The 261,524-nt window shown below is 44.1% G+C and overlaps 1 protein-coding gene and 1 long non-coding RNA gene across 5 annotated transcripts; one reads left to right on the forward strand and one right to left on the reverse strand.

The window, feature by feature from the left end:
* Nucleotides 1-41,038: 41,038 nt before the first annotated feature.
* Nucleotides 41,039-232,867, forward strand: IGDCC3 (immunoglobulin superfamily DCC subclass member 3). Of its 4 annotated transcripts, XR_008892402.1 has the most exons (15): nucleotides 41,039-41,314; nucleotides 100,214-100,519; nucleotides 190,291-190,435; nucleotides 192,747-192,877; nucleotides 192,965-193,102; nucleotides 195,411-195,569; nucleotides 203,576-203,741; nucleotides 213,532-213,779; nucleotides 219,555-219,719; nucleotides 224,529-224,717; nucleotides 226,456-226,560; nucleotides 227,528-227,666; nucleotides 228,496-228,694; nucleotides 230,178-231,715; nucleotides 231,826-232,867. XR_008892402.1 is itself a non-coding variant. In XM_056571730.1 (14 exons), the coding sequence occupies exons 1-14, from the start codon at nucleotides 41,251-41,253 to the stop codon at nucleotides 230,301-230,303; spliced, it is 2,280 nt and encodes a 759-aa protein (XP_056427705.1). In that variant the 5' UTR covers nucleotides 41,039-41,250; the 3' UTR covers nucleotides 230,304-231,737. The 4 variants fall into 4 exon arrangements, 3 of the variants coding, with proteins under 3 accessions (XP_056427705.1, XP_056427706.1, XP_056427707.1); XM_056571730.1 differs by lacking the exon at nucleotides 231,826-232,867 and having other exon boundaries at nucleotides 230,178-231,737; XM_056571731.1 differs by lacking the exon at nucleotides 231,826-232,867 and having other exon boundaries at nucleotides 227,555-227,666; nucleotides 230,178-231,737.
* On the reverse strand, nucleotides 96,868-145,198 carry LOC130368292 (uncharacterized). The gene is made up of 3 exons (XR_008892403.1): nucleotides 145,082-145,198; nucleotides 136,510-136,654; nucleotides 96,868-98,434 (listed from the first exon to the last, which is right to left on the reverse strand). It is a non-coding gene; the product is annotated as an uncharacterized LOC130368292 (long non-coding RNA).
* Nucleotides 232,868-261,524: the final 28,657 nt, after the last annotated feature.

Raw genomic sequence — 261,524 nt, forward strand, 5'->3', positions numbered from 1 at the left:
GGCTGACGACGAAGGGAGTCATCCGCTATGTGCGAGGAGCCACACACGTATCAATGGTGTGGCGGCCGCATACGGCGCATAGTAATGTGTGCATGCGCTCAAGGTATAATTGGACTTTGGTGTCCTGGGTTATTTACCAATACGGGCGCATGCACGATTACTCAGGAGTCTCACAATATGCGTGGCAAGTGACTTAGGTGGCACGCATCATGTGACAGAGACCAGTCCTGTGCGTGCGCTGGCAATAGAGCGCTGACTCAATGACTGATCAGAGTGGAAGCGCTCCGTGAACCAGAAGCATGGACAACAGGGCAAACACATGGGACGTGCCGCATCTCACGCACCTGTCAGGTATTTAGTTAATTATACATCCACCTGTATATAAAAGAGGCATTAAGTATGATATTCACAACACCCCTGAGGAAGTCGCTTGCGACAAAACGTGTGGGGACTGTGCCCCCGATCCTGCCTCTTCCATCTGCATCACTGGCTCCTGTTTGGTTTGCTATACTTAAATATTGATCCATGTAGTTGCATTTTTGTCTAGATTGTGTTCTGACTGGTTTGTACTGTTATTATATACACGCTATGATCTTTAAATATTATTGTATACTATAGGATGGGGTCATATCTCAGGAGTGGGGGTTCATGGCCCTGCTCTGAGATTGTGTTGTGGCTCTTAGTGAGCATTTTAAATGTTTTTAAATGTAATGTGACCATCATTTATGTTGTGTTTGATAAGGAATAAAATCATGTGATACAATGATCCCCCAACCTACGATTGCCCTGACATACGGTAATTTCAACATACGATGGCTGTCCCATCATCCAATAGGAGTAGCGTGCGTAGCAACGTGATGACGTTGATGGAGAGTGGCGATCCAGGGCAATGGTGACGGTCCTGAGCAGCGAGGACACCCCGGGGATGTGATGACAGCTACGATCCTGGCCAGCGGTGACGGTTCGGAGCAGCGAGGACACCCCGGGGACGCGATGACAGCGACGATCCAGGGCAGCGGTGATGGTCCGGAGCCGCGGGGGCACGTGAGTATTACTTTCTATATTATTATTGCACGGATCCCTCAACATACGATGGATTCAAGTAATGATGGTTCATTTGGAACAAATTACCATCGTATGTTGAGGGATCACTGTATAATTGTTAACATAGGGGTGTGCACTCTATGTTCAGTAGTTGCTTTTCTAGGGGATAATTTAACCACAATTTCTATGACAAAGCCAAAAAATTGAAAAACAAAACCCTGCAATTTTGGGTTTTATTTCCATGTAGTTAATGGCTAAAATGACACAATGGTCCTCATTTACTAAGTTCAAATTGACTAGTTTTTGTCAGGATATTCCAAGATTTTTTGGCACATAGTGGCCCTGATTTACTAAGAGTGGAGTGTAGTTTTCTTTGTGTTTTTTTTCCCCCCAACAGATATTTTTACTCAGTATTTACTAAGGTTTCCCAACATTTTGCAGTTTTCCCTACATTTTGCTGTTTTTTACACAGGCTTTGATCTGTGGGGTTTTCCTCAGCTCAAATCCACCACATTTTCTGTGGAAACCTTATTAAATACGGTGGGATTTTTTTTAAATGTCGGAGACACGCCCCCTTTCCAATGGCCCTGCCCCCTTTTCGGGTTTTCTCAGTAAAATGGAGAGTTGGCCGGGTTTTTTTGACAGAGAATTTTGCTGAAATGGTTTTGGAGTGGCATGTCACATTTAGGAAGCCCCCATGGTGCCAGAAAGGCAAAAAAAAAAAAAAAAAAAAAGGAGTACAGTGAGCCTTAACACGTCACAGGTGTTAGACAAGTTTTTGTTAAAGTTGGAGGTGAACATAAAATTTTTTTATTTTTGTTACACTAAAATGCTGGTGTTACCCCAAATTTTTCATTTTCACAAGGGGTGATAGGAGAAAAAGTCCCCCAAACTTTGTAGATCAATTTCTCTCGAGTAAGGAAATACCCCATATGTTGACATAAAGTGCTCTGTGGGCGCACTACAGGTCTCAGAATAGAAGGAGCGCCATTGGGCTTTTGGACAGAACATTCAGCTGAAATTGAAGTCGGGGCCATGTGCGTTTACAAAGCCCCCATGAAGCCAGAACAGTGGAACGCCACACTTGACACCATTTTGGAAACTACACCCCTCAAGGAACGTAACACTGAACATAAAACTGAAAATTTTTATTTTTTTACACTAAAATGCTGGTGTTACCCTAAATTTTTTATTTTCATAAGGGGTAATTGGAAATATTGGGTTACAGATTTTGGACGGCTTTTTCTCCTGAGTATGGAAACACCCCGTATGTGGATGTAACATGCTGTGCAGGTGCACAACAGAGCATAGGAGTGAGACTGCACTGAGTACAGGCCTAAATTGGTGATTTGCACTGCAATGGAGGTTCTTATAGAAAATCTAAAAAGAAACCCTGGCCAGTGACCTCAATTTTGAAACTTTGCCCTTCAATGAATGTAGCAATTGTTGCAGTGAGCATTTAGACCCCACATGTGTTAGGAACAATGGGCTGTGAAAATGAAAAATCTGATTTTTTACACTAAAATGCTGGGGTTACCACATTTTTTTATTTTCACTAGGGGTAATGGGAGAAATGGGGTTACAAATTTTGGAGGGCTTTTTCTCTTGACTATAGAAATACATCCACATATGGGGTAACGTGCTGGTGCACAACAAGGCTCAGAAGTCAGAGAGGTCAATTTGCATTTGAGCGATACAGATGTGGAGTCTGGGTTGGCCGGCAGGGCTAGCCAGATGTCCGGTGAAATCCGACTTGGAAGCTAGGTTGGCAAATGCCCGAGGTAGTCACAGATGCGGTGAGATGTTTTAAAGACTTTATTTCAGGTGCAGAACAACGCGTTTCGAGGGGGCACCCCTCTTCGTCAGGTTCATGAAGAACCTGACGAAGAGGGGTGCTCCATCGAAATGCGTTGTTCTGCACCTGAAATAAAGCCTTTAAAACATCTCACCGCATCTGTGACTACCTCGGGCGTGTGCTAATCTAGCCACCGAGTCGTATTTCACCGGACATCAGGCAGGGCAACCCAGACTCCACATCTGTATCGCTTCTATACCGCTTGCTAAGCGGGACCGACGGCCGGCTGCCTCCTGACATTTACATTCAAAGCGCGCATCAGTGTTGTGCCTGCTTGCACAACAAAATAAGGTGAGCATCCTTTGAATTCTTCTCAAAAAATCCTAATCTTGATATACTACACCATCAGAGCACTGTCTCTGTGCTTTTTCTCCCTGCTCCCCTAAGTTTGCATTTGAGGCCTATGACATATCAGTAGCTTACAGTTATATACATTCAGAGGAAAACACAAAACACCCACATGTGACCCTCTTACGGAAAGTACTCCCACTGAGGAAGGTGTATAGGGGGGAGAGGACATTTGGAACAGACAGGTATTTCATTAATTTATTTTCCAGGAATGGATGAAGTGTAGTTTGTGAAAAATGAAAATTGCAATTTTTATACTGATATGCCAATTATTAGGCATGAGCGAATCGAATCTGATGAATCCGAATTTGTTACGGATTTCATGAAAAATTCGATTAGTTACAAATCTTAATATCGCCACAATTCGTTAAAACAAATCACTTTATTAAACTCTATTTAGTGCGGTCCAGGCTCCAGGGCATCTAAAATGACGGCTCCACATGTGAGGACATGGGGCAAGGAACTCTTGGAAGGTGGGTAGGCGGTATGCAGCATGCAGCCTATCAGTAGCCAGCCATCCCTGTGATGTCACAGCCCTATATAATCGGCAGCCATTGCTTCAGCCTGCCATTTCAGCGTTTTATTGCACAGAGAGCGTTTTATTGCAGAGAGAGAGAGAGAGCAGTGTGTATATTCCACTGAGGTTTTTCATGCAAAAATGCAGATACAAACGCCCATTTTGCCGCACGGCGTTTTTTGTGTTAAAAAAAAGCAGCGGTCTGATGTTAGCTGCAAGTCAATAGTGAACTGCAAAATGGTGTTTTTTATTTTGCTGTTTTTTTTATCCTTTGGGCATTTTTCAGTTCTTTTGGGCTCAGAGGCTGGTTTTAAAAAATGTCCTTATATTCAGAGTATGGCGTTTTTTTGGGGAAAATCTCCCATAAATCCTCCCATAAAAGTCTATGAGAGTGAAAAAACGCCAAGAAAAACACCATGTGGGTTTTAACTTTGGCATTTTTGCAGGCGGTTTTTATTCATGCAATTTTGACTTTAGCGATCCAAAAAAGTGATGGAGATACCTTTTTTTGTAAAATTTTGTAGGGTGCCATAAAATAAAATAACAAATAAGATACAGTAGTGATGGAAAAAAATTGCATTTAACGAAATTTATATTTTTGAGAACAAAATTTTTATAAATTTTTAAACAGGGATCAATTTATGTGGGTGAGCAGTCAACTAAAAATGTAGCTAGCAATATAAAAAAATTAGAAAGGGGCCATTTAATTATAAAAATTATATATTTTTATAATTAATTTTGTAAAACTTTTAATTAGTAATGCATTTTAATTATGTGTATAATAAAATGTGTGTGTTTTTTTTCCTTTTTTTTTTATTTTTTTTAAAAACATTTTTTAGGTAGTACAACTACTCCCAGCATAGAACAGACTGTTCCATGATGGGAGTAGTAGTACCTGTACTCATAGACAGATCGCAGCCGGTGTAACTTCTGATACCCGCTACGATCCTCTGGTATAAGCTATAGAAGCGGGGGTCGCACTTGTCTGGTCCCATGCCCGAACTAGACTCCATTGCGATGGGAAGTTTTCTTCACTTCACAGATTCATATTTCCCGCTGAGCGCTGTGATTGGTCGGATGGTGTTGGCCACTCACAGCTCTCAGCAGCATATATGAATCAGTGATTTGAAGAGAACCTCACATCACAGTGGAGTATAGTGCAGACAGGGGACCAGACAAGTACGGCTGCCTCCCACTTCTATAGATTATACCAGAGGATCGCAGCGGGTGTCAGGAGTGACACCCTTTTTGATCTGACCTTAACTCCAGTTACTACTACTCCCAACATGGAGCACACTCTGCTCCATGTTGCGAGCTGTAGTACATGCATTAATAGACAGATCGCAACAGGTGTCAGAAGTGACACTCGAGCCATCTGTCTATTAGTACAGGTACTACAACTCCCAGCATGGAGCAGAGTGTGCTCCATGTTGGGAGCAGTAGTACCTGCAGTAAGGGACAGATCGCAGCAAGTGTCACTCTTGACACCTGTTGCGAACGTCCTGATGTGTATTTTGGGACTCCACTGTGCTCATGCCTACAGAGCCAGGAGAACAGCTGATGCTGAGCAGTAGATATAGTCGTATATCTACTGCCCAGCAAGAACTTACAGTGAACCTGCAATGGAATAGAATCCATTACTAAGCTGGGGCTTAGCGTTATCCCCCAAAACAGCTAGCGCTAACCCCCAATTATTACCCCGGTACCCAGCACCACAGGGGTGCCGGGAAGAGCTGGTACCAACAGGCTTGAAGCATAAAAAATGGTGCTCCTGGGCCTAGGTGGTAACAGGCTGGCATTTTTATTCTTAGCCAGATACCAACCAAACAGCAACAGCCTGACATTACCAGGGTGGGCGAGGACCATTGTTACTGGCCCTCCCCAGCCTAAATAACACCAGCCTGTTACAGCCTAAGCACAGGAGTGCCATATTTGACGCTCCGGGTCTGTTGGCACCGGCTCTTCCCGTCAGCCCTGGGGTACCGGGGAAAAAATTGGGGGTTAGCGCTATCTGCTTTTGGTGCTAATGACAAGCCCTGGCTTTGTAATGTATTCCGTCAATAAGACGGCTTCCACTACTAAGCCTGAAAATTCAATACAAATTTTTAAAAATGACACATTGGAAAAAATATTTTATTTAAAAAAAAAATCCAGTTCATCCGCAGTAGTCCTCCAAATCCACTGCATACACGGATCTGAAACAAGAAGAAAAAAGAAACACAAAAAATTGTTTAGGACATTTTTGGCGCTCTCCACTGGGAAGTAATTAAACAAAACTACCCTTTGGGTAGTAAGGGGTCAATAACCAAAAAGACACTAAACCCCAGGGCCAAAGCCCGGGGTAAAAAAACCCTATTGCTTACCCCTAAAAATTAACTTTTATTCAATACAAGTAAAAAGTCCCAAAACTGAAAAATGTTAAAACTGATACAAGGTGTACCTAGTACTTATAGTATCAAAATAAAGAAAATAGTATCCACTATTTCTCCAGAAAAGTAGCCCTGCAGTGGTTAATCATGTGAAAGGTAACACACTGGTATCGCTTAAAAGCAAAACACTATTGCCGCCTCTACATGTTTCACCGCCTCCGCGGCTTTTTCAAGAGGCAATGGTGGCAATAGCAGCTGCCAAAATGGCAGAGGGGGTATTTATAAACCATGCTCCCCTTTGTCATCAATGTGCGTCCAGGTTCTCTCCAATGGAGTTGTCTTTTACATCTGTTATTATCCAGGTCACCAATAGAGTCTATCCCACACTTAAACCCACCTGTGTGTGTACCCTACTCACCAATCACTTCGTGTTCAGGAGTCCGTCATGACCGCGTCACATCTCGTCATCCGGCGGTGCCGTGTTTACTCCCTCCATCATATCGTTGCGCCGCGCATGTCTAATGCCGGCTTTCACGGTCTTAGTCGGTGCCGACGCTATCCAATCTATTACGCATGCATTAGAAATCCGCGCATGCGCTAGCACTTAGAAAAACTCAGACGTCTAGGCTACTACATTGCCTGATATATAGGGAGAATTTATGTAGTGCAGCCTAAGTAATATTTTACAATTAGTGATGATGTCTATAAGGCAATGATCAGCATCACTATAGTGATAGTCCATAATGTCAGAAGTATGCACAATGTATCAGGCAATAATGACAATGCACTGAAAATAATAATCTGTTATGACATAATAGGTAACAATATCTACCTGAGTCTAATGCAACCTACATTGTCAGAAGCTGATGGTATACCACTTGACTCATTATTGTTCGTCACTATATGTGGCTAGCACGCAATACTGTATGTGGGTAACAAAAATGATAAAGAAATATATATATCTCCCACCACCCTAAAAACAAATTAGCATACTTAGGTGCACAAGAAGCCCCCATAGCAGTGCCCTGTGTTTGGTGATAGAAAGTGCCGTTAAAAAGGAAATAATTATGTGTGAGAATAAATTCCAAAAGTGAAAGAAGAAATCTATTGTGACCGTGGAAAAGTGTGCTCTTGGTACTAAGATATCGAGAGACAGCTTTAAGTCCCAACTGGTGCCGAATATTACTGTAGAGGCTTTCAATAACCAGACTTGTTAAAATAGTGGTGTCTGTCACTGTGATATCTGTCAGTTTGAGGACAGTGTCTTTAGTGTCACGCTAATAAGAGGGAAGTGTGGTGACAAAAGGTGAAAGAACGTGATCCAGATAAAGACTACCACCCTGTGTCAAACAATCATTTCCTGAGACGATAGGTCTACCCCTAATAGGGGTGGTGGACTTGTGCATCTTAGGGAGTGCATAAAAAGTGGCCATGGTCGGACGGGGATTAAACCTAAATTTAAATTCATCTTCGGAGATGTAACCGTCTTCTTTTGCAGAAGACAGGAGGTTTTTGTATTCTTGTAAATAGACCGGAATCGGGTCTGATGTCAACTTCTCATATTTAGTGGGTCTGACAGTAGCGCCATCACCATACGGATGTATTCTTGCTTGTCCATAACGACCACATTGTCGCCCTTGTCACTGGGCTTAATGACAATGTCATCATTATTTCTCAGGGTAGTCAGGGCCAATTGCTCATGTTTCTCCAAGTTGGAATAAATTCTGCCCCTATCAGGGCGAATTCTACTGATCTCTTCGGTGACAATATCCACAAAGATATGAATATTTGGATATTGAGAGAAGCAGGGAGTCATCTTAGATTTGGGTTTTAATTCGGTGAAAGGTGCTTCAAAGCGAGGGTCATCTCCCTCACTTTCCATTAGAAGCTCATGTAGGGCATGTCTTACCGTCTCATCTTGTTGTAATTGTATTCTAGAGTCACACTCTCTTTGTTTATGCCATTTATGCAGTGCGAGTTTACGTGCAAATAGGTTTACATCCTTCACCCAGGTGAAGTGATCAAACCTCGGCACCGGTGTGAAGGACAGACCCTTACTTAACAGATCTCTCTCTTCCTCATTAAGCTTATACTTAGAGATGTTAAAAATTTGACGTGTGTCATTAACGCTCTGTGCGCTACTGCCCTCCACATGAACAGTGGCAGTAGTTAAAAGAGCGTTAGAGGTGGAAAGAGCAAAATAAGTGTCCCTAAACCATCCCAGGCTAAACTACCTCCTCTGCAGCATACCACTGCACCATTCAGAGGCGCTCCACAAAACTATATAAGACGCCCTACTCCTGTGAATGGTGGATTTCAGGTGGCAAATGCACAGAGTGGTCCTTTTGGCTCACAAGGGACAAACATGTCCCATTTTGGTACCTCTTCTACTTTACCCTCTTTCTCGGGAGTCACGTCGGGGTTGAGCAATCAGATGACATCGGCAACAGGACAGATGGGCAATGTGCAGCAGACAGGCACGCGTGTAGGTACTATGCACACTCAGGGCAATAAAGTGACATCCATGTCTCAGATGCCCCTCTCACAGATGAATATTGTACCAACATCCTCTTTTTTAGGGACACTCCTTTCGCTCTTTCCACCTCCAACGCTCTTTTAACTACTGCCACTGTTCATGTGGAGGGCAGTTAATGACACACTTCAGAGCGTAAATGACACACTTCAAATTTTTAACACCTCTAAGTATATGCTTAATGAGGCAGAGAGAGATCTGTTAAGTAAGGGTCTGTCCTTCACACTAGTGCCGAGGTTTGATCACTTCACGTGGGTGAAGGACGTAAACCTATTTGCACGTAAACTCGCACTGCATAAATGGCATAAACAAAGAGAGTGTGACTCTAGAATACAATTACAACAAGATGAGACAGTAAAACATGCCCTACATGAGCTTCTAATGGAAAGCGAGGGAGATGACCCTCGCTTTGAAGCACCTTTCACTGATTTAAAACCCAAATCTAAGATGACTCCCTGCTTCTCTCAATATCCAAATATTCAAATCTTTGTGGATATTGTCACCGAAGAGATCAGTAGAATTCGCCCTGATAGGGGCAGAATTTATTCCAACTTGGAGAAAGATGAGCAATTGGCCCTGACTACCCTGAGCAATAATGATGACATTGTCATTAAGCCCAGTGACAAGGGCGGCAATGTGGTCGTTATGGACAAGCAAGAATACATCCGTATGGTGATGGCGCTACTGTCAGACCCACTAAATATGAGAAGTTGACATCAGACCCGATTGCGGTCTATTTACAAGAATACAAAAACCTCCTGTCTTCTGCAAAAGAAGACGGTTACATCTCCGAAGATTAATTTAAATTTAGGTTTAATCCCCGTCCGACCATAGCCACTTTTTATGCACTCCCTAAGATGCACAAGTCCACCACCCCTATTAGGGGTAGACCTATTGTCTCAGGGAATGATTGTTTGACACAGGGTGGTAGTCTTTATCTGGATCACGTTCTTTCACCTTTTTCACCACACTTCCCTCTTATTTGTGTGACACTAAAGACACTGTCCTCAAATTGACAGATATCACAGTGACAGACACCACTATTTTAACAAGTCTGGATATTGAAAGCCTCTACAGTAATATTCGGCACCAGTTGGGACTTAAAGCTGTCTCTCGATATCTTAATACCAAGAGCACACTCTTCCATGGTCACAATAGATTTATTCTTTCACTTTTGGAATTTATTCTCACACATAATTATTTCCTTTTTAACGGCACCTTCTATCACCAAACACAGGGCACTGCAATGGGGGCTTCTTGTGCACCTAATTATGCTAATTAGTTTTTAGGGTGGTGGGAGAGCACATTTGTTTTTTCTGATGATTTGATTTTGTACACAGAGCACATTTTATTTTTTGGACGATATATAGATGACGTCCTCATATTGTGGGACGGGTCACCAAAGCTTTTTCAGGAATTCACCACCATATTGAATGACAACGACATCGGTATGTCTTTTACCTCGGAGATTGGAGGGAGAAGCATTAACTTCCTGGATCTGACAATCTATATCGATGACCGGAACCATATTCAGATGGACATTTACCGTAAGCCCACTTCCACCAATTCCCTCCTGCACTGGGATAGCCGGCACCCGGGGTCTCTTAAATAGAGTATCCCGGTTGGTCAGTATCTCAGGGCCAGGAGGAATTGTTCCGAGGAGAGCAGCTTCCAGAAAGAAAGCGTGAACTTATTCAACAGGTTTAGACAGAGGGGCTATCCCCGTAAACATCTCAAACAAGCTTATCACAGAGCATGCCATTCGGAAAGAAATAACCTACTAACGGTCTCTAGGCTGGTTGACTCATCTAAAAAAGTTAGGTGTATTGGCACCTATGATGGCCATACTGACCAAGTGATGTCCGTTCTCAGACGTCATTGGCATTTATTAGCAAGAGATACTGACCTTTTACCTGTTATAGGTACCACCCCGAGTATAACATTCCGCAGGGGACCTAGCCTCAAGGACCAGTTGGTACATAGTCACTTCAAGAGCACGAAAGGAGGGGGGAGCTGGCTTAAAAATAAGACAGTGGGCACCTATCCTTGTGGAAATTGCAGTTTCTGCTGGTATATACATAAAACCAAAGAAATCGTGAATCCGGTGGATAACCATATATACCAATTCAGACAGTTTATCAACTGCGGATCACACAATGTCATATATGTTGCCCAGTGTACCTGCCCCAAGATGTATGTGGAGAAAACAACTCAGGAGCTGCGGAGAAGAATCTCACAACATCTGAGTAATATTAGAACGGCAAAGGATACGCCATTGGCGAGACATATGTTGGCAATCCATAATGGTCGGTTGGAGGAGCTTAAGTTTGTCAGGCTGTGTCAACTACAACAAGGACCGAGGAAAGGAAACATTGATACTCGCCTACTACAAGAGGGGGCGAGATGGATTTGGCAACTGCATAGTCAATCACCAAGGGGTTTGAATGAAGGCTTCTCTTTTGCAGCCTTTTTATGATATGCCTTCATTTTAATTCTTGATTAATTGCATAATTTTTCCCAAGGATATATTTTTTCATTATTTGGCAGCTGCTATTATGGGACTCCAGGTCACGTATATATATATATATTTTTATAATTTTTGTTACCCACATACAGTATTGCGGGCTAGCCACATATAGTGACGAACAATAATGAGTTAAGTGGTATACCATCAGCTTCTGACAATGTAGGTAGCATTAGACTCAGGTAGATATTGTTACCTATTATGTCATAACAGATTATTATTTTCAGTGCATTGTCATTATTGCCTGATACATTGTGTATACTTCTGACATTATGGACTATCACTATAGTGATGCTGATCATTGCCTTATAGACATCATCACTAATTGTAAAATATTACTTAGGTTGCACTACATAAATTCTCCCTATACATCAGGCAATGTAGTAGCCTAGACGTCTGTGTTTTTCTAAGTGCTAGCGCATGCGCAGATTTCTAACGCATGCGTAATAGATTGGATAGCATCGGCACAGACTAAGACCGTGAAAGCCGGCATTAGACATGCGCGGCGCAACGATATGATGGAGGGAGTAAACACGGGCACCGCCGGATGATGAGATGTGACGCGGTCATGAATACGAAGTGATTGGTGAGTAGGTTACTCACACAGGTGGGTTTAAGTGTGGGATAGACTCTATTGGTGACCTGGATAATAACAGATGTAAAAGACAACTTCATTGGAGAGAACCTGGACGCACATTGATGACAAAGGGGAGGGTGGTTTATAAATACTCCCTCCGCCATTTTGGCAGCTGCCATTGCCACCATTGCCTCTTGAAAAAGCCGCGGAGGCGGCGAAACATGTAGAGGCGGCAATAGTGTTTTGCTTTTAAGCGATACCAGTGTGTTACCTTTCACATGATTAACCACTGCAGGGCTACTTTTCTGGAGAAATGGTGGATACTATTCTCTTTATTTTGATACTATAAGCACTAGGTACACCTGGTATTAGTTTTAACATTTATCAGTTTTGGGACTTTTTACTTGTATCGAATAAAAGTTAATTTTTAGGGGTAAGCAATAGAGGTTTTTTACCCCGGGCTTTGGCCCTGGGGTTTAGTGTCTTTTTCTCCACTGGGAAGAGCACCCATAATGCATTGTCTTCCCAAACAGAGAGCATCCAATTGTTGCAAAACTACAACTCCCAGCATGCCCAGACAGCCTTTGGATGTCATGGCTGTCTGGGCATGCTGGGAGTTGTAGTTTAGCAACAGCTGGAGTCTCCCTGTCTGGGAGAACACTGTCAGAAGGGCCTGTTCACAGTATACAAAACGGACAATGTGAACAGAGCATCACATCCTTACCAGCCTGACTCCCGTCTGTAGCTCCACCCCTAATGATGTCATCACTAGGGGTGGAGCTACATGGACCTTGTCTTCTGTATACACTATATACAGCTATCTATAGATAACTGTATATACGGTATACCGCCCAAAGCGGCTATAGGAGCAGGATGTCCTGTCTACTATATAACCAGGGGAGGTGAGTAGTGATGCTATAGCACTCTGTGGAGCGGGTGCTCAGCATCTGACCCACAAAGTGGTACCCTGAAGACAGAGAAAAAAATGCCACAGTGTACAAATTTGGCTGCTTCCACACACCAGGAAAAACACCAGAAAAAACGCCAGCGTTTTTGCTGGTGGGAGAAAACCTCTGTGAAATCCTGGGCTTACAGCAGCGATTCACCACAAGCCCAAATCACTGCAGAAAAGCACTAACGGGGAAGGGAGAGAGAGAGAGAAAGTACACTTTTGGGTGTACTACACAGCGACTCTGTACTGCTGCACTGGGGTGTACAACAACTATGAAACTAATAGGGGCCAGTTAGGGTTGGCAGTGCACTAAAAGCCATAGTCACCTGCTTTTAGTGCCTAATACAGGATGTGTAGCGGAGCATATTGTCCTCTCATGAGTGTAACCGATGCGTACATAGGTCGTGTACGATTTTATTTCCTGTCAAACTAATTTTGGCCTAGTTGTTGGGAAAGGCCAGCCAAAGCTACACACTTGTTTTTGTAGCCTAATACAGTTTGTTTCAGCCAGCCAAGGCTCCACCACCTCAGCTGAAGGAAGCTGTGTGTCATACCCATCTTCTATCGCTCCAGATGCTCCTGATCCTTCTACAGAGTCAGTCATTCCGCCAGCAATCCGTCAGCTAAGCCATGTCCAAGAGACAGTAGTATGCGCCCACCCATCCAACGGTGCAGAAGCTGAATGTGCTCCTGTATAAGTTGCTGGTGCTGCAGTCCCTCCCTTTTCAAGTGGTGGACTGTGCATTTTTCAGAGAACAGATGGCTTGTGCCGAGCCGAGGTGGAGAGTCCTGTCACGATGCCGGCTGGCAGGTAGTGGATCCTCTGTGCCAGAGAGGGATTGGCGTGGACCGTGCTAGTGGATCGGTTCTAAGTCACTACTGGTTTTCACCAGAGCCCGCCGCAAAGCGGGATGGTCTTGCTGCGGCGGTAATGACCAGGTCGTATCCACTAGCAACGGCTCAACCTCTCTGGCTGCTGAAGATAGGCGCGGTACAAGGGAGTAGACAGAAGCAAGGTCGGACGTAGCAGAAGGTCGGGGCAGGCAGCAAGGATCGTAGTCAGGGAGGATAGCAGAAGTTCTGGTACACAGGCTTTAGACACACAATACGCTTTCACTAGGCACAAGGGCAACAAGATCCGGCAAGGGAGTGCAAGGGAGGAGAACAGATATAGTCTGGGAGCAGATGGAAGCCAATTAAGCTAATTGGGCCAGGCACCAATCATTGGTGCACTGGCCCTTTAAGTCTCAGGGAGCTGGCGCGCGCGCGCCCTAGAGAGCGGAGCCGCGCGCGCCAGCAGATGACAGCAGGGGACGGGAACGGGTAAGTGACCTGGGATGCGATTCGCGAGCGGGCGCGTCCCGCTGTGCGAATCGCATCCCCAACGGCCATGACAGAGCAGCGCTCCCGGTCAGCGGGACTGACCGGGGAGCTGCAGGGAGAAAGACGCCGTGAGCGCTCCGGGGAGGAGCGGGGGCCCGGAGCGCTAGGCGTAACAGTACCCCCCCCTTAGGTCTCCCCTTCTCTTTGTCCGGTAACTGCCTCCCCTGGGATGAGGACACCGGGAAAGGATGGAGGGATTCCTCAACGGCAGGCAGAACAGCAGGAGTAGGAATGGGGAGAGAGGGCAGAGGGCGAGACCTGGCACGGGGCAGTGTGACACCAGGACGAGGGCCATGAGGGGACACAGAGGCTTGCCTGATGGGACTGGGAGGGGGGGAGAGGCATTTCCTGTGGCAGGCAGAGTCCTTAATGACCTTAGGGGGACCGGATACAGGAGGAACCACAGGGTCACGGCAGGGAGTACTGGGAACCGGTTGAAGGCAGTCCTTGGAACAAGAGGGACCCCAACTCTTGATCTCCCCAGTGGACCAGTCCAGGGTTGGGGAATGGTGTAGAAGCCAGGGTAGTCCAAGGAGAATTTCGGAAGTGCAATTGGGAAGGACCAAAAATTCGATTTTCTCCTGATGAGGTCCGATGCACATTAGGAGGGGCTGCGTGCGGAAACGCACGGTGCAATCCAACCTGGCTCCGTTGACCGCGGAAATGTGGAGTGGCTTGACAAGACGGGTCACCGGAATGCGGAATTTATTCACTAAGGACTCCCGAACAAAATTCCCAGAGGCACCAGAGTCCAGGCAGGCCACGGCTGAGAGTGAAGAGCTGGCTGAAGTAGAAATCCGCACGGGTACCGTGAGACGTGGAGGAGCAGACTTGGAACCAAGAGACGCCACACCCACGTGAGCTGGGTGCGTGCGTGCGTTTCCCAGGCGTGGAGGACGGATAGGGCAATCCACCAAGAAATGCTCCGTGCTGGCACAGTACAGACAAAGATTCTCTTCCTTACGGCGATTCCTCTCTTCCAGGGTCAGGCGAGACCGATCCACTTGCATGGCCTCCTCGGCGGGAGGCCTAGGCGCAGATTGCAATGGAGACTGTGGGAGAGGTGTCCAGAGATCTAAGTCTTTTTCCTGGCGGAGCTCTTGATGCCTCTCAGAAAAACGCATGTCAATGCGAGTGGCTAGATGAATGAGTTCATGCAGGTTAGCAGGAGTCTCTCGTGCGGCCAGAACATCTTTAATGTTGCTGGATAGGCCTTTTTTAAAGGTCGCGCAGAGAGCCTCATTATTCCAGGAAAGTTCAGAAGCAAGGGTACGGAATTGTATGGCGTACTCGCCAACGGAGGAATTACCCTGGACCAGGTTCAGCAGGGCAGTCTCAGCAGAAGAGGCTCGGGCAGGTTCCTCAAAGACACTTCGAATTTCCGAGAAGAAGGAGTGTACAGAGGCAGTGACGGGGTCATTGCGGTCCCAGAGCGGTGTGGCCCATGACAGGGCTTTTCCAGACAGAAGGCTGACTACGAAAGCCACCTTAGACCTTTCAGTAGGAAACTGGTCCGACATCATCTCCATGTGCAGGGAACATTGCGAAAGAAAGCCACGGCAAAACTTAGAGTCCCCATTAAATTTGTCCGGCAAGGACAGGCGGAGGCTAGGAGTGGCCACTCGCTGCGGAAGGGGTGCAGGAGCTGGCGGAGGAGATGATTGCTGCTGAAGTTGCGACTGAAGTTGGTGCACAATGGTGGACATTTCCGACAGCTGGTGGGTTAGATGGGCGATCTGTCGGGATTGCTGGGCGATCACCGTGGTGATATCCGAGATATAAGGCAGAGGGACCTCAGCGGGATCCATGGCCGGATCTACTGTCACGATGCCGGCTGGCAGGTAGTGGATCCTCTGTGCCAGAGAGGGATTGGCGTGGACCGTGCTAGTGGATCGGTTCTAAGTCACTACTGGTTTTCACCAGAGCCCGCCGCAAAGCGGGATGGTCTTGCTGCGGCGGTAGTGACCAGGTCGTATCCACTAGCAACGGCTCAACCTCTCTGGCTGCTGAAGATAGGCGCGGTACAAGGGAGTAGACAGAAGCAAGGTCGGACGTAGCAGAAGGTCGGGGCAGGCAGCAAGGATCGTAGTCAGGGAGGATAGCAGAAGTTCTGGTACACAGGCTTTAGACACACAATACGCTTTCACTAGGCACAAGGGCAACAAGATCCGGCAAGGGAGTGCAAGGGAGGAGAACAGATATAGTCTGGGAGCAGATGGAAGCCAATTAAGCTAATTGGGCCAGGCACCAATCATTGGTGCACTGGCCCTTTAAGTCTCAGGGAGCTGGCGCGCGCGCGCCCTAGAGAGCGGAGCCGCGCGCGCCAGCAGATGACAGCAGGGGACGGGAACGGGTAAGTGACCTGGGATGCGATTCGCGAGCGGGCGCGTCCCGCTGTGCGAATCGCATCCCCAACGGCCATGACAGAGCAGCGCTCCCGGTCAGCGGGACTGACCGGGGAGCTGCAGGGAGAAAGACGCCGTGAGCGCTCCGGGGAGGAGCGGGGGCCCGGAGCGCTAGGCGTAACAAGTCCCAAGCCGTCATTTCTTTGTGAAAAAGGCAGTACCTGCCCTGCACAATTATGTGGAACAGAAGGTGGGCCAGTCCTTGAGCATGTCGATGTGTACCAAACTGCATGGCAGCGCCAACGTGTGGAGCTGTAACTACAGTCAGGGACAATACATTTCCTTTACAGCCGACTGGGTGAATGTAGTTCCAGCACAGCCACAACAGCAACTTGGACAGGTCACATCGCTTCCGCCTCCACGGTCTCAGGCTGTTGGTCCTGCGACAGCATGCTACATCCTCCACCGTGTCCTCAGCCTCCATTGCACGAACAAGTCTCAGTGCCCCTCCAGCATACCATGTGTGCAGGGCACGGCAGTGTCACACTGTTCTTCACATGGATGGCTTTGGCAAACGGAATCACACAGGGGAGGAACTACTAAAAGTGATTTGTCAAGAAATTGAATCATGGCTTACTCCACAAAAACTGGAAATGGGAACCATGGTGACTGACAACGGGAAGAACATCTTGTCTGCGCTGCCTCAAGGAAGCCTGAGCCATACGCCCTGCATGGCACACGTGTTTAATCTGGTTGTCAAGCAGTTCCTGAAAGACATCCTAACAATGGGAAGGAAACTTTGCATGCACTTCAGCCACTTGTACACCGCAATGCGCACTCTCCTTTAGCTGCAGTGTCAGAATGGCATCACCCAACATAGTCTGATATGCGACGTTTCCACCCGTTGGAATTCCACCCTTCATATGTTGGACCGACTGTACGAACAGAGAAATGCCATTACCGATTTCTTGATGATCCAAGCGGATAGAGGGACTCCCCTGTGTAACTTCAATGTCAACCAATGGCAGCTCATACGTGACACCTGCCGTTTGCTCAGGCCCTTTGAGGAAGCCACATTATTAATCAGTCACCAGGATAACGGGATGAACGACATCATTCCACTGCTTCATTTCCTACAACAGATGGTGGAAACGATGGCTGGTCAGGGCACTGGAGATGTGGCGCCTACATCTCTCGGCCACATGAGCACTGTGGGGGCTGAACTGGAGAAGGAGTAGGGGGGGGAGGGGCACAGTGGAGCACAAGAAAGGTTTTGCAAAACGGGCAGTTTTTATAGTCTTCTGACAGGAGAGGAGGAGAAGGAGCAGCCAAAGAAGCTAGAGGGTTTTGAGGAAGGCAAGACAGAGGACTCAGACACACTGTGGCAGTATGAAGTGGAGATGGAGGCAGGGAGTCCCTCTGAGTCACTTGCACAAATCACTTGCACAAACTCCTCAGCCAAAAACACCCTGCAGGCCATTTCTCTACTTTTATGAGGGGGGAGTGTGTATGCATAGAAAACTTTTTATTGAAGTGTGTGTGGCATTTTTTTTTTTTTTTTTTTTTTACTTTTACCTAACAAACCCACTAACTAAAAAAAAAAATTAAGCTAAATTAAAATGTAAAATAAAGTTTTGTAAAAAATAATGAACTTGTACTTCTAGCACAAAAAGCCCTGTGCCAAAAAAAAAGAGCGGATACTTAATCAGTGGTGTGCGTCACTGATCAGCGCTCGGCAGCAGCAGGGGGTGCAGAAGTCAGTTGAGGGTCCATCCACTCAGCCCAGAACAGTGGCTGCTGGCACGAACACAGACCCCCACAAACTAAACCCAAAAATTAAATATAAAAAATCAGGGCAGGCCACACACAGGGGTACAATCTGTCCCCATAGCATAAACCTGCTTGTAACACTCACGTTTCTGAAGACAGGAACCCTGGTGGATGTGAATCCGCTGGACCTGTGTGGCAGATGACTCGGACCGTACCAGGGAGTGGAGTCTAAGGTGCCGCTGGTTTTCACCAAAGCCCGGTGCAAAGCGGGATGGACTTGCTGCGGCAGGCGGCTACCCCTGGCATGGCTCGACCACACAGGCGGCTGAGGAGATGCGAGGCACAGGAGGGATAAGGCAACTCTTAGTCTGGATAGCAGAAGGTCAGTGCAGGTGGCACAGTAGCGTAGTCAAAGCAAAGCAGGAGTTCATTAGGCAGGCGGCAGAGGAGCAAGCTCAAATCACAAGAGCAAGAGATCTGATACACGGCAAGGCAATACAGAGGAATGCTTTCACAAGGCAACAGGTGGATTACACTAATGAGCTTACTGGCCCTTTAAATCTTAAAGCTCCGGCGCGCGCGTCCTTGGGGACGGGGCCACGCGTCAGAGCAGAGAGGCAGAGACAGGAGAAACACCCGGAGAGTGACGGACTGGGGCTCGCATGTGGGCGCGTCCCGTGATGCGAGTCCCAGCCCCGTCGGCAGCAGAAGGTAAGGGGACCATGCGCTCATGGCCAACGTGACAGTACCTCCCCCTTTGGTCTCCCCCTCCTTTTACTAGAGAGAAAACTCCTGAGAAGGTCACGGTCCAGGATATTCTCCTCAGGCTCCCAAGATCTCTCCTCAGGACCGTTACCCTCCCAGTCACCCAAAAAAATTGTTTACCTCTCACAGTTTTTGCAGCAAGAATCTGTTTAACTTTGTAGACGTCAGATGAGCCGGAGCCAGGTGTGGGGACAAGATTCTTCTGAGAGAACCGGTTTATGACAAGAGGCTTGAAGGGAGAGACGTGGAAGGAATTGGGAATACGTAACGTAGCAGGTAGGCAGAGTTTGTAGAAGACAGAATTGATCTTTTGTAGAATCTGGAAGGGACCAAGGTAGAGGGGACCGAGCTTGTAATAGGGGATATTGAAGCGGATGAACTTGGATGAAAGCCACACCATGTCACCAGGAGAGAAGGACAGAGGAGGTCTTCTACCTTTATCCGCTTGTGCCTTCATGCGTGAAGAAGCCTGGGACAACGACTGTCGGGTCTATTGCAAGATAGTGGAGAAGTCACGGACCAGCTCATCAACAGCAGGCACACCGGAGGAGACTGGGAGAGGAAGATGGAGTTGGTAGACAACAAAAAAGGGGGACGACCTCATGGACTCGGAATCCTTATGATTATATGAGAATTCAGCCCAGGGGAGAAGGTCAACCCAATCATCTTGGCTAGCTGAAACAAAATGCCGAAGACAAGTCTCAAGGATTTCATTAACCCTCTCCACCTGACTGAGGGTGGTAGGCCGAGGAGAAGTCCAGATTGATGTCCAGACAGTTATGAAGGGCTCACCAGAACTTAGAGACAAACTGCACACCTCGATCTGAAACGATATGCTGAAGAAGACCATGTAAACGAAAGACATGAAACAAGAAGTACTTCGTCAGCTGCGGGGCAGAAGGAAGACCTGGTAGAGGAATGAAATGAGCCATCTTAGAAAAACGATCTACAACGACCCAGATGACAGTGTTATTATGAGAAGGCGGCAAATCGGTGATGAAATCCATGGCGATATAGGACCAGGGAGTCTCTGGAATGGGTAAAGGCTGTAAGAGTCCTGCAGGTCTTTGTCTAGGAGTTTTGTCCCAGCACGTTACACAGAACCGAACAAAATCAGAAACATCACGTTCAAGATGGGGCCACCAGTAGTGCCAGGAAATAAGAAGTAGTCTTGAGTATTCCAGGATGTCCTGCTGTCAAGGAAGAATTACCCCATTTCAGGACCTTGTGTCTCAATTTGGCGGGCACAAAGGATTTTCCCGGAGTAACTTGCTGAATCTCGTTAGGAGCGGCAGGAATCAAACGGTCAGTAGGAATAATATGCCTAGGCGTGGAGTCCAAACCAATGACGTCAGAGGACCTGGAGAGAGCATCAGCCCTGATGTTCTTGTCTGCTGGACGGAAGTGAATGAAGAAGTTGAACCTAGAAAAGAACAGTGACTACCTTGCCTGGCAGGGGTTCAAACGCTGAGCAGACTGAAGGTATAGAAGATTCTTATGATCGGAGTAGATGCTGACCGGATGAGAAGAACCTTCCAATAAGTGTCGCCATTCCTCCAACGCTAGCTTGATAGCGAGGAGTTCACGATCTCCAATGGAGTAATTCCTCTCAGCAGGAGAGAATGTCTTGGAGAAGAACCCACAAGTTACACTCTTGCCCTTGGCGTTTTTCAGAGTGAGAACAGCACCTGCTCTAATAAATGAGGCATCAACCTCCAAAGCAAAGGGCCTCTCCGGATCAGGTCTTGTAAGCACGGAAGCAGAGGGAAACGCAGATTTTAAACGGGACAAGGCCTCTTCAGCCTCTTGAGGCCAAGATTTAGGATTAGATGCCTTTTTAGTAAGAGCCACAATAGGAGAAACCAAGGAAGAAAAATGTGGGATAAACTGACGATAATAGTTAGCGAATCCCAGAAAGCATTGAATAGCACGGAAGCCTGACGGACGAGGCCAATCCAATACTGCAGACAACTTATCTGGATCCATCTGCAGGCCCTGATGAGAGACAATGTAGCCAAGAAACGGAAGACTAGATTTCTCGAACAGGCATTTCTCCAGTTTGGCGTAGAGATGATTCTCCCGAAGCCACTGAAGAATAGTGTTGCTCGCGAATATTCACAATTCGAATATTATTCGCGAATATCGCATATTCACGAATTCGCGAATTTCGCGAATATAGCGCTATACATTCGTAATTACGAATATTCGTTTTTTTTTTTTTCTTCACAGTACACATCACAGTGATCACCCCTCTCTGCTTCCAGCTTGTGTGGTGTAAAGAAGGCTCTAATACTACTGTGTGAGACTGTCGGACGGATATTCGCATATGCGAAAATTAGCATATGCGAATCTTCGCGTATACTAATTTTTAATATGTTAATTTTCGCATATGTTAATTTTCGCATACGCGAATGTTCGCATATGCGAAAATAAAACGAGCATATTATGAATATGCGAATATTCGCGAATATATGACGAATATTCGTCCATATATTCGCGAATATTCGCGAATTCGAATATGGCCTATGCCGCTCAACACTACTGAAGAACCAGACGAACATGAGTACGATACTTCTCTAGGTTGGAAGAAAAGATCAGGATGTCATCTAGGTATACAACGACACAGGTGTAGAGAAGATCACAGAAGATGTCATTGATGAACTCTTGGAAAACGGCTGGAGCATTGCAGAGAGCAAAAGGCATTACAAGATATTCAAAATGTCCGTCATGAGTATTGAAGGACGTTTTCCATTCATCTTCCTTGCGGATACGAATGAGGTTATACGCACCGTGTAAGTCCAACTTGCAAAAGACCTTGGCACCATGTAGACAGTCAAAAAGTTCTGAGATAAGAGGTAGAGGGTAACGGTTCTTGACAGTGATTTTGTTAAGTCCTCTGTATTCAATGGATTTACGGAGTTAGCCATCCTTCATCCCTACAAAGAAGAGACCTGCTAAAGCAGGAGAAGAAGACTTATGGATAAATCCCTTTTGGAGATTCTCCTTGATATACTCAGCCATGGCTTTGTTCTCAGGAACTGATAGAGGATATATCCTCCCACAAGGAGGAGTGGTAGCAGGCAGAAGATCAATAGGGCAGTCATAAGGACGATGTGTAGGCAGAAACTCAGCCTGCTTCTTGCAGAAAACGTCAGAGAAATCTTGGTAAGGTGGCGGCAGGCCAGGTAAAGAAGGAAGACGAGAAACAACTTTACGCAGAACAGGTTGGAGGCAAAAATTTTGACAGGATTGTCCCCAGCAAATTATTTCTCCAGTTCTCCATCTCCAATCCAGTTGCGGGGAATGGCGTTGCAGCCAAGGAAGGACAAGAAGAATCTCAGAAGTACAGTGTGGCAGAACATAGAATTCAATCTTTTCTTTATGCGATACTCCCCCTTGCATGACAAGAGATTCAGTACGGAAGTGAACCTTACAGTCCAGATTTAGTCCATTAACAGAGGAGATGAACTAGGGCTTGGTAAGCCGAGTAAGGGGAAGAATTTACTTGTGGACTAAAGCCGCATCAATAAAGTCACCTGCTGATCCAGAATCCAAAAATGCTGTAGCGCTGAAGGAAGACTAGGCTTAAGCCTTGTACAGGAATAATTAAGCGTGGAAATGTAGTATTCACACCCAGGGACACCTCTCCCGCGTACCCTAGGTGCGGGCGAACTGTACAGTCCTTGAGAAAGTGCTCCGGGCTAGCACAATACAAACACAAATTCTCATTGCATCATCTTGACCTCTCCTGTTGCGTAAGACGAGAACAATCTCCTTGTATAACCTCTTCGGGAAGAGGCGCAAGAAACTGAAGAGGTGGACATTGAAACAAGGGTGTCAGGGGGCAGGTTCCCTCTCTAAGTGCAATTCCTCCTGTCTCTCGGTAAAACGAACATCAGTGCGTGTGGCCAAGTGGATAAGTTCTGCCAAAGAAGATGGAGGATCACACGCGGCAAGGGCATCTTTAATCCTGCTTGACAGTACTTTTTTGAATGTGGCACACAAGGCCTCATCATTCCAGGCAAGTTCAGAGGCTAGAATGAGGAATTGAATCGTGTTGTAACCAACGGTAGAATTCCCTTGACAGAGGTTCGGCAACGCCGTCTCAGCTGAAGAGGCACATGCGGGTTCCTCAAAGACACTGGGAAATTCTGCCAAGAATGCCGACAAATTGGAGGATACTGGATCACCATTGTCCCAAAGGGTAGTAGCCCAAGCCAGGGCTTTTTTCCGGACAGTAAACTAATGACAAAGGCCACATTACTACGATCCGTCTGAAACAGTTCAGACATGAACTCCAAGTGCGTGGAGCATTGTGTAACAAAGCCTCTGCATGACTTGGAATCCCCATCATACTTGGAAGGCAAAGGCAGGCACAGCTAGGAGCCAGAAGACATTGCAGGAGCTGGAGGTGGGAGTGGGCCAGATCGTGGTATCTGCTGCTGTTGCAAGGCCAAAAGCTGTTGCATCATGGCTGAAAGTTGAGAAAATTGCTGCGCCTGTCAGGCCAACCTCTGTGACTGACGTACCACAACGGAGGGAAAATCCGCGACTCTGGGCAGGGGTACCTTAGCGGGCCGTTTCTGAAGACAGGAACCCTGGTGGATGTGGATCCGCTGGACCTGTGTGGCTGATGACTCAGACCATACCAGGGAACGGAGTCTAAGGTGCCACTGGTTTTCACCAGAGCCCTCCGCAAAGCGGGATGGACTTGCTGCGGCAGGCAACTTCCAGGTCGCTACCCCTGGCACGGCTCGACCACACAGGCAGCTGAGGAGATGCGAGGCACAGGAGGGATAAGGCAACTCGTAGTCTGGATAGCAGAAGGTCAGGGCATGCGGCACAGGAGCGTAGTCAAAGCGAAGCAGGAGTTCAGTAGGCAGGCGGCAGAGGAGCAAGGTCAGGTCACAAGAGCAAGAGATCTGATACATGGCAAGGCAATACAGAGGAACACTATCTCAAAGGCACAAGGCAACAAAGATCTGGCGGAGGGTGGAGGAATTTATAAATGAGCCACAGGTGGATTACACTAATGAGCGTACTGGCCCTTTAAATCTTAAAGCTCCAGCGCGCGCAGAGGCAGGAGAAACACCCGGAGAGTGACGAACTGGGGCTCGCATGCGGCCGCATCTTGCGATGCGAGTCCCAGCTCCGTTGGCAGCAGAAGGTAAGGGGACCATGCGCTCACTGCCACCGTGTGTGACTGGAGCGCATAACGTGACACTGTTGCTTGTGGCATGGACCGCAAACTTCCCAAAAAAAGGTGCTAAAGAAAGAAAAAAAATGCTTTAATCCCTGAAAAAGCACTTGCACCCCAAAACAACACTGATCAGCGGTGGGGTGGGCGATTCGCTAAGAGTGGCCGGACGCTCGAGATTTCTGCCCCTCGATTTCTAACATGGTGGAGCGGGAGCTGTCAGCTCCCGCTCCACCATTCGCTCATTACTTTACCTTTCTCGCCGCTGGGATGTTTACCTTTCTCGCCGCGATGACGTCCCCTGTCATGTGCTCTTCACATATAATGCCTCCTGTGCTGTGCCCCTCACATATAATGCCCCCATCATCATCATGTGCCCTTCAGATATAATGCTCCTGTCATGTGCCCCTCACATATGATGCCCTGTGGGGCAGGACAGGGGGCATTATATGTGAGGGGCACATCACAGGGGGCATTATATGTTGGGGGCACAGGACAGGGGGCCCCTGTGAGGCAGGACAGGGGGCAGTATATGGGAGGGGCACATCACAGGGGGCATTATATGTTAGGGGCACAGGACAGGGGGCAGTATATGTGAGGGGCACATGATGATAGCATTATATGAGGGACACAGCACAGGGGGCATTAAATGTTAGGGGAGCATGATGGGGGCATTATATGTAAGGGGCACAGCACAGGGGGCATTATATGTAAGGGGCACAGCACAGGGGGCATTATGTGTCGATGTCGTGTCGACCAGTGCATGATAATAGTGCCCATCCCGAGACTAGACTCTGGATCTGACCCTGGCTGCGACTGGTATTTTTTTCTGGCATTTTCTCCCTAATGTTCCAGTGGAAATCCTTGACACATTATGACTTGTACAAAGTAATGAAAAAAAAATACAGGGGAGAAAATTCCAACGAAAAACACCTATACTGAAACCCAATCCCTCACAAGAAAGCTACAAAAACTGTATCTTGAGTGCAAAAAAAAAGTGCATGAGGGAAAATTGTTTCTGGGGTTTTCTACAGGTTAAAAAAAACCTGCCAAATTAAGGTTCTATAGAGTCACAGCCTAAAATTGCAACCCCCCCCCCCCCACACAATGTAAAGTAGCTGTTACGCCGAGCGCGCCGGGTCCCTGCTCCTCCCCGGAGCGCTCGCGGCGTTCCTCTCTCTGCAGCGCCCCGGTCAGACCCGCTGACCGGGAGCGCTGCACTGACTCTGCCGGCGGGGATGTGATTCGCATAGAGGGACGCGCCCGCTCGCGAATCGCATCCCAAGTCACTCACCTGTCCTGATCCCCGGCTGTCACGTCCTGACGTGCGCGGCTAAGCTCCTTAGGGCGCACGCGCGCCAGCTCTCTAAGATTTAAAGGGCCAGTGCACCAATGATTGGTGCCTGGCCCAATCAGTCTAATTAGACTCCACCTGCTCCCTGTCTATTTAACCTCACTTCCCCCTCACTTCCTTGCCGGATCTTGTTGCCTTTGTGCCAGAGAAAGCGTTACAGTGTTTGCCTTACCAGTGTACCTGACCTCTTGCTATTGCTATTGACTACGAACCTTGCCGCCTGCCCCGACATTCTGCTACGTCTGACCTTGCCTCTGCCTAGTCCTTCTGTCCCATGCCTTCTCAGCAGTCAGCGAGGTTGAGCCGTTGCCGGTGGATATGACCTGGTTGCTACCGCCGCAGCAAGACCATCCCGCTTTGCGGCGGGCTCTGGTGAATACCAGTAGCAACCCTAGAACCGGTCCACCGACACGGTCCTCGCCAATCCCTCGCTGACACAGAGGATCCACATCCAGCTAGCTGAATCATAACAGTAGCCATTATGTGGTGTTGAGTTAGGGTAATGTGCAATTAACCTTTTCGTGACACCAGGGCACAGTTAACCTAAACACCATCCGAGGTTGAGCCAGCTTCTCCTGGGCCAGGCAAGGGGCAATGACTGGCTTGTATGACTGCTTTAGACTGACTTGGATCCCCAAGACTTTACACCCTGTTCCAAATTATTATGCAAATTATATTTAAGTGTCAAAAACATTAAATATTTAGTTGTTTAGCTCATGGATGGCATTGTGTCTCAGGGCTCTTTTGATCACTGAAAACAATCTCGGACACCTTTGATAATTAGATTGCCAGGTGAGCCCAATTTAAGGAAAACTACTAAAGGTGGGTGTTCCACATTATTAAGCAGAGCACCATTTTCAAGCAATATGGGGAAGGAAAAGGATCTCTTTGCTGTTGAAAAGAGTCAAATAGTTCAATGCCTTGGATGAGATATGAAAACATTAGATATTTCACAAAAACCTAAGTGTGATCATTGCACTGTTAAGAGATTTGTGGCTGATTCAGAGCACAAAAAGGTTTGTGCAGATGAAGGAAAATTGAGGAAGATTTCTGCCAGATCCATGCATTGGATCAAGAGAGCAGCTGCTAAAATACCATTACATAGCAGCAAACAGATATTTGAAGCTGCTGGTGCGTCTGGAGTCCCACAGACTTCAAGGTGTAGAGTCCTCCAGAGTCTTGCAACTGTGCATAAACTTTCTATTTGAAAAATACATGAAGACTATTTTTTAAACAGTCCTATTCATTGATGAGTGCCGTGCAACCCTGCATGGTCCAGATGGATGGAGTAGTGGATGGTTGGTGTACGGCCACCCTGTTCCAACAAGGCTGCAATATCAGCAAGGCGGTGGTGGAGTCATGTTTTGGGACAGAATTATGGGAAGAGAGGTGTAAAGATGACTTCTTCGAAGTATGTGGAGTTTCTGACTGACCACTTTCTTCCCTGGTACAGAAGGAAGAACTATGCTTTCCGTGATAAAATCATCTTCATGCGTGACATTGCACCATCTCATGCTGCAAAGAATACCTCTGCATCAATGGCTGCTATGGGGATAAAAGGAGAGAAAGTTATGGTATGGCCTCCATCCTCCCCTGACCTCAATCCTATTGAGAACCTTTGGAGCATCCTCAAGCAAAAGATCTATGAGGGTGGGAGGCAGTTTACATCCAAACTTACTGGGGGAGATTTATCAAAACCTGTGCAGAGGAAAAGTTGACCAGTTGCCCATAGCAACCAGATTGCTTCTTTTAATTTTCAGAGGCCTTTTCAAAAATGAAAGATGCGATCTGATTGGTTGCTATGGGCAACTGGTCAACTTTTCCTCTGCACAGGTTTTGATAAATCTCCCCCACTGTTCGTAATAATTTGGAACGGTGCATTGTAAGTTTTTTATGTTTAAAAAAAATACTGTTATCATTAGGAGGTTTGTTCAATAAAATTTGAATTGTACTCTTAATAGTTGATAACATGAGCATTATGATGACTGTTATTTACAACAATTATTTAGGTAAATGCAAAAAATATAATTTGCATAATAATTTGAAACAGGGTGTAGTGCTTACCACTAGTCTTTGACGTTGACTTGGGTGCAGGGGATTTGCTTTAAAAGATGCGTGGTTGCAAGATTAGACTTGAGGCCTCCTCAGAACACCTCACACTCTCTTTCAGACTTCTCCAAACTGTACCTCAGCTAAGACTGAACTCTGAACTCCTAACACACTATATAAGGAGCAGATTTGGAGGATTCCCATTGGGCTGACAAGTCACATGGTTCACCTTATGCACACTCCCCTAACAGGTTGTTAACAGGCTTTAACCTCTTAAGGACGTAGGGTGTACCTGTATGTCCTACACCCGGTCTCGGTGTTTAAAACAGGTTCACACCGGGTCGGTCCCGGCTGCTATTCCTAGCCGGGACTCTGGGCTAACAGCGCGCGGCAGGTGCCGCGTGCTGTTAGCCCAGAGTCCCGGCTATGAATAGCAGCCGGGACCGACCCGTTATGATGCGGAGTCACGGTGTGCAATCAAAGTTGACCGCCGCGTCTGAAAGTGAAAGTAAACGTTTCCCAGCAGTTCAGTCGGGATGATTGGGACATCGCGATAAAATCGCGATGTTCCGATCAGCTAGGACATGAGCGGAGGTCCCCTTACCTGTCTCCGCCGCGTCCGATCTGGGTTTGATTGCTCCAAGCCTGAGCTACAGGCTTGAGCAATCGAGCCCTTATCTCGCTGATCCCTGCAAAGCTATGGCTTTGCAGGGATCAGCATAAGAGATCAGTGTATGGGAGCTATAGCACTGCAAAAAAAAGTGAAAAAAAAAAAAGTTAACAAAGGTAATTTAACCCCTTCCCTAATAAAAGTTTGAATCCACCCCCCCCCCCTTTTCCCATAAAAAAAAACCTGTGTAAATAAAAATAAACATATGTGGTATCGCTGCATGCGGAAATGTCCGAACTGGACTGGTGGATACGACCTGGTTGCTACCGCCGCAGCAAGACCATCCCGCTTTGCGGCGGGCTCTGGTGAATACCAGTAGCAACCCTAGAACCGGTCCACCGACACGGTCCTCGCCAATCCCTCGCTGACACAGAGGATCCACATCCAGCTAGCCGAATCATAACAGTAGCCATTATGTGGTGTTGAGTTAGGGTAATGTGCAATTAACCTTTTCGTGACACCAGGGCACAGTTAACCTAAACACCATCCGAGGTTGAGCCAGCTTCTCCTGGGCCAGGCAAGGGGCAATGACTGGCTTGTATGACTGCTTTAGACTGACTTGGATCCTCAAGACTTTACACCCTGTTCCAAATTATTATGCAAATTATATTTAAGTGTCAAAAACATTAAATATTTAGTTGTTTAGCTCATGGATGGCATTGTGTCTCAGGGCTCTTTTGATCACTGAAAACAATCTCGGACACCTTTGATAATTAGATTGCCAGGTGAGCCCAATTTAAGGAAAACTACTAAAGGTGGGTGTTCCACATTATTAAGCAGAGCACCATTTTCAAGCAATATGGGGAAGGAAAAGGATCTCTTTGCTGTTGAAAAGAGTCAAATAGTTCAATGCCTTGGATGAGATATGAAAACATTAGATATTTCACAAAAACCTAAGTGTGATCATTGCACTGTTAAGAGATTTGTGGCTGATTCAGAGCACAAAAAGGTTTGTGCAGATGAAGGAAAATTGAGGAAGATTTCTGCCAGATCCATGCATTGGATCAAGAGAGCAGCTGCTAAAATACCATTACATAGCAGCAAACAGATATTTGAAGCTGCTGGTGCGTCTGGAGTCCCACAGACTTCAAGGTGTAGAGTCCTCCAGAGTCTTGCAACTGTGCATAAACTTTCTATTTGAAAAATACATGAAGACTATTTTTTAAACAGTCCTATTCATTGATGAGTGCCGTGCAACCCTGCATGGTCCAGATGGATGGAGTAGTGGATGGTTGGTGTACGGCCACCCTGTTCCAACAAGGCTGCAATATCAGCAAGGCGGTGGTGGAGTCATGTTTTGGGACAGAATTATGGGAAGAGAGGTGTAAAGATGACTTCTTCGAAGTATGTGGAGTTTCTGACTGACCACTTTCTTCCCTGGTACAGAAGGAAGAACTATGCTTTCCGTGATAAAATCATCTTCATGCGTGACAATGCACCATCTCATGCTGCAAAGAATACCTCTGCATCAATGGCTGCTATGAGGATAAAAGGAAAGAAAGTCATGTGTGGCCTCCATCCTCCCCTGACCTCAATCCTATTGAGAACCTTTGGAGCATCCTCAAGCAAAAGATCTATGAGGGTGGGAGGCAGTTTACATCCAAACTTACTGGGGGAGATTTATCAAAACCTGTGCAGAGGAAAAGTTGACCAGTTGCCCATAGCAACCAGATTGCTTCTTTTAATTTTCAGAGGCCTTTTCAAAAATGAAAGATGCGATCTGATTGGTTGCTATGGGCAACTGGTCAACTTTTCCTCTGCACAGGTTTTGATAAATCTCCCCCACTGTTCGTAATAATTTGGAACGGTGCATTGTAAGTTTTTTATGTTTAAAAAAAATACTGTTATCATTAGGAGGTTTGTTCAATAAAATTTGAATTGTACTCTTAATAGTTGATAACATGAGCATTATGATGACTGTTATTTACAACAATTATTTAGGTAAATGCGAAAAATATAATTTGCATAATAATTTGAAACAGGGTGTAGTGCTTACTACTAGTCTTTGACGTTGACTTGGGTGCAGGGGATTTGCTTTAAAAGATGCGTGGTTGCAAGATTAGACTTGAGGCCTCCTCAGAACACCTCACACTCTCTCTCAGACTTCTCCAAACTGTACCTCAGCTAAGACTGAACTCTGAACTCCTAACACACTATATAAGGAGCAGATTTGGAGGATTCCCATTGGGCTGACAAGTCACATGGTTCACCTTATGCACACTCCCCTAACAGGTTGTTAACAGGCTTTAACCTCTTAAGGACGTAGGGTGTACCTGTATGTCCTACACCCGGTCTCGGTGTTTAAAACAGGTTCACACCGGGTCGGTCCCGGCTGCTATTCCTAGCCGGGACTCTGGGCTAACAGCGCGCGGCAGGTGCCGCGTGCTGTTAGCCCAGAGTCCCGGCTATGAATAGCAGCCGGGACCGACCCGTTATGATGCGGAGTCACGGTGTGCAATCAAAGTTGACCGCCGCGTCTGAAAGTGAAAGTAAACGTTTCCCAGCAGTTCAGTCGGGATGATTGGGACATCGCGATAAAATCGCGATGTCCCGATCAGCTAGGACATGAGCGGAGGTCCCCTTACCTGTCTCCGCCACGTCCGATCTGGGTTTGATTGCTCCAAGCCTGAGCTACAGGCTTGAGCAATCGAGCCCTTATCTCGCTGATCCCTGCAAAGCTATGGCTTTGCAGGGATCAGCATAAGAGATCAGTGTATGGGAGCTATAGCACTGCAAAAAAAAGTGAAAAAAAAAAAGTTAACAAAGGTAATTTAACCCCTTCCCTAATAAAAGTTTGAATCCACCCCCCCCTTTTCCCATAAAAAAAAACCTGTGTAAATAAAAATAAACATATGTGGTATCGCTGCATGCGGAAATGTCCGAACTATAAAAATATATCATTAATTAAATTGCATGGTCAATGGTGTACGCGCAAAAAAAATTCCCCAAAAAGTCCAAAATAGCGTATTTTTGGTCACTTTTTATATCCTGAAAAAATTAATAAAAAGCGATTAAAAAGTCCGATCAATACAAATATGGTACTGATAAAAACTTCAGAACATGGCGAAAAAAATGAGTCCTCATACCGGCCCGTACACGGAAAAATAAAAAAGTTATAGGGGTTAGAAGATGAAAATTTTTAACATATACATTTTCCTGCATGTAGTTATGATTTTTTTCCGAAGTACGACAATATCAAACCTATATAAGTAGGGTATCATTTTAACCGTATGGACCTACAGAGTAAAGATAAGGTGTTATGTTTACAAAAAAATGCACTGCGTAGAAACGGAAGCCCCCAAAAGTTACAAAATTCCATTTGTTCTTCAATTTTGTCGCACAATGAATTTTTTTTCCATTTCACTGTGGATTTTTGGGTAAAATGACTAATGTCACTACAAATTAGGATTGGTGGCGCAAAAAATACGCCATCATATGGAATTTTATGTGCAAAATTGAAAGCGTTATGATTTTTAGAAGGTGATGAGGAAAAAATGAAAATGCAAAAACGGAAAAACCCTGCGTCCTTAAGGGGTACATAGAACATATAGCAACAGGTACATAGAAAATACCAATACATTAACCATAGCATAACATTGCATTATATTGAGTCCTGAATAGTGTGGACCCAAGACGGACACTGAAGGCAACATCTACTACACAGGATGGGCAGAATACTATATTCTTTACTGGGTCATCACACTTATAGGATAATTGAATATCCAAAACCTGAGAAGTAAACAGGGATTTTAACATGTGCCAAATGACGCTGCAACATGGCCCATTACTGAATACTCGGAACAAGTTGAAAGAACTTGTTTTACCTGTAGAAGCCATACACTCAAAAACTGTATCACAAAACATGCCAACACGGGGTTGCCTAGAGGGTGCCATAAAACACATGTAAAACTACTCAAATAGTATACAGTGAAACCTATTTGAGATGACCACCCAAAACTGCACAGAAATTGATCTTCTAAGATCTGGGTTCGAGGTGGAATACTGTATTTAGTAATTTGGTATTAAATAAATTTGCACAGCTTTGTGTAAAAATGAATAAGAATGTATTACATACCCTGCTATTAACAATGAGGGTTGTAGACTGTCAGACATAATAGTATGCAATGTTTTTTTTTAAAATACTTTTTATACTTTTTTGTATTATATATCTGAAGTTGCATGCAATGTGGGTTAATAATCACAATGCATTTTTTTGCCGGCAGAAAATAGGCCAAGAGTAACACATGTCATATAAATAAATGACAACAAATGAAGTAACAGTGGTTTTAGTGACGTGAAGGTTGCCTGCCTGCATCCAGAGACTACATCTCTATGCACAAGTGAACATCAAGCTGACAGCGGCAGCAATGCCCTAACTGCAACTCACAATACATATCTCACTGATGAATATTTCATAGCATCCCAGGCCCGGTCCTCCTGGGGTCCGCCGTTCCGTACATTAAGGGTGTGGCCACATAACAGAAAGGGGGTTATTGCACAGAACATATGGAAGGAGGAGGCTTGTTATTATGGACTACACACGAAAGGTTAAGGATATTTGCATCATCCATCAGTTATTTGATAGCTCTGTAACTGTATGAGAAAAGGCTGCTGGTTCTTTTCAGTTAATCCCTGCCGTCCTATCAAACCCCTGTCAGGGAAAGAGTTAATGCCCTTTGTATTATTTACCACCGATTAATTTCTATGGGAACTGATCTCCTTTAGTTTTCCCTGGAAAGCTTTAATGCAACAAGCATTAACCCAACTGGGGGTGGTAGAGTTATAGCTAGCTCCTTTTGCACCTGAGGCAAGACCAGAAAATGTCCCCCTTCCCCGCCAAAAAGTGTGTGTGTGTGTAGTGTATATATATATATATATATATATATATATATATATATATACACATATGCATTTTAGCTTAGGGGTATTTTGAGAAAAATTGACAAAGAAATTATGTTAGAATTGTTTCAGTAACATAAGATTCTAGAAGCTACGGTGAAGGGCAAAGCCACAAAGGGTGAGGGGGCCAAATATTAATCATAGTTGGGAATAATAGGGTATATTCTGAAAAGAAAATTTTTATATATAAAAGTTAACATAGGTAAGACAATGTCCCATGAGAAAAACCATGTACCATGTAACATATCATCACCATGCATATTACCATTATACTGTTACTGACCAAATCCAGTATACTGAGACCAATATTACTAATAATACCAGTATACAAGGAGGAATATTATCACCATACATATTACCATCATACTGTTACTGACCAAATTCTGTTTACTGAGACTAATAGTACTAATAATACCAGTATACGTATGTATATAACTTTTTTATATATAATCTGCTAGTAACTGTAGACACTATGGACATGTTTGGTCATTTAAAATTTTTGGCTTTTGGCTGATCTTCAGAATAGGCCATAAGTCCGGCACCCGCTGCTGATCACACATTTGAACAGGTTGCATTCAAATAATGTGGCTACGCTGCAGCACCTTGCACCACTACTAATAGTAGGCAATGCAGGTACAAGCACAGGGAAACAATAAAAAGGGCTGCAGTGCTGGCAAGAGTATTGTATCATCTTCTTACAGACTACGGCCAATCTAATATTGATGGCCTATTCTAGGGATAGGCCATACATTTAAACAAACTGAAACCCCTTTTAAAGTGGTACTCTGTCGATAGGCATCTTATCCCCTATTAGAAGTATAGGGTATATGAAGTCTGATCGCAAGGGTCCCGCCGCTGGGACCTGTGCGTTCTCCACGCAGCATCCGGTATTCAGAACGAACACTGGGTTCCGGCGGCAGTAGCTGTGATATCACGCCAAGCCCCCTCATGACATCATGCCATTCCTCCTCCATGCATGCCTATAGAAGGAGGTGTGACAGCCTTCTGGGACCTCTGAGACCCCGGGGATAAGATGCCTAGTGGTGGAGTACCCCTTTAACCAGTGCACTGAATAAATGAAAAGTGGAGAAAGTCTCGCTACAAAGTTTCTCCAGTCTCTGGAGGGCAATTTTTACTAAAATCCTGTTCCTCGTCTAGACAGAGGAGAGAAATAGCTTAGCAAGGACCTTTCTGCTTACAGTCAACTCTTTGTGGGCTTCCAGCTGGAGTTAGTGGTACATTACAAACAAGTATCCAATATGCCCTTAAAACCATTAGTAAAGTATTTCAAGTATCTATAACACAGTAAACCAACTTGTATAGGCCATTTACAGTAGAGCATAACCTAATTGGTCTAGCAACACCAAAAGTGTGTAAGAAATCTTTAGACACTCTTAATTATTATAACTGCTTACAGAGCAACTACCAAGGGAACTGTGACCAAACATTTATCCTAACAAACTGTAACTTTGCAACCCTGTACCATGAACAGAGTGTATTGCCTAGAATTTGCACAATGAATTTCGGGAAAAGAATACCCCTGTTTGCAAGTTACTAATGTCGCTGAACTGTCTCAGTTGGACATACAACATCATGGGTATACCCCAAGACACCTCACTTTGGTATACTTTGGGGTCAAAGGGCTTCCTAAATTATGCTTGAACCCCCCCCCCCCCACCCCATTGCAAAAGTTGCAGGGGCTCACACAGGGACTCTCCAGGCTAGCAAGACCTACCGATTTAACCAGTGGGATTAACACCCACAGCTGGCCTTGACTATTTATTCCTCATAATTTTGGGCACCACAATTAACACACCTTAAAGGGGTACTCCAGTGGAAAACAATTTTTTTACAAATTTGTAAATTACTCTGCTGACACCTCTGTCCATGTCAGGAACTGTCCAGAGCAGGAACAATTCCCCATAGCAAACCTCTCCTGCTCTTGGCAGTTCCTGACATGAACAGAGGTGTCAGCAGAGAGCACTGTGGTCAGACAGAAAAGAAATTCAAAAAGGAAAGAACTTTCTCTGTATTATACAGCAGCTGATAAGTACTGGAAGGATTAAGATTTTTTTTATAGAAGTAATTTACAAATCTGTTTAACTTTCTGGCACCAGTTGATTTAAAAAATAAAATAAAAAATCTCATCTCTGTAGCATTGTAATCTGTAGCTACAATTTAATGCCCATATCTTCCGTTATTATTATCAGCAATTATAACATATTTTGCGGTAATGTACAGATTGTAATCACTTATATCAGTCCCTATTACAAGCAATAATAGTCACCTTAACATGATTCTTAGAATGTGGAAGGAAACCACAGCACCTGGAGGAAACCTATGTAAGCACAGGGAGAGTAACCTTCATGCTGATGGGCTCCTCTCTGATATGGGTTCCAGCTATTATAACCTTTTAGTTCCTGTGCCTGGTGCGCGTCCCCTTTTGGGTAAGTCCACATGGGGCAGGATTACAGCAGATTTAACCTGCGGATGACAAATCCATAGCAGATTACAGTACCGAGTAAATGAAATATAAGACCAAGCAATAAAATGTCACAGAAGAATATTGCTAAAACATAACTTGTACTTATGTATATTTAGAACAGTCATAATGTGCATCCACATAACACAACCGTCTTAGGGTAAAAAATTTATACAACTACTACTACCACTATAGATTGTATAAATTCTTGCAAAACATGGGGCTATGCAGAGTGCTAAGATAATTCCTCACAATAGAAAGAACCTCAATCACAAACTGACATCGACCCTAGATGGGTCACTTATGGTTACTGCTACCAGACGTTGAGATGATGATATGGACCATCATCTCATTCATGCCAGTTTGTGATGGAGATGTATTGTACTCTTTTTCTGGAAGTATCATAACATGTATGTGTATTTTGTGAGACAACTGTCTATGGATGGTAGACTGGCATATATAGGAACTTTGTATATATATATGAAGATATGTTGGTCTGAGGGTGCATTCACACCACCTTTTCTTCATATGATCACCAGATCCGGCTGGGCAATGTTAAAACCGGGCAGTCCCGTATCCCAGCAGGACCCGACCCAAATGTCATTCATTTGAATGAGCCGATCGGAGTCAGATAGTGACTCCGGTCGGCTTGTTTTTGCCCATATCTGGTTTTGTGGCCGGACTGAAAAGCATAGCTTACCACGGATTTCAGCCTAGCCACAAAACCAGATATGGGGCAAAAATGAGCCGACCGGAGTCAGACTCAATTAAATGAAAAAGATGCGTGCCGGTTCTGGCTGGGATATGGGAAGCGTTTTGACATTTCCCAGCAGGATCCGGTGACCATATGAAGAAAATGTGGTGTGAATGCACCCTAACCTCTGAAAAGACTCTTGCTTTGAGCACCCCTAGTTAGGAATTATCTTTGCACTTAGCACAGTTCCATGTTTTTTGGAGTTCCGAGAATTTATGTGTTGGATAATTTGTTTTCTATTTTCACCACAGATGTCACTCTTCAGTGTAACAGTGGTAAAAGCCACTGTGAATCAGCAGCAAAATCCATATGTTACAGGTGTGGACCTAACTTTTATATGTTTTATCAAGCCCCTTCTCTACTAATTGTGACATTTCGCTTGACCCCTGATCATTTGCCTCCAGTATCAAATAGCAGTCACTTGGCCATGCAATATCCTTTAAATGGGTATTCCAGGAATATTTTTTTATTTGACTATGCTACAAGGGCTGTAAAGTTAGTGTAGTTCATAATATAGTGTCTTTACAATATAGTGTCTTTACCTGTGTGTGACGGTTTTCTCACAATTCTTATGTGATTATTGCCCCAAAATTTATTTTTAACAGTATCCAAAATTACTCATGTCTTGGAATTTTCAATGGGTGGAGTGGTTGATGTGTGCGAGGAAGGAAAGTGATCTCAAACTTTCAAGCATGGAACTTTGGGATGTGTAGTTTAGAGAACAAAATCTAACAAAAAATACCTAGTTCTGTCAGGTAAGTACTAAAATCACCTTATGGTGGATAATCCCTTTAATAATCTGTCAGCTCTAGATAATGCTGAGGCTCAAATGTCAAAGAAGTTGTGCCGGTCTGCAGCATGCACGCCTTCTCTCTGCCCCACCCTTCCCTGCTTTGAGTGATTGACATGCATGGCTCAGTGCTGGAAGATGAGCCCTGAACATCAATCAATCATGGCAGGGAGAGGATTGGAGGGAAAAAAGGTTTGCATGCTGATCGGACACTGAGCATGTTTAAGCTAACAGATTCCCTTTAAGCTTTACTGTACTGTCTCTATCTTAGCTGTCCCATTTTATTAGATAATATACAATACATATCTGACAACATAAAAAACACTTTTATGACCACAATTTCCATTTATGCTTTTTTATACTGATCTTTCTTACTTTATTCCTCTGAAACAAGGGTATAAATACCACAGAGACCAACAAATCCAGCGACTAGAATGGGTCCAGGTTGGATTAGTCCTAACATCTTTGCTGTTGGGTTCTGAACACAAGGCCAGAAATTCCATCCATAGACTGCATTGTTAGCAGAAAAGTTGTTAGGGGATTATCTCAAGGGTCATGCAAAAGGAAAGACAAAAATTAAGCCTTTCTATCCATGATAGAAAAACATGGTACTTTTAAGGAGAATTCTTCCTTAGGGTCAACATACTATGACCAACATTACTATGCATGATGTGCCAGAATTCTGGCTTCACATGTGCCAGGACTGTGCTGCACAGCAACTAAAGCCCCAAAAAAAGTGGAAAAATGCACTTAGCTAAACAAGGGGTGTGACCGCTTGGTAAAGGAGTATGTCATGGATGAAAAGGGGGATCAAATTTGGGCACATTACCTTTGCTTGAAGTAAATCGACTAATGGTTGGTATAAACTAAAAATTGACAGTGCAAATGCAGACTAGGCAGTCTACAGATGCACTAGATTTATAAATCAGCCTGAGCCACAGTGAGAAATCTGGCACATTTATAGTCTATTTGTCTATGTTTGCACAGTCTAGAATTAGTCTGTTTTAGTAAATCCTCATTTATGACATTTCTGCATACTAGAGCAACTGCTAGAATAACCACCAAGCTATTTTCCCCACTTTGTTAATTTTGATCCTCTACATCTTCTAGGTCACCTCTGATTTCCACACATCCATATTGCTTTGGTCATTACATTGTTATCTTTAGCTATCTTCTGTTATTCTAATGGACAAAGGAAAGGGAATATGGTAAAGGTGGCAGATAATATTCATTTTACTAACTGCGCTATGTCTGCTTATCTAGCTTTATCCCAGCCTATTTTGATGTTCATCACCGTTCAGTCATCACTCAATGTACATACAGTCCAATGTAGAGGGCGCCCGGCTCTGCAACTACACAGCTAAAATGATGCACTAGGCTAATTCGGCACAAAGACTATCCCGGTGCTCACATATAAAAGTCCAGTATATACACCATGTGAAGGTATGTAAAGATGAAGCACTCACCAGGTCTTGATATGTATCGCCAGCTCTTTATTTCATATCAGCATACAGCGATCTTGATCATACAGGGAGAGAGGACAGGTGGAATGGGGTGGGGGAAGAGAATGGGAGACAGTCCGCTATCGCGCTTGAGCACTTCGTCAGGCCCCTCCTATTAGCATTTCTATAGTCTCTACTATGTTTACAATTCCCTTACACTAGGGGTATGTTCACACATCACCTAAACATTCCACAGTATAAATAGCTAAAAGAATCTGCCCTAAAAATCTGCATTCAGATTTTTAGGTTTTGCAGAATTCATTTTTTCAGGTGTGTGGACTGAACTGTGGATTGATCCTGCAGATTTTGCTGCAAAGTTTATTTTTCAAATTGGAGTGTTTATTGTTTCTTTCTCTTCTTCATCACCAAATCTGCAATGAAATCTGCAACCAAGAGTCCGCAACAATGGATTTGACCATTAACTTGATGTTTCGAACCTGTGGCAGATTTCGTCTATTGGGAGTGACATTGTACTGTACTTTGTTGAGGGATTTTGGTGCAGAACAAGTACACAATGGCCCTCATTTACTAAAGTCCAACCGACTCTTTTTCTCGGTTATTGTGCCTAAATTTTAGCCGCGACGTCTGTGCGACTAATATTGCAACCAAATTTTTGTCGCACAGCCGACATTTTAGAAAACACTCGGAGTGTTTTTTTTCACTCTGAAATGGGCGTGTTTTATGCAAAAATGGGCGTTTTACGGACAAAAAACAAAAAATACTCGGAGTACTTCCAAAATTACTTGAGAAAAGTGTGAGTTTGCCTCACACAATAACCGACAACCAAGAGGCCGAGTGAAATTCCAAAAATGGAGTAATTTCTAACAAAGGACTGTTTGCCATTGTGTTTTTTGTGAAAGTAACTTGTTTTATAACCTGAAAACATGATTGTTTATATATTTTTTTTCTATTTAACACATTTGCAATATTAGGTTTAAATCAATTTAACACCCAAGCTAATAAACAAGAATAATTGTGGTAATGTTTGAAAAATTATAACACATAAATACTTTTGATTCATAGAAACATTTTTAAACAAACAAGTCTAAACCATTTTGACTCACACAACTAATTTCTTTAGCTCGGAGTTTGTGCGACACAATTGACTAGTGCGACACAAAAATCCGTGCGACAGAAAAATAACCCAGATGTGCGACAGAATGGTAAATAAGCCTGAAAAAAAAGACAAGTGATTTTGAAATCACTCCAGAATAAACACTCCACTCTTAGTAAATCAGGGCCAATATGTAAATATAGCTGTATAGTGGCGACATTAAAAGTAACTTGTATTGAAGATACATTTGCCAGCTCTACACATCTATGGTGTTAGGACACCCATGTCTATTCACCATGTCTATTTGCCAAAGACATATGGTTCCGTTGTTCTACATTTTTAATTTTTTTTATTCGGCTTATTGCTGTTGCTTCCCAACCAACGATACAAAGTGCATTTTGTCACTAAGCAGGTGCAATGAACATGTCACATACTGTAGTGTCTGGAAGTTGTTACAAACTTTATCATGTAGCATTGACTAAGACAAGTGGAACCTATCGTGTGTGTTTGGAATATTCATTCAACTGTTTAAACAACAAGATTTACATTTCTTTTGACAAATGTTTCAAATTCAAAATTTAGACATTTCTCAGAAGTATTGGAAGATGTTGCACATACAGAATACTTTTCCATAGTATCACATTCCTCTAGCTTGGACACTTTGTAGCTTTGGTGGTATCCTTGGATATTTTCGGTTTCTGAACTCTCAGGCACTTTGCTTATAATACATCACCAGTCCTGCTGTCTTATATGGTTAATATTTGTCTTTTAATGTACACGTGACTTTTTCCACTCTCCTTTCTTTTACTTTTCTTTACAGTGTATTGAAGCATTTATGCAGGAGCCATTTCATCCTCTGCCCTGCTCCTGTCAGAGCACATCCATCTATCACGCCAAAGGTACAATTTCTTTGTCTTATACGAAGAGCTTAGAATTTACGCTTTCTCTCGATTCTTTCAATAAATATAAGCTATCTGTAAAATATTATCTATAAAGCCTATATAGCACATACAACAATGCAGCCTGGCATCTTAGAATTTCCTGGCACACTCCTGTAGAGAGGAGAGAAATAACAGAGATGACATGACAAGGTTCGGGGGGAAAGGGGGGATCTTTGCTACCTCCCCTAAAATCCACACGCCCCTAGTTCAAAAGCATGGGGATCACTTGCTTAAAAAGTCCACTGCCAGAAAACACTAGCTGGCTCTTTTGTTCCCCAGAAAGGGCCTCAAGAGAACTGTAGTGAGAGGGAGGAGGTAAGGGGGGGGGGGGGCCTGGGAGCTGCTGGTTCAGTGCACACACACACTCACACACTCATGCGGATGGTCTGTAGGAGCAAAGGGGATGCTGACAATTTTTTTAATGCATGTGCAAAATGGTGCAAACATGCCCCAATTGTCCCAGTGAGGAGTGACTGAGACTCGCTGTCTGGCTGGATTGCTTTCTCTCCAGACTGCTTTTGCTTGCTGCCTTTTGGCTGATTTTTTATTTTTTTTGGGACCCTGCAAAGTGATACTATGGCTTGTGGAGACTGCCTGTGGTGCTATGGATTGTCACTATTCCTGATCATAACCATCTCTGGTGAGTACATGAATTACTAACTACACTAGCATCTTGAGGTATAACTGTTCCTAAAGTCACATGGTGGCCAATGCTGCAGCCAAACAATATTGAGCACCTGAACCCAAGAGCTTACGATAAACCTGCATGGCAAATATAGCAGAGATGCACGTGGGACCTCCTGACACTGATCATTGCCTTTCATTGTATGGGAATCCTGCCCAGACTACCGCTTGTCTATTATTGTCTTGTTCGTTCACAAGTTCCATCTCACACACCCAAATCTATCCTAGGTATTGTATTGTACCAGTCCCCATACTGAGTAGCCATGGACCTCTCAACCACATTGCTCTGCAGCATCTTGCAGTGAAAGACCCCCACCCCCCTAAAAAGACTTTGAGAGCCTTGGTGTCCTGTTGCCATGACAACCTCATCATAACATCTCTTTGTAGTGCTAGTGGATGGGCAGAGCATTGTCTACCATCCGGGTGTGTAACACTGTCTAGTACTAGAGCACATGGCTGTGTCAACAAGTCTCCCAGCAGCAAGGAATTGTGCCAAATGGCAATAAATAATGGGAAAAGGGATGTACAGCGGGCTGCATGGCATGCTTCATGTTCACCCAAAAAATAATAACAACAATGTATTAACCCGCACCGTGCAACAATGCTAACAAGTGTAGTTCATGAAAACACCAACAATAATATCATCCTGTTTGTATCATTGGCTGCGGATAATGAGCCCCCTGGGGTCCGTTCCCATTGATCTTTCTGCTCGTAAATGTGCATGGTTCCTCTTTGTACAGATAAGGATCTGGGTGCAGTGCATGTCAGCTCCCTGCCTGATGATGACATGGGGGACAGACATATATATAGGCTGCTCTCCTCTATGTGGACCATGCCAGGCATGTTTAATCCATTCTGCTAAGAAATGCAGAGCTTCTTTTGTGTGAGAGCAAAGAGTATTATAATCCCATATAATTAGGATTATCATGGATTTATTCATTCACTTCTACTCGGCAAAGACACTCGGCTAAAATAGTCTAATGAATATGATTATTACTAGAGACAATTGAGTATCAATTATTCCTTGTAAGCCCATGCATACGACGGTGTGTTCATTCAGAAATGTGACATAAACCCACAGAGGGGATGGATCGTCATACATTCTGGTTACTACTATCACATAAGAGCACTCAGTAAACATTGAATCGGGAGCAATAAAAAAAAATGTTATTAAAAATAAGTTATATGTCTCGGAATTACTAAGTGTTAGAAATAAATAAAACTTACTAAATGTAAAAGTAGGGACTTTTTAATACAACGGCATCATTTCACAGAGTGAGTTTTGGCAGGTTTGGAGTTAAAGTTGCTGTGAATTAAACATCTGGGTATTCATTTTTAATATTATTATTATTATAATTTTTTTTTATAATTGGCTAAAACAAGCAGAGGTGTATTGGATTTAGGAACAAATGTCAGATCCACCCTGTCTGCTGCCCTTAGTGGACATGCAGGGTATTACAACAGCACAAAAGCGTTACTCTACTGTTGACACACCTGCAACAGGGGACTACTGTCTTAAAATTATACTGTAGTAGATTAGATAGTAGATGATGGATATACCTATATATAGTTTATGAAAAATAAGTATTTTACTAGGTTTATAAAAAGAAAGCTTACTTACTAACATGGAATACTTGATAAATCATTATTAAGTTCATATAGGAGTCTTTTTACATACACACACACATATATATATATATATATATATATATATATATATATATATATATATATATATATATATTTTGCATTATGAGCAGTTTCCTCCTAAAATCTTATTGCAGTTTCTCCCTTGACAGGTAAGGGCATGTTCACATAGCATTATATTTGCTGGCATATTTTATTTTCACATGCATTTTCGTTTATAATGCTCATTTCTGTGAATTGTGGACAAAATGTGCAGGTAAAATAAAATACACCAGCAAATGTAATGCTTTGTGAACATACTGTTACCTGGCTATATTCCTTGCTTCTTTCCTGAAGGTGTGGTGCAAACCATGGGGACAGCCTGTCTCTTTCATTTATGGAATGCAAACTGCATATGCCTGAATTTTGCAGTGATCTCCATGATATTGTGATATAAGGGAATTGCTGATCATCAAGTTGCTTCATATAATACAAAGTGGTGGAGCCTTTATTTGAAGTGATTATACTGAATTAGAAAAACATGTCTGTCTTCTTCCAAAAAACAAAGCCACAACTGTCTACAGGTTATGAGTTGTTTTGCCGCTCAGCTCAATTGCAATAAATGGGGTTAAGCTGCAATACCACACACAACATGTGGACAGTTGTGGGGCTGGTTTTTAGAAGAAGGCAGCAATGTGATTCTAATCCTGAACAACCCCTTTAAAGGGGTACTCCGGCGAAAAACATCTTATCCCCTATCCAAAGGACAGGGATAAGATGTCTGATTGCAGGGGTCCTGCTGCTGGGGACCCCTGCGATCTCCGGGCTGGCAGCGGCTTGTAGCTTCCGTGTTCGTGATGTCACGCCACGCCCCCTCCATTCACGTCTATGGGAGGGGACGTGGCAGCTAGTACGTAGCCATCACGCCTCCTACCATAGACATGAATGGAGGGGGCATGGCGGCTGTAGTCACCAGTCATTCGACATGGAGCGGAGTTTGCACCGGAGATCGCAGGAGTCCCCAGCGGCAGGACCCCCGCGATCATGCATTTTATCCCCTATCCTTTGGATAGGGGATAAGATGTTTTTTGCCAGAGTACCCCTTTAAATCAAGAAAAGGACAGATATGATGTCTGATCGCCGGGGTCCCACCACTGGCAGTCTGGGGGGTCTGGGGGGTCCCACCACTCTCCAGGCTGGCAGCAGAGGTAAAACACGTAAGATTGGAGCTTCTGTGTTCATGACATCACACCACGCCCCCTCCATTCATGTCCATGGCAGGAGGCGTGATGGCTACGTACTAGCTGCCACACCCCCTCCCATAGACATGAATGGAGGGGGCATGGCGGCTGTAGTCACCAGTCACCCGGCACGGAGCGTAGTTCGTGCCGGATATCACAGGGGTCCCCAGCGGCGGGACCCCCACGATAGGGGATAAGATGTTTTTCACCAGAGTACCCCTTTAAGTCAAGAAAAAGACAGGTTCCCACATTAACGGTGATCAAGTACAGTTGCCATTCAGATTGGTTGCAACGGATCTAAAACCATTGAGTGTTTTATGATCTGGTGCATCCATCTGGAGGGTAAATATGCCGGATGGTCCATAGCTCCGATTTCATGTCCCATTTCAGCTCATGGGGCATCAAATGGAACACAGGATACAAGAGATCCAGCTTGTTACATCTAGCGCTCTCACCTGGTTGGGCTCCTCATTGGCGCACTATATATATGCAGAGCTCAAGAGGTTAGGGTACAGTGCAGATCTTTTCTCAGACCTCACTAGACCAATTGAATGAATATATATATATATATATATATATATATATATATATATATATAGTCAGGTTTCTCAACCTTTTCCAGTTCATGGGCCACTTTCAAGTGCAACAGAAAACAATAACTAACTTTGGTACCAAGTCCTAATGTGGCAACCTCCCTGTTGACAGCCATATGGAGGGGCCCAAGAGCCTTATGTTGGGGGTACTGGTTGGGAGACTGTACTTCAGGTGGTGTCACAACAATAGTATAAGGCTTTCAGGTTAAGTTGAAAGTGACAAATCCTGATCATGTTCAATTGTATTATTTCCTGGGGGACAACCTTTTACGATGACTGCCAACTGTTCACCAAAGTGACACAATCTGACAGTACTGCCAAAGCAAACCAGCAGGCATGGCCCGAAAAGTGTTGGCAGCATACACAATGTGGTAACCATATAAATAACTGCAGTATTTGTGTAGACAAAGACTGCTCCCTGTGACTTCTGCTGCAGATGCAGATAATTCAGCTTTGCACAACCAACCAAGCTCAGAGGCGGATGCTGTAGATCTCAGAGTATTCAACCTCTCTTCACATGGTTTTTGGTCCATTTTGATCTGATTTATAGAAACTAATATTATGACTGATCCTATTCATTTTTATTGGATCTGAATTGGTTTAAGTGCTTCAGGAAACCAATTGTCATTTGTTGAGACCAAAAATATGTCTGTCTGAGGCAGTGGTTCCCAACCAGTGTGCCTCCAGCTGCTGCAAAACTACAACTCCCAGCATGCCCGGACAGCCTTTAGCTGTCCGGGCATGCTGGGAGTTGTAGTTTTGCAACAGCTGGAGGCACACTGATTGGGAAACACTGGTGTGAGGTATACAGAACAGTGCACCATACATTAGAACTGAAACAAAAAAACAGATGCAACAGATTACAACTATCCATCACATCCACCAGATGACAACTAGTGACTAACTCACGTATATACATTGCTACATTTCTACAAAACATGTTGAAAAAATTAAGAAATTTGGCATGATATTTTTTTGAAATCCGCCCTGATCCAAATAATATAGCAAACACAATAGACTTTAGCCTAACCAGTTCAAATTCTGAACGTCCGGAAAGAAAAAGCTGCAAATACGCTGTAATTCCTAAAATCCTACATACAATTACTTGTAATTAATCTTCACCCCATAACACAATGAAATCAGGTGTCCGACAAGTAGATACTGTAGGGGTATCTGACATTTGGGCTTTAATATTAAACGACTACAACATTCAATAGACCTTTCCAAAAGGATCCATTAGAATAGAAGACATTGGAAGATGCTTAACAGTTCCAAATCCTATTTGGTCTCTAAAGAGGGAGGGACATGCAAGATGGGTGATGATGATGGATTATCTAGTGACCCACCCTAGTTTTGGGTCATTGAGGGCGCAGGCAATTTCTCAGTGATGAAGTCACCCATATAGTCCCAGCCTTAGGGTATTTGGGTTGAGTGTGGGAATGTGTTGGCTTTCGGTTTGTATGGAGAATGAGAATTCTCAGAATACAATGGGGCGTGTGGTGCCTTTCGGGACATTACGAGAGAATGACGGCAGAAAATGTTGGCCTTCAAATTGAATTCGGAGACATTCGGAGACACTCCTGGACATTAATGGGGTACTCCCGTGGAAAACTTTTCTGGTGCCAGAAAGTTAAACAGATTTGTAAATTACTTCTATTAAAAAAATCTTAATCCTTACACTTCTTTTTAGGGGCTGTATACTACAGAGGAAATGCTTTACTTTTTAGATTTCTCTGATGTCACGACCACAGTGCTCTCTGCTGACCTCTGCTGTCCATTTTAGGAACTGTCCAGAGCAACATAAGTTTGCTATGGGGATTTTCTCCTGCTCTGGACAGTTCCTAAAATGGACAGCAGAGGTCAGCAGAGAGCACTGTGGTCGTGACATCAGAGAAATCTAAAAAGTAAAGAATTTCCTCTGTAGTATATAGACTCTAAAAAGTACTGGAAGGATTAAGATTTTTTAATAGAAGTCATTTAGAAATCTGTTTAACTTTCTGGCACCAGTTGATAAAAAAAAAAAAAAAAAAAAGTTTTCCACAGGAGTACCCCTTTAATTCCAGTGCTGGGGATGTGAGAGTGAGAGAGGGAAGTCATTCTAAGAACAGCTTATCTGTATCCCACATTCCCACCTCTCATTAAATAAGCATTAACTTTGTATGAAAGTTAAACTGGTCATTTAACAATGAGTTTATTGCCTGCCTATGACTATTACTTTAATCTGATCACACGTCCAGACCACAGGCAACTTTTCCTTAGAAATATAGTCTGCTGTCAACTCCAGACCTTTATCTATGACCAATCTCCGCTACTACATACATAAGTCAACTAAAGCCTTCTTCAGTCTGTTGCTTGGTGGTGTAATATGCAGAGCTTAGTCCCCATTCACACTACAGTCATCATCCTGCTTTTTTACTGCCATTATTTTACAATAACAGATGAATAAAAAATGGATGCAATAACTGGTAATAACAGATGATAACTGGTGACCATCATCATGTCATGAAATCTGGGGGCAATAACCTGCACACAGCCTGTGTACTGTGTGCAGGTGGTGGGTATAGCAATGTTTTTCCCTAATATTTTCAGGCTTTCATGACCCCAAAAAATGCTTTTGATCAAAGCCACTGACAGTCGGATAGACGTGGCGTGAGGTAAGCGATGCCCCGCCGCCACCACGCCGACACCCTTTATGTCAGCGCTGGGACGCTGTGTGATTGACACACAGGTCCCAGCACAAGCGCCCTTCAGCTCCCCTTTTTTGGCTGGTTATTATACTCGTGCCAGTTATCTTCTATCTTCTCTCTGGTGGAGACGCGCAAACAGAACATTTCCCGATACTAGGGGCAGAGAGGAAGCGCGCCCTCTGCACCTAGCACTGTGATGCCGCACTGAAGAGGAAGACAGCGGCGAGAGCGAGCGCTTGCCTGGATGACACGCTGCGGCATGCACATTAGATGAGCTAAAGGGCGCATGCGCTGGGACCTGTGTGTCAATCACATAGCAGTCCCAGTACTGACATACAGGGGGTGGGCGTGGCAGCGGCGGGGCATCGCGTACCTCGCGGCACGCCTATCCGACCGTCAGTGGCTTTGATCAAAAGCATTTTTTGTGGTCATGAAAGCCTGCAAATATTAGGGAAAAACATTGCTATACACACCACCTGCACACAGTACAAAGGCTGTGTGCCGGTTATTGCACCCAGATTGCATGACAGTTGCTCTTTAATGTTTTTTTTTTCTTAAAAAACCTGATGTTGTCCATCCGTTAACATCCATTATCATTCGTTATTACCAGTTACGTCCGTTTTTTTTTAATTAGGTTTTTAACCCTTTTTTTGGAAAGCTGTAACGGATGCTAAAAAACCTGACAATAACTGATGATAACGGATGTTTTTTTGATAACCCAGTTCCCATAGACTTCAATGTTAAATTTTAATATCCGGGTTTTCACCATTGCACCATCTTTTGTGCCGGCAAAAATAACTAACATTTGTAAAAACAGACATGCCTGATGCAAAAGGATGTTCAAAAAATCCCATTGACATGCATGGGATTTTTTGACGGACGTTTTCAGGACTTTTTGCTGGGATTAATAACGGAGGTTTTTTTTTACAGGATGATACCTGTAGTGTGAAAGGGGCCTTATGATGTCTACTGAACCCTGAAAGAAATCCTTACATAAAAAAGGGTTCAGTAACCAAGCATGCTTAGCACTGACACTGTAAAGAATATACTGTAGCTGTAAACCAATAATAGTCATATTGTCTGCTGCTGCTGCAAGGGGTGTTAGCCCCTTATGGATGTCCTCCATGTGTCAGAGGAGCGGCATATAAATAATAGTCTGTCGCTCTCACCAGCGGCCTTAGCTGATGATTTTAACGCAGTTCACATTAGCAAGTGTGAGCACTGTGAACCCATTTACCATCCACGATGTATAGGGAGTTTGCATGTGTAAATTAATAGAAATAGGCAAAGGATTTCTGTTTGAATTGGTGTTAATGAATTCTGATCTATATGGAGAGTCAGACTGACAGCATAGTTTATTAGGGTAATGGGATATATTATTGCTCATTTAAAATTCTGTTTGCTACTTTTAACAACCCGATTCATATCATTGAAAAACCAGGGAATTAGGCATTGGGTAATGGGGTATAAGCATGTCAAGGTTGGTTACCATTACCAATATATATATGTAGGTACCTAGAGCACGACCATCAACTAAGCATATATAAAATGATACCAACCCTGTGTACTCCTCAGAATTATCCTTATTAATGCTGGTGAGACTCAAAAAGACATCTTGGTTCCTTTTAGGTCCTCGTCTCTTAATGTTGCTTTCCTTCTTCGCTTGAAAGACCTACAGATTAATGGACCCTAATGACCTGGGTGGACATCATTGCCCAGGAAGACCAATCTTCTGTCTTACCGTGAAATAGACTTGAGTCACCTGACAGCTCAGGTCTAGAAGGTTACTGTGTGATTAATGCACAGGATAATGCTGCTTGTTTTCTGTCTTCATGTGTTAATACCAGTGAAGCACAACAAGTTCAGGACTACAACAGTACACAATCCCAAAGCTACACAGCTCTTACTCTATATGTTCTCACATTACCTCACTGAGGGAAAAGGTCGTGTGAGAGCTGCTTTCATACCCTTTCTTCCCAGAATTCCTAGCGAAACATCAATGGCCTATAAGTCTCCACACGTCTTCATGACACTCTCCTTGAGGGTCTTTTCACATGGACGAATTTCCGCTTGCGGAATTCCACCTCAAATAAAGCTTATAGACTTCTATGGGATTCCGCACTCCCATTCACACTTCTGAATTTCCGTTTGCGGAATTCCGCAATCGGAAATTCAGAAGTGTGAATGGGAGTGCGGAATCCTATAGAAGTCTATGGGCTTTAATTTGAGGTGGAATTCCGCAAGGGGAAATTCTGCCATGTGAATAGACCCTTATAGGAATGCTAGACAAAAAATCTATGGTATTGTTTACACCCCACAGCAGGTGAGTATAATTAATCGTCTTCCCAGCAAATTATAGAAAAGGGAGGCATATAACACCCATAGGAAGTGCTATTAAAAAGTAACTTTTATTGGTATCATATAAAAACCACCAAAAATAACTAAGTGACCCAGATAAAATCGTATTAACTCTGAATGTATCAATAGTATATGCCCAACGTGTTTCTACTGCCTTTAGCAGCTTCCTCAGGGGACAGTGTTGACACAGACACTAGTCTCCTATTATCAAGATGCAAATATAGGATCAATAGAAAGTGGTATGCAACACTTATGGCAAAGGCTGTTACGCCGAGCGCTCCGGGTTCCCGCTCCTCCCCGGAGCGCTCGCTTCACCTCCTCCGCTGCAGCGCTCCGGTCACGTCCTCTGACCCGGGGCGCTGCGATCCTGCTGCTAGCCGGGATGCGATTCGCGATGCGGGTAGCGCCCGCTCGCGATGCGCACCCCGGCTCCCCTACCTGACTCGCTCCCCGTCTGTTCTGTCCCGGCGCGCGCGGCCCCGCTCCCTAGGGCGCGCGCGCGCCGGGTCTCTGCGATTTAAAGGGCCACTGCGCCGCTGATTGGCGCAGTGGTTCCAATTAGGGTTATCACCTGTGCACTCCCTATATTACCTCACTTCCCTTGCACTCCCTTGCCGGATCTTGTTGCCTTAGTGCCAGTGAAAGCGTTCCTTGTGTGTCCCTTGCCAGTGTTTCCAGACCTTCTGCCGTTGCCCCTGACTACGATCCTTGCTGCCTGCCCCGACCTTCTGCTACGTCCGACCTTGCTTCTGCCTACTCCCTTGTACCGCGCCTATCTTCAGCAGCCAGAGAGGTGAGCCGTTGCTAGTGGATACGACCTGGTCACTACCGCCGCAGCAAGACCATCCCGCTTTGCGGCGGGCTCTGGTGAAAACCAGTAGTGGCTTAGAACCGGTCCACTAGCACGGTCCACGCCAATCCCTCTCTGGCACAGAGGGTCCACTACCTGCCAGCCGGCATCGTGACAGTAGATCCGGCCATGGATCCCGCTGAAGTTCCTCTGCCAGTTGTCGCTGACCTCACCACGGTGGTCGCCCAGCAGTCACAACAGATTGCGCAACAAGGCCAACAGCTGTCTCAACTGACCGTTATGCTACAACAGTTGCTACCACAGCTTCAGCAGTCATCTCCTCCGCCAGCTCCTGCACCTCCTCCGCAGCGAGTGGCCGCTCCTGGGATACGCTTATCCTTGCCGGATAAATTTGATGGGGACTCTAAGTTTTGCCGTGGCTTCCTTTCCCAATGTTCCCTGCATCTGGAGATGATGTCGGACCTGTTTCCCACTGAAAGGTCTAAGGTGGCTTTCGTAGTCAGTCTTCTGTCCGGAAAAGCCCTGTCATGGGCCACACCGCTCTGGGACCGCAATGACCCCGTCACTGCCTCTGTACACTCCTTCTTCTCGGAAATCCGAAGTGTCTTTGAGGAACCTGCCCGAGCCTCTTCTGCTGAGACTGCCCTGTTGAACCTGGTCCAGGGTAATTCTTCCGTTGGCGAGTATGCCGTACAATTCCGTACACTTGCTTCAGAATTGTCCTGGAATAATGAGGCCCTCTGCGCGACCTTCAAAAAAGGCCTATCCAGCAACATTAAAGATGTTCTGGCCGCACGAGAAATTCCTGCTAATCTACATGAACTTATTCACCTAGCCACTCGCATTGACATGCGTTTTTCTGAAAGGCGTCAGGAACTCCGCCAAGATATGGACTCTGTTCGCACGAGGCGTTTCGTCTCCTCGGCTCCTCTCTCCTCTGGTCCCCTGCAATCTGTTCCTGTGCCTCCCGCCGTGGAGGCTATGCAGGTCGACCGGTCTCGCCTGACACCTCAAGAGAGGACACGACGCCGTATGGAGAACCTCTGCCTGTACTGTGCTAGTACCGAACACTTCCTGAGGGATTGTCCTATCCGTCCTCCCCGCCTGGAAAGACGTACGCTGACTCCGCACAAAAGTGAGACAGTCCTTGATGTCTACTCTGCTTCTCCACGTCTTACTGTGCCTGTGCGGATGTCTGCTTCTGCCTTCTCCTTCTCTACAGTGGCCTTCTTGGACTCTGGTTCTGCAGGAAATTTTATTTTGGCCTCTCTCGTCAACAGGTTCAGCATCCCAGTGACCAGTCTCGCCAGACCCCTCTACATCAATTGTGTAAATAATGAAAGATTGGACTGTACCATACGTTTCCGCACGGAGCCCCTTCTTATGAGCATCGGATCTCATCATGAGAGGATTGAACTTTTGGTCCTCCCCAATTGCACCTCGGAGATTCTCCTTGGACTTCCCTGGCTTCAACTTCATTCCCCAACCCTGGATTGGTCCACTGGGGAGATCAAGAGTTGGGGGTCCTCTTGTTCCAAGAACTGTCTAAAACCGGTTCCCAGTAACCCTTGCCGTAACTCTGTGGTTCCTCCAGTAACCGGTCTCCCTAAGGCCTATATGGACTTCGCGGATGTTTTCTGCAAAAAACAAGCTGAGACTCTACCTCCTCACAGGCCTTATGATTGCCCTATCGACCTCCTCCCGGGTACTACTCCACCCCGGGGCAGAATTTATCCTCTCTCTGCCCCAGAGACTCTTGCCATGTCCGAATACGTCCAGGAGAATCTAAAAAAGGGCTTTATCCGTAAATCCTCCTCTCCTGCCGGAGCCGGATTTTTCTTTGTCTCCAAAAAAGATGGCTCCCTACGTCCTTGCATTGACTACCGCGGTCTTAATAAAATCACGGTTAAGAACCGCTACCCCTTACCCCTCATCTCTGAACTCTTTGATCGCCTCCAAGGTGCCCACATCTTCACTAAATTGGACTTAAGAGGCGCCTATAACCTCATCCGCATCAGAGAGGGGGACGAGTGGAAAACGGCATTTAACACCAGAGATGGACACTTTGAGTATCTGGTCATGCCCTTTGGACTGTGCAATGCCCCTGCCGTCTTCCAAGACTTTGTCAATGAAATTTTTCGTGATCTATTATACTCCTGTGTTGTGGTATATCTGGACGATATCCTAATTTTTTCTGCCAATCTAGAAGAACACCGCCAGCATGTCCGTATGGTTCTTCAGAGACTTCGTGACAACCAACTCTATGCCAAAATTGAGAAATGTCTGTTTGAATGCCAATCTCTTCCTTTTCTAGGATATTTGGTCTCTGGCCAGGGACTACAGATGGATCCAGACAAACTCTCTGCCGTCTTAAATTGGCCACGCCCCTCCGGACTCCGTGCTATCCAACGCTTTTTGGGGTTCGCCAATTATTACAGGCAATTTATTCCACATTTTTCTACCATTGTGGCTCCTATCGTGGCCTTAACCAAAAAAAATGCTGATCCCAAGTCCTGGCCTCCTCAAGCAGAAGACTCCTTTAAACAACTCAAGTCTGCCTTTTCTTCGGCTCCCGTGCTCTCCAGACCTGACCCTTCCAAACCCTTCCTATTGGAGGTTGATGCCTCCTCAGTAGGAGCTGGAGCTGTTCTTCTACAAAAAAATCCTTCCGGGCATGCTGTCACTTGTGGTTTTTTCTCTAGGACCTTCTCTCCAGCGGAGAGGAACTACTCCATCGGGGATCGAGAGCTTCTAGCCATTAAATTAGCACTTGAGGAATGGAGGCATCTGCTGGAGGGATCAAGATTTCCTGTTATTATCTACACCGACCACAAGAACCTCTCCTACCTCCAGTCGGCCCAACGGCTGAATCCTCGCCAGGCCCGGTGGTCTCTGTTCTTTGCCCGATTTAACTTTGAGATTCACTTTCGTCCTGCCGATAAGAACATTAGAGCCGATGCTCTCTCTCGTTCCTCGGATGCCTCAGAAGTTGATCTCCCTCCGCAACACATCATTCCACCTGACTGCCTGATCTCCACTTCTCCTGCCTCCATCAGGCAGACTCCTCCAGGAAAGACCTTTGTTTCTCCACGCCAACGCCTCGGAATCCTCAAATGGGGTCACTCCTCCCATCTCGCAGGTCATGCGGGCATCAAGAAATCTGTGCAACTCATCTCCCGCTTCTATTGGTGGCCGACTCTGGAGACGGATGTTGGGGACTTTGTGCGAGCCTGCACTATCTGTGCCCGGGATAAGACTCCTCGCCAGAAGCCCGCTGGTTTTCTTCATCCTCTGCCTGTCCCCGAACAGCCTTGGTCGCTGATTGGTATGGATTTTATTACTGATTTACCCCCTTCCCGTGGCAACACTGTTATTTGGGTGGTCGTTGATCGATTCTCCAAAATGGCACATTTCATTCCTCTTCCTGGTCTTCCTTCTGCGCCTCAGTTGGCTAAACAATTTTTTGTACACATTTTTCGTCTTCACGGGTTGCCTACGCAGATTGTCTCGGATAGAGGGGTCCAATTCGTGTCTAAATTCTGGAGAGCTCTCTGTAAACAACTCAAGATTAAATTAAATTTTTCCTCTGCATATCATCCCCAGTCCAATGGACAAGTAGAAAGAATTAACCAGATCCTGGGTGATTATTTGCGACATTTTGTTTCCTCCCGCCAGGATGACTGGGCAGATCTCCTTCCATGGGCCGAATTCTCGTATAACTTCAGGGTCTCTGAATCTTCCTCCAAATCCCCATTTTTCGTGGTGTACGGCCGTCACCCTCTTCCCCCCCTCCCTACCCCCTTGCCCTCTGGTCTGCCCGCTGTGGATGAAATTTCTCGTGACCTTTCCATTATATGGAGAGAGACCCAAAATTCTCTCTTACAGGCTTCTTCACGCATGAAGAGGTTCGCGGATAAGAAAAGAAGAGCTCCCCCCGTTTTTTCCCCTGGAGACAAGGTATGGCTCTCCGCTAAATATGTCCGCTTCCGTGTCCCTAGCTACAAGTTGGGACCACGCTATCTTGGTCCTTTCAAAATTTTGTGTCAAATTAATCCTGTCTCTTATAAACTTCTTCTTCCTCCTTCTCTTCGTATCCCTAATGCCTTTCACGTCTCTCTTCTCAAACCACTCATCCTCAACCGTTTTTCTCCCAAATCTGTTCCTCCCACTCCTGTTTCCGGCTCCTCGGACGTCTTCTCGGTCAAGGAGATTTTGGCTGCCAAAAAGGTCAGAGGGAAAAATTTTTTTCTAGTAGACTGGGAGGGTTGTGGTCCTGAAGAGAGATCCTGGGAACCTGAGGACAACATCCTTGACAAAAGTCTGCTCCTCAGGTTCTCAGGCTCCAAGAAGAGGGGGAGACCCAAGGGGGGGGGTACTGTTACGCCGAGCGCTCCGGGTTCCCGCTCCTCCCCGGAGCGCTCGCTTCACCTCCTCCGCTGCAGCGCTCCGGTCACGTCCTCTGACCCGGGGCGCTGCGATCCTGCTGCTAGCCGGGATGCGATTCGCGATGCGGGTAGCGCCCGCTCGCGATGCGCACCCCGGCTCCCCTACCTGACTCGCTCCCCGTCTGTTCTGTCCCGGGTCTCTGCGATTTAAAGGGCCACTGCGCCGCTGATTGGCGCAGTGGTTCCAATTAGGGTTATCACCTGTGCACTCCCTATATTACCTCACTTCCCTTGCACTCCCTTGCCGGATCTTGTTGCCTTAGTGCCAGTGAAAGCGTTCCTTGTGTGTCCCTTGCCAGTGTTTCCAGACCTTCTGCCGTTGCCCCTGACTACGATCCTTGCTGCCTGCCCCGACCTTCTGCTACGTCCGACCTTGCTTCTGCCTACTCCCTTGTACCGCGCCTATCTTCAGCAGCCAGAGAGGTGAGCCGTTGCTAGTGGATACGACCTGGTCACTACCGCCGCAGCAAGACCATCCCGCTTTGCGGCGGGCTCTGGTGAAAACCAGTAGTGGCTTAGAACCGGTCCACTAGCACGGTCCACGCCAATCCCTCTCTGGCACAGAGGGTCCACTACCTGCCAGCCGGCATCGTGACAAAGGCACTACTCAAATTGGCTGTATTATTGCGGCCACTATATACAGTTAAACAGATTGCCCCACATTGTGCAATGTACATAAGAATGTATAATAATACTTAGCGGACTGATCAACTTTCCCCGTGGAACAACTTTAGTCCTGGGGAAAACGTTTAAGATGTCCGCATGCCTAGCCCTGGTGTGTGCCTGAGCGCTACCCACAATGGTGGGGAGCCACGCTGCTGGCAACTGGCGCTCCATAAGAATACTGTAGTGGAATATAGGAATACTGTAGTGGAATATAACCTATCCCCTATGCGCAGGGAGTTTGACCGCTGGGACCCCTTGCGGTCTCCTGTACGGAGCTGCGGTAGTCCGGAGGAAGGGGGCGTTTCCATAGAGATACATGCAGGGGGCATTTCTGCCACGGCTTCCTGCTGGGGACGGCACTGCGCTTCTTGTGGACTGCCTCAGCCCCATACAGGAGATTGCACGGGGTCCCAGCGGTCGGACCCCCGCAATCTATAACTTATCCCCTTAGTTATATTCCAATACAGTACTCCCTTAAGGAAAAACATTTACCCTTTAATCCTAGCTCCTACTCATGCACTTATTTGCACGTCTTTTTTTTGCTATTTTATCCTAAGCCTTACTGCCACTAGGGGAAATCTGGTCACATGCCTCCAATTGTAAGACAGAATTGCTGCTCAAGTGCCAGCACAATGCCACAATGCCCAAGAATGAACCAGCCCCCTTTTACTGCAAGCCAGAATGCCTCCAATGTCAACCTGAACCTTACCAGTCAGAAAACAACCCCTGAAATCCAATGTACTGTTAGAATGCCCTGTTTTTCCTTCCACAACACCCATTAATAGCCAGGAAACCTCCCCCCATCATCTGCAGCCACTGGTCCTAGTGAAACTATTCATACAGTTTCTCTGTTTAGCTATAACTTACTGCAATTGCTACAAGCGTTTGGCCAAAATTAGAAGTGGATCCTAAAGAGATGTATAAGCAATCTTAGTATTGGTTAAAATAAAAACCGCATGCACTGACTGTACCAGATGGGGAGGTGCTATCCTAGAGTAAACTACCCAAATATATGACATGCCTTAACTTTTGTTTTTATTTTCTGTCAATATAACCATATGTTGTTTTTTTTTTCCATCTCACCATTTTACATACTATATAATGTATGCAGTTTAATGAAAACTAAACATATTGCTTTTTGTTCATAGTTTTTTGGGTGGTGTGAGGTAAAAATGGCACATTAATGTTATTTTGTGGGTTAGTATGATTGTACTATTATAATTTTTGATAAAGGAGTACTTTTTTTTTAATCAACTGGTGCCAGAAATTGATACAGATTTGTAAATTTCTTCTATTTCAAAAATACTTTTTAGCTGCTGTATGCTCCAAAGGAAGTTGTGTAGTTCTTTTCAGTATGACCACAAAGCTCTTTGCTGACACCTCTGTCCATGTCTGTTCATGTCTCTGGCCAATATTAGAAATGGATCCTAAAGAGATGTATAAGCAATCTTAAAATAAAAACCACATACACTGACAGTTGGTGCGGTGCTATCCTAGTGTATACTACCCAAATATATGACATGCTTTATTAAAGTCTATGGACAAGTTGATGTATACTATACATCAGAACATTTTTCCTTCATATGAACCGATCATATACCACTGTCATGGGGTAAAAGAGAAGCTCTTCTGAAAATTGTTGCAATTCATCGATATCTCAGTTACTGTTTCCTTCCTGTCATCTTAAACCAGTCTGCCCATTCTCTTCTCAGAATAGGGGGTTTTCTGAAATAAAACTAAGAGTGTATAGATGCTCTTCAATTGTGCCTCGTTCTTTGTAACCTTTTTATGCAAAAGATCGGTAGTTCTTCATCTTCACCTATCTGGCACAGTCAATCAATGCATGAAGCCTTCTCTATGCACTAGAGAATATATATTGAATCCCATTTAGGACCTAAAGTATAGGAAGAATACCCATTAAACCCTACAAGATGTCTCCTAATGCCCTATACTATAGCCTTTTAGCAACATATGCTTAGGGCCTGTAGGCTAGGCTAAAGCTGTGAAACACAACCCCAGAGCAGCAATGTGACAAGTATTTATGGGGTTTATATTCATCTAGATCTCCAGCCTGGGCCACGTGAGTTTTTTCTATATCCCAGGCATGATGCACTCTGTAATGATAGCATAGAAAAATGTACATAGTCATGTCACTGTACAATCGAGAGAGAGGAAGGAAGGCGCCTCATGTGCGGAATCAGCAGGTCTTGTTAGTGGGGGACGGTAATTCCCAGGCCGCTTCCCAAAGTTGGTTGTGCGCCCACACACAACAAGGTAAGGTGTAGAATGAATGTAAGTAAAGGTCCACTGCAGCCCTCCTGGGTAGAAGTGGAATCAAAACAGGATGACCGTGGGTTCAGGAGTTAGTCCGGCGCAGGGAGGAACCATCAGGGAGCCAGATAAAATCAATGGATTTATTAATTGCAACGCGTTTCGCTGCGCATGCGCAGCGAAACGCGTTGCATTTAATAAATCCATTGATTTTATCTGGCTCCCTGATGGTTCCTCTCTGCGCCAGACTAACTCCTGAACCCACGGTCACCCTGTTTTGATGTCACTGTACAGGGATAATCCACTCAACAGATGGTCACAATAGTGGGACATTGCACATATGTAGTATCATAGTACACGGAGAATGTACACATGATGTCACAGTAAATCTATCCTCCATTTATCTATAAAACATCAGAGAATCATTTGTCTGGTTTTACCATTCAAGTAACTTCATGCAGTAGTTCTAAATGAAGAAATATAATCTATATTGCCACAGTGAACTCATATTGTATCTACGAACTGCTGAGTAATGGGTTTTTATTATGTGAAGAGTCAAATGACTTTATTCATTGCTTTATCTTGCAGAATACAGTTGAGAGGTTTCTATTTTTCTACAATGGGAACAGAGGGAAAATTCATGAATACTGTTGAGATAATCTGTAGCTCTAGTATGTAAGAGGAGAGGGTGTCCCTCATAGTTCTCCCCTGTGGTAATTGTTTGTAGTCCCCTTTATGTTTTTTTTACTGTGTCTCAGTTGCCTGCAGTGCATTGCGATTGGGCACCCGCCTGCAAGCTACTGTACCTACACCTGCTTATATATATATATATATATATATATATATATATAAATATATATATATAGACCTCTCCTCAGTGACATTTCTTTAGCTACAAAATTGTCCACCCAGAAAATGAAGGACAAGGACAATTTTGTTCTCAGAATTGGTGGCAGTCCCTAACGACCCTAACGCATAGCTTGTTATCCCCTATCCTATAAATTGGGAATAACAAGCTGAGATGGAAATACCCCTTCAAGATTAAGGGGGGGGGCTATATAATTGCTTTATCACTGTTTTTGTGGTGTTTATTTATTTGTTGCACAATTTGTCTCAGTTGCTGTTTAGAGACTTTTCATTACGACTTTTGCTTTGGAAGCTTTTTCCAAAGTCGTGTAGTTATGTCATAGTCTGGTCAACTTTCCGCAGTGATCAGGAATTTATCATAGCCATGTGTCCACAATTTGTCGCAAAGCTACACGAGCCCTGACCCAAAAAGTCGCACAAAAAGCAGGAGGCACCATACAAAGTGGAGTACTGAAGTGACAATGAGTACCAGCACCATATTTATGACATGCCCTGCACATCTTAATAAATTCTGCACACCTACACAGTTTCTACCGCACAAATTAAATGGGGAAAAAGACGTGCTCGGATCTGATTTAAGGTTGCAGTCAGGTAGCCTTTGGCCATTAACATTGTATTGGCATTGTATAGCAGGAGAAAAATTTGTGCTTGCGACGTCTTTTTTCTCCTGCTATATTCCGACGGAATAACGGGAGTGATAATGGACGTTAGAGGAATCCCATTCACGTGAATGGGATCCTCTGTGCCTGTTATGACTCCCGATAGGCTCTATTATAATAATGGATGTTAAAGGGGAACTCCGGTGGAAAACTTTTTTTTTTTTTAAATCAACTGGTGCCAGAAAGTTAAACAGATTTGTAAATGACTTCTATTAAAAAAATCTTAAACCTTCCAGGGCTTATTAGCTGCTGAATACTACAGAGGACATTCTTTTCTTTTTGGAACACAGAGCTCTCTGCTGACATCAGGAGCACAGTGCTCTCTGCTGACATCTCTGTCCATTTTAAGAACTGTCCAGAGTAGGAGAAAATCCCCATAGCAAACATGTGCTGCTCTGGACAGTTCCTAAAATGGACAGAGAAGTCAGCAGAGAGCACTGTGCTCGTGTTGTCAGCAGAGAGCTCTGTGTTCCAAAAAGAAAGAAATGTCCTCTGTAGTATTCAGCAGCTAATACCTACTGAAAGGATTAAGATTTTTTAATATAAGTAATTTACAAATCTGTTTACCTTTCTGGCACCAGTTGAGTTAAAAAAAATAAATAAATAGAAAAGTTTTTAATGGCACTAAAAGTGAAAAAAATTAAAAAGAGCCCGTAAAGGAACCTCTAGTGTAGTGTGAAAGTAGCTTTAGTCGTAATACAGGGACATAGCTAAGGGAGGAGGACATTTGTTTGGGAGAAGGGGGTCAGGAGGTGTGCCATCATACTTCAGGTATTTAGAGACAAAGGAAAACCTAGCTATAAATGTGTCACAATGTTCTGATCACCAAATATTTAGCATTGTATGAGAGTTAGTATTCAAATCTCGATCGGATACTTTTGCATGTGGTATGCACATTAAAAGTATCTAAACTTTGCCATACTAATGTTGCAAGTGCAACCCTGAACCAGCTTCGGCTGTATACACATAGAGGGAAATGTACACCTGCAAACAAATGTGAACACAGGACAGGGGTCCTCATATAATGCTTGTGTGAAATCAAAGGGCTATTGGGAGGGCCGAGAGGATTTTCCCCAGTGGGCCCCCAGTATAATGACCCCTTCTCGTATCGCAGTCAATGTCACTAGGGACTTACTTCCTCTCTCTAATTTCCTGCCCAGGCTTTTTTCTTGCTGGCTTTGTGTCCCTCTGTCCTTTACATATAAAGAACAGAATGTCATCCTATAATGGCCACCGATCCTCAGAGTGGAAACATATGCATATTAGTTAGGGGTGAAGAAGAGACATTTGTGGGTTTGAGCCTACACCTCTAAATCTCCAGGTTATATCAGAGCACCGGGAAATAATCCCTATCCCTTCAACCTGTGCAGGGCCCCTCTCACCAGTCACTGACAAAATCATCAACTAATGGAGAGGGGAACCAAATGAATTCTATTCTGCCAGAGACAGATAGGTGGTATGGGGACCACTCAAGTTATAGGGCCTCCTGCTCTTATAGCTGCATGATCTAGTATTAGCATTAAAGGAGTAGTCCAGCATTAGAAAACGTATCCCCTATTTTCCAATACCGGAGTACTCCTTTTAGAGACCCTTTTGTACACAGCCTACCCCCCCCCCCCACTAGTTTTATACAAGTGTACTATAGGCTCCTTTTTGCACTCTTTTATGACCTCAGGTTCAACTTCTTTCTTAGTCTCTATATTCTGAGAGCTATAACTTTTGTTTTTATTTTCTGTCAATATAACCATATGTTGGGTTTTTCCATCTCACCATTTTACATACTATATAATGTCTAAAAAAAACAACAACAACAACTGTATTTTAAGAATTGTGGGTTGCAATGAAAGCTAAAAATATTGCTTTTTGTTCATAGTTTTTTTGGGTGATGTGAGGTAAAAATGGCACGTTCATGTTATTTTGTGGGTTAGTATGATTGTAGCATTATAATTTTTGTTAAAGAGGTACTTTTTTTTTTTTAACTCAACTGGTGCCAGAAATGTATATAGATTTGTAAATTTCTTCTATTTCAAAAATACTTTTTAGGTGCTGTATGCTCCAAAGGAAGTTGTGTAGTTCTTTCCAGAATGACCAAAGTGCTCTCTTCTGACACCTCTGTCCATTTCAGGAACTGTCCAAAGCAGTAGAGGTTTGCTATGGGGATTTGCTTCTGCTCTGGACAGTTCCTGACACTGACAGAGGTGGCAGCAAAAAGCACTGTGGTCAGTTTGGAACTACACAACTTCCTCTGTAGTATACAGCAGCTTAAAAGTACTGGAAGTATTAACATTTTTTAAGTAGAAGTAATTTACAAATCTGTGTAACTTTCTGGCACCAGTTGATTTAATTTTTTTTTCTTCCTCCGGAGTACCCCTTTTAATGTTTTAGTACTTTTCCAAAATAAAAAAAACCTTCAAATAAAATGTCTTTGTGTTGCCATGATATTGTTGCCTTATACAATGTAATGTATTACAGTGTATTGTCTCAGATCATATTATCCTTTTATGTACTGCACACAGCTGAAATTTCGCTTGGATTCTGATGCAGATTTTCCCATAGTTTTCAATGGGGATCCACACCATAGTTTATACAGTGCAGATTTTTTCCAATGGGAATTTGCAATTCACATACAAGAAAACAAAGACGTGTCTATTCAAGTCTTCACATGGATTCCATGCAGATACCAGGTAGAAATTGTGCCATGTAGTCAAAACACTGATGATCCTGCAGAAAATTGTGCTAATTCAGGTCCAAATTCATGGCATAAACTGTGGCATACTGTGCAAACTGAAAATCAGCAACAGAAATCTAAGGATTTTTGCTGCAGATAGAAAATGGATTATTGTACTTGTATTTCGTGCCATCCACACCTACTACTACTAGGAGCACTAAGATGGCAGACCTCTGGGCCTATATTAAAGGGGTTATCCAGAAAAAAATTTTTTTTATATATCAACTGGCTCCAGAAAGTTAAGCAGATTTGTAAATCACTTCAATTAAAAAATGTTAATCCTTCCAATAATTATCAGCTGCTGAAGTTGAGATGTTCTTTTCTGTCTGACAACAGTGCTCTCTGCTGACATCTCTGTCGGTCTTGGGAACTGCAGAGAGTAGAATAGGTTTGCTATGGGGATTTGCTTCTACCCTGGACAGTTCCCGAGACACATGTCATCAGAGAGCACTTAGACAGAAAAGAACAACTCAACTTCAGCAGCTCATAAGTACTAAAAGGAATAAGATTTTTTAATAGAAGTAATTTACAAATCTGTTTACCTTTCTAGAGCCAGTTAATATATATAAAAAAGTTTTTTCCTGGATAACCCCTTTAAGCCTTCATTTGCCGTTGACCTCTGGATCATATCATAGATGGGATGGTGACAGAGGGAGCTTACTGTCACTCTTTAAAGTGTACCTGTCATTATCAAAAACTTAGCAAATAACATTATATGTATATTTGTAATATCCATTGGTTAAAAAATTTGTTTATTTTTGTCCATGCAGCTATTGTCTGTGTGTCTCTGTGAAGAGACCAAATACAGGAAGTGAGGGTGGACAAGCAGGGCTCTGTGCACCGAGGACAAGCAGGCTCTGTACACTGAGGACAAGCAGAGCTCTGTCCCCTGAGGACAAGCAGGGCTCTGTACACTGAGGACAAGCAGGGCACTGTACACTGAGGACAAGCAGGCTCTGTACACTGAGGACAAGCAGGGCACTGTACACTGAGGACAAGCAGGGCTCTGTACATTGAGGACAAGCAGGACTCTGTACACTGAGGACAAGCAGGGCTCTGTACACTGAGGACAAGCAGGGCTCTGTGCACTGAGGACTAGCAGGGCTCTGTGCACTGAGGACTAGCAGGACTCTGTACTCTGAGGACAAGCAGGGCTCTGCACACTGAAGAAAAGCAGGGCTCTGTACACTGAGGACAACCAGGGCTCTGTACACTGAGGACAAGCAGGGCTCTGTACACTGAGGACAAGTAGGGCTCTGTACACTGAGGACAAGCAGGGCTCTGAACACTGAGGACAAGCAGGGCTCTGTACACTGAGGACAAGTAGGGCTCTGTACACTGAGGACAAGCAGGGCTCTGTGCAGTGAGGACAAGCAGGGTTCTGTACACTGAGGACAAGCAGGGCACTGTACACTGAGGACAAGCAGGGCTCTGTACATTGAGGACAAGCAGGACTCTGTACACTGAGGACAAGCAGGGCTCTGTACACTGAGGACAAGCAGGGCTCTGTGCACTGAGGACTAGCAGGGCTCTGTGCACTGAGGACTAGCAGGACTCTGTACTCTGAGGACAAGCAGGGCTCTGCACACTGAAGACAAGCAGGGCTCTGTACACTGAGGACAACCAGGGCTCTGTACACTGAGGACAAGCAGGGCTCTGTACACTGAGGACAAGTAGGGCTCTGTACACTGAGGACAAGCAGGGCTCTGAACACTGAGGACAAGCAGGGCTCTGTACACTGAGGACAAGTAGGGCTCTGTACACTGAGGACAAGCAGGGCTCTGTGCAGTGAGGACAAGCAGGGTTCTGTACACTGAGGACAAGCAGGGCTCTGTACACTGAGGACAAGCAGGGCTCTGTACACTGAGGACAAGCAGGGCTCTGTACACTGAAGACAAACAGGGCTCTGTACACTGAGGACAGGCAGGGCTCTGTGCAGTGAGGACAAGCAGGGTTCTGTACACTGAGGACAAGCAGGGCTCTGTACATTGAGGACAAGCAGGACTCTGTACACTGAGGACAAGCAGGGCTCTGTACACTGAGGACAAGCAGGGCTCTGTGCACTGAGGACTAGCAGGGCTCTGTGCACTGAGGACTAGCAGGACTCTGTACTCTGAGGACAAGCAGGGCTCTGCACACTGAAGACAAGCAGGGCTCTGTACACTGAGGACAACCAGGGCTCTGTACACTGAGGACAAGCAGGGCTCTGTACACTGAGGACAAGTAGGGCTCTGTACACTGAGGACAAGCAGGGCTCTGAACACTGAGGACAAGCAGGGCTCTGTACACTGAGGACAAGTAGGGCTCAGTACACTGAGGACAAGCAGGGCTCTGTGCAGTGAGGACAAGCAGGGTTCTGTACACTGAGGACAAGCAGGGCTCTGTACACTGAGGACAAGCAGGGCTCTGTACACTGAGGACAAGCAGGGCTCTGTACACTGAGGACAAACAGGGCTCTGTACACTGAGGACAGGCAGGGCTCTGTGCAGTGAGGACAAGCAGGGTTCTGTACACTGAGGACAAGCAGGGCTCTGTACACTGAGGACAAGCAGGGCTCTGTACACTGAGGACAAGCAGGGCTCTGTACATTGAGGACAAGCAGGGCTCTGTACACGGAGGACAAGCAGGGCACTGTGGCTTGTGACACCCCCCCCCCAGCACACACAGCAGAATGATTGACAAGCCAGGAGCCTGCACAGAGCCCTGCTTGTCCTGCCCTCACTTCCTGTATGGGGTCTCCTCACAGAGACACACCGGCAATAGCTGCAGAGACAGGATTTTTCGCCCAAAAATATGCACATTTTTAACCAATGTATATTACAAATATACATATAATGGTACACTAAAGTTTTTGTTAAAGACAGATACACTTTAAGTACATAGATGCTGTAGTCACTATTGATGGTCACAGTTATTGAGGAAACACAGGAGCAGGATCCCAAAGTAACTGAAAGAGGTTTTCTGAACTTTTTTAAAGAAAGTTACCCAGTAACCACTGGAGGTGTGACTCTGCTTGTTCACATTCTCGTTATCCGAAATCAAGCCATAGTCATGGTGAACTTGGACATCCAAGATATTAGGGGAAACTTACTATGAAAGGTGTTTTATATCCTCGTGTTCATAGAAAGAATGTGGAAGTAAAGTGCTCCAAATGTATGTTTTAATGCACAAAAGCAATTCTATGAGCATTTGTAGATTAGAACCCTAATTTATGACAATTTCTGGTGTAAATTCTGGTAAATATGTTGGTCAGCATGACGCCACGCTGCCTCCAACTAATCTGCAGCCACTGCACATGTTTTTTTTTAAATTGCATGAGAAAAATGTGGAATGGCAAAAAGTGGGACATTTACGTACAAATAAGGCTTGTACTAAATGTTGTGACTTTTTTTAAAGTTTTGGACAGATTGAAAGATCTGGGTCATTGTGTTATCTTTGGTTGACACCAGACATTGGAAAGTTACCTTTGGCAACGTTGCCGTCATGTCACCTCCCTAGTTTTTCCGCACATACTGGGAAAGCTCCTGTTACATGCCCCCTGGCATATATACAGTATCTAGGCACAAGTTCTGCCAGGTCCTCACCATTCAAACCCCCAAAGGAGACTGTTGTTTGCTCGAGGAGAAGTCTTGTTAACTGAAGTCGACAGGGTTAACTACAGTGAAAAAAATCAGAATTTTTTGTTTCCGCTGGAGCTGTGGTTTCAGCATTGATTTCCCTTCTGCGTGGTCTTAAACGCCCCATGTCAAATCCATTCATCTTTCTTCGTAATGCATTTTATTTTATTCTCATTATAATTGCCACTTCTCTTCTCAATAACCATTTAAAAGATCTGAGATATGGCTGCTCGTAGCTCGCTTTTGTCTCTCTGCATTGTGCCGCACATATTCACTGGAGCGGGCAGCGGAGACAAGGATGCAGTAGAAAGCTGTAGTTTTTGCTGATGTGTTGTGGCTAAAACTGGATGATGTGCGTATTGCTGGAGGCAACTTGAAGATTAGGAAGGTTGGAGACTTCTGACAATGCTAGAATGTCTAGATTTTTTCAGATAGGTGTATTTATTCTTTTTACTTTGTAGATCTCGTTGCTGTACTAGATCATTTTTTATGTTAGTTTAATACACTGCTCAAAAAAAATAAAGGGAACACTTAAACAACACAATGTAACTCCAAGTCAATCACACTTCTGTGAAATCACACTGTCCACTCAGGAAGAAACACTTAAACAACACAATGTAACTCCAAGTCAATGACACTTCTGTGAAATCACACTGTCCACTCAGGAAGCAACACTGATTGGCAATCAATTTCACATGCTGTCGTGCAAATGGTACAGACAACAGGTGGAAATTATAGGCAATTAACAAGACACTCCAATAAAGGAGTGGTTCTGCAGGTGGTGACCACAGACCACTTCTCAGTTCTTATGCTTCCTGATGTTTTGGTCACTTTTAAATGCTGGCGGTGCTTTAATTCTAGTGGTAGCATGAGACGGAGTCTACAACCCACACAAGTGGCTCAGGTAGTGCAGCTCATCCAGGATGGCACCTCAATGCAAGCTGTGGCAAGAAAGTTTGCTGTGTCTGTCAGCGTAGTGTCCAGAGCATAGAGGCACTACCAGGAGACAGGCTAGTACATCAGGAGACGTGGAGGAGGCCATAGGAGGGCAACAATCCAGCTGCAGGACTGCTACCTCAGCCTTTGTGCAAGGAGGAGCAGGAGGAGCACTGCCAGAGCCCTACAATATAAACTCCAGCAGGCCACAAATGTGCATGTGTCCACTCAAACGGTCAGAAACAGGCTCCATGAGGGTGGTATGAGAGCACGACATCCACAGGTGGGGGTTATGCTTACAGCTCAACACCGTGCAGGATGTTTGGCATTTGCTAGAAAATACCAAGATTGGCAAATTCGCCACTGGCGCCCTGTGCACTTCACAGATGAAAGCAGGTTCACACTGAGCACATGTGACAGATGTGACAGAGTCTGAAGATGCCGTGGAGAATGTTCTGCTACCTGTAACATCCTCCAGCATGACCGGTTTGGCGGTGGGTCAGTAATGGTGTGGGGTGGCATTTCTTTGGGGGGCTGCACAGCCCTCCATGTGCTTGCCAGAGGTAGCCTGACTGCCATTAGGTACCGAGATGAGATCTTCACACCCCTTGTGAGACCATATGCTGGTGCGCTTGGCCCTGGGTTCCTCCTAATGCAAGACAATACTAGACCTCATGTGGCTGGAGTGTGTCAGCAGTTCCTGCAAGAGGAAGGCATTGAGGCTATGGACTGGCCTGCCCGTTCTCCAGACCTGAATCCAATTGATCACATCTGGGACATCATGTCCCGCTCCTCCACCAACGCCACGTTGCACCATAGACTGTCCAGGAGTTGGCGGATGCTTTATTCTAGGCCTGGGAGGACATCCCTCAGGAGACCATCCGCCACCTCATCAGGAGCATGCCCAGGCATTGTAGGGAGGTCATACGGGCACGTGGAGGCCACACACACTACTGAGCCTCATTTTCACTTGTTTAAGGACATTACATCAAAGTTTGATGAGCCTGTAGTGTGGTTTTCCACTTTGATTTTGAGTGTGACTCCATATCCAGACCTCCATGGGTTGATAAATTTGATTTCCATTGATAATTTTTGTGTGATTTTGTTGTCAGCACATTCAGCTATGTAAAGATGAAAATATTTCATACGATTAAAGTTCCACGCAAAGAGATAGGTAGGATCGCACTCACCCGGGTCAGATGCCTCTTCTAGGAGATCCTCATGGACGCAGGTCACGGAGATCGGATCCTAGCCAGGGAGAGCAGCGACATGTGGGAGAGTATCAGACACCGGTCACGGACCGTATCACACCTTCCGGTGCTTCGTCAGGCCTGACGAAGCACCGGAAGGTGTGATACGGTCCATGGCCGGCGTCTGATACTCTCCCACATGTCGCTGCTCTCCCTGGCTAGGATCCGATCTCCGTGACCTGCGTCCATGAGGATCTCCTAGAAGAGGCATCTGACCCCGGTGGGTGCGATCCTACCTATCTCTTTGCGTGGAACTTTATATATTGCTGTAGCTCATGGCAACGCACCCCCGTTCATATCCTCAATTGTGAGTGTCTAGTTCAGACATAGCTTTTGTCTATTGTCATAGGACATCATCATCACCATATTTATAGCAGTGCCGACTTTGTTCTGTTTTTTGGCTTAGCAAAAATTTCATACGATTAGTTCATTTATTCAGATCTAGGATGTGCTATCTTAGTGTTCCCTTAGGGCATCTAAGTGATTTTTTGAACAATTTTTTAACAACACAGGTAGGGTTGGTGAGGGTAGGCATCTCTTTTTTGTCTTTTCCCTTGTTTGCTTTTACAGTACTTTTGCTATTTTTCATACAGAGAATAAGTCCATAGGTCACAATAGACCTTTGAGGACTTTATACATGTATATGTATTTATTGACATAGTTTTCCTCTGACAAAGCATCCTCTGTTACACATTAAACCTAACAGGTAGCATGTTTTCGTAGTTTTACTGCTGGACAGTAACAGTTTGTTGAGCTCTAATGTAAAAGTCTAAGGCCATTTTCACCTGTTATGTTGGTTTAAACACAGATTAAAGGGGTACTCTGCTGAAAAACATTTTTTTTAAATCAACTGATGCCAGAAAATTAAACAGATTTGTAAATTACTTCTATTTTTAATTCTTAATCCTTCCAGTACTTATCAGCTGCTGTATACTACAGAGGAAGTTATTTTCTTTTTGAATTTTCTTCCTTTCTGTCTGACCACAGTGCTCTCTACTGACACCTCTGTCCCTTTTAGGAATTGTCCAGAGTAGGAACAAATCCCCATAGCAAACCTCTCCTGCTCTGGACAATCCCTAACATGGACAGAGGTGTCAGCAGAGAGCACTGTGGTCAGACATAAAGGAAATTCAAAAAGAAAATAACTTCTTGAGGAGCATATATCAGCTGATAAGTACTGGAAGGATTAAGATTTTTAAATAGACGTAATCTACAAATCTGTTAAACTTTTTGGCACCAGTTGATTTAAATTTTTTTTTTCCCAGTGGAGTACCCCTTTAACCCGTTCAGGACCCATGACGTAACGGTACGTCCCGACACCCTGGGTCTTAAGGACCCATGACGTACAGTTACGTCATGGGCAGTTCCGATCGACGCTGTGCACCGGGCGGGGATCGGAGCGGGATGGCTGCTGAAATCATTCAGCAGGCATCCCGTGCAAATGCCCAGGGGGGTCATTAGACCCCCCCATGTCGGCGATCGCGACAAATCGCAAGTGAATTCACACTTGCGATTTGCGCGATTCCGGGTCATTACGGGTCTATAGTGACCAGGTGACCCGGAATGTAAGGGGGATCGCGGGTGTCTAAGACACCCAGGATCCCCCTGTAGCGATAGGAGTGAGGTGGCACGGGTGCCACCCCTCCTATCCCTGCTATTGGTGGTCTAGACGCGACCACCAATAGCAGATCGGGGGCGGGGGGGTTTACTTTCGTTTTCCCCGTCCTGCCCTCCCACAATAGGCGGGGCAGGACGGGGAAACGACGGGGACTGGCGCTGAAGATCCACTTACCGATTCGGGCGGGCGACGGAGGCTGCGGGCGACGGAGATCGGCGGGCGGCGATGACGTGCGGCTGGATCCGACGGAAGCCGGTGAGTTGCCTAGCAACATCTGGAGGGTACAGTTTGAGACCATTATACAGTAGTCTCTAACTGTAGCCCTCCAGATGTTGCAAAACTACAACTCCCAGCATGCCCAGACAGCTGTTTGGGCATGCTGGAATATGTAGTTTTGCAACAGCTGGAGGGCTACAGTTTGAGACCACCATATAGTGGTCCCTAAACTGTAGCCCTCCAGATCTTGCAAAACTGCAAATCCCAGCATGTCCTAACAGCAATCAGCTGTCTTGGCATGCTGGGAGTTGTAGTTGCGTACCTCCAGCTATTGCATAACTACTTCTCCCAGCATGCCCATCGGCGATCAGTATATGCTCGGAGTTGTAGTTTTGCAACAGCTGGGGGCACACTGGTTAGAAAATGCTGAGTTAGGTAACAGAACCTAACTGAAGGTTTTCCAACCAGTGTGCCTCCAGCTGTTGCAAAAGTACAACTCCCAGCATGCACGGTCTGTCAGTACATGCTGGGAGTTGTAGTTTTGAAACAGCTGGAGGTTTGCCCCCCCATGTGAACGTACAGGGTACATTCACACGGGCAGGCTTACAGTAAGTTTCCTTGCGGCAAATTTTTCGCCGCAGCTCAAACTCCTAGCGTGAAACTCACCGTAACCCGCCAGTGCGAATGTACCCTAAAAACACTACACTACACTAACACATAATAAAGAGTAAAACACTACATGTACACCCCTTACACTGTCCCCCCCAATAAAAATGAAAACCGTATTGTATGGCAGTGTTTCCAAAACGGAGCCTCCAGCTGTTGCAAAACAACAACTCCCAGCATTTCCGGACAGCCACTGACTGTCCAGGCATGCTGGGAATTTAGCAACAGCTGGAGGCACCCTGTTTGGGAATCACTGGCGTAGAATACCCCTATGTCCACCCCTATGCGATCCCTAATTTAGTCCTCAAATGCGCATGGCGCTCTCTCACTTTGGAGCCCTGTCGTGTTTCACGGAAACAGTTTAGGGCCACATATGGGGTATCTCCGAACTCGGGAGAAATTGCACTACAAATATTGGGGGGCTTTTTCTCCTTTTACCCCTTATGAAAATGAAAATTTGGGGCTACACCAGCTTGTTATTGTAAAAAAAAAAAAAATTATACTAACATGCTGGTGTTGCCCTATACTTTTTATTTTCACAAGCGTTAAAAGGAAAAAAAGACCCCCAAAATTTGTAACGCAATTTCTCCTGAGTACAGAAATACCCCATATGTGGGCGTAAAATGCTCTGTGGGCGCATAACAAGGCTCAGGAGTGAGAGCGCACCATGTACATTTGAGGCCTAAATTGGTGATTTGCACAGGGGTGGCTGATTTTACAGCGGTTCTGACATAAACCCAAAAATATAAATACCCACATGTGACCCCATTTTGGAAACTACACCCCTCACGGAATGTAATAAGGGGTACAGTGAGCATTTACGCCCCACAGGTGTCTGACAGATTTTTGGAAAAGTGGTCCGTGAAAATGAAAAATTTTATTTTTCATTTGCACAGCCCACTGTTCCAAAGATCTGTCAAATGCCAGTGGGGTGCAAATACTCACTGCACCCCTGATTAAATTCTGTGAGGGGTGTAGTTTCCAAAATAGGGTCACATGTGGGGGGGTCCACTGTTCTGGCACCACGGGGGGCTTTGTAAACGCACATGGCCCCTGACTTCCATTCCCAAAATTTTTTTCCCAAAAGCTCAATGGCGCTCCTTCTCTTCTGAGCATTGTAGTGCGCCAGCAGAGCACTTGACGTCCACACATGGGGTATTTCCATACTCAGAAGAGATGGGGTTTGTTACGCCGAGCGCTCCGGGTCCCCGCCCCTCCCCGGAGCGCTCGCTACACTCTCCCCACTGCAGCGCTCCGGTCAGATCCACTGACCCGGGGCGCTGCGATTCCGCTTCCAGCCGGGATGCGATTCGCGATGCGGGTAGCGCCCGCTCGCGATGCGCACCCCGGCTCCCGTACCTGACTCGCTCTCCCTCGCTCCTGTTCCGGCGCGCGCGGCCCCGCTCCCTAGGGCGCGCGCGCCGGGTCTTTGCGATTTAAAGGGCCACTGCGCCGCTGATTGGCGCAGTGATTCCAATTAGTGTGTTCACCTGTGCACTTCCCTATATCACCTCACTTCCCCTGCACTCCCTTGCCGGATCTTGTTGCCATCGTGCCAGTGAAAGCGTTTCCTTGTGTGTTCCTAGCCTGTGTTCCAGACCTCCTGCCGTTGCCCCTGACTACGATCCTTGCTGCCTGCCCCGACCTTCTGCTACGTCCGACCTTGCTTCTGTCTACTCCCTTGTACCGCGCCTATCTTCAGCAGTCAGAGAGGTTGAGCCGTTGCTAGTGGATACGACCTGGTCACTACCGCCGCAGCAAGTCCATCCCGCTTTGCGGCGGGCTCTGGTGAAAACCAGTAGTGACTTAGAACCGATCCACTAGCACGGTCCACGCCAATCCCTCTCTGGCACAGAGGATCCACTACCTGCCAGCCGGCATCGTGACAGTAGATCCGGCCATGGATCCCGCTGAAGTTCCTCTGCCAGTTGTCGCTGACCTCACCACGGTGGTCGCCCAGCAGTCACAACAGATAGCGCAACAAGGCCAACAGCTGTCTCAACTGACCGTTATGCTACAGCAGTTACTACCACAGCTTCAGCAATCATCTCCTCCGCCAGCTCCTGCACCTCCTCCGCAGCGAGTGGCCGCCTCTGGTCTACGCCTATCCTTGCCGGATAAATTTGATGGGGACTCTAAGTTTTGCCGTGGCTTTCTTTCCCAATGTTCCCTGCACCTGGAGATGATGTCGGACCAGTTTCCCACTGAAAGGTCTAAGGTGGCTTTCGTAGTCAGCCTTCTGTCTGGAAAAGCCCTGTCTTGGGCCACACCGCTCTGGGACCGCAATGACCCCGTCACTGCCTCTGTACACTCCTTCTTCTCGGAAATCCGGAGTGTCTTTGAGGAACCTGCCCGAGCCTCTTCTGCTGAGACTGCCCTGTTGAACCTGGTCCAGGGTAATTCTTCCGTTGGCGAGTATGCCGTACAATTCCGTACTCTTGCTTCAGAATTATCCTGGAATAATGAGGCCCTCTGCGCGACCTTTAAAAAAGGCCTATCCAGCAACATTAAAGATGTTCTGGCCGCACGAGAAATCCCTGCTAATCTACATGAACTCATTCACCTAGCCACTCGCATTGACATGCGTTTTTCCGAAAGGCGTCAGGAGCTCCGCCAAGATATGGACTCTGTTCGCACGAGGCGTTTCTTCTCCTCGGCTCCTCTCTCCTCTGGTCCCCTGCAATCCGTTCCTGTGCCTCCCGCCGTGGAGGCTATGCAGGTCGACCGGTCTCGCCTGACACCTCAAGAGAGGACACGACGCCGCATGGAGAATCTCTGCCTGTACTGTGCTAGTACCGAACACTTCCTGAGGGATTGTCCTATCCGTCCTCCCCGTCTGGAAAAACGTACGCTGACTCCGCACAAAGGTGAGACAGTCCTTGATGTCTACTCTGCTTCTCCACGTCTTACTGTGCCTGTGCGGATGTCTGCCTCTGCCTTCTCCTTCTCTACTATGGCCTTCTTGGACTCTGGATCTGCAGGAAATTTTATTTTGGCCTCTCTCGTCAACAGGTTCAACATCCCAGTGACCAGTCTCGCCAGACCCCTTTACATCAATTGTGTAAACAATGAAAGATTGGACTGTACCATACGTTTCCGCACGGAGCCCCTTCTAATGTGCATCGGATCTCATCACGAGAGGATTGAACTTTTGGTCCTCCCCAATTGCACTTCTGAAATTCTCCTTGGACTTCCCTGGCTTCAACTTCATTCCCCAACCCTGGATTGGTCCACTGGGGAGATCAAGAGTTGGGGGCCCTCTTGTTCCAAGGACTGTCTAAAACCGGTTCCCAGTAACCCTTGCCGTGACTCTGTGGTTCCTCCAGTAACCGGTCTCCCTAAGGCCTATATGGACTTTGCGGATGTTTTCTGCAAAAAACAAGCTGAGACTCTACCTCCTCACAGGCCTTATGATTGTCCTATCGACCTCCTCCCGGGCACTACTCCACCCCGGGGCAGAATTTATCCTCTGTCCGCCCCAGAGACTCTTGCCATGTCTGAATACGTCCAGGAAAATTTAAAAAAGGGCTTTATCCGTAAATCCTCCTCTCCTGCCGGAGCCGGATTTTTCTTTGTGTCCAAAAAAGATGGCTCCCTACGTCCTTGCATTGACTACCGCGGTCTTAATAAAATCACGGTTAAGAACCGCTACCCCCTACCCCTCATCTCTGAACTCTTTGATCGCCTCCAAGGTGCCCACATCTTTACTAAACTGGACTTAAGAGGTGCTTATAATCTCATCCGCATCAGAGAGGGGGATGAGTGGAAAACGGCATTTAACACCAGAGATGGACACTTTGAGTATCTGGTCATGCCCTTTGGCCTGTGCAACGCCCCTGCCGTCTTCCAAGACTTTGTTAATGAAATTTTTCGTGATCTTTTATACTCCTGTGTTGTTGTATATCTGGACGATATCCTAATTTTTTCTGCCAATCTAGAAGAACACCGCCAGCATGTCCGTATGGTTCTTCAGAGACTTCGTGACAATCAACTCTATGCCAAAATTGAGAAATGTCTGTTTGAATGCCAATCTCTTCCTTTTCTAGGATACTTGGTCTCTGGCCAGGGACTACAAATGGATCCAGACAAACTCTCTGCCGTCTTAGATTGGCCACGCCCCTCCGGACTCCGTGCTATCCAACGCTTTTTGGGGTTCGCCAATTATTACAGGCAATTTATTCCACATTTTTCTACCGTTGTGGCTCCTATCGTGGCTTTAACCAAAAAAAATGCCGATCCCAAGTCTTGGCCTCCTCAAGCGGAAGACGCCTTTAAACAACTCAAGTCTGCCTTTTCTTCGGCTCCCGTGCTCTCCAGACCTGACCCTTCCAAACCCTTCCTATTGGAGGTTGATGCCTCCTCAGTGGGAGCTGGAGCTGTTCTTCTACAAAAAAATTCTTCCGGGCATGCTGTCACTTGTGGTTTTTTTTCTAGGACCTTCTCTCCGGCGGAGAGGAACTACTCCATCGGGGATCGAGAGCTTCTAGCCATCAAATTAGCACTTGAGGAATGGAGGCATCTGCTGGAGGGATCAAGATTTCCAGTTATTATTTACACCGATCACAAGAACCTCTCCTACCTCCAGTCTGCCCAACGGCTGAATCCTCGCCAGGCCCGGTGGTCTCTGTTCTTTGCCCGATTTAATTTTGAAATTCACTTTCGGCCTGCCGATAAGAACATTAGGGCCGATGCTCTCTCTCGTTCCTCGGATGCCTCGGAAGTTGAACTCTCTCCGCAACACATCATTCCTCCTGACTGCCTGATTTCCACTTCTCCAGCCTCCATCAGGCAAACTCCTCCAGGAAAGACCTTCGTTTCTCCACGCCAACGCCTCGGAATCCTCAAATGGGGTCACTCCTCCCATCTCGCAGGTCATGTGGGCATCAAGAAATCTGTGCAACTCATCTCCCGCTTCTATTGGTGGCCGACTCTGGAGACGGATGTTGTGGACTTTGTGCGAGCCTGCACTATCTGTGCCCGGGATAAGACTCCTCGCCAGAAGCCCGCTGGTTTTCTTCATCCCCTGCCTGTCCCCGAACAGCCTTGGTCTCTGATTGGTATGGATTTTATTACTGATTTACCCCCTTCCCGTGGCAACACTGTTATTTGGGTGGTCGTTGATCGATTCTCCAAAATGGCACATTTCATCCCTCTTCCTGGTCTTCCTTCAGCGCCTCAGTTGGCTAAACAATTTTTTGTACACATTTTTCGTCTTCACGGGTTGCCTACGCAGATCGTCTCGGATAGAGGCGTCCAATTCGTGTCTAAATTCTGGAGGGCTCTCTGTAAACAACTCAAGATTAAATTAAATTTTTCTTCTGCATATCATCCCCAATCCAATGGACAAGTAGAAAGAATTAACCAGGTCTTGGGTGATTATTTACGACATTTTGTTTCCTCCCGCCAGGATGACTGGGCAGATCTCCTTCCATGGGCCGAATTCTCGTATAACTTCAGAGTCTCTGAATCTTCCTCCAAATCCCCATTTTTCGTGGTGTACGGCCGTCACCCTCTTCCCCCCCTCCCTACCCCCTTGCCCTCTGGTCTGCCCGCTGTGGATGAAATTTCTCGTGACCTTTCCATCATATGGAGAGAGACCCAAAATTCTCTCTTACAGGCTTCATCACGCATGAAGAAGTTCGCGGATAAGAAAAGAAGAGCTCCTCCCATTTTTTCCCCTGGAGACAAGGTATGGCTCTCCGCTAAATATGTCCGCTTCCGTGTCCCTAGCTACAAGTTGGGACCACGCTATCTTGGTCCTTTCAAAATTTTGTGTCAGATTAATCCTGTCTCTTACAAACTTCTTCTTCCTCCTTCTCTTCGTATCCCTAATGCCTTTCACGTTTCTCTTCTTAAACCACTCATCATCAACCGTTTCTCTCCCAAATCTGTTCCTCCCACTCCTGTTTCCGGCTCCTCGGACATCTTCTCCGTCAAAGAGATTCTAGCATCTAAAAAGGTCAGAGGGAAAACCTTTTTTTTAGTGGATTGGGAGGGTTGTGGTCCAGAAGAGAGATCCTGGGAACCTGAGGACAACATCCTAGACAAAAGTCTGCTCCTCAGGTTCTCAGGCTCTAAGAAGAGGGGGAGACCCAAGGGGGGGGGTACTGTTACGCCGAGCGCTCCGGGTCCCCGCCCCTCCCCGGAGCGCTCGCTACACTCTCCCCACTGCAGCGCTCCGGTCAGATCCACTGACCCGGGGCGCTGCGATTCCGCTTCCAGCCGGGATGCGATTCGCGATGCGGGTAGCGCCCGCTCGCGATGCGCACCCCGGCTCCCGTACCTGACTCGCTCTCCCTCGCTCCTGTTCCGGCGCGCGCGGCCCCGCTCCCTAGGGCGCGCGCGCCGGGTCTTTGCGATTTAAAGGGCCACTGCGCCGCTGATTGGCGCAGTGATTCCAATTAGTGTGTTCACCTGTGCACTTCCCTATATCACCTCACTTCCTCTGCACTCCCTTGCCGGATCTTGTTGCCATCGTGCCAGTGAAAGCGTTTCCTTGTGTGTTCCTAGCCTGTGTTCCAGACCTCCTGCCGTTGCCCCTGACTACGATCCTTGCTGCCTGCCCCGACCTTCTGCTACGTCCGACCTTGCTTCTGTCTACTCCCTTGTACCGCGCCTATCTTCAGCAGTCAGAGAGGTTGAGCCGTTGCTAGTGGATACGACCTGGTCACTACCGCCGCAGCAAGTCCATCCCGCTTTGCGGCGGGCTCTGGTGAAAACCAGTAGTGACTTAGAACCGATCCACTAGCACGGTCCACGCCAATCCCTCTCTGGCACAGAGGATCCACTACCTGCCAGCCGGCATCGTGACAGGGTTACAAATTTTGGGGGGTCTTTTCTGCTATTAACCCTTGCAAAAATGTGAAATTTGGGGGGAAGCGCACATTTTAGTGAAATTTTTTTTTTTTTCTTACATATGCAAAAGTCGTGAAACCCCCTGTGGGGTATTAAGGCTCACTTTATTCCTTGTTACGTTCCTCAAGGGGTCTAGTTTCCAAAATGGTATGCCATGTGGGGTTTTATTGCTGTTCTGGCACCATAGGGGCTTCCTAAATGCGACTTGCCCCCCGAGCAAAATTTGCTCTCAAAAAGCCAAATATGACTCCTTCTCTTCTGAGCATTGTAGTTCACCCGTAGTGCACTTCAGGTATACTTATGGGGTACCTCCATACTCAGAAGAGATGGGGTTACAAATTTTGGGAGGTATTTTCTGCTATTAACCCTTGCAAAAAAATGAAATTTGGGGGGAAACACACATTTTAGTGAAAAATATATATATTTTTTTTACATATGCAAAAGTCATGAAACACCTGTGGGGTATTAAGGCTCACTTTATTCCTTGTTACGTTCCTAAAGGGGTCTAGTTTCCAAAATGGTATGGCATGTGTTTTTTTTTTGCTGTTCTGGCACCATAGGGGCTTCCTAAAGGCAACATGCCCCCCAAAAACGGTTTCAGAAAAACGTACTCTCCAAAATCCCCTTGTCGCTCCTTCGCTTCTGAGCCCTCTACTGCGCCTGCCGAACAATTTACATAGACATATGAGGTATGTGCTTACTCGAGAGAAATTGGGCTACAAAGATAAGTATAAATTTGCTCCTTTTACCCCTTGTAAAAATTCAAGAACATGAGAGTGTAAAAAATGAAGATTGTGAATTTTCTCCTTCACTTTGCTGCTATTCCTGTGAAATACCTAAAGGGTTAAAACACTTACTGAATGTCATTTTGAATACTTTGGGGGGTGCAGTTTTTATAATGGGGTCATTTGTGGGGTATTTCTAATATGAAGACCCTTCAAATCCACTTCAAACCTGAACTGGTCCCTGAAAAATTGTGAGTTTGAAAATTTTGTGAAAAATTGGAAAATTGCTGCTGAACTTTGAAGCCCTCTGGTGTCTTCCAAAAGTAAAAACACATAAAGTAAAAAAAAAACATAAAGTAGACATATTGTATATGTGAATCAAAATTTTTTTTATTTGGAATATCCATTTTCCTTACAAGCAGAGAGCTTCAAAGTTAGAAAAATGCAAAATTTTCAAATTTTTCATCAAATTTTGGGATTTTTCACCAAGAAATGATGCAAGTCACCATAAAATTTTACCACTATGTTAAAGTAGAATATGTCACGAAAAAACAATCTCGGAATCAGAATGATAACTAAAAGCATTCCAGAGTTATTAATGTTTAAAGTGACAGTGGTCAGATGTTCAAAAAATGGGCGGGTCCTACAGTGAAAAATGGCTGGGTCCTTAAAGGGTTAAGCAACTAAATCTGGATATAATCCACTGCATTAGTAATGCATGTTGCAAAACCAAAACTTTTAACATTTCATGTCTTCGGCTGTCCGGGCATGCTGGAATTTGTATTTTTGCAACTGCTTGAGGCACACTGGTTGGGAAACACTGATTTAATGTGTATTGTGGTTTCCTGATTTTTGTCCTGAACCTTTTGTTCTTGGAGAGATAATCCGCTACCAGGAGTCTAGCAGTTTCTTGTTCCTCCCCCTCCATTGAAAACGCATGGGGGGGGGGGGGGGGGGGAATGGGGGTGGGGGTTTAGGATGTGTGGGAGTTGTACTGGTGAAACGGCTGGAGGTACACTGTATAGGTGAACTAAGGGCGGAAGTCAGCCCCCCCAGCAGGCATCAGTGACATTGCGCCTGCTGGGGAAGTCTCCCTGGTAAGTGAGCACACTACCAGGCTGACAAAAAGGCATTTTTAATCTAGTAAAAGAAAAATTTAAGGCGGGGGGGGGGGGGGGGGGGGGGTTAGGGATAGATGGGCAATAGGCAGGGACAGAAAAAAAAGGATGGTGGGAGTTACTCTTTGACCCTTGTGGAATGTAGATGTCCACTTGAGCAGTTCCTAAATACTTTGGAAAAACTCTGTAGGTTGGCTCTCAGCAGGACAAGGTTGTCTGGCCGGACAAGAGGTCCACAAAGCCACAGATTGCTAAGTGGCCCTTGAAATCCTTTATCCCCTCAGTCTTTTAAAGGGGATATCTAGGATTACAAAAAACAGATTGGATTTCTTCCAGATACGGCACCACTCTTGTCTTTCGGTTGTGTGTGGTATTGCAGCTCAGTTCCATTGAATTGGATGGATCCAAGTTGTAATATGATACAAAACCTGATGACAAGTGTGGGGCTGTTTAAGGAAGAAATAAGCTCTGTTTTTCTTATCCTGGATAACCCCTTTAAGCAAGTTCAGTAGAAAAAAGTAAGAAGTAAATCCTTCAGGTCAGGATAGAGTCTTTACACAGGATATGTGCAGCCCCCTGCCTAGTAGACTGTACTGGTACATGCGATCCTGGTAAGCTTTTATCTAACTCCAGTCAGTAAGATAAACAACAGAAACTATTACAAACTCTGAGACCCTCTTGGGACCATGCTATAAGCCACCGGGGCCTGGAGAAGCTAGCCTTATATAGAGAGCTAATTACAATAACCCTATCTATTTACTTGGAAATTCTGGAGGAGCCTAAGGAATTTCATAAGGTGGCAAATAGCAGTGTATATAAATGTGTATATGTATTTGTAAATGGGTTATAATTTCTTTTTACCATCTGCCATTACCTGTAACATACAAAGATTCAAGTTAAACAACTGTACCGTACATTTTACACACAGTAATATGAGGTCATCAAACCATAAGAAATAATTAGGTTGGGAACCATTGGTTGGCACAACAGCTACTTACTGTATGATTAACTTAAAGGGGTTATCCACCATAAGGTGATTTTAGTACATACCTGGCAGACAGTAATGGACATGCTTAGGAAGGATCTGAGCTTGTCATGAGGCTAAATGGCTATGTTGTGAGATTACAACATAACACTGTGGCTAGCTTTTTGTGAACTGGTATTTCCTGTTTGACTTTTCTTTTTTTGACTACAAATCCTACAATTCCATCTTCCTCCCTCCCACACATCAGCCACCCCACCCATTGAAACATAAATGAGCGGCCTCCATTCAAAAGACCTGTGGTTTTCAATCAGGGTGTCTTCAGCTGTTGCATTAGTTGCAGATTGATCTCTCTCCCACCAAGAGATCTCTCCACCCATTGAAGCAGACAGGCTCCCTGTCATCAGCTGACTAGTGAGTCAGGTCTCGGCCCGCATTGCAACCTGGGAAAAATCTGAGACAACAGTCATTTTGTATGCTGTTAAAAATAAATATTGGGGTGAAAATCACAGAAGAATTGTGAGAAAGCCGTCACACACAGGCACAGACACTATATTATGAACTACACTAACTTTACAGCCCCTATAGCATAGTCAACTAAAAAATATCCTGGAATACCCCTTTAAGATAAGTTCTGAGGCACCAAATTGTGGCAGAATACTGTATATCTTAAGTCATTAGAGAACTAGTTGTTATTGTATTTAGCCATATTCCTTAGAAACCATAAAGGCTCCTTAGTATATGATCCTATGGGTTGTTGGGTTGTTATGTGTTCACCCGAGCAGTACACACAGGACACTCATCTCTCCCTTGTTTGAGAAATGAACAGGATGATGTTTGGCCAATTAAACAATTCCTGGTCTGGAGGCAGCTAGTGCCATATTCCAAACTCCAAAGGCTTCTTAACCCATTAACAGTCAGATATGGTTCATCCAATATGTGTAATGTTACATGTACTGTATGCATGATGCCACTAGGGGAGATTATGTGAGTTATGCTGTGTGAAGTAGTCTTTGATGTTTATATCAAGTGGCAGGGGGCTGTACTAACCTAATTTTCCTCTGTGACCCCACAGCTTTGGTCAATTAAGCTGTTCATTATTTATGCAGGAATAACACTTCTGAATTTTTTTTTGTCACTGTCCCTTTAATTAGTGATTTTATAGCCACTTTACTAATTTAAGCAATCTTTAGGTGCTTCCTCAGCATGTGTACCCAAAATATCTAATGCAGACGTATGTACAGATGTATATGTTCTCTAGTTCTCAAATTTTCAGTCCAAAGTTATTGAAACTACTGTAGAGGATCTTCACAAGTTGGTTCACTATAGTGCAAGGTGCCAAATCTAGACTAATTTCCTTGCTCAGTGGTGGCTTTATATGACAACATAAAAATGCATTCAGGGAAGTCTTTCTGACATGGCAGATAGGCAGCACTGACCCGACCATAGGCTGATGAAGAAATCAGCGTAAGGTCAGGTTTACACAGTGTAAAATTTGCTGACGTATTAAATTTAATGCTTTTTCAGGCCATAATTGGAAAAAAAATTGTCAAATTTTTTCCCAATTACATTTTTCTCCTGATTACGACTGAAAAAGCACACGTAAATTTAAATAGGTTAGCAAATTTAAAGGTGTACTCCGCACCCCTAGACATCTTATCCCCTATCCAAAGGATAGGGCATAAGATGTCAGATCGCCGGGGTCCCGCTGCTGTGGGCCCCCGGGATCTCGGCTGCTGCACCCACCTGTACGGCTTCCACCTCACTCCGGCAACGCTGGAGGCTTCGGAGCCTGACCACAATGGCGGACAAGCGTGATGTCACGATTCTGCCCCATGTGACGTCACGCCCCGCCCCCTCAGTGCAAGTCTATGGGAGGTCCGTCACGCCCCCTCCCATAGACTTGCATTGAGGGGGCGGGGTGTGACATTACACGGGGCAGAGTTGTGACATCACGCTCGTCCGCCATTGTGGTCGGGCTCCGAAGCCTCCAGCGTTGCCGGAGTGAGGTGGAAGCCGTACAGGTGGGTGCAGCAGCCGAGATCCCGGGGGTCCCCAGCAGCGGGCCCCCGGCGATCTGACATCTTATCCCCTATCCTTTGGATAGGGGATAAGATGTCTAGGGGTGCGGAGTACCCCTTTAAGCTTCAAAGGCCTGGCCTTATTTAGAGAGGTCCTTGTTCAGCATTCACCTCTCTTATGAAGACAACGTTCTCCTTGCAGAGTCAGGAATTTTTTGTAGCCTAATATCCAGTAACAGTGACTTGATTGTAGACAAGGTTGTGCTTAGGTTACAACATGTGGTCTCTGTGTAGGTATGTCTAGCTATAGCAGGGGCTAGGAAATATATATTTTGCTGTCTGACTGGAATTCTACAGCATGGCTATGAGATGCAATAAATGGCTAGGAATATCATGTAACCAAAGCATTGCACTGTGCACAGCATTGTACAAAATGTAACCCTTTATACTATGCAAGACCTCAGTGAATGCAAAAATTAAGGTGCACTGTAGATAAATACATTTGTAAAACTCTTCAGTACCTATTAAAGTCATACTGGGATACTACATATTTGCAGTACCAACCACGCCCATGTCCTGGTCAGCCCTAGAATACTATTTCTTGAGATGATAACCCTGAGGTGACCATCCTAGATCTCTATGCTTTTGTTGAAACCCCATGGTAAGAGAGAAATGTCAGTAATATTTGCCATCTATACTTCTATATTTGCATTTTTGCAGCAGAAGAGTCCCCCCAGTATCTGTGTATGCAATGAAAAGGGCATGATAAAATATAAAAATGGATAGGCCCTTAATGCTATAGTCCAGGAAAACCCATTGAACATTTTCTCAAATTATGCTCAGGAAATGCTGTTTGCTGGATGGTTATGGTTTTATTGTTACTTGTTATATCACACACAAACAAGACCCAGTTGGGAGAATATTCAAAGACTTGTGTTATTAGGGCTCTTTATTTTGCACCTCTTTTGGTCTTTTGGAAATTTGGGGCAAATGGCAGAAATAGCACATCAATTAATACCGGGTATACTTGGTATTAGAATAAGCAAAATGGTTTGAATGGAGGAACGATTCGAAATAGCCTAAAATACCAGCACTGCATTCATGTAAATCCTTATTCCATAATATGTATCCAAATAAATGGCGGTGCACGGAAAAGATAAATAGGCAAAAAATACTGTGAATAACAAAACAAAAAAATTCTTCACTTACCGTGGTAATGTGATCTGGGATGTCTTTACTTGGAGATCCGGAGATAGCACGGGGGGGGGGGGGGGGGGGGGGGCGGCTCAGAGGCTACAACCATCAGAGGGAGGGAGTCCGGAAGAAGTGCACCTGTTGCCCGAAACTACCAGTTGTAGCCTCTGAGCCCCCCATGCTCTCCGGATCTCCAAGTAAAGAAATCCAATACCAGATCATATTGCCACGGTGAGTGCAGGATTTTTTTCTTTTGTTATTCACAGTGTAATTGGCATTAACTGCAACACTTTGTGCTCCAGAAAGTGGTGCAAAACCTTTAGCACAAAAAGCCTAACTACGCCCCAAAAAACGCCCCTTTTAAAAAAATTAGCTAACAGGACGCTAAATCAGGTACTAAATATCTGAATATGTGGTGCTAATAGTGTGTACCACATTTTAAACAAATGTGGTGCAGCTAAAGCAAAAAAAGTGGCGCAAAATTCTTTGAATATCCCCCGCAGTATTTTTTTTTTACTGAATAGGTAATAATTAGGGATGTCCCAATACCGATACTAGTATCGGTATCGGGAACGATACTCGGCATTTGCATGGTATCGGGGACTCGTTTAATGTCCAAGATACCATGTCTGATACCTGCTGCTGTACGGCCACTGTCCCGTTCTCCGCTGTTCCGTTCTCCGCTGTCCCGCTCTCCCGATCGCATTATGGCGTTCCATGGAGGAGCATGTGACATACATGTCACTCCTCCTCCCCTGCTCCCAGGGTAATGCTACGCAGGAAGCAGAGTGACGTGTATGTCACATGCTTCTCCATAGGGCGCAATGATGCAATCGGGAGAACGGGACAGCGGAGCGGCAACACCCGAGGACAGTGAGCTTTCTATAAGGGGGGGGGGCTGCTGTCTATAAGGGGGGGGCTGCTGTCTATAAGGGGGGACTGCTATCTATAAGGGGGGGCCTGCTGTCTATAAGGGGGGGCCTGCTGTCTATAAGGGGGGGGGCTGTCTATAGGGGGGGCCTGCTGTCTATAGGGGAGTCTTCTGTCTATAAAGGGGGGGGCTGGCCTGCTCCCTACTAGGGGGGACCCTGCTCCCTGTCTACAAGGAGAGGGCCCACTGTCTACAAGGGGGGGGGGGGCGGGCTGCTGTCTGTAAGGGGGACAAGAGGGAGCACTGTCTACAAGGGGGGGGCTGTTGTCTACAAGTGGGACACAGGGGGTGCTGTCTACAAGGGGGTCAAGAGGGGGTGCTGTCTACAAAGGGGGGCCCTGTCTACAAGGGGGGCTGTGGTCTACAGGGGTGGGGCTGTGGTCTACAGGGGGGCTGCTACTAATGTCTACAGCTATCTATACTACCTACAAGGGGATACTACCTACTATTAAAGACAATCTTACAGCAGAGTCACCTGCACTAACTTCAATTTATATGTAGATAGTGCAGGTGACCCAGATTCTACCACTGCTCACCATGTGATCGTCAGTGCAATCGCTCCAGAGACATCGGTCTCGCCGCCAATGCAAATTCCCTGTTCTGTCCAATGGAGAAGAGAAATCTTGGCTCATACTACAGCAGCCGCCTCCATTTCACACAACAAGAACTCACATATCAGCACGGTAAACAGCGCCAGAAACCGGGTCACCCTGCTGCCAGATTCCCTTTAAAATAAAAGTACTCGTACTTGGTATCGGCGAGTACTAGAATTAAAGTATCGGTACTCAAACTCGGTCTTAAAAAAATGGTATCGGGACATAATTATATATATATATATATATAGCACCATTAGATTCCGCAGTAATGGCATATTGTTATGATCGGTGGGGGTTCAAGTTCACCAGCACTCGTACAGAATGATTCCTCTACATTGCCATCCAGCCACAGAGGTAACTGCAGAACAGCTCCATTCATGTGAATAGATGCCAGTTCACTTTGTTCAGACATCATATCCCCACTGATCATAATCTGATGGCATATCCTAGTTATATGCCAACAGTTCATTAGAGGGGAATACCTGTAATGTGAGTGGCAACATGACATCCCCTTCTGATCACAGTTCTGAGAACTCTGGCAATGAGCCATTCTTCTGTCAGGAAATTGTGGCAATAATATATACTATAACATAAATGTAGTATTACATGGTCACCAATTAAAATATTTGAATACCCATTCCCTTTAGTGGGAGTTTTTTTTAATACTCCGAGGCTCTGAGCTCCAGTAATAGATTGTAGGTTCCCCACAATGCCATCCATAGGAGTATATTGACAGGACCTATGGATAGAGGGGGGCGATTAGGTTTAATGTTCATCCATTAGGTCCTGTTGTTGGTCACTGTTGACTGCAGCCATAGTACTTAGATACTGATGTGTATGGCAGGCAGCTGCATGCCTATTATCATTTAGTCTCTGTTTACACTCATAAAAGACCTGAAGGTTGAGGTTTTCAATCCTTGTTGAGGCACCCAATAAAAGTTATGTTTTAATTAACCTCTTAAGGACCAAGCATTTCTCTGTTTTTGCACTTTCGTTTTTTTCCTCCCTACCTTTTAAAAATCATGACCCTTTCAATTTTGCACCTAAAAAACCATATGAGGGCTTTTTTTTGTGCCACCAATTTTACTTTGTAGTGACATCATTAATTTTACCCAAAAATCTATGGCGAAACAAAAAAAAAAAAAATTAATCATTGTGTGACAAAATTGAAGAAAAAAAGCAATTTTGTAACTTTTGGGGGCTTCTGTTTCTACACAGTACATTTTTGGGTAAAAATGACACCTTATCATTGTTCTGTAGGTCCATGCGATTAAAATGATACATTACTTATATAGGTTTGATTTTCTGGAAAAAAATTATAACTACATGCACGAAAATTAATACGTTTAAAATTGTCATCTTCTGACCCCTATAACTTTTTTATTTTTCAATAATTGGGGCAGTATGATTTCTTGTGCTGTGATCTGAAGTTTTTATCGGTAAGATTTTTGTTTTGATCGGACTTTTTGATCGCTTTTTATTCATTATTTTATGGTATAAAAAGTGACCAAAATTACACAATTTTGGACTTTAGAAATTTTTTCCACATACACCATTGACCGTGCTCACAGATCGCATCACCTACTTTCGGCATCTACCGGAGTTAGGCCATTCCTGCACATGCCTCTGCAGCAATCCTGGATATCTGATGAAGATCCACTCACGGATCGAAACATCATGTAAATAATCTGTTGGATTGCTAAATTTGCGGAATAAACCTACACATACTTAAGTGCAAATGAGTGCCGAGTTTATTTCTACTACTAATTCATCATATTAGGTCATCAATGTGTGATAGGTGGGAGTCCAGCTTCCAGGATCCCCTAAATCAGTGTTTCCCAAGCGCGGTCCTCATGTCCCCCCAACAGGTCATGTTTTCAGGATTATCTTAGTCTTTCACAGGTAATATAACTGTGGTGATGCCCGATTCACTGACCATAATTATATCACCTGTGAAAGACTAAGGAAATCCAGAAAACTTGTGGGGGGTACTTGAGCACTGCACTTGGGAAACACTGGTCTAGACCATACATTGATGGTCTATGTCCACCTTTCAAAGCTAAAATAGAGATCACTATCCTTTATGCAGTACAACAGAAAGAAAAAGAAGATACACGATATAGCGCACACCCAATTCTGTATGGGTGATGTATAATCAAAAATAGTTTATTACAAATCTTCAAAAAACAATTCATAGCAGACAAGACACTTAAAACATCTAAAAGACACAAAGGCCACTGCACAACAGGGGGGGGGGGGGGGCAATATAGTGCTGGGAAAGCGAGGCTGAGGATAGCAGATGGAAGAGGTGCTCCTCTAGACCACACGCATTACGTTGCCCATCTGCAACTTCCTCAGGGGTGTTGTGACATGTCCCACATTATCTGCCTTATGATATATAATAATGCATAATCACTATGTACTCAAGAAGTGCCAATGTACCTCTTATATAGTTAGTGTAAACCACAAATCAAAATGTAATTTTTTTTATACTTAATATCTCCATACCACATAACAATGACCATATACCAAAGATATAGACAGCAACTCTATACACATCACCTTTAATCATCAGCACACATCTAAATATAATATTATTTTGTTATTATAGTGCATAGTGGTCCTCCCCCAATTAATTTGAGCCATACACCGAAGGCATGCATGCATGGGCCGCACCACGGACCACCAGGTACCTCCTCCTGATAATTATTTGTTTGATTAGATTGTATATATATATATATATATATATATATATATATATATATATAAGGCAGAGAATGTGGGACATGTCACAACACCCCTGAGGAAGTTGCAGATAGTTTATGTTCCATCTGCTGTCCTCAGCCTCGCTTCCCCAGCACTATATTGATTAGTAAAGTACAGGTTGTATGCTTACCATTACTTTGAGGGAAGTGTGTATATCATACCGTACCAATCATAGTTATATATGTAAGGCTATTGGGGTTAAATTTGAGGCAGCATTGCGCAAGTAGAAATTCTGCCGTTTGAATAGACACTTAGTCAGTGATTTCTAGTCAGACCGTCAATACATTATGAGATGACATGATAGTAATTTCTTAGTCAATGGCTCATGACTTGGTAGGTTGGTTGGTTGGTTTTTGAGCATCACTAGAGGGTTAATAGGTTTAAAAACAAAGAAACCGCAGGAAGGATGAAAGTCACTAATTTATTAAAACAGGTGGAGTGTCTGCGAGCCGCAGCTGGAAAAAATCAGAACGTTGGTGAGAAAAATCTTGGAATTCCATCCATGAATTATCTGTGTAACTCAATAACTTGCAACTGTGTGAGCTACTAGGAATCCTCCTGCTGACCAATATACCATGTACGGATGAAATCTCCTGCTTTTATTTAGAACTTCAACAGGATACAAAAAAGTACAAACTTCAACAGGATACAAAAAGTACAAACAAGAAACCTCTTAGAGGTTTCTTGTTTGTACTTTTTGTATCCTGTTGAAGTTCTAAATAAAAGCAAGAACTTTTAACCGTACACCGGGTGCTGGACATCACTTCTTTGTGTGGATTCTGCTCTTGGAGCCGGAGCAGTGCCGGCGGGTCTACTGCACAGGTGATTTGAGTGGCTGGAGTGTAGCTGTGAACAACGAGACATTGCCAGCTGACCAATATAGCGCTGTGGATGATGACAGGAAGCTCTGCAGGTCTACAGCCATAAGCTAAGTTTCTACTTGTTTTTTGTGTGCGTTTCTGCCATGGAGTTAAAGAAAACGTCAAAAGGATTAAAAAAAATGCCAAACTGAAAAACGCAAAGTGGAAAAATGATTTACAGCTAACATCTGGCCACAGTGTTTTTTCAATGAAAAAACGCCATGGGGCTGTTTTGGCGTTTTTTTTTTTGGGGGGGGGGGGGGGGGGGGGGGGCAAAAAAAACGCCAAAACAGCCCCATGGCGTTTTTTCATTGAAAAAACACTGTGGCCAGATGTTAGCTGTAAATCAATTAGCGAAATCCTTTTTCCACTTTGTGTTTTTCAGTTTGGCATTTTTTTCATCCTTTTGCCGTTTTTTTAACTCCATGGCGGTTTTGCTAAGTCGCAGCATGTTGAGCCTATGCCATTTTTTCCCCCCTGAAATCGTGGCGTTTTTCACCCATAGAAGTCTATGGGAGTAAAAAAATGGCAAGAAAAATTACACGTGGGTTTTAACTTTGGTGTTTTTGCAGGCAGTTTTTATATATATTTTTTTTGGATTTTAGCAATCCAAAAAAGATTATTTCTTTACTTTTTTTACATTTTTTTGGGTAGTACTACTACTCCCAGCATGGAACACACTGTTCCATGATGGGAGTAGTAGTTCCTGTACTAATAAACAGATCGCCCCGGGGTGTCACTTCTGACACTCGTTGCGATCCTCCTGTATAATGTATAGATGTGGCCGGCCGCTCTTCTATGGTCCCCTGCACTTCTGTATATGTATATATATATATATATATATATATATATACATATACACCTATTCATATTTCCCACAGACCATAGAAAAGCGACCAGCGGCATCTATACAATATACAGGAGGATCCCAGCGGGTGTCAGGAGTGACACCCGGGGCGATCTGTCAGTTAGTACAGGAACTACTACTCCCATCATGGAACAGTGCGTTCCATGCTGGGAGTAGTAGTACTACCTAAAAAATATAAAAAATTTCAAACACACTACATTTTGATCCCTGACTAATAATTAATTAAAATTTAGTTATAAAAAATATAAATTTCGTTAAATAAATTTTTTTGCCATCGCTACTACATTCTTTAAAAAAAAAAATGTAATTTTTTTTTATTTTGGTACCCAACAAATTTTGAACATACTTCAAAGGGGCCAAAAATGCAATTTCCTCTCAAAGGCAAAAAACACCAGAAAAAACGCAAGAAAAAACACCAAACACAGGTAAATCCTGTGGCGTTTTTTCTGGTGTTTTCTACTGGCATTTTTTTGGGCCACCATAAAACCAAGTGAAAACTTAGCCTTATACATTTTCACACTTGCATTGTGATAAGTGTTTTCTGAAACCATTATGACATGATAGGCCAGGTTAAGTAAAGTCAGATGACCTTAGCTTATTGGTTTTAATGTGCTTTCTTATTTTTTATCTTCCTGACATCCCTGTTACATATATATATATATATATATATATATGTGTACAGACCAAATATATATATATATATATATATATATATATATATATATAGATAGATAGATAGATATACTGTACAGACCAAAAGTTTGGACACACCTCATTCAAAGAGTTTTCTTTCTTTTCATGACTATGAAAATTGTAGATTCACACTGAAGGCATCACAACTATGAATTAACACATGTGGAATTATAGACATAACAAACAAGTGTGAAACAGCTGAAAATATGTCATATTCTAGGTTCTTCAAAGTAGCCACCTTTTGCCTTGATTACTGCTTGGCATTCTCTTGATGAGCTTATAGAGGTAGTCACCTGGAATGGTCTTCCAACAGACCATCCAGAGATGCTTAGCACTTGTTGGCCCTTTTGCCTTCATTGGGTTCAGGTCTGGTGACTGTGGAGGCCAGGTCATCTGGCGCAGCACCCCATCACTCTCCTTCTTGGTCAAATAGCCCTTACACAGCCTGGAGGTGTGTTTGGGGTCATTGTCCTGTTGAAAAATAAATGATGGTCCAACTAAACGCAAACCGGATGGAATAGCATGCCGCTGCAAGATGCTGTGGTAGCCATGCTGGTTCAGTATGCCTTCAATTTTGAATAAATCCCCAACAGTGTCACCAGCAAAGCACCCCCACACCATCACACCTCCTCCTCCACACCAGCACACCTCCTCCTCCATGCTTCACGGTGGGAACCATCCGTTCACCTTTTCTGCGTCGCACAAAGACACGGTGGTTGGAACCAAAGATCTCACATTTGTACTCATCAGACCAAAGCCCAGATTTCCACTGGTCTAATGTCCATTTCTTGTGTTCTTTAGCCCAAACAAGTCTCTTCTGCTTGTTGCCTGTCCTTAGCAGTGGTTTCCTAGCAGATATTCTACCATGAAGGCCTGATTCACACAGTCTCCTCTTAACAGTTGTTCTACAGATGTGTCTGCTGCTAGAACTCTGTGCGGCATTGACCTGGTCTCTAATCTGAGCTGCTGTTAACCTGCGATTTCTGAGGCGGGTGACTTATCCTCCACAGCAGAGGTGACTCTTGGTCTTCCTTTCCTGGGGCGGTCCGCATGTGAGCCAGTTTCTTTAGAACTCTTGATGGTTTTTGTGACTGTACTTGGGGACACTATCCACCTAGAATATTAAATATTTTCAGTTGTTTCTCACTTTTTTGTTATGTCTATAGTTCCACATGTGTTAGTTCATAGTTTTGATGCCTTCAGTGTGAACCTACAATTTTCATAGTCATGAAAATAAGGAAAACTATTTGAATGAGAAGGTGTGTCCAAACTTTTGGTCTGTACTGTGTATATATATATATATTATGTACACTGTGTCCCATCATAGAGCTGTTTATAAACAGAGATGTATCTAGCTCATAGAGTTATGAACATCTGTTATATTCCATTAAGAATTCCATCCCTCAACAGGGTTCTCTGTATTGGACAGTCCTCACTTGTTATACGGTCCCTTGACAATAAGCTCATTACAAAGTTTCCCTCCCCTGCTGGGACCTCCAGCGACTAACTGTTAACATTGTGGAAATACGGCTGTAAATTTTTAATGTCCATGCAGTCCACAACAGGAAAAATGAAGCATTATACAGCGTTCATTCAAGTCAGTGGCCCAGATTTACTTAAACTTATTTTTAGTAAGTGGAAATTCAGACAAGACTAACTATTAATGCGACAGATTAATGGAGCTGGCCCAGGGTGTTTATATATCTGCTGCATCATTAGACTGTCTAGTCTAAAGTTTAGACACATTGGCCATCATTCATCATTGTCTTTAGACTGTTTTTTGTGTCTAGAAAAGGCTCAAAAAAGGCACAAGCAGGATTTATTTGCACCTTTTTTTGCGCCTTTTGGCTTACACATTTCTGCTGATTTTGAGTTGCAATCCACTGATTTTGGCAATACACATGATATGGAAGGGTTTTATGAACTGCGACTTTTTTGAAAAAGGCACAAAAAAGGTGCAAAGCCGCTGAAAAGTCTCTAAAACTACACCAGCCCAGACTTAGCTTAGCTTTTTGGTGTATGTGGAGAGAGAAATTTCAGAAAATGTGACCTGCACAAAATGTTTTAAATGCTCTACGACCATTTAATAAATTTGGTGCTCCTACACATTACCAGCACACAAAAAAAAGGTGTAGACAAATGCTTCACTTATACCTACAATGATAAATGTAGGCCATTTACTCTGTAAGGGTGAAGACGTGTCTAAGAGGCCAAGGACATGTTTATACCCTCATAGTTCTCGACTAAGTCATTGGTTTCTGGCTTGGACTAGGAAAAACTGGCAGCTTACAAGTGTCCACTTACTAGTCCACTTAACTACACCCCCCAGCTGGGAATTTTAGCCAGTTTATAGAATTTTTTTTAGCCAGAAAATTGCATAAAAAACACGTTTTGCACAATTACCCCAAATGCAACATTTTGTCTCTATTTAGCAGTAGGTGCACCTCTATACTGAGGCAGGACCACCACATGTGTTTATACCCTAACCTTTTAAACTAAGTAAAACATTTACCTCACATAAGTGACCCCAATACACCGCACAAAAATATTACTATTGTGAGGTACATAAGGGTTACTACTGGGAGGCACAGGGAGTTACTAGTTTAGTACCTCCATGTATCTCATATAAGTAGTTCAATGCTTGTATTTAATAGTATGACTTACCTCTAAATGGTCTGGTGCATATCCTATGAGGTTGGCCTGAACTAGCACACAGTGGTCAGCCAGTCTAGCTCACATCCAAGAGAGAGAGACATGGGCAAGATGGGAACCCTCCATTCGAGCAGGAGGTTTTTGTCTACTGCATAAAACATAAATATACAATGGTATGGGAGGATTACAGAACCAAGACAGGTTATCAAGCGTGGGTTTATTTAGTTTGGAGAAAAGACATCTTAAGGGAGATTTGATCACAATATATAAATATATGAATGGACAGTACAGAGATCTTTCCAGTGATCTTATTATACCATGGTAAGGGGGTATCCTCTATATCTCGATGAAAGAAGGTTTCACCATAATCACAGACAGAGATTCTTTATTGTAAGAGCAGTGATACTATGGAAGGCTTTGTCATGTGCTGTTGTGATGTCTGACTCAATATACAAGTTCAAGGGGGGCCTGGATGTTTTCTGGAAAAATATAATATTACAGGTTAGGATACTCGATTTATGTGGATGGAATGTTTAATCAATTTATTTATTCAGATTGCCAAATTGGAGTTGGAAAGGAATTTTTCCTCAACCTTACAAACTATGTTACTATGAATGATCACTTACACTGACCACAGTATTAGAGACAACCATGTAGTAGTACCTCCTTTGGCCTTCATTAATTAATTGTTCTGCAAGGGGTCAAAAAGTGACCCCGGGAATTATAGGCCTGTCAGTTTCACCTCTGTAGTATGTAAATTGTTTGAGGGTTTTCTAAGAGATGCTATTTTGAAGTATTTTGATAAAAATAAATGTAGGACCCCATATCAGCATGGCTTTATGAGGGATCGGTCCTGTCAAACTAACCTGATCAGCTTTTATGAGGAGGTGAGCTCCAGGCTGGATCAGGGGCAATTGCTGGATGTCGTATATCTGGATTTTTCCAAAGCATCTGTTACGGTGCCACATAAAAGATTGGGGCATAAAATGAGAATGATTGGGCTGGGGGAGCATGTGTGTAAGTGGGTAAGTAACTGGCTCAGTGATAGGGTGGTTATTAACCCTTTAACGACGCAGGACGTATATTTACGTCCTGCGCCGGCTCCCGCGATATGAAGCGGGGTTGCACTGCGACCCCGAATCACATCGCGTCGGTCCCGGCGCTCATCAACGGCCGGGACCCGCGGCTAATACCACACATCGCCGATCGCGGCGATGTGCGGTATTAACCCTTTAGAAGCGGCGGTCAAAGCTGACCGCCGCTTTTAAAGCGAAAGTGAAAGTATCCCGGCTAGTCAGTCGGGCTGTTCGGGACCGCCGCGGTGAAATCGCGGCGTCCTGAACAGCTTGCAGGACACCGGGAGGGCCCTTACCTGCCTCCTCGGTGTCCGATCGACGAATGACTGCTCCGTGCCTGAGATCCAGGCAGGAGCAGTCAAGCGCCGATAACACTGATCACAGGCGTGTTAATACACGCCAGTGATCAGCATAGGAGATCAGTGTGTGCAGTGTTATAGGTCCCTATGGGAGCTATAACACTGCAAAAAAAAGTGTTAATAAAGGTCATTTAACCCCTTCCCTAATAAAAGTTTGAATCACCCCCCTTTTCCCATAGTGTAAATAAAAATAAACATATGTGGTATCGCCACATGTGTAAATGTCCGAACTATAAAAATATATCATTAATTAAACCGCACGGTCAATGGCGTACGCGCAAAATCCAAAGTCCAAAAAAGCGTATTTTGGTCACTTTTTATACCATTAAAAAATGAATAAAAAGTGATCAAAAAGTCCGATCAAAACAAAAATCGTACCGATAAAATATTCAGATCACGGCACAAAAAATGAGCCCTCATACTGCCCTGTACGTGGAAAAATAAAAAAGTTATAGGGGTCAGAAGAGGACATTTTTAAACGTATAAATTTTTCTGCATGTAGTTATGATTTTTTCCAGAAGTACGACAAAATCAAACCTATATAAGTAGGGTATCATTTTAACCGTATGGACCTACAGAATAATGATAAGATGTCATTTTTACCGAAATATGCACTGCGTAGAAATGGAAGCCCCCAAAATTTACAAAATGGCGTATTTTTTTTCGATTTTGTCGCACAATGATTTTTTTTTCCGTTTCGTCGTGAATTTTTGGGTAAAATGACTGATGTCACTGCAAAGTAGAATTGGTGACGCAAAAAAAAAAGCCATAATATGGATTTTTAGGAGGAAAATTGAAAGGGTTATGATTTTTAAAAGGTAAGGAGGAAAAAACGAAAGGGCAAAAACGGAAAAACCCTCAGTCCTTAAGGGGGTTAATGGTACTTATTCTGATTGGGTGACTGTTATAGTGGGGTACCACAGGGGTCAGTTTTGGGTCCTATTCTATTTAATATATTTATTAACGATCTTGTTGAGGGATTGTATAGTAAATTAGCAATCTTTGCAGATGATACTAAACTCTGTAAAGTGGTTAGCACAATAGATGACAGTGCACTGTATATAGTAGATAACACAATAGAGGAAAGCGCTCTGTTACAAATGGATCTGGATAGGTTGGAGGTTTGATCTGAGAAGTGGCAGATGAGGTTCAACATTGATAAATGTAAGATTTTGCACATGGGGAGGAAAAATCCGGGCTGGGATTATGTATTAAATGGGAAAATACTTGGGATGACTGACATGGAAAAGGACTTGGTTAACAGTAAATATAGCTGTAGCGACCAACGTTGGGCAGCTGCTGCCAAGGCTAATAAAATCATGGGGTGCATCAATAGGGGCATAGATGCCCATGACAAGGAAATAATTCTACCGCTGTACAAATCACTAGTCAGACCACACATAGAATACTGTGTACAGTACTGGGAACCAGTGTACAAGAAAGATATAGTGGAGCTCGAGAAGGTTCAAAGACAGGTAACCAGAGTAATAAGAGGAATGGGAGGACTACAGTATCCAGAAAGATTATCAGAATTCGGGTTATTTAGTTTAGAATTAAGATGACTCAGGGGTGACCTAATAACTGTGCATCAATATATCAGGGGGCAGTACATACATCTCTCCCATTACCTTTTTATACCAAGAATTGTATCTATAACAAGGGGCATCCTCTACGTTTAGAGAAAAGAAGGTTTCTACACCAGCACAGATGGGGATTCTTTACTGTAAAAAGTGAAACTGTGGAACTCTCTTCCGGAGGAAGTGGTCATGGTGAACTCAGTAAAAGAGTTCAAAAGGGGCCTGTATGCATTTCTGGAGAGTAATAACATTACAGGTTATGGATAAGAGATTTATAGAGACAGAATGTTGATCCAGGGATTTATGCTTATTGCCATATTGGAGTCGGGAAGGAATTTTTACCTCTAGTATGAGGGTTTTTTGCCTTCCTTTAGATCAACTCAGAAGGGACTCAATAGGGATATAGGTTGAACTTGATGGACTTTGGTCTTTTTTCAACCTTATAAACTATGTTAATATGTTGGATCTTAGTTCTAAAATGTATTAGTTGTTACAAGGTTGCAGTTTCAGCACAATATGTTATTGCCTTTATCCTGTACTGTATTTTCTTTGTATTTTTCAAAATGCTGCTCATAAATGAGTATGCTGTGAACTGTCTACTTTGCTGACATCTAGTGTTAGAAGTTGTAAGAAAGGTCCATTCAATATTAAAAACATTGCTATTTATACTTTATATGGTTTAACATGCTCGAGTGTGGGTGGATCCTACCTAGCTGAGCTTTCCTCTTAGCTAGAGGCTAGTGATCTGATCTAGACAGGTTGGTTATATGCAGTCTAGAGTAAGGAGGGGTGCAATTTCTCCTCTAAAGCAAGGTCGCAATCCTTGCCCATGACTGCATAAAGATAACTACTGGACTCCAATAAAGAACCTAAACACTCCAGTGATTCCCCTCAGTCATTTCTAAAGTCATACCAAGCTTTCTTAAGGAAGTTTTCTCTCTGTAAACAAAGTGATGTCTTAAATACCTGCATCCTGGAGTGGACACTGCAGCTTAAATTTCATGAGTACTCTGTCTTTATGTGTTTAACCCCCACTGGAAGTCAACAAATGAAGATCCCTTTAGTGGAGTATTTTAAAACAGTTTTTTCTTACATCATCTAGAGAAGGCTAGAGCAGTAAATAATCTTTATTACATCCCACAATTGCATTAATACACTATGGCCAGCAAGGGGTACCTACTCATATGTACTACTGAAATACTTTGTACAAGAGACTGTACTTTTAAACTGTACTGAAGACTGTTCCTTACTAAGTTTATTTCGGAAGAAAAATGCTCAGTAATTTAGTAACCTGTGTCTGGCTGCTAGGGCTGCACGATTAGGAAAAGTAAATTTAGTGATTTTGAAACACAGTTGCGATATAAGAAACAAATGGTGAAATCCCCCAATGTCAGGACACTGCTGCTAACAGTGATTGGCTGTATGGGAAGGCACTGCAACCAGCTGCTTTTCTCTGAAGAAGGAAATACAGAAGACACACTGGTCCCACAAGAAAAAGAATGGGATCTTCAGAAGACCCAAGGGGATCTGCACTGGTCCTTGGGTAATCAGGTTGCATACACAGCTGCATTGTACTGCTGAAAGTGTCCTTTTGCCATAAGGGATACTGTTGAAATGAAGGAATGAATTTGGCTGGCCATAATGCTTAGATAAGCCATACTGCCCAAATATTGTTTCACAGATATCTGAAGACCCAGTGTGTGCCAAGAAAATATGCCCCACATCATTACACCACTTCCACCGGCCTGAAGTGTTCACTCCCCGACAAGAAGGCTTCATTAATCCGTGCTGTTTAATCCAAATGCTGACCCTCCCATCAGCATGGTACAACATAAATCTAGATCCATCTGACTAGGAAATTTTTTTCCCACTTGTCTGTGATTTAACTCTTTTGCCCACTGGAGTCTTGCTGTTCTGTTTTCTTTAGACAGTATGGCACTCAAACTGGTTGTCTGCAGTTGTGTTCCTTCTAGCCAAGGAATGACTTGTGTGTTCCGACACGGTACTTGGAGCTCCATCTGTTCATCAGAACAATTCTTGACATCTTTCTCTGACCCCTTTTGTCCCTCTCGAGATGATTTGTTTACATCCATTGGATGGATATTTTTCCTCAATCACACTATACTTGATATACTCTTGGTACTTTTGACACTGTTGCACAAGGAAACCTCATACAGTTGGCAGTTTTTGATGACCATGCCCATGCTGCAATAACTCAATTGTCGCATCTATTGTGGATAAACACTGAAACTGATCCACAAAAAACTTGTTACACTCCAGGATTTCTATATAGGAAATTTTATAAAGTAGCCATTTGGTATAGTTCACAATACTGTAGGAACATAGAAGTACCCAGTACAGAAGCAGCATTAGATGCTAACAGAAGTTGAGAAATCACATACACTTGCAATAAGAATATATCTGTATATTGTTTGCTGGACTCAATAAGATCAATGCACAGCAGGACCAAGTCTTCCTGTAGTGTCTGTAAAGTCTAGTAGTAGTGTGGGTGGCACTCCATACATCTGTTGTTTTTAGATAAGACAGACTGCAAATGAGGAAAATGAGAAATTTGTTACAGAAAATCAACACTCACTCTGGTAGGGGAAGGGGTATTAAAAATGAGCAAAGTACCAATATTGGTCACAGTAAAGCGATTCTTCTCGAGAATCCTTGTATATTTCACTGGAAATATAGTCAATGGAAACTCCTAAATGTTAAACAATAAAGTTCAGCTTACCCGGCTCCACAAGTCTTGTATGCAGATCCTAATGGTGCACAGTCTATTCACTGAAAGGAGGGCAAAATGAATAACCTGAACAGTCCAGCTAACACTATGCTAACACATAAGAGACTGAGAAGCCTATATATTGTTGTCCGCTCAAAGTATGTAAGCAGATGAAGGCAATACTGCTTGTTCAAACAGTCCCTGGACAATAAGCAAGATAACATAGTACCTCCATGCTGAGACCCCCACGGATCAGCTGTTATCTATGGGGCAATGTGTTGTCAATCTTCCTGACAGGAGAATTCAGCATTACACAGTGCGTCAAGGGGGAGTGGCCGCGATGCGTGCGAGTATTGCAGCTCCGACAGGCACATCTAAAGGAACCCAGCAGTGGTCCCTTGGTGGCGGATCCGCAACGTAAAGTACACTGTGGATCCACTCGTCTGAACGTACCCTAAGGGAGTTTCACACACACAATGTTTTATTAATTGCTTTTCAGCCAATGGCAGTCGGGAATCCAGAAGGAAGAAGTATACCTTCTTCCTTCATATTTGTGTGGTGGCCCAGTACAGGATGGTGTTGCCCTGTACCTTTCCTGCCCTGTCCGGCAGTGTCCCTCAGTGTCCCCCTGTAGTTGTTTCCCCATTTGTACATATGTTTTGTATTATAAGATGTGTTATACCTTTAATAAAATGTACCATGTGATTGTTACCCAGGAGGTATCAGTGACCAGCTGACCACAAGGTGACCTATGGGCTCCCTGCTAGTCTCCCCCATATAAGCCCTGGGTGGAGATAGCTTCTCTCTCTTGTTGCTGAGGTCCAGTGCAGTCAAGCTGTCCCAGTGTGTGTGTCCAGAGCATTGGAGGCCTCAAACCCAGTCTGCAGCCACAGTCAAGTGCAAGTAAGCTAAAACTGCAATAATTGTCAGTCACCAGTCAAGTCGTCTGTCTTGTCAACGTGGCCTGCACTAAAATACCCAGTCCTACTACAAGTCCCAGTGAGCCTGCAAGGTCTCTGTGTAACTGGTCACCTCATTGGGCCCTGGCTGAACTGTATAGACTTTACCATCTGTCCACCCTAAGTAAAGCTACCGTTGTCCGTAACTTGGTGTCAGAGTCTGCGTAGCCCAGGATCCAGCAGTATACCTTCGGGTGATTCTGGGCTAAACCATGCCCTGGCGTCACAGATACAAGGGGTTAATACCATCTGCCCCTAGGGTAACATCTGCTCTGCACCACACACCCGCCATACCCCATTTGCAATTCCTTTTAAATTACCGTGTCATACAGTTTTTGTTGCAGTTTTGTAAGCTAAATGCAGGTCAGAATTCAGCAGAAGTCCTTAATATTCCCTTCTAGCTTTGGTTCAAACAAACTAGATGAAAAACTGCAGCATTAAAAAAATGACATAACAAAAATAATATGTTACATGCTTACAAATGCAAATGCTTAATAACATTTAATTAAAAAAACTAAAACAAAACATAAAAATGCTGAGTTTGACATTGGTTTTAAAATTGGATAGGTAACATAATGACATAGACCTTTGTAAACCACAGAATCCTGGTTAATTCCTGTTGTGTTTTGTTCACCCCCAGGTCTAGGTCACTCTGTTGAACTGGCATTTACAGAAGAGCCCATTGATGAAGTAGCAGTGCCAGGGCAGCCCCTGACTCTGCTGTGCTCTGCAGATGGTGTCCAGCCAATTACTATTATGTGGAGGAAGAATGGGGCTCCCCTGTGGAATGAGGCCAATGTGTTTCCACTTCCCAATAGCTCCCTCTATATCCCTTTCTTCCAAGTCCATAAGGAAGATGGGTCATCTGACCAGGGTGAATATGACTGCGTGGCCCAAAACCGTTTTGGCACTGTGGTGAGTCGCAAGGCAAGAGTGCAGGCAGCAGGTAAGTGATACTTGCTACCAATGTAAACAGACTTACTGTAATATACAGTGACAGATTGCTACTGAGCATTTGTATCTAAGCCTATCATGTGTGGTACTATTTTGGAGAACTGAAGAGCAGTGGCGGACTAAGAGTGGTCTGAGCCCCCGAGCATTCTACAAAAGTCCTACACTTAGATCCCATGACTGGCCATGGGTCCTATGTTTATCCCTGAAATATTGAAGTTACTAGGGATAATTTTTTTTTTATATACAAAGACTTCCCCAGGAGAGGGTAAGACAAGTGAATACTAGGAAACATTGACTTAAAGTGTACCTGTCGTTAACAAAAAACTTTTTATATAATGTAGATAATACCATTATATGTATATTTGTAATATACATTGGTTAAAAATGTTGTATATTTTTGGGTGAAAAAATTATGTCCCTAAAGCTATTGCCTGTGTGTCTCTATGAGGAGTTTGAATATAGGAAGTGAGAGCAGGACAAGCAGGGCTCTGTGCAGGCTCCTGGCTTGTAAATTATCCTGATGTGTGAACTGGAAGCATGTCACAGAGCCTCACTGCACAGAGCCCTGCTTGTCCTCAGTGTACAGAGCCCTGCTTGTCCTCAGTGTACAGAGTCCTGCTTGTCCTCAGTGTACAGAGCCCTGCTTGTCCTCAGTGTACAGAGCCCTGCTTGTCCTCAGTGTACAGAGCCCTGCTTGTCCTCAGTGTACAGAGCCCTGCTTGTCCTCAGTATACAGAGCCCTGCTTGTCCTCAGTGTACAGAGCCCTGCTTGTCCTCAGTGTACAGAGCCCTGCTTGTCCTCAGTGTACAGAGTCCTGCTTGTCCTCAGTGTACAGAGTCCTGCTTGTCCTCAGTGTACAGAGCCCTGCTTGTCCTCAGTGTACAGAGCCCTGCTTGTCCTCAGTGCACAGAAACCTGCTTGTCCTCAGTGCACAGAGCCCTGCTTGTCCTCAGTGCACAGAGCCCTGCTTGTCCTCAGTGTACAGAGCCCTGCTTGTCCTCAGTGTACAGAGCCCTGCTTGTCCTCAGTGCACAGAGCCCTGCTTGTCCTCACTGCACAGAGCCCTGCTTGTCCTCACTGCACAGAGCCCTGCTTGTCCTCACTGCACAGAGCCCTGCTTGTCATCAGTGTACAGAGCCCTGCTTGTCCACCCACACTTCCTGTATTTGGACTCCTCGTAGAGACACACATGCAATAGCTGCAGGGACAAAAATATACAAATTTTTTGTGTATATATATTTTTGTATATTACAATCATACATATAATAGTATTATCTACATAATATAAAAAGTTTTTGTTAATGACAAATACACTTTAAGGAAGCCATCTGGAGTAAGAAATTATTTTATGTTCCAAACACCCAAGCAAGATAACTTATTTACAGTATATAGACTCCCAGCAAGTTCGTTAGGAGTCTATATACTGTACATGTATGATCCTATTGTTACCTTGTTTAGTATGAGATGCTACGAGAGAGAAGGTATTGAAAAAAATCCTATACAGTATGTACCACTAATGAAAAATATAAAACATTATAGAAAATAATAAATGCAATAAATGTACAACTATTTTATCAGATCACTTTATAATACTATAACCTCTTACCTGAGGAATCACACATGTGCTGTTTTAGGTCGAATTTAGCTACTGAAAAAATGCCCCAAATTACTGTTGCAAGTGTGCCTGAATTCTGACCCAACATACATCAACAAAAACTGTCTCTTACACAACTTGCACGTAATTGTTATGAGTTTTAGACACTTTTTAGCTGGGCGGCCTCTGTTAATAGGGTGTAGATAAAATGGTGTACATGAGCACAATTCCGATTTGAAGCAAGTCAACTAATAGTGGGTCTAAATGTAGACTAGACAGTCTTCAGATACACTACCTTTATCAAATGGCCCCTGTAATACATTGTAATATATCTGGGCTAGTTGAACACTGTCCATCTCAGTTTTTTACTTTATAAGAATGAGACAGTTTTGGTAAATCTGTGCCTTTGTATCTGTGCTACATCTAGAAATACAGAACAGTACAGTACAATTTATGTTATTTTACAGTTATCATTATATTCTCTATGAATACACACAAATCATGAGTACAGCTTCAATTTTTTTAGGCTTAGTTCACACCACAACTAACTTTTCCATTGTTCTGCTCTGTCATAGAAGAAGAACAATGAAAATAATGGTCATGGACCTCCTGTATGGGGCCCAGCTACTCTACTGTCCATGGCATGCTCTGGCCCCCACCTTTGGACATAAGCTTCAGAGACAAAATATAGGAAGTGTGGGCGGACAAATAGGGCTCCGTGCACTGAGGTTCTGTGACATGCCCCTGGCTCACACAGCAGGCTAATTGACAAGCCAGGAGCCTGCACAGAGCCCTGCTTGTCCTGCCCTCACTTCCTGTAATTTTTCTGCACAGAGACACACAGGCAATAGTTGTAGGCACAAGACAGTACTTTTCATCCAAAAATATACACATATTTTAACCAATGTATATTCCAAATATACATATTATAGTATTATCTATATTATATAAAATGTTTTTGTAAATGACAGTGCCCATTTAAATTTGCAAAAAAATTTAAACATTCTAATTATGTGGTTTTGAGTGTAGAGTGATCTATTTTTTTAATCTGGGAAGGAAAATGACTGGTGACCTCAAATAGGAGACGGGCTGCAGGGTTAGAATAGGATATGGACCCAATAGATTATTTCAGAGCACACCTTCATGTTTGTCTATGGGTATGTCCACATGTGACAGATTCGTTGCAAAAATTTCTCTGACTGCTTCATAAATCTGAATGAGATTTGTAAACACTCTGTAAACAATCTGTACAAATGTATAGATTGGATATTCTACCATGTGTGAATAGAGTCACACTTTCTGTATTTTGTTTCGTATTTACTGCTCCATATTTTCCTACCCATTGAAGTCAATGGGTAGCAAAATATGCCGCTGATTTTGCTAGAATTGACTCCAATGGGTAGGAAAATATGCAGCAGCAAATACGGAGCAGAATATGACACGTTTGGCCCCACCCTCATGATGCAATATTAAAGGAATACTCCGGGAGACGTACGGGGCCCTTGGCTCTTTGCTGAAATAGCACGTTTCGACCACTGCCGAATGCAGCACTCCGGCTCTCCCATAGAGATGTATTGAGGGGGCATGTCGGCTGTTGCGTCATACGGTGGTCGGGCACGCCCCCTTGATGCTGACTACTGGTGCCCTGTACGGGAGACCGTGGGGGGTGGGGGGTAGGGGCCCAGCCCTTAGGATAGGGGATACGTTTTCTTATCCCGGAGTACTCCTTAAATGATTTTTTTTTAACTAATTAGATATCCGTGCTATTCTATTGAGCTGGATGCAGCAAAAACACATATGAAGGTATGCATCTTTTGTCCAAGTGGCATCTGTCATGTGTCGGATGTATACATCGGGGATTTCTTCTGATCTGCACTTTACATACATTACATAGTTGATCGCTTCTTTTATGGATGTGGTGGGCATTCTACCTAGCAAGCCCCTCTGCAGCTGCATAGGGATGGTACTGAATTACCATGTATTGGCCAATTAGAAAATGGGTTTATATAAGTATTACACATGTATATTATTTTATGCATAAAAATGTAAAGAAACAAACAGATAATGAAGGAAAACAAGCTGACCATGTGTCACTCTGACACTGAATACAATAAGGGACACATTACATGCATTAGTTATCATTATTTGTAATCCAGTGCTCCAGTAGTTACTTCCCATTATGCTGACATAGAGGAAGGCTGATCGGGTAACTAGGGGAGGTCAAGATGACACTATTAATCTGCCTCTCTAGTGGGAAAAGAAATGTCAAGGGCAGAAAACTGTCATTTATATTTGTAAAACAGAAGATTACTCCCCCACCCTCCCTTCCCTGGAGATCACCACAACGTGAATGTGGAAAAACCTTTGTTTTCTAAATGGTCTGAGATTAAGAGATCAAATAACTGGAATATGAGTTACTGTAATCTTAAATGTTATAGTCTAGTCTTGATTTTTAATATTATCATTAATTATCATTAATTATTATTATTAGTATTATTATTAATAATAATAATAATAATAATAGTGAGTTGCCACTTGTAAGATTACTTTTAGATGCTGAAACTGTAATGTACAGTAATTCTCATGCACACAACCACTTTCTAGTTTAGGTCAACCATTGAGTTGTAGACTGTAGGTAAATGACCCCCCCCCCTAGACTATGGAGCTTTAGTATTTCACTTGGCCCTACACCTGAACCAGACATTCCAGAGACTTGAGTCACGGGACTGCGCCCTCTCAGAGACAGCTATGCATTCTGTGCAGAGTCCGCATAAAGAATGAACGGGTTATCTTTTTCTGCGGAAATTGGAATTTCCGCACCGTAAACATCTGGCATGGAAATTCCTCAGAGTACACAGCACAGCAAAATCCTGTTGAATTCAATGGGACTCTGCTGCAGTGGAATTTCCATGCAGAATTCCGCTTGAAAATTCGGAAATGTGAACATCGTGTTTTTTTTTACCTAAAAAAATACCACAAAAGTCTGTGCTCCTATTTCACACTCCCAGATGCATTTTTTGTGGCATTTTTTCTCAAATAGTGGGTGTTTTCCCCCCTGTATTTTATGATGACAAGTCATGTGATTCTTTCATCATGTGAAAGAATCACCTGATCACATGGGGGGTTAATGCCAGAAAAAACGCTGATGCTAAACCCACATAGTGTTTTGTATGCCGTTTTTTTTTTTCTCACAGAGAGTTCTATGGAAGAGAAATCCCAAGAATTTGTCCAAAAAAAGATTGTTATAGTGACAACATGCTGGGATTTTAGAAAACTCCCACTGAGCCCAAAACTGCAGAAAAACGCCAAAGAGTAGTGAAAAAACGCCAAAGGAAAAAACACCAAGTGGGTTTGGCATTTTGTAAATCTCTATTGACTTTCAGCTAACATCTAGCCATTGCTTTTTTTGTACACCAAAATAACAAAGTGCCGCATTTGTGGCCTTTTTGCCAAAAATCGAAAAAAAAACCTGTGGATCATTCAACTTCACTGGGGAGGGATTATTTGCCCTGTGCAGCTGCCCAGGTTCACACCCCTCAGGCTGGAACTGGTTGTATGCAGCCATAATACAGTACCCAAAGCAGTTTATGGAGCCCTATTTCATAAGAAATAAAGACAAGACCCCCTGAAGACATGGCTGATGACACAAAACATGTTGAGGAGGCATAGTGGTTATTGATTTATATCAGCAGTAAACACTAATAAAAATGAAGTTTTATCATCCAAATATTTAAGATAGGGGGTGGTTTTGCACCTGGATATCCTGGGAGGTTTTCCTTCGGATATTTAAGGTTTGGTGTTTTTTGTATTCATGGTACCCCATCCCTCTCCTTAAAGGGGTTCTCCGGTGCTTACACATCTTATCCCCTTGCCTGATCGCAGGAGTCCCGCCGCTGGGGACCCCCGGGATCATGCACGCGGCACCCTGTTTGTAATCAGTCCCCGGAGCGTGTTCGCTCCGGGACTTATTACAGGCGACCACCGGGCTGACGGCATGTGACGTCATGCCTCCGCCCCGTGTGACGTCACGTTCTGCCCCACAATGCAAGCCTACGGGAGGGAGCGTGATAGCTGTCATGCCCCCTCCCGTAGGCTTGCATTGAGGGGTGGAGCGTGACGTCACACGGGGGCAGAGGCGTGACGTCACACGCCGACGGCCCTGTGGTCGCCTGTAATCAGACCCGGAGCAAACACGCTCCGGGGATTGATTACAAACGGGGTGTCGCGTGCAAGATCCCGGGGGTCCCCAGCGGCGGGACTCCCGTGATCAGGCATCTTATCCCCTATCCTTTGGATAGGGGAAAAGATGTGTAAGCACCGGAGAACCCCTTTAAGCATTATGTTTAGTTGCTATTTCATAAGAAGGCATGCTGTTTTGATTGTCACAGTGTGCCAAGCCACATCATAATACTATTATCCACTACACGCCATCCAACTAGTGGGTGGGGGGGATACTGCATTGCTGTCGCAGGCGAACGTAGTTTGATCCCGTTTTGTGTTCAGTTAGACAGGGGAAGACTTACAAAGCAAAATATGTCATTTTTTCCCCACTAGTCTATATATATAAAACTCAACGTGTGTGTATGTATGTATGTATGTGTGTATGTTCCACAAAAACTTTCAAACGGCTAAAGATATTAACATGAAACTTGTTACACATGTTACTTAACCCTTACTCACCTCCCATTTGCCAGGGGCGGGGCTTATGTTTAAAGTCCCATGCAAGTCACTGGGAAATATATGTTACTGCATAACTTCCAAACGGCTGGAGATATTTCGATAATACTTGGTCACATGTTACTTATATGTCCACTTAAAATATAGAATAGGTAATTTAACCCTTAACTACCCTCATTTGTGAGGGTCGGGGTTTCTGTTTATAGTCTCATGCAAATCAATGGGAAATGTATGTTCCCATATAATTTCCGTAAGGCTGGAGATATTTCAATACCTGGTACACATATTACAGGTCGGGATATGAGGACGAGATGGGAGGTCAGGATAGGAGGTCGGGATAGGAGGTCAGGTAGGAGGATGGGATATGAGGACAGCACATGAGGACGGGATAGGAGGTCTGGATAGGAGGTCGAGATATGAGGACGGGAAAGGGGGATGGGATAGGAGGACAGGATAGGAGGTAGGGATAGGAGGTCGGGATAGGAGGTTGAGATAGGAGGTCGAGAAAGGAGGGCGGGATTGGAGGTCGGGATAGGAGCTCGAGATTGGAGGACAGGATAGGAGGTGGGGATATGAGGACGGGAAAGGAGATCAGGATAGAAGGATGGGATAGGAGGACAGGATAGGAGGACAGGATAGGAGGTCGGGATAGGAGGTCGAGATAGGAGGTTGAGATAGGAGGTCGAGAAAAGAGGGAGGGATTGGAGGTCGGGATAGGAGGTCGAGATTGGAGGACGGGATAGGAGGTTGAGATAGGAGGATGGGATAGGAGGACGGGATAGGAGGTCGAGATAGGAGGTCGAGATAGGAGGTTGAGATATGAGGTCGAGAAAGGAGGGCGGGATTGGAGGTCAGGATAGGAGCCCGAGATTGGAGGACAGGATAGGAGGTGGGGATAGGAGGACGGGATAGGAGGATGGGATAGAAGGTCGAGATAGGAGGACGGGATAGGAGGACGAGATAGAAGGTTGAGATAGGAGGATGGGATAGGAGGACGGGATAGGAGGACGGATAGGAGGTCGGGATAGGAGGTCGGGATAGGAGGACAGGATAGGAGGATGGGATAGGAGGTTGGGACAGGAGGTCGAGATAGGAGGACGGGATAGGAGGTACGGGTCGGGATATGAGGACGGGATGGGAGGTCGGGATGGGAGGTCGGGATAGGAGGTCGAGATAGGAGGAAGGGATAGGAGGATGGGATAGGAGGACGGGATAGGAGGGCGGGATAGGAGGTCGAGATAGGAGGTCAAGATAGGAGGTTGAGATAGGAGGTCGAGAAAGGAGGGCGGGATTGGAGGTCAGGATAGGAGCCCGAGATTGGAGGACAGGATAGGAGGTGGGGATAGGAGGACGGGATAGGAGGATGGGATAGGAGGACGGGATAGGAGGACGAGATAGGAGGTTGAGATAGGAGGATGGGATAGGAGGACGGGATAGGAGGACGGATAGGAGGTCGGGATAGGAGGTCGGGATAGGAGGATGGGATAGGAGGTTGGGACAGGAGGTCGAGATAGGAGGACGGGATAGGAGGTACGGGTCGGGATAGGAGGACGGGATGGGAGGTCGGGATGGGAGGTCGGGATAGGAGGTCGAGATAGGAGGACGGGATAGGAGGATGGGATAGGAGGACGGGATAGGAGATCGGGATAGGAGATCGGGATAGGAGGTCAGGATAGGAGGTCGGGATAGGAGGACGGGATAGGAGGGTGGTATAGGAGGTCGGGACAGGAGGTCGAGATAGGAGGACGGGATAGGACATCAGGATGTGGGGTTGGGATATGACAACAATATATGAGGACGGGATATGAAGTCAAAAGCTTCCTCCTTTGTTTATTTTCCTCCCCAACAAGGATTAGGAAGGAAAACTGAGCAACGCCAGATACTCAGCTAGTTATAACTAAAATAGCATCTGAGACTTTTTATGCCTACTTGAACAGCTTATCAAAGTGTCTAGAAAAATGGAAGCTGGTGATAACACCTGGTGTCAAATGAAAGAAGTGCACTATTTTTTAAGCAAAGTATTGATGCATGGGTATGCTGGCTATCAGGTATTGGAAGTAGGGGAATGTGTCTAATGTGCCTAGTGACTTGAGCCAAATTGTTTTTGCCTCCTATGCTATTTTGATACATTTGGTGAAAATTTAGGTAAATGCATGTATTGTTCCACACATCTGAGAAATCTTTACCATTGTGTCTGTGGATGAGGAATGTACAGTCCTATGTTTTTTTTTTTTCTGATGTACAATCTAATGTACAGTCTTACAGAAGCTTTTCTATGACATTTATAGATTAACATGAAGAGTCAGTAGTTCTACAAACACATGCTGAGTAAATTGGCTGGAGATGAACTAGGGACACGGTTCCTCTTTCCTACTGCTTATTTGCATCCATGGGTTGGGGCACATCGAGCAGATTTAACCTGTCAGGGGCTTGAGCATGAGCTGCTGACATCAAATAATGGCACCATTTATATGCAGGATGAAATCTAAAAGGATTAGGACGAGACAAAGAGGATGCATGATTTTATGGGTCACCATGCAAGGCATTATTAGGCTTCCACAACAAAGGAATGTAATTACAGGCAAAGGGACCCAAGCCTCATGCTGGCACCCAGCTAAAAACATCCCGCCATTATCTGAGGCTGCTCATTAGGAAGGATTTTAAGGTGGCCTCTCAGTTATTTCTGCTTCTGAAGAAAAGTTCACAGAGGTGGGAATTCAGACAGGTCCTTTGTATGGGTGCCACTGTCTGTTGTGCCACTGGTATGTTGCAGAAGAAGATTCTCTGTTCGCTGTAGGAGATCAACACCAAAGCTTCCGATCAGTTTTCCTTTGCCAGTTTGGCACAAAGGTTAGAGTGCTGACTGCACAAATTCCAGAATATTGGTACTAGTCATTCAGACTCCGTATGTAACAATGGGATATACATACTATAGGCTAAGGGCCTATAGTGTAAAAATAAAGGACATTTGTGGAGCTTAAAGGGATATATCATGGGAAAAAACGTATCCTCTAGCCAAATGACAGTGGATTGCGGATGGTCTGACCGCTGGGAGTGGCACATCATGACCCTCGCATGACCGATGCATCATGACCCCCGCATGAAGCGGCAGCCAACATGCCCCCTCCACATATCTCTATGGGAGAGCCTTTCAGCTATCTTTTGGCTCTCCCACAGAGGTATATTCATGCAGGGGTCATGATGCGTTGTTCCCAGGGAGAGCCAGGGTCCCGTACAGGAGATTGCAGGGGTTCCCAGCTGTCAGACACTCCACAATCTTAAACTTATCACCTATCCTTTGGATAAAGGACATGTTTTTCTCCATGATACTTCTCCTTTACTGTCTCAGAATACTCACAATGTAACAAAAATATGAAACAGAAGACCTATTTTAAGTTTTGGAACCCTTTTTTTTAAGTCTTGAGAGTGTCCACATAAAGAATCATGGCTAATGGGAGTCACATTGTAAATAAACCAAATTTATAAAAGGCGCATCCTATTTTAAACCAATGACTGGCTTTCAAGTACACCAGCCATGATAGAGTGGTGTACGTCCAGTAAAAGAAGTTTATCCAACTTTAAGCCAAATATTACAATATTTTAAATTATTCATTTTTTTTTTTTTATAAAGAATATGGCTTTTCTGTCTTGTCCTATCATCCTGGCAGTTAGCTATAAAGCACATTACTTGCATTAACTATTTATTTAGAATTCCAGAGGACCATTCATTAAAGGAGAACTGTAGTTAAAAATTTTCCTTTATCGCTGTGCCCGGGCTGCAAAAACTAACTTTAACTTTTAACTCCCCTTCCGACGTTCCCCCGTTGTGCCGATATCGGCGTCCTGATCCTGGTCTTCTTCCTACTTCCTCGGGACGGTGAGACATAGTGTGCTCAGCATATCACCAACCATAGCGATCCCGCCTCGGCCAGCGATAGGCTGAGCGCACTGACATGTAAGGAGCCTGAGCCCCGCCTTCTTCCTGCTCCCAGGGTTCCTTACATGACAGTGTGCTCAGCCTATCAACGGCCGAGGCGGGACATCGCTGCGGCCAACGATACGCTGAGCGCAGTATGACTCACTGTCCCCAGGAAGCAGGAAGAGGACCAGCACCGAAGGACCGGGACCCAGATATCTGCGCAACGTGGGAACATCGAAAGGTCAGTTAAAGGGGTACTCGGTGGAAAACTATTTTTTTCAAAACAACTGGCTGCAGAAAGTTAAATAGGTTTGTAAATTACTTCTATTAAAAAATCGTAATCCTTCCAGTACTTGGAAGTATTTAGTCAGCCACCAACTGTGCAAGTTCTCCCTCTAAAAAGATGAGAGAGGCCTGTAATTTTCATCATAGGTATACCTCAACTAAGAGAGACATAATGAGAGAAAAAAAATCCATAAAATCACATTGTCTGATTTTTAAAGAATTTATTTGCAAATTATGGTGGAAAATAAGTATTTGGTAAATACCAAAAGTTCATCTCAATACTTTGCTATATACCCTTTGTTGGCAATGACAGAGGTCAAACGTTTTCTGTAAGTCTTCACATGGTTTTCACACACTGTTGCTGGTATTTTGTCCCATTCCTCCATGCAGATCTCCTCTAGAGCAGTGATGTTTTGGGGCTGTTGCTGGGCAACACAGACTTTCAACTCTCTCCAAAGGTTGTCTATTGGGTTGAGATCTGGAGACTGGCTAGACCACTCCAGGACCTCGAAATGCTTCTTACAAAGCCACTCATTCATTGCACAGGTGGTGTGTTTGGGATCATTGTCATGCTGAAAGACCCAGCCACATTTCATCTTCAATTCCCTTGCTGATGGAAGGAGGTTTTCACTCAAAATCTCACAATACATGGCCCCATTTATTCTTTCCTTTACACGGATCAGTCGTCCTGGTCCCTTTTCTGAAAAACAGCCCCAAAGCATGAGGTTTTCACCCCAATGCTTCACAGTAGGTATGGTGTTCTTTGGATGCAACTCAGCATTCTTTCTCCTCCAAACACGACAAGTTGAGTTTTCACCAAAAAGTTCTACTTATCGTGTGGTTCTGGGATTTTTGCCCACCATTCCTGTGTTCATTTTGACACCATGGGGGGAGATCTTGCGTGGAGCCCCAGATCGAGGGAGATTATCAGTGGTCTTGTATGTCTACCATTTTATAATAATTGCCCCCACACTTTATTTCTTCACACCAAGCTGCTTGCCTATTGCAGATTCAGTCTACCCAGCCTGGTGCAGGTCTAAAATTTTGTTTCTGGTGTCCTTTGACAGCTCTTTGGTCTTGGCCATAGTGGAGTTTGGAGTGTGACTGTTTGAGGTTGTGGACAGGTGTCTTTATACTGATAACAAGTTCAAACAGGTGCCATTAATACAGGTAACGAGTGGAGGACAGATGAGACTCTTAAAGAAGAAGTTACAGGTCTGTGAGAGCCAGAAATCTTGCTTGTTTGTGGGCGACCAAATTCTTATTTTCCACCATAATTTGCAAATAAATTCTTTAATAATCAGACAATGTGATTTTATGGATTTTTTTTTCTCATTATGTCTCTCATAGTTGAGGTATACCTATGATGAAAATTAAAGGCCTCTCTCATCTTTTTAAGTGGGAGAACTTGCACTATTGACTGACTAAATGCTTTTTTGCCCCACTGTATCAGCTGCTGTATACTACAGAGGAAGTTGAGCTGTTCTTTTCTGTGTGACCACAGTGCTCTCTGCTGTCACCTCTGTCCATGTTAGGAACTGTCCTGAGCAGGATAGGTTTTCTATGGGGATTTGCTCCTACTCTGGATAGTTCCTGACATGGACAGAGGTGACAATGGGTGTACAGGTATGCCGTAGGTATCAGGGACTTAGCACACCAGAATGCACCTGTACGCCCGGAGTCCTGCCGCGGCTATGACACGAGTGCAGGAGCTGCGCTCGCATCATAGCCCGTGGGTCCCGGCTGCTTTTAGCAGCCAGGGACCCATCGGTAATGGTGGATATCAGCGCTGATGTCCACCATTATCCCCTCAGATGCCCTGATCATTATTGATCAAGGCATCTGTGGCAGTTCTGGTGGCTGATCTGATTGCCCGCCGCACGGCCGCGGGGATCAGATCAGTTAAAATGGCAGCCAGGGGTCCCCTCACCTGCCTCCTGCTGCCATCATGGGGGTCTTCTTCTCTGGTCTGCAATCAAGCAGACCAGAGAAGTAGATCACAGATAACACAGATCAGTGCTATGCCTATGCCTATTCAATATATAGTCCCCTGTGGGGATTATAAAAGTGTTTAAAAAAAAAAGCCCGTCCCCCTTTAAAAAAAATAAAAAATCCCTTGTTTTTCTATAAAAAAAGTAAAAAAAATGTAAATAAACATTATGTTAATGACCTCGACGATGAATGCCGTAAACATTAAAAAAAATCTAAGTCCAAAAATATGGATTTTTATCAGAAAAAAAAGTATTTAAAAAAAAACATCAGAACTAGAATGGTACCAATAAAAACTACAGATCACAGCACAAAAACTAAGCCCTCATACATCCCCGTATACGGAAAAATAAAAAGTTATATAAAAACTATATTTAAAAAAAAGTGGGTGGAGCAATGCATTTACGGTTTCGGTTTTCAAGCACAGACTGAAGTCATTTGATATGAAATTTTTTTTTTCCACTGGAGTACTCCTTTAAAGTTAGTTTTTTTAGTTTTTGCAGTCCGGGCACAAAGTTAAAGGAAGATTTTTCAATACAGTTCTCTTTTAAGTAAAAAGCACTGAGAAACTGCAGCCAGTGTTGTCAAAAATAGTAACAAATGAGTAGAATTCTATGAGTAGAATTCCGCGCAATGAACTGTACCATTAGTGTGAATGAGTCTCTTGTGAGACCCGTTCACACTGCGGAATTTCAGCGGCAGACAATTCCGCCGCTGAAATTGTTCTGCGCAAAGAAAGGACATGTTCATTCTTTGCGAGGAATTCCGCGAGTACTGCATAGCCGTCAATAGAGACGGCGCAGTGCCCCGCGGTGATGACGGCCGGCTGATGGAATTTCCGCTCTCAGAATTACGCGGAGATTCCGCAGTGTGAACATATCCTTAGACTTCTTTATTGGATTGACCATCAACATCAGATTAGTAGGGCTCTGAATTGGCTCTGATGAAGAGACCTTGGTTTTTGCATGAACGCAGTGGGTCCTTCATTGTCCTGCAGTTAGACCCCCATCAATCTGATATTGATGGGAAATCGTAACAATAAATATCCTAGAAAAAAACCCCACTTCAGTGGTCTGAATCCTCCATTCTATCAGCTGTAAACTAAAAATTACAGTGTGATGATTCCTTATTACTGACTTATTATTAGAATTATATTTCAGTTCCATCACCTAATGAAAAGGTGAAATCTTATACTCTTCATATAAACATTTAAAAGCTATCTTAAAAACCAAGCTGGTGTGTGCCAACAAGTCTGTTTCGGCTCCTAAATAAGTAACCATGGCTAAGTCCTTAGATACAGCCATATGCATTGGGAGAAAAATTTTCCACTTGTAAGTCACTGGTGGGCAGTGGTTGGGAGGATATAGCCTTCCCAGGTTATAACTTTATAAGAGGATTATTAAATGTTCATAAGAATCTCAGAAGGGTTTCTAAACGTAGTAAGAGGATTATGGCACCTAGACAAACTCAGTCAATTCAGCCAGTTAGTGCACATACAAATGGAATACATAGGATGGATGGGTTCTAGATTTACAAGCGGCAGACTGCCTGGAGGTGTGTGCGTGTGCACATGTTGCTGCCCTATTTACAGATTTGGACTGTCACTTTTTAAAGGGCATGTGGCTGGCACATTTGAGTGCACATGTGACTAGCACTATTAGCTGCACGTGACTGGTATTGCTGTTTCTACGTCTATGTCCCTCTAAGTCCTTGTCAATGTCACAGGCTCTATCCAAAATACCAGACAAATTAGTGCAGGGTGCTTCGCTCTTTGATCCAGTGAAATGCTGGACACCATGTTGAAAGCCAACAGACCCCTTTAAGTAAATGGTGTCCTTCGAGTGTCATTGGAGTCCTGTATGCAACAGATTCACCAGCTTTTTGCATTGTGCTGCTCCAATGAGGAAGCAGAAGTGAGCTCACGCTTAGCTGATAACCCTGACCACTAAATATACTCTTCTTGATCTCCGTATCTGACACTTTTTATCCCATTCTATCATTTTCCCAAATCACTGCTAGACCATTCTTATTCTTAAATTTTTTTAAAAGTTAAAGCTGTACTGTGATTGGTTGCTTTGGACAGCAAAAAGTCAGCTTTTATTTGACATAGAATGATAAATCTTCTCAATAGGTGCCACATCATAGCAATTTTACAGTATACAACATTTTAAGATGCACCGAGGCTGTATGGAGTCCCTATGGTTTCATAGGATACAGTTATAGGCACCCTGTGTGCTGCAACATTATGCTTCTATATGGAATCATATTGTCACGATTCGGCTCACAGGTTGTGGATCCACTGTGTCAGCGAGGGATTGGCGTGGACCGTGCTGGTGGACCGGTTCTAAGAGGCTACTGGTGTTCACCAGAGCCCGCCGCAAAGCGGGATGGTCTTGCTGCGGCAGTAGCAACCAGGTCGTATCCACTAGCAACGGCTCAACCTCGCTGACTGCTGAGAAGGCGTGGGACAGAAGGACTAGGCAGAGGCAAGGTCAGACGTAGCAGAAGGTCGGGGCAGGCGGCAAGGTTCGTAGTCAAGATGGATAGCAGGAGTTCAGGTAACACAGGCTTGGACAACACAAAACGCTTTCACTGGCACAAGGCAACAAGATCCGGCAAGGGAGTGCAGGGGCAGTGAGCAGATATAGCCTGGGAGCAGATGGAAGCCAATTAAGCTAATTGGGCCAGGCACCAATCATTGGTGCACTGGCCCTTTAAGTCACAGAGAGCTGGCGCGCGCGCGCCCTAGAGAGCGGAGCCGCGCGCGCCAGCACATGACAGCAGGGGACCGGGACGGGTAAGTGACTTGGGATGCGATTCGCGAGCGGGCGCGTCCCGCTGTGCGAATCGCATCCCCGACGGCCATGTCAGTGCAGCGCTCCCGGTCAGCGGGACCGACCGGGGCGCTGCAGGGAGAGAGACGCCGTGAGCGCTCCGGGGGGGAGCGGGGACCCGGAGCGCTCGGCGTAACACATATATTCTCTTCTAGAGAGCCAAACTGGGACTGACAGACTATACTGACCAGCATGTATTTTTTGGGGATCTGTTGACGTTTCCATAGTTTTGAGAGAAAAGTGTAAATAGTAATAAACCCCCTAATAAACACTAAGGAGATGTCTTTGAGCCTATGTTGACAGTTCCATCATATTTGTCTGCAAAAATAGCACAACAGGCAATAATATTCATTCAATATTTAAGTCCTTAGGGTCTGTTGGGATCTTAATACGGATCCAGATACAGAGTTCTCTCATGTTATAGACAAAAGTAGCAAGAATTATGGAAACAGAACCTGTATGATAGAAAAAGATTTAAAAAAAATTTACAAAGAAAAGTCAAAGCCTTTTCCACCTTTAATGTGACCTATAACATGAACAATTCAATTGTGAAACAAACTGAGGGAAAAGAAAAAATAATAACACACTATAATCTAGTTGCATAAGTGTGCACATCCTCTTATAAATTGGGATGTGGCTGATTTCAGGATTAACCAATCACATTCAAACTCATGTGAAATACACACCTGCCATCGTTTAAAATGACTGAATAATCACAAATAAAGTTTAGCTGTTCTAGTAGGATTTTCCTGACCTTTGCAGATATCAGTCAGGAAAAGGGTACAATAAAATTTCCAGAGCATCAAATAAACCATGGAACACAGTAAAGACAATCATCAACAAGTGAAGAAAATGTGGCACCACAGAGAAATGATCAAGAACTAGATGTCCCTCCAAATGAATGAAAAGACAAGAAGAAAACTGGTCAATGAGTCTTCCATGAGGTCTGCAACATTTAAGGAACTGCAGGAATTTCTGGCAAGTACTGGCTGTGCGCTACATGTGACAACAATCTTGTGATTCCTTCATATGAATGGGCTATAGGGTAGCCCAGCTGAAGATTCAAAAACAAACATCAAGTCCCCAAAAAGCATGTGGGAAAACGTGTTATAGTCTGATGAAAAATAAGGTTAAATTTGTTGGCCATAATTCCAAAAGGTATGTTTGGCTCAAAAACAACACTGCACATCAACAAAAGAACACTAAAGACGAAGAGGAAGTTCACAACAATGACCCAAAGCACACATCCAAATACACAAAAGCATAGCTTCACCAGAAGAAGAGTAACATTTTGGAAAAGCCCAGTCACATCCCAGACTTTAATCCAATTGAACATCTGTGGGGTAATCTGGAGCGGGCTGTGCACGGGAGATGTCCTCACAATCTGAGGAGTGCTTTTGTATGAAAGAGTGGGCAAATATTGTCACGTCAAGATGTGCTAATAGACTCCTACCCAAAAAGACTGATAGCTGTTATAAAATCAAAAAGTGTTTCAGCATAGTATTAGTTTAAGGGTGTGCACACTTATGCAACCAGGTGTTTATCCCCCCCCTCAAAGATTTTAGTTTATTTTGCACTTACATTATTCACATCATAGGTCACATTAAAAGTGGAAAACGTCCTGACATTATTTATCTTTTTCTCATTCTTTAACATCACAAGAACCTGGCATTTAAAAAGGGCACGTAGCCTCTATATAAGCAACGTATAAGTTGGCTTCTCCAGGGAAGTTGTCCATACTTGACAATTATTATTACAGACCAACACAGCTCAAGGCAGCTACATTTTATTCATATCTATCTATCTATCTATCTATCTATCTATCTATCTAGAAAATCACAAATATAAAAAGTGGGAAAAGATCCCCTTCACCACAAAAATAGAAAATAATCTTCTTTGCCAACAAACTATTAATACAGCGGAAACACTGGTTGAGACTCAACTGCCTAAAGCATGTCCCATCCCCCAGTTCCCCCTTATGCCTTTAAGATTAATCGGCCCCCTTCTTTTCCTGTGCAGAGCCCCTTGTCCCTTTGAAGCAGGATTGTGCTCATAACTATGCCAGGACTTGCTCATTTGGAGTCTGAGCTTGTGACAACGCATTATGTTTTATGACAGAAGCAATATTTTGTGGCAAACTTGGTTTAACGCAATGGAAGGAGAATAATTATGTAATTGTGAGAAGTATGGCCAAGGTATTCTGTGTAAGTAGCTAATGAATCATTGGTAGTCAACTATTACCTTTATTACTCTGTACCTTAACCCCTTAAGGACTCAGACCATTTTCACCTTAAGGACCCTTTTTCTGCAATTCTGACCCTTGTCACTTTATACATTAATAACTCTGGGATGCTGTCTCGATGCCGGCTGGCAGGAGGTGGATCCTCTGTGCCAGAGAGGGATGGCGAGGACCGTGCTAGTGGACCGGTTCTAAGTCACTACTGGTTTTCACCAGAGCCCGCCGCAAAGCGGGATGGTCTTGCTGCGGCGGTAGTGACCAGGTCGTATCCACTAGCAACGGCTCACCTCTCTGGCTGCTGAAGATAGGCGCGGTACAAGGGAGTAGACAGAAGCAAGGTCGGACGTAGCAGAAGGTCGGGGCAGGCAGCAAGGATCGTAGTCAGGGGCAACGGCAGGAGGTCTGGAACACAGGCTAGGAACACACAAGGAAACGCTTTCACTGGCACGATGGCAACAAGATCCGGCAAGGAAGTGCAGGGGAAGTGAGGTGATATAGGGAAGTGCACAGGTGATCAGACTAATTGGAACCACTGCGCCAATCAGCGGCGCAGTGGCCCTTTAAATCGCAAAGACCCGGCGCGCGCGCGCCCTAAGGAGCGGGGCCGCGCGCGCCGGGACAGGACCGACGGGGAGCGAGTCAGGTACGGGAGCCGGGGTGCGCATCGCGAGCGGGCGCTACCCGCATCGCGAATCGCATCCCGGCTGGAGGCGGTATCGCAGCGCCCCGGGTCAGTGGATCTGACCGGAGCGCTGCAGTGAGGAGAGTGTAGCGAGCGCTCCGGGGAGGAGCGGGGACCCGGAGCGCTCGGCGTAACAGTACCCCCCCCCTTGGGTCTCCCCCTCTTCTTAGAGCCTGAGAACCTGAGGAGCAGACTTTTGTCTAGGATATTGTCCTCAGGTTCCCAGGATCTCTCTTCTGGACCACAACCCTCCCAATCCACTAAAAAAAAGGTTTTCCCTCTGACCTTTTTGGATGCCAGAATTTCTTTGACGGAGAAGATGTCCGAGGAGCCGGAAACAGGAGTGGGAGGAACAGATTTGGGAGAGAAACGGTTGATGATAAGTGGTTTAAGAAGAGAAACGTGAAAGGCATTAGGAATACGAAGAGAAGGAGGAAGAAGAAGTTTGTAAGAGACAGGATTAATCTGGCACAAAATTTTGAAAGGACCAAGATAGCGTGGTCCCAACTTGTAGCTAGGGACACGGAAGCGGACATATTTAGCGGAGAGCCATACCTTGTCTCCAGGGGAAAAAATGGGAGGAGCTCTTCTTTTCTTATCCGCAAACTTCTTCATGCGTGATGAAGCCTGTAAGAGAGAATTTTGGGTCTCTCTCCATATGATGGAAAGGTCACGAGAAATTTCATCCACAGCGGGCAGACCAGAGGGCAACGGGGTAGGGAGGGGGGGAAGAGGGTGACGGCCGTACACCACGAAAAATGGGGATTTGGAGGAAGATTCAGAGACTCTGAAGTTATACGAGAATTCGGCCCATGGAAGAAGATCTGCCCAGTCATCCTGGCGGGAGGAAACAAAATGTCGTAAATAATCACCCAAGACCTGGTTAACTCTTTCTACTTGTCCATTGGATTGAGGATGATATGCAGAAGAAAAATTTAATTTAATCTTGAGTTGTTTACAGAGAGCCCTCCAGAATTTAGACACGAATTGGACGCCTCTATCCGAGACGATCTGCGTAGGCAACCCGTGAAGACGAAAAATGTGTACAAAAAATAGTTTAGCCAACTGAGGCGCTGAAGGAAGACCAGGAAGAGGGATGAAATGTGCCATTTTGGAGAATCGATCAACGACCACCCAAATAACAGTGTTGCCACGGGAAGGGGGTAAATCAGTAATAAAATCCATACCAATCAGAGACCAAGGCTGTTCGGGGACAGGCAGAGGATGAAGAAAACCAGCGGGCTTCTGGCGAGGAGTCTTATCCCGGGCACAGATAGTGCAGGCTCGCACAAAGTCCACAACATCCGTCTCCAGAGTCGGCCACCAATAGAAGCGAGAGATGAGTTGCACAGATTTCTTGATGCCCGCATGACCTGCGAGATGGGAGGAGTGACCCCATTTGAGGATTCCGAGGCGTTGGCGTGGAGAAACAAAGGTCTTTCCTGGAGGAGTTTGCCTGATGGAGGCTGGAGAAGTGGAAATCAGGCAGTCAGGAGGAATGATGTGTTGCGGAGAGAGTTCAACTTCAGAAGCATCCGAGGAACGAGAGAGAGCATCGGCCCTAATGTTCTTATCGGCAGGCCGAAAGTGAATTTCAAAATTAAATCGGGCAAAGAACAGAGACCACCTGGCCTGGCGAGGATTCAGCCGTTGGGCAGACTGGAGGTAGGAGAGGTTCTTGTGATCGGTGTAAATAATAACTGGAAATCTTGATCCCTCCAGCAGATGCCTCCATTCCTCAAGTGCTAATTTAATGGCTAGAAGCTCTCGATCCCCGATGGAGTAGTTCCTCTCCGCCGGAGAGAAGGTCCTAGAAAAAAAACCACAAGTAACAGCATGCCCGGAAGAATTTTTTTGTAGAAGGACAGCTCCAGCTCCCACTGAGGAGGCATCAACCTCCAATAGGAAGGGTTTGGAAGGGTCAGGTCTGGAGAGCACGGGAGCCGAAGAAAAGGCAGACTTGAGCCGTTTAAAGGCGTCTTCCGCTTGAGGAGGCCAAGACTTGGGATCGGCATTTTGTTTGGTTAAAGCCACGATAGGAGCCACAACGGTAGAAAAATGTGGAATAAATTGCCTGTAATAATTGGCGAACCCCAAAAAGCGTTGAATAGCACGGAGTCCGGAGGGGCGTGGCCAATCTAAGACGGCAGAGAGTTTGTCTGGATCCATTTGTAGTCCCTGGCCAGAGACCAAGTATCCTAGGAAAGGAAGAGATTGGCATTCAAACAGACATTTCTCTATTTTGGCATAGAGTTGATTGTCACGAAGTCTCTGAAGAACCATACGGACATGCTGGCGGTGTTCTTCTAGATTGGCAGAAAAAATCAGGATATCGTCCAGATATACAACAACACAGGAGTATAAAAGATCACGAAAAATTTCATTAACAAAGTCTTGGAAGACGGCAGGGGCGTTGCACAGGCCAAAGGGCATGACCAGATACTCAAAGTGTCCATCTCTGGTGTTAAATGCCGTTTTCCACTCATCCCCCTCTCTGATGCGGATGAGATTATAAGCACCTCTTAAGTCCAGTTTGGTAAAGATGTGGGCACCTTGGAGGCGATCAAAGAGTTCAGAGATGAGGGGTAGGGGGTAGCGGTTCTTAACCGTGATTTTATTAAGACCGCGGTAGTCAATGCAAGGACGTAGGGAGCCATCTTTTTTGGACACAAAGAAAAATCCGGCTCCGGCAGGAGAGGAGGATTTACGGATAAAGCCCTTTTTTAAATTTTCCTGGACGTATTCAGACATGGCAAGAGTCTCTGGGGCGGATAGAGGATAAATTCTGCCCCGGGGTGGAGTAGTGCCCGGGAGGAGGTCGATAGGACAATCATAAGGCCTGTGAGGAGGTAGAGTCTCAGCTTGTTTTTTGCAAAAAACATCCGCAAAGTCCATATAGGCCTTAGGGAGACCGGTCACAGGAGGAACCACAGAGTCACGGCAAGGGTTACTGGGAACCGGTTTTAGGCAGTCCTTGGAACAAGAGGGCCCCCAACTCTTGATCTCCCCAGTGGACCAATCCAGGGTTGGGGAATGAAGTTGAAGCCAGGGAAGTCCAAGGAGAATTTCGGAAGTGCAATTGGGGAGGACCAAAAGTTCAATCCTCTCGTGGTGAGATCCGATGCACATTAGAAGGGGCTCCGTGCGGAAACGTATGGTACAGTCCAATCTTTCATTGTTTACACAATTGATGTAGAGGGGTCTGGCGAGACTGGTCACTGGGATGTTGAACCTGTTGACGAGAGAGGCCAAAATAAAATTTCCTGCAGATCCGGAGTCCAAGAAGGCCATAGTAGAGAAGGAGAAGGCAGAGGCAGACATCCGCACAGGCACAGTAAGACGTGGAGAAGCAGAGTAGACATCAAGGACTGTCTCACCTTTGTGCGGAGTCAGCGTACGTCTTTCCAGGCGGGGAGGACGGATAGGACAATCCTTCAGGAAGTGTTCGGTACTAGCACAGTACAGGCAGAGGTTCTCCATGCGGCGTCGTGTCCTCTCTTGAGGTGTCAGGCGAGACCGGTCGACCTGCATAGCCTCCACGGCGGGAGGCACAGGAACGGATTGCAGAGGACCAGAGGAGAGAGGAGCCGAGGAGAAGAAACGCCTCGTGCGAACAGAGTCCATATCCTGGCGGAGCTCCTGACGCCTTTCGGAAAAAACGCATGTCAATGCGAGTGGCTAGGTGAATGAGTTCATGTAGATTAGCAGGGATTTCTCGTGCGGCCAGAACATCTTTAATGTTGCTGGATAGGCCTTTTTTAAAGGTCGCGCAGAGGGCCTCATTATTCCAGGATAATTCTGAAGCAAGAGTATGGAATTGTACGGCATACTCGCCAACGGAAGAATTACCCTGGACCAGGTTCAACAGGGCAGTCTCAGCAGAAGAGGCTCGGGCAGGTTCCTCAAAGACACTTCGGATTTCCGAGAAGAAGGAGTGTACAGAGGCAGTGACGGGGTCATTGCGGTCCCAGAGCGGTGTGGCCCAAGACAGGGCTTTTCCAGACAGAAGGCTGACTACGAAAGCCACCTTAGACCTTTCAGTGGGAAACTGGTCCGACATCATCTCCAAGTGCAGGGAGCATTGGGAAAGAAAGCCACGGCAAAACTTAGAGTCCCCATCAAATTTATCCGGCAAGGATAGGCGTAAACCAGAAGCGGCCACTCGCTGCGGAGGAGGTGCAGGAGCTGGCGGAGGAGATGATTGCTGAAGCTGTGGTAGTAACTGCTGTAGCATAACGGTCAGTTGAGACAGCTGTTGGCCTTGTTGCGCTATCTGTTGTGACTGCTGGGCGACCACCGTGGTGAGGTCAGCGACAACTGGCAGAGGAACTTCAGCGGGATCCATGGCCGGATCTACTGTCACGATGCCGGCTGGCAGGAGGTGGATCCTCTGTGCCAGAGAGGGATGGCGAGGACCGTGCTAGTGGACCGGTTCTAAGTCACTACTGGTTTTCACCAGAGCCCGCCGCAAAGCGGGATGGTCTTGCTGCGGCGGTAGTGACCAGGTCATATCCACTAGCAACGGCTCACCTCTCTGGCTGCTGAAGATAGGCGCGGTACAAGGGAGTAGACAGAAGCAAGGTCGGACGTAGCAGAAGGTCGGGGCAGGCAGCAAGGATCGTAGTCAGGGGCAACGGCAGGAGGTCTGGAACACAGGCTAGGAACACACAAGGAAACGCTTTCACTGGCACGATGGCAACAAGATCCGGCAAGGAAGTGCAGGGGAAGTGAGGTGATATAGGGAAGTGCACAGGTGATCAGACTAATTGGAACCACTGCGCCAATCAGCGGCGCAGTGGCCCTTTAAATCGCAAAGACCCGGCGCGCGCGCGCCCTAAGGAGCGGGGCCGCGCGCGCCGGGACAGGACCGACGGGGAGCGAGTCAGGTACGGGAGCCGGGGTGCGCATCGCGAGCGGGCGCTACCCGCATCGCGAATCGCATCCCGGCTGGAGGCGGTATCGCAGCGCCCCGGGTCAGTGGATCTGACCGGAGCGCTGCAGTGAGGAGAGTGTAGCGAGCGCTCCGGGGAGGAGCGGGGACCCGGAGCGCTCGGCGTAACAGATGCTTTTACTTTTCATTCTGATTCTGAGATTCTTCAGGGACCAGTTAGGTTTGAAATGGATTTGAGGGTCCTTTCTGTGAGAAATACCCCATAAGTTACCCCATTCTAGAAACTGCACCCCTTAAAGTATTCAAAATGGCATTCAGATGGTTTGTTAACCCTTTAGGTGTTTCACAAGAATAGCAGCAAAGTGGAGGAGAAAAATCTAAATCTGTATTTTTTACACTAACATGTTCTTGTAGCCCCATTTTTTTTCATTAAAAGTGGTATAAGGGGAAAAGACCCCAAAATATGTAGCCCAATTTCTCTTGAGTATGGAAATACCTCATATGTTGACATAAAGTGTTCTGTGGGCTTACAACATGGCTATAGAGGGAAAGAGCAACTGTGGGATTTTGGAGAGCGAATTTTGCTGTCATGGTTTTTGGGGGCCATGTTGCATTTAGGAAGCCCCCATGATGCCAGAATAGCAAAATAAATAAATAAATAAATAACTAAACAACAACACGGCACACTATTTTGGAAAGTACACCCCTCAAGGAACATAACAAGGGGTATAGTGAGCCTCAACACCTCACAGGTGTTTGACGACCTTGCGTTGAAGTTGGACGATAAAAAGGAAAATTTTATTTTTAACACTAAATTGATGGTGTTTTTTTTATTTTCACAAGGGGAAATAGGAGAAAATGCCTCCCAAAATTTAAAACCCCATTTCTTATGAGTATGGAAATACCCCATATGTGGACGTTAAGTGCTCTGCTAGTGCACTACGATGCTCAGAAGAGAAAGATTTGGCTTTTTGAAAGCGAATTTTGCTGAAATGGTTTTTGGGGGGCATGTTGCATTTAGGAAGCCCCCATGGAGCCAGAACAGCAAAAAAACAAAAAAACAAAAAAACAAAAAAAAACGCACATGACACATTAATTGGGAAACTACACCCCTCAAGGAATGTAACAATTGGTATAGTGAACCTTAACATCTCACAGGTGTTTTACGGGTTTGCGTTGAACTTAGACGAGAAAATGAAACATTTGATTTTTAACACTAAAATTATGGTGTTACTAAACATTTTTCATTTTCACATGGTGTAATAGGATAAAATGGACCTCAAAATTTGAAGCCCGATTTTTCCTGATTAAGAAAACTCCCCATATGTGGACGTTAAGTGCTCTGCTGGCGCACTACAGGTCCCAGAACAGAAGGAGTGCCATTGGACTTTTGGAGAGAGAATTTTGCTGAAATTGAAGTCGGGGGCCATGTGCATTTACAAACCTCCCATGATGCCAGAACAGCAGAACCCCCCCCCCCCCCCCACATGGGAAACCATTTTGGAAACTACACCCCTCCAGGAATGTAACAAGGGTTACAGTGAGTACTTACACCTCACAGGTTTTTTTGAACAGTGGCCGTAAAAGTGAAAATTTTCATTTTTAACACTATATTGATAGTGTTACCCCAAATGTTTCATTTTGACATGGGGTAATAAAAGAAAAGGCCCCCAAAATTTGTAGTGCAATTTTGCCTGAGAAAGAAAATACCCCATATGTGGATGTAAGGTGCTCTGTGGGTGCACTGCAATGCTCAGAATAGAAGGAGCGCCATTGGGCTTTTGGAGTAAAAAGTTTGTTGGAATTGAAGTCGGGGGCCATGTGCCATGTTATAGTGAGTACTTACAACTCACAGGTTTTCTGAACAGTGGGCCGTAAAAGTTAAAAATTAGATTTTTAACACTGAATTGCTGGTATTAACCAAACTTTTTTTTAGTTTCACAAGTGGGAGGAGAAAAAAATCTCCACAAACTTTGAAGCCCAATTTCTCCAGAATAAGGATATACCCCAAATATCGCGGTAAAGCACTATGCGGATGCAAAACAGAACTTAGGAGTGAGACAGCACCGATGAGATTTGAGGCCTAAAGTGGTGATTTGCACTGCAATGGTTGAGGTTCTAATATAAAATCTTAAAAAAAAAAAAAGGCAAGTGACCACAATTTTGAAACTACACCGCTCAAGGAAGGTAACATGGGGTACAGTGAGTACTTACACCTCACAAGTTTTTTGAACAGTGGGCCGTAAATTGAAAAAAAATTTATTTTATTTTTTTTTTTACACTAAAATGCTGGGGTTACCAATTTTTAACATTTTCACAAGGGGTAATGGGGAGATATTGGGTTACAAATTTTGTAGGACTTTTTCTCCTGACTATGAAATTACATCCACATATGGGGTAATGTGCTGGGAGGGTGCACAGAAGTCATAGAGGTCTGTTTGCATTTCATGTGACCCCATTACAGAAAGTACCCCCCCCCAGGAATTGGTATAGGGGTAAGGAGGACATTTTGAACGCACGGGTGTTTCCTACATTTATTTTCCAGGAACGGATGAAGGGTAGTTTTTGAATATGGCAATTTTCAACCTATGCTCTGCTACATCTTTCTGGGAACATGTGACTCCGAATTGTTGCCTGAAAATACGACAGAGCTCATGAGCGAGAACTCTTCGTAGTTGAGGCTGATGTTTGTTATGAACCTAACAATGATATACATTCAGAGGAAAATACAAGAAAGGAACACCCACATGTGGGCCTATTACAATCAGTACACCCCCTAGGGAAGGTGTATAAGGGTGAAGTGGAGATTTGGAACAGACGGGTGTTCACTAAATTTATTTTCCAGGAATGGATGAAGTGCAGTATGGGGGAACCGAAAATTGCAATTTTATTACCGATATGCCAATTATTTTACCAGAATGATGACCCAGAGAATAGCCAAAAGTAAAGATGATGTCCACCCCAAACCGTATGCTCTGAATCATCATTCTTGGAATGTGATGTGTGTGGCCGACCCTATTCTGTTACCTCAAATGCGCACCCCGCTCAGGTGGGGAGAGAGCGCTGCGCATTTGAGGCAACTTGCAAACCCCCAATGCCGTTGACTCTGTATCCCATGACCCAATTTTTTTAGGAAAAAAAAGATATTATCAGGGGTATTGGGAAAGAAGTTTTTTTTTTTTTTTTTTTTTTTGGGGGGGGGGGGGGGGGGGGGGGGGTTGGTTTTAAAATCTGGAAGAAATGTACTTTGGACTGGTACATTGGAGTAGAATTCTGGGGAATTAAAATTAGGGAAGAGGATTAAAAATGTAGTGCTCCATGGAAGTGTGATACTCCCTGAAGGGATCTCCAATGCAGAGATTGGGGAAAGTGTCACACTGAGTCGGGGTGTCCTTCTGAATCCCCCTCCTGTGGCACACTCTGCATTTTTTCTTGATCTGAAGTTCCAGAGGTGTTCTGACCCACTCTTTGGTGGTCACCAAATTAGAACCTTTAGAATTTCCTTTTGGAACTGCAGGAATGTCGCTGTGGTGCCAGCATACTGGGACAGTACAAAAGAGTTGTACATGGCAACCTGTACCATGTAGACCGCAACTTTTTTGTACCATGTCCGTGTTTTCCGCATGGCATCATATGGCTTGATCAGAAAGAATACAATCAGGCTTGAGGACCGGTCCCACGGTACCTCGCAGAGGGACAGGGCTGCTGCCGTTACCATGAATTGTGGACAGCATAAGGACATCCCTCTTATCTTTATCCCTGACCAGCAACAAGTTTTCATAGGAAAAGGCACAGGACTCACCCCAGGGAATAGAAGCGTGTAGGGGATGGGGCGGAAGGCCTCTTTGATTCTTCCGGACTTTCCCACAAGCGAGCGTAGATCTGGCAGCGAGGGATGTGAAGAGAGGGATACTAGTATAAAGGTTATCCACGTAAAGGTGGTAACCTGTATCTAGCAATGGGTGCAAAAAGCCCCAAAGGATTTTCCCGCTAACACCCAGAGTGAGGGGACATTCTGGGGGTTCAATATGGGAATCTCGTCCCTCATACATCATAAACTTGCAAGTGTACCCTGAGGTACTCTCATAAAGTTTACACATCTTCACGCCATACCGCGCTCGCATGGTTGGGATGTATTGCCGGAAGCTGAGTCTCCCCTTAAAGCTGATTAGAGACTCATCAATAGCGACCTCCTGCCCAGGGAAATAGGCCTCTTAAAATTTGGCCCCAAAGTGGTTGATGACTGGCCTGATTTTATACAGGCAGTTATACGCAGGATCACATTGGGGAAAATGCCGCATTATCAGTATAATGAAAACATTTACGAATGGCCTTGAAACAGGGACTTATCATGACTATACTGTAGAGAGGGGTCTGGTAGAGGATGTCCCCGCTCTAGTACTGCCTGACAATGGGTTTTTAACTATGCTCATATGCAGCATGAGGCCCCAAAAGGTCCTCATTTTGGCTGCATTGACGGCATACCATCCATCTTTAAAGGGGTACTCCGGTGAAAACCTTTTTTCTTTTAATTCAACTGGTGGCAGAAAGTTAAACATATTTGTAAATTACTTCTATTAAAAAATATTAATCCTTCCTGTACTTATTAGCTCCTGAATACTACAGAGGAAATTCTTTTCTTTTTGGAATGCTCTCTGATGACATCACGAGCACAGTTCTCACTGCTGACGTTATTATAATAATAATAACGCTTTATTTATTGTTGTCCTTAGTGGAATTTGAACCCAAGTCCCCAGCACTGCAAGGCAGCAGTGCTAACCACTGAGCCACCATGTCAGCAGAGAGCACTGTGCTCTTGATGTCATCGTGATGTTCCAAAAAGAAAGGAATTTCCTCTGTAGCATTCAGCAGCTAATAAGTACTGGAAGGATTAAGATTTTTTAATAGAAGTAATTTACAAATATGTTTAACTTTCTGCCACCAGTTGATTTAAAAGAAAAAGGTTTTCACTGGAGTACCCCTTTAATATGGAAGGGAGGCCTGGCCACACGATTAATAATAAAAATAATCCTTACCTAAAGCTGTTCCTTATTGCAAAAAGTGCCAAATGACACAGAAATAGCGCTGAAGAATTTCTCTGATGGGGGAAGATGGCAGCATGTCCTACTCCCCAGCTCACAGATGTGTGGTGGGCAGAACATGCTTCTTCACCCTCCTCCCTCTCCCCATACTGCCGTGATTGGTGCAGTCACTACGACCACCCAATCAAGTTGTCCTGGTGGGTGGCAACACTGCCACCTCCCAGTACAGTATGGAGAGTGATTGGGGGTGTATATTACACCACTGGTTACTCTCCTTTTCTGTGTCATCGGTTCACGTGTGACCCGAATGACCCAGAATCGCTGCAAATCACCGGTTTGTATTTAGCGGTGACCTGCGGTCTCAGGACCCCCTTGGCGATGTGCCGGGATGCCTGTTGAATGATTTCAGCAGGCATTGCGGACTCGGTAACGGGGCGTACGGGTATGCCCTGCATCCTTAAGTGGTTAACGTAAAGGTTTAAAAGCCTATGGACAACTTTCCATTTGTTTCCTACATGCAAAACAATCAACTTTTTAAGTATGGTAGTCTTTATTTTAATTTCCTTCCATTTAGCTGCAATTCTGAGAAAGATAAGTCTGTCAAATGGGTTTTCCACTCTCTTACTGTTAGAGAAAGCAGCAGGGAGGGGGTTACACACCAGCTCATTGTTTGGAGACAAGGGCGAGAGTCCTTGGAGTACAGCCTACACAAACTGTATATAGAGAATAGAGCAGATACGAAGCAGTCAATAGGGAAAAATTATATAGTCGTATACAAGTGCAGAGAGAAATACAGCTTATGCTGGAAACTGCAGAATTTGTAAAATAGAAGTGTCAGGGACCGACCGGGGGACAGGGAGAGTGAGCCCTAAAATGACCCTAAAACGACTCTCCCTGCCTACTTGCCCATCCACCCTAACCGGTGGATCGACAATTGGGCGCCGGTCCTTCCCTGAACTAAAGTTCAGGGGCCTAATAAAAACCACATACTAACAAATAGTCGGTCACAAACCAGAAACATACAGGAACATATAACTCCATAGTATAGAAGTTCAGAGGGCACAGATCAGAGAGTTAGTACAGAGGGCACTATATCATCGGACATTAAAAGAGGACTCATTGGTCGTGAACAGAGGACACTATAGATAAGTGGTCATGAACAGAACTCCAAAGATCTTAATAAAGAACTAATAAACATATAGAGTTCAAAATACCAGACAGGAATATGGATAAGTCTGAACATACTCCAGAACAAAACAGGAATAAGATTAATCCCCTAGAAAAACCTCCAGTAGACACGGGAATAACAATACCCTCCGAGTCCCTAGGACAGGTAAACAGGATCTATCGCTAAACAGGAATAATCACAATCCCTCTGAACACCTCCAGTAGACACGGAGTCCCCATGGACAGGTAACAGGAATGCCAAGTTAAAACTCAGAAAAAACGGATACAATAGAATATAATTATAGAACACTGTTCACACTGAACACAAGATAGGATAAATCGCAATCCCTCAAAACACCTCAAGTAGACAAGGAGTCCCCATGGAATGGTAACAGGGATGCAACATAGGACACTGTTCACAGTGGACACACAAACTGGACATTCCACTCCACTAACGAAGTAGCCATTAATAATAAATCCAAATAGACTACTGGCCAGCGGAACACTCCACAGTGTGGTCAGAAGCTGACCCAGTAGGAAAACAGAAATATAAAACACAGAACTTCATATAAACGGATACAAGAGAAAACACAGTGTGAACAGACACATAGCAGAAAAGATATACAAATCCTAAAACTGACTATACAAACACAGATTAAAATCTACTGTAAGCATGCCACCTAACCATGGCTTTAACCAGACAATTCAAAGTGCATGCTAAGACAGAGATAGTAGATTAAAACTTCAAACAAAGAGTGTTTCACCAAGAGCTCCATGCAGCAAGTCCAGCATCTTAGCAAGTCAGGATATAATTAAGGCAATCACTAGCCCAGAGGCTAGACTGGGCTGACATTAAATAGACACACCCTATGAGCTATTGGTTAGCAAGCAAAAGGCTATTAACTATTCCCTGACCAGGGAACTTAAAACTGTTCACACACAACCAAACCAATAGCTGTGTGTAACATCTATTTATGCCCTAACTACTGTTTGCCCCTCTGTACCTTGTACCTAGGTGACAGTTGCACACCACACAGTTGTCTTCACACTTTTATATGTATAAAGGATTAACTCCCTTAACCCCTTCAGGACAGAGCCCATTTTGGCCTTAAGGACCGGAGCGTTTTTTGCACATCTGACCACTGTCACTTTAAACATTAATAACTCTGGAATGCTTTTAGTTATCATTCTGATTTCGAGATAGTTTTTTCGTGACATATTCTACTTTAACATAGTGGTAAATTTTTGTCGATACTTGCATCCTTTCTTGGTGAAAAATCCGTAAATTTGATGAAAAATGTGAAAATTTTGCATTTTTCTAATTTTGAAGCTCTCTGCTTGTAAGGAAAATGGATATTACGAATACATTTTTTTTTGTTCACATATACAATATGTCTACTTTATGTTTGCATCATAAAATTGACGTGTTTTTGCTTTTGGAAGACACCAGAGGGCTTCAACGGTCAGCAGCAATTTTCCAATTTTTCACAAAATTTTCAAACTCAGTATTTTTCAGGGACCAGTTCAGGTTTGAAGTGGGTTTGAAGGGTCTTCATATTAGAAATACCCCATAAATGACCCCATTATAAAAACTACACCCCCCAAAGTATTCAAAATGACATTCAGTCAGCGTTTTAACCCTTTAGGTGTTTCACACGAATAGCAGCAAAGTGAAGGAGAAAATTCACAATCTTCATTTTTTACACTCACATGTTCTTGTAGACCCAATTTTTGAATTTTTACAAGGGGTAAAAGGACAAAATTTTTACTTGTATTTGTAGCCCAATTTCTCTCGAGTAAGCACATACCTCATATGTCTATGTAAAATGTTCGGCGGGCGCAGTAGAGGGCTCAGAAGGGAAGGAGCGACAAGGGGATTTTGGAGAGTACGTTTTTCTGAAATGGTTTTTGGGGGGCATGTTACCTTTAGGAAGCCCTTATGGTGCCAGAACAGCAAAAAAAAAACACATGGCATACCATTTTGGAAACTAGACCCCTCGGGGAATGTAACATGGGATAAAGTGAACCTTAATACCCCACAGGTGTTTCACGACTTTTGCAAATGAAAAAAAAAAATAAAAAATTTTACCTAAAATGCTTGTTTTCCCAAAAAATTTTTATTTTTAAAAAGGGTAATAGCAGAAAATACCCCTAAAAATTTGAAGCCCAATTTCTCCCGATTCAGAAAACACCCCATATGGGGGTGAAAAGTGCTCTGTTGGCGCACTACAGGTCTCAGAAGAGAAGGAGTCACATTTGGCTTTTTGAACGCAAATTTTGCTCTGGGGGCATGCCGCATTTAGGAAGCCCCTATGGTGCCAGGATAGCAAAAAAAAAACACATGGCATACCATTTTGGAAACTAGACCCCTCGGGGAACGTAACAAGGGGTTAAGTGAACCTTTATACCCCACAGGTGTTTCACGACTTTTGCATATGTAAAAATTTTTTTTTTTTTTTTACCTAAAATGCTTGTTTTCCCAAAAATTTTACATTTTTAAAAAGGGTAAAAGCAGAAAATACCCCCCAAAATTTGTAACACAATTTCTCCCGAGTACGGCGATACCCCATATGTGACCCTAAACTGTTGCCTTGAAATACGACAGGGCTCCAAAGTGAGAGCGCCATGCGCATTTGAGGCCTAAATTAGGGATTGCATAGGGGTGGACATAGGGGTATTCTACGCCAGTGATTCCCAAACAGGGTGCCTCCAGCTGTTGCAAAACTCCCAGCATGCCTGGACAGTCAACGGCTGTCCGACAATACTGGGAGTTGTTTTGCAACAGCTGGAGGCTCCGTTCTGGAAACAGTGGCGTACCAGACGTTTTTCATTTTTATTGGGGAGGGGAGGGGGGCTGTGTAGGGGTATGTGTATATGTAGTGTTTTTTACTTTTTATTTTATTTTTTGTGTTAGTGTAGTGTAGTGTTTTTAGGGTACAGTCGCACGGGCGGGGGTTCACAGTAGTTTCTTGCTGGCAGTTTGAGCTGCAGCAGAAAGTTTGCGGCAGCTCAAACTTGCAGCCAGATACTTACTGTAATCCTCCGCCCATGTGAATGTACCCTGTACGTTCACATTGGGGGGGACATCCAGCTGTTGCAAAACTACAACTCCCAGCATGCCCGTTGGCTGTCGGTGACTGCTGAGAGTTGCAGTTTTGCAACAACTGTAGGCACACTGGTTATGTATCACTGAGTTTGTGACCTAACTCAGTGTTTCACAACCAGTGTGCCTCCAGCTGTTGCAAAACTACAACTCCCAGCATGTACGGTGCATGGTGTACGGTGACTGCTGAGAGTTGTAGTTTGCAACAGCTGGAGGCACACCGGTCGTGAAACACTGAGTTAGGTAAAGAAAAACTCTGAGTTTCACAACCAGTGTGCCTTCAGCTGTTGCAAAACTACAACTCTCAGCAGTCACCGACAGCCAACGGGCATGCTGGGAGTTGTAGTTATGCAACCAGCAGATGCACCACTACAACTCCCAGCATGCACTTTAGCTGTTTGTGCAAGCTGGGAGTTGTAGTTAGACAACAGCTGAAGGTACACTTTTCCATAGAAAGAATGTGCCTCCAGCTGTTGCAAAACCATAAGTCCCAGCATGCCCATAAGGGAATGCTGGGAGTTGTGGTGGTCTGCCTCCTGCTGTTGCATAACTACAGCTCCCAGCATGCCCTTTTTGCATGCTGGGAGCTGTTGCTAAGCAACAGCAGGAGGCTGTCACTCACCTCCAACGATCCAGACGCTGCAGGTCAGTCCCTCGTCGTCGCCGCCGCAGCTGCTCCTGGGGCCCCGATCCCAACAGGGGCGCCGGGGATCGGGGTCCCCAGCATCCGGGGTGCACGTCCCGCACCCGCTCACGTCCTCCAGAAGAGGGGCGGAGCGGGTGCGGGAGTGACACCCGCAGCAGGCGCCCTGATTGGTCGGCCGGTAATCCGGCCGACGAATCAGGGCGATCGTGAGGTGGCACCAGTGCCACCTCACCCCTGCAGGCTCTGGCTGTTCGGGGCCGTCAGAGACGGCCCCGAACAGCCAGTAATTCCGGGTCACCGGGTCACTGGAGACCCGATTGACCCGGAATCGCCGCAGATCGCTGGACTGAATTGTCCAGTGATCTGCGGCGATCGCCGACATGGGGGGGCATAATGACCCCCCTGGGCGATATGCCGGGATGCCTGCTGAACGATTTCAGCAGGCATCCGGCTCCGGTCCCCAACCGGCTAGCGGTGGGGACCGTAATTCCCACGGGCGTATGGATACGCCCTCGGTCCTTAAGGACTCGGGATTCAGGGCGTATCCATACGCCCTATGTCCTGAAGAGGTTAATATGGTGTAACCCAAGGATCTACATTTTATTTTTTTCACATAGTAAGGCTATGCCATTATAGATTGCTGCATGTTAAATACTGCATATGCTAAAATTGAATGTTCATTGCTTTTTATGAAAGACTGCAAATGACAATTTAAGGCATTGGTGATCTTTAGGATGTCTTAATTTTTACTCTGTACCTCTATTAACTTTTCATATTATGCAGTACTATTGTCAGGGAATCAGATGGAATCTTTTTTCTCAAGAATTCAACATGTTTCATGCACCAAAGAGGCAAGGACAGGCCATTTCAAAGTGAATAAACATTACGACAAGAACATCTTTAATGGTTTCCCCCTAATTATTAGAGACTTCCACATACCCCATCATTATCAAGGAATGCTTAGAAAAGATTGGGACCTGTTATTTCAATTTCTGGCAGAAAGTTCACAGAGGCGGAAATTTAGTCCAGTCCTTTGTACCGATGCCACAGAGGATGTGCCAGTGGAATGTGAACGAAGATGATCCTCTATTCACAGCAACAGCTCAACACCAAAGTTTCTAGACATGTTTCCATGTGCCAGCTTGGCATACAAAGAATGAATGCTGACTTACACATTCCAGAACTCTGCTGCCAGTTTTTCATGTCGGGAAGGAAGACACAATACCTCCAATAATTAATATGGGAATGTAATGTTTTTGAGGACTGTTTACACTTTAATTTCACCTATTACTGACTTAGCTATTTGCTTTAAAGAACAAATTCTTTAAATTCATACGAAAAACATGAACATGTTGAGGAAACCATCTACAGCAGTGTTTCTCAAGCGCGGTCCTCAAGTCCCCCCAACAGGTCATGTTTTTTGGATTCCCTTAGTCTTCCACAGGTGATATCATTTTGTTCAGTGAATCCTGCCTTGAGTACCGCTCTTGAGAAACATTGATCTACAGCTTTTTCTGATCTCTGTAGGTTAGGTTATAGTAGAACTAGTAGTCATCTTGCTACTGAGCCAAAAGGAAAAAATATAGAAACTTAGAGGACCACCCTCTTGACAAGTGCTTACACCAACTTATTTCTGGTGCCCCATTACCCAATGTCAGCTATCGTGATAATGGAAGATTCAGCAAACACAAGCTATTTATATTTCAACTTAGTCCACTGTGAAGGTGCAACTATTACATTGTGTGGTTCAGGATCTCTAAACCAATACCATCTGAGCACAATAAGAGAGGGTTGAGAATAGGGAGACTTTCTGCATATGTAGTAGACTTATCCAAAGTAAAATATTAATATGTAGAAGGCTACAATTTATTTTCAATAGGTGATGTGTCAAGTGCAGCTCTGAGGGAAAATACTTGACATCAGCAATATGAGAAAACGACAAATTACGAAAAATATAATTTTACAGGTTAACTTCTATTTTTAATATGAGCTTGATAAAGAAGGGAACTGGCATCTGGTTTATGCAGTGGTAAGGGTATGCTGGGAGTTGTTGTTATACTGATTATAACTGCAAGTGAAGTTACTACATCCCTGATGAGATACAGTTAGGCAGAATAAACAATTATATTAGTGTATATTGCCCCAACAGGTGTGGATCTGTTGTGACACATACCAGTTTGGCTTAAGGCCAAACTTAGAAGTGGAGTCTAAGTATTCCCCTGGTTTCACCCTTTATTCTGCTCCAGCATGGGGAAGCTTGACTGAGGGAAGATACCAGGTCGCTACTGCATGAGTGGTCCCAGTTAAGTGGCAACTAGCCAGGCAGGCTAGATTGCCCTGGTGCCAAGCACCAGGGATAGAGGCAGGAGGGGTGAGCTAACACTGTAGATAGTATAGCACAGCAAACAGAGTGTGAAATAGTAGAGCTCATTTAATGTTAGTAGCAAAGCTGAGTAGCTTGGAAGCAGCTAGAAGGTGTAAGCTAGCTCAGAATGCCGAGGCGTAGTCATCACTTTGAGTCAAACACAGGAGAATCAGCAAGGTACCGAGGGATCAGACAGCAGCAGGGTCATGAAAACAGGATCAAGTTAGGAACACAGGTTCACAGGAACAGACAGACACCTCTGCTGTGTATACAATGTTGTTCAGGCACCAGAGAACGAGTGGAGCAGGGTTGTATAGGTGGTGCCTGGAATTTGAGGAGGGCAGGAATCAGGGATGTGCACAAACCCTTAAAACAACAGTTCATGCATGAGTACAGCCCCTAGGGGATGTGCTATAAACTGTCGCTGAGGAGGAAGTCCGAAGTCTGCAGCAAGGAAGGAGATCCGAGAGTATAGCTCGGATGAGGTAAATAGCGGGACGCGCTGCACGTTGGTGTCCACCAACCACCGATGCTACATAGTGACTCACCGGTCTTGATGTCTTCTCTGTAGTCTTTCCTTGTCTTCTTCCTTTGGTCCAGACTGCCATGACAATTTCCAGCTACATCTTCCCACTGCAGAGTTTGATGCCCAGACATTATTTGCTCCTCACCTTGTCATCAGATGCTCATTCTCTATATGAAGAAAATAATTTTAACCCTGCCACACACTGAACCCTCTGAATATGACCCTACCACATACTATACCCTCTAAATATACCCCTGACACACAACTGTACCATCTGAATATAACCCTGACACACACTGTACCCTCTGGATACAAGGCTGCCTTACAATGTTCCCTCTAAATATATACCCTGCAACACACTGTACCCTCTGAGTATAACCCTGCCACAGGCTGTACTTCTTACCGTGTCACATACTGTAGCCCCTGAATATAACCTTGACACACACTGTGCCCCTTGAATACAACCCTACCTTGCACCCTACCCCATGTATATAACCCTGTTACCTACTGTACCCACTGAATATAACCCTGCCACACACTGTACCCCCTGAATTTAACCCTGCCACACACTATGCCCCTGAATATAACACTGCCACACAGTACCCTCTGAATAAAACCCTGCCAGATACTGTATCTCTGAATATAACCCTTTCACCCACTGCACCCCCTGATACTGTATCCCTGAACATAACCCTGCAACACATTGTATCCCCTGAGTATAACCCTGCCACACACTGTACCCTCTGAACATAACCCCGTCACATACTGCACCCCTGGATATAACCCTTCAACACACTTTGCCCTCCAAATGCAACCCTGCAACACACTGTATCCTCTAAATATAACCCTGCTACACACTGTATCCCTAAATATATCCCTGCCACACACTGTGCCCTCCGAATTTAACCCTGCCACACATTGTACACCTAAATATAACACTAACACTGTGCCCCATGAACAAGACCCTGCCAGACACTTTGCCCCTGGAAAATAACAGACACACACTGTGCCCCTAATTGAAAATGTGCCAGACACTGTGCCCTCTGCATATAACACTGACAGACACTATGCTTTATAAATATAACACTGCTATATGCTGTACCCTCTGAATAAAATACTGCTTTATACTCAAGCTCTGTGTATATAAGGAATTAATGGAAGCACAGTATATAAGCAATTAAAGGAGGAATGGAGGCACACTACATAGGGAATTTATGAAGGGACAGCATATAGGGAATAAATGGAGGCACAGTATATTCAGGAAAGAAGATATGTATTTTAGTTATATTCACTTAGGAAATAAGAGTTTACAAAGTGAATATATATATTTATAGTGGTCTTAACAAAGTCTTCAGCAAGAAACTTAACAATAACCAGCAGGCTATTCATCTGCTCTGTTACTTGAGTTCCACATTTGGGGTCTCTGTTCATAGGTCACATCCGTTCGGGTCCTGGTTCCTGAGCCCTCACTTTTAACTCCGTCCCTGTTGCCCAGGGTGGTGTGTGAGTTATGGCCTGCTCCACTGCCTGAGTTTGATTCTTTAATGCAGGTTTGCTTTTAGTACCTGACAAATGTCTTTTATCTCGGGCTGATCCAGTCACATGGAGCGGCACAGTCGACCTCTTAATCAGAAACAGAAATTATAGGCTTTCCATTGCCACTAAATAAATCATATCCCTGTTTTTTATTCCTTCTTAAGACAAACTGAACCAGTGGTAAAAGTCTCAATGGAAAGCACTGAGGTAATAAATTAGACAGGAACACAGATTTATACTATGGCTAAATTGCAAAAAAAAAAAAAAAAAACAACCACATTTTATGTAGGGTTTTGGTCCTTAAAGTTGAGTAGTTGGGATGGTGTGGACTAAAAACAAGTGCTTAGTATTCAAGAAATAATCTATGAATAATATTAGTGTCCTTTCTATGTGAAGTGTATGCACAGACGATGTGTAGAGGGAATGACAGGATGAGGTTTTACGAAATAATGTAGAAGGTCATGTAGTGATCAAAATAAAGGAGTCAGATTAGGGAGTATGCCTAAAAGTTGTGTTTTTTTTTTGCCCATGCCTACACCTATGGATGGTGAATGGTCATTTGACTGCACTGAGTGGTGGTTTTTAGAGAACTGGTGCAGCTTAAGAACAGTCTTGGACATGGGTGTAGGAGGTTTGGATTATGGAGAATGTTAGTCTTATATCATTGGCACAACATATAGCAAGAAGGGTGGTAGATGGATATGAGGTAGGAGATAAAGTAAGATGTGGCACTACGGAAAGCTCCGGATTACTTGGATTACTTGGATTCCAGCTGGATATTTTGGATAAAAAGTCATCTTTATTTAGAAAAATTAATTAAAATAGCAATATCCTCTAACTTAGAGATAAGTGAGGTTCTGGATCTGACATGTTTCAGTGAGAACACCTTAGTCATGGAACTCATGACTAAGGTGTACACACCGAAATACGTCATGAAGTTTTATCCAAGATATCCAGCTGGAAAGTTTATTTTTTTCTGCATGGTGCCTTACTGTCTAATGGTCCAGTGCAGTGAGTTTAACATAATGACTGCTGTATGGAAGAAATCCTGCTGACAGGAGTGATAGGATGTAATAAGAGATGGTGTTAACAGTAAGACTTGGCACATTAATGCACCTAGTTAACATGCTATGACTCTGTTTACTCTGGTACATCTGTACCTCAAGTCTATGCATACACAGAGGTAGCAGAGTTAACAGTGAGATTTAGCGACTCTCTATATTTACATGTCAGTTGAAGGCTTCGTTACAGATTCTGTCATTTGCGATGGAAATAATATCCCTGTATATGACAGTATTTTCTTTTCAATCATAATGACAGACACTGCAGTATAAACCAATAAATCCAATTATGTTTCAACCTGATCTTTTGGATGCTACCTATGCCTATCATCGATTGTGCACTATGTCATCCTTTCTATTGATAGCAGGAGCCATATCGGAGATGTGAACAAAGCCTATATTGGGCAGAAAAGTGAACAGTGGGTTCTTGAAGTTGCTGTCTTAGAAGCAGAAAAACCGAACAAACATAAAGATTTAAAGGGGTATTCCAGGATAGTTTTTTCTTCAGCTTTTAAGCTCATGATGCCAAGTTATAATTTGCTTTTATTACTTCCATGTTCCACTTTGTCCCATTTTAATGCAGAGGATCCACACTTTGAAGTACTGTGGGGCAAACCTTTTTATTTCACTGTTGTCTCTGACTTTTCCCAGCATCCCATACACCCACTGCAGCATAGCCACACACCCCGAAGACCATGTGACTTATGATGTGTTGTCTCTGGTTGCATTGAATTCTGGGAAATGTCAGAGACAACAGTAAAATTAAAATGCTTGCACTACAGAGCTTTTAGGTGTGGGTTCCGTGCATGAAAACAGGACAAATCATCGCACGAAGGTAATAGAAACATATTACACAGTATTAAAACTTAGCAATTCTGGAATACCTCTTTATGAGTCTTTAAAGGGGTACTCTCAAGGAAAACCCTTTTTTTTATTTTTTTTTAAACAACTGGTGCCAGAAAGTTAAACAGGTTTGTATATCACTTCTATTAAACAATCTTAATCCTTCCAGTACTTTTTAGGGGCTGTATACTAAAGAGAAATCCAAAAAAGAAATGCATTTCCTCTGATATCATGACCACAGTGCTCTCTGCTGACCTCTGCTGTCCATTTTAGGAACTGTCCAGAGAAGGAGAAAATCCCCATAGCAAACATATGCTGCTCTGGACAGTTCCTAAAATGGACAGCAGAGGTATGCAGAGAGCACTGTAGTCATGACATCAGAGGAAATGCATTTCTCTTTTGGATTTCTCTTTAGTATACAGCCCCTAAAATGTACCGGAAGGATTAAGATTTTTTAATAGATGTGATTTACAAATCTGTTTAACTTTCTGGCAGTTGATTTAAAAAAAAAAAAATTAAAAAAGGATTGCACGGGAGTACCCCTTTAATGGGGTACTCCAGTAAAATTAAACAGATTTGTAAATTACGTCAATTAAAAAATCTTAATCCTTCCAGTACTTATCAGCTGCTGTATACTACAGAGGAAGTTCTTTTCTTTTTTAATTTCCTTTCCGTCTGTCCACAGTGCTCTCTGCTAACACCTCTGTCCATGTCAGGAACTGTCCAGAGCAAGAGAGGTTTGGGGATTTCCTCCTACTCTGGACAGTTCCTAAAATGGACAGAGGTGTCAGCAGAGAGCACTGTGGTCAGGCAGAAAGGAAATTCAAAAATTAAAGAACTTCCTCTACAGTATACAGCAGCTGATAAGTACTGGAATCTGTTTAACTTTCTGGCACCAGTTGATTAAAAAAAAAAAAAAATGTTTTCCAGCAGAGAACCAAAATATAATGGCTAGATGACTATAGTCAATTTCCAAAATGGCAGGTCTCCTAGGGTGTTTTGCAGTGGTTAGTACCTACCAAAAGATCTGATGAAAGACAACTGGCCATCCCGACAACAGGATTGTGAATGTCTAAAGCTCCAGGGGCGGACATATCGCCTGTGCAGCCGGTTCAGCTGCACAGGGGCCCAGCGGGTGAGGGGGCCTGCCCTCACATGCTGGGCTGGTCCTACCATTGGACCCGGTGCACAAAAACCAGTCTTTCCCTGTCACTAAACTGCTACTTACATCTGCCTGTGGGGACTTCCTGGCGGAGGTGCACGCAGGGAGTGACATCATCTCAAGCGCCAGGATTCCGACATCCTGCGCGGCGCGTTCGGTAATGTCACTTATAGCGTGCACCTCTGCCAACAAGTTCTCGCAGACAAGGTAAGAGTCTGTAAGTGTGAGTGAGTGTGTTTGTTTGTTGGGGTGTGGCTATGCTACACTACCTAATGTGTGGGGAATCCATGCAATGCTACCTAATGTGGGGAATCTATGCTATGCTACCTAATGTGGGGAAACTATGCTACCTAATGTGAGGGAACTGTTGCCTACCTAATGCAGATTAATGTGAGTTGCAGTGCAATTTTATGGCATAGTACTTTTTTTTTGGGGGGGGGGGGGGGGATGAGGGGGGCCCAGGCACATTCTTTGCACAGAGGCCCTCTGCTGTCTTTGTCCACCCCTGTAAAGCTCAATGATGCAGGTGGGGAGCAAACACTAGCCTACCTGGACCGATTCAAGGGAAGACCTACTAGAGCACAAGTTGCTGAAAAAAAACCATGAATGCTGGACACATCTTGTGGAGCCATGCCTCTAGGGGCCAGAACTGTTATGTGACACAAGGGGGCCCTACATATTATTATAACTTACTTTATAGACTTAAACACACGTCTTTAGAGACAGACCATTGGCGTCCCATGTGTATTCTTTATGTAACGTATTAGATTTAATACACTGTAATTATTCTGCCAGGTAAAATGATTTTATTGCTCGCAAAGTAAAATTACTAATGCGGTTACTATAGATTTTTTATGTAATTTTATTTATGGGAATAATATTCTTAATTAATAAAGTGGTTGCATAGTAAACTAAAGTAAACCTGCCCCCCCCCCCCCCCCTCCGTAAGCTCCCTGCCCCCTCCTGGTTCCATTTTCCCCATCTCCCAACATCACAGTTAAGTTCATGGGTCACAGAGGTGAGAGGAATCGGTGACCTTGTATTAAGCTGGCAGGATGGCTGGCCCCTCTCATTGCCCCTGGGGAGAAGCTCTGCTAATGAAATGCAGAGGAGAAAAAACAACTCTACAAGCACTAGGAATAAAAGCATTCCTGGTTAACTCTTCACTACCTAAACACCCGCCAGCATATGGTACACCGTCTCTATTAAGACTTGACGGGTAAGGTGCTAATTGATCAGGGAGCAGCGGTACATGCCAAGAACACTATAATATTATTAAGATACACTTACGCCGATGAAATGACAACCTGACTACACCTAGGCATGCCCACATGTCACCGACTGGAGACTTTTTACTCAATAAAATACATGCACTTCTTTTATAAAAGGACTTCCAAACCATGCAACCAATTATAACCTTTATATGGGAACCATCCAGGTCTTTGCGTATACATTACAGTTGTCTTAATTCAGTGGTCCCAAACTGTGGCCCTCCAGATGTTGCAAAACTTCAACTCCCAGCATGCCCGGACAGCCGTTGGCTGTCCGGGCATGCTGGGAGTTGAAGTTTTGCAATATCTGGAGGGCCACAGTTTGAGACCACTGTTTTAATTACAGAGATACAGTACTTACAGTGTTATTAATGGCTTTTTATAAGGGCTTCTCATGGAGCACACTTCTATTCTGGTATATTAAAACTACAATTTTAAAGGATAAAATATAATATATATCCACCATAACGTGATTTTAGTACGAACCTGCCAGACAGTAATGGACATGCTTAGAAAGTATCCTCACTTGTCTTGGGGCTAAATGGCTATGTTGTGAGATCACCATAATGCTGAGACTATCTTTTTGTGAACTGGCTATTTGCTGTTTGAGTTTGTTCCCTCAAACTACAAGTCCCATGATTCCCAGTTTGTAAGTGTGAGGTCACTTTTCTTTCTTGCACACATTAGCCACCCCACACATTGAAACACACCTGTGATCCCTTCCATGCAATAGACCAGTGTTTTCTGACCAGGGTGCCTCCAGTTGTTGCAATACTACAATTCTTGAAGAATTATCTTCCTTCCACCCAGTGGTCGCTCCACCCTCTGAACACCTAACTAGTGATGTAATGTCTCGGGCTGCACTGCAACCTGGAAAAGCTGAGACAACACTTATTTTGTATGCTGTTAAAAAATACACATTGGAGCAAAAGTCACAGAAGAATTGCGAGACCACCATCAAACACAGGTACAGACACTATATTATGAACTACACTAACTTTACAGCCCCTGTAGCATAGTCAAATAAGAAAAAAAATCCCAGAATACCCCTTTAAGCTGAAGTTGTGATGGGCAATACAACAAGAAAATGACCCATAGAACACAGAATGAGCTAAAGAATTGTTGAAAAATGAAGTTTGTGTTTTGGAATGGCCAAATTGATCTTAACTCTATGGAAATGTTGTGTGTGACATGACCAGAAGAGGGATGGGTATGTAAAGCATCCCAGAAATATTAATGAGATTTGTGCAAAGAATGGTCTACAATTCCTCAACGATGTTGATGCATCGATGCAGGAAACATTTAATGCTGTTAAATATGGATCTACAGGGTATTAAATTCAAGAGCTTACTCCCTGCACTGTAGATGTTTACTTGGCATGCACAATACAAAACATTAACAATACAACTTTGTTTGTGTTTTACTATTTTGTTCACATTGTGTTTGTCTTTTCTTGTCATTATGACATAAGACATCCTTCAGATCACATTTTAATAATATTCAATGCAGAAATTCAGATAATTGAACTGAAAAGGGCTGGGCGCTTTGAGCGATCAGGGGGATAGAAGACCCCTGGAAATAAGTTGATCTCAGGACGTGGAGCTGATGGGATTCCCTGTAATTAACTGTAATCTGTGGGGGAACTTGGCAGCAAGTCTTCAGCTCAGTGCCACGCCAGGGGAAATAAAGCTTTACATAGTGCCCATTTCAATTAATAGACTGTCCATGGATGTGCTGGGCTCTCCAGAGACAGAGCTTCTCTCTGTTCTATCTAATACATGGACGACCCAAACATGAGGCTTTTCTCTATGAACTCAGAACGCCCATAAAGGGTTTATAAATATAGATTTCCTAAACCAGACACAGCCCCCATTTAATAATATGTTCCTTTTTGAACCATTTAGCTGTAATTTCTGGAAGAGCAGGTGGTTGCCTGTGGACGTGTATTGAGAATCAGCGGACAGTGAAATCTATCGTGCTTTCCCATCTGAATGCCTGCTTTTGGATTCTCTGTGTAATGGCACAGTCCATCACTAATCATTTAAGGGACATAGGGGGCTGTCTGCTTTTGTAAACATAGAAGTCCCATAGTGTCACTATTGTAAATAATTTTGTAAATTTGTAAATAATGCATACTTTCTAGAGATTCATAACAATGATTTCACATAGGACTCTAAAGTGATAGACATCTATACAATCATTGTACGTCCTGTTCCCTTAGGCCAGGTTCACACTGTAGAATCACCGGACAGAATTTCTGCCAGAGATCCTGCAGGCAGCTCTAGGACCACGCGGACTGCATTGCCGTCCCCATAAAAATGTACTGCTGCCTATGGGGACGGCAATGCAGTCTGCACGGTCCTAGCGCCGCCCATGGGATCTCTGGATGAAATTTTGTCAGGAGACTCCACAGTGTGAACCCAGCCTTAGGCTCTATTCACACGGCAGAATGTTTCCGCTTGCGGAATTCCACCTCAAATGAAAGCCCATAGACTTCTATGGGATTGTGCACTCCCATTCACACTTCTGAATTGACGCATGCGAAATTCCACTATTAGAATTCCGAAAGCGGAAATTCAGAAGTGTGAATGGAGTGAGGAAGCCCATAGAAGTCTATGGGCTTTAATTTGAGGTGGAATTCCGCAAGCGGAAATTCAGAAGTGTGAATGGGAGTACGGAATCCCATAGAAGTCTATAGGCTTTAATTTGAGGAAATTCTACCTTGTGAATAGACCCTTAATGTAGCTCTTGTTGGCTTTGCATTATAAAAAGGTTCCTACACATTGGGGGAGATTTATCAAAACCTGTGCAGAGGAAGAGTGGTCCAGTTGCCCATAGCGACCAATCAGATTGCTTCTTTCATTTTCCACAGGCCTCTTTAGAGGCCTGTGGAAAATGAAAGAAGCAATCTGATTGGTTGCTATGGGCAACTGCACCACTCTTCCTCTGCACAGGTTTTGAAAAACCTCCCCCATTGAATGTAAAGTAGAAATGTCCATGTTGTACGGGATGGAAGTGCAGCACCTTTGTAGCACTTGCTGCGGATACAAGTCAGAGCCGGCTCCCTTCATTTTCTCTGCTCTTACTGGCTGTAAAAACAAACTGTTTTACAAGGTTTTTAAATATTTTACTGGCTCATTTTCAGCCTCCATATCATAGCTGGATTCTTTTATAGGAGGTTATGAGCTGCTTTACTGGCTCCTGTGAGCATACTGAGGCCAGTAAAGGAACAATATAAATGTTATATAAGATTTATATCCTTGCCACAGTGCTAAAGCTGCCAGATTGTGAGGGGGAGGGGTGCCGGGGGTTATAGTATGCAGGACCTCCTCCTCAGTTCCTAATACAATGCAGCTATACAAATGGGTCTGCTCACTCCTAAACTTCATTATGAATGTATTTACTATTGCTTTTATTACCTTTTATATACCCACACACCCGTATATTAACACTTGTGACAACGATCACCTGTGGCAAAATATGTATTAATCGACTTCCTAAGAGTCTGGCAAGTTGAAGTGTGAAAGGTAAAGTCCCGTCTTTAAGTGCTCACATTCTGTATACATTTCTATCTAAAACATGGCAAAAAAAAAATATATAAAAAATACAGATGGATATAAATAGTTAAATAGCAGTTTAGTCTATTTGGATAATTGTGCACAGTTATAATAAAATGTTGCTATCAAATGTCCTGGCGTTATCGTTATGTCTGGAGGTCATGTTCAAGGAAGACATCATAGTAACATTTTTTGTTTTTGTTGTGGCTAAAATTAACATGAGAACATTTTATTTTACAGTTCCTTGTCCTTTCTTAAAGAGGGAGTCTGACACTTCCAAAATGCTGATAGCCCTAAATGTCTAGGGTGTAACCCCATCAGAAATGCTATTCTTTTAATCAAGTTTTTATTTTTAACATTTGTTTTTTTTAAGAATTATTTTTTTTTTCCCCCCTAAATTTCTATTTTACTAGCCATATTATACAGTAATCCTGAAATTGGCAGTTTTCATTCTGGCCACTAAGCCTAATAATAAACACCTTCTGTTCTGTATAGACAACTTTTCAGCAGTCTCCTATCGATCATAACAGGCAGGGTTACAGTGGAAGGTGGCACTAGAAGGCAAGATGGGATGGCTCGCCATGAAAATGCACCCAAGTCAGTAAGGCTCCCTTCAGTCTTTTATACTTTCACGGGGCTTGCTTTAAAGCATAACACTAAATGCAGAACATAAAGCTTAGGCAATATGGCTGCCTCCATAATAATATACAAAAAAATAATAATTAAGTTTCATAAAAACAAAACTGTGAAGAGCAGAGAGAAGAAAGACGGTCACACAGGAGCAGAGGTTCAGCATAATGTTTGACTGAGGGGGCAATTCCTGTAAGCATGGCATGTCATAGGAACCATAAGGAAGAGGACTGCAGCAGGGATCGGACACTCAGGAATATGGCAGCAACTTATCAAAAAAGATTCCCTGCCCAGAAAACTCAGTAGGGTCACACATACAGCAGCATTTGCAGTGTCATTTGCTGTGTGTTTTCTGCTGCAGATTTTCCTACCCATTGAAGTCAATGGGAAGAAAAATCACCAGCAGAAAATACACAGCAAAATATGCTGTAACTGACGTACGTGTGACCCTACCCTTAAGGGACATCTTCGGCACCAGTTCCCAACCTGGGGGGAGCAGCAGAGCATGAGGATAGCAGAGGAGAAGCGCGGGCACCCGGCTGCTGTGAGCAGTAACTTCCCTGAGCTTTGGTGCTCCACTGCTCCTCCAGACCGGGAAGCTATTTCTATGAGCCATAGCAGTAGGTCCCTAGACATAAGGAACAGGGAAGCACAGCAGCAGTATTGGGGCCAACAACTATATATATGGGTGCACTTTGGGGGCCTAATACTATATATGGGGGCAATATGGGGGCCTACAACTATATATGGGGGCACAGATGGGGCCTAGCTACAAATGGGGAGTTTGTAAAGAGATGGGCATTGTGCTGGAGAAAGGAGCCTAAAATGTTTGTTTGTCTGGTTCTTGGCCAGGATGAATCTTAATGGTGGTCTAGGCCAGATAATGAAAAAAAGGAAAAGTAAACAACTCTAATCAAAGAAGGTGTCATCTGTCAGTCGAGGACTGGGGATATAGGGGGAGGAGCAGAAGGCCTGGGGAGAGGATATTGAGTAAAGAAACTCATATACATTTTACTCAATTAATGAAAAAAATGTCTCTAATATGGGGGGTATAATTTTTGGGAATGGGCTGCCAATGGGTACTTAGGCTAAGTAAAGCTTGGGAACCACTTATCTAGGGGACACCTAGCTGACTGACTTCATTTAAAGGGTAAATGTTACGCCGAGCGCTCCGGGTCCCCGCTCCTCCCCGGAGCGCTCGCTTCTCTCTCGCTACCGCAGCGCTCCGGGCAGCTCCACTGACCCGGTGCGCTGCGATACCGTCTCCAGCCGGGATGCGATTCGCGATGCGGGTAGCGCCCGCTCGCGATGCGCATCCCGGCTCCCGTACCTGACTCGCTCTCCGTCTGTCCTGTCTCGGCGCGCGCGGCCCCGCTCCCTAGGGCGCGCGCGCGCCGGGTCTCTGCGATTTAAAGGGCCACTGCGCCGCTGATTGGCGCAGTGGTTCCAATTAGTGTGTTCACCTGTGCACTCCCTATTTATACCTCACTTCCCCTTCACTCCCTCGCCGGATCTTGTTGCCATTGTGCCAGTGAAAGCGTTTCCTTGTGTGTTCCTAGCCTGTGTTCCAGACCTCCTGCCGTTGCCCCCGACTACGATCCTTGCTGCCTGCCCCGACCTTCTGCTACGTCCGACCTTGCTTCTGTCTACTCCCTTGTACCGCGCCTATCTTCAGCAGTCAGAGAGGTTGAGCCGTTGCTAGTGGATACGACCTGGTCACTACCGCCGCAGCAAGACCATCCCGCTTTGCGGCGGGCTCTGGTGAAAACCAGTAGTGACTTAGAACCGATCCACTAGCACGGTCCACGCCAATCCCTCTCTGGCACAGAGGATCCACTACCTGCCAGCCGGCATCGTGACAGTAGATCCGGCCATGGATCCCGCTGAAGTTCCTCTGCCAGTTGTCGCCGACCTCACCACGGTGGTCGCCCAGCAGTCACAACAGATAGCGCAACAAGGCCAACAGCTGTCTCAACTGACCGTGATGCTACAGCAGCTACTACCACAGCTTCAGCAATCATCTCCTCCGCCAGCTCCTGCACCTCCTCCGCAGCGAGTGGCCGCTTCTGGTCTACGACTATCCTTGCCAGATAAATTTGATGGGGACTCTAAATTCTGCCGTGGCTTTCTTTCCCAATGTTCCCTGCACTTGGAGATGATGTCGGACCAGTTTCCTACTGAAAGGTCTAAGGTGGCTTTCGTAGTCAGCCTTCTGTCTGGAAAAGCTCTGTCATGGGCCACACCGCTCTGGGACCGCAATGACCCCGTCACTGCCTCTATACACTCCTTCTTCTCGGAAATTCGAAGTGTCTTTGAGGAACCTGCCCGAGCCTCTTCTGCTGAGACTGCCCTGTTGAACCTGGTCCAGGGTAATTCTTCCGTTGGCGAGTACGCCGTACAATTCCGTACTCTTGCTTCAGAATTATCCTGGAATAATGAGGCCCTCTGCGCGACCTTTAAAAAAGGCCTATCCAGCAACATTAAAGATGTTCTGGCCGCATGAGAAATCCCTGCTAACCTACATGAACTCATCCATCTTGCCACTCGCATTGACATGCGTTTTTCCGAAAGGCGTCAGGAGCTCCGCCAGGATATGGACTTTGTTCGCACAAGGCGTTTTTTCTCCCCGGCTCCTCTCTCCTCTGGTCCCCTGCAATCCGTTCCTGTGCCTCCCGCCGTGGAGGCTATGCAGGTCGACCGGTCTCGCCTGACACCTCAAGAGAGGACACGACGCCGCATGGAGAATCTCTGCCTGTACTGTGCCAGTACCGAACACTTCCTGAAGGATTGTCCTATCCGTCCTCCCCGCCTGGAAAGACGTACGCTGACTCCGCACAAAGGTGGGACAGTCCTTGATGTCTACTCTGCTTCTCCACGTCTTACTGTGCCTGTGCGGATATCTGCCTCTGCCTTCTCCTTCTCTACTATGGCCTTCTTGGATTCCGGATCTGCAGGAAATTTTATTTTGGCCTCTCTCGTCAACAGGTTCAACATCCCAGTGACCAGTCTCGCCAGACCCCTCTACATCAATTGTGTAAACAATGAAAGATTGGACTGTACCATACGTTTCCGCACGGAGCCCCTTCTAATGTGCATCGGACCTCATCACGAGAAGATTGAATTTTTGGTCCTCCCCAATTGCACTTCCGAAATCCTCCTTGGACTACCCTGGCTTCAACTCCATTCCCCAACCCTGGATTGGTCCACTGGGGAGATCAAGAGTTGGAGGCCCTCTTGTTTCAAGGACTGCCTAAAACCGGTTCCCAGTACCCCTTGCCGTGACTCTGTGGTTCCCCCTGTAACCGGTCTCCCTAAGGCCTATATGGACTTTGCGGATGTTTTTTGCAAAAAACAAGCTGAGACTCTACCTCCTCACAGGCCTTATGATTGTCCTATTGACCTCCTCCCGGGCACTACTCCACCCCGGGGCAGAATCTATCCTCTGTCCGCCCCAGAGACTCTTGCTATGTCGGAGTACATCCAGGAAAATTTAAAAAAAGGCTTTATCCGTAAATCCTCCTCTCCTGCCGGAGCCGGATTTTTCTTTGTGTCCAAAAAAGATGGCTCTCTACGTCCTTGCATTGACTACCGCGGTCTTAATAAAATCACGGTAAAGAACCGCTACCCCCTACCCCTCATCTCTGAACTCTTTGATCGCCTCCAAGGTGCCCACATCTTTACCAAACTGGACTTAAGAGGTGCTTATAATCTCATCCGCATCAGAGAGGGGGATGAATGGAAAACGGCATTTAACACTAGAGATGGACACTTTGAGTATCTGGTCATGCCCTTTGGCCTGTGCAACGCCCCTGCCGTCTTCCAAGACTTTGTTAATGAAATTTTTCGTGATCTCTTATACTCCTGTGTTGTTGTATATCTGGACGATATCCTGATTTTTTCTGCCAATCTAGAAGAACACCGCCAGCATGTCCGTATGGTTCTTCAGAGACTTCGTGACAATCAACTTTATGCCAAGATAGAGAAATGTCTGTTTGAATGCCAATCTCTTCCTTTCCTAGGATACTTGGTCTCTGGCCAGGGACTACAAATGGATCCAGACAAACTCTCTGCCGTCTTAGATTGGCCACGCCCCTCCGGACTCCGTGCTATCCAACGTTTTTTGGGGTTCGCCAATTATTACAGGCAATTTATTCCACATTTTTCTACCGTTGTGGCCCCTATCGTGGCTTTAACCAAAAAAAATGCCAATCCCAAGTCTTGGCCTCCTCAAGCGGAAGACGCCTTTAAACGGCTCAAGTCTGCCTTTTCTTCGGCTCCCGTGCTCTCCAGACCTGACCCATCTAAACCCTTCCTATTGGAGGTTGATGCCTCCTCTGTAGGAGCTGGAGCGGTCCTTCTACAAAAAAATTCTTCCGGGCATACTGTTACTTGTGGGTTTTTTTCTAGGACCTTTTCTCCGGCGGAGAGGAACTACTCCATCGGGGATCGAGAGCTTCTAGCCATTAAATTAGCACTTGAGGAATGGAGGCATCTGCTGGAGGGATCAAGATTTCCAGTTATTATTTACACCGATCACAAGAACCTCTCCTATCTCCAGTCTGCCCAACGGCTGAATCCTCGCCAGGCCAGGTGGTCTCTGTTCTTTGCCCGATTTAATTTTGAAATTCACTTTCGGCCTGCCGATAAGAACATTAGGGCCGATGCTCTCTCTCGTTCCTCGGATGCCTCGGAAGTTGAACTCTCTCCGCAACACATCATTCCTCCTGACTGCCTGATTTCCACTTCTCCAGCCTCCATCAGGCAAACTCCTCCAGGAAAGACCTTCGTCTCTCCACGCCAACGCCTCGGAATCCTCAAATGGGGTCACTCCTCCCATCTCGCAGGTCATGCAGGCATCAAGAAATCTGTGCAACTCATCTCTCGCTTCTATTGGTGGCCGACTCTGGAGACGGATGTCGTGGACTTTGTGCGAGCCTGCACTGTCTGTGCCCGGGATAAGACTCCTCGCCAGAAGCCCGCTGGTTTTCTTCATCCTCTGCCTGTCCCCGAACAGCCTTGGTCTCTGATTGGTATAGATTTTATTACAGACCTACCCCCATCCCGTGGCAACACTGTTGTTTGGGTGGTCGTTGATCGATTCTCCAAGATGGCACATTTCATCCCTCTTCCTGGTCTTCCTTCAGCGCCTCAGTTGGCTAAACAATTTTTTGTACACATTTTTCGTCTTCACGGGTTGCCCACACAGATAGTCTCGGATAGAGGCGTCCAATTCATGTCAAAATTCTGGAGGGCTCTCTGTAAACAACTCAAGATTAAATTAAACTTTTCTTCTGCATATCATCCTCAATCCAATGGACAAGTAGAAAGAATTAACCAGGTCTTGGGTGATTATTTACGACATTTTGTTTCCTCCCGCCAGGATGATTGGGCAGATCTTCTACCATGGGCCGAATTCTCGTATAACTTTAGAGTCTCTGAATCTTCCTCCAAATCCCCATTTTTCGTGGTGTACGGCCGTCACCCTCTTCCCCCCCTCCCTACTCCCTTGCCCTCTGGTTTGCCCGCTGTAGATGAAGTGACTCGTGATCTTTCCACCATATGGAAAGAGACCCAAGATTCTCTTTTACAGGCTTCATCTCGCATGAAAAAGTTTGCCGATAAGAAAAGAAGAGCTCCCCCCATTTTTGCTCCCGGAGACAAGGTATGGCTCTCCGCTAAATATGTCCGCTTTCGTGTCCCCAGTTACAAACTGGGTCCACGCTATCTCGGTCCTTTCAAAGTCTTGTGCCAAATTAATCCTGTCTCTTACAAACTTCTTCTTCCTCCTTCTCTCCGTATTCCTAATGCCTTTCATGTCTCTCTTCTTAAACCACTCATCATCAACCGTTTCTCTCCCAAATTAGTTTCTCCCACTCCTGTCTCCGGTTCTTCTGACGTCTTCTCAGTGAAAGAGATACTGGCCTCCAAGACGGTCAGAGGAAAAAGGTTCTTTTTGGTGGATTGGGAGGGCTGTGGACCTGAAGAGAGATCCTGGGAACCTGAGGACAACATCCTAGACAAAAGTCTGCTCCTCAGGTTCTCAGGCTCTAAGAAGAGGGGGAGACCCAAGGGGGGGGGGGTACTGTTACGCCGAGCGCTCCGGGTCCCCGCTCCTCCCCGGAGCGCTCGCTTCTCTCTCGCTACCGCAGCGCTCCGGGCAGCTCCACTGACCCGGTGCGCTGCGATACCGTCTCCAGCCGGGATGCGATTCGCGATGCGGGTAGCGCCCGCTCGCGATGCGCATCCCGGCTCCCGTACCTGACTCGCTCTCCGTCTGTCCTGTCCCGGCGCGCGCGGCCCCGCTCCCTAGGGCGCGCGCGCGCCGGGTCTCTGCGATTTAAAGGGCCACTGCGCCGCTGATTGGCGCAGTGGTTCCAATTAGTGTGTTCACCTGTGCACTCCCTATTTATACCTCACTTCCCCTTCACTCCCTCGCCGGATCTTGTTGCCATTGTGCCAGTGAAAGCGTTTCCTTGTGTGTTCCTAGCCTGTGTTCCAGACCTCCTGCCGTTGCCCCCGACTACGATCCTTGCTGCCTGCCCCGACCTTCTGCTACGTCCGACCTTGCTTCTGTCTACTCCCTTGTACCGCGCCTATCTTCAGCAGTCAGTGAGGTTGAGCCGTTGCTAGTGGATACGACCTGGTCACTACCGCCGCAGCAAGACCATCCCGCTTTGCGGCGGGCTCTGGTGAAAACCAGTAGTGACTTAGAACCGATCCACTAGCACGGTCCACGCCAATCCCTCTCTGGCACAGAGGATCCACTACCTGCCAGCCGGCATCGTGACAGTAAATAAACCTTTGGCCTATATACCTCTTTTTACAGTGTAGCGAGCCAATGTGGGCTGGAGACAGGCTGACTATAATGTTCCTCAATGGAACAAGAAGTCCACAAAATTGACTTCCCCCTTGATGACTGCTGTATCTCATATATGAGAACCTCCAGGAACATTAGATTACTGGAGGTCTAATATATGACTTGCTATCATTGATGCAGTATGTTTCATAAATGACCAAGTACTGATATTTAAACATATTTCCATCAACTTGAGAAAAAGCTGTCCTTCTCTCAAAATGTGTCCATACCTGCTCTGGCACCTGTAGAATTATCCGGCCCCAACAAGGTGTGGGACAAGCTAGCTTGGTGCCAATGGCAGGGCTTTCTGACTGTGCCCCACATCGACACCCTGCTAGTACCTAGCATACATATTTAAAATACCACTCCGTATTTCTCTTCACCTTCATCCCATCAACACACAGGCAGTTCTCAATGCAGAGGCGGCTTGCCATTCTAACATATTACACTCCATACCTCAGCTTAGACACAGCACCCACTTGGTTGTCAAAATAAATTTAAAGAAAAGATAATTGTCTTTGTGCTTAGGGTTCATTAAATTCATCCTCTCCTTAATAGCGCCCTTGGCAGTCACGTACTTAACCTAACCCATACCCTACCCCCTGGCAGTCATGTACTTAACCTAACACATGCTCTACCCCCTCTTCCATGGGCAACGTTAACATATACAATTTTATCTAGAAGCATCACAGAGATGAAAAGTAAGCAAGCCCAAAGGACATGCTTCCCCTCTCTTCTACAAGAAAAATAAAGGAGGAAAGCGCAAGGACTAGACTATTTACCCCGGATATGGAATGATGGTGGTTGATGTCAACACCAAAATGCAGTATACATGTTTATATTTTCCCTTACGTACAAACCTTTCCCCTTTCCACCTTTAACAAATTGGTGCAAACCATACAAGCCACAGAAAATGACAATATAATTTGCCACTGCCAAGACTTTCACTTCCAGGTATATCAGTAAGAAGGAGTCTATAGTGGTGCTCTGACTCCAGAGCAATTCCAAACATGCAGTACAGTAGAAATAAAGATTGTCGCCACTCACCACATCTTCTCAAGTACATCTGAGAAGGTGACAAGAAGGGGGGGGGGGGGGGGGAGAAGGCTACAGCAGCTGTTTTGCACTAGTGCTTCATCTGGCCTATCTCTGTTGTGGTTTGCTGAAACTCTTATACAGGTGGCATAATAAACAACCAATCACCATGATCACATAATATGGTGATTGACTATAGTGATTGGTTGTTTTTTATTCCATCTACATAAGAGTATCAGCAATCCAACAACAGCGATAAGGCCAGATGAAGCACTAGTCAGTGCAAAACATCTGCTGTAGCCCTGCTCTACCCCCCCACCCCTCAGATGTACTTGTGAGTGTGTGTTAATAAAGAAGATCTGTAATGAAGATATGGTGAGTGCCGACAATCTTTATTTCTACTGTACAGCAAACCATACAAGGACTATAAAAAGTCAGGTCTTTTGCTTTCCACTTTGTTACAGCTCACAAGACACTATATTTAGTATTAACCTTATCCATAGCTATCATTAAAGTGATGTTTCAGGGAATCTATTTTTTTCTTACCTACAGTGTTCTAAGTATAGATCGATCTACCACCCAAAATTTTGCAGGATGCAGTGAGTACCTTTTAGCTATTCAGAAGTGTGTTGCTTAAGAAGAGTGGAAATCGGTGCTCAATGGGGAGGAAAATAAGACAGTTTAGTTTTTTTGTCATACTATTCACACCCCTACCTTTTAGATATTCAGGAGGGTAATCACTGGGTAATTGCCACTGTAAAGGCCCTTGATTCTTCAACCAAACCTAATTAAAAACCAAAAAGTAATGTTTCCAATTTACAGCTAAATGGCATCCTATTTACATCTGTGACAGGTCCTTCCTTAAGTGCAAACCCTGTCCATTTTGTTGACAGGAGCGTTAAAGCCTTTATAATGAAATTGTAGATTCATCCATCAGGCATTTTATTTTACTCCCCCCCCCCCTTCATGACCATCCCATCCAAATCACTCTCAGGAGGGCATAAACTGGAGATGCAGAATTGTTTTTAACTCCTTCATAACCATTTTTCATTGTATTTTAAGAGTCATAATTTTTTGGATTTTTGTTGACATACTGGGAGCTTATGAGTAATAAGGAACCAACCACTGAAATATGCGATGGGGTGCAGCATTTATTCACTGTATGCCTAGTTTTTTTTTCACCTTGTGCACCATTTTTCATGTACCTTCATAGAAATTGTTCTTATACAGTGTGACATATTTTGGTGCTATTTATTTTACCTAACAAGGTCTGAGTATATTACAGTGTTTCCCAACCAGGGTTCCTCCAGCGGTTGTAAAACTGCAACTCCTAGCGTTGGCTTTCCGGGTATGCTGGGAGTTGTAGTTTTGCAACAGTTGGAGGCGTCCTGGTTGGGAAACACTGGTATATTATGACCATTGTCTACTATGTCTGGCCCGCGATTGCTGTCTGGTATTACAGATTTTATTTGTTATTATGAAATCTGTTCAATTAAGCTTTTGTATTTAGCTATACTTTTATTTTTTATACTTTATTACACATTTTTTAAATTTTTAAATAAAAAAAATATTAAAAATACTTTAATACTACAAGGGGACTTGACCAAGCGATTGAATCCTTATAAACTATACTGTCCTACTTATGTTGTGCTGTGAATTATGACTGTTTTTGACTTACGGGTAGCCTTACAGGTAGTCTTGCCTTTGGAAGGGCATGGAAGACCCAGGGACTGTAGTTAGGCTCCTATTTGCCATGACAAATCATTGTCACTCTGCAGTTGCATCACAGGGGCATTGATAGGCCTATAGAGGGAGCCCTTTCTCTCTGTAAACCACTAAGGTGCCACGCTCCCTGTTGATAGCTAAGCACCATGGATCAACCATGTATCACTTAAAGGGGATAAGTAGCTAATAATGGGGGGGGGGAGTCTGACCTCTGGGACCACCGCAATCTCCAAAACGGGACCTGGCTCTTAGTCAGGAGTGCGTGCTGCAGACGGCATGCACCCCATTCATTTCTATGGGAGTACCGAAGAGACCCTCAGATCCTGATATGATCCTACCATTGAACAAGATCCATGCGCCTTGCTTGATCCTGAGATTACTCTTGGAGGTGTTCGTTTGTTTAAGGTTACTACCTCAGGAGCGGCTGCTGGACCCTGGCTATCACACTTCTACCTACGGTTACCATTGTTGTGCATGGCTTAGTACAACCATCGCTGGTGAGCACCAGATCTTCTGGTTTTCAATATAATGTTGCCTTATCACACCATGGAGCACTTTCCTTTTTTCTAGTTCCTGATATGGACAGAGGTGTCAGCAGAGAGCAATGTGGTCAGACAGAAAGGAAATTCAAAAAGAAAACTTCCTGTGGACCATACAGCAGCTGATAAGTACTGGAAGGATTAAGATTTTTAACAGAAGTAATTTACAAATCTGTTTAACTTTCTGGCACCATTTGATTTAAAAAAAAAAAAATGAGTACCCCTTTAATCTGCCACTGTCTCTAATGACAAATCTACACTGGTCAGCATTGTGGCACATATGTGCCTTTTTATCAATGTTGCATAACAAGCCAACTGACCCCACACATTTTGGAGAGAGATTTGCCCAAATTAGAGTCTAATTAAAGGCTTGTTCAGTTAGATATAACAGTGTTTGCACACTCAGAGAATTACTGATTTGGGTGGCATAATGGAACACCCCCTGGCTAGTCTCTCCTGTCACAGTTCCCACAGGAGCTATTTTCAGCTCTTTCTCCCTAAACGAGCAGGAGTTGCTGGAAAGCGGCGGCGGTCATGTGGGAATCTGGCCTACTTTTTCATAGAAGGGAGGCAGCTTCAGCTGGGATTGTGCCAGTCAGTATTGGCATTAACCCTGTCACAACTCCCTGTGCAGCTGGGACAGCATACATATGAAGTCTTTAAGATGCCTTCTTTTAATCCAAGCTTCTGAGAATTTTCATGTAAAATGATTAGCTTATTAAACTATTGCATCTACTGATTCCCGGAATTAACATGTCAAGCTGCGTGTGCTTCTACATCGGCAATATGCTAATATCGGTAATATTTCAGGAAAAGTCATAATTCTTTTTAAAGATAGAAAAAAAAAACAGGGATATGCGCCCCTAGTGAAGGATGTTTATAGGTGAGATGAAGACAGGTTAAGTTGTAACACTCACCTATTTTCGTTGTGCTGAGAGCATCTATGATAGCCTTAGGTGATGTCTCAGGTCTGCAGCCAAGGTCCTCTGGAACAAAGGTGATGTCCCAGCAGTGTAAGTAACAAGAAAAAAGCAAAGTTGGGCCGTTGGTGGCGCTGGTCCTAATGGAAACAAAGCTCTGTAGACCCTACATCTTGCACACTGCCAGACAATGGGTCCAGTTCGGACCAGAAACGCGTTGCTTTCTGTGCTAATAAAACCACGTTTAGACACTGAGAAGGGTCTACAGAGCTTTCTTTCCATCAGGACCAGCACCACCAACGGCCCAACTTTGCTTTTTTCTTGTTACTTAATAATTCTTTTTAAGGATTTGCAATTAAAGTAAAAAGTTTTCAGAGTTCCTTTGATTTTACCTGTGCAAGTAGGATAGATATTCATGTATTAGCTTTTCCAATATGTATATTTGTGTTTGGATGCAGCTTTCATGTTGCAAGAGCCTATTTATTTAAATGTAGCTGGTCTCCTGGTCAGATGTCCCATGAAACAATCTCTAGGGGGAACAAAATCCAAACCAAAGAACAAAACAGTGGCACCGACACCAATAGCCCTCAGAACCACGAGATGGATATACTCACTTAGGCAGGAAACCAGATACTACCATACACGGCGGTGTTAGGACAATTAAACAAAAGTCAGGAAAACGAATACTGTAGAAAAGGACAGGCGTCCTGCACTCACCGTGTAAGATCTGGTCACTCAGCTCCCATCTCGGGCCGCTCCTCCGGTGGGGATCTCAAGACAGCGTGGGGCACTCAGAGGCAACTGCGAGCGGTTTCGCGCAATTCATTGCGTGAAACCGCTCGCAGTTGCCTCTGAACGTTCCAATAAGACTGGCTACTAGGGTCACCATCATGTCGGACAAAGTGCATTCATTGCGTGAAACCGCCGGCAGTCGCCTCTGAGCGCCCCAATAAGACTGGCTACTAGGGTCACCATCATGCCGGATGAAGCACATTCATTGCGTGAAACCGCCGGCAGTCACCTCCGAGCGCGCCAATAAGACTAGCTACTAGGGTCACCATCATGCCGGACGAAGCGCATTCATTGCGTGAAAACGCTGGCAGTCACCTCTGAGTGCCCCACGTTGTCTTGAGATCCCCTCCGGAGGAGCGGCCCAAGATGGGAGCCGAGTGACCAGATCTTACACGGTGAGTGCAGGATGCCTGTCCTTTTCTACAGTATTCACTCTCTAGGGGGAATTCATCAATTATGGTGGTGTTCTCTCTGTAAAAGTTTAAAACAGAAATGTCACAATGACATTGAGGTGTATGCAAAAAAATTATAAAATGTTGCATGGCACTTGATGAATGTGTCGCACGAGCAAATCACCTCAGCATGGCGTTAGTTTTGATGCTTTTGTATAGCTGGTGGGAATAAGTCTGAGTTAGCGTGTAGAAGTGGTCATCTGCGAAAAGTCGCACGGAAACGGGCTGCGACAATTGCTAAAAAAAATTAAGACTTAAAAAAAAAAAAAAACTGGGTAAACAGTTTGAGGAATTATCCCCTATATCCCCAAATCTGTTCTCAAAATATATCTATAATAATGCAGCTATAGTGCCCCATTCAAGTGACCTCATGAAAGTACTAGCTACAGTGTCCTATCATAACAATATCTACATCGCCCTATTAAATCCAGCCACAGTGCCCCCATGAGGGAACCACACAGTCTTTTTCCTTATAACCAAAGTATTATGCCCCCTCACAATACTCCCCCCCCTTAGCTCCCTTTGTGCTCATCAGACTTTATATAGCCCCCTCACAATAATAAGCCCCCTGTTGCCAGATAAAAAAAAACTAATACTCACCTCTGCCCCACTGCTTGCACACTGGGGGCTGATCTCTCTTTCTTGTAAGGCTGCCTGTGCTGGGAGGGTGAAGCCCTGGCTTTTACAGTCGCAGTCTGCGGCCTTCAAGAGAGAGCGATGCTGCTCTTAGTGCAGTATTGTGAGTATGCTAGATCTTCTTCTCCTGTAATAGTTGACAGGGGAAGAATATCCCGGGCTGCCACAGGATCACTGTATATACAGAAGACTAGCCTAATTTGAAGAAAGGCCCATGTGTCCCTTTGGCTTAAGGTCCTGGTTGCAACCCCTAGTGCTTTGCCACTGTCTGTAAGGTCATGTGCACATGCGCTTTCTGAGCTGCAGGCAATGTGGCAAGGCATTCCTGAAGCTCTTGCTGACTGTAATGACAATCAAGTCAATGGAAGTTAGTTTATAACCAGTGAGACCATGTAGCTTTTGACACTGAAACCATTGTGGTTTCCGCATTAAAAAACATACACTTATAAGCCATGTGACATTGCCCTTAGAAAGCCTTTTTAGAATAAGACCACTCCAGTTTTTGATGCATTTTTTAAGCCGTAAAGGGGTACTCCACCTCTAAACTGTCACACCGAGCGCTCCGGGTCCCGCTGCCTCCCCGGAGCGCTCACGGCATGCCTCTGCCTGCAGCACTCCGGTCGGCATTGCTGACCGTGAGCGCTGCTCCCTGGTACCCGGAGGGGACGCGATCTGGGGCATGGCTCGTGCCCGCCCTCGGATCGCGCCCCATCTCACTCACCTCTCGCCCCCGTCTGCTTCCTCCCGGCGCGTGCGGCCCCGCTCCCTAGGGCGCGCGCGCCGGTTTGCTTAAATTTAAAGGGCCAGTGCAACACTAATTGGTGCCTGGCCCAATCACTTCCAATCACTCCCTAACATATAAAAACCCACTTCCCCTTCCTCTCCTTGCCGGATCTTGTGCCCTGAGCAAGCGTTATAGTGTGTCCCAAGCCTGTGTATCCAGACCTTCTGCTGTTGCCCCTGACTATGAACCTCAGCTGCCAGAGAGGTCGAGTCGCTACTGGGGAACACGACCTGGTAGTTACTGCCGCAGCAAGTCCATCCTGCTTTGCGGCGGGCTCTGGTGAACACCAGTAACTGCTTAGAACCGATTCCCCAGTACGGCCCGTGTCATCGCCTCTCTGGCACAGAGGATCCACCTCCAGTGTCTTCACCAGCCGCTAGTCCGGACCCTGAAAATAGATCCGGCCATGGATCCCGCTGAGGTACCGCTGCCAAGCCTCGCTGATCTCACCTTCGTGGTTGCCCAGCAGTCCCAGCAGATTGCTTAACAAGGACAACAGCTGTCGCAGTTGACCGCCATGATACAACAGCTTCTGCCTCCACAGCCTCAACCGCTAGCTCGAGCATCTCCTCCTCTCCAAGCTGCTGCTTCTTCTGCTAGAGTCCGCCTGTCTCTCCCAGATAAGTTTGACGGGGACTCTAAAAAGTGCCGGGGATTCCTGTCCCAATGCTCCCTGCACTTAGAGATGTTGTCGGACCAATTCCCCACTGAACGGTCTAAGGTGGCGTTCGTCATCAGTTTACTTTCTGTGAAGGCCTTGGCCTGGGCCACGCCGCTTTGGGACCGCAACTATCCTGCCACTGCCTCCGTCCAGTCCTTCTTTTCTGAAGTCGGCAGTGTCTTTGAGGAACCTGCCCGTGCCTCATCCGTGGAAACTGCCTTACTGAACCTTGTCCAAGGAGGTTCAATGTGGATAAATGTAAAGTTATGCATCTGGGTACTAATAACCTGCATGCATCGTATGTCTTAGGGGGGATTAAACTGTCAGAGTCACTGGTAGAGAAGGATCTGGGTGTACTTGTAGATCACAGACTACAGAATAGCATGCAATGTCAGGCTGCTGCTTCCAAAGCCGGCAGGATATTGTCATGTATCAAAAGAGGCATGGACTCAAGGGACAGGGACATAATACTCCCCCTTTATAAATCATTGGTACGGCCTCACCTGGAATATGCTGTTCAGTTTTGGGCACCTGTCCATAAAAGGGACACTGCGGAGTTGGAAAGGGTGCAGAGACGCGCGACTAAACTAATATGGGGCATGGAACATCTTAGCTATGAGGAGCGATTAAAGGAGTTACAATTGTTTAGTCTTGAGAAGAGACGTTTAAGGGGGGATATGATAAACGTATATTAATGGCCCAAACAAAAAATATGGAGAAAAACTGTTCCAGGTTAAACCCTCCCAAAGGACGAGGGGGCACTCCCTCCGTCTGGAGAAGAAAAAGTTTAGTCTCAAGGGGCGACACGCCTTCTTTACCGTGAGGACTGTGAATTTATGGAACGGTCTACCTCCGGAACTGGTCACAGCTGGAACAATTTACAGCTTTAAAACAGGATTATATACATTCCTGGAACAAAATAACATTAATGCTTATGAAGAAATATAAAATCTCATCCCTTCCCAATATCGCGCCACACCCCTACCGCTTAATTCCCTGGTTGAACTTGATGGACATATGTCTTTTTTCGACCGTACTAACTATGTAACTATGACTCTACTGTGGGCGAATACGCCATACAATTCCGTACTTTGGCCTCTGAGTTGGCCTGGAACAATGAGGCTCTCTGTGCGACCTTTAAAAAAGGTTTATCCAGCCATATTAAGGATTGTCTGGCCGCACGAGAGATACCCTCCTCCCTTACTGAACTAATCCTCCTGGCTACCCGCATTGATATGCGCTACTGTTACGCCGAGCGCTCCGGGTCCCCGCTCCTCCCCGGAGCGCTCGCTACACTTCCCTCACTGCAGCGCCCCGGTCGGTTCCACGGACCCGGGGCGCTGCGTTACTACCTCCGGCCGGGATGCGATTCGCGATGCGGGTAGCGCCCGCTCGCGATGCGCACCCCGGCTCCCGTACCTTACTCGCTCCCCGTCAGTTCTGTCCCGGCGCGCGCGGCCCCGCTCCCTAGGGCGCGCGCGCGCCGGGTCTTTGCGATTTAAAGGGCCACTGCACCGCTGATTGGTGCAGTGGTTCCAATTAGTGTTTACACCTGTGCACTTCCCTATATCACCTCACTTCCCCTTCACTCCCTCGCCGGATCTTGTTGCCCTAGTGCCAGTGAAAGCGTTCCTTGTGTGTTCCTTGCCTGTGATTCCAGACCTTCTGCCGTTGCCCCTGACTACGATCCTTGCTGCCTGCCCCGACCTTCTGCTACGTCCGACCTTGCTTCTGTCTACTCCCTTGTACCGCGCCTATCTTCAGCAGCCAGAGAGGTTGAGCCGTTGCTAGGGGATACGACCTGGTCACTACCGCCGCAGCAAGACCATCCCGCTTTGCGGCGGGCTCTGGTGAAAACCAGTAGTGACTTAGAACCGATCCTCTAGCACGGTCCACGCCAATCCCTCTCTGGCACAGAGGATCCACTACCTGCCAGCCGGCATCGTGACAGTAGATCCGGCCATGGATCCCGCTGAAGTTCCTCTGCCAGTTGTCGCTGACCTCACCACGGTGGTCGCCCAGCAGTCACAACAGATTGCGCAACAAGGCCAACAGCTGTCTCAACTGACTGTTATGCTACAACAGTTACTACCACAGCTCCAGCAATCATCTCCTCCGCCAGCTCCTGTACCTCCTCCGCAGCGAGTGGCCGCTTCTGGAATACGACTATCCTTGCCGGATAAATTTGATGGGGACTCTAAGTTTTGCCGTGGCTTTCTTTCCCAATGTTCATTACACTTGGAGATGATGTCGGACCAGTTCCCCACTGAAAGGTCTAAGGTGGCTTTCGTAGTCAGCCTGCTGTCTGGAAAAGCCCTGGCTTGGGCCACACCGCTCTGGGACCGCAATGACCCCGTCACTGCCTCTGTACACTCCTTCTTCTCGGAAATTCGAAGTGTCTTTGAGGAACCTGCCCGAGCCTCTTCTGCTGAGACTGCCCTGTTGAACCTGGTCCAGGGTAATTCTTCCGTTGGCGAGTATGCCGTACAGTTCCGTACCCTTGCTTCAGAATTATCCTGGAATAATGAGGCACTCTGCGCGACCTTTAAAAAAGGCCTATCCAGCAACATTAAAGATGTTCTGGCCGCACGAGAAATCCCTGCTAACCTACATGAACTCATCCATCTTGCCACTCGCATTGACATGCGTTTTTCCGAACGGCGTCAGGAGCTCCGCCAGGATATGGACTCTGTTCGCACGAGGCGTTTCTTCTCCCCGGCTCCTCTCTCCTCTGGTCCCCTGCAATCTGTTCCTGTGCCCCCCGCCGTGGAGGCTATGCAGGTCGACCGGTCTCGCCTGACACCCCAAGAGAGGACACGACGCCGCATGGAGAATCTCTGCCTGTACTGTGCTAGTACCGAACACTTCCTGAAGGATTGTCCTATCCGTCCTCCCCGCCTGGAAAGACGTCCGCTGACTCCGCACAAAGGTGAGACAGTCCTTGATGTCTACTCTGCTTCTCCACGTCTTACTGTGCCTGTGCGGATGTCTGCCTCTGCCTTCTCCTTCTCTGCTGTGGCCTTCCTGGACTCTGGATCTGCAGGAAATTTCATCTTAGCCTCTCTCGTCAACAGGTTCAACATCCCGGTGACCAGTCTCGCCAGACCCCTCTACATCAATTGTGTAAACAATGAAAGATTGGACTGTACTATACGTTTCCGCACGGAGCCCCTTCTAATGTGCATCGGATCTCATCACGAGAGGATTGAACTGTTGGTCCTCCCCAATTGCACTTCTGAAATCCTTCTTGGACTTCCCTGGCTTCAACTCCATTCCCCAATCCTGGATTGGTCCACTGGGGAGATCAAGAGTTGGGGGCCCTCTTGTTCCAAGGACTGCTTAAAACCGGTTCCCAGTAAACCTTGCCGTGTCCCTGTGCTTCCTCATGTAACCGGTCTCCCTAAGGCCTATATGGACTTTGCGGACGTTTTTTGCAAAAAACAAGCTGAGACTCTACCTCCTCACAGGCCTTATGATTGTCCCATTGACCTCCTCCCGGGCACTACTCCACCCCGGGGCAGAATCTATCCTCTGTCCGTCCCAGAGACTCTTGCCATGTCTGAATACGTCCAAGAAAATTTAAAAAAGGGCTTTATCCGTAAATCCTCCTCTCCTGCCGGAGCCGGATTTTTCTTTGTGTCCAAAAAAGATGGCTCTCTACGTCCTTGCATTGACTACCGCGGTCTTAATAAAATCACGGTTAAGAACCGCTACCCCCTACCCCTCATCTCTGAACTCTTTGATCGTCTCCAAGGTGCCCATATTTTTACCAAACTGGACTTAAGAGGTGCTTATAATCTCATCCGCATCAGAGAGGGGGATGAATGGAAAACGGCATTTAACACCAGAGATGGACACTTTGAGTATCTGGTCATGCCCTTTGGTCTATGCAACGCCCCTGCCGTCTTCCAAGACTTTGTTAATGAAATTTTTCGTGATCTACTATACTCCTGTGTTGTTGTATATCTGGACGATATCCTGATTTTTTCTGCCAATCTTGAAGAACACCGCCAGCATGTCCGTATGGTTCTTCAGAGACTTCGTGATAATCAACTCTATGCCAAAATAGAGAAATGTCTGTTTGAATGCCAATCTCTTCCTTTTCTAGGATACTTGGTCTCTGGCCAGGGACTACAAATGGACCCAGATAAACTCTCTGCCGTCTTAGATTGGCCACGCCCCTCCGGACTCCGTGCCATCCAACGTTTTTTGGGGTTCGCCAATTATTACAGGCAATTTATTCCACATTTTTCTACCATTGTGGCTCCTATTGTGGCTTTAACAAAAAAAAATGCCGATCCCAAGTCTTGGCCTCCTCAAGCGGAAGACGCCTTTAAACGACTCAAGTCTGCCTTTTCTTCGGCTCCCGTGCTCTCCAGACCTGACCCATCTAAACCCTTCCTATTGGAGGTTGATGCCTCCTCAGTGGGAGCTGGAGCTGTCCTTCTACAAAAAAACTCTTCCGGGCATGCTGTTACTTGTGGTTTTTTTTCCAGGACCTTCTCTCCGGCGGAGAGGAACTACTCCATCGGGGATCGAGAGCTTCTAGCCATTAAATTAGCACTTGAGGAATGGAGGCATCTGCTGGAGGGATCAAGATTTCCAGTTATTATTTACACCGATCACAAGAACCTCTCCTACCTCCAGTCTGCCCAACGGCTGAATCCTCGTCAGGCCAGGTGGTCTCTGTTCTTTGCCCGATTTAATTTTGAAATTCACTTTCGGCCTGCTGATAAAAACATTAGGGCCGATGCTCTCTCTCGTTCCTCAGATGCCTCTGAAATTGAACTCTCTCCTCAACACATCATTCCTCCTGACTGCCTGATTTCCACTTCTCCAGCCTCCATCAGGCAAACTCCTCCAGGAAAGACCTTTGTTTCTCCACGCCAACGCCTTGGGATCCTCAAATGGGGTCACTCCTCCCATCTCGCAGGTCATGCGGGCATCAAGAAATCTGTGCAACTCATCTCTCGCTTCTATTGGTGGCCGACTCTAGAGACTGATGTGGTGGACTTTGTGCGAGCCTGCACTATCTGTGCCCGGGATAAGACTCCTCGCCAGAAGCCCGCTGGTTTTCTTCATCCTCTACCTGTCCCCGAACAACCTTGGTCTCTGATTGGTATGGATTTTATTACTGACTTACCCCCATCCCATGGCAACACTGTTATTTGGGTGGTCGTTGATCGATTCTCCAAAATGGCACATTTCATCCCTCTTCCTGGTCTTCCTTCAGCGCCTCAGTTGGCTAAACAATTTTTTGTACACATTTTTCGTCTTCACGGGTTGCCTACACAGATCGTCTCGGATAGAGGCGTCCAATTTGTGTCTAAATTCTGGAGGGCTCTCTGTAAACAACTCAAGATTAAATTAAATTTTTCTTCTGCATACCATCCTCAATCCAATGGACAAGTAGAGAGAATTAACCAGATCTTGGGTGACTATTTACGACATTTTGTTTCCTCCCGCCAGGATGACTGGGCAGATCTTCTACCTTGGGCCGAATTCTCGTATAATTTCAGAATCTCTGAATCTTCCTCCAAATCTCCGTTTTTCGTGGTGTACGGCCGTCACCCTCTTCCCCCCCTCCCTACCCCCTTGCCCTCTGGTCTGCCCGCTGTGGATGAAATTTCTCGTGATCTTTCCACCATATGGAAAGAGACCCAAAATTCTCTCTTACAGGCTTCTTCTCGCATGAAGAGATTCGCAGATAAGAAAAGAAGAGCTCCTCCCATTTTTTCCCCTGGAGACAAGGTATGGCTCTCCGCTAAATATGTCCGTTTCCGTGTCCCGAGCTATAAGTTGGGACCACGCTATCTTGGTCCTTTTAAAGTTTTGTGTCAAATTAATCCTGTCTCTTACAAACTTCTTCTTCCTCCTTCTCTTCGTATCCCTAATGCCTTTCACGTCTCTCTTCTTAAACCTCTCATCCTCAACCGTTTTTCTCCTAAATCTGTTCCTCCCACTCCTGTTTCCGGCTCCTCGGACATCTTCTCTGTCAAAGAGATTTTGGCCTCTAAAAAGGTCAGGGGAAGAACTTTTTTTTTAGTGGATTGGGAGGGTTGTGGTCCAGAAGAGAGGTCCTGGGAACCTGAGGACAATATCCTGGACAAAAGTCTGATCCTCAGGTTCTCAGGCCCCAAGAAGAGGGGGAGACCCAAGGGGGGGGGTACTGTTACGCCGAGCGCTCCGGGTCCCCGCTCCTCCCCGGAGCGCTCGCTACACTTCCCTCACTGCAGCGCCCCGGTCGGTTCCACGGACCCGGGGCGCTGCGTTACTACCTCCGGCCGGGATGCGATTCGCGATGCGGGTAGCGCCCGCTCGCGATGCGCACCCCGGCTCCCGTACCTTACTCGCTCCCCGTCAGTTCTGTCCCGGCGCGCGCGGCCCCGCTCCCTAGGGCGCGCGCGCGCCGGGTCTTTGCGATTTAAAGGGCCACTGCACCGCTGATTGGTGCAGTGGTTCCAATTAGTGTTTACACCTGTGCACTTCCCTATATCACCTCACTTCCCCTTCACTCCCTCGCCGGATCTTGTTGCCCTAGTGCCAGTGAAAGCGTTCCTTGTGTGTTCCTTGCCTGTGATTCCAGACCTTCTGCCGTTGCCCCTGACTACGATCCTTGCTGCCTGCCCCGACCTTCTGCTACGTCCGACCTTGCTTCTGTCTACTCCCTTGTACCGCGCCTATCTTCAGCAGCCAGAGAGGTTGAGCCGTTGCTAGGGGATACGACCTGGTCACTACCGCCGCAGCAAGACCATCCCGCTTTGCGGCGGGCTCTGGTGAAAACCAGTAGTGACTTAGAACCGATCCTCTAGCACGGTCCACGCCAATCCCTCTCTGGCACAGAGGATCCACTACCTGCCAGCCGGCATCGTGACAGCTACATTGAGAGACGTCAGGAGCTCCGCCAGGAGAAAGATGTCGTTCGCACCAGGCGATACCCACGCCTGGCTCCTCTCTTCCAGCATCCTTTGCAGTCAGTTTCTGTGCCTCCCGCTGAGGAGGCCATACAAGTGGACCGGTCTCGCCTGACCCAACAAGAGAGGACTCGACGGAGGAACGAGAACTTATGCCTATTCTGTGCGAGCTCTGAACATTTCCTAAAGGATTGTCCTCTTCGTCCTCAGCGTCAGGGAAACGCTCGCACCTAGTGAACGTGGGAGAGGCATCACTGGGTGTAAATTCCTCCTCTCCACGCCTGACTATTCCAGTGCGGATTTCTCCTGCTGATAAAGCCTCCTTCTCTGCGGAGGCATTCTTGGACTCTGGTTCAGCAGGAAACTTCATTAAAGCCTCCTTCATCAACCGGTTTAACATCCCTGTTATCCGTCTAGTCAAGCCCTTCTTCATTTCCTCAGTTAACGGAGAACAACTGAATTCCACCGTGCGTTACCGCACGGCCCCAGTACGCATGACCGTGGGGGTTCTCCATCAAGAGATGATTGAGTTCTTTGTCCTGCCTAACTGCACCTCTGACATCCTTCTTGGCTTACCCTGGCTCCAGCCGCATTCTACTACACTCGACTGGACCACAGGGGACATAAAATCTGGGGGCTCTTCCTGCCACACATGCTGCCTTAAGTCGCTACCCACCAGCCAAGTTTCCGTTGCTTCTCCTTTGCTCGGCCTTCCAAAGGCCTATCAAGACTTTTCTGACGTCTTTTGCAAGAAACAGGCAGAGGTCTTACCACCACATAGGCCCTACGACTGCCCTATTGACTTGCTCCCTGGGACCACGCCGCCCCGTGGCAGGATTTACCCTCTCTCCGCTCCAGAAACTGAGGCCATGACAGAGTATATTCAGGAGAATCTCAAAAAAGGTTTCATCAGGAAGTCTTCTCCTGCTGGAGCAGGATTCTTCTTTGCCAAGAAGGATGGGTCTCTACGCCCTTGTATTGACTACCGCGGCCTCAATAAGATCACTATAAAGAACCGCTACCCTCTGCCACTCATCTCGGAACTCTTTGACCGGCTGCGCGGAGCAAATATTTTTACTAAGCTTGACCTCAGGGGCGTGTATAATCTCATCAGAATTTGTGAAGGAGATGAGTGGAAAACCGCTTTTAACACCCGAGATGGTCACTTCGAATACTTAGTCATGCCATTCGGTCTTTGCAACGCCCCTGCAGTCTTCCAAGACTTTGTCAATGAGATCTTCCGGGACTTGTTGTATACTTGCGTGGTGGTCTATCTCGATGACATTCTAATCTTCTCCTCCAACCTAGAGGAACACCGCCTCCATGTTTGTCAAGTGCTCCAGCGCCTCCGTGTTAACCATCTCTACGCCAAAATTGAAAAATGCCTCTTTGAGCGTACCTGTCTTCCTTTCCTGGGATATCTGGTCTCAGGACAGGGTCTTCAAAGGACCCCGATAAGCTCTCCGCAGTCTTGGATTGGCCACGCCCCTCCGGACTTCGCTCTATCCAGCGCTTCCTCGGATTCGCTAATTGCTACCGTCAGTTTATCCCCCACTTCTCCACTATCGTGGCTCCCATTGTGGCTCTGACCAAGAAAGATGCAAATCCGAGATCCTGGCCTCCCCAAGCAGAAGAAGCTTTTACTTGCCTTAAGGCCGCCTTTGCCTCCGCACCAGTCTTGACTGGGCCTGATCCTCTGAAGCCATTCTTTCTTGAGGTGGACGCCTCTTCAGTAGGAGCCGGGGCGGTTCTTCTTCAGAAAAACGGCAAAGGAAAAAATGTCACGTTTTTTTCTCTAAAACATTTTCTCCTCCCGAAAAAAATTACGCTATTGGTGATCGAGAATTGCTGGCCATTAAAATGGCACTTGAGGAGTGGAGGCATCTCCTGGAAGGATCCCTCCACCCGATCACCATCTACACTGACCACAAAAATCTGTCATATCTACAGTCCGCCCAGTGCTTAAATCCTCGCCAGGCCAGGTGGTCATTGTTCTTCGCCCTCTTCAATTTCCAGATACATTTTTGTCCTGCAGACAAGAATGTCAGGGCGGATGCCCTATCTTGTTCCACTGATGCCACTGAGGCAGAAACCTCTCCCCAACACATCATTCCCCGAGTGTCTGATCTCTGCTGCTCCTGCTTCTCTGGCGCCAGTTCCTCCAGGAAAGACCTTTGTCCCCCCACGTCTTCGCCTCCGGACTCTCAAATGGGGTCACTCCTCCCACTTGGCGGGTCACGCTGGAATCAAGAAATCCACTCAGTTGATTGCCAGACACTATTGGTGGCCTTCCCTTGAAAAAGATGTGACTGACTTCATATGCTCCTGTACTGTTTGCGCACGTGATAAAACTCCTCGCCAGAGGCCCGCGGGTCTTCTTCTTCCTCTGCCAGTACCCGAACAGCCTTGGTCACACATAGCGATGGACTTCGTCACTGACCTTCCTGTATCCCATGGCAACACTGTCATTTGGGTGGTCGTTGATTGATTCTCCAAAATGGCCCATTTCGTTCCACTCCCTGGCCTCCCTTCTGCGCAACAATTGGCGAAGCAATTTTTTTTGCACATTTTTTGTTTCCACGGACTGCCTACGCATATCGTCTCCGATAGAGGCCTTCAATTCATCTCGAAATTCTGGAGAGCACTCTGCACCCAATTAAAGATTGAATTGAATTTTTCCTCCGCCTACCACCCGCAATCTAATGGACAAGGGGAGAGAATAAACCAGATCCTTGGTGACTACCTGCAACATTTTGTCTCCTCCCGTCAAGATGATTGGGTTGACCTGTTACCCTGGGCCAAATTCTCGTACAATTTCAAAGACTCTGAGTCATCCGCCAAGTCTCCCTTCTTTGTGGTGTACAGCCGTCACCTGCTTCCCCCCCTCCCCATCCCCACTTCATCTGGAGTTCCTGCAGTAGATGATTTGACCCGGGACTTTTCCTCTATTTGGAAGGAGACTCAAAAGTCGCTCTCGCTGGCCTCCTCTCGTATGAAGAAACATGAAGACAAGAAGAGAAGAATTCCTCCTGTCTTTGCCCCTGGTGACAAACGTGGAGGGATGTCACAAACACAAAAGCCCCAACGTTTCATGTTCAGTACGTCCGAGGTGCCGACCCGAGATTGTGGGAGGTCCCAGCGGCTGGATCCCCTGTGATCAGACATCTTATCCCCTATCCTTTGGATAGGGGATAAGATGTTTAGGGGCGGAGTACCCCTTTTAGCCTGAAGGGAATTCACAATGAATGTGAAATATAAGGAAGGAATCTATACTTCTGCTTCCTGTTGGATTATCTTCTGGTTTTGACACAAACAGCTACAATAAAGAATGAAGTGGTATTTAAAGGAGTTATCCACTATAAGGTGATTTTAGCACTTACCTGCCAAACAGTAATGGAAATGCTTAGGAAGGATCCGTGCTTGTCTTTGGGTTAAATGGCTATGTAGTGAGATTACCATTAGGCTTTCTTTTTGTGAAATGGCTTTTTCCTGTTGAATTCCATGCAAAAGACCGGTGCATTCTAATCAGGGTGCCTCCAGCTGTTGCAAATTCCCTGTGGTCGATCCAACCATTGAAGCAGAACAGGCTCCCTGCCATCACCTGACTAGTGAGGTAATGTCTCGGCCACACTGCATCATGGGAATACCTGACACAGGAGTCCTTTCGTATGCTGACCCAGAGCAAAGATCACATAAGAATGCAAGAGCAGCCATGAGAGAAAGGTACAGACACTATATTGTGAACTACACTAACTTTACAGCCCCTGTAGAATAGTCAAATAAAAAAATTCTTGGAATACCCCTTTAAAATAAATAAATAAATAAAAAAAACTTTGTGAAACCAACTTTATAGATAATAATATATGATAAACTGTATACTTTTCACTCAGTTTGAAAAACATAAATACTTGACCATCAGCATGACAACACATTGTTTTCTTCCACACTGTTTTAGCATATAATTAATCTATAGAAACTTATAGGTAAGTGTAAATTTTTGGATATGTTTTTGCTATCGAAAGTGCTAACGATCACCCTAGTGATTTATATCTTTCATATAAATTTGCTGTGATATATTTTTTTATCCAAAAAACATTAAGAAATAGCCATTCTGATGTAAAAGAAGCAGGCCCCCGATAATGATGCCCATCTGATCCGGCATCTGGTGCCGGATCATTTAGCGCCCCTTTAATTTCTTAATTGTCTGCTGCACATGTCAGGTATACACGGGGTAATGTGCAGCTACTTTATACTTTTCATCTTTTTGGCTGTATTAACAGCTGATGTTGACTGATTGCTGGCCCTTTACATGTTCCTGCAAACACTCATTCAGCCAATAAAAGGCCCTTAAATGGGTACTATCATTTAGAAAAGACATTAGAGACATATCAAAAGATTTGATTGGTCTGGGTCTGAATTAGTGTGTGCTCTTCTAGCTCTGTACCACATGACCAAGACAATGTCATAATTCAAGTCTATGGGAACATCTCAGCCTCAAAGACAGAGAGTGGGGAGAGAAGTGCTCAGCAGCGCTTCTCTCCCCACTTGTTGTAGTAATCCGTTGGTGTCTGAACACTCAGGACATGTAAAAAATATCTGTCCTTACTGCTGGTTTTGTTTTTCATTGTTTTTTATTTTGGTCCATCAACGCAGACGGCAGGCGCTCCATTTATTTTTATAGGAGCGCCAGAGATACCCAAGTACAGCACTAGAGTCTCCTATAGAGAATGAATAGGGTGGATACTGTCTGCAGTACGTGCTCCTCTCAAAGAGCTGGGGTCCTCTCCAGGAGAGCGGGGGGGGGGGGGGTTCAGATCCCCCATCATCATTGTTACGCCGAGCGCTCCGGGTCCCCGCTCCTCCCCGGAGCGCTCGCTTCTCTCTCGCTACCGCAGCGCTCCGGGCAGCTCCACTGACCCGGTGCGCTGCGATACCGTCTCCAGCCGGGATGCGATTCGCGATGCGGGTAGCGCCCGCTCGCGATGCGCATCCCGGCTCCCGTACCTGACTCGCTCTCCGTCTGTCCTGTCTCGGCGCGCGCGGCCCCGCTCCCTAGGGCGCGCGCGCGCCGGGTCTCTGCGATTTAAAGGGCCACTGCGCCGCTGATTGGCGCAGTGGTTCCAATTAGTGTGTTCACCTGTGCACTCCCTATTTATACCTCACTTCCCCTTCACTCCCTCGCCGGATCTTGTTGCCATTGTGCCAGTGAAAGCGTTTCCTTGTGTGTTCCTAGCCTGTGTTCCAGACCTCCTGCCGTTGCCCCTGACTACGATCCTTGCTGCCTGCCCCGACCTTCTGCTACGTCCGACCTTGCTTCTGTCTACTCCCTTGTACCGCGCCTATCTTCAGCAGTCAGAGAGGTTGAGCCGTTGCTAGTGGATACGACCTGGTCACTACCGCCGCAGCAAGACCATCCCGCTTTGCGGCGGGCTCTGGTGAAAACCAGTAGTGACTTAGAACCGATCCACTAGCACGGTCCACGCCAATCCCTCTCTGGCACAGAGGATCCACTACCTGCCAGCCGGCATCGTGACAGTAGATCCGGCCATGGATCCCGCTGAAGTTCCTCTGCCAGTTGTCGCCGACCTCACCACGGTGGTCGCCCAGCAGTCACAACAGATAGCGCAAAAAGGCCAACAGCTGTCTCAACTGACCGTGATGCTACAGCAGCTACTACCACAGCTTCAGCAATCATCTCCTCCGCCAGCTCCTGCACCTCCTCCGCAGCGAGTGGCCGCTTCTGGTCTACGACTATCCTTGCCGGATAAATTTGATGGGGACTCTAAATTCTGCCGTGGCTTTCTTTCCCAATGTTCCCTGCACTTGGAGATGATGTCGGACCAGTTTCCTACTGAAAGGTCTAAGGTGGCTTTCGTAGTCAGCCTTTTGTCTGGAAAAGCTCTGTCATGGGCCACACCGCTCTGGGACCGCAATGACCCCGTCACTGCCTCTATACACTCCTTCTTCTCGGAAATTCGAAGTGTCTTTGAGGAACCTGCCCGAGCCTCTTCTGCTGAGACTGCCCTGTTGAACCTGGTCCAGGGTAATTCTTCCGTTGGCGAGTACGCCGTACAATTCCGTACTCTTGCTTCAGAATTATCCTGGAATAATGAGGCCCTCTGCGCGACCTTTAAAAAAGGCCTATCCAGCAACATTAAAGATGTTCTGGCCGCACGAGAAATCCCTGCTAACCTACATGAACTCATCCATCTTGCCACTCGCATTGACATGCGTTTTTCCGAAAGGCGTCAGGAGCTCCGCCAGGATATGGACTTTGTTCGCACAAGGCGTTTTTTCTCCCCGGCTCCTCTCTCCTCTGGTCCCCTGCAATCCGTTCCTGTGCCTCCCGCCGTGGAGGCTATGCAGGTCGACCGGTCTCGCCTGACACCTCAAGAGAGGACACGACGCCGCATGGAGAATCTCTGCCTGTACTGTGCCAGTACCGAACACTTCCTGAAGGATTGTCCTATCCGTCCTCCCCGCCTGGAAAGACGTACGCTGACTCCGCACAAAAGTGAGACAGTCCTTGATGTCTACTCTGCTTCTCCACGTCTTACTGTGCCTGTGCGGATATCTGCCTCTGCCTTCTCCTTCTCTACTATGGCCTTCTTGGATTCCGGATCTGCAGGAAATTTTATTTTGGCCTCTCTCGTCAACAGGTTCAACATCCCAGTGACCAGTCTCGCCAGACCCCTCTACATCAATTGTGTAAACAATGAAAGATTGGACTGTACCATACGTCTCCGCACGGAGCCCCTTCTAATGTGCATCGGACCTCATCACGAGAAGATTGAATTTTTGGTCCTCCCCAATTGCACTTCCGAAATCCTCCTTGGACTACCCTGGCTTCAACTCCATTCCCCAACCCTGGATTGGTCCACTGGGGAGATCAAGGGTTGGGGGCCCTCTTGTTTCAAGGACTGCCTAAAACCGGTTCCCAGTACCCCTTGCCGTGACTCTGTGGTTCCCCCTGTAACCGGTCTCCCTAAGGCCTATATGGACTTTGCGGATGTTTTTTGCAAAAAACAAGCTGAGACTCTACCTCCTCACAGGCCTTATGATTGTCCTATTGACCTCCTCCCGGGCACTACTCCACCCCGGGGCAGAATCTATCCTCTGTCCGCCCCAGAGACTCTTGCTATGTCGGAGTACATCCAGGAAAATTTAAAAAAAGGCTTTATCCGTAAATCCTCCTCTCCTGCCGGAGCCGGATTTTTCTTTGTGTCCAAAAAAGATGGCTCTCTACGTCCTTGCATTGACTACCGCGGTCTTAATAAAATCACGGTAAAGAACCGCTACCCCCTACCCCTCATCTCTGAACTCTTTGATCGCCTCCAAGGTGCCCACATCTTTACCAAACTGGACTTAAGAGGTGCTTATAATCTCATCCGCATCAGAGAGGGGGATGAATGGAAAACGGCATTTAACACTAGAGATGGACACTTTGAGTATCTGGTCATGCCCTTTGGCCTGTGCAACGCCCCTGCCGTCTTCCAAGACTTTGTTAATGAAATTTTTCGTGATCTCTTATACTCCTGTGTTGTTGTATATCTGGACGATATCCTGATTTTTTCTGCCAATCTAGAAGAACACCGCCAGCATGTCCGTATGGTTCTTCAGAGACTTCGTGACAATCAACTTTATGCCAAGATAGAGAAATGTCTGTTTGAATGCCAATCTCTTCCTTTCCTAGGATACTTGGTCTCTGGCCAAGGACTACAAATGGATCCAGACAAACTCTCTGCCGTCTTAGATTGGCCACGCCCCTCCGGACTCCGTGCTATCCAACGTTTTTTGGGGTTCGCCAATTATTACAGGCAATTTATTCCACATTTTTCTACCGTTGTGGCCCCTATCGTGGCTTTAACCAAAAAAAATGCCAATCCCAAGTCTTGGCCTCCTCAAGCGGAAGACGCCTTTAAACGGCTCAAGTCTGCCTTTTCTTCGGCTCCTGTGCTCTCCAGACCTGACCCATCTAAACCCTTCCTATTGGAGGTTGATGCCTCCTCTGTAGGAGCTGGAGCGGTCCTTCTACAAAAAAATTCTTCCGGGCATGCTGTTACTTGTGGTTTTTTTTCTAGGACCTTCTCTCCGGCGGAGAGGAACTACTCCATCGGGGATCGAGAGCTTCTAGCCATTAAATTAGCACTTGAGGAATGGAGGCATCTGCTGGAGGGATCAAGATTTCCAGTTATTATTTACACCGATCACAAGAACCTCTCCTATCTCCAGTCTGCCCAACGGCTGAATCCTCGCCAGGCCAGGTGGTCTCTGTTCTTTGCCCGATTTAATTTTGAAATTCACTTTCGGCCTGCCGATAAGAACATTAGGGCCGATGCTCTCTCTCGTTCCTCGGATGCCTCGGAAGTTGAACTCTCTCCGCAACACATCATTCCTCCTGACTGCCTGATTTCCACTTCTCCAGCCTCCATCAGGCAAACTCCTCCAGGGAAGACCTTCGTCACTCCACGCCAACGCCTCGGAATCCTCAAATGGGGTCACTCCTCCCATCTCGCAGGCCATGCGGGCATCAAGAAATCTGTGCAACTCATCTCTCGCTTCTATTGGTGGCCGACTCTGGAGACGGATGTCGTGGACTTTGTGCGAGCCTGCACTGTCTGTGCCCGGGATAAGACTCCTCGCCAGAAGCCCGCTGGTTTTCTTCATCCTCTGCCTGTCCCCGAACAGCCTTGGTCTCTGATTGGTATGGATTTTATTACAGACCTACCCCCATCCCGTGGCAACACTGTTGTTTGGGTGGTTGTTGATCGATTCTCCAAGATGGCACATTTCATCCCTCTTCCTGGTCTTCCTTCAGCGCCTCAGTTGGCTAAACAATTTTATGTACACATTTTTCGTCTTCACGGGTTACCCACACAGATAGTCTCGGATAGAGGCGTCCAATTCGTGTCAAAATTCTGGAGGGCTCTCTGTAAACAACTCAAGATTAAATTAAACTTTTCTTCTGCATATCATCCTCAATCCAATGGACAAGTAGAAAGAATTAACCAGGTCTTGGGTGATTATTTACGACATTTTGTTTCCTCCCGCCAGGATGATTGGGCAGATCTTCTACCATGGGCCGAATTCTCGTATAACTTTAGAGTCTCTGAATCTTCCTCCAAATCCCCATTTTTCGTGGTGTACGGCCGTCACCCTCTTCCCCCCCTCCCTACTCCCTTGCCCTCTGGTTTGCCCGCTGTAGATGAAGTGACTCGTGATCTTTCCACCATATGGAAAGAGACCCAAGATTCTCTTTTACAGGCTTCATCTCGCATGAAAAAGTTTGCCGATAAGAAAAGAAGAGCTCCCCCCATTTTTGCTCCCGGAGACAAGGTATGGCTCTCCGCTAAATATGTCCGCTTTCGTGTCCCCAGTTACAAACTGGGTCCACGCTATCTTGGTCCTTTCAAAGTCTTGTGCCAAATTAATCCTGTCTCTTACAAACTTCTTCTTCCTCCTTCTCTCCGTATTCCTAATGCCTTTCATGTCTCTCTTCTTAAACCACTCATCATCAACCGTTTCTCTCCCAAATTAGTTTCTCCCACTCCTGTCTCCGGTTCTTCTGACGTCTTCTCAGTGAAAGAGATACTGGCCTCCAAGACGGTCAGAGGAAAAAGGTTCTTTTTAGTGGATTGGGAGGGCTGTGGACCTGAAGAGAGATCCTGGGAACCTGAGGACAACATCCTAGACAAAAGTCTGCTCCTCAGGTTCTCAGGCTCTAAGAAGAGGGGGAGACCCAAGGGGGGGGGGTACTGTTACGCCGAGCGCTCCGGGTCCCCGCTCCTCCCCGGAGCGCTCGCTTCTCTCTCGCTACCGCAGCGCTCCGGGCAGCTCCACTGACCCGGTGCGCTACGATACCGTCTCCAGCCGGGATGCGATTCGCGATGCGGGTAGCGCCCGCTCGCGATGCGCATCCCGGCTCCCGTACCTGACTCGCTCTCCGTCTGTCCTGTCCCGGCGCGCGCGGCCCCGCTCCCTAGGGGGCGCGCGCGCCGGGTCTCTGCGATTTAAAGGGCCACTGCGCCGCTGATTGGCGCAGTGGTTCCAATTAGTGTGTTCACCTGTGCACTCCCTATTTATACCTCACTTCCCCTTCACTCCCTCGCCGGATCTTGTTGCCATTGTGCCAGTGAAAGCGTTTCCTTGTGTGTTCCTAGCCTGTGTTCCAGACCTCCTGCCGTTGCCCCTGACTACGATCCTTGCTGCCTGCCCCGACCTTCTGCTACGTCCGACCTTGCTTCTGTCTACTCCCTTGTACCGCGCCTATCTTCAGCAGTCAGAGAGGTTGAGCCGTTGCTAGTGGATACGACCTGGTCACTACCGCCGCAGCAAGACCATCCCGCTTTGCGGCGGGCTCTGGTGAAAACCAGTAGTGACTTAGAACCGATCCACTAGCACGGTCCACGCCAATCCCTCTCTGGCACAGAGGATCCACTACCTGCCAGCCGGCATCGTGACAATCATGAGTTGTCTTTAACTGGGCAACCCCTTTTAATTAATAACATTAATGAAAAGAAAAGTTAAAAAGGAAATAAAATAGCTGGAGTGGGCAGAGCATATCTTTGCTGAAGTAGTGATTGATATCTTCCCAGGTAGCCGTCAAGGAGGGATCGGGAAGGAAGGTAAAAGACTCAGAAGAGTCAGTTCCTTTATTTCCTTTCTACAACACAGAATGGACCGGAAAGAAAGAGTTACTAGTTGGATGGAAGATTATTTTCATCTCATAAATGAATCAATGACTTGATTCGAGAACATGAAAATAGCATTTAGGAGCGATTGTTTAAATGTCTCTAATGCAGGGTTTATATAGGGATTCTACATAAATAATATTTCACTGGAAATCCTTTTTATGATTGATATAAGACTATAAGCCATATTTATTTTAAAATTCCAATTTAAAGTTATAAGCAGTGACAAATCTGCCAAGCCAGGGTAAATCTGACATTAGAAAATAATACCAGAGCGAATCTAGAAGGGGTTTAAAAGGGAACTGGTTAATAATTGTACTGAAAAGAGAGTTATACAGGAAAGTACACATTATACATTGAGTCTAGTGTCTATTCAGCAGGTTGATTAGTGTTGCCCTGATCTGTTGTGGCAATAAAGAGGTTAACCCCCTCCCCTGCTAATATCTACTGGGCAGAGGTTGCGAGTGGCACTGGTTCCTCGGGATTTTCTGCACAAGCTGCATTAATCCTGCTCCAGTGAAATGTAGGTCAAATCCCGAGGCTGCTTTCCAGTCATGCTGCAGACTCATCAGCTTGGCAGAACTGTCAGATAAGGCCCTGTAACTGGGCAGAGGTCTTAGTCCATCCGGTTGTCACTAGGGCAAAGATTGGTCTCTAAGCACTGGGTGAAATCTGCCCTTAAAGGAGAACTGTGGTGCAACACTTTTCACTTCCCCTGTTCCCTGGCTGCAAAAGCTAAAAAAAACTAACTTTAACTCACCTTCCTACGTTCCCCCGTTGCGCCAATATTGGCGCAACGGGGGAATGTAGGAAGGTGAGTTAAAGTTAGTTTTTTTAGTTTTTGCAGCCCGGGCACAGGGGAAGTCAAAAGTGTTGCGCCACAGTTCCCCTTTAAACCAGTCAAGGAAGTAGATTGTATGGCTTCATAGCTTCTATCAACATTAGATGTTTCATTTATTTAAAAGTTACACTAAAAAGTTATATACAATAATGACAAAAAGAATTTGCAAAGATATGTCCAAAATAGATATGTCCAAAATGGGCAAATTAGTTACAAAAATTTCTGTGAATGGAATAAGGTTGTTGTGGGACCACGTACAATGGTTTTTACAAGCCTCATTTAGATGTACAGATCACAGATATTTCTGCTTCAGATCTGCTGCATGTAAACATATCCTTTGACATTATGACTAGGAAATAGCATATGGGCCATAAGTTCAATTACCACAACACTTTATATGTTATTGTACTTGTGAATGAAAATTAAACTTCTCCAGTAGACCAGCTCTTTAAAAAGACCAGACCAGATTTTTTGAGGCAGATATTCAGTTTCATCATATATTAGGCAAAGACTAGGCTCACAGACTCTCTCTAAATCTGTACATCGATCACACTGCCATCCGAGTGGAGCAGACCATTAAAAAGCAGATATGAATGGACACAGTGCTCAGCTGAGCGCTTCTGCCCATTCATTTAAGTGATCATGGAGGGTCTCCAAACCTGGAGTTTTAATTTCTGTCTTTTTACAATCGTCATGAGTTTGATTTTAAAAAGTACCTGTCACCAAATAAACTTTTCTAAACTAACTCAGGCTATGTTCCCTAACTACTCCTATCACTCCTCCCACCCTTAAAAAAATTCAGAGCTTTGTACCTTTATTCTTGCTCACATAGGGCACTTCCCAGTAGGCATGATATTACTGAAGCCTGCTGGGGGACCACTTCTGCCCTCACATCATTGCAGTGCTGTGATAAATAGAAGACTTCAAGCTCTGTGCGTCTTTCAGTGTGGCTCTATGCATGTTTCAGTAAGGCTCTTTGCAGCTTTCAGTGAGGCTCTGCACAGCTGTTAATCAAGCTCAGTGCAGAGAAATGCTTCCTGAGTTTGGTCTCCGGCCAGGCTGGGAGGAGACCAAATTCACTGTATTAGTTGTGGCAGGAAAGAGAACAGAGCCACCTAGTGGCCGTTTTTTCTATTACATTTTAAACATATTTATGTTGATAACTTTAAATGCATGTAAATCGGAAAGTGTCTGCTAATTACACAAGGAACACTATATTAAAAGTTTTATTTGGTGACAGGTACTCTTTAACTATAGTCTATTGCTATAGTATTCAGATGTAGGAACACAAAACAGGATGGTGGGTTGCATTAGGCTGTAAAACTAGAGAATGGGCATACCTTACTACTGACCGCTATTTTCCAGTTCATATAAATATATTGCAGGTTTTCATAGTTCAGCTTGTATTGTCTAGCAGGATCAGCTATAACTATAACTAGAAAAGAGAGACCAAGTTTGAAGGAACTCCATTCTTAGTTAGGTGTGGGCCCAAAGGTAGGACTTGCATCTTTGTGAAACAGTACATTCAGCTTCACTTAAAAATAGTGTTGCTCGCGAATATTCGCAATTCGAATATTATTCGCGAATATCGCATATTCGCGAATTCGCGAATTTCGCGAATATAGCGCTATATATTCGTAATTACGAATATTCGTTTTTTTTTTTTGGTTTTTTTCTTCACAGTACACATCACAGTGATCACCTCTCTCTGCTTCCAGCTCGTGTGGTGTAAAGAAGACTCCAATACTACTGTGTTAGACTGGCGTGCGAAAATTCGCATATGCGAATATTAGCATATGCTAATTTTTCGCATATGCGAATTTTCACATATGTTAATTTTCGCATACGCGTATTTTCGCATGCGCGAAAATAAAACGAGAATATAACGAATATGCGAATATTCGCGAATATATGATGAATATTCGTCCGTATATTCGCGAATATTCGCGAATTCGAATATGGCCTATGCCGCTCAACACTACTTAAAAACTCTATCCTCCCTATGGGTATGTTTACACGACACTTGCAGTACAATCCCCTTGACTTATCCGTTGCTGTGTGCACAGCGGAAGATTCGCTATTAGTTGTGAACATTTGATGTGGATCTGAATGCCGCTGAAAGATTGAACATGTTCCATCTTCCGGTGGAATGTACCAGAGATATCGTTTGTCAATGGGATGGGGCTTATGTCTATGGCAAATTGGCGTGGACACAGGAGCTTATTCCAGATAAAGTCTGTATAATTTTCCTCTCTGAAGTTCCTCAGTGTAAACATATCCTAAAAAGATTTAATATGATAGCTACTGTAAATGAATGCTAATTTTATTTGGGTCATCTTAAAGGGGTACTCCACTTGGCCAGTGTTTAGAACATTTAGTTCTGAACGCTGTGTGCGTACTGTGGAGGTCGGCCAGGCCCCCTCGTGATGTCACGCCATGCCCCCTCAATGCAAGTCTATGGGAGGGGGCGTGGCGGCCGCCACGCACCCTCCCGTAGACTTGCATTGAGGGGCGTGGCATGACATCACAAGGGGGCGTGGCCGACCCCCGCAGTGCACACACAGCGTTTGGAACTAAATGTTCTAAACACTGGCCAAGTGGAGTACCCCTTTAAGGGAATGAGGTTGACATAGCTTCTTTTTTTTTTTTTTTTTTTTAAACATTGCAGTTTTTCATTCAGTTTTTTGAGCTAAAGCTAAAAGGAATGGAAATATAAAGCAAGGATTTAAACTTCTCCTTCCTGCTGGATCCACATCTAGCTTAATAAACAAAAATCTACATCAAAAACTGCGCTGTCCTTTTCCAAAAAATACTGGCACACCAGCCTACATGAATCCTGTCAGAACCTAAATAAATTCAAAGATGTTTTGGAGAAAAATGTCTAAAATAATAAAATGTGCTCATCCTATATCTTCTCGCTCACACTGTATACATGTAGCGCACCTGTCTACTGATGATTGGCTTCATATAAAAACTTATTTCTCTTCTATGACACTTCTATAGTTTCCTTTTTAATGACATCTGTTGTCACTACCAGCAATGTACCATAGAAAATACCTTATCTGCGACTACTTTGCACTGAATAATAACAATTCTGAAAAGAATATTTTGTCTATTGTCTTTTCACCTTTTGATCAATGTAAGCAGAGGTGCCAGGAGTAACATACTGCAAAACCAGATTATCACTTTAGTTAAATACCTGAGCGATAGAATATACCTCGAGGGTATGTTGAAGAGGCTAGCACATTGCCCCCCATCTGGTGCAGTGTGACAGTCAAGGGAGGTGATGCTGAGGGGAGCTCAGTGGGTGTAAATCACACACAAAGACACTAACACCTCTGGGGATGTGTGTGAGGGTGGCAATGAGCCGGCACTGAATGATGAAATACAAATAAGAGATCATAACAAGCTGAAATTATACGTAGCTAAATACAAACATACTTGTTCATATATAAAATCTTAATTTCAAGACTGTACATACAGTACCTTAGAAGAAGACCATGTGGATGTTACACGGCCCATGGAGAGACAGGGGGCCGCCCTAGTTGGTCACTTCCACTTACTGGATTGTAATAACTTATGCAGGACTCCCTTCTCCAGAAATAGTGGATCAAGAGGGTGGGGAATTGTTTTAGAGTCATTGAATGAAAGGCAAACAAGACCAGGTCCTACTGCTCTGGATGTTAAAACTTAACACCATAATGGGAGGATCATAATAAATCTTACAATGAGACGGTCCTCATATATGAGGTGCTTAATGGGGTACTCCCGTACACATCTTATCCCCTATCCAAAGGAAAGGGGATAAGATGTCTGATCACAGGGGTCCCGCTGCTGGGAACCCCCGTGATCTCTCCTGCAGCATCCCCTGTCATCTGGTGCACGGCCGCTCCCATAGACTTGCATTGAGGGTGCGGGTGGGACATCACAAGAGGGCAGGGCCATGACATCACAAGCCTCTGGCCCCTGCATTGCCAGTCATCAGGCGACGGGTGCTGCAGGAGAGATCGCGGGGGTTCCTTTGGATAGGAGATAAGATGTCTAGGGGCGGAGTACCTCTTTAAGGCTAATGCTATACTGAGAATTATTATTCCAGTGAATCTGGAGCTCTACAGTATCTCAGTAGTAAAAAAATAAGGACTGTCACTTTTGACATGTTGTAGAGACCTGTCAAAAGTTTTGATCGGTTAGGGTCTGAGTGTTCAGATCACAACCGATAGCTAGGACCAGCTGGGAGAAAAGCACACAAAGCGAGACAAATTACAATGTGAGTCTATGAGATTGTCTTGGTCAGCCACACTTTTCTTCCACCTTCTAATAATTAGTTGGACACTGACTGATTGAAACTTTTCTCTGGGACATGTTTTTTTTTTTTAAATGATAGGCACACTCAACTTGCAGTGTTACAAAAAGTCTCCATGTAGTCCTGGCCTGGGACTGGATCTTTACTTTGCAGCTTTTAGAAAACTGCCGCTAAAGTTTTTGAGTCAAAGCCATAGGTGTATTCAAAATGAATGGGAAAAAATATATAGAACATTTTTATAGGTCTCCTTTCTGATGGATCTAATTCATCAATTTCTTTAAAAAGGAAAAATGTAAATTTCCCATGGACCTACAGTATTCAGACCCTTTGCTATGACACTTGACATGCCACGGCCGACACACCTCCCCCATAGAGCTGTATGGGGTCGGGTCGTGGAGGGGGCGTACCATTGACCTCAGTGAGGTCGATGCTACGCGCAATAACCGCAGCACAGTGTGGCAATGCCGGGGTCCCCTTCGGGAGATAACGGGGGGTCCCAATGGTTGGACCCCACCCAATCAAACACTTATCCCCTATTCTGTAGATAGGGGATAAGTGTATTTAGGCTGCAGATGTCCTTTTAAAGAAAACAAATGAAAGCCACCTGGAGTAGCAAAAAAAAGGACTTGACTACTCCCAGATAGTGAGAAACAAGATTTTCTGGTCAAATGAAACTAAGTACTGACTAAAGGGTGTGAATAGTAAAGGGGTTTTCACTTTTAATGTATTTACAAAGATTTCTAATATTCTGAATAATGGGGGGAACCCTTTTTAAGCATAACAAAATGTGAAAAAAGTGATAAGGCCCAAAGACTTTCTGAATTGGAATTAGAGTGAGTAAACAATATAAAAACATATATGTGCTGTCCAAATCCTGAAGAGCATTATTTTTACTAATTGTATATGCGCCACTAAGAACAAGTAATGCACAATCATTTTTATATCTTGTCTTTAACATCACATATATGAATGTGGAATTGTAAACAAATGATGACCCTCCACAACTTCAGTTCCCATGATCAACTATAGAGTGAAGAAATATGGAATACATATATGTTGCTAAAGTCAGGAGATGAAGAGAATCTGACAGCTATTTCACCCGCACCCAATATACTAGGTTATAGTGTGGGTAAATAGCTGTGAAAGAAGAGTTGCTTACATCTCAACTACTTAATGATGCAGGGCGTACAGGTACAATCTTGTTCCCCAGGTTCATAAGGCACCTGTGCATACCTGTATGACCTGATGGTTAAGTGGCTTTGAAGCAAGCAGTAAGTCTCGGCTACTATCAGTAGCCAGACACTCACTGCTTATACCGGGCAGCAGCGATCCCACCGATCACACTGTATAATGCTATGCCATAGGCATAGCATTACACAGTGAGTGCAATTTAATTATTGGATATAAAAGTCCCCTATGGGGATTTAAAAAGTGTAAAAAAATATATTTCTATAATTATAAAAAAAACAACAACTCCCCAATCAAAAATAAAATGACCCTTATTTTCCCTTTAAAAAAAATAAAAATTCACATATTTGGTATTGCCACATGCATAAATGTTCAAACTATTAAAATATATTACCACCAAGAAAATTAAGAACGGAGCACTCACCCGGTTAATATCCTGAATATGCAGATGAACAACGATGGGGTGTGCGTCTTTGGCAGGGAGGCGGTAAATGGAACAGGGGGAGCTCAGACGCCGGCCAAGGACCGTATCATGCTTGACAAAGTGCAGTTTGGCGTGATACAGTCCCTGGCCAGTGTCTGAGCTCCCCACGTTCCATCTACCGCCTCCCTGCCGAAGACGCACACCCCATCATTGTTCAGCTGCATATTCAGGATATTAACCAGGTGAGTGCTTCGTTCTTCATTTTCTTGGTGGTAATTGCATTTGGAGTTCTCTTTATATTCGTGAAGCACCTCCCGCAACTCCTGGCCGGTAATAGTATGTTCCATTATCAGTAATCCATAGAATTTAGCAGTGTTTTGTCCATTGCCAATTCATCATTCTCCAGCTTTTTCTTAGTGTTATATATTAAAATATATTGTTTTTGATCCTGCCACCTAAATGGCGTAAACATAAGAAAATACTAAACACCTGATTTTTAATCACATCATATATCAGAATTTTTTTTATAAAAAGTGATCAAAAAGTCCCATCAAAACAATGGTACAGATAAAAACTACACAAAAAATGAGCCCTCATACATCCCTGTATGTGGAAAAATAAAAAAGGGGTCTGAAAGAGACAATTTTATGCATAACAATAAGTACAAGTAGTACAATAGTAAAAAAAAAAAAAAAAAAAAAAAAACTGTATAAATTGGGCATCATTTTAATTGCATAGATCTACAAAATAAACATAGAGTATCATTTTTAGCAAGTGCACTGTGTAAAAACCAAGGGGGGCATTTACTAACAGGCATCATTTAGCACATAACCGCTCTTTTTACAGCTATTCACCTGCACTATAACTAAGTATCTTAGGTTTAGTGGGGGGTAAAATAGCTGTTATATTCTCTTTAAGTTCCTATTAACGACCAAGAAATCACATCCATTGGTGCTATGTAAAATTAGAATTGTCATTTATCAGGAACCAGAAAATATGACCAATATCAATAGATTGACCAAGATGCCCCATTACACTCATGATTCTTCACATATCCCAATGAAAAAAAGGATTTTCAAGATATAACAAAACATTTGCCTGTTTGGGACATCTTTGTAATATAACTTCTGACCTCTACAGTAAAGTAAAAATAACTGGTTTCCATGGCAACTAGTCAGGTTGTTCCTTGTATTTCCGAAGAACATTCTTTTTGGAAGCAATGGACTCTGGAGACTATCCTAAATTGTATTTACATATATCTATACAGTACACAGTCAGCAGATTAGTACTCCAGAAAAACTATAGATCACTGCATGAGTGAAGAGCGATGTAGCAATTGTTTAATCAAACACATTCCGGGTCACAGAGCGACTGCTGAGCAAGTTCCCTGTAGCTCTGTGTGTCAGCTCGCGACTGCCAGCGGGAAATCCGCCGCTACAGATTTCCTGCCAGCAGTCCTGAGCAGACACGCAGAGCTACCTGGCCGCAGCAGGGAGTTCGCTCTGCAGTTGCTCTTTGACTGTTGGCAGCACATCCGCAAAGTCAAATACGTTGCAGATGCGCTGTGTGTGACCCTACCCTTAGGGTTTATTCACACATACAGTATCCTGTGCATATTTGATGTGCAGGATTTCAGACTACAGATGTGATCAGTCAATTAGTTAACACTGAAATCTGCGGCATAAAATCTGCAGCTGCAAATCTGAGCAGGATACTCTAATGTGAATAGACCCTTAAAGAGATAATTTACCTTTCAGAATCAATAAACAAATGAAAATGCTTTTTTGTGAAACCGACCAAAGATGACATGTATGTTCTGCTTTAAATATTTGCCCAGGTTTATCAAACATAGTTTGTTATGGAGCGATCAGATACTTTTTCCAGTTATTGGCGGAGATTTATCATTGTTCTGCTGTGCAAAGTCCTTTTTTTGTGTTTTTTTTTGTTTTGCAGTTTTTTTTGCTGTTGTGCACCAAATTTATCAAAAAGGCGCAACAGACTTTATGTGTCCCAAATTGGAATAACAGAGAGCTGTCGGATCTGTCTGCTAAGACACATGCACCAACCTTCAGACTAAATGCGGCTTTTTTTTTCTATTATAACTGTTTATTTATTAGTTTTTTAAAAGTAAAATAACATTCACATTTTCACATAAATGCAAAAAAATAGAGAAAATGAGAAAAGATATAAAAATGAAACAAAGCAAAATTATATAAGGGATACAAAAGTAAAACAGTGATCCCAGTACATGTCTCTACCTTATCTGGAGATAACTGTACAAGAAGGAGTGCAAAATTATAAATCATGTGTACGTAACTAGTCTTAATAAAGTAAGAAACTAGAGTGGAGGGAAACCCCATAATAACATATATTCCATAAACTGGAAAACAAACCTGTTACAGAGCTGCCTCCCTTGCAGCAGCCATTGTCACTGGGATTTTCACCACTCCCTGGTCTCAAAACTTGGGTCTCTCACTTTGCGCTCTCCAGTTTATTAGGTGAGTGACAATATAAGGCAATTTGGTTCATGGAGTAACCCAAATGCAGGAATACTCTCTCCAGCTGGTTGTTAGAAAATACAATGACAGCAGTGGTGCCTCCAGCTGTTGCCAAATGGAAAATCTAATACAGCATGAAAATACTAGCTTGTCTGGCATGTCTTAATTGTATGTACTAATCTGTCCAAATATATATATATATATATATATATATATATATATATATATATATAGTTGGACGCACAAGATCAAATACTTATCCCCTATCCTGGACTTCTGTATTGGTTATTTTTTCTTTAAACTTAATATATATATATATATATATATATATATATATATATATATATATATATATACATACAAACAATATGATATTGTTTATAAAAAAAATTCCTCTCATATTTCTTCCAACTTTGGGTATTGTTCTTATTTTAAATTGAATTTGTGGTGACCTTGTCCTATCCCTTGTGTTAATTCCCCTCAGCTAGAGTCCCTCCATCTCCACAGGGCTCTCCTGCAGGGCTGGCCTCTTGGTCGCCTCATATAATTGTATTTGCAGGTCTATTATTTAATGTATAGGTATAATAAATGTATAGGACCTTCCCAGGTCATGTGATCTACAGTTGTGAATGAACATATGCTTAAGGACCTTCCTGGGTCATGTGGTGTACCCAGAGTTTACTGGGTTCAGGATTTGCAGGTTTGCTGGCCAATGAGCTTAGTCCAGACCCCTATTATATAAAGGGCTGCAGTCTGTAAATTCTCTCTCTTGGTTACCTCAGGAGACACTGTTTAATTGTAAAGACTGTTGCATAAATGTTCAAGTAAAAGTTTCCAGTTATCTCATAAAATCTGCTGTGGACATTCCATTTATTATCCCTGCCGTTTGTGGGACGGTTGGCGGCAGGATCTTCAATGCTAAGGAAACCTCACCCTGGCGTCATGACAAGTAAGGGTTGATATCACCAGACCCTTCATTCACCATTGCAACACCCCAGACACCACAAATACAACCCACCCAAGTATGAAAACGATTAAATTTGCCTCCGGCTACGGAAAGTTTGATTTCACTGAATTTTGGTTTTGAATGGAAGCGGTTTGTATGTTTTACCTAGGGGTGATAACTCCCATGAATCCTTCTTCCTTGTATTTGTGTGATTATTCTAAAATATTTTGTAGTGTTCATAATGTGTTAAAGAATCTAAACGAAAAGGAAAAAGGTAGGAGCGCTCCTAGTGTAGCACAGATGATGTATGAGGAGTCACACAAGACAGTGTTGTGCTTACCGATATGTGTTGCGCTCAGGGCACAACACCTCTGCATGCATCATTCGTGGCAAGGGATGGCAGCCTCTCTGTCTTCCTGTCTGTGCGGATGCAACAGCGGTAACAAAATGTTACGATTACGAGAAAGAAAAATACTCCGGCTGAAGAAAAATGACGGATTCCAGGCACTAATCCCGAAGGAACAATAAAAGATCATTTATTCTGTATAAAATTCCATAAAAACAATGCATTTCTAACCCAGCTGGGTTCTTACTCAGGTATTGGAGGACTAACACAAACATTATACCAGTCTCCCCACTGGGTGGCCTGGACTTACCAAACCTAAAATATTGCCTAGCTGCCCAGTTTTACTAACCGAATGATAACCAATTCTTAAATGCCTTCTTTAGGCCTCTTCTCTCCTAACACCCTAATGTGGTTCCCCAACGTGGGTAATCATAAGCAATAAAGTGGGGGTACACTCCCTCAGTGTCTGGTGCACTCACAGTCATAACCTTAAAGGGGTACTCCGCCCCTAGACATCTTATCCCCTATCCGATCTCCCTGCTGCACCTGGCATTCGTTTAGATAATCGGGTGCCGTTCCGGAGGCTTGTGATGTCATGGTCACGCCCCGCTCGTGACATCACGGCCATGCCCTCTCAATGCAAGTCTATGGGTTGACTGGCTGACTTGCATTGAAGGGGCATGGCCGTGATGTCACGAGCGAGCCATCACCGTGACGTCACGAGCCTCCTCCCCACATCACCAGTCATCCAGCACGGAGCAAAGTTCGCTCCGTACATCGGATGTCTGGGGTGCCGCAGCTGAGATCCCAGGGGTCCCCAGCAGCGGGACATCCGCGATCAGACATCTTTGTATAGGGGATAAGATATCTAGGGGCGGAGTACCCCTTTAAACTGATATGAGACCCCTCTCCTCTCCATTTTGTATTTAATACCCACGATTTTCTCTGGCCAGTCACCAGTTGCCTTCAGTTTGTGAATTTATTGTTAAGGCTTAATGTTTTCTCAGAACTTTTGTAAGCTTGACTTGATTGTTGTCTAGTTTTTATAATTATCTTTTATTGCATCGATGAAACACATATTGTTATTAAATTGGGAACATCCATTCCAAAAATTACTTTTTAACTGTTTTTTCCTGTTTTTTTTTTTCAAGAAAATAAAGATGTCTACAAAATATTTGCTTTTCTTTCACAGCTATATCAGACTTTCACATCTTTCCCCATGATGCAACCTTAGAAGAGGGCGATGTGGCAAGGTTCCAATGTCAGATCCATGGTCTGCCAGAGCCAGATATTGTATGGGAGCGGAGTGGTGAAATAATTGATACAGAAAACCCAAGGTACATGTTTACCAAGAACGTAAAGGGTACCTGTGATTTGGTTAAAAAAAAAAGAATATTACTGAATTCTTACTATACTGTACTTATAATTCAGCCCTGACACCCAATTCACATGCCAGGCTATCTATGGTTATTGTCTCCTTTGCTTGGGGGAATTTCCAACAAATAGGACACATTCCAGTACTCTTTTGCTGGGCACTTCTGCCACTCTACTACCCATTTGGGGAATGATATAAATTTTAGCTAATAAAAATGCATGTAAACAATAATAAATAAAAAAAAACTTTTTATACACGATACTTTAAAAAAAAAAAAATTGCGTGTTGTTTGGAAGATAAACAGTATTGCAGCACTTTACCAGCCTTATCAGGGATCCCTGTGCAAAATGTGAGATGTAAGGGATTGATGTGAAGTCTGTGATAGGGTGGTCCCACATTGGGTTCATGCTGTATGTCACTGGTATCCATTGGTACCCTGCCATAAAAGGTGATCCCAATTTATGCTGTAACATACTGCAGTGGGCCCCTTTCCAAAGTCTCCAATGACTTAGTTCGGGCTGCTTTCTGCAGCAGGTATCGTGTATCCTTAAATGGGTACTCCAGTGGAAAAAAAAATTCATATCAACTGGTGCCAGAAAGTTAAACAGATTCGTAAATTACTTCTATTAAAAAATCTTAATCCTTCCAGTACTTATCTGCTGCTGTATGCTCAGGAGGAAGTGGTGTAGTTCTTTTCTGTTTGACCGCAGTGCTCTCTGCTGACACCTCTGTTCATGTCAGGAACTGTTCAGAGCAGAAGTTTGCTATGGGGATTTGTTCCTTCCCTGGACAGTTCCTTCCTGGCACAGACAAAGGTGTCAGCTGAGAGCACTGTGGTCAGACAGAAAAGAACTACACAAGTTCCTCTGGAGCATACAGCAGCTGACAAGTACTGGAAGGATTAAGGTTTTTAAATAGAAGTTATTTACAAATCTGTATAACTTTCTGGCACCAGTTGTTTTGAAAAAAATTGTTTTCTATCGGAGTACCCCTTTAAATGGTCACCAACTTTTTTTTTTATATGTTGTAGTACTTATATACTACAACATATCTGTAATATAGTTTAATTATTTTTTTATTTTATTAATATGGTGTAATTTACGTTTGAAAACCGGCCACTAGGGGTCTCCCTCCTAGTGGCTGGCTGCAGCCTGGCATGATGTCACGGCTGAAAAAGGACTGATGTGGCTGGGCATCGGTCCTTTTCATTCAGCCTGCGCTCGCTCCCTGCCTGTCAATCAGACAGGCAGGGAGCGAATGCTGAGAGCACATTGGCTCCCTGGCCTCACACACCGGCCCCGCCTCCCGGCATACGCCGCTGCTGCTGCCTCAGGAAGGACTCAGCACAGTACTTGGGTATGTCTGCTTGGGGTGGGGGTGGGTGGATTTTAGCGCCCGGGGTGGGGGGGTTTGCATAGTGCCGCGGCCATAACAAATATATTGCTGTCAGCGGGGCGGGCGGGGGTTAGCGCCGCGGCCACAGCGCTATGCAAAAACAAGTGTAATGCTTTCACCGGAGCGGGCGGGGGTTAGCGCCGCATGTATTGCTTTCAGCGGGGGGGGGTTAGTGGATGCCTCCAGTTGCTTCACCACTACAACTTCCAGCATGCCCTGACAGCCGATAGATGTCAGGACAAGCTGGTAGTTGTAGTGGTAAAACAGCTGGAGGCACCCTGTATAGGTGAACTAAGGGCGGAAGTGCCGGCCCCAGCAGGTATCAGTGACGTGGTGCCTGCTGGGGAAGTCTGCCTGGTAAGTGAGCACACTACCAGGCAGACAAAAAGGCATTTCTAAAATAGTAAAAAAAATATTTAAGGCAGGGAGGGAGTTAGGGAAAGATGGGCAATAGGCAGGGAAAGAAAAAAAAAAGGATGGTGGGAGCTACCCTTTAAATTTGCAAGCTGACTACGTTTGTGTCATTGAACTGAACGGGGCCCGCTGCAGTACTTCACAGTATACTTTAGCAACCCCTTTAACATCTACAATAGTAATGTACAGCGTAAATGCAGTGTGAACACGCCATTACTTCTTGCTGCTCTTTAAAGTAGAGAGTTTTCATAGAAGATTGACTGGATCCCCCTAACATCCTGCATTCTATCTCAGTCCAGCAATTGTTAGAGGCGCATTTGCCTAGGTGTCAGAGAGTAAAAGACAAACCAGGAGACAGACCTCCAGGATGCACTTTATAATGTCTTTTTATACCTATGTGTATCCACATATACACATAGATACTCAATATACATCTAGTTGTATTCTCTTCTTCTTATCCATAGATATACCTTGCTTCCCACTGGTGTCCTACAGATAACCGCACTCCAGGCCGATGATGCAGGAACGTTCCGTTGTGTGGCTTCCAATGCAGCTGGTGTTAAATACAGCCCTGAAGCTGTGCTAACAGTGACAGGTAATGCCCTGGAACATCCCCCGTACTAGTGATATATTGATATATAAGATGTTATGCTCTATGTAATTCTGCTATTATTTACTATAGGGCCTCACTACACTGGATATAAGGACCCAATGATCTTAGTTGGTCCAGAGAACCTCACAAAGACCATTCACCAGACAGCAATCCTTGAGTGTATGGCTACCGGAAATCCTCGGCCTATTGTGTCCTGGAGTCGGCTAGGTATGACTAACTGGCTTAATAGGAAATGTGCTGTAGTTCAGAGAGTAAACCTTATGGGGGAGATTTATTAAAACCTGTGCAGAGGAAAACATGCCCAGTTGCTCATAGCAACCAATCAGCTTGATTCTTTCATTTTAATGAAGGCCTGTGAAAAATTAAAGACGCAATCTGATTGGTTGCTATGGGCAACTGGGCAAGTTTTCCTCTGCACAGGTTTTGATAAATCTCCCCCTATATGTACAATAAAAAGATCTATTATTCTGATTCCTTGTGACAAGGGCTCAGAATACATGTCCAGTTATATGTTCACCTCTGGACATCTCACAGGGTTCAGTACATATACAGTGGTCCCTCAACATACAATGGTAATTCGTTCCAAACGACCCATCGTTTGTCAAATCCATGGTATGTTGAGGGATTCGTGCAATGTAAAGTATAGGAAGTTACACTCACCTGTCCCCGCCGTTCCGGACCACGTCCTCACCGCTCCCGATGCTGTCCCAGGGGCTCCCGATGCTGTACCGCTGCTCCGGTGTCTTCTTCGGGATCCTCCGGCTTCTTCCGCATCTTCTGCAGGGTCCTTTCTCGTGACGTTATTACGCTGCTGCGCGGGCACGGTGTGCGCACTGACGTAATAACGACGCCGGAAAACGAGGCCCGGACCCTGGAGAAGATACAGAAGACGCCGGAGGATCGTGAAGTGGACCCGGAGCAGCGGGGATATGTAAGTGAACCTGTCCGGGATGCTTAAACTGCTATCCGACAGCAGCTTAGGCATTTTGCGCTGGGTGGCGTGACCCTTTGGATAGGGGATAAGATGTATAAACCCGGAATACTCCTTTAGGGTACGTTCACATGCACAGATTTTTTAGCGGGTTTTCCGCTGCGTATTTGAAAGTGGGCGGGCTCTTCTCGGATGTCCGCAGCATATTTTCCACAGCAGAATGTACACTGCGGAAAATCCGCCGCAAGCCCCATTGAAGTCAGTAGGGACTGTGGCGGATTTTCCGCAGCGTAAATTCCGCCGCAGAAAATCTGCTGCGGACAGCAGAGAAGAGCCCGCCCACTTTCAAATCCGCAGCGGAAAACCCGCTAAAAAAATTTGGGCGTGTGAACGTACCCTGGATTTGCTGCTGCAGATTTCAATGTAAACTAAATGACTGAGCACAGCTTCTATTCGGCAGTTACAAATCCTGCGCATCAAATCGGCACAGGATCCTGTACATGTGAACGTCCCCCTAACACAATAAACCCCTAGAATACTACCCACTGACCAGATGTGGTGACTGGATCAGATTATATAGACAAGCAATAATTTTTGCTTAAAATTGCTAAATATGGCTTTTCTGAGCAGGTGATATAGTCTTTCTGTAAAGTGTACCCCCTGCCAAAATGACAGATCTTCTCTAGAATTCAAAGGAACATTAACAAGGTTAAACCACTCAAACATTTATGGCACGTTCACAGGATCAGCTATACATGTCTGGACAATTAGACAATTATGGAAAAACCCTTGTTTCCGACATTCAGCTGTTTTTACTCCTGACATGTCAATGTCTATACATTTACCAAGAGATTGTCAAGTATGTAATCATTTCATCATCATGTTCCCTGGGCTCTTCATCCTCTTATCATACACTATTTGATACTATTTGAAATACACATAGGGGGGATTTACTAAGACTTGTGTCTCACACGCTGGTCTTAAAGGGGTACTCCGCCACAAACATCTTGTCCCCTATCCAAAGGATAGGGAATAAGATATTAGATCGGGGCCTCCGCGATCTCCATGCCTGCAGCGGTGGTGTCAGGAATGCGAAAGCTTGCAGCTTCCACGTTTGTGATGTCACACCACGCCCCCTCCATTCAATTCTATGGGAGGAGGCGTGACGGCTAGCCTTCACGCCTCCTCCCATAGAAGTGAATGGAGGAGGTGTGGCGGCCGCATGGCCAGTCACTAGCCATGGTACCCCTTTAAGTAATGCTCTGCCAATGCCCTTACTGAAATGTGTCCCTTCATGTGACACCACACCCCCTTTACAAGATTTCTGCCCACTTGGCAGACTCGGTGTGAAGTGTCAAACAGTCGCAATTCTTTTTGCACAAAGCAGTCGTTTGCACAAAAGTTTTAGAACTTTTTGCCAGGTGCAGAGATGATAAATCCCATTCACAGACTATGTCTGGGTACTTTTAACACTTGGGAGTCTCTTGAACCTATGATCAAAGTTTGGGGGGGCAACACTGTTCCCGATTGCCACTGCTTAAAAACTGAACAAGTTTACATTTTATGGACTTGAATGTCTTTTAGATGGCCGTCCTATTGGTGTGGAAGGAATTCAAGTTTTAGGGACAGGAAATTTGATGATATCAGACCTGACCGTGCATCACTCTGGAGTCTATGTATGTGCTGCCAACAAACCAGGAACCAGGGTGCGCCGGACAGCACAGGGGAGGCTTGTTGTACAGGGTAAGTGAGAAGGTACCTGTCTTACTTACAAATAATTGGTCAGTTGACATTAACTTTATAACAGGTAGCCAGGTATTGTGGTGTCCCAGTACAGGACCTTGTCCTGTCCCTGTCCTAAGTCCCCTCAGTTAGAGTTCCTCCATTCTACAGGGCTCTCCTGCAGGGCTCACCCCTTGCTCACCTTGTATAAGGCATTGTAAGTGTATTGGGCATATTGTTAATTATGTATAAAATATGTATAAAGTTGTACAAATGTATAAAATGTATAGGACCTTCCTGGGTCATGTGATATTATCATGTGATGTACCCAGAGTTCTCTTGGTTCAGGACCTACAGGCTTTTCCACCAATGGGCTGTAGTCCAGCCTCCTTAGTATATAAGGGGCTGTAGTCTCTAAATTCTCTCTCTTTGGTTCCTGCTCATCATCCTGTACACTTCAGCAATACCAATTCAAGCACAATTGCAGCTAGGCCAAGGCCTAAGGAACCTGCAGCCACTACAAAACCGTGAGTTACCAAGCTCTATCTACAATTCCTGGTGACTACTATTCAACTCAAAGCATATAATTAGTAGCACAGTGGCCTGCATAAATCTCAAGACTACTAGTCCCAGCAAAGCCTGTGAGGTATCCTGCATCCCGGTTACCTCAAGAGAAACTGTATAACCGTAAAGACTGTTGCACAAGAAGTTAAGTAAATGTTCCAGTTATCTCATAAATCCTGCTGTGGACATTCCATTATTTATTTCCTGCCATTTTTGGGTCGGATGTTGAACGCAGGGCCTAACTCAGAAAACAACCGCATCCTGGCATCACGACAATTCAAGGGTTAATACCACCAGACCAGACCACCATTGCCTCACCCAGACACCACAGTATATGTGCACATAGGCTTGGATTTTAAAGAAGGTGCCACAGGCTTGGATTTTAACCCTTTAAGGACCCAGCCAATTTTCACTGTAGGACCCGGCCATTTTTTGCACATCTGACCACTGTCACTTTAAGCATTAATAACTCTGGAATGCTTTTACCTTTCATTCTGATTCCGAGATTGTTTTTTCGTGACATATTCTACTTTACGTTAGTGGTAAAATTTTGTCGATACTTGCATCATTTCTTGGTGAAAAATTCCAAAATTTGATGAAAAAATTGAAAATTTTGCATTTTTTTAACTTTGAAGCTCTCTGCTTATAAAGGAAAATTAATATTCCAAATAAATTATATATTGATTCACATATACAATATGTCTACTTTATGATTGCATCATAACGTTGACATGTTTTTACTTTTGGAAGACACCAGAGGGCTTCAAAGTTCAGCAGCAATTTTCCAATTTTTCACAAAATTTTCAAAATCTAAATTTTTCAGGGACCAGTTCCGTTTTGAAGTGGATTTGAAGGGCCTTCTTATTAGAAATACAAAGTATTCAAAATGACATTCAAAAGGTTTGTTAACTCTTTAGGTGTTTCACAGGAATAGCAGCAAATTGAAGGAGAAAATTAAAAATCTTCATTTTTTACACTGGCATGTTCTTGTAGACCCAGTTTTTGAATTTTTACAAGGCGTAAAAGGAGAGAAATCTTCCTAAAATGTGAAGCCCAATTTCTCTCGAGTAAGGAAATACCTCATATGTGTATGTCAAGTGTACGGCGGGTGCAGTAGAGGGCTCAGAAGGGAAGGAGCGACAATGGGATTTTGGAGAGTGAGTTTTTCTGAAATGGTTTTTGTGGGGCATGTCGCATTTAGGAATCCCCTATGGTGCCAGAACAGCAAAAAAAAAAAACACATGGCATACTATTTTAGAAACTACACCCCTCAAGGAACACATCAAGGGGTACAGTGAGCCTTAACACCCCACAGGTGTTTGACGACTTTTTGCTAAAGTCGGATGTGTAAATGAAAAAAAAATTTTTTTTAACTAAATTGCTGGTTTTCCCCCACATTTTATATTTTTACAAGGGGTAATAGGAGAAAATTACCCCCAAAATTTGTAACCCCATTTCTTCTGAGTATGGAAATACCCAATGTGTGGACATCAAGTGATCTGCTGGTGCACTACAATGCTCAGAAGAGAAGGAGCACCATTGAGCTTTTGAAGACAGAATTTGGTTGGAATAGAAGTCGGGGGCCATGTGCATTTACAAAGCCCCCCCGTGGTGCCAGAACAGTGGACCCCCCCACGTGACCCCATTTTGGAAACTACACCACCCACAGAATTTAATAAGGGGTGCAGTGAGTATTTACACCCCACTGGCGTTTGACAGATCTTTGGAACAGTGGGCTGTGCAAACAAAAAAATTACATTTTTCATTTTCACGGACCACTGTTCCAAAAATCTGTCAGACACCTGTGGGGCGTAAATGCTCACTGTACCCCTTATTACATTACGTGAGGGGTGTAGTTTCCAAAATTGGGTCATATGTGGGGGGTTCCATTGTTCTGGCTCTATGGGGGCTTTGTAAACACACGTAGCCTTCAATTCCGGACAAATTTTATCTTCAAAATCCCAATGGTGCTCCTTCTCTTCTGAGCATTGTAGTTCGCCCGCCGAGCACTTTACATCCACATATGGGGTATTTTCTTACTCAGAAAAAATGGGGTTGCAAATTTTGAGGGGCTTTTTTCCTATGTTTCCTTGTGAAAATGAAAAATTTTGGGTAACACCAGCATTTTTGTGAAAAACTTATTTTTTTTTCATTTTTCCATCCAAATTCATCAAACACCTGTGGGGTGTAAAGGCTCACTATACCCCTTATTACTTTCAGTGAGGGGTGTAGTTTCCAAAATGGGGTCACATGTGGGTATTTATTTTTGTGCGTTTATGTCAGAACCGCTGTAAAATCAGCCACCCCTGTGCAAATCACCAATTTAGGCCTCAAATGTACATAGTGCGCTCTCACTCTTGAGCCATGTTATGCGCCCGCAGAGCATTTTACGCCCACATATGGGGTATTTCTGTACTCGGGAGAAATTGCGTTACAAATTTTGGGGGTCTTTTTTTCCTTTTAACACTTGTGAAAATAAAAAGTAAAGGACAACACCAGCATGTTAGTGTAAAATTTTAATTTTTTTTACACTGACAGGCTGGTGTAGCCCCCAACTTTTCCTTTTCATAAGGGGTAAAAGGATAAAAAGCCCCCCAAAATTTGTAGTGCAATTGCTCACGATTACGGAAATACCCCATATATGGCCCTGAACTGTTTCCTTGAAATACGACAGGGCTCTGAAGTGAGAGAGCGCCATGCGCATTTGAGGACTAAATTAGGGATTGCATAGGGGTGGACATAGGGGTATTCTACGTCAGTGATTCCCAAACAGGGTGCCTCCAGCTGTTGCTAAACTCCCAGCATGCCTGGACAGTCAGTGGCTGTCCGGAAATGCTGGGAGTTGTTGTTTTGCAACAGCTGGAGGCTCCGTTTTGGAAACACTGCCGTACAATACATTTTTCATTTTTATTGGGGGAGGACAGTGTAAGGGGGTGTATATGTAGTGTTTTACCCTTTATTATGTGTTAGTGTAGTGTAGTGTTTTTAGGGTACAGTCACACTGGCGGGTTACAGTGAGCTTCCCGCTAGAAATTTGCGCTGCGGCGAAAAATTTGCCGCAGCTCATACTTGAAGCAGGAAACTTACTGTAAACCCGCCCGTGTGAATGTACCCTGTACGTTCACATGGGGGGGCAAACCTCCAGCTGTTTCAAAACTACAACTCCCAGTATGTAGTGACAGACCGTGCATGCTGGGAGTTGTAGTTTTGCAACAGCTGGAGGCACACTGGTTGGAAAACCTTCAGTTAGGTTCTGTTACCTAACTCAGTATTTCCAACCAGTGTGCCTCCAGCTGTTGCAAAACTACAACTCCCAGCATGTACTCATCGCCGAAGGGCATGCTGGGAGATCTAGTTATGCAACATCTGGAGGGATTGCAACTACAACTCCCAGCATGCCGAGACAGCTGTTTCGGCATGCTGGGATTTGCAGTTTTGCAACATCTGGAGGGCTACAGATAGAGACCACTGCACTGTGATCTCCAAACTGTGGACCTCCAGATGTTGCAAAACTACAAATTCCAGCATGCACAGACAGCAAACAGCTATGTGGGCATGCTGGGAGTTGTAGTTTTGCAAGATCTAGAGTGCTACAGTATAGAGATCACTGTGCAGTGGTCTCTAAACTGTAGACCTCCAGCTGTTGCAAAACTGCATCTCCCATCATGCCCAGCAGCTGTCTGAGCATGCTGGGAGTTGTAGTTTTGCAACATCTGGAGGGCTACAGTCTCAGACTGTAGCCCTCTAGATGTTGCTAGGCAACTTACCGGCTTCCGTCGGATCCAGGGAGCCGTCCTCTTCTGCTGCACGACCTCGCCGCCCGCGCCGATCACCGCCGCCGATCCGGTCCCGCAGCTTCCACCGACGGGTAAGTGGATCTTCGGCGTTCGGTCCTCGTCATTTCCCCGTCCTGCCCCGCCTATTGTGGGTGGGCAGAACGGGGAAAATGAAAGTAAACCCCCCCGCCCCTAATCTGCTATTGGTGGTCGCGTTTAGACCACCAATAGCAGAGATAGGAGGGGTGGCAACCCTGCCACCTCACTCCTATCGCTAGAGGGGGATCGTGGGTGTCTTAGACACCCGCGATCCCCCTTCTATTCCTGGTCACCGGGTCACCATAGACCCGAATGACCCGGAATCGGCGCAAATCGCAAGTGTGAATTCACTTGCGATTTGCGCCGATCGCCGACATGGGGGGGGTCTGATGACCCCCCTGGGCATTTGCACGGGGTGCCTGCTGATAGATATCAGCAGTCACCCCGGCCCGGTCCCCGCCCGGCACGTGGCGGGGACCGAAATTCCCACGGGCGTACAGGTACGCCCTGGGTCCTTAAGACCCAGGTACAGAAGGCGTATCCATACGCCCTAGGTCCTGTATGGGTTAAAGAAGGTGCATCAAAGGCATGAAAGGGCCTCCACATATCATGTTCCATTTACAATTTCTACATAGCAGAAAGCTCTATGCAGGCGCAAGGGCCCAGGTGCAACTTCTACCTCTGCACCCCTTTAGTCATGTCCCTGGTCAAAGTGGCTGAATAAGTCAACAAATATAGTTAACTTGCAAAAAATTTGTGTTTCACCCCACCCCCCACCAATTATACATTAGATCTGCATGCCACAAACCAAAATCTAGACCACATATGAGCTTGGGTAGCTTTTGGCTATACAGTACTCTAACTTCTGGTGTAAAGTATAGTAAATTTGTTGGGCTACAAAGGCCCCGCCCTTATCACTGATCCCCCACCCACTTTTAATTTGAAAACCTGCCAAGTGGTGCAAATATTTGTGTCTTTATTCCTGTAAAGCAGTTAATCAATTGACCCCACAGACTCTATTCTTTCCATGTGGTCACCAATATAGGAAAGCTTTACCAGCCCAGAATAAGTAGAAAACAAGACAAACAGAAAAATGTGTGAAATAAGGTTCAATCTATTTTACTGTGAAAGAGAATCATAGATCTCTGCGTCTGCAATATTATCTCTGTATTTATTACACAACATTCAGTATTTTTATAAATGGCTTGGCTACATGAACCCCACTGGTAATCTGTTTACCTATTCAATCCTGCATTTATGTGCGCGTTATTTAAAAAAGACAACGTCACTACTACGTATTCCTCTGGGTTACACATTAAGACATGTTTTTGTGTTTGTCTAAATGAAATATCTCACAAATTCTTAAGTGACCGATTCTGCGTTGTCTTTGTCTTGGTAGTAGGGGAGGTTGATCATGGTAGAGTGGTTACATTTGTATGTTCCACTGCTCTTTCCCCTTCCATTAAATTAGTAATGCTGCTAAGTAATGTAACGCAACAGATTGAAGTCCAGACGGGATTGCATCAGCAGTGACTGTGTTAATATATTGACCCTATTAAGTCCTTCTATGGAAGCCTCAGAATTTTCCCAGCAGCACTATTCCTTGCAGAAAGAAAGGAACAGGGCATGGACAAAGGGAGTAATCTGTGCATTCAGTCCCTGTATCCTCCCACTTCCCTACTCAGCATCTTTCTGTGATGCCTGCATTTAGCAAATAAAAGTTCCCATTTAAATTTTTCCAGTAAAGAGTGGTGCATGTTGATATGCTGAGTGCGCTAGTATTGTCTATTTAATAATAGGGTTGGGTAAGGCACCGTAACCACTAACTTCTTTATGTTTCATACTCCTTTTATTGTTGGCTCTTGTACTGACAAAGCCCCGCATTGCTCTGCAGCACACCCTCAGTGCTATCAATCTTATTCCCTGCGCTAGTTTATGCTTCCACGCTATTGTTTGGTGGGCTATCACCATTAAAATTAAGGGGTAGAAAGCTGCTGAGATCTGTCACACGCATGTATGTAAATGTTCCTGCAGGTTCCCAGAGCTGGAGATATGAGATGTCGAATAGTGATCATGGGACAGTCATTTTTTCTGGACTTCTTTTTAACAATCCGAATGAAGAACACTAGTCAGCCTCTCTTTACAGAAACAGCTGCTCACAGGGAACAATAGACTGTATTCAATTGCACAGCTAATGGAGATATGAGAAACGTTAGGTTCAATGAAGCACTGGGAAAAGATAAACACCGGTCCCATCACATTTGCACCCTAAAAGCTCATACGCAGACTGCAATTTTCTTAAAGATGTTTACTCAGAGGCAGAGATAGATTTTCGTTCACATGGGGCAAAGATTCAGTTCACTGCCCTAGTCCTACATGTGAATGCCCTGGCCAAGGCAGTGTGGCCTGTTGGTGCACTCAGGCCTCAGGGGTACATGCTCCAATAGCCCTCCGTCCCCACAGCTAAGCCCCTAGTTTCCCACAGTAAAACTATCACAGGTATTGTGAACAAAATAAATAAGTACAATAGGACGCACCTGTTACAATTCATTCACATTAGACAAATTACATATTTTTATATTTGGATAATCCTTTTTCACCTGTAATAAATATTTATTTTTCATTTATCACTGATTTTTTTTTATTTTTTTTTTAATACTTATACAGGGGAATTATTTATTTCTACTGCAGTGTTCTGCTGGAAGAATGAACAAATTGATTCTTCAGGTAGAATCTGCAAGCAAAGTCTTATTGTTTAAAAGGGAAACTGACACCACCTTTGCCCATATCATACCACTGCTTCTGCTATAAATGATACCATTGTTATACAGATGTACTGCACAATTGTATAGATTCCTTACACTATTAATGTGCTTGGTGCACTAGGGGCATTACTTTTGGGGCTGGACCAGCCTTTTTCTATATCCCACTGTACCCTCCATATCCTACTGAATACTATTTATGCATTGAATTGAACCCCCTCATCATAAAAAGGCAGTCCAATCTGCAGACACGTGTCTTAGAGGAAAATAAGATGAGCAGATTGAGATATAGTTTTATTGGAAAATGCTCAGTATAACTAGTAATTTATTCATGTACATTTTTTCTCAATTTATCATTAGTAGGACTGCACACTGGGCTCCTAAACCTAGACTGAGCAGAGACGTACGTGAATAAATGACGAATTATAAAGACTCTTTAAAGGGGTACTCCGCCCCTAGACATCTTATCCCCTATCCAAAGCTTAGGGGAAAAGATGTCAGATTGCGGGCGTCCCACCCTACTGTACCGGCATTTATTTAGAGCATTGGGTGCAGCACCAGAGGCTTGTGACGTCATGGGCAGCCCCACTCGTGCTGTCATGGCCACACCCCCTCAATGCAAGTCTATGGGAGGGGGTCTGATGGCCGTCACGCCCCCTCCCATAGACTTGCATTGAGGGGGCACGGCTGTGACATCACGAGTGGGGCGGGCCCATGGCGTCACTAGCCTCCGACACTGTACCCGACGCTCTAAACGAATGCCCTGTAAATAAAATGTTTTAGTCTATAAAGTCTTCTTTCCCTATTGTGTCATACTAAAAGTCTTACCACTAGATATACCATGACATTTTTATCGTCATTCATTTTTCTGCATTGTCCTTTTCAGCCCCTGCTGAGTTTGTCCAACATCCACAGTCCATTACCCGTCCTGTTGGCACTACAGCGATTTTTACATGTTTGGCCCAAGGGGAACCACCACCACAAATCACATGGCTGAAGAATGGACGAGAGCTGGAACCCAGAGGGCACATCAAGCTGAAAAACAATAACAGGTAAAAAGAAAAAACTATGTTAAATGGGCACTGTCAGATCCCAAAACTTTTTACATGTTGTTACTGATGAAAATTGAAGACCTTTTGTAAATTTTTTGGAATATTTAATAAAGAGAACGGCTCCAGAAAATCACATCATTAGGGGTTTACTTACTTACTGGGACACAAACCAGTTCTACAGTAGCATCAGGCTTGTCCCTGAGTCAAGGACAAGAGATGAGTCATGGACAAGGCTGGATGAGCAGACACACCAATCACCTCCCACCACAAGGGAGAGACAGGCCCCCTTTCCGAGAGGATTTCTAACACTGTGAGCAAATGAAAAGAGGGATTTTATAATAAATAAAGGTAATAGAGGCATAAATATTAGGTGTACATGGTCAGGATTAGGTACTGAGTAATATATAAATTTTTTTGTGGGATCTGATAGGTATGCTTTAAAGAAGTGCATCGGTCTAAGTCTTGGCCTCAGTTTGAAGGGCACTTTTTCTCTTTTTATTATTATAACAAAACTTACCGTATTTTTCGCCCTATAGGACGCACCGGCGTATAAGACGCACCAATTAATAGGTGCAATATCTAAAAAAATTAAGATTTTGAACCCAATAGTGGTCTTCAACCTGCGGACCTCCAGATGTTGCAAAACTACAACTTCCAGCATGCCCGGACAGCCGTTGGCTGTCCGGGCATGCTGGGAGTTGTAGTTTTGCAACATCTGGAAGTCCGCAGATTGAAGACCACTGCATAGGAGGTAATACTCACGTGTCCCCGCCGCTCCGGACCCATCACCGCTGCCCTGGATGTCGCTCCATCGCTGTCACCGTGTCCCCGTCTCTCCGGAACGTCTCTGCTGCCGGCCGGGTATCCTCGCTCTCCGTCGCCATCATCACGTCGTTACGCACGCCGACGCACGTACGCGAAGACGTGATGACGAGGAAGGAGAGCGCCGGCCATACAGGGGATCCCTAAACGGAGAAGACACGGAGGAGGCAGGTAAGGTCCCTCCCGGTGTCCTGTAAGTACTAACCCAGCTATTCAGTCGGGCTGTTCGGGACCGCCGTGGTGAAATCGAGGCAGTCCCGAACAGCCCGACTGAACAGCCGGGTTAGTGTCACTTTGCCTTCAGACGAGGCGGTCAGCTTTGATCGCCGCGTCTGAAGGGTTAATACAGGGCATCACCGCGATCGGGTCCCGGCCGTTGATGGCCGCAGGGACCGCCGCGATAGGGGTGTATTCGCCGTATAAGACGCACCGACTTTTCCCCCCCAGTTTTGGGGAAGAATAAGTGTGTCTTATACGGCGAAAAATACGGTAATTTTTCATCTATATTGCAACACCCATTCAATACGTATATATTAAACTAATGCATGGAATAACCATAACTTTACTCTAATGTATAAGAGAAAAGTCAGGACAATTTAAAAGGGGGTGCAGGATTAAGGAAAATGGTTAGATTATTTTCCCCAGGCACAGTGCAAGACTTGCTCATTGGTTGTGTCTGTTTTATGCCACCTTATGTAGGAGCAGAATATGAGATAGGGAAGGTGAGCACTATGGTTTACATATCATCTGTAGGCTTATATCATTTAGAGAGGGTTTCTGAGTTAAAAGCAGAGGGATAATTGCCAGGACTCCTAGGAGAGACAGAGTCTTGCTTACCGCACCCACATCTAGAGAATTACATATTTCCTTGTATGAGTTTGTGTACAGAGAAGGTTGTTAATAATCCTGTGTGGGTGGAGTAAGCAGGACTCTTAGGCTATGTTCAGATGGCAGAATGGCAGTGCAGAATTCCACATGAATATTCCATACATTCATTCTGCAGCAGCAGAGTCCCATTGATTTAAATGGGATTCTGCTGCTTTGTTCACATTGTAGAATTTCCACAGCAGCAACATCTGATCCTGATTCCAGTGTCACAAAAAAATTTGAACCTGTTCAATGTTTTTGTGGATTCCAATCGAAAATGCATTGTCGTCTATGAGACAGCGCATTTCCGAGCCGTCCTAGAGCCGGCATGTTCTGTCGGTGCTCCGCTGTCTATGGAATGTCCGAATGGACATGGACATTCCACCGCATGAACATAACCTTACTGTCTCTCCTACAGTCGTATCAGGATTTACTCTACTCTCCTCCTGGAGTCTGTGATAAAGGGTAGTAGATCCACCCGAAACGCATCCAGATGTCCATTTGATGTTTCCCCTGATGTGTTGTGTCTGCTGTTATCTGCAATAAAGCTGAACTTTCCGTATGCTGGACTTCCTCCATTTTTTCTTCAGTTTACTCTGCTCCTGCGCCAAATCACATAAACCTATATATCACACAGCTCAGTTTCTTTCCATCATATGCTACTCTAAATCTTGGTTGCAATAGCAGACATAGATTTGGGTCAACATTAGCACTGTTTCTGGAAAAATACTTCACTTTTATAATCTTATACAAACCTTTTAATGCAAAACAAGTATGAAGACTAAACAATAAAAGGGCCACTATGGTAATACTCTGGTTACTTTAAAATATAACTCACTTGCCAGCGATATTTAAAAAAAGTATGTAATATATTCAATTAGCCAAACAGGCTCCTATCATTATCATTTTATGTTCTGGAGTCCTCCGACATCTTCAGTATGCTAGATGTCCCTTGTTATGACTTAGCAGTCTCCACTTATTCCCTTGTAATGAACATGGCCTTAGTGTGTGTTGACGTCATTGCTCCTCCTTGTTTACTTCTGTCTTCAATCCATCACATTCCTATACATGGGAAGCAATGCCGCCAACACATGGCATTACTTACAATGTAAAGAGGAGGAGTCCTTGAGAGCTGAGTCTTTGATTGGCTTATTGCAAATGTTCTCTCAGGATTTAGCTGCGCTGCATTCTATGAAGTGAGGGTAAGTTTTCTAAGTTTTTCTTGAGTTGTCAAATGTCTCAGGACTCACGTCCGGTGATCAGCTGTTCCACCAAAAGTGCTTTACTGCACACGCACAACCTACACATTTCACAACTCACTACCTTTTCATTACCATGCATGTGTAAAAACAGAACTACACTTCCCTTGATACCCCCTGGTTGGCGCCATTACCAATGATGGCAAAATGTACAAATATGGCTCTAAAAAAAAACACTTTAATATGATGGGGACGTAGAATGCAAAGTCCTACAGTATGTAATGTTTTTTTTATTTTTTATGACGTGTCATTTACACTTTAGGCATAAGTATTTTCCATTATCACTGAATTCATTATCTGATGATCTCATCTGAATAGTGTCGATAGTTTGGGGTTATTTAGGACAAAGGTCACATGCACACAGCAGAGCCATGTGTAAGGCATCATGTGTGCCACCATATGGTGCCATATGACAGCCTTATTCTCCCCTTGAGGCAATGCTCCATAATATTGCATCCGGTGTATTCAATGTCACTTTTCAAAACCTCTTTATGCTTCTATATGAAATGCAAGGCGTTTGGAGGTACTGTAGGACCATAAGTCTATAGGTTGCATATTACATTACCGTTCCTCTTAGATCCCAAACAACCTGAGAATATGTGGACTCATTATTGCTGAACTTTAATTCTTGTAATTCTTGTATTCAGCTCACCAGGCTGAATTTAACTATAATCCCTGCAAAAACCAAATGACCACATGTATCACCCATATAAATCCAAGTTGTTACTTTGTGTCTACATATATTCATAGATTTAGATATTTGGGTTTACGTTCTGAACTGTGCACATTGACTGAACATTGGAATTTGTGTAGTTTCTAAACACTTTCACAGTTTCTAAACACAGTTGTATCATGATAGCTGAGACAGTCTTTCTATAGTAATCGAGAATTGCTATTATAGGATTTTTATAATCTTATGATCCCCTGGGAATTACTATCCTTGAACAGTGTGACCCCACTTAGGTTTGTCATCTTGCTTCTTGACGCTATAAGCTGCTCCAGTTTCAAGGGTCATACCCAGCCTGGGAGGTGGTTGTAATCCTGGACGATGGAAAAGGGTGGGGTGGGGGGCATGAGTATCCAGGAGACATCACTATGGCAACAAGTAACCAGGGCATGGAGCGGTATTGATCCCCCCCCCCCACCCCACCCTCACCATGGTAATTAAAGTCTTTCATTTCAATAGAAAGGGGCCTCCAGCCTGAAGGGTCCCTGACTTCAACTTTTAGATACTTAACCCCTTGACTGAATAATTTCAAAAGTCTATTGCTGATGATGAACAAACTGTTGGCACTGAGTCGGTTAAAACAAATGCCGCCCCAAGTAAAGTTTACTGAGGACAAGCGCAGTAAAGAAAAAACAGAAAAGAGATGTCATGTTTCCATTGTGTTTCTGTTCAGTGACCCAAGAAGTGAGAGGTCTGTAGCTTTTCCTATCACACACGGAAAAGGTTAACCAAGATTAATGAAAGGCTACCATACTTTTGCAATTTAATCGAGCAAAACCATTACCTAATACATAGGATAAATCCAGACAGATCATTGTAATGCTGATACAAAGGGGAGAACAAGCAGATGCAGTGTCTGGGTGCACAAAAGGACCTTAATGTTCTGTATAAAATGACATTATTAATTGACAACATGATGAGCGGCTGTCATTTGTAATCCCTATTACTTTACTGTATTTCTCAGGACCTGCCAGGACCTGCCAGCTCTATTTACCATTAGGCACCTGTGGGCCTGTGCCTAGGGCAGCCATGTTGTAGGGGGCAGCACTTTAGTGGGTAATAAAAAAAAATACCTGCAAAGTAGCTGCTGCCACCAGGCTGTGGTACAGGGGGAAAAAAATCAATGGCATGAAAAAATTCTGACGCTTGTGAATTGCCTAGGGCAGCATGAGATGTAGATATGGCCATGTCTGCGAATGCATTTACAACTGCTATAGGCTATGTTCATATCAGAAAAGTACATTATGTTTCTGGTATATGTCAGGATACTGCCCAAAAGGTATTTTGATGTATACCTATATGTACCTGTGCTGGGGCTATTGATTTTAATGGACAAAATGTAGTCTACTACTAAACAAATGACTAGTGTTCCAATGTAGAGTGGGTTCGGTCCAGTAAAGTCATAAAGCCAGTCATAGCATATATTGGTATATCTTTTTGCTGGTATCCTGATGTATACCAGTTTTGTGATGTGAACTTACCCCAACATGATCTGTGTGTGTGTAACTGGACAGTCAAATGTCTTGTTAACCTAGATATCCTTGAATTAAAGGATCAGACCATAGATCAATGTTTGAACAACAAGTAGTGAAATGTTTTTATACGCACATCACAATTTTATCCGGTGTCTTTAAAACAATACAATTTAACTCATAGAAGTATTTTTTGTGAACTTACAGGCATAGTTACTGATCACTGACTGTAGAGAATAAACCTTGTTAAGGCCACATAGTTATACCAGATAGTTAGATACCATGCATGTAGTAGGGCTGTATGGAGACACATAGGCCCAGATTTATCAATTTGCCTGAAGCCCAAACTGTCTGGATTTGTCCATAACAACCAATCACAGCTCAGCTTTTATATCTTAACAAGCTCTGGTGAAATGAAAGCTGAGCTGTGATTGGTTGCTGGGGCTAAACCAAAAAATTCTGGTTTCACGCATGTTCATAAAACTAGGCCACCAAATTCCCTTGAAACTGTACCATGTAGGGTGCCTCCAGATGGCACTCTATTATGTTTGTCTTCTGCCACAGAAGCAATGGTTCTAAGAAAGCATACCTTCGCAACATGGCATTGGCATCCAATGGAAAATGCTTTGACATGCTGTCATGGATGCAATATGACAGCTACATTACAGAGCCATAATACATAGTTATAGAATTGATAGGGATGAAAAAAAGACACAGGCCCATCAAGTCCAACCAATATATTGTAATAGGATCACCACTATAATGTCTTTTTTCTAAACTGAATGACCTTAACCCCTTAGGGACCTATTTTCACATTAAGGACAAATTTTCGTTTTTGCATTTTCACTTTTTCCTCCTTCCTTTCTAAAAATCATAACACTTTCAATTTTGCACCTACAGACCCATATAAGGGCTTGTTTTTTACTTTGCAATGACATCACTTATTTTAGAATATGACCTGCGGCGAAACCCCCAAAAAATTATTTGTGGGGTGGGGTGAAATAAAAAAACGCCATTTTGTAACTTTTGGGGGCTCCCATTTCTACGCAGTGCACCTTATCTTTATTCTGTAGGTCCATACGGTTACAAGGATACCCAATTTATATAGGTTTTATTTTATTTTAATACTTTGTAAACTACATGCACCAAAATTAGTTTAACCCCTTAAGGACCGAGGGTTTTTCCGTTTTTGCATTTTTGTTTTTTCCTCCTTGCCTTTAAAAAATCATAACTCTTTCAATTTTGCACCTAAAAATCCATATGATGGCTTGTTTTTTGCGGCACCAATTCTACTTTGTAATGATGTCAGTCATTTTGCCCAAAAATCTACGGCGAAATGGAAAAAAAAATCATTGTGAGACAAAATTGAAAAAAAAACCCCGCTGTTTTGTAACTTTTGGGGGCTTCCGTTTCTACATAGTAAATTTTTCGGTAAAAATGACTCCTTATCTTTATTCTGTAGGTCCATATGATTAAAATTATACTTATATAAGTTTGATTTTGTCGTACTTCTGGAAAAAATCATAACTACATGCAGGAAAATGAATACGTTTAAAATTGTCATCTTCTGACCCCTATAACTTTTTTATTTTTCTGCGTATGGGTCGGTATGAGGGCTCATTTTTTGCGCCGTGATCTGAAGTTTTTAGCGGCACAATTTTTGCGTTGATAGGACTTATTGATTTTTTCATGATATAAAAAGTGACCAAAAATGCACTATTTTGGACTTTGGAATTTTTTTGCGCGTACGCCATTGACCGTGCGGTTTAATTAACGATATATTTTTATAATTTGGACATTTCCGCACGCGGTGATACCATATATGTTTATTTTTATTTAGACTGTGGTTTTTTTTTTATGGGAAAAGGGGGGTGATTCAAACTTAGGGAAGGGGTTAAATGATATTTATTCACTTTTTTTTTGCAGTGTTATAGCTCCCATAGGGACCTATAACACTGCACATACTGATCTCTCATGCTGATCACTGGTTTCTCATAAGAAACCACTGATCGATGATTCTGCCGCTTGACTGCTCATGCCTGGATCTCAGGCACTGAGCAGTCATTCGGCGATCGGACAGCGAGGAGGCAGGTAGGGACCCTCCTGCTGTCCTGTAAGCTGTTCGGGATGCCGCGATTTCGCCGCGGCTATCCCGAACAGCCCACTGAGCTAACCGGCATACTTTCACTTTCACATTAGACGCGGCGTTCAACTTTGAACGCCGCGCCTAAAGGGTTAATAGCCGTGGCCCCGCGTTATAGATCGGAAGCGGACACATGACGTTCCAGTACGTCATGTGTCCTTAAGGAGTTAAAATTGGCATCTTATGACCCCTATAGCTTTTTAATTTTTCTGTGTATGGGGTGGTATGAAGGCTCATTTTTTGCACCGTCATCTGTAGTTTTTATAGGTACTATTTCTGTTTTGATGGGACTTTTTGATCGCTTTTTATTAATATTTTTATGGTATGTGTACGCCATCGACCGTGTGGTTTAACTAACCTAAAATGTTAATAGTTCAGACATTTACGCACGCGGCGGTACCACATGATTGTTTTTATTCTTTATTTCATTATTTTATTTAAAAAAATGGGAAAAGGGGGGGGGGGGTGATTGAAACTTTTAACTTTTTAACTTTTGTCGCAATAGTCCCGATCAGCTCCGCTGAGCCGCCGGCATTAGCCGTGAGTCCTGGCTGCCCGTAGAAACTGGGACCCACTGGGTTTAACCCGTTCTCTGCTGGTGAGAACGGTTTAAACTCGGTAAACGGGACCAGGACAGGTACGCCCTGAGTCCTTAAAGATCGGTGTTGCAGAGAGTATGAATACGCCCTGCGTCCCCAAAAGGTTAAAGGGGTATTTCAGGAAAAAACTTTTTTTTTTATATCAACTGGCTCCAGAAAGTGAAACAGATTTGTAAATTACTTCTATTAAAAAATCTTAATCCTTCCAATAATTATCAGCTGCTGAAGTTGAGTTGTTCTTTTCTGTCTGGCAACAGTGCTCTCTGCTGGCATCTCTGCTTGTCTCAGGAACTTCACAGAGTAGAAGAGGTTTGCTATGGGGATTTGCTTCTACTCTGGACAGTTCCAGAGACAGGCGTCATCAGAGAGCACTTAGACAGAAAAGAACAACTCAACTTCAGCAGCTTATAAATACTGAAAGGATTAAGATTTTTTTATAGAAGTAATTTACAAATATGTTTAACTTCTGGCACCAGTTGATTTAAAAAAAAAAAAAAATTTTCCTCAAGAGTATACCTTTAAGTTTGGTAGCCTGTCTCACAATGCATCAGACCTTATAAAATGTAAAACAAAAACTTTTTTCACTAGAAAAGGGGAGGTGGGGGGGGGGGGGGGGGGGGAAGAAGCACACGACCCCCACTCTGTGTCTATGCAAGCGAAACGGTCCTATAGACTTGCATGATGAGACCGTTGTTGCCACATGACAGAGCCAGAAGAGAATGCACTAAGTAGGCACTTCTCTTGACTTATCCTAGTGATCATCGGGGTCTGAACACCTGTCCTTTAAACCGGTGAAAACTTTTTTTTGTGTAAGAGAGGTTGTATGTTTTGTATTGATGGAACTGTTTTTATATACTTCAACTGATCAGAGGGAGTGTAACTGCATATATAGATTTTTAGTGGCTGCCATATTGGGGCAGTTACCATTATTATAGTTATGGGGGGGGGGGGGGGAGGGGGGTGCTGTGAAAAATCTGCAGCATTTTTGTCCCAGTGGCCTTACCCCAGTGTTTTCCAAACAGTTTGTCTCCATCTGTTGTAAAACTACAACTCTCAGCATGCTCGGATAGCTGAAGGCCTGTCTGTCTCCTACATAGGATTGACACTATTCCTTAAAGGGGTACTCTGGTGGATAACTTTTTTTTTAAATCAACTGGTGCCGGAAAGTTAAACAGATTTGTAAATTACTTCTATATAAAAAATCTTAATCCTTCCAGTACTTATTAGCTGCTGAATACTACAGAGTAACTTGTTTTCTTTTTGGAACACAGTGCTCTCTGCTGACATCACAAGCACAGTGCTCTCTGCTGACATCTCTGTCCATTTTAGGAACTGTCCAGAGCAGCATATGTTTGCTATAGGGATTTTCTCCTACTCTGGACAGCTCATAAAATGGACAGAGATGTCAGCAGAGAGAACTGTGGTCATGATGTCAGCAGAGAGCTCTGTGCTCCAAAAAGAAAATAATTGTAGTATTCAGCAACTAATAAGTACTGGAAGGATTAAGATTTTTTTAATAGAAGTAATTTACAAATCTGTTTAACTTTCTGGCACAAGTTTATAAAAAAAAAAAAAAAAAAAAAGGTTTCCACCGAAATGCCCCTTTAAAGGTAAATCAAGGCTTCCCTCTCATATTATATCCCTCTTTGGCTGTCTGGGCATGCTAGGAGTTGTAGTTTTGCAACAGCTGGAGACACGTTGTTTGTAAAACATTGCGGTACCCTTATACATATATTACTATTCTTATTTCTTACCCACTGATGTCTCCCCCCCCCCACCCCATTGTCCTTGTTTATAAAGTTTTTTAAATGTAATAGCATTCATTATTAGGAAACACTATTCATCATACACTAATTTTTATATTGTTTTAGTTTTATCAAACTTCCTCTTTATTTTCTTAGCTCTCTGACCATTTCTGGCATTAGTCAGGAGGATGAGGCTATATATCAGTGCATAGCACAGAACACTGCAGGTTCCAGCCAGGCTAGTGCTCGACTTTCTGTAATATGGGCAGAAGGACTACCGGGTGCACCGCAAGACATCACCGCCACCACTATATCATCGACTTCCATTCAGGTATCGTGGAAAGAGCCGCTAGAAAACACGCAAGAGATCATTGGATATGTGATCCACATCCGCAAAACTGAAGGTACCTACCACAAATTAAGTCACTGCTATTTATAATTTATAGTATAATGAATCTAATTTATAGTCATTTATATAGATTATTTGTTTACAATAAGGTTTGATTTGATTTGACAAAAATAGCAGAAAAAGGGGAATACAATAAACATATTGCGTTCGTATTAAAGGGAAACTTTGGTACACAACATCTTATCCCCTATGCACAGGATAGGGCATAAGTGTCTGATCGTGTGGGGGTCGGACCGCTGGGACCCCCGTAATCTCCTGTCCAGCATGTTCTTCTCTTGCTTGGAGGTCAACACAACTGCTTGGATCGGACACTTGTCCCCCGTCCTGTGGATAAGAGATAAACGGTTGTGTGCAGTGGTCCCTCAAGTTACAATATTAATCGGTTCCAGGACGACCATTGTATGTTGAAACAATTGTATGTTGAGACCAGAACTCTATGGAAACCTGGTAATTGGTTCTGAAGCCATCAAAAATTCATAGAAAATAGGAAATGGTGAGAATTAAAGAAAAATAAGTAGATAACTAATACAGATAAAGCAAGTCCTTCCATATAAAAGTAAGAAAGATCTGCTGGGAGCTGTAAATCACTGTCTATGTCAGTGTTTCCCAACCAGGGTGCCTCCAGCTGTTGCAAAACTACAACTCCCAGCATGCCCGGACAGCCGTTGGCTGTCCGGGCATGCTGGGAGTTGCAGTTTTGCAACAGCTGGAGGCACCCTGGTTGGGAAATAATGGTTTATGTAGAGGACAGGAGCTTCTTCAGGGTCCCATACAGTACACACAGTGTCCCAAATGGAGCCGCCCTTACTTGGTGTCCAAAGGAGCAGCTAACCCTGGCACAGGTAAGGAGTAGTACAGAACTTGTAGTTCCTCCCTGTACTGTAGGGGGCACTACCAGTCAGTGCATGTACTTCAGTAATAGAGGTGATTTACCAGTAAAATGCCAATTCTGATTGGTCAGTTCCTCCAGTTGTGACAGGTTTCACAGATCTGGACTGTCCGTATCATTGTATGTTGAGTCTGGTTTCAAGTTACAATGGTCCAGAAAAGACCATTGTATGTTGAAACTATTGTATGTTGAGGCCATTGTAAGTTGAGGGATGACTGTACTGGAGTTCCTTTTAAATAAGAAATCATAGAGTTCACTTATTGAGATTCTTTGGATGCTTTTGTCATGTATTATGTTTCCACTTGGATTTTCTTTCCTACCTACACAAAAAGTTATTGCAATGCATGAAGGCCCCATAAAAAAGGTCCATAATAAAGCACATTGCCAGGTTAAGGATTTACAACATGAAATCAGTTGTCTTACAAAGTACAGTAAGTGGCCTATAGCCAGAAAAGGTGTGAAGGTCCCTCATCCCAGTGGTGTTCATAGAAGAGAGAAGGCCCCATAGCAAAAGGCCATACAGACCTCCTATTATGGCATCTAATTTTTCCTCCAAGGAAAGAATTTTTTGGTTTTCATATTGGTCATTTCACCCATATTATAATTTGTTGACAATGCAGATAACTGGAAAGAAGAGTTCTGCATAGTTTTTACAGACGGCACTTCAGGACGGGACCCCCTGTCTCTAAGGTCCCCAAAGCAACCACATGATCTGCCACTATGGTTCAGACGCCCTTGCCTCATCTCCCTTATACATATTTATGCCTCTGATTTACATGTAATTGGAATAATCACCAAAACCATTAGGGTAATTTGCATTAAGCACATTCCATAAAATTGAGGACGAATTTAAGACATTATTTACAGATGGCCCAAATTGTATAACTTTACCGCAGCTGTAATTTGGGATAATACTAAGTTGTATTGTTTTGTGTTCTACTGAACTGTAAGCACCATCAGGACTTTGCTGCGCTATTACTATAATGAATTCCATTGCCTTTTATGCTCCTTTTTTTCTCATGCCTCATATAAATATTAGCAATACAAAGACAACACCAGTGCTCTTTCTCTTCGAGACACTACAATATACACCAAATGCATCCTGGTATTTATCGTAATTCCAATGTATACAATGAACATAAAGAATCCGCATCCTGGAGAATATAAATGTTTTATATAACTAATGGTCTGACTGGGTTTTCAATGGAAATGTATAAATTCAGCATTAAAGGAGTAGTCTCATGGATAAAACGTATCCCCTAATTGCGGGGGGGGGGGGGGATCCGAGCGCTGGGTCCCCCCGCAATCTCCTGTATGGAGCTTTGGCTCTCCCCTGAAGCAGCGCGTCACGACCCCACCACGGGGTCACCACACCCCCTCCAAAAATCTCTATGGAAGAGCCAATAGCCAAATGGAGGGTGCATGGTGGCCTCCTCTTCAGGGAGAGGTCGTGAAGAGCCACTCCAGGGGAGAGCCAGGGCTCCATACAGGAGATCAAGGGTGCCCCAGTGCTCGGACCCCACGCAATCTAAAACTTATCCAGAGGCGGACTGACAACACTCAGGGCCCCTGGACCATATACAGCTAGGGCTCCCTATGAGACTCCGCCCCTGGTCAGACCTCTGTCACGTCCCTATACCACCCAAATCCCTCCTCAAGCCCCACCCCTACACACACATAAAAAAAACTTATACAGTATATATAAAACATGTTAACGTAGGTAAGATAATTTTCCATGACCAATAATAACAGTGTACAAGGAGGAAATATATACCACTGCACAATAACTGGATGATACCGCCATACTGCACTGAATAAAACCACTATACACAGATCAGCATTCCCCCATAAAGTGCCCATATAGTGGTAGATACCAGCTGTACACAGGGTCTGTATACCATATGAGTGAATATATACAGGACCATATTGCAGTAGATACCAGCTGTACACAGGATCAGTATACCATATACAGTAAGTGATTATATACAGGACCATATAGAGGTAGATACCATCTGTACACAGGATATACAGTGGAGATCAAAAGTTTGGGCACCCCAGGTAAAAATTTGTATTAATGTGCATAAAGAAGCCAAGGAAAGATGGAAAATTCTCCAAAAGGCATCAAATTACAGATTAGACATTCTTATAATAGGTCAACAAAAGTTAGATTTTATTTCCGTCATTTACACTGTCAAAATAACAGAAAACAAAAAATGGCATCTGCAAAAGTTTGGGTACCCTGCAGAGTTAATATCTTGTACTGCCCCCTTTGGCAAGTATCACAGCTTGTAAACGCTTTTTGTAGCCAGCCAAGAGACGTTCAATTTTTGTTTGAGGTATCTTTGCCCATTCTTCCTTACAAAAGTCTTCCAGTTCTTGGAGATATCTGGGCTGTCTGTCACGCACTGCTCTTTTAAGGTCTATCCATAGATTTTTTATTATGTTGAGGTCAGGAGATTGTGAAGGCCATGGCAAAACCTTCAGTTTACGCCTCTTGATGTAATCCCCCATGGATTTCGAGGTGTGTTTAGGATCATTATCCATTTGTAGAGGCCATCCTCTCTTTAACTTCAGCTTTTTCACAGATGGCATCAAGTTAGCATCCAAAATGTGCATTTTTCCAGTGCCGTCCCATCCTCTTCCAAATCTCCCCATCTATAGGTCCCAAACTGTTATAATGCCCTCCTTGTTGTCAGGTGGTTAGGCACAAAGGTATGTGGGCCAGGTAGGTAGGCAGCCAGGTATGTGGGCCAGGTAGTTAGGCAGCCATGTATGTGGGTCAGGTGGTTAGGCAGCCAGGTATGTGGGCCATTTGGTTAGGCAGCCAGGTATGTGGGCCAGGTGGTTAGGCAGCCAGGTATGTGGGCCATTTGGTTAGGCAGCCAGGTATGTGGGCCAGGTGGTTAGGCAGCCAGGTATGTGGGTCAGGTGGTTAGGCAGCCAGGTATGTGGGTCAGGTGGTTAGGCAGCCAGGTATGTGGGTCAGGTGGTTAGGCAGCCAGGTATGTGGGCCATTTGGTTAGGCAGCCAGGTATGTGGGCCATTTGGTTAGGCAGCCAGGTATGTGGGTCAGGTGGTTAGGCAGCCAGGTATGTGGGCCATTTGGTTAGGCAGCCAGGTATGTGGGCCAAGTGGTTAGGCAGCCAGGTATGCGGGCCAAGTGGTTAGGCAGACAGGGTGTGGGCCAGGTGGTTAGGCAGCCAGGTATGTGGGCCAGGTGCTTAGGCAGCCAGGTATGTGGGCCATGTGGTCAGGCAGCCAGGTATGTGGGCCAGGTGGTTAGGCAGCCAGGTATGTGGATCAGGTGGTTAGGCAGCCAGGTATGTGGGCCATGTGGTTAGGCAGCCAGGTATGTGGGCTAGGTAGTTAGGCAGCCAGGTATGTAGGCCAAGTGGTTAGGCAGGTATGTGGGCCATTTGGTTAGGCAGCCAGGTATGTGGGTCAGGTGGTTAGGCAGCCAGGTATGTGGGCCATTTGGTTAGGCAGCCAGGTATGTGGGCCAAGTGGTTAGGCAGACAGGGTGTGGGCCAGGTGGTTAGGCAGCCAGGTATGTGGGCCAGGTGCTTAGGCAGCCAGGTATGTGGGCCATGTGGTCAGGCAGCCAGGTATGTGGGCCAGGTGGTTAGGCAGCCAGGTATGTGGATCAGGTGATTAGGCAGCCAGGTATGTGGGCCATGTGGTTAGGCAGCCAGGTATGTGGGCTACGTGGTTAGGCAGCCAGGTATGTGGGCCAAGTGGTTAGGCAGCCAGGTATGTGGGCCAAGTGGTTAGGCAGCCAGGGTGTGGGCCAGGTGGTTAGGCAGCCAGGTATTTGGGCCAAGTGGTTAGGCAGCCAGGTATGTGGACCAGGTGCTTAGGCAGCCATGCCTTTTACCATAACATGTACTGGAAAACTGAAAAAAATGAAGTGTAATTAAACAAACAACTATGCATTTTTGGTGTTTTTTTTTATCTTTTACACCATTTACCATGTGATAGATCAGTATAAATATAGGGATAGCCAAGTTAATCGATACATTTGGAACCCTATAACTTTTTCATAGGTGTGCTAATTTTTTGCGTCGTGGTCTGTTGTTTTTTTTAATATTGAGGTAGACCAGACTCTCTGATTTCTTCTTGTTTATTCCATTGTGGAATTTGATTAAAAAAAAAAAAAAAATTTTTTTCTGGCGTTCAACATGCAAGATCAGTATACTGTAAAAGTTCTGACATTTTCTCATGCGTTAATACCAATATGTTCATTTTGTTTGGTAATTAGACTTTTTATTTGAGGGGGGGGTCAATATATATTTTTTTCTGTACTGAATAGTACAGTCTGCTTACATTCAGTGGTATCTAGTAAAAACTGGGAACTTATAGGCGACAGATGCCACTGCATGCCTATACAATGGCATCTGTCACTGGCGTCTGTGACTTTTCTCATCATTTGCCAAATATAAGAAGCAATGAGAAAAGTGTGCATGGTTTCCAAGAAGATTTAGCTGTAGGAATTGAAAACCTTTACATGGTGAAAATGTTGGATGATTAATATATTTTACCTAAGGGCTCGTTCATATTGCCAATGGACTCTGCTATTCGGAGTTCCGTCGGCAATCTGGTAAAATTTCTCTGCTATATTCCCGTTAAATTACCGGATCACCAACGGACCCCATACAAGTGAATGGGGTTTGTTGGGATCTGGCAGTAGCCGTTTGAACCTGACACGTTTCATGGTCCGTTTGGCTCGGGAATAAAGGGCTGATAGGACCTAAAACAGGTCAGATGCAAAAAGGCAATGTATACCTAGCCTATCTCATCTTGTACAGTCCATTATACTATATTTTACGTTTGATAGTTTATATGAAGGAAGTATTATTTACCATACCTTTGCTTTATCCATAGACCCTGTCCAAATGGAGTACCAAGAAGCTGTGAGTAAGGATACTTTTCAGCAAACGTTGACAGATCTAGAACCATCAACCAGCTATGTCTTCTACATAAAAGCATATACTTCTAGAGGAGCAAGCAAAGCATCTGCTAGTGTGGTGCAAAGCACTCTGGGAGAAGGTATGAGGCAAACTTGTAAAAGTTGCATCACTGGTCAAGTATTTAACTGGATCTGCATCATATCCGTAGCTTAAAATATTGTTCACGGTCAAAAGTGGAAGAGTGGTGCATCACAGTAGACTAATGTCTGTTGTTTAGGATAGATATATTTGTTATGTGGCCTCATAAAATGTACTTTGTGAAGTAGGGCTGAATTTGACAGACAATTCCATAGTTGGTTGCCATTTTTAGCTGAAGATGGTCTGGGAATAACTCATTGGCCCTGATTTACTAAGAGTGGAGTGGAGTTTTCTTAGTGGGTTTTGTTTCCCTTCAGATATTTTTCCATGGTATTTTCTAAGGTTTCCTTACGTTTTGCACTCTTCCCTACATTATGCTTTTTTACAACTGCTCTGAGTTGGGGTTTTCTTGACCTCAAATCCACCACATTTTCTGTGGAAGCGTTAGTAAATATGTTGGGATTTTTCGAAAATTGTATGGTGACTGTATAGCGGTACAGTCACCATACCCAATAAGGTGGTGCGATGGATTTTGGTATCGAAGGAGTAAACCGGTGTGGAATGAGATGTTACATCTCTGAAGACTTTAGAAAACCCATCTGACCCTACCAGAGGTTGACAAAGGCACAGATTTGTTAATATACCCTTTCTAGGCTGATTTACCCCTTAGATAAGCAAGAAAATTCAGAATGAGTACAAAATAAGTCCTTCAGGCTAAATACTGTACACAGCACATTGTAGTCCTCTGGTAGCCTGCAGTGGCTCATGCGATTCTAGTAAGCTTATACAACTTTGCTCAGACTCCAATCAGTACAACAAATGGCAGCAAATCTTGCAGACTGTGAGAGCCACTTGAGACAATGGGATCTGGGAAGGCTAGACTTATAGGAATTTTATCTATAATAACTCTGCCTATTTACTGGAAATTTCTGGTGAATTCTGGAGAATAGCAGAGAATAACTAATAGTAATGCTGTTCCACAAAAGGTGGCAGCAGAGAGCAGAAAGTGTATGTGAATGGAAATAAATAGTAGTGTTGAGCGGCATAGGCCATATTCGAATTCGCGAATATTCGCGAATATATGGACGAATATTCGTCATATATTCGCGAATATTCGCATATTCGTTATATTCTCGTTTTATTTTCACGTGTGCGAAAATTCGCGTATGCGAAAATTAACATATGCGAATTTTCGCATATACGAAAATTGGCACATGCTAATTTTCGCATATGCGAATTTTCGCACGCCAGTCTCACACAGTAGTATTAGAGCCTTCTTTACACCACACAAGCTGGAAGCAGAGAGGGGTGATCACTGTGATGTGTACTGTGAAGAAAAAAAAACAAAAAAAAAAACGAATATTCGTAATTACGAATATACAGCGCTATATTCGCGAAATTCGCGAATTCGAGAATATGCGATATTCGCGAATAATATTCGAATTGCGAATATTCGCGAGCAACACTAATAAATAGTAATGAATATAAGTCAATGGGTTAACATCCTTAGTACCATCTGCAATTATTTGGTTAAAGTAAAAAATGCAATTTAACAGCTATACAATACTATTTTAATAAAGTACGATATGGCTAGGTCTTTCATCAAACCACACTTAATATATTGCACTGGGACACTGCAGTATGGGTAGCTAGGAGAGCTGTCACAGTGGGGAAGGGAGAATAGTCTGAAGGGAGTGCTGTGTTGAAGTCACCCATGATAATTTTGGGGCATCTTGTTGCAATAGCTTGTCTAATAGTTGTGAGCGAATTGTGGCTTGTTGGTTTCTTGAACCATACCAGGAATGTTTAAATCAAAACCTTTTTCAATAGATATCTGCCTTGATAGATATAGATATCTGCCAGTCCTCTCTTATATCTACAAAAGTGTCAAGCATTTCCTTAAAGAAAAGCTATGATTGGTTGTTAAGAATAAATCACTTGGGCACGGTCAGATCCAAAAACTTTTTGTATGTTGCTACTGATGAAAATTAAAAAAACTTTAGTAATATGGTTGTTTACATTTTTTGGAATATTTAATAAAGAAAATATATGAAAAAAGAACATGGCTCCTGAAAATCCCACCACTAGGGGTCCCCATACATACTGGGACGGCAACCAGTCCAGCTGCATCATGCTTGTCCATAAGTCATGGACAAGAGATGACTCATGGAAAAGGCTGCATGAGCAGACACACCAGTCACCTCCCATCACCACGCCCCTTTCCCCTGAGAGGATTTCTAACACTGTGAGCTAATATAAAGAGGTATTTTTTATAATAAATATAGGTGATAAAGGCATACAAATTAGATGTACATGGTCAGGATTAGGTACTGAGTAAGATATAATTTTTTTCTTTATTATGGGATCTGACAGCCACACTTTTTTGGGGCCTTTGCATTTTAGAATACGTGAATGGCTCATTTTATTTAATCATTTATATAACTAAAGTGCTAAATGTTATATGTTTTGTATATATTTGAACCTCTTAATAACGAAGAGCATACCTGTACGCCCTGTGCCCGCGATATAATGCGGGGTCACGGGCTGACCCTGTGTCATATCGGGTCGGTCTCGCGGCACCTAGTAACAGCCGGGACCGTGGCTAATACCAGACATCACCGATCGCGGTGATGTCCGGTATTAACCTCTTAGATTGATTACTCCAAGCCTGACATAGCATTGATCAGTGTATGCAATCAATGTATTGCATGTTATAGTCCCCTATGGGGGCTATAACAGTGTAAAAGAAAAGTTAATAAATGTGATTTAACCCTTTCCCTAATAAAAGTTTGAATCACCCCCCATTCCCATTTAAAAAAACTATGTAAATAAAAATAAATATAAACATATGTGGTATCGCCGCATGCATAAATGTGTGAACTATAAAAATATATTGTTAATTAAAGCACACGGTCAATGGCGTACACCTTAAAAAAATTCAAAATTCCAAAATAGCGTATTTTTGGTCACTTTTCATACCATAAGAAAATGTATTAAAATCTATCAAAAAGTCAGATCAAAACAACAATGGTACCGATAAAAACTTCAGATTACGGCACAAAAAATGAGCTATCACACATCCCTGTATGTGGAAAAATAAAAAAGTTATTAGGGTCATAAGAGGACATTTAAACATATTAAGTTTTGTCAAACCTATATAGGTAGGGTATAATTTTAATTGTATGGACCTACAGAATAAAAATAAGGTGTCATTTTTACTGCGTAGAAACGGAAGCCCCCAAAAGTTACAAAATGGCGTGTTTTTTTCCACTTTTGTCCCACAAATATTTTTTTTGGGGTTTCGCCATAGATTGTTTGATAAAATGACTGATATCATTACAGAATACAACTGGTGGTGTAAAAAACAAGCCATCATATGGGTTAGTAGGTGCAAAATTGAAAGGGTCATGATTTTTAAAAGGTAAGGAGGAAAAAACGAAAGTGCATAAATGGAAAAAGACTCCATCCTGAAGGGGTTAAACTGTATTGCTTTATCTATGTTTTTGGCTTATAATCATTGGCCTGCCATTTTTACAACATTTTTTGCCAGTTGTGGATTTTTATTGCATCTGACAAAGGACCAACATCCAGTAGGCCATATAGCTACTGTACTTAAAGGGGTACTCCAGTGGAAAAAAAACTTTTTTAAATCACATGGTGCCAGAAAGGTAAACAGATTTGTAGATTACTTCTATTAAAAAATCTTAATTCTTCCAGTACTTATCAGCTGGTGTATGCTCCACAGGAAGTTCTTTTTGAATTTATTTTCTGTCTGAAGAACAGGTCTCTCTGCTGACACCTCTGTCCATGACAGGAACTGTCTAGAGCAGGAAAGGTTTGCTATGGAGATGTGCTCTGGCTCTGGACAGTCCCTGACATGAACAGAGGTGTCAGCAGAGAGCACTGTGGTCAGACTGGAAAGAAATTCAAAAAGAAAAGAACTTTGTGTGGAGCATACAGCAACTGAAAAGTACTGGAAGGATTAAGATTTTTAAATAGAAGTAATGTACAAATCTGTTTCTTTCTTAACTTTCTGGCACCAGTTGATTTAAAATAAAAAATAAATTTCCACTGGAGTACCCCTTTAAGCAGATTTCATACTGTTTACATCAGTGCTTCTAAAACTGCTGGGTGTCCCCTAGTTGTTGGTGAGGCATAGCCGTGGAAGAAATTTTCACAAAAGTGACTATATAAGCTTTTTTTTTTCAGTAAAATCGGGACAGCACAATCTAATTGTCAGCTGTAGGATCTTGTAAGAATATATTGGACTATACTTACTTTGAGCAGTATGGTGTAATAATTATTTAAACTTCTGCTACTTCTTTTACGGTTTGCATATTTTTGAAAGGGGAGACATGGCCACTTTTTACTTTTATAGACCTATGTCACGTTGCAGACAGGAAAGTATCAAGGAGCTATGCTAGGTATAGCCTCACTAAATTTAGTAGCTACACTATATTCGGAATTAGCATGTGCCACTGAGGAATACGATGCATGTTACACTAAAGTTTGATACTGGTGTACTGCTTGGCAGCATGCCAATATCAGTAAATGTGACACAGTGAGTATAATAAAATAAATTGTCCTCTGAATTTTAATTTCACAAAATGAAGTCTAGAAAATTCATTTGTGACTGAGAATTATACTGAAGCCATCCTGCAGCCACTCTATCCTTATTCTAGATATTGTATCTATTTCCTAAATATACTCAAAAAATCTAACAACCTGACATTATTACCAATGTATGCAATTACTTTATTGCAGTAGACATTGAATGAGGTTACTAACTCTAGTGGTCTTATCTTTGCAGTACCAGCTGTGCCTTCTCTCTATATCAAGGTCCTGAACAGTACAGCCATACAGGCAGCCTGGGAGCCTTCAATAAAACTTGGCCAAAATGAAGGTTTTAAGCTCTATTACCGTAAGGTGCCTCTGCCACACTACACTGGGCCCATGCTGCTTCCGAGCAATGTTACAGCTTACAACATCTGCTGGCTTGGTAAGTATGGCACACAGTCATATGTACTTATTATAAGAAAGCAATATATGTATTGGCAAAAGAGAAGTGATGAATGAAAGGATGCACTCACCCAGAAACTTGATAATAGAATACTTCACTCAGAAGCCGGTACAACACATGGGTGGGTAGACGCAGAGGAGCGACCTCGCTTCAGAAGCCGGTACAACACATGGGTGGGTAGACGCAGAGGAGTGACCTAGCTTCAGAAGCCGATACAACACATGGGCGGGAAGACGCAGAGGAGCGACCTCGCTTCAGAAGCCGGTACAACACATGGGTGGGTAGACGCAGAGGAGCGACCTGGCTTCAGAAGCCGGTACAACACATGGGTGGGTAGACGCAGAGGAGTGACCTCGCTTCAGAAGCCGGTACAACAGATGGGCGGGTAGACGCAGAGGAGCGACCTCGCTTCAGAAGGCGGTACAACACATAGGCGGGTAGACGCAGAGGAGCGACCTCGCTTCAGAAGCCGGTACAACACATGGGCGGGTAGACGCAGAGGAGCGACCTCGCTTCAGAAGCCGGTACAACACATGGGCGGGTAGATGCAGAGGAGCGACCTCGCTTCAGAAGCCGGCACAACACATGGGCGTGTAGACGCAGAGGAGCGACCTCGCTTCAGAAACCAGTACAACACATGGGCGGGTAGACGCAGAGGAGCGACCTCGCTTCAGAAGGCGGTACAACACATGGGCGGGTAGACGCAGAGGAGCGACCTCGCTTCAGAAGGCGGTACAACACATAGGCGGGTAGACGCAGAGGAGTGACCTCGCTTCAGAAGCCAGTACAACACATGGGCGGGTAGACGCAGAGGAGCGACCTCGCTTCAGAAGCCGGTACAACACATGGGCGGGTAGATGCAGAGGAGCGACCTCGCTTCAGAAGCCGGCACAACACATGGGCGTGTAGACGCAGAGGAGCGACCTCGCAGCTGCGAGGTTGCTCCTCTGCGTCTACCCGCCCATGTGTTGTACCGGCTTCTGAATAAAGTATTCTACTATCAAGTTCCTGGGTGAGTGCATCCTTTCATTCATCACTTCTCTTTTGCCATATTTGTATTCGCTATTCACTGGAGTGCACCCCCGGACACCATACAGACTGTGTGACTGATACGGATTAATCTGGCAAGATCGGTCTGCTTGGGCAGCGGTGCCGGATTATATCTCTTGTACTTTCTACAATATATTTATTGGTCCTGGAAGTATATTATTATGTGACGCATAGCACAGAAAGGAACCTTGTGTAACACCTCTGTGTCCTATAATTATAGTGATGGGTGATAGAATTATACAGTGACACATAATAATGGTAATCAAACATGGAGCCAGGACATCCTCTCCATTAACACTGTCAAAATTAGACTGACATTTACAGCAATAACACCATCTTGTAAATGCCACTGCGGCAAAATGACTGCGAAATTTAATATAGCAGTCACTTAACAGCTGCCATTTATCAACGTGGACTGTTCCCTGAGGACAAGCATAATATATGAAAATGATAAAACAGTCCTCAAAAACAAAACATTTCTCAAATTCTGTAAAATAAAAATATGTTTTAAATAAGAGCCAAATTTTGTGCTTTGACACTTTCATCTAGGGGTCATACTTGGCGTAACATTTAACATGACAATACACACAATGGCACTAAAATGGTGATTTGGACAAACAAAAAAGTGGATTGTAAGGATTCTAATGTTATACTGTTTTGTATCTAGACCCCCTAGTAGTGTACGAGGTGAAGCTGCTGGCCTTCAATCAGCATGGAGATGGAAATTCCACAGTTCGGTTTGTGTCACTGAAAGAAGTGTCTCCCCGTGCTGGTATGTAGCTTCCAAATATTACAGTAGCTTTATATATAATTTATCAAAAAACTATACAAAAAATATAAATCTATACAGTGACCTACACCGAGAAAAAAAAAGCCCTGTTGTAGATGTCCTCCTAAAGTAGTGTTTGTTCTTGACCCTATAAAACCTCATATTGAGTGAAAGCCTTCTTTATTATCTTCTGTGGTGAGGATGGTCATTTGCCTTGTAAATTGAGAGGGTGTAGTTTAGGGTATGGGGTATTAATTTGGTTCTAACTGGAGCTAGACCATGAGCCAAGACAAACACTGTATAGTTCAAAATGTGCATTCACCGATGTTGGTAAAACATCCATGGCTTTGTTGTTACGTGTATATTTGGTTCTACATGAATGTATAAATCGTCCAAAAATCTAGTAAGTCATTAAAATGTATCCCACTTTATTTAATTCAACCTATTAAAACTATTATGTCAATGTTAATACCGGACATCAGCCCAATCGGCGATGTCAGGTATTAGCCATGGGTCCTGGCTGCTGATAGCAACACGGAACCTGTCGGGTATGAAGCGAGCTCAGCTCCTGAGCACGCTTCACATAACGGGAGCCGGCCACGAGCGTAAATATATGCTCATGGTCATTAAGGGGTTACCCTGGTGGAAACCTTTTTTTTTCCAATCAACTGGTGCAAGCAGTGCAGTGCACCAGTTGATTTGAATATTTTTTTTGCCACCAGAGTACCCCTTTAAGCCACATAGTGTGAAAGAATATGTAGAATTTGAGATTTTGGTACAAGAGACACTTCTACAGTGTCAGACTGGGACATGGTTTACATAAATATTTACCATCACCCTATATACATGGCGCTCTCTACTATTTCATGCCCACTTCTAATATCCATAGATATAAAAATATATCCACAGTTAGTTCCCACAGGCTTTTTAAGGCTTTCTATATACAGTAATCCCTTATTTCTGTACACAGTGCTAAATCCATCCTGCAATTGTGTAGGTGATGAACAGAGAGCGAAGTCATCTACAACCGGAATCATCATCGGAATACATATTGGCGTGACCTGTATCATTTTCTGTGTCCTCTTCCTCATGTTTGGATACCGTGGGAGGTAAGACAAAAACACATTGCTACCGTAAGAAAAAGGGGAAGTGTTGAGAGAAAATAGGACAATGAAATATATAATGGGGGCAGATTTACTAATACTGTCTGATACAAGTGTGGATTCTCCCGGCTTGTTTGGTGGAGGTCACAAGGACTTGTCAAAAGTGACAGTGCACAATGAATGTAAGACAGGTTTTTTATTCAGCTCCAAGAACAGTTTTGACAGAGAGAGAGGCCAAGCTCTGTGACGTACAGTTTTTAGGATTTGGAGCAGGATTTTTAAGCAAAAAGTAAATCCTGAGAGTCCTGCTTACTCCGCCCACCCAAAGTGAATGACAGATATTTATGTGCACACACTGATACAAGTAAAGCTGTACATAGGCAGGGTATGCACGACACTCGCTGTTTTTTTTTTTAGGAGTCTAAGGCTGCTTTTCTCTAAAAAAAAACTTTGTAGTTGGTTTTTCTTTTCTTTTTAAGCTTTTTGTGGTATATAAGCAGTTTAGTGTTTAAATTACTACATGTGAGTTAGGTGGAATAACATATGAACACATGACACAGAGGTGTCCACAGAGAGCACTGAGGTCAGACAGAAAAGAAATTCAAAAAGAAAAGAACTTCCTCTGTAGCATACGCAGCTGATAAGTACTTAAAGGATTCATATTTTTAAATAAAAGTAATTTACAAATCTGCATAACTCTGGCCCCAGTTGATTTAAAAAAATGTTTTCCACTGGAGTACCCCTTTAAATGTAATGTATAATGTAGCGTCAAAGGTTTTTACCACTTCAATGTAGAGTCAATACATATTGTGTGTTTCTGCTTGACTACTCCTAGGCTGATGAAGTGTAAGGCATCTCAAGACCAAATGTCAGATCCACAAGTTGCTGGTGGTGCTAATGGCCGAATTTCACACCGAAGTGCTCAAAATGGTGCTACACTGATGGACAGTAATGTTTCAGAACTGAAAGGCAAAGTCAGCGATCTCAATGAAATGGAGCGTCTATTTCCTCACTCATCACGTCATCGATCAGAGGTGAGACGCAATTAACATAGACAAATAGTTGAGCATTATAGGATACTTCATACATTATACCTTTCCACGGTCCCCGCAGGCCGCAATATATAAATGTATCCATAAAGAAAGATAAATAGTGACATACAATATCTAGATAGATAGAGCTGAGACTACATCAATAGCAGATTCAGCATCTAGATAAATAGTGCCATACAGTGGTGAGATGAATAGCACATACCATAACAAGCTAAATAGGGCCAAGTATACCTATAGATTTGTGCTAGTCACAGATCTCCTCATAACACCATGCCAGTCATATAATAGATGTTCCGAAACAGTGTGTCAGTCACAGATATTCCCATAACAGTGTTCCATGCACACATACCACCATAAAAGTGTGCCAGTTACAAATGCTCCCAGAGCAATGTGAATTACCCACAGATACACTTTAACATGCTTTGTGAACACCCTATTGGAAGTAAGGCTTCCACCCATCTGACTATTCATTAAAAAGTATAAATAGTCATCCAAATAGTAAAACCCCTATATCTCAGGAACCGGGGGTGAAGCAAGAAAGTAAAATCACTGTTGGAATCAGGGCACCCAATGTGCCGTACCAAGGCAAAAAAAAAAAAAGACAAAAACAATGTATGAGAAAAAACAATGACAATTACAAAAACAATGTATAAGAAAAAAATGGCAGAAAACAACTATATGTGAGCCTGCCTATCAATATTCTGCAACAGTCTGTTAAATGATGATAAAGGAATCATATAAATTCATATTTCTCTTTTCTCCATATTAGTCTGCTCCCTCACACTCTAATTTATGTAGGTTTTATTTTATTTTACAACTTTAAAAAATTATAACTGCATGAACCAAAATTAGTATGTGTAAAATTTTCACCTTCTGACCCCTATAACTTTTTTATTTTTCCGCACACGGGGATGTATGATGGCTCATTTTTGTTATAATGGGACTTTTTAATCGCTTTTTATAAATATTTTCAGGGTATACAAAGTGGCCAAAAATACGCTATTTTGGACTTTGTAATTTTTTAACGTGTACGCCATTGACCGTGCGGATTAATTAACATAATATTTTTAGAGTTCAGACATTTACGCATTCGACGATACCACATATGTTTATTTTAATTTTTGTTTACATTTTTTTTATTATGGGAAAAGGGGGTGATAGAAACTTTTATTAGGGAAGGGGTTAAATCAAATTTTTTCACTTTTTTTTAAATGTTTAGTTTTTTTTTTTTTTTTAGTTTTTTTTTTTTGTCTCCATATGGGATGGACTATTATTTGCAATCCTTGGCTTGCATACCATGTTCAATGCAAGAAAGTAAAATCACTGTTGGAATCAGGGTACCCAATGTGCTGTACCAAGGCAAAAAAAAAGACAAAAAGAGAAAAAAGACAATGTATGAGAAAAAACAATGACAATGATGATAAGGGAGTAATATAAATTCATGTCTCTCTTTTCTCCATATCAGTCTGCTCCCTCGCACTCTTTGGATGTTACTCTGGTGTCAGCCATCATTCCAGATGAAATCAGTTTTGCGGAAGAGGACCCCCCATTATCTCAGGCAATCAACCATCCACCTGCAGCCAATGACTGAGCCCTCTAACTTCCTCTAAAACTGAACTGAACCCCTTGCTGCTCCTTTCAGCTGTGTTGGGAGTTTTCTATACATCTCAGGTCTCCATGTTCCAAACCCTGTGATTCTCCTGTCCCCTTTTGATAGAGTTTTGTACTTTTTTATTATTATGTGAGAACGTTGGCACTTATAGACTGTTACTCTCCAGAGACTGTGGGCAGCCATCTTTTTTCACTCACAACACATGGAATTTGCCCTTTGGATGCCGGACTGATACATTTTATAGGGAAATTTACTCCATTCACATCACTACCCACTGACATTTTCTAACCTTCTGTTATTGTTATTATTATTATGCCAGATGATTGTTAAGGTGCTCAGGGCTATCCTGTGAAAGCCTGCTGCTCCGGTAGCCTGCTCGGAATTTTTTTTCATTAAGGTTTTGTTTTTATTTGTCTGCTGATGAGTCGATACAAACGGTATCGAGGAGTCTGTACAGAGGTCAATCTCCGAACCTACCTCAACCGGGATGAATGTTTTCAAATACGATGTTTCCTATTCTGTCTGTGATATTTGATTCACTCATGCATGACTACTGCAGACACAAGCTCCCTATGGATTACAATTTAGGGGTGTAATGTGTGCATTTTAGTGACAATATTGCACAATTCTAAGGAGTGGAGCCAGCTAAGGAGGATGTGTGGTACACAGAGATAAAACACGAGTAACATGTGGATTTACAGTTTTGTAGGACTAGCATCAAGTCACGTTTCCAAAACATTCCATTTCTCTAAAATGTGGAGGAAAAAGCACATTGAAGTAGATATAAAATCTGTGGGGAAAAACATTATTTTGTTTTTGTATACATTTTCCTACAGTTTGGTCCACAAAAACTGGTCTTGGGGACTTTTAGGCCATGTTCACACTACGGAATTCTCACTGAATTCCATGAGCGGAACTCCGCGGTGTGAATTTAACATTAGTGTGAATGGGTCTCCGCGAGACCCGTTCACACAGCGGAATTTCCGCGGCGGACAATTCCATTGTGCGGATTCCGCGAGCACTGCATAGCCGTCAATGGTGACGGCTCAATGCCCCGCGGCCCTAGCGCCGAAGCACCTTCGGCGGCAGCCACCAGGCGGAATCTCCGCTCGCGGAATTCAGCGAGCGGAGATTCCGTAGTGTGAACGCACCCTTATGCTACATATATATAATACTTTCACATCACATCCATATAGCAGCCTATATAGACACAGGTATGCAACCAAATACCTCATTAATTTGGAAAAGCTATAGAAACCCTTGTGACTTTCCCTCCAACCGCCGGTGCATTGGTCAAGTGGGTGGGGCTTAGCCAGTGGGGCGTGGATTTGTGTGAAGGGGCTGTGGGTGTCCTATTGCCCAGTAACCATGTTATGCCATCTAGAGCTGTGGTCTCCAACCTGCGGACCTCCAAATGTGGCAAAACTACAAATCCCAGCCTGCCCGGACAGCCAACGGCTGTCCGGGCATGCTGGGAGTTGTAGTTTTGCAACATCTGGAGGTCCGCAGGTTGAAGACCACTGATCTAGTGTGTACTACAAACCTATTTAGAATTGACAAAATGTTTCTTGAAGAACAAGAGGATTACACATGAGGTTTCTGTATATTTGTCCTACAGAAGTAGAGGAAGAGTGGTGCAGTTGCCCATAGCAACCAATCAGCTTTCTTTTTTCATTTTTAAAAAGGCCTGTGAAAAATGAAAGAAGCGATCTGATTGGTTGCTATGGGCAACTGCCCCACTCTTCCTCTACACAGGTTTTGATAAATCTCCCCCAATGGGAATTTGAATAAGTTTTTTCCACTTCAATTTTATGGTGCTTTTATAGTATTCTGTATTATTGTAGCATGCATCATATATACATATATAAGAACTATATTTAAAAAGAACATGCACAAACTACATCTATGGACCTAACAATAAATAAAATGTCAGGCAGTTTTTCATATTTATAGTGAAGTAACGAGCCCCACACATTCCTCCTTATATGGCTCCTCATACCTGATGTTGTTCTGAGGTAAATTTCCCTTTCTTTTATTATCTAGTCCAGCGTGATGCACTTCCAAACTTTGTACACAAACTTCTACCTCATTTTTTTTTATTTTAATTTTTTGTCTTTGTAGAATTTGAAATGTGGGCTTTTCCGGTTTTGTTCTGGAAGCGCGTGAGGCTTTCCGGAAGAAAACCATCCTTCGTGTGACTGTGACTTGGGTTATTACTTGTTCTTCTTTGTCTTTAGCACTGAGATAAAGGGGAAGTATTGCTGATATGAAAATAAGAAGTATGGAAGGAAATTGAAATCAGTAGACCTCAATTTGTTTAAAGGCGGATGCAAACTTAAAGGGTTACTCAACTGGAAAGAGATGGTAGTCTTCATACTTTGGTTGTAACAAGTGGTTATTTGATTTACTGCTGCCCATCATCTCAAACCAGTTTACCCATTCTCTTCTGATAGCAATAAGGCATTTTAATCCACACAATTTAAAGGGGTAGTCTGGTAAAAACTATTTTTTTTAAATCAACTGGTGCCAGAAAGTTATACAGATTTGTAAATTACTTCTATTCAAAAATCTTAATGCTTCCAGTACTTATCAGCTGTTATATGCTCCACATGAAGTTTTTTTCTTTTTGAATTTCCTTTCTGCCTGACCACAGTGCTCTCTGCGAACACCTCTGTCCATTTTAGGAACTGTGCAGAGCAGGAGAGGTTTTCTATGAGGATTTACTTGTACTCTGGACAGTTCCTAAAATGGACAGAGGTGTCAGCAGAGAGCACAGAGAGAAAATTCAAAAAGAAAAGAACTTCCTGTGGAGCATATAACAGCTGATAAGTACTGGAAGGATTACGATTTTTAAATAGACGCAATTTACAAATCTGTTTAACTTTCTGGCACCAGTTGATTAAAAAAAAAAATGGTTTCCAGTGCAGTACCCCTTTAATAGTTGGAGTTAACTTACAAAGAATGAAGGCAATGAAGATTAGCATTGGATGTAACATTTAATAGAAAATTAGTCATACTTGGAGGGTGCAAAGGGCTAGCTGGGGTGCTACTATGTGTCTAAACCCAATGACCCATGTATTGATCAATGTGCACACTCAGGCTGCCCATATACCTTAAACTAAAGATGGAAGAATGTGCCGACTTCAGCAGGTCCAGCTAACTATCTAAAGTGTATGTGGCCTCCTGATTCTCCCCTGACAGATTATGTTGGTGGATTGTTACCATCCGACCCTATTATTCTTGGCCATGCTGAACATTCATGTATTTATTTAAGGTGGAACAAATGGTCAGTCGACAGTTACGGAAAGTGGCCATCATAGCAGCATCAACCTACATATTCACTATACTAAATGTTTTCCCTGTATAAAACCTTTCATGAACCTAAACCCCAAAGGCTAATTTGGTTCGTAAACTATGCACTAAGCAGACAACCATAATAATAGAATAAAATAAGTCCCCATACATTATAAGAAAAAAAAAGTGGCTGCTGTCAATGGCTGTAATGACTTGCTTGTGCCAAATTAGGTTTTCCTAGCTACCTGTACGGATGAGGATTAAAAAATATATTTTGCAAGCTTTACTTTGTCGTTAGATGGGCCATACGTAAAAATATTATAGCTGAGCACATACGGACAATATATGGTACAAATAAATATCACATTTAGAAAGAAAAGGTGATTTCTTAGTCCACTAAATACACTTCAGACTGTTAGGCAATAGCCAAGGTACCATCAGACTTCCTAAATTGTTATATAGCTGCCAAGAGAGGGCATTGGTCCATTGACTGATTGAGGGCACCTCCATTAGAACCATTTCCTACTCTCGACAGATCTCAGATAAGTGCAGATAACAATTCTAAACATCAAGCAGGGAAAATGACTTGATGGCACACTTAACTGCTGAGAGGAGAATGGTAGTTACTCAGAGGGGGGCAAAATGACAAAATGAACTTATTTTTATGAAGAGGGAAGGACAATGATGTATGGCCAAAAAAAGTGGACAATCTTGCCTTTGTTAAATATCTCCTTTAAGCCTATCAAAAGTATTAGACCCCCTGGATGTGCAGGGGACTTTTTTTTTTTAGTTAATCCACTAAGTCTGTCTGATCCAAAAATATTTATTAAAAAGGGGGCATTTTAGAGGCAATACCCAGCTAGGAAGTTATCATTTGGAAGCCTTATCTATAATAAGCAATACTTCGTCTTAAAGGGGCACTCCGCTGCTCAGTGTTTGGAACAAACTGTTTCAAATGCTGGAGCCGGCGCTTGGAGCTTGTGACATGATAGCCCCGCCCCATCATGACATCACGCCCTGCCCTCTCAATGCAAGTCTATTGGAGGGGGCGTGACGGCTGTCACGCCCCCTCCCATAGACTTGCATTGAGAGGGCAGGGCATGAAGTCATGAGGGTCGGAGCTATGACATCACGAGCTCCCAGTGACGGCTCCAGCATTCGGAACAGTTCCAAACGCTGAGCAGCGGAGTACCCCTTTAAGGTTTTCGGTGCAAAGACAAAAAAGAGCATTCTCTTTCAGATCTGTCTATTTTACTTAGATAGGGGACAAGGCTGAAGATCCCATGATTTTGTATATGTTTTACTCTGAAGATTTTATTTTTTATTTTTTTGTGTAACTTACGGTGCTGCATCTCATTAGGTAGCAAAACGGGTTAAAAGGAACTGAATGATATGGTGACAGACTGGTTACTCATGTGGCAATACTTAATTATGGGCATCGAGGGGTTATTGTTATTTTGCTTTGACAGAGCTTTCATCGCTATGGTTAGGAATGCCTATTTTGCGCCGATATGTGCATGGGATATTCTCAGTTTGCATTTTGCATGTAACTACCCATAATGCTTGTCCGCAGTGTAATGTTTGTGTGACATAACTGCAGGTATGTGAGCCTCTACTATTCAAGTCAGTTCTCTTTCTACTGTTCCCAGTAAGTCGTAGAAAGTGTAAATATATATAATAAGTAGATGTTTGTGTTACGATAAAGACCTCCAATCTTCTAGTGTGTGCTATAAAGACAGCCAAGAGTAATCTTCCAGTAATGACACAATGATCTATCCTTGGCTTTTAATGTTCCTTGCAGGGTGGGTACTCATAGGGGAAGACTTTTACCACGGGCCCTAACAGTGTGTAGGGCTAAAAAGGTTATAGGCTTACACAGCCAATTTAACACACATATATATGGGTGTTTGTATATAGCAAGCAAGATCAACACATTACTGATGTGACACAACAAATATGGTACATAGAGTCTTCTATACTAGATCAATAGTCCACAGGGATAATGAGTCGGTATTGACAGCATCATGGAGATGGACCTATGATCTGTCTGGAACTTGTGGTTGTAATACGAACATAAAAATTAGTTGGTATAATGTTTTCTCGCCCACTATAGAACCAGAGGAACTGGTAGGCCTAACATTAGACACAGTTATGAGCTCCTACTCCTACAAAACCTTTAAAGGGGTACTCTGGTGCTTAGACATCTTATCCCCTATCCAAAGGATAGGGGATAAGATGCCTGATCGCGGGACCCCCGCGATCAGGCATCTTATCCCCTATCCTTTGGATAGGGGATAAGATGTCTAAGCGCTGGAGTACCCCTTTAAGGTCTTGCAAAAGGCTTCCTGACTTGGCAAGGGCTTTGGACCCAATCACTTGTCACTAGGGCCTATTAGATAAAGGATCTACTTGATTCATTATTAACCAGTTAAAAGCCATCAATGTTGTGTCCCGAATGTGTAATGATAACATAGATCACCATTCAGTAAAAAGCGGGCATACACATGATCTGGATAGATGGAGGGTGGGACCACAGAATCATTTTCTCTGGTAGTCCCAAGTCTAAGAATTGTCATATGTTATTCCTGAGCCATCCAACTTTTTGTTTAAGTTACATAAATGTGCAGCTTGCAGGATCACAGACAAAGTTTACAGTAAGTCACTAGGTGGCAGTACAAAAATGTGAACAATTTAGTGTGAAGGGACATTTATTATACAGAACATTTAGCATCTTGCATGGGCTGAATGATGCATTCTCTTAAAAATGTATACAAAAAAAAGGGTTGCACCTTAGATTTTGTTTTTCAAATGAGAAAGGGCATGCACACTGCTGGATTTAAAGGGGTACTCCGGTGGAAAACTTTTGTTTTTTTAAAATGAACAGTTGCCAGAAAGTTAAACAGATTTGTAATTTACTTCTATTTAAAAATTTTAATCCTTTCAGTACTTATTAGCAGCTGTATGCTACAGAGGAAATTCTATTCTGTTTTAATTTCCTTTTTGTCTTGACCACAGTGCACAAACTTCTGTACCCCAAGAAATCCAGAAAATACTTAAATAGTCCAATTTTGATTCCCTCAATTGAGAATTATTGAAAGTAATCACATAAAAAAAACTTTTTGCATACATGAGGCCCTGGTTCCTAAGTCTATTATATGGATCTAACCTGATTTTTATTTCTAGATGGCTTCTGTTTGGTTGGGCAACCTGTATGTGTTGACAACCAATGCATCTGAATGATGATACTTGTTCCTCCTGACGAGATTGCATTAGCTCAGGAGGGGAGAGCTCCTGGTCAAATTACCCATTTTACAGAATGGGTTAAACACTGTCTTGTTAGCTGTTAAATGATCAGTGATTGGCCAAGGAGGATGGTCATCTTATCTCGTGGCTTTCCTCACTAATGGGAAAACTGCACCACTGCCACTCAGTGTTGGGTGGTATTGATGGTTTAAAGGATGGTCATTTTTACTGGTGGGTGTTAGTGTAACCAGTGCAGAAAATGTGTATTCCATTTGGAGATATTACATGTTCAAGAGTAAGGATACTTTAACCGCTGGTGTGCCTTTTAAGTATTATCCCAGTGGAAAAATCCAAAATATATTAAAGCCAGCAACCATCTAGGAAACCTTAATCATTGATGTATTATTACATCAGGTAGTCAACCCTATATGACCTGAAAGTCACAGTTTTTTTTTCTAGCATGGTTTTAGGCATTGTGTTAGTTTTTTATTTTTATTTTCACCCTATGGCATTAATGCAGTGATCTCTAATGTATAAAAAGAAAAAAACACAAACTTCCTTTGTAGCTTATGACATATAAAATGTATACCCCAAATACCAATATACTTTAGGAGGCTCTTTACATTTATTAAGAAGGTAAAAATCTAGCATAATATGAATTAGTTAGCGTTTATAACTTGTGTAGATAAAGTTTATATTGAGCTGCAGATAAATGTGTTGACAATCACATGGAGGCTATGTACAGTTGTGCCACAATGCTCTATACATGACTGAAGCTCCTTGCTGGGTAGGTAGTTTGGCAATGAGAATCTCATGTCCTTATAGTAGTAATTCTTCGTCCTAGTTGGGCTTCCAATATTTGCTACTTTAGCAACTTTGGATGCCTAACACGTGGTCTTTATTATGAATTTTGGTGCAAGATGTCAATTTCCAGCAAATTTCTGACTCTAAACTGGAAATCCATTTACATAGTTTACTTTTGTATTCTCTACTGTATATATATATATATATATATATCTATATGCCGGTACACAATCCAGAATATGTCACTATGTAGTAACAAAAGAATTACTAAGAGGGCCAAAGAAGGGACAATGAGAACCATATGTGACCAACCTAATGTTCCATTCACTCCAGAGAGAAACCATCCTTACTAGATACTAATGGATGGCTACACACATAATATCATGTCTCTGGTAGCATCTTATCACCAACAGATTTTCTGTGGTGCTTTTTCTATTTACAGTACCTCCAGCGTCGGGAGCGCGTGATGTCATAGCCGCGCCCCCTTTTGATGTCACGTCCCGCCCCCTCAATGAAAGTCTATGGGAGGGAGCGTGAGCATGGACTTGCATTGAGGGGGCGGAATGTGACGTCATGAGGGGGCGGGGCTATGACATCACAAGCTCCCGTCACCGGCTGTAGCGTTTGGAACAGTTTGTTCCAAACACTGAGCAACAGAGTACCCCTTTAAGTGCTAAGGCCTGCTTAGACTTGGTTCACATTTCTTTTGGCCTCTACATCCGGCAGATTTGAAATGTTTTTTTATTTGTTTTGTTTTATTTGGACATTATACATTATGCAAGGGTCACAGCACAAGGTGCTATTATCTGCAGATGTGTTGGGTGGTGATATGCTATTTACAGCAGACATGGTGCAATAGGGATAATGCAAAAAGATGACTGCACCATACAAGGCAAGAAAAGACTAGAGAATGTTTCTTTCTGTTCTGTTCCTTGGCTTCTACATCAGCTTTGGGGACTCATCCCTTTTTCATTTATTGGGGTCCAGCTATGGATATGTATATAACATTTTAAAAAGAGGACGGAATGTGCTCAATGTAAATATGAACATGAACCACACAAAAGTGATGCATACAATAAAAGAAATCTTGATGTTCCATGACTCTTGTGACTTTTTTACATCTCCACCACGCCATTACGGTTTCAAGGGGGAATTAGGATTTTTTTTTTATCTTCTTAAAGGGGTATTCCAGGAAAAAAAAAATTATATCAACTGGCTCCAGAAAGTTAAACAGATTTGTAAATTACTTCTATTAAAAAATCTTAATCCTTTCAATAATTATCAGCTGCTGAAGTTGAGTTGTTGTTTTCTGTCTGGCAACAGTGCTCTCTGCTGACATCTCTGCTTGTCTCGGGAACTGCACAGAGTAGAAGAGGTTTGCTATGGGGATTTGCTTCTAAACTGGGCGGTTCATGAGACACGTGTCATCAGAGAGCACTTAGACAAAAAAGAACAACTCAACGTCAGCAGCTCATAAGTTCTGAAAGGATTAAGATTTTTTAATAGAAGTAATTTACAAATCTGTTTATCTTTCTGGAGCCAGTTGATATATAAAAAAAAATTTTTTCCTGGATAACCCCTTTAAATACTCATGCTGATGCCCAATATTCTAGTAATTCTACATCTAAAGACAGCACCACAACAACATCAGTTGTGTTTTTCAAGAAGTTCTAAGTCATAGATGATAAAATATAGAATTTCCTTCCCAGCTAATAACAATAAACTTCAGGCACATTACCACAGGCTATTTTCTGGCTGTATATTAATAAAACTTTAGGTACACATACAAAGGTAAGTTGTTGCCATTCTGATCTGGTCAGAAAAAATGGCAGAAGCTCCTAAGGCTGGGTTTACGCAGCATAAAATTCTGGGCGTATTTTATTTTACGTGCAGATTTTCCAGGAAAATGTGTCTGTAATCAGTGGAAAAGCAATCGCAAAATAAAATGCATTTTCACGGAAATTGTCACATACATGAAAATACACACTGAAAATTGTACGTTGTGTGAGCCCAGCCTAATGGTGTAGCTGGCATAGATCCTTCCTAGTCCCTGTATGGTCAGAAAATGCTTACCGGATAGTATTGTGCAAGTCAAGGCAGAACGCTCAACTCAGCTCTCCAACAACCAGAAGACTATCCACAAGTTCTACCGGCAACAGCTTTTCCTGCTCCAGGGCCTTCCCAATCATGGAATAACCTCCACTACACAAGACTGTCCAGGCGCCCACCAGCTTCATACACAAAGCTTTAAGATTTTTCAAAGCCACATCGTTTTCTTCATCAGTAGTACCATGATGCATCACCATCAGATTCACATTTTGACCAGCATGACATAATATTATAACATATTATATCACAAAAACCATTAGAATGCACTTAAAAGACATCCGGAGCATTCTTCCAAGAGGAGTTTCCATTGTCCCAAGGCTCCATGTCCATGATTATTATTGCAGTGGATTCCGTATAGAAAAGCTGTGGATTAGCTCCATTGAATTATAATGGGGTACAAGCAACTGCAATCCAAAAATGAAATTCAAGTTTCAATTGCAAATTTCTGCCACAGATTTAAAAAAAAAAAAATTCTGCAGCTCATTTGCCTATGGGGAATCCGTGAACATGATCCAAGTGAGTTCAGGTTGATATGGGTGTTTATTCATATTCCCTTTGTCTATTACCATTAGGTTAACACATTGTAAAAATTAAAACAAAAAAGTCTGTAAAATATCTTTATCTTTAAAGGGGTACTCTAGGAAACTAACCTTATCAGGCACTTATCCCCTAACCACAGGATAAGGATAAGTGTCTGATCACAGGGGGTCCGACCGCTGGGACCCCTGTCCATGTCCTGCCTGTCCTACTTACCCATCCTCGGCATACTCTGGCCCCTACCTTCTATGACAACAGCAAGTGACAGCCCAGTCAGAATATCACCAACCCCAGCCAGGCCAGTGACTGGCTGTGTGGGCCGTCACTTGATCTTGTCCAGGAAGGTGGGGGCCAAAGTGCGCCCAAAATGGGTTAGTAGCCAGGGAAGATTACAGGGGGTCCCAGTGGTCAGACCCCTCATGATCAGACACTTTCCCCCTATTTTGTGGATAGGGCATAAGTGTCTGATAAGTTCAGTTCCCTGGAGTACCCTTTTAAAGTCTAATGAGAAAAGGCCCTTGGTGCATACATTGAATTAAAAAAACAACAGTAATTCCAACAAATTCAAACATTGGAATTACTGTTGTTTTTTAAAACAATGAGGGAGATTTACTATATGCAGTATTTTGGTGCACTGCATGCTACCACAGTTCAAGCCCATTTGGCACCCAGTCCACAAATAGGTGTTGCATGTTGGCCTTAAAGGGGTATTCCGGCCTTAGACATCCAAAGGATAGGGGACAAGATGTCTGATCTCAGAGGCCCCCGTGTTCTCGGTGCAGCTTCCGGCATTTTGTGACTGTCGCTGCTCCTGAGGAGAGGTGACGTCACAAGGGGCGTGGCGTGTTGTCACATCTCTGTCTCGGGAGCAACGACCGGCACAGAAGTGTCCCAGTGGCGGGATTCCCACGATCAGACATCTTATCACCTATCCTTTGGATAGGGTATAAGATGTCATAGGCCGGAATACCCCTTTAAGTCACATGTGAGGAGGTAGATGAGCCCATCCATGCGAGCCTCCTTTATGGCCCTTTAGTACAAGAGGCGTAAATCCTACAAAGTGGCAAATTATTGCACAGAAATAGCAATGTTTAAGCAACCATTGTCATTTCTGCTGAAGAATTTGCAACTTTTGAGGATTTGCACCTCTGGCATGGCTTCATAAATGTCCCGCAATGTGTGCACTGACTGTTGCTTTTCCACGTAAATATTAGATGTAAAAAAAAAACTGCTGCTTTTTATAAATTGGATTTTGCTATGTGTGAACTCAGCCCAAGAGTAACAACTATGCAACAGAGGATATCTGAAATCCTTTTTCACACCATTTCAAGTAACAGAACATTAGCAAGTACTATTAAATGATAAAGGACTACAGCTATTTAGGGAAAGTGTATTGGAAACCAACTGGTTTTATATGCATATTAGAAAATCAGATCATGAACGAAAGATAAAGAGGCCCATAAAACAAAACCAACACCTCTTAACTGATCACAAAGAAATAAGAGCTGCAATGTTTTTATGTCTGGTTTTATAGAGGGCTCATAAAGAAGGAGAATTTATGAAGGGTGGAAGAAAGGGATGTTATCCACCACAGTGGCTACAGTGTGGGAAGCGAGATGTCTTTGTTTCATCTCTGTGTGGAGCAATGTTTGCCAATTAATGTATGGCCACTTGTAGGCAGTGCCAATGTGTTACATCTTTTCAGTGAAGAGTTAAATGGTCTTTAAAATTATCATAATAGAATTGTTAATCATGCCAAATTAACAATTATGATTCAGAAAACAATATATTATAATAGGTACACGACTCTGTACGCATACCCTATGTTTTACATGAGGCCTATTTTATATATGTGGTGTCCTGTTCCTGCACTGTTTACTTGTTATTATACACTTGTTATTATACAGTAATAATGGGGAATCATTAATATCTAAATAAATACGTATATGGAAAACTATTTTATTTTTGTATTCAAGGCAATTGGAGATCCACTTCATACATCCATGAATACCCCATAAGGGTCTATTCAAACGTACAGTATCCTGCACATATTTGAAGCTACAGATTTTATGCTGAAGATTTCAATGTAAACTAAATGACTAAACATAGCTCGAAATATGCAGCATGAAATATGCGCAGGATACTGTACGTGTAAATAGAGCCTAAATCTCCTGTGTCCTGAAGCTTAGATATGACTGCTGGCCCTTTTACTATCCCTGCAGGAGGCTATTAAACCCCTCAAGGCAATTTTTCATCTTTCCCATACCATTTTATTTTTCAGACTTGCAGGGTTTCTTCTCTGGAAAAGATCCCAGGTGTTCGTCGCCAGCCATGAATGGAATGAAGGTTCAGTACGACTTGGTGGGTTCTAAGTCTCTTTATTCGCCATGTCAAACGCGTTTCGACGTCTTGCACCTCTTTCTCAATGACTATGGCATACATACTATGGCATAGTCATTGAGAAAGAGGTGCAAGACCTCGAAACACGTTTGGCACCGCGAATAAAGAGACTTAGAACCCACCAAGTCGTACTGAACCTTCATTCCATTCACGGCTGGCGCCAAACACCCAGGATCTTTTCCAGAGACGAAACCCCACACGTTTCCTTCATCGAGTGTGCTACCACGCATCTTGAGCAACCCGGAAGGCTGCACCGTAAATAGGATCCTAAGGGACCACATCTGTAAGACGCTTACAAGGTTGTCGTGCGCACACAACCTAGCAAGGTGGGATTCCCTCTTTTATTCACCTCAACTCAATATTCAGAACAAACATCCGGCCCAATAGGAAGCTCTGTTTTAGTATTCTTTTTATGTAGCAAAAACATTTTTTTTCAGGCAACAGAGCCATATGGGGGCTATTTTTAGAAGAACAAGTTATTCCTACATTTTACCATAAAATGTAATGTGAAACAAAAAAATAAAACATTTGTGTAGTGAATTTAAAATGCATTTCGTCGTCGAACATATCACCTTAATTCTTGGGGTCATTATGATTACATCAATACTAAACTTTTAGAGTTTTTGTTATGTTTTCTGCCTAAAAAAAGTTTTTGCATTGCCATATTGTGACCCCATAAAGCTTTCTTTTTTTTTTTCCCCAAAGTAAAAGTGTATTAGGTTTTACAGTAAGCATAAACAGAAAAGATAAGAAAAAAGGAAAAAGGGCCCAGTGTGTTACAACTGGAGGGCGAAAAATGACATACAAAATGATAATGTACAAAGAGCATGACCGTTCTCGCCACTAGTAGCAAAAATCACAGTGATTTAGTCCAGTGGTAGTGGGAACATGGAAAGATAGAGAGTAAATGAGGTGCAGGATCTTGCAGAAGAGTAATGGAGGTGGTCCTGAGAAGGAGATCAAGGACCAGTCCAGAACAGATGGAGTTCAGGGCAAGACAGCCAAATATGCATCATGGTACCACCTGCATTCCCACATCACCAACAGGTGTCCGAAACAGACGGATAGAACAGGGAAAGGAGAGCCGTGACTCCATACCATCTAGTAAGAATGTTATAATTGGTCTCCTGGGCCTTGTGTGATATAGAGGTCTTATGGCATAAAATCAGGGACTTTTTCCAGTCCTCCTTACTAATGGAGTGTCTTATTTCCTTCTCCCAACTCTAAAGAAAGGGGAGTGGGATACTTTGCATGATTATATATAACTTTCTTATTTTTCTGTCTATGGAGCTGTGTTATGGCTTGATTTTTGTAGGATGAGCTGTAGTTTTTGTACATTTTTCATTCATTTTAGGGGGGCAAGATGATGGAAAAAAAGGCAATTCTGGCGTTAAGATTCTTCTTTTTCTTTACAGCGTTCATTGTACATGACAAATAATGTTATATTTTAATTGTTCAGACATTTTTCATGCTGCAATAGGATAATTATTTACAGTTAAGATGTTCACTAAATGGGAAAAACAGGGCGTTTTGAATTTTAATACGTGGGATTTGTTCATATTTAAAACGTTTTTTCTACTTCTTCGACCCTTTCCCTTCCCAGGACATATGGGTCAATTGTCATCATTAGTCTTCAGCGTGGAAAAGCAGAGCGCCGATAACACTGGTCAATGCTATGCCTATGGCATAGCACTGAACAGTGTTAGCAATCTAATGCTTGCTTGCATGTAATAGGCCCCTATGGTGACAAAAAATTGTATAAGAGTAAAAAGTAAAAAGTGATTCATCAAAACAAAAATGGTACAGATTAAAGCTATAGAGCACTGTGTAAATAAAAGAGCCCTTATACAGCCCCAGTATTCAGAAATAAAATAATTAATGGGGGGGGGGGGGGGCAGAAGAGGACAATTTTAAGCATACTCATTTTCTTACAAGAACTTATAGGGGGAGATTTATCAAAGCCTGTGCAAAGGAAAAGCTGCCCAGTTGCCCATAGCAACCAATCATATCACTTCTTTCATTTTGCAGAATCAAAACCGAATGACCAGGGAGTCAGGAGTTTGTCTGGCGCAGAGAGGAACCATCAGGCAGCCAAATAAAATCAATGGATTTATTAGATGCAACGCGTTTCGCTGCGCATGCGCAGCTTCATCAGGCATGATGAACCTGATGAAGCTGCGCATGTGCAGCGAAACGCGTTGCATCTAATAAATCCATTGATTTTACTTGGCTGCCTGATGGTTCCTCTCTGCGCCAGACAAACTCCTGACTCCCTGGTCATTCGGTTTTGATTTTACTCTTACCCAGGAGGGATGCAGTGGACCTTCTTCTATATCTCTTCTGCTCTTAACCTTGTTGTGTGTGGGCGCACAACCAACTTTGGTAAGCGGCTTGGGAATTACTGTCCCCTACTGTTATGGACACTGAAATTATGTGTTTTTACATCCATTGTTTCCATGCAGTATACATTTCCCTGCCCCCACGGTTTTAGCTTGGTTTAGCCACAGCCACAGTGGGCGGGGCTAAAGAACCTGTTTTTCCAGGTTATGTGAGGAGAGTAGGCCAAAGGGGTGGGGCATTAGGGGATATCACAGGAAACCACATAGCCTTTGGGCCTCTTTTGCTTGGGAATTTCGTTGAGAGAGGAGCATCCTGCTCCTTAGCCTGGGATGGATAAGTATATTGATTGTATCATTTCTACACTAAATATTCACGTATCACTTGCGTAGATTCCTGCTAGTTTGCTAAACATAGAGTATGTACTATTGTATTAATGCTTGTATGTATGTCTTATTTGGTTTAGCTAATTAATGTTTTTATTAAATGTTATTAACTTTGCTGGTTACCGAGTGATAGTTAATTTGGTGGTATACACTGCCGGTACAAGACATTTCTGCCAAAATACCCTGTACAATTATTTCATAGTTGTACAAAACTTAATCAGTGTTTCTGGGTGTTTTACAAACATATTTAGGACCTATAAATTTAGCCTGAACTTCCTGCTTCCGTTTTCATATAGTTGGTGCCATTTTGACTCCAACAAAGAGAGCACATGGTCGGGGGAGGGGCATGTTTGTTTTACTCTAATTCTAAAATCACAATTGGTGTAGCATGCAGGATTGTCCACAATAAGTGGAGCTGCAGACAGGATTATCACTTTAGAACCCCAACAAATGGCGTAGTCGGCAGGATTTTGCCGGAAATTGAGTATTGGCAGTTAATAACCAAGTTGACAATAATAGTTTAATTACTTTTCTAATTTGGTGTATCTTTTTGATTACATTAGTATATGTTCCCAGTGTAATTGAGTGAGTCTACAAGAGACTTATTCTTAAACTGTGACCTAAGGATTATTGCTTTAGACAGGAGGAAGCCCTTACAGATTTTGTTGTATGATACAATAGGTTAATCTGTTTAGATGTGGTTATCACGTGTAGCACTGTACTAGTTATACAGGATTCTCATAGACTGTTGCTTTGTGTTCCTTATTTAAGGGTAACTTTTATTGCATACATGATAGTTATTTAGTGATTTGTCACTGGTAATTAATAGCATTGCTTTTCTAGGTAATGGTTGTTTGTATTGCATACATGATAGTTATTAGACACAGACTGTAAAGCATATTGAAAGTCTCCTGTTGTACATGTGTTTTTATATTGTGACTGTACCTTTAGTTGTGCGAGCTGTAACTCTCCACTGTATTATCTAGTGTGGGAGGGTGTATTCACAAGTGTTTGTGCGAGATACCCCAGTGTAGCCTGTTTGTGTATGTGTTGGTGATTGTCCTGCCATCTGATATTGTACTTGAGGTTCCTTTGTCTGATCACATTCCAAGTATATCTGACTGAGAGAATGAGCTTCATTAGAAGGAAGTTTTGCTCATTGATGGAGGATAGAAGGCCCAAATTTGGGGCTGTACCACATTGGGCTACCACTATGGGAAAATGGAGTGTTGTAGCAGAAGAGCTTGTGCGCTATGGTGCACCGGTTTACCCAGAGATGGGGGATGAGATAGGCGGTATGGCTCTGAAGCTTGATTTAGGGGTTTATCCCAAAAATGAGAGCCGAGCTGCGGCTGAAGTGGGCTGGACTTTGTTACATGCCCTAAAATGTGAGGTGCAGAGAAATGAGGAACTTGAGAAAGAGTTGCAGACAAAAACACAGGTGATTTGTGATAAAGATAAGCAGATTTGCATGTTGGAATCAGAGTTACTGGAATGGGAGAGCCAATGTATAGATACTGATGAAAAATTGTCTCAGTCTTATGCTGAAATCCAGGAGTTGAGGAATGAGATTGGTAAAAGCGAGTTCCCCAAAATGGTGTCTGGTGTGGCCTCTTCCCACAATTCACAGCCACATTTCACAGCAGATTTGCCCTCTGAAAAGGTCTGTGTTTCAAGTGCAAATAAGGGGGCGCTAGAGAGTGAGATTGTAGAAGTTCCCAGTGTTGGTTCTCAATTGTGTAATAAACAGAAATTGAATAACAATAAGGGGAAATACAAAGCACATTGGAGAAGTTTAAGAGTTGTTAGAAGTGTGTCTCTGGCAGTGAAGCGGTATAGATCAGCTATGAAAAATGAGACCCAGATAGTAAATACGGCTAAAAGGGTAAAGTCTTGTTTTGCATGTGGTGTTTCAGGCCATATCGCTAGATATTGTAAGGCCCATGGTAACAAAACGAAACACTCTTCAGCTAAATGTACTACATGTGGTTTTAGTGGCCATATCTCCACAAGTTGTTATTCTACTGGAAACATGATGCAGAAAGAACCAGGTAAATCCCGACTGACTGGGAAGGGAAATCTACATTCTTCATCCAAACAACAGTTTCCAGAGAAATCTCTCAGCTTCCCATATAAACCTCATCTGTTTAATCCTATGAAAGATGACATTACAAAATACATGTTCAAGGAGTTGTGTGCACAGGTAGCAATATTCTTACAGAAACCGTATATACAGGTGGAGGATCCCATGCCCCCTGTTGGTCAAACGGGGGAAGGGAGACTAAAGAGTGAACAAGGGCCACCTTCCTTTTGCATGTAAATAGTGTTCACTTGTTTTGTCTTTTGGGGAAAAATGGCGGTACGTAAGATACTGACTAAACTTTCTTTCTGCCCACTAGGGCCATACCATAGGCTTACTTGTAAAAATGACAATTCATTTGTTAGTTTAGGGTTGACATTTACAGGAGCCTCCCCAAATTTGTGGGGAAAACTAATTAGGAAGAAACTAACTAACCACTTTGATTTATTTATTTATTTTTTCAAGAGGTGGGGGAGGTTTAGCAATAGCTATTCCTCCCACTAGAAGGCAATATGCCTAGAGGGACTGAGGTAACACTCACACTCAAATATTAGTTAGCAATGGTCGGAATAATGCTGGGAAAGTGAGTGTGGATATGCAGAGTGGAGTTCAACTGTGTCTGGTGTTGGGTTGTTCCAAGGTTCACTGATCAGCACAGGCCGAAGAGATTCTCTGATGGGCCTGGAAATACTAAAATTGTATTGTTGGAAAGTGACTCTAAACCTGTTTATTTTCCATTCAGCAGATTAGTGGCAGTGTAACCCCGCTCAACCCATCGACCTCCTATCAGAAGAATCCAAGCTCAACACAAAGAGATGACCAGATGACCAACGCTTCTAATGGAGTGAAGAAGGCTACCTATTCCCCAGCATCCCGTGGTTGGAAGATGACAAGGATCAAGTCGTCAAGACTGGGTTTGGATGACATCGCGAGACAGGAGAACCCAGAACCAAAGAATTCCCTCCAGCATTTTGGAAAAGGCTTTTGGACACCACAGAGGACGCTTTAAAGAAACTGTCTGAAGAGAAGCTACAAATAAGGGCTGTAGCTCTAACAATCTCCTAGCTCTAGATCCTTGCTGCAGCTACATAGTGAACAATGAGGGTGACATTAAACATCATCAATGTAGACTGACAGCGATCAAAACTCCATGGAACACCAAACACCGGATTATTTGGGTGGATGGGGAAACTGGGGGAATATAATTACTTTGTATTTCTTTGTTTTATGGAGATATACATGTTGTATGTTTGGTAAACTAGCAGACATGGAATTTAGGGAATCACCTAACATTCGTCAATTATGATGTAAAAAGCAAGAGGTGGAATGTTATGGACACTGAAATTATGTGTTTTTACATCCATTGTTTCCATGCAGTATACATTTCCCTGCCCCCACGGTTTTAGCTTGGTTTAGCCACAGCCACAGTGGGCGGGGCTAAAGAACCTGTTTTTCCAGGTTATGTGAGGAGAGTAGGCCAAAGGGGTGGGGCATTAGGGGATATCACAGGAAACCACATGGCCTTCGGTCCTCTTTTGCTTGGGAATTTCGTTGAGAGAGGAGCATCCTGCTCCTTAGCCTGGGATGGATAAGTATATTGATTGTATCATTTCTACACTAAATATTCATGTATCACTTGCGTAGATTCCTGCTAGTTTGCTAAACATAGAGTATGTACTATTGTATTAATGCTTGTATGTATGTCTTATTTGGTTTAGCTAATTAATGTTTTTATTAAATGTTATTAACTTTGCTGGTTACCGAGTGATAGTTAATTTGGTGGTATACACTGCCGGTACAAGACATTTCTGCCAAAATACCTTGTACAATTATTTCATAGTTGTACAAAACTTAATCAGTGTTTCTGGGTGTTTTGCAAACATATTTAGGACCTATAAATTTAGCCTGAACTTCCTGCTTCCGTTTTCATATAGTTGGTGCCATTTTGACTCCAACAAAGAGAGCACATGGTCGGGGGAGGGGCATGTTTGTTTTACTCTAATTCTAAAACCACAAATTGGTGTAGCATGCAGGATTGTCCACAATAAGTGGAGCTGCAGACAGGATTATCACCTTTAGAACCACAACACCTACCCCCACCTGCAAGATCTATTGATCCCGCACATGAGGCGCCTTCCTCCCTCTCTCTAGATTTCATTTTGCAGAGCCTTGTTAAAAATGAAAGAAGCGAGCTGATTGGTTGCTATGGGCAACTGGGCAACTTCTCCTCTGGACAGGTTTTGGCAAATCTCCCCCATAATAAAAAAAAAAAAGTATGATAAAAATAAGACAAAACCTATATAAATTTGGTTATTCTGTAATCGTATGGACCTACAGAATAAAGATAACATATCTTGTTAACCCTAAAGGGCACTGCATAGAAACAAACCATATATAATTTACAAAATTGCATTTTATTTTTCCTCAAACATTTTCTTTTTTTTTGCCTTTGCCATAGATTTTGTGGTGAAATGAGTAATGTGTGGTTACAAAGTACAATCAATCACGCACACTACAGGGTTAAATTGCTGTTTTAGACACCAATGAACCTTCCCTAAATGATAATTTGATTGCTTATAGATTATATTGTCAAACTGCCAGTCTCCTATGGTATCCTGGCTTGGCAATGTGTAGTAGTACTATTATGGCAGTGGATCAAAGTACAGAAGTGTTCGGCTTATGGCATCTAGGTGGTTAGATGTTAGCATTTACCACGGCATCTAAGTGGTCAAACTGAGGGTGGGTGTCAGCTGCTAATGGCTGAATCTTACTGACTATGTCAGAAGGAAGCGATGGGAATGCAAAATGCTCAGATGTAAGTTTGTCAAGCCCCAGGCCTCGATAAGACCACCTATTGCTCCTAGCAATACAGCACGCCATTAGATGGATTCGGGAATCTTTCAGATGGAAATAAAACACCCAATAACTTTGGAATGGGGAGAGCAGATTGACAAACCGTAAAAAGGTATGTGATCAGCTCCCATAAGCATGAGGATACCATACAGTGTCTGAATGGCACAGCCTGGAGTTGGCAGAAGCATGAGGAGACCATTAAAATGTAAGATTTTTAAATAGAAATGTAAGATTTTGAAATTGAGGATTTTTGAATTGAAATTTTAACTCCCAAGTTTTAGTGCCCCGGGCCCGGCATGTGGGTACAAAGGACCAAATATAACAAGGAGTCACATGTCACATGGCAGCACAATGACAGAGCCTGGAGGTGGCATCAGTATGAGGATACCATATAGTGGCTGAATGACTGTCTGGAGTTTGTGGCAGCATGGGGAGACCATATAGTGTCTGAATGGCACAGCCTGGAGTTGGCTGAAACATGAGGAGACCTTATAGTGTCTGTGAATGAAGTGTGACAGAGCCTGGAGGTGGCATCAGTATGAGGATACCATATAGTGGCTGAATGACTGTCTGGAGTTTGTGGCAGCATGGGGAGACCATATAGTGTCTGAATGGCACAGCCTGGAGTTGGCTGAAACATGAGGAGACCTTAAAGTGTCTGTGAATGATACAGCCTGGAGGCAGCTGAAGCATGAGGGGAGCATATAGTGTATGAATGGCACAGCCTGGAGGTGGCTGAAGCATGAGGAGACCATATGAAGTCTGAATGGCACAGCCTGGAGGTGGCTGAAGCATGAGGAGACCATATAGTTGCTGAATAACACAGTGTGGAGGTGTTGGCAGCATGAAGAGACCATATAGTTGCTGAATGACACAGCCTGGAGCTGGCAGCAGCATGAGTAGACACTAGGGCTTCACAATCCCTAAGATTAAAAGATGGATTTTGAAACTTCAATTGAAGATTTATGTATCTAGTGCTACCATAAAATATGTTAGTCCCAGGCCCAGCAGCATCAGCAAACCATATATTGGCTGAATGACACAGCCTGGAGGTGGCTGAATCATGAGGAGACACTACAGTGGCCGAATGGCACAGCCTAGAGGTGGCTTAAGCATGAAGAGACCTTTAGTGGCTGAATGGCACAGCCTGGAGGTGGCTGAAGCATGAGGAGACCATATAGTGGCTGAATGGCACAGTCTGGAGGTGGCTGAAGCATAAGAACACCATATAGTGGCTGAATGGCACAGTCTGGAGGTGGCTGAAGCATAATGAGACCATATAGTGTCTGAATGGCACAGCCTGGAGTTGGCAGAAGCATGAGGAGACCATTAAAATGTAAGATTTTTAAATAGAAATGTAAGATTTTGAAATTGAGGATTTTTAAATTGAAATTTTAACTCCCAAGTTTTAGTGCCCAGGGCCCGGCATGTGGGTACAAATAACCAAATATAACAAGGAGTCACATGTCACATGGCAGCACAATGACAGAGCCTGGAGGTGGCATCAGTATGAGGATACCATATAGTGGCTGAATGACTGTCTGGAGTTTGTGGCAGCATGGGGAGACCATATAGTGTCTGAATGGCACAGCCTGGAGTTGGCTGAAACATGAGGAGACCTTATAGTGTCTGTGAATGGTACAGCCTGGAGGCAGCTGAAGCATGAGGGGAGCATATAGTGTATGAATGGCACAGCCTGGAGGTGGCTGAAGCATGAGGAGACCATATAGTGGCTAAATGACACAGTGTGGAGGTGTTGGCAGCATGAAGAGACCATATAGTTGCTGAATGACACAGCCTGGAGCTGGCAGCAGCATGAGTAGACACTAGGGCTTCACAATCCCTAAGATTAAAAGATGGATTTTGAAACTTCAATTGAAAATTTATGTAACTAGTGCTACCATAAAATATGTTAGTCCCAGGCCCAGCAGCATCAGCAAACCATATATTGGCTGAATGACACAGCCTGGAGGTGGCTGAATCATGAGGAGACACTATAGTGGCTGAATGGCACAGCCTAGAGGTGGCTTAAGCATGAAGAGACCTTTAGTGGCTGAATGGCACAGTCTGGAGGTGGCTGAAGCATGAGGAGACCATATAGTGGCTGAATTACACAGTCTGTAGGTGGCTGAAGCATAAAGAGACCATATAGTGGCTGAATGGCACAGCCTGGAGGTGGCTGAAGCATGAGGAGACCATATAGTGTTTGAATGGCACAGCCTGGAGGTAGCTGAAGCATGAGGAGACCATATAGTTTCTGAATGGCAATCCTCTTTCTTGCCTTCCTCATAACCCTCCAGCTCCTCTGGCTGCTCCTGCTCCTCCTCTCCTGTCAGATTACTAGAAAAACCGCCCATTTGGCGAAACCTAAACTGTGCTCCACTGTGCCCCTCCCCCTCCATCTCATGTGGCCATGAGATGTAGGCGGCACTTCTCCAGTTTCCTGACCAGCCATCGTTTCCAACACGTGTTCCGATCTCTTTACGAATGACTTTTAGCCATGCTCCGATTTCTTTATGAATTACTTTCAGCAGTTCCTCCCCTGTGTGACTGAGTTCGCCAAGGCAAACAATTTGAAGAACAGTGCTGCCGTGCACTTTGGTACACACTGACTGGCTCAAGGACTGACCCATATTCTCTTCCACAAAATTGTGCAGGGCTGGTACTGCCTTCTTTGCAAAGAAATGACGGCTTGGCACTTTCCACCTCGGCTCAGCACAAGTTCTCTGAAAGGTGCAGAGTCCTCCACTTGAAAAGGGAGGGACTGCAGCACCAGCAACTTGGACAGGAGCACATTCAGCTTCTGCGCCATTGGATGAGTGGGTGCATACTGTTGTCTCTTGGACATGGCTTCGCCGATGGATTGTTGGCGAAATGGCTGACTAAAAGTAGGAGGAGCAGGAGCATCTGGGGCAACAGAAAGAGGGTATGACACACAGCTCCCTTCGGCAGAGGTAGTGGAGCTTTGGCTGGTTGAAAGAGGGAGCGGCGTGTCACTGGGTGATGCAGCAGGCTGGACCACTACATCGGAGCCACTGTTCTCCCAGGCTGCTTTATGGTGGCGAAGCATATGTTGACGCAGGGCCGTGGTGCCACATTGGGACCCTGGCCATGCATCACCTTGTGCCAACATATCTTGCATGTAGGTATGTGAACCTCCTCCGGATGCTTTATGAAAAACTGTCACACTGGCGAGTAGCTGATTTTCCCACCAACAGTCCAATTGACTGCTACTGCCGCCGTCTCAAGGAACCCCTGTTCCACTACCTCCCGGGAAGGTAGGCTGCCGTGAAGCAGGTGGCCCTCCCCCGGGCACGTTTGGCTCCAGAATTTCCACTTCTGCCACCATGCTGACTGCCAACCATGCTACCACCTTGCTTGCTCAGCTGCTGCCTCACAGGCAACCTGCAACTCTCTTCTCCTGATGATGATGAAGCACCCGGCTTCCAATTACGATCGGCTTCATCATCATTAACAAGTGTCTGCAAGTCACTGATGTCCTCCTCAGGTTCCTAAACAGTGTCTGCTTCAGGACCCTGAACCCTGGCAACACCGCCTCCCACGTATCTCTCCTCATTACTACTTGCCTGCCTAGCGGGGGATGCAGCAGATGTCTCCTCCACTTCTTGGCTGGGCAGTAGCTGCTGACTGTCCTCTATTAGATCATCCTAACTGAATAGTGGAGCTGAACTAACAGCATGAGATACTTCTTTAGGGGAGGGAACAGCAAGGGACAGAGGCAATGGGAGGACAGGGACTGCTCCCGGGCCATGCCAGCTGATACTGGGAGCTCAGGCCTCTCGCTGCGACTCCTGTTGCCACTCGCCCCCTACCTATGCTGCAACCTCTGCCTGATGAATTTAGGCCTCTGCCACTCCTCTGGGCACATCCTGGCACTTCTCTGCCTGACATACTTAGTGCGTTTATGAGGGCAGTACAATACGCTTCACCACGCTTAAAACAGTATTTGTCTAGAACAGCAGCAGGTGTGTACCTTTGACTGTCCTTTCACAGTATCTAGGCCCTTGACAGATTAGCAGGTACAAAATAGTACACTACTTAGATGTAGGTATGTGGTATGCACTTATGAGGGTAGAAAAATGCTGGACAGTACACTTAAAAAAGTATCTGAGTACAACACCAGCCAGTGTGTACTTTTGCCTGTACTTTCACAGTATCTAGGCCCTTGATAGATTAACAGGTACAAAATAGTACACTACTTAGATGTACGTATGTGGTATGCACTTAAGAGGGCAGAGAAATGTGGTACAGTATGCTTAAAAAGGTATCTGAGTACAACACCAGCCGATGAGTACTATTGTTTGGACTTTCAAAGTATGTAGGCCCTTGACAGATTAACAGGTACAAAATAGTACACTATTTAGATATACATATGTGGTGTGCACTTATGAGGGCAGAAAAATGCTCTACAGTACGCTTAATAAACGCATTGGAGTAAAACACCAGCCGGTGATTACTTTTGGCTGTCTTTCCACAGTATGTAGACCCTTGACAGATAAACAGGTACAAACAGTACACTACTGAGATGTAGGTATGTGGTATGCACTTATGAGGGCACAAAAATGCGCTACAGTATCCTTAAAGGGGTATTCCAGGCAAAAACTTTTTTTTATATATATCAACTGGCTCCAGAAAGTTAAACAGATTTGTAAATTACTTCTATTAAAAAATCTTATTCCTTTCAGTAGTTATGAACTTCTGAATTTAAGGTTGTTCTTTTCTAGACATGTGCAGAACCAAAAATTTCGTTTTTTTCATTTTGTTTGTTTTTGTTTTTTAAAAAATTTCGGTTCTGTGAATATTCGGAATGCTGTGCATTCGTCATATTCGGTTTTCGGATGCATCCGCGAAATTTTTTTCGTTAACTGTATATTCGTATTCGTATGCTTTTTCGGGAATTCTTTTTGTAACTAACATCCGAAAACGGGAAAATTTGTTTCATTCCTTGTTCGTTACGAAATGAATTGCACATGTCTATTCTTTTCTGTCTAAGTGCTCTCTGATGACACCTGTCTCGGGAAACGCCCAGTTTAGAAGAGGTTTGCTATGGGGAGTTGCTTCTAAACTGGGCGTTTCCCGAGACAGGTGTCATCAGAAAGGACTTTTAAGAACAACCTTAACTTCAGAAGCTCACAAGTACTGAAAGGATTAAGATTTTTTAATAGAAGTAATTTACAAATCTGTTTAACTTTCTGGAGCCAGTTGATATATATAAAAAAAGGTTTTTGCCTGGATAACCCCTTTAATAAACGTATTAGAGTAAAACACCAGCCAGTGATTACTTTTGGCTATCCTTTCACAGTATGTAGGCCCTGGACAGATTAACAGGTACAAAATAGTAGGTATGTGGTATGCACTTATGAGGGCAGAAAAATGCGCTACAGTACGCTTAAAAACATATTTTTGCACAACGCCAGCAGTACAGAACAGTGCTGCAGCACACAGTCGCTGTGTAATAAACACAAAAGTGCACTCTTTCACTGACTATTAGGCTAGGTTCACACTGCGGAGATTCCGAGTACTGCCAGCGCCGACTGAATCAGTCTCCAATAAACTGCAATGTATTCCGCGAGTATTTCCGCCTGAGGAATAAGCAACGCCATTCTTCAGGCGGAAATTTCAAAGCGGATTTTCCATTCGCAAATTCCGCTTCACAAATTCCGAAGTGTGAATTTGTGAACGGAAACCCATTCACTATACAGTACATCTTTCGCAAGCGGAATTTCTGCCTACAATTTCAAAGTGGAATTGCAAGCAGAAAAAATTCCGTAGTGTGAACCTAGCCTTAGGAATGGATTTCTGGGTATGTATTATACCGTCTACAGACTAGTATAACCAGCAGACCATTTGTGGTGGAACAAACAGGGCAAAAAATGCGCTACAGTACGCTTAAAAAAAAGTATTGGAGTAAAACGAGTAAAAAGATGGTGATTACTTTTGGCTGTCCTTTCACAGTATGTAGGCCCTTGACAGATTAACAGGCACAAAATAGTTAGGCACCTAATGTGGGGGGAACTGTACTGCCAACCTAATTTGGGGGGCACTGTACTACCAACCTAATGTGGGGGAACTGTACTGCCAACCTAATATGGGGGAACTATATTACCAACCTAATGTTGTATATATACTGCACCTATATGAGTGCATATATATATATATCTATATGCACGCGTGCGGTGTGAGTTTGTGCTTTAGGGTGCACACTTTAATGCAGTAGGCTGCGCACGCCTATGCCTAGGGTAATAACATCTGCCCTCATTACACCCTTACCACAGTCCCATCCGAAATGAGGCCACCTCCGCGTGGTGGATGGGGGGACATGTTTTGATCAAAAAGTGCGCCAAGAGACACCTTTTTTTGAGTGCTGCTGCAACCTTTTTTTTTTTTTGTATACTTTTTATTTGCCACAGCAGCGTGCACCCGTGTATTAGGTAGTTGTGCTGGTTATTTTTCTTTTTGTTTTTGCTATACTAATTTTGGTGCATGTAGTTTATTTTTTTAAAGTAGCAAAATAAAATAAAACCTATATAAATTGGATATCCTTGTAATCGTATGGACCTAGAGAATAAGGATAAGGTGTTATTTTTACCAAAAATTACACTGCGTAGAAACGGAAGCCTTAATGCCTTAAGGACACAGCCCATTTTGGCCTTAAAGGGGTACTCCAGTGGAATTTTCTTTTTTTAAATCAACTGGTGCCAGAAAGTTGAACATATTTGTAAATTACTTCTATTTAAAAATCTTAAAGGGGTACTACCGTGCTGACAACTTTTCCCCTTTCTAAAGGATAGGGGATAAGTTGCCTGATCGCGCGGAGTCCTGCCGCTGGGGACCCCGCGATCTCGCACGCAGCACCCTGCTGTCATCAGGCCCCGGAGCGAACATCGCTCCGGGTCTGATGACTGCCGATCACGGGGCCGGAGTATCGTGACGTCACGGCTCCGCCCCCATGTGATGTCACACTCTGCCCCCTCAATGTAAGTCTATGGCTTTGCATTGAGGGGGCGGAGCGTGACGTCACACGGGGCGGAGCTGTGACATCACAATCACTGGCCCCGTCATCAGACCCGGAGCGGATGTTCGCTCCGGGGCCTGATGAGAGCGGGGGGCCCCAGCGATAGGGGATAAGTTGTCAGCACGGTAGTACCCCTTTAATCCTTCCAGTACTTATCAGCTGATGTTTGCTAATTTAAAAAAAAAAATTCCACTGGAGTACCCCTTTAAGCACGCAGCCAATTTTATTTTTGCGTTTTCTTTTTTCCCTCTAAAAATCATAAATCTTTCATATTTCCATACACAGACCCATATGAGGGCTTGTTTTTTTGTGACTAATTGTACTTCATAATGACTCATTTTACCATAAAATGCATGGCAAACTCAAAAAATTATTATTTGTGTGAGGAAATTGAAAAGAAAAGAAAAAGTTTGCATATTATGGAGGGTTACATTTTTACACTGTACACTTTACGGTAAAAATTGCATGTTTTCTTTATTTTGTGGGTCAATAGAAATAAAATGATACCCATGATTGCATACTTTTCTTTTAATATACTGCGTCTAAAAATACTCAAACTATTTTGACCACCTATATCTTTTAAAATTTTCCAAATACGGGAAGGTATGAGTGCTCATTTTTTACGCCACGATCTGCAGTTTTTTTTGGTAACACTTTTGCATATATCTGAATATTATATCGCATTTTCTTATTTTTTCTTTTGGAATGTGATGTGACCAAAACACAGCAATTTTGGAATTTTTTTTTATTTTTTTTAACCTGTACGGAATCATTTACATTATAAATTATAGCCCCCTCCCATTTCAACTCTGGAATCTTGGACTCTGGAATTTTTTGCGTGTACGCCATTGACTGTGCGGTTTAATTAACAATATATTTTTATAGTTTGGACATTTCCGCACGCGGCGATACCACATTTCATTTACACAATTTTTTTTTTGTACATGGGAAAAGGGGGTTGATTCTTACTTTTCTTAGGGAAGGGGTTAAATGGTATTTTTAAACTTTTTTTCACATTTTATTTTTTTGCAGTGTTATAGCCCCCTCTAGTGGCTATAGCACTGCGCATAACGATCTTATACACAGATCAGCCCCATGCATTAGCATGGAGACGATCAGTGTTATCGGCAGTCGATTGCTCAAGCCTGGATCTCCGGCTTGCAGCAATCAATCGCCGATCGGATGCGACGGAGGCAGGTAAGGCACCCTCTGCTCGCGTTCTAGCTGATCGGGACATCACAATTTCACTGCAATGGTCCCAATCAGCCCAACTGAGCTGCCAGGAAGCATTTACTTTCATTTTAGACTCTGCGATCAACTTTGAACCCCGCTTCTAAAGGATTAATAGCGAGCAGCACAATGATCGGCACCGCACGCTATTAGCCCAGGGTCCCTGCTTTCATTAGACACCATGACCGACCCGCTATGACGAGGGGTCACGGCGTGACCCCGTGTTATATACTGGGACCGGGCGCCTTAAAGGGGTGCTCCCGTGGAAAAATTGTTTTTTTTTTAAATCAACTTGTACCAGAAATTTTACGCAAAATGGAATTTACAGTCTGTGCATAGTGTTTATTATCGTATACATAATATATTGGAAGGAAATAGTATGCAAACCCGGGTATCCTGCATTCCACTATCCTATACCTTCCTCCATTACGTGAGTGTCACTAGGATGCTATCATATTTGTGAACAAAATGACTAAAGTCAACAAATGTCCATTCGTTTTGGAGTACGGCATTGTTTGACGTTACCTCCTTTGCCTATCAAGGGCATATACAAGTATGCACACAAGAGTATACAAGTAAGGTATATTTCTGATAGAAATCACCACACATTCTTGGGATGGAGATGCTGTGTGAAATAAAAGCAGTGTTGCTATGAATCCTGGTATACAGATAAAGATCCAGCATGGTGCTTTATTCTGTGGCGGTGAGGCGGTTAATGTTGCTGGCAAAGATTACATTGGTAATGTGGGAATGGGACTTGCCTGGCACAGCTGTCTTTTGACTCCTGCAACCTCCAGGTCTTTACAAGATCAGAGGCATTTCATGAGGGATGTCAGAGTTCAGCTTCAAAGCCTTTGATGTCTCCTCTTATTAAAGTTTAACTGGGAGCAGATGTATCAGCGCGCCTCTCTAACCATTCATGTACAGGCCCCTCACAGAAAACTCGTCTACACTGCTGAGCTGCTCTTTTTCCCATGCCAGTCATCAGGCAAGACACTACGAGCACCCTCCTCTATGCCAGGGCGAGGATGCCTATGGCTACCTTGCTGCTCTTCACATAGATGTCTCAGCATGGCTTCTAATTCCTAATAGCCGAAGAGGCATTGTTGGTCTAGGCCACTGTTTCCCGACCAGGGTGCCTCCAGCTGTTGCAAAACTACAACTCCCAGCATGCCCGGACAGCCAACGGCTGTCCGGGCATGCTGGGAGATGTAGTTTTGCAACAGCTGGAGGCTCCCTGGTTGGGAAACACTGGTCTAGGCCTTATCAGGTCAAATATTGCTAAATTGACAGAACATCATGGCATGGGTATCTTTCCCTGTGCTCTAAACTTTAGGCTGGGTTCACACTGTGGAATTTCTGGCAGAATTTCTGCTGGAGATCAAGATGGCAGCACTAGGACCGCGCAGACTGCATTGTCGTCCCCATAGATGTCAATGCATTTCTGAGCAGATCTCCCTAAAGATCCACCCAGAAATGCATTGCCGTCTATGGGGACGGCAATGCAGTCTGTGCAGTCTTAGTGCCGCCGGCTAAATCTCCAGTAGAAATTCTGCCCAGAGATTCTGTAGTGTGAACCCAGCCTTACAGAGTCATAAGGGTATGTTCACACTGAAGGTTTGGAGAGGAGTTTCCGCCAGTAATTCTGCTCGATTATTCCTCTCCAATTCATTCAGCAGTGAAAAACCCCATAGTATGTAATTACATTTCTGCTCCTCAGTTCACACTTCTGTCACTGAATTCCGTTCCGCATGAAGAACGAACATGTTGTTTCTTCATTTAGAATTCGCATCCTAACCTCATAGAACTCAATGTAAATTTTTTTCAGTCCGCCGCACTTTCGCGTGGAATTCGTGCGGAAATTGCGCGGATTTTCGTGCAAAAAAAAATAATTTTTCTTTACAATGTCTCCTATGCCGCGCTGAATTCCGTGCGGAATTCCGTGCACATTCCATGAACATTCCACGCACATTCCGCGCAGATTGCACGTGGAAAAAACTGTCATTTTTGAGCGGATTTTTTCAGCGAGAATTCCGCGCAAATATTAATCAGTGTGAAAATACCCTTAGACAGATAACAAACTTTTAATAGCTGAAAAGTTAGAGACTTCTTCCATCTGTAGAGAAAAATTTTAGCAGGTGGAATAGTAGAAGTCTAGCACCAATCTACCTCCAATGTACAAGCTGGATGATAAGGTAATGCCGCCAGATATGCCCACTTATGCATCAGTGGGAACAAAGATAAACTGATTTTTAAAGGGGTACTCCGGTGGAAAACTTTTTTTTTTTTTTTTATCAACTGGTGCCAGAAAGTTAAACAGAATTGTAAATTACTTCTGTTAAAAATGTTTTAATCCTTCCAGTACTTATTAGCGGCTGTATGCTACAGAGGAAATTCTTTTCTTTTTGGATTTCTTTTCTGTCACGACCACACTGCTCTCTGCTGACACCTCTGTCCATTTTTGCAACTTTCTAGGGCAGCATATGTTTGCTATGGGGATTTTTCTCCTGCTCTGGACAGTTCCTGACATGGACAGAGGTGTCAGCAGAGAGCACTGTGGTTGTGACAGAAAAGAAATTGAAAAAGAAAAGAATTTCCTCCCTGTAGTATACAGCAGCTGATAAGTACTGGAAGGATTAAGATTTTTTAATAGAAGGAATTTACAAATCTGTTTAACTTTCTGGCACTCAATCTTAGTATGGCTCTGTGTGAGACTTTGACAGTTTAGGGGATCATTCATTTACTTACAGTTTAGGGGATCATTCATTTATTTACTTACAGTTTAGGGGATTATTCATTTACTTACAGTTTAGGGGATCATTCATTTACTTACAGTTTAGGGGATCATTCATTTACTTACAGTTTAGGGGATCATTCATTTATTTACTTAC

This window comes from Hyla sarda, chromosome 4, assembly GCF_029499605.1.
Source record: "Hyla sarda isolate aHylSar1 chromosome 4, aHylSar1.hap1, whole genome shotgun sequence".
Lineage (NCBI taxonomy): Eukaryota > Metazoa > Chordata > Amphibia > Anura > Hylidae > Hyla > Hyla sarda.

Bases quoted from the DNA above. Each gene is read 5' to 3' on its own strand.
- IGDCC3 (XM_056571730.1), top strand. From the start codon at position 41,251: ATGGCTTGTGGAGACTGCCTGTGGTGCTATGGATTGTCACTATTCCTG. The intron at 224,718-226,455 runs GTAAGTATGGCA...TTTTGTATCTAG, and splicing joins TTACAACATCTGCTGGCTTG to ACCCCCTAGTAGTGTACGAG. The intron at 226,561-227,527 runs GTATGTAGCTTC...TTCTGTACACAG, and splicing joins AGAAGTGTCTCCCCGTGCTG to TGCTAAATCCATCCTGCAAT.